This window comes from Liolophura sinensis, chromosome 7 (assembly GCF_032854445.1).
Source record: "Liolophura sinensis isolate JHLJ2023 chromosome 7, CUHK_Ljap_v2, whole genome shotgun sequence".
NCBI classification, from domain to species: domain Eukaryota; kingdom Metazoa; phylum Mollusca; class Polyplacophora; order Chitonida; family Chitonidae; genus Liolophura; species Liolophura sinensis.
In genome coordinates, this window is record NC_088301.1 from 10,917,406 (window position 1) to 11,150,222 (window position 232,817).

Below are 232,817 nucleotides of genomic sequence, written 5' to 3' on the forward strand. Positions count from 1 at the left end.
CCTAAATAGTTTTTATTTACAGCTATATATACTTCGTACATACTTACACATTGGTCTAGTATATATTATGAATGCATTGTCATTTAAAATGAAAACTATTACGAGGTGATTTTAGAGGGCACCGGTATTCCCAGTTGTGTCGTTAATGAAACCCAACCGAGTGTTGCCCAGGAGCAAACCTTTGGTCGATCGCCATGAATGTACATGGTGGACTATATAATATACATGTACCTTTTCATATGGCATATTTATGCACAATATGATAACGCTGTATAAAACCCACTCATCTAAAGGATTCATTAGACCAGCATATCAGGACTATGTAAACGTATACGCCAAAGCATTTTAAATATTTAAATGCTTAAGTATCGATGGCACAAAGTGATGACACGATGCTAGCATCGTACCATGGCTTCGTGCCATCGTGTCATTGCTTTCCTGCCATTGTGCCATCGCTTCGCATCGTTTCGTGCCATCGCCTGGCTTTGGTACGATGGTACAATAGTACTATGATGACCTTATCTGGCTTCCACAAGGTTCTGCATGGGGAAACGAATATACAGGTTATATCTGTACTCCCAAAATAAATACGACTTACTGCGTAATACTTGTACAGGATACAACATGTACATGTATATACCATCAACATATCATATTCAACAAAACTCGGGTCACCAATTATAGCCTCTAGCTGCACGCTCGTGAATTTGGTTTCAGTATTACGCTATATATACATTCGACGTATTTGCATGCATGGCCTTATATAAGCTTGCCATTTTGTCCATACCTGACGTATGCAGCGAAATTCGTAATTATGAAAACTACACATCCCGCCTTCAGCTGCAATCAAGCTACTGTACCGTGAATTTCAATTTCAGATTCAGGAATTTTAGTCTATATGTTGACCGACTAAGTCTGCATGGTACATGGGAATCTGTAAATCAATAAAGACCCACCATTACAATACAATGCAAATAGTATTGACGGGACACTGTGCTAGTTTGGAAATCATTATTAAAGCTTTGAAAAATTATTTTAAAGCTTTCACTGATGAATATAATTTTAAAGCTAAAAATAAACATAATTTTTAAAAAGCTCTAAAAATAATCTTAAAGCTCTGAAAATGATTTTTAAAGCTATAAGAAATGCAAGGTGCAGTAACATCTGTAGAATATAAAGTGTTCCGGCCCGAGGAGCGGGAACCGAGATCGCCTCTTTTACGGAGGCCTTCGGTTACTCCTTTCCGTCAAACAAACCAGTATTTTGCTTGACAGAATATTTCCAGTCATTTGTCTAAGCTATTTCTAAAAGAAAATTTTATCAGTGTTAACATTTATCGGATTTTCCTTAACTATCTGGTACTATAATCATGGAAAATTATTAAGTACGACGTTAAACCCCAAGCACTCACAGTGATATAGCAGGAAGTGAGGTCAGAAAAAGCAAAAACTCGTTTTTTTCTAAAAAATACTCTAAACACGTGCATTTTATTTATCTAAAGTATCCACAACATGATTCTAACCAATATCTGAAACGATGTTATTAATGAATGCTGATGAGGGATGAGGCTAAGCCTAAACAAACCTACATGCGTCGCACAGGCTTCAGAGATGAGGCTTGTATACATCAGTTGTGGCAGTGACGGTGCAAATGCGCTGTATGTGAATCAGTCATTACAATCGCCGCAGCAGTCATTGTAATTTCAATTTATTTTTTAAATTTCAGAAATTTATTTTCAAACCTTTGAAACGATTTTAAAGCCTTAATAAAAGTTTGTTTTCAAAACTGTGAAACATTTAAAAATTATTTTTATAGCTTTGAAAATATTTGAAAGCTTTAAAAATACGGAATAAACAGCAGAACGGCAGCCCACAGAGAGCGGGGCCTCGGATTGAACCCGCATGTCGTCATTGTGGCCCATTCCGTAGGTCTGTGTGTACCTCTTCTCTGGTCACGTTTCATTCCCAGACCTAAAGGACAAATGTCATCCCTGACATGACATTTATGAGGTGCTAAAATTCATAAAATGTATATTAATCAAAGCGATCCGCGTTCGGATTTTAAATGCCTTCCACAACACAGATTTCCCACTCAGGTTACATGTCTATGTTTATCTTGTGTTTAGATTAGCAGTCTGTGCATCTGTGCGGAGACTGCAGACAAAATGGAAATGGCATCTCCGGGTCAGAGAGCTTTTGCTCAAAAACTGAACAAGTAAGCCCTGATTTAATGACTTATATTGATTAATATTTACGTTATTGTTGTATTTAAAACTTACACTGGCTGTTGGCGACACAGCAGTCGCTTAGAAGATGGTAAATACTAGACAAAGAGTTGTGCTCTGAACAACAACAACAACAAGGCTCCGGATGTCACTTTGACTGTTTCAGTGGCAAATGTTGCATATATATGTTGTGATACGCAAGGCGAGAACGACCCTACAGCGATCACCCAGGCATGCACTGTTCTAATAATTATCAGAAAATAATTGCTCTCATTTAACTTGTGGGTTGGTGTAACGGTAGTCAGTCTGGATGAACCCAGTGAGTGTGCTGTATTAAAATTCTGACAGAAGTGATGTCCATCCCTGCCTCTCCAAAGTAGTGTGGATTTCACACTCCCACCTCCTTCCCAGACAACGCAATCAAATTCGCCTCCTCTACTCATTTCCGTGTCATTCTTAATGGTCATTTTGTAGTTGAATCTCGTATATACTATCAATTTAATTTGCTACCCTTGATGACACCACCAATTAATTTGCTGTCTTTTTATCTGTCTTTTTATTTCCTATTTATTCAGTCTAAGTTTGTTCAGGCTAAGTTCTTGTTTATGGTGCCAGACTGGTTAGGTTGGAGATGGTGACAAACCCTATTTGAAATAAAAATTCCAGTGTAAAGTGACATGCCTTCCTGCAATCTGCTACCTTTGTTTCACACATTTCTGTGGCTCTCATTCTCGGAAGATTTATTGTAGAACTGAAATAGGGCTTACTTACCATGTTGGAAAACTTGGTTCATTTAGCAATCAACCAACTCACTTTTGATATGACTGCATATGAAATTTTCGTTTGTCATTGTGGTCAAATATTGTGACTATATTTACAGACAAGGAGCAGCAGAAGTCAGAAAACAGGTGTCGTCAAGTTCATTAGTGACACCAGAGCTGAAGAAGAGCATCAGTGGTCTGAACCTGTCCGGCTCTGTAGATAAGGTCAGTCAACTGGTTCCATCTGAGTGAGGCTTAAAACACCAATCCAGACCTCTGTGGTTGAGGTGGTTAGTACAGCAGTGCAGTGCAATGACCCAAGAGCCTCTCACCAATGTGGTCGCTGTGAGTTCAAGTCCATTTCGTGCTGGCCCTATGTGGGAAGGTCTTGCAGCAACCTGCAGATGGTTGTGGGTTACCTCCCACCATAGTGCTGGCTGCCATCGTATAAGTGAAATATTCTTGAGTACAGCGTCAAACACCAATCAAATCAAATGAAAACAACAGTGAAAGAAATAAATAAATGAGTTCCATCTGAACAGTCAAATTAATTAAACTATAAGCTCCATTTGCACAGTTTTGTTAAATTTTAGAAATCTATTTGAAAATTATTGGTTCAATCTGAACAATCATTTTAAATTTTAGAAATATACTTGAGAATGACAGCAGCTGTAAAGTTTGCCATAAAAATGTGGCACACCTAGATTACTTGGGCTGGACACCTATAATGGTTCTGTTTTGAATCCTGTATGCAAGTGGCAAATGAAAAATGGAATTAATGAACCTGAATTTAAGGCTGTTCAGAGGGATTGCACATAAACTAGTAAATTGTAAAAACAGCCCTTTTCCTGATAAAAAAAAGGATGTCTTTTCTTCTAACAGTAGAAGTGTAAGGCTATCCTTCAGTTTAGTTCAGAGAACTGACCTTCAGGATGACATTGCAAAATGTAAACTTGGTGATCAGTGTTGTATGAAAATCAGTTTGCATTACACATTATGCATGGTTATGTACATGGTAATTCTTTAACATGTTAAATTTTGCTTACCATAAAACAAATACCATAGGTTCCAGTGAATATATGATTTGTGAGATAGCTACATCGAATGGTGTAAGCTGAAGAGCCTTTTTCATTTTATTTTTCCCAGGTTCATGGTGCCTTCTGGGTCGAACCGCCAAACTATGAGGAATTTGTGGCTGACAACCACAGTGAGATAAACAGAGACCCGTTCCGTAAATTATTGGTCTTCCCTGATGATGACATAGAAGTTCAGGTTCAGAACAAAACCTGCAGGACGTTATATCCTGTGGTTCCAGAACCAGGGTAAGTTTCTAATCTTAATAACGTACATTCAGAGTTTTCAGGCTTAAGAAAGTACATTCAGAGTTTCCAGGCTTATGAACTTACATTTAGAATTTTCTTGTTCAGTAGCTGAAGTCATCGTTGAAAAAGATTGGTTGGCAGGTTGGCAGGGAAAGTTTTTGTTTATTTTGAAGAATCAAAAAGATGAGAACTTTAAATAGCCTCATATTGAGACAAATCCCATCCCATCAAAAGACCAATAAAGAACAGGGCTATTTTTGGAAGGTGGGTTGAGTTATGCCCAGCTGCATTATTTTTAATGATGGCCAGGATCATTTATTAAAGATAATCAGCAAGATGGTTGTGCGAAACCACAAGGCTGACATACATGTAGCCAAATTGAATTATTCAAGAGAAATTGCTATATTTAATGACATACAGTTTAATGATGGGTGGAGGAAAGGATGAACAGCAGATGCACTGATACAGTGAACATTAATTTGATATTGTTAACTGGTTTGTTTGGTTTAGATTATTTTTATTCTTATTTTGTGGTGTTCTTTTAAATCCTTCAGATATGAAAATGACCCCCATGTGTATGACTGTGTCAAAGGTTACACCTCAGACTATACTGTGGTCACCAGAAGGTAGGTTCCCAGGTTGATATCAAGCTGTCATTTACAGGATATACAATGTACAGGTAAGCTGTGTTAAAATGACTTGTTGTCAAATGATTTGTGCTGGTTTCGTGTTTTGAAAGAGTTATGTTAAATCAATGTGTTTTTGCCTTCATGTCACTCTCTGTGTAATTACAGACCAAGTAAGGGTCAGTGGCATCCTAGGCTATTCGTCGTTTGTTTGTAGTGAGCCAGTGGTTTGCTTGTACTGAGCCAATGGTTTGTCTGTAGTGAGCATGTGGTGAATGAGTGAAGTTGTAAAAACTTAGGTCGTCTGAACACCATATTCACAACATTAAATCTACACTGTCAGTAGATGCAGGCTAGATGATTGGTAATGGGGTGCTAGCAGTCTTCTAAAGGCGTTTTGGTGGTGAACTAGTGGCAGGTCACTCTGAACCTTCAGCCTGGTGGACATACATCATCATCCCTTTGTTTCTCAGATATGAAGTGTACAGCTCTACAGTACAGAACAAGGACCGTGTTGCAGAACATGCCGAGCCCCAGGAGTATGAAATTGATGTGGAGGACTCAGGCTCGGACAAGGTTAGACAACTCTGTGATTTGGTTAAGTTGGGGATGGGAGTTTTTCAGGTTACGAATTGTTGAAATGTAGAAATTGTGAATAATTGAAAATTGCTTTATATTTAGTTATTATCTACTTTTTGACTCTAATTTTGTGTGCAGTTCTGTCCCATTTTGTGACCGGAGTACACAAAGTTATTTTGTCATCAGGAAGTTGAAGAAACCTCTTTAGCTTCACTATAGGTAGTTTTCTCCTATCTTTCGCCTTGATTCATTTAGAATACATGATTATATTTATGGATTTTGACCAGACATTAGTTGTGCACAAGTACAAGGGTACATCATGTGTCTACATCGTAAAACACCAATCAAATAAATAAATAACTATATCAAAGTCTGCTGTCGCATTAAGTCACAATCATTCATTCATACATTCAAAGTCCGCTGTGTAATGATCTATTTCAGGAGGACTCGCCAAAGCGCCAGTCCATCCACATGAGTGACACGCCCCGTGGGAGCTGGGCCAGCAGTATATTTGATCTGAAGAACTCGCAGGCTGACCCCCTCCTCCCAAACCTGCTGGACCGCATTGACCCAGAGGAAATTGACGGGATGAATGACAAGCAGCGTGAGCAGCAGAGGCAGGACGCACTATTCAGTCTCTTCCCTAAACAGGACGAGGTGAGAACATGTGTGTTGGTGATTAGAAGCATAGGGATAAATATTTATTTATGGCTTCATTGATTTATTTATTGCTTTATTTATGTTTTTTGAGGCCAAGGTGGCCAAGGTGGTTAGTGTGCCAGTGCACTGGCTGATGATCCAGTTAATGACCTATGAGCCGATGCAGTTGCTGTGAGTTCAAGTCCAGCTCATGCTGGCTTCCTCTCCTTTGTCTCCAAAATCAAATTACCAATCATAAATTGCACTGAAAGTTACTCTTTCTCATGCAAAAAGGTTGAGGAATTAGGGTAGATACATCCTGATTGCCATAAAGTGCATGAGAAATGTATCAGGTGACATGGATTTGCCTCCCTTCATTTGTCAACGTGACTGCCTGACATAACAGTAAGCATTTGTGTAAACATCTTTGAAATAAAATAATGAATAATTGTGGCAAATGCAGTTGTATATGACTGTTTTGGACTAGCTAATTTTTTCTGCTTATCATGATAGTGGCCCAATATGAGAGGACAGGTGAGTTTGTCAAACTTAGGTAAAATGTAGTTTGCTATGTCATCTCTAACCTCTTGCTCTGATTGATCTGTGATTGATTGATTGTATGTTGCAGGAGGAGGTTGTAGAGCGGAGATTACCTGCAGGCATACCCATGGAACACTTTGGCCACAGAATTCTTGTCAAATGTCTGCAACTCAAGTAAGCTTCTGTTTTGTTCCATTGTTCGGTCTTACAGGAGAAGAAAACTTAAAAACATGACACTATAGGATGAAAAGAGCATATTTTTTTCTATCTGGTGGTGCCTTCTGCATAATTTTGCGATTTTTCCTCGCCATACACGTAAAGCACGTAAAATGGCAAAGCTGACATAAATCGATGAGTCCAGCGCGTCCTTCATCTTTAACACCCTGTAATTTATGCTGGGGGTGTGTTGCCTCTAAGCCAGTGAGAGTCCTTAAAACTCCTGGCTTGTTTGTGTAAACTTGGAACCTACGTTCAACATTCCGGTTTCCCTATTGTCAAGCGGAAAACAAAATGTACTGTTCGCTAACTTCTGAGAAGAAGAGTTCTATGGGAAATGTACAAATTGCACTGAGGATTTTGGCGCTGACTCTATTTATCAGGGTTTTAACTGGCTGTAATTTTTGTGGGGTCCAATGGACCCCATTCCAAAAAAAAGTGGGGTCCCACATACCATAATGGGGGTCCAATGAATTTTTAATATATAAATGACCTATAAAAACACATATATATATTAATGACCTTTGTGCTCTGTTTATTTTTTTCAATGTTACAAAGACTTTTTTTTCTCTATCATTAAAGTCAAACTCTCAATTTATGTTATGATTATCACTTATATAGTCACTGAGTGGCCTTGAGTGACAGTCTGACTAACTGTACACTGAGAGTACTTATTAATGAGGAAGTCTTTTTTTCATGTCAGTGAAAATTTTGGCTGCTCTGGCAAAGTCAAAGTGCTCCACACTGCCACCATTCAGTTTGATAAACATCAGCCTGTTTAGACGTTCTGGGGTTATCCGGTTCCTGGATTTGTTCTTGATTGCATTATGGATGGAAAATCCCCTCTCACATGGGGCAGAGGAAACTGGAAGCACGAATGCAATTTTGCCAAGTAACACAAAGTCAGGAAACTCTTCATTAAACTCTCTGATCAACACTTTCACAAAAGCTTCAAATGAAAGCAGTTGGTATGACTTAGCTAAGTGTTTGAACTGTAGAAAGCTAGCTTCCATTCTCTCTTTGTTAACAAGCTCTTGGTAAAGCTCTACTAACACACCAAACTGTTGCACACCATAATCTAAGAGGTTAAGGTCACTAGGGTATCGCCCTGGGTTGAACAGGACATCAAAACATTCAAGCTTGTCTAACATGTCACTGGGAAACCTGTCATCAAGGTTACTGCTGAGCTTATCCAGGTAGGCATTTCTGATATCATTAAACCTTTGCCTGAGAATGTTATTATCTGTAACATTCACATCATGGTACTTGGCTGCCTCTCCTGTTGTTGGCATCTCACCCAAAGCATTGAGGACTTCCGTAACCTTGCTGGACCCTTTTCTCATGTCAATCAATGTGTTCTTGGCAGAAGTAACACTGTGTTTGATATGAGAAAGGTTGACGGCATCTTTCTGGAACGTAAGACTTAGAATTCCAATGGCTGTTAAAATGTCAATGAGGAGGGCTGTGAACAACAGGAACAATGAATTGCCAATAAATTTGGATAGTCCTACTGCTTTCGGTGATTTTTCCGCATCAAGGGAGAGCATAATGGCACAATAACTGTCTAGAATCATTTTCACAGCAGACTCAATAGAAAGCCAACGAACAGATGTGGGTTCCACGATTTGTTTTGCCTTGCCGTTAAGAACAGTTTGTAGTTTCTTAGCTTATCGTATCTGACAGAAGAATCCCTGTAAAACTGATAGAGTGAGTGGATCATGGTGTGATAGTTCTTTGCAATACTCAATCGACTTTCCTGCCTGGGATACAGCTAAATTCAAACGGTGAGCCACGCAGTGGATATGGACAATATTCTTATTTCGATGGCCCAGTTTTGCGCCGAGTCCATTGTGACGACCAGTCATTACAGCCGCTCCGTCAGTTCCCAGACCAAGGACTTTCTGCATGTCATCCTGGCAAATGTTTTTCCTTTCCAAAACTGAGATAATGGCAGTTTCAATACCAGCAGCGGTACCGTCTGTTATACGTTCATTGCCTATAAACGACACATGCACTTCTCCATTGTCAATGTATCTAACATAAATGGCAATTTTTTTTTCCACTGATACATCACAAGTCTCGTCCAACATTATGCCAATGAAGTCACTTGCCTGTAATTTGTCAGGAATGCTTTCCTCCGCGACTTGTTCTATACACTCCTCCATTTCGGAGACAATTTGCGGCCGTTTGTAGTACTGCTTCACTTTTACACCATTCAAAACTTGCAAGTCCATTAGGTCTCGAAAATTATCAGCGGCAATGTTATTTTTGGCCATCACAAAAACAGTTCTTAGCTGAATCATTTGGCTGTTCATTTTTTCGTCGTACGTATTTTGGCTGACTTCGAACTTTTTTCATGGCCGCATCTGTGTGAGAGCGCATATGTAAAATCTGTACAGCCTCGATGTGTTGTTTAGAATCTTGATGGCGGGACAATGCGCTGAGTTGAAAGTTACAACAGCCCTGGTTTGTTGTGAAGGAATTGTCAAAATTTGCACTTTTACAAGTGTTACATATCATACCCGAGGCCTGGGATTCGGAGTTGGCCCTACTCAACCATGGAAATTTCATTTGCCATTCGGTTTGAAACGATTGAGTGCGAGCCTGTTTAGGTGCCGATACCGCGTCTGTGTCAGTGTGTGAAGTTTTTTCAGCTTCAGCCGGCTCAGGTGATTCAGAATCACGTATGACAACAGTGTGGCTAGACTCGGATCCACTGCCGAAAAACTTTGACAACTTGGACTGTTTGCTCATGATTTGCTTTGAATGATAGCACATTTGCTCAGCGGACCGCTTACACTTTACAGCGCGTGCTGTGTGCATTGAAGCAGTGCGTCAATTCATTGATCCCCCTCTAGCAGCATACGTCACAATTGTAGGCCACGCGTGCTATTTTTAGCGCTGGATGTGCCATGTTGCTAACGTAGAACACGTGGATGCTGGTTTATGAAAATAACTGGATACATGAATTATTTTAGTGACTAAATCAGCTTCCATGGGCACTTGGATGTGGTTGTAAATTTTGGGGGTTTTTTTTGTTGCGTCCCATGGGACCCCTGCTGATGCATTTTTTGCGTCCAAGTCAAAAAACATGCGTCAGAGACGCATGTTTTTTGCGTCCGGTAAATCCCTGATTTATAATTTATCAACTTGAGGTACACATAAAAAATTTTTTTATGGCATGCACTTGCGAGGAAAAGCATACTCTTTTCAGTGGTATTTGATTGATATTTAAATTTTGTTTTCCTTTGAGTTGTTAATGTCTCTAGCAATTTTCATATTGTAGATTTTATTTTATTGTTCTTAATATTTTATCACAAGGTTTTATGTAAATCGACATGGTATTACTTTACATCACTGCCACCACTAGACAAGCCTGACCTTTGGAGCTTGTGTGATGCACGTTGGCTTGTTTAGACTTTGTCTCACCACTGGTGTCCTCATGTTGAACTATTCAGTCGTCATTCATCAGTAAAATTGTTTCAGATTTTGTTTGGGATTATGTTGTAGGCTTGCATACTATGGATAAGGAAAATGCATATGTATAAAATATCATCAGAAACAAAAGCTGAGACAGAGTTTTTATGTCTGCTGACATCACTTCCTACCTCACCATCACCGTAGTGACCTTGGTGTTAGTCAAGATTTCTGTAAAAATTTGCTAGTGGTGGTAGTGATGTAAAGCTAACGTAGAGAGCGGCACATGCGCTGTTTAGAGTGTGGACTGTAACAGGAGTTGTTTTGTGTTTGACAGGCTGGAATTAGAAGTGGAGCCTGTCTTTGCCACCATGGCTCTATATGATGCTCGAGAGAGGAAAAAAGTGAGTGATTAGTGTCATACAAGTCATTTAAGCAGAAAAGGAATTGTCATCACTGGGTGGAATGTCATTTAAATTTAAAAAAGGCCAAAAAAAAAAAAAAGAACAGGCCTGACTCATCCCTAATCGTTCAATTCTTGCTCTTTTCTAAATACATGAACAAGGCCATATGTTCTAGCTTGTTGGGCATTGGATATTTATAGCTGTGACAAGCAGTTGTATAATAAAGCCGTTTTGTTTGTTAATCAACCTACTGCTTACCTGATGATCTTAACATCAACTACTTACCCGATATTCTTCTTGAGCTGTTTCGTGGGAAGCTCTTCCAGCAACCTGCAGATGGTCGTGGGTTTCAGTCGGGATCCTGACCAGTTTCCTCCCACCATAGTATAAGTGAAATATTCCCTAGTATGGCTTAGAACACTGATCAAATAAATAAATAAATAAACTTACCTAATGTGGCATCAGTTGTGAATATGTAGTGTTTAGTGTGTTTAGCAGTGGTGGTTTACTTCCCCCTGGACAGACTGCCATCTTCAATATGTGTATAACACTGGTCAGTTGAACATATTGTGGAGGACCTAAAATTTCAGCCCAAACTGTGCATTTTTCGAAACAATTAAGTGTCACAAAATATCGTTTTTGGTGCTGAAAATCACATTTTTCAGTTAAGCATTAAGCAACCTTCAGATCCACGCAAAATGTGGAGCTTGACCAGTGGTGAAATTCTAGGTCACCTAAGTTGCTCTACCTTATGCTGTGGCATCATTAATCTTCCTCTCTCCCTCCCCATCAAGCAGTCTTAATACCTGGAGCAATTTTGACAAGTTACAGGTTTTCTTGAAGTTACCACAGAAATCTAGGATTCCCATTAGTTAGTGTCCTTCTCAAAGTCTGAAGACCCGGGATCAAACCTGTGTCTTACCAAGGACTGTAAAAATGGTACTTGATGCTGCCTCGCTTGGTGCTCAGCACAGAGAATGATAGAGCAAAGGAAACAGAAATGGCAGGCCCGGTGTCAGTATAATGTGACTGAGTGGGATGTCATGTGTGGTGTCTGCGGCATGATACTTCAATGGTGGCAGCACTTTGGCGGCATGGTCTCGCCCTGCTATAAGAAAACACAGTATGTGTACTGACACATTATGGCTCGTCATTGTCATATGACTGAAGAATTGTTAAGTACCGCCTAATCCTAATGCATAAATAGATAGATACATACATATGTACACAGGAATCTGGATACTTGTGTACATGTAGTTGTTGTTGTTGTTGTAGATATCCGAGAACTTTTACTTTGACTTGAACCCTGATCCCATCAAAGCTATGATCAGCCAGCATGTCCCCCATCAGGATACCTCTACTCGGAGTCGAGTGTGTACCTTCAGTATCACCTACCCCTCCCCAGATGTCTTCCTGGTCATCAGGGTAAGTATCACATGTTTTTTACATGTCCTTAATCTCAGCATCACAGATGTTTAATAAGGCTTAATGATATACTATTATCAATTGTGCCATCAACCATTTCTCAGTAAATGTTAAGAGTTTGGTTTAAAGAAAAACAGCACCTGTTCAAAGTTTTGTTGTCTGAAACACTGTGTCTTTTTACAATCTTATTTCAGCTTGAAAAAGTTCTTCAGCAAGGGGACATAACTGAGGCTGCCGATCCCTATATGAAGGAAGACAAGGTATTGTCAGTATAAAATGCTTTCAGAAATCTTTTTTGTGAAATACATGCATAACTATTGCCATTTCAGCCTGAAGCCTCTGAACAATGCCATTTTAAACTCAAATATGTTGCTTAAAAATTTATGAAATGTCCATTGCTGGGAAGGACTGATTTACTGATTTTTGTCAGTCAAGTTGAATTTCAAATTTCACACCTAAGACCTTAAAAGAGGATGCTGTAGCTTCCTTGCATGGTGTTCAGCATTAAGGGGATAGTGCAATGACTGGGTGACCCATATCAGTATATAGTCTCGGGTGGAGCGCCTTACTTGCCTTCGGTAAGTTGTCTCAGTAAAGCAGCACTAGATAATAAAGCGGTGGAAATGCGTCCTGTAACAACAATTCACATTACACGTACATGCACTCCTTCGTCGTCATATGACTGAAAAATTGTTAAATACGACGTTAAACCCTAGCACTTATTCAATCAGTTAGGTTTAAATAAATAAATCAATCAGTTTGATGATCTATAATGGGAATTTTTCTCTTTGATTTTTGCAGACTAAGGAGGAGAAGTATCGCAGTAATGCCGCTCAGTTTTGTGATAGGCTGGGCAAATATCGCATGCCCCTAGCCTGGACAGCTATCTACCTGATGAACATCGTGAATGGGGCCAACAGTATTGAGAGAGAAAGCTCTGTGGAAAAACAGGACCCTGAACGTACAGCCAGCTTGGGTAAGAAGCCTCTTGTCTGCATTTTCACTATTCCAGAAATCTTTATCTCTTCAGGGTTACTCGTGCAAATTTTGGAGGGTAGTTCAGTTAAGTTTATTTCTAATGCATGTATCACATTTTGACCAGTGAGGTACTAGAGTGAAGGAAGGGTTGTGACCATTTATTTCCTAATTTTGCACCCAGACTGGAACTGACATTATCACAGTTGGATTTCTATAGGAACAACATGTGACTGAAGATATATGCAAAGAGATCTCATCCTATGACTTAGTTGACTAACCTGTAACAGGGCTCAAATTAAGTGGCGAATGGTCATTTGGTTCATATATTTGTTACCACTGCTGTGAATGACGCGAACATACTTCCGTTCGCCATCTGTAGTCCGGAAAAGAAAGGTTTATAAGTTGACATGTTCTCTAGTGAAAGTCACCGTAACTTTTGCTGTGATTTTATTAACTGACGGCTTTGTTTATGCTCTCCACCGCGCATTTCATTCTACATAAAACGACAGTTAGGAAGGGCTTCTGGGAGATCATAACTGACTCTACATTCCCTCACTAACCACTTCAATGATGCTCACCTGTTTTAGGAATGTACGAGTGATCTGATTAAGGTTAGCCAGTCGGCGTTGCCAGGACTAGAACCCGAGGCAAAATGACCAGCTGTCAACATGTGTCAAAACTTCTACTTTTTTAATTCATCGGATACTTCCTACTATTCCTTTTTAACTGTTTTAGATTGAACAATGTGAATTTCAGTGCAAAATCTCTCACAAATCCGTAAGTCTTTAAGACATTTGAGAAATGGGATGTCAGTGAGGTCTTCATGTACGATCTGGATGACAACCTGAAAATAACCAATCTCGAAGCAAGATATGCTGCAAACAGGTGTCGGAAATACGTGCAAAGGCAAAGCGCCGAGGGATAACCGACAGTTCCCTGCCCTTAATAATATTGTATGTTGATGGAGTAAATTATACAGACAAGACATGTGAATCAGGCTCTCTCCATCCAGGCAGCCATTATGTGGACTACACTCCACCACTACCACAACCACAACAACAACAGCCTCTTCTGTGTCTGCAGTCTGCCCGTTACTGCCAGAGTTGGACTTCCTGTGTTTTTAACATAAATTTAGCATTTCGTCTTGCAGTGAAATTGAGTGAACTTACATTCACTGACTTTACTGTTTTTTATTGTCACAGTGACATTTAAAGTATGATTTTCTGTGTTTTTGACATTAATTTTGCATTGTGTTGAACATTGAAGTTGAGTGAACCAATGACTGAGTGACTTTTCAATCCATTTCATTATCACAGTGACATTTAAAGTTCTGGTGTGGTTTTTCACACGCACTTAATTTGTTCTTGGTTACAAGTTGCTAGATGTTCGTTGTTGATAGTATTGTTCTCAACAATTTTTCAGTCATATGACGACGATTTTTTTTTTTTTTTTTTTGAGAGATTAAATGAATAATAAACAGCGTTTTGGGAGTTTATAATTTTTATTGTTTTAAAAGTACAGATACAGTAACAGTAAGCATAAAGATTAAATTAAATACTATGACATATGATATATATATATATATATATACAAGCTGATTTCCACCTGACCGTCCTGTTTCCTTTTGACACTCCAGTTTTCTTCTTGACACTTCCTGCTTTCCTCTGGACACTCCTGTCTCTTCTGGAGACTTCTATTCCCTCCCAATGCTCTAATTTCCTCCTGATACTCCTATATTGTTCCGACATTCCAATTTCTTCTGGACACTTCAGTTTCCTGAAGATTCCGAAGATTATAATTTCCTCCTGACCCTCTATTTCCTCCTTAATCAGAGATTTCCTCCTGATACTCTGATTTCCTCCCGACACTCTGATTTACTCCTTAACCTACAATTCCTCCTGACACTGATTTCCTCCTGACACTCTGATTTACTCCTTAACCCATGATTTCCTCCTGATACTCTGATTTCCTCCTTAACCTACGATTTCCTCCTGATATTCTGATTTACTCCTTAACCTACAATTCCTCCTGACACTGATTTCCTCCTGATACTCTGATTTACTCCTTAACCCATGATTTCCTCCTGATACTCTGGTTGCCTCCTGACACTCTGATTTACTCCTTAACCCATGATTTCCTCCTGATACTCTGATTTACTCCTTAACCCACGATTTCGTCCTGATACTCTGGTTGCCTCCTGACACTCTGATTTACTCCTTAACCCATGATTTCCTCCTGATACTCTGATTTCCTCCTTAACCTATGATTTCCTCCTGATATTCTGATTTACTCCTTAACCTACAATTCCTCCTGACACTGATTTCCTCCTGATACACTGATTTACTCCTTAACCCATGATTTCCTCCTGATACTCTGGTTGCCTCCTGACACTCTGATTTACTCCTTAACCCATGATTTCCTCCTGATACTCTGATTTACTCCTTAACCCACGATTTCCTCCTGATACTCTTGTTGCCTCCTGACACTCTGATTTACTCCTTAACCCACGATTTCCTCCTGATACTCTGATTTCTTCCTTAACCTACGATTTCCTCCTGATACTCTGGTTGCCTCCATCCATGAAACTGGCTATCAGAGTATAAGTGTAGTAGTATCTACACTGCTGTAGTATGACAATAGCAACCACATATACTGCATACTGTTTTTATGAGCTTCCTGAAAGTGCATTTTTAGAGGCTTCAGGTGAAAAACACTAAATAAATAAACAAATGAATAAGTAAATGACAGAATGGTATCAGTTATGTTCTTAAGTTATGTGTTTTGGTGTAACAGTGAAGCAGCGTGTTGGAATTTCTTGCCGATCTCTGCCTATGTCAAGGAAGATAGTGCAGACTAGTATCTAATTTAATTTCTCTGTTTGAAGATCGGCGAAACTCTGGCAACCCGACCACTCATTTTGAGAACCTGAAGAAGAAATCCCGCGATGATCTGACAGCTGCTCGGCGTGGCTCATTGGAGAACCGTGGACGACCAGGGTTTGAGAAGCGACGCAGTTGGTCTCCTGACGAGTACGGGTCAAGTTTGGAGAACTTCCGACCAGTCACACTAACAGTGTCCAGCTTTTTCAAGCAGGTTAGTATGCTTATCTGAAAGCAACTGTTGTTCCCCTCTCTCATTACTATTCGTTGAAGACCACATGTCTTCAACCAGTAGTAAATTGCCAGCGGTCGGTGGTATACACCGGAAATTTCAGTTCCTGAATATGGTGTTGAGCAGCAGTCATATAAATGCATAACTGAAAAGGTGTTCTCAGACGTCTTTACACACCTACCATTTTGTTGGCTTCTTTACTACATATGAAATTCTACATACTGAGGTTTTCAGTCAGAAACCTGGACATGGTTTTGTGCCACTGTACTATTATGGATTTTAGCCTTCAGAGCATATACATGTAGGTGTATCTGTCCTGCTCCTTTTATAACTGTATTTATTCTCATGCTGATTTTTTTTTAATTAAAATCAAATTTATACCAGGTATCCATTTTATATGAAGGATCTCTTTTTAAGCATATATAACGATCACCTATTTTTCAAAGTTAATTTGAATCCAGATAAGTTAAATTGTTTATTTAGTTTATCTAAAACATATGGTATCTAGAAAGTTTTATATCCATCTTACTAAAGTCCATGTCGAGAACTACTGTCTCATCAAGGAACACCTGTGAAAGGTGTTATCCTTATCCCTAATTTCTGAAGGTCGTTTTTATATTGATTTCTGTATTTCATCTGAAGTTCAGCATTTTTCATGCGGCACATTTTTCTTGATTCTGATTGATTCATTTTTTTTTTTGTGTTTTGGTGAAGTTATGTTATGAGAAAAGAGTTAAATATTAGCATAAAAAGGATCATTTTAAGGCCTTTATGTGCTTCTGAACGTGCACTTTTACACATCAAACTTGTGAAATGCAGTAATTTACTTTCTGGGGATTAGATGTACATTGCAGTGTATTTTCATACAAGCTACTTGTTATATCTACTAAATGTCCTGTTTTCCAGGAGGGAGACCGACTTAGTGACGAGGATTTGTACAAATTTCTGGCTGACCTCCGCAGACCTTCCTCTATTCTCAAACGATTGAAATGTATCCCAGGTAACTGGTTCAGTTTTATTTGTGATAACGCCAGACCTATAAATATTTGATAACCCACCCTTGATGAGGGTTCACATCATCTGTGGGAGCTTGGTGACAAGAAGTGGTCAATAGTGCAAGTCCAGCTCATGCTGGCTTCGCCTTCAGCCGTACATTGGAAAGTCTGTAAGCAACCTGCAGATGGTCGTGGGTTTCCCATGGTCCATACCCGGTTTCCTCCCACCATAATTCTGACTGCTGTCGTGTGAGTGGAATATTCTTGAGTATGGCGTAAAACACCAATCAAATAAGTACTCAACACTATTAGGGTCATCTGCGCAATATTTCACGTATAAGATACATTGTAGTTGTCAGGTTTATGTGTGAAGGAAATCTCACAGTCTGGTGAAAACCATGACCTCTCCGATACGGCTCCTTTGGTACTGACTTACTGGTATATTCGTAGTCAATGTAGTGAGAATCGATTTTTGGTTTGTTTTTTTTAAAAATTGTCTAAATTCTAAAAATATTAAATTCACACAAATTCACACCTCTAGATGGTCATAGGTTTCCCCTGGGCTCTGCCCGGTTGCCTCCCACCATTATGCTGGTGTATTCGTATAAGTGAAATTATTCTTGAGTATGGCATAAAAATCAGTCAAATAAAGAAATAAATAAAATTCACACTTTGTAAGGTCTTCAGTATGTTCCAGTGCTCATGTTCTAATCTAGGTTAACTCAGGGCCTGATGCTCGCAGGCTGTCCTTCCAAAATTTGGTAAAAAATTTTCTTTCCACCCAAAAATATATCAAAATCGACCTGACTAAATTTCTATGCCCTTTGTGGGATAACAAAAGGGTATTGGCTGTGCTGCACCTAAATTAGGCCTAGCATTTTAAAGTGTATGTATATTTAACTAATAGTGTTTCAGTTGTCATCAACATTCTATCCTTTGAAATTCAAAACTAAGAGTCAAGAATTTTCTGGTTGCTGTTGCAACCGTATTCTGCGAGGAAGGCAGGTAGGAAAGGTAAGCAAAATGTGTTAGCATCTGCATTGTTACAGCATCAGTATTCAGTGTTTCCTTGGAAGATCAAAACAGCGATTGTTTTATAAAGTTTTGGACAGAGTTGACAGACTGAAGTTATCTATTCCGTCACAGGCACCTTGAAGCTAGACATTTCCCCTTGCCCTGATGATGCCAAGTACTGCCTCAGCCCTGAACTGTTTAAGGTTGACCCTTACCCTGATGACAAGTGTCGGCCAACACGGGAAATTCTGGAGTTTCCCCCTAAAGAGGTCTTTGTACCGTACTCCACATACAGGTATGTAAATATACTGACATGTGTACATTTCTTTCGTAGAGCACAAAACTGTGTAGATGTTGCTTGTAGTCTCCCAAGTCAAATCCACCCCTCACAAAATTTTGTAAATCAATTTTTACAATTTTGAATAATGTCGCCTTTATTTCAGTCTCAGTTACAAGTGTTCTGAGAAAAATGTGCAAGAAATTGGATTGATGAAATTTGCTCAGTTTTGATGCCTATTCTGATGGAACAGAGTGTATGTGTTACAGGAACTTGATGTACGTCTATCCCAAATACCTGAACTTCACAAACAGACAAGGGTCAGCCAGGAACATTGCGGTCAAGGTGCAGTTTATGGCAGGAGAGGAGGAGTTAAATGCTCAGCCGGTATGTCTGATGGACCAACTTGTAAAAATATGTCAATCTGTTGTTGACCCCCCGGCCTCCCGCCCCCATAAAAACTACCGTGAAATATATGTGAGAGGAAAAACCATTACACACTGTCCACAAAAAGACTTTGATTGATTTTGTTTGAATTTTTTCAACCAAGGAAAATTCACATGAAACTTCTACAACTTGGTTTCTACAAGGCCTTTTCTTACTATATTGGGACAAGTGAAGTCACATCAGGTTTTTTTCGCACACAGACCACTAGATTTCATCAGTCAAAATGCATACACATATGGATTTATAAATGCATTCGCCAAATGGTCCCTGAAATGGACTATCTCATGCCAACATATCACTAATGACAACTGTAAAATCTGATGTTATGAAACCATTTCACTTGGTTCAAAAAAGTCTAAAAAAAATAAATCAAACTATTTTCCTGAACAGTTTGTAATGGTTTTTTCATCTGACATATACTTCGCTTTAGTGTTTTCTTGGCCTTTAAGAAACTTTACTGTTGGGTTTTTATTGTGGTTAGCTGTTGGTTTCAACCACTTACGGTCAAAGTCGTGTTTGTTACAGTTTCATTGGATCGTGTATTTCACCCAGTATTATAACATGATGGCATTAATTTAGATGACTTAATGGAGTCCTCCAGGTCAGTGAAGGATTAATAAACCAAAAAAAAAAAAAAAGACAAAAGAAAATATATGCAAGCTTAATATCCAGTTGTGATGACCTTGTTTTAAAAAAAAGAAAGAAAGAAAAAAAAATTCTCCACCAATTTTTTGTTGCATGTCATATTTTTTTGCTCATTACAGGTAATATTTGGCAAGTCAAGTTGTCCAGAGTTTTCTCGAGAAGCTTACGCAGCTGTCACCTACCACAATAAGTATGTTAACACTATCTGAGACATTATTGTTGATTAATGCCTTTTATAACAAAAAAATAATCCGCAATAAATTGTATTTATATATAACAATGAAAAATTCACCCGTAATCATCCATTTTATTTTTTAATTGGAATTTAATTGGATGGTGTCTGTATGGTAGTAATGCAACTGATAGCTGTGGATGTGACTCTTGGTCACACCATCCCCGATAGCACAGTTGGTCTGCTTTGTGAAACCCAGGGTCAATCCTGGGTCGAGTCACACCTAAGACCTTAAAGACCTACTTTGGTGTCAAAACATCTGTGTCTTAAAAGCAAGGTGAATTGATAAAGACTGGGATAGTCTGAATTGCTTTCCTAAATTGTGAAAATATTACAGTGAATTAAACCAATAGTGTACGTTTCGTCAGAATACATGGAAACAAAATATTTCTGTCCCTTCCACTTTCTCGCTTGGTGTTCAGCATGATTGGGATAGTGCAACGAATGCTTGACCTGTATCAGTATAATGGCTTGGGCAGGGTGGCTTACTTGCCTTCAGTAAGGCGTCTCGAGCGGTGGAAATCCGTCCTGTAACAAGGAGGCACATTGCATACACTCTAAGGACTCCTTCGTCGTCATATAACTGAAAAATTGTTAAGTACGACATTAAACCCCAGTCATTCACTCACGCACATCTCTTGGTCACAGATGTCCCGATTTTTATGAGGAGATCAAGATCCGCCTCCCTGCACGCCTGACTGATGCTCACCACCTGCTGTTCACCTTTTACCACATCAGCTGTCAGAACAAAAAGAATGAGATGACACCAGTAGAGGTGCCTATAGGATACACGGTAAGATTTACCCGTCTGCTTCTGACAACACCTCTGTCTTTCGTCAAGAATTGACATGAGGTTGGGGATTTGCGTTTGTCTATCAGTCTCTCACACTAAGGATGTCTGAGCAATAACTCAAGCAGGTTTTGACTGATCAGTGATGCTGCAGCTGGTGTTCAGCTGTGTACATGAAACATTGTAGCAACCACGGCTGTCTTGGTTTCCCTCTCATAAACTTATAGTGTCCATTTAAAGACTTGAGCAACTTTAACAAATTAATTCCTCTGGGATGGCCATGAACTTCCCCTGAACTCTGCCTGGTTTTCTCCCACTATAATGCTAGCTGCAGTTGCATAAGTGAAATATTCTTGAGCACGGCATAAAACATCAGTGAAGTAAAATAAATAAAATAACGAATTAATTCAAACTTGGGACTGAGGTATAATACAGTATCGATGAGAAAACAGCTAATTTAGCTGTTCATCCATGTTGGTAAGATTTGATGGTTTGTACAGCCATCTTTTATTCTCTGCATGTATTACTATTGACTGTGATGTTTTTGTCAGCTGTCATCAGCTTAACACTGATTAAATAAATGATTACATGAATTTATCCTGTGTTTTGCCTGTGCTTGTCAGTGGCTGCCCATCCTACAGCTGAATCGGCTGACAGTGGGAGAGTTTATCCTGCCTGTGTCACTGGAAAAACCGCCGCCCCGCTACTCCATGCTGCACCCTGATGTAAGTATGACCAAATTTGACTTGATAATGATGTTGGTATCTAGATCCAAACGTCATCCTCAAATAAGAAGAATCTTTTTCCTTGTTACGTCTTTCTGATATTTTTCTAAAATGACACATAAAGAGTTCAAAAAACTTTTTGCTTGTACGAAGATTTTCAAATCTTTCTTTTAAAGATTTTGGTTAAAGCTTTAAAACTCATTCTTTTTGGATGTGTGTATATTTCTTGACTTATGATAGAGAACATGAAATATGAGAGTGCTATAAAGCATGTGTACACCATCCACAACAACATCAAGGTTTTCCCGTGAAGCTGATTGTGGTGGCTATAAATAATGTACAGGTGCTGGGATCATGAAGCGATCTTGGTCAAAATTTCAAATCATTTTAATATTGTTATTTCTTATGTAACAAAGTAAAAAGATTGACAATGAAAATTCTGTTTAAGTTATTTGTAAAACAAATTACAGCTAAATTAATGGAAAGGAACAAGGATCAAGTTTGATCATTGGAATTTTGACTTAAGTCTAAGATTGCTCCTTGATCCAAGGGCCAGAACTGTTAATCATACATAACCTTCATGCGGCAATGGTTTTATCTGCTATTTGTTCATCATGTTCAGGTTCAGCTGCCAGGTATGAAGTGGGTAGACAACCATAAAGGTGTGTTTGGGGTCAGCCTTTATGCTGTCTCTTCTATTCATACCCAGGTAAGGTTACACTTTGATGTCTTCTACTCAAAAAACTGAAATAGTGTCAATATCTCCGGTAAAAATTTGCAGTCAAAAATAAAACACAAAGTTTTATTTTCCCACCCAGTCATCTTAAACACTTATGCACTTAGAGAAAAAGAGAGTTTTGTGTTTTTCTCAGTTTTCGAAAACTAGAAAAGAAGCACAGTGACTGTGTTTTTGTGTACAGGATGTAGAAATATCATAAACACTGTTGGACGCGTCATAGCCTGGTTGTGTTTTAAAAATGATCATCTTGGGAAGTACCATGATTGTGTTGTGTTTACCAGGAGAGTGTCTCGAGGAATATCAGTTCAGTATTTTGTGTTTACTGAATGAATATCAGTTAAAGTTTTCAAAGAATGACCACCTGAAGAATGATTTTGACATTTCATTTCGACAAGATACATATCTTTAGTATTTTGACTGATGTGTTTACTGCTTTGAGAAGTATCACTTCAGTATTGGTTAAAGTGTTTAAAGAATGATCACCTGAAGATCGAATGTGACTGTTCATGTTAACAGGACGAACACCTGGAGAAATTCCTTCAGCTGTGTCAGACTGCTCAGGAACAGAAGTTACCCCAGAGAATGACAGAAGCTGGCTTTGAGAATGAATTGAAGCGATCTCTCCTGGACCTGTTTAATGCTAAGGGAGAGCCACTGGTTCACTTCTTACCCCTGATTCTGAACAAACTCATACTGCTCATGGCCAGGCCACCCATGATTGGAGGAGGCATGAGTGAGTTCTCTCACAGTTTTGTTACGTAGCCAAGATTGAATTTAGTTAGGGTGTATTTTAATTTGAAGACGTTAAGCATGTAAGATATAGTTTTTTCATAAAATGTTTTTTTTGGGGACTGAAATGCAGGAAACATTTTTGTGGCTTTTAATTGTCACAGTGTAATATTTTCGGTTATGGCATACAATATCAAAATATCCATGTTAAAACGACTAAAACCACATTATTACCATTTGCTTGGTGAATGACATTGACATTATTTTAACATTGACCTCGTGACCTTCTGGTTAATGTTCCCGTTTGTTGTGCAAGGTCAGTTTGTTTTCGTCCCTGGATGAATCTGAGTGGAGTTACAGCTCTTTCTTTTGTGAAATGAAGGTTTTGTAAGTTTCTCGTATTTTATGAGTTTCATTTGTAAAAACTACAGGCAGGTGGAATTCAGTGAGTCAAGCTTTTGACATAAGTATGTTTGTTTTCAGTTAACATTGGTCAGACAGCGTTTGAGTCAATGGTGCATATTGTCCAGCGAGTACACAGCTTGCTGAAGGAGAGGAATGATCATCATGGCCGCAACATGCTCCTGGCCACCTTCATCCAGTACCTCAGTATCCTTCCCCATTCTGGACCCTTACACACAGGTTGGTATCCCACACTCTGGACTCTCTCAAGGTCAAGCCTCTCTCCCGACTATGTACCCTGCTGTTACACATTTGTATCCCCCCATATGGATCCTTATGCAAAGGTTGGTGCACCCACTTCTCTGGGCCCTTAAGCTCAAGCCTATCTCAATACTCCGTACCCTGCTTTCACACATTTGTATCCCCCTATATGGTCCCTTACACACAGGTTGGTGCACCCACTTCTCTGTGCCCTTAAGCTCAAGCCTCTCTCCCTACTGTGTACCCTCATTTTTACACATTTGTATTCCTTACTGTGGACTTTTAGGTATTGTTTGGTATTCAATACGTGTGCGCTTAAACTGAGGTCTCCGTGGACGTAGAAAAAGTTTCTTTATTTTGCATTATTTCTAGAGATATTTGAGATTATTTCTTTAAAGTGAAAGAGAGCACCTGACCAATGTTTATGTCCACTGAAAAACTACCGTTCAAAGTATCTTAAACCGGCATTAGAAAAAATATTTTTTTTCAACCCAGTAAAAGTTTAGTGAAACTTTGTCTTGACACAGCTTCTCGATTATCAACAGCAAGGTGACGTCACGTTTACTTTAGCTCTCTGATGTCAAAGATGTTTTCCGTATTATAGTCAGACTATGGCAGGTAAAATTGTGGACTTCAATGGTGAAGGTCCAAGTGATAAATAGCTTTCTTGGAAACTGGACATACTGGAAGGATATTTCTTCCACTGCTTGAACTGTTGATACAGTAAGCCTGCTTACAGTTTACAGTTTAAGTAGGCTGTATAGACGTATGGCGGTGGTATTTCTGGTTCAGGTTGTAGCCTCAAGAGAGATTGTGCTGACAATTTTGACCCCTGTTAAATGTTTACGAAATTACAACAAGATTGTTGTACAAAAAGACTCATGCTCAACTGTGTGCTTCAGTTTTGTGGTGTTGGCTTCTAAGATGAGAACAGTGCCTATCTAGTTATCGCGGACTTCAGAGAAAGCACTTGGGCTTGAACACGGCATTTCAATAATTTTACTGTGTTTTATAGAAAAAAAAATCATCCCTTGTATGCGAGAAAGACAAAGGAGCAAAATTTGAATTCTTGAAGTCCAATAAATTTTGAGAAAAATAATTGTATCATAAAAATTAATTAGTTTTAAGCATTGTCCATTGAGATGCCATCTTCTCATTCCCTTAAGCCTTCGACACCCCTAATGAATTTTGCCCTGACTCTGATATTTGTAAATTAGAAACTGCCGACTAAACGCTAAAATGATCGACAAAAAAGCATTTGTATAATTTGAACAGCATAGGTCTGGCATGCCTAGGGCCTGGAGGGGCGGGGGGATAGATGCGGTTTGGGTTAAGACGGTATGCTACTGTCTGACATAATTTGTGATGCTGGTGTTGAATATGACATGGTTTGTAAATCAACTACTTTTACATCTGTGGTGATCCGTAAATGATACACACCTATCCCACGACACTTGGAAATGGCCCTTTGGCTACTGAAATGATCTCAAAATGATGTCTTATGTTGTAGTTCTGTGTTATCATATGTCACTTCATGGAGTGAATGGGTAAAGGCTATGTCCTAACAGTATAATATATACTTGATTTCAGTGCCGTCAATGTCCAACCTGAACCAAGGAGGTCAGTATAACACGCTGGGTCGCCCCACCTCCCTGCCAGTAGGGAAGCAGACTTACCAGAGGAGCACCAGTGATCCAGACCTGACGGGTAGTAATCCCAGCTCCCCGGACTGTGAGGTGGCTAGTCTCATAGGTGAGTGCAAGGGGTCAAGTCCTGTGGTAGTGGGCAGGTGAAGTTTGGTACCTTTATCTTCAGATTATGTTATTATACCTCATAGAATGATTCTTGGTTTCCATTGGTCAATACAGGGTCACATGTTTCACAAAACATGATGTACCCGATTGTCATTACTGTAAGATGTCTTGTCGGTTTAGAACAGAGAGGGAGGAGATTCGCATGGATGTTTATTCAAAGACGATGTGTCAGTGTTGAAACTAACGTTGTCAAGTCAGTTGGAATAACAGATGAGCGACTGGGTATATATACATATATGTACATAATGTGAGCAGTATTAGAAAAGGCATGGGGGACCTCTGTGGCCTAGTGGTTAGTGTGCTGGCGCAGCACAATGACCCTGGAGCCTCACACCAATGCGGTCACAGTGAGTCCAGCTCATGCTGGCTTCCTCTCGGCTCGTAAGTGGGAAGGTCTGCCAGGAACGTGCGGATGGTGGTGGGTTCCCCTGAGTTTCTGCCTGCTTTCCACCCATTAAAATGGGGGCCACCGGTGTATAAGTGAAATATTCTTCAGCAAGTCATGAAAAATAACAGTCAAATAAATAAATAAAAAAGGTATGGTTGAATAGTATTAAAATCAGATCGGTGAACCATGGGATAACAGAAAGGTGGGTAGTAAATGTAAGATGTACGTCCATATGATTCTTTTCCCTGTCATGCCACCCCAAACTTTTAAACGCAGCTGAAAGTTTTAATGGGTGTAGGACATATTGATATTGTTACCAAATTTAGTGACCGCTGGCCAAAATATCGTGAAGGGGTTCATGTCTGTTTTTCATATTGAGGTGAATTTGCTTATTTTATTATGAGTAGGAAGACCATTGAGAGTGAACATCATAGGCTATGATACCTAGTTCTCTCCCGAGAAAATATTTCACTTTCACTTTCACTTAGATTTAAATCTTGATCGTTCACACTGGAAACTGCTGTAGTTTAATACTCTGAAGGATGTACGTGTACATGTCTGTAATATTACAGGTTCCAGGACCATTGACAGAGCCAGCAGCATTCGCGATGGACCATCCTCAAGCTATACCAAACAAGGAGGGAAAAAGGTAAGCTGCTAACAGTGCATGGCCTGCAGCCTGCAGGAAAAGGTAGTCATGAGCAAGTGTATCTGCTTGTTTAAATTGGGATGTCGATGGATTGTGTCCTTCAGCACAACATAGTAGTGGCACCGTACTGTGTGGTGCCTGCACTTTACTGTGCGATTGTGAGCATCACAGTACTGTATAGTTTGTACCATGCAGTACCGTGTGGCTGGTTTGCAGTAATACCAGCACTGTGGAATTATACAGTACTGAGTACAACACTGTGATTGATTTCAAATCACAAATCAGTTTCCTGTGTGTTCCTTGATTGAGTCTGTAATATGGAGGGATTTTGATAGGTGGAAAAAAAAAAGGGTGTGAGAATGTTACATTTATGTCTCTGCTTTCATTCTGCTTAGCCAAAGGCAAGGCCTGTATATTCATCGTGTTTAATGAGATCACTACAGTGGATATGTGAACAGTTGCAATAGAAGTGCAACTAAGATAGATACCTATTTTCGACAACTTGCATGGTACATGATTTGAATAGTGATTTCATTCATTCGCCTAGAACATACCCTGCATCTTTCCAACATCATTGAAAACTGTTTGTCTTTGCATGATAGATTTGCTGCTGCTATACTCTAGCTAGTGCATCTTGACTGTTACATTTATCTCTCTTCTTTTCACCCTGTTATGAGGGGCTGGCTTGAGTGTTACATTTATCTCTCTATTTTCCACCCTGTTACAGCTAGTGAATGAGGAGCTGGCTTGAATGTTACATTTATCACTCTGCTTTCCACCCTGTTACAGCTATTACATGAGGAGCTGACTTGAGTGTTACATTTATCTCTGTACTTTCCACCCTGTTACAGCTAGAACAGGAGGAGCTGGCTTGAGCCTTACATTTATCTCTGTACTTTCCACCCTGTTACCGCCTAGCACATGAGGAGCTGACTTGAGTGTTACATTTACCTCTGTACTTTCCACCCTGTAACAGCTAGTGAATGAGGAGCTGACTTGAGTGTTACATTTATCACTCTGCTTTCCACCCTGTTACGGCTAGTGAATGAGGAGCTGGCTTGAGTGTTATATTTATCTCTGTACTTTCCACTTGAGTGTTACATTTATCACTGCTTTCCACCCTGTTACGGCTAGTACATGAGGAGCTGGCTTGAGTGTTACATTTATCTCTCTATTTTCCACCCTGTTACAGCTAGTACATGAGGAGCTGGCTCGAGTGTTACATTTATCACTCTGCTTTCCACCCTGTAACAGCTAATAAATGAGGAGCTGGGTTGAGTGTTATATTTATCTCTCGGATTTCTCTTCTGTTACAGCTAGTACATGAGGAGCTGACTTGAATATTACATTTATCACTCTGGTTTCCACCCTGTTGCAGCTAGTAAATGAGGAGCTGGCTTGAGTGTTACATTTATCACTCTGCTTTACACCCTGTGACAGCTAGTACATGAGGAGCTGGCTTGAGTGTTACATTTTTCTCTTGGATTTCTCTTCTGTTACAGTTAGTACATGAGGAGCTGGCATTACAGTGGATGTTATCCAGTGGATCCACCAGAGAAACAGCTATCAGCAATGCGTGGTTCCTCTTTGAGCTCATGGTAAGATACAGTCAAACCTGTACCTACGGCCACCTGTAATCAGCGTCCATCTGACGTATACGGCCACTCTCTGCCGCGACCAAACAATTTTCCATGTTAAACGACCTGTAATATGCGGGCCCCTGTCCAACGTGTCCAGCGGCCAATATATTTTGCCACCAAATTCTTTATCAGCCTGTCCTGAGCGGCCGAGACTTTTAACAGTAATGATGATTGCTGCATCAGACATTCAAGAATTTCAAAATGGCGACCACCCGACACGTTTTTGAAGTGATTAAAAGTTACAACCTGCCACTTTGTGATGACAAGTGAAGTGTGAACATTATTGGTCAATAGCACTGAAGTCTATTCTTTAATCAGGCCAAGCTGGTTATTGTCCGGACACCCCTGCACTGTGGACCTCCATGCTGAGGTCCCAGCTATGAAGGCCATAAACAGCGGGCAAACTCGGATATAATCGGATATAATCTGACCTTCTGTGGTTCCTCCCATGAATGGTTTCTTTGACAAATTATCTGGCTTGCTTGGCCATTATCTTTGCAGGCAAATGGTGTTGTGTTTTCATTTCGCATGGCTAAAATATTGCCTGTACCGGCCACATGGAGAAACTGACCTTCCTTCACTCATACATGTTGTTGTCGTTGTTTTAGCAGTAATGGTAAATATGATCGAACATCTCAGCAGTCTGCCATTCACAGTCCAAAAGTTTGTTAGAATAGTCATTTATACCTATGTAGGCAAAACTAGCCCATGGCTTTCTAGGGCTTGACAATGACAGGAAGAAAGTCCTCCTGTCATGCGTGCCCTCACCTGAAACTCTTTCTGTAATCGCCTGTTAAATGCGTGAAGTCCATAGGTCTACCCCACAAAACTTGAAATTATTGAGTTATTATTTTACTACAATTGTTATATTTCTATGAAATTTATGTAGCAGAACAGATTAGTGCTTTAACAATTATGTAAAAGATTATTATGTAGGCCTACATGTGTAGATTTCCTGAAACTTAATTCAGTTGTTATTTGGCTTGGTCTTCACAACTTGTCTTATGTGACCAACTGTCATAGGCGGCCACTTTTTACTTGTCCCTTCACTGGCTGCATACAACAGGTTTGACTGTACATTAATTTTCCTCTGTCCAGAAATGTTTGCTTGAGCTGATGTCTTCTAAGAATATTATCTGTTAGCAGACTTTACCTATGGTGGAGAACAAGCTATTATAAGATATTTGTTTATTCATAATATATTTTCTGTCTATTAATTCAGCGATTGAGGCCCTTGAAAAATATTTGCCCCCTTGATCTGAAGACATTTCTTTAGCTAGAGTCATAGGTTCAAGCGTACAGTTGAAGTTGTGAAAATGCTATGAAATAGTTCTTCTTGTGCCTTTTTGGGGTGCATTGACTCAATTGGTGAAAGCATTGGCTCACTGCAGCTATTAGGACCTTGACTGTTAGGTCCTTGACTATTAGGCCCTTGACTATTAGGTCCTTGACTGTTAGGTCCTTGACTGTTAGGTCCTTGACTGTTAGGTCCTTTACTATTAGGCCTTTGACTGTTAGGTCCTTGACTGTTAGGTCCTTTACTATTAGGCCTTTGACTGTTAGGTCCTTGACTATTAGGTCCTTAACTATTGGGCCCTTGACTGTTATTGTATTTTCACTTAATCCCTATCCATGTATTTTCACTTAATCCCTATCCATGTATTTTCACTTAATCCCTATTCATGTATTTTCACTTAAAGGAGAAGAAAACATAAAAATGATGCCAAAATCAGATGAAAGAACGTCAAAACTTATTTGCAAATATGATCTTTAATATTTTTTTGGATTTTTTTTTTTCAAGAGAAAAGGGTATTTGAAAATATTTTTGTATGGTCGGTATTTGGGACCAACTTTTGGTATTTATCATTGTTGCATAATAATGTTCTAAATAAGGATGTGATGTTTGTCTAATAAATTTATTTGAATGGAAATTTGTTGTTTATATGGAAACATATACATTTAACCTAAATTATGATAATATTTATGAACATATTATATAAAAATATAAATATGATCCAAATTGAGGTTTAATATATTTGTTAGCTGAAAAGAACAAATTCTAGTGCCAAAATATTTATTAAACCTGTGTTACATCCTCATTTATGACATTATTGAACAAAGACTATAAATACCAAAAGGTGGGCTCAAATACCCACAATACAAAAAATATTTTCAAATGCCTTTTTTCTCCTTAAGGAAAAAACGGAAAAAATATCGAAGACCACAATTAGGAATAACTTTTTGCACTCTTTCATCTGAACTTTGTCATTTTTATGTTTTCTCCACCTATAACCCTATCCTTTTATTTTCACTTAATCCTCATCCATGTATTTTCACTTAATCCCTCTGCGTCTATTTTCACTCAGCCCCTGTCCATGCGTTTTGACTTAATCCCTGTCCATGTTTTTCACTTAATCCTTATATTTTTATTTTCACTTAATCCTTATCCATGTATTTTCACTTAATCCCTATCCATGTATTTTCACTCAGCCCCTGTCCATGTATTTTCACTTTATCCATATCCATGTATTTTCACTTCATCAGTCTCCATGTTGTTATCCATAAGTAATGCGTCTGTCAATCTATACCATCCCAATTCCCAAATGCCTCTGAAAGAAGCCATACGTCATCAACATGGAGATGCGGCAATTGCGGACATCAACAAGCTCAACAAATCAGAGAAAAACTATGTCAAAACCAGCAACCACCTCACCTTTTTGATGAAATGTAGGAACAACAGGCTGACACCCAATGGACTTACCTTGAATTGCCCAGTGCATTCACATGCAGCAAAGAAGATTATTAACACAGCCAGCAAATTACTAGTGAAAGAGAGAATCCAACATCACCGGAACACCAAAGCAAGAACCTTAACCACCATTACCCAGCTGCAAGAGAAACTACAGTCGACCCTAAGTGATCATCATTACAAATCATTGCGACAGGCACAAACAAACAGCAACCAACGGCTTGACCAGAAAGTTACAGGATCTCAAAAAAGAATGTTTGAACTTCTGTCTGAGCACACTAACAGAGAGAGTACTCAACGGCCAGCTAGTCACAATAGCAAAACTGTCATCAATCTAAGCAGTCGGACCCTCACACCCAATGAAGCAACATTACTGGCCAAGGGTTTGAACTATATTCCTACCCAGAACAAAACCCCAGAGATGATTTTGTGTCAGCTATAGAAAAAGGTCTTCAACAACTCGCCCCAGGAGGTAATGTTGATTACATCCGACACCAAATCAGCGACATTCTCATCAAAGCACCCAAGCAAAAACCAAACATCACCCAAGAAGAAAGAACGGCCATCAAGAACCTACGCTCCTATAATACCATCACCATCGCCCCTGCAGACAAAGGAAGAGCCGCAGTTATACTTGACAAGAACAAATTCAACCAACTAGTCAACAACATGCTCAGCGACCCAACGATGCAGGCCAATAACCAAAGATCCCACACCGAAACTAGAAAGAGAATTTAGGGCAAAACTCAAAGCCCTGCATAACATCAATGAAATCGACATCCAACTGTACCGAAAGCTCAACACAACACACCTCAGAGCACCTTACGCCAGGGCAACCATCAAAGTCCATAAGAACCCGATCAAAGCCCAACTCCTGACCTGCTCCAGAGGCACCGTCCACTACGACACGGCACAGTACCTCACTAAACTCCTAACACCTCTGGACAAAACTTCCAAATCTTACATCAAAGACTCAGCAGAATTTTGTAACAAAATTAAAGACATTCCAGGCACAGCCCAACTTATCAGTTACGACGTCATGGACCTATTCACCAATATCCCCAGAGAAGAATCCCTAGACATCATACGACAGAAGCTGAACAGCGGACAACACCCTCTCAACACAGCCATGAAACCTGACAGCATAATCAGCCTCCTGGACTCGTGTATGCGTTCCACCTGTTTCACATGGGGAGATGGCATACACGAACAACTTCACGGATTGCCGATGGGATCCCCCCTATCACCACTTATCTCCGAAATATACATGACATAATTTGAGAACAAAGCCTTAGCTGCAAGCTCCATCAAACCGTTGTGTTGGTTCTGTAAGGTAGACGACACATTCCTAGCACTAAACAAGACTGACAACCCCCAGTCCCTACTTGACCACCTCAACACCCAGAGCAGCAGGATACAGTTCACCACGGAACAAGAATGCAAACAAGCCATACCCTTTCTGGATGTACTTATCAGCAAGAGGAACGACAAACTCCTCACTTCAGTATACCGCAAACCCACACACTCAGACCAATACGTGAATTACCAATCTAATCAACCTAATCGGATCAAGAGAAGAATAATATCTACCCTAACAAAACGAGCCCTACAGATATCCAGCATCAACCTCCAAGAAGAAATAAAGCACCTCAAAACAGCCTTCACCACCCATAACCGATACCCCCCACAATTAGTGGAGAGAACGATCAGTAAAACCCTCAATCCAGCTAACAGGACCAGAGCAACGAGACCCGACCACCCCAATATATATATAATCATTCTGTATATAGGCACCCCAAGCTACCAGATAAAAAGACTCCTGCAGTACAAACTGAACATACAAACCACGTTTACCTCTGCCTCTAACCTCAAAACCCTACTCAAAGCCAATGGAAAGAAACAGCCAACCCATAGGGAAGAACCCAAAGGATCTGTGTACAGCATTAATTGTGACTGTCAACGGCAATACATTGAAGAAACCGGTAGACCATTCAGTTTCAGAATTGCAGAGCACAAGGCCTCAGTAGAAAAATTAGGTGGAAAATCAGCCCTCAGTGACCACATCAGAACCCATCCAGAACGCCAACTCCAGTGGAACACAGGTCATACCCTACAGAACAACCAGTCAGACTACAAAAGAAGGAAACTGCTAGAAGCCATCATGATCCGACAACGACATTTCACAGCTTAACTGAGACAGCGGGTATTACCTACCGAGCGCCTACAATGACCTCATCAGATTAGACAGTGACCGCCTTAAACCCTGAAGCCATTATCTATAGTTACATTGTTGCCTGTTTTTGACACCACTCACTCTCTTACTGTATATATGTTGTCTTGTATCTCTGTGTGTTCATATGGTTTGATAATGATGTAAGAACCTACATCGAAACATCACCAACACAATAAATCCAGGAGTTGTTATCCATAAGTAATGTCTCTGTCAATCTATACCATCCCAATTCCTAAATGCCTCTGAAAGAAGTCTCCATGTGTTTTCACTTAATCTCTGCCCTCAGGTGAAGAGTATGGCAGAACACCTGGCAAAAACTGACCGACTGACCAGTCCACGACAAACACGCTTCTCTGACCACTTCATGGAGGACATCAAAGACCTGATCAAAGACATCATCCTGAAGGACATTGTGGACAGGTGTTACAAGGTGAGTGGACACAGGAGGTAACCAGTTACATCAAGGTGTACCTCTGAGTGGGGTGCTCCAAGCTATGCAGCAGCAAGTACTGTCTTTAAAGTCTATGTATGACCCGGCCTGGGTTTGATCCCTGGTCTCCCGACTTCGAGGAGGATGCTCTAACCATTAAGCCATCAAAACACTATGACTACAGGAAATGTGTAAATGTCATGGTAAGATTGACCATAGTGGTTTCAATCCTTTTTACCCAGCATGGTATTTTCTAGATTGGCAATAATTGATGAACGGTGCTGTTTTGTGTGGTCTTGCATGAAGTTATGTGGAGACCACTTCCATAAATATGACCTTAATCTGATGTAGGTGATTTTATCAGTAACTCACAGAAAATTGGTGGTCTACTTGACATAGTTCAGTTTCCACCACCCAAAAAATTGGCCGCTACCACCATGTATGTGGTTAAATTCTATGCCCTTTGTTTGTGTCTGACAGTGAAATGCATAAATCAGTGACATAGCATCAATCTAGCAAAGTTTCCGACTAGAATGCTTTTGTTCAGATGTTTTATTTGGCCTGTAATTTCACAGGGAATAATAACATAATAGCAGTGTAACAATATAGAACACTTCAGCATGTCAAACATCTGACGGAAAATCTGCTTGTGTTATTGTGAAAAGACACTTGTTTTGATCTTATTTTTGCTTTGACATGGGAAAATGGATGGTTTTTGTTGTTTTCTGTTAGTACAGGTGACTTGTAAAGTAGTGAAATAGCCAGACCCATCTAATAAAAAATTGACCGAGGAAATTAGAATCTCAATGTCATGTTTTGAAATGTAACCCATTAATTACCCTAATTCTTCTACCTTTTTAACCAACAAATGTGGCCAATATTTTGAAAATTCTGAGAGAACTACGTGGGTGTAGAGAAATAATCTGCCCAGTTTTATGAAACTTACGTCTTAGTGACGCAAGCATCATATTTATATAGTGTCATTTTCATATATATTTGTACATGTATGCATACATTCCACTTAAAAAGTGCTTTAGAGGTCGAAAAGGTTGGAGATTTGCTTTGTTATGATGTAATTTTAGATTGTACAACACATTCATGGTTTACATTTGCCTGACTGATGAATTCATGTTTTTGACTGTCAGGACCCAGTTTTAGCAAAGACCGTGAACAGCAGCCTGGCTTTCTTTCTGTATGACATGTTGTCTCTCATGGACAGAGGATTCGTGTTCAAACTCATCAGCTATTACTACAGAAAGGTGAATGCCAGCACTTTGTCAGGTGTAAAGTAATGTAGCAGTGTGTAAGGTTTGTTTGGGCTACTTGTATATTGTGTAAGGTATACTTTGATACATACTGTATATGACCTGGAATTTTGTCTATGACAAAGTTGCTTAATTTATGAGGTCGTAGAAAGGTATTTTGAGGTTTATTCAGACAATAGGATGATATCCTACAGGAAATATTTTTCAGCTTAAAGTGATACTTTTTTTACCAATATTTTATCTCTAAAAGTGTCATTATTTATTATAATTTTTATAGCAAATGCAGTACTACAAGATGATGTGTGTCACTTTCACTTTCATTTTCAGATGGGTGAGAAGATGGAGACAGTTGCAGACCCGACCACACCCATGTTGTTCCGCTTGGACTTTCTGCGAATTATTTGCAGCCATGAGCACTTCTTCCCTCTTAACCTTCCATTTGGCACCCCTCTGACGCCCTCGGCACCTTGCAGCCCAAGCCCAAGTGTCACCAGCTCCGCCTCCCAGTCTTCTTATGCCTCAACATCTACATTGACGGAGCGTGGGATGTTTGCAGAGTTGTCGTTGGACTTCCGCACTCAGCATTACCTGTTGGGACTTGTCCTCACAGACCTTTCTCTGGCCCTAGAGTCGCAGTATGTAACTCAACAGTCGGAAATACATGAACTACATCAAACAATAGGCAATCAAATAAGCAATGAATTAACATTTTTCAGATTTTAAACAGTTGACTTCTGTTACAAGCCTCACTTCTCTTACTGCAGATTGTGGCCTGGGATCATTATTTTTTTGCTTTTCACTAACGCTAGAATATTCACCCGTAAAACTGACTTCAATCGTATAAGGGAATAATGAGCATGGCATTAAACAAAAGTTATATTAATAAATAAATGATTGTTACTTTCCTACCTGCAGCAACTCGTTCATCCACTACAAGGCCATCAATGTTGTCCGTAATCTTCTCTATAATCACGACCTGGATGCAAGGTACGCTGACCCCGACATCAAAGCGAGGCTAGCTGCCCTCTACCTGCCTGTCATCGGCATCGTCATTGAAGCCCTGCCTCAGATCTATGATCCCAACACTGAGGTTAGGAACCGTAACTCCATGGTGGAGGAAGGCGATGACCGCATCAATCAGCGGGTTGCCATGGAGATTGCAGGCTCACTGTTTGGACGCTCTACAGTTATGACGTCTCTTGACCAGTTTGACAAAGGCTCCAGAGTAAGTCATGTATCAGATTTGTTTGTGAGGTTCATTTTCAAAAAATAACAAAATTCTACTGAGGTCTTTGTCAAACCACTGAAGGGATTGGATCTCATCTGCTTGTTTGTATTAAGCCAAAAATTTGATCCAGCTACATGGAAGGTGCCCTTTTGTGAAGAAGTAACTGAGATGGACATTTTTTTCAGTGTATTGCTGAATCTTGTATGCAAATGGATAGTTGTTTATGCAGATGGATAGTTGTGTATGCATTTAGTTGTGTATGCAGATGGATAGTTGTGTATGCAGATGGGTAGTTGTGTATGCAGATAGATAGTTGTGTATGCAGATGGATAGTTGCGTATGCAGATGGATAGTTGTGTATGCAGATGGATAGTTGTATCTGCAGATGGATAGTTGTGTATGCAGATGGATAGTTGTATCTGCAGATGGATAGTTGTGTATGCAGATGGATAGTTGTATCTGCAGATGGATAGTTGTGTATGCAAATGAATGGTTGTGTGCAGATGGATAGTTGTATCTGCAGATGGATAGTTGTGTATGCAGATGGATAGTTGTATCTGCAGATGGATAGTTGTGTATGCAGATGGATAGTTGTATCTGCAGATGGATAGTTGTGTATGCAGATGGATAGTTGTATCTGCAGATGGATAGTTGTGTATGCAAATGAATGGTTGTGTGCAGATGGATAGTTGTATCTGCAGATGGATAGTTGTGTATGCAGATGGATAGTTGTATCTGCAGATGGATAGTTGTGTATGCAGATGGATAGTTGTATCTGCAGATGGATAGTTGTGTATGCAAATGAATGGTTGTGTGCAGATGGATAGTTGTATCTGCAGATGGATAGTTGTGTATGCAGATGGATAGTTGTTTATCCAGATGGATAGTTGTGTTCATCATCTGTTCAATAATATTAAACTTTTACAGCTTTGTTAAACTGAACGTTATGGAGCTTAACAACAGTCTGATATACAACTACTGTAATTATTTAAGAAAACCCTCTGTGACCTTGAGTTGTCCTTGACAGGCCCAGTCGCGTCGATGTCAGCTGAGCATGGAGTCGAGTCGTCACCTGCTGTGCTGTTTCCTGTGGGTAGTGAAGAATGCTGACCAGGCTGTCTTAAGACAGTGGTGGTGCAAACTGACCATGCACCGCCTTAGCTCTCTCCTGCAGGTCATCTTTCTGGCCATATCAAACTTCGAGTACAAGGTAAGCTGAAACCCTGTCAACACTACAGCCCCAAGCTCTTTATGTTTTATGTGTTATGACAAGTGTGGTTGTTTGTAAGGCTCAGTTGAACTCCAGGAACAAAGGTTTCCGCCACTTGTAAACCTGACTGCCGAAAGTCCAAAGTTCTCTTGAAGGCAACAAAACCAGTAAGATTAAGTATATGTAAGATGATACGCCATTAAACACTGTCCAGTAGAATAGCACAGTTTATTAGGGGTTCACACTAGTATCCTGGTGGGACACCTCTTGAAATCGTTCGAATTATTATTATAAGTCGTAAATTTGCAGTATCTCCAAAACTGGTGAAAGGAAAAAAACCAATCTTTGGAGTCGTAATAAGGAACATATGAAGCAGCTTTTGAGGTTTTCTGCTTTGTTATCAGTCACGTGATTTAGCGGCCATTTTGAATTTTATTGATAAGCTAAAAAAGTCTTCTCCAAAACGGCTAAACCTGCCGAGATAAACTTTTCATTGACAGTTTTTAGGTGGGTCACCCTACCCATATTGTAAAAAATTTTAGTGTGGTATGTAAATAAGACCAAAACTGACCAATGATCTAGGCTCAGTTTTTAAAACTGCTTTAAATTATTGAACAAACACACTCTTTGGTGCCCCTTGACATCACAATTACAAATCTGCAAGAATTATTTTTGTACTTTGTGTTGTTTTCATGTTATGGCAAAAAAAAAATTTGACAGAATTGTCCTAAGTAAATAACATGAAAGCTTCGTGCTAGACTGCATGAAACCATTGACTGCAGTTTATGTGGGAACGGGCATCAGCTTTGCAAGCTGTTCTTTCTGTCTTTTGTCTGCGGCTATCAGCAGAAGATCAAAGCCTCCTAGTCTCTACCCTAGTCTTCATTGTTTGGTGAATTGTAAATGATGCTTGGCAGTGTAGGGTTCAAATCCAGTACATGTCCCTTTCCATTTCACCTCTATTTTTTTTTGCATTTTCTCTTCTTTTTGCGTGCTTATTTCACTATTCAACGTACAATTTATTCAGAGCTTACAGAGCTAAACCTGTCGAGATAAGCTATTCGTGTGCAGTTTTTAGTTGCATCACCCTACCTATATTATAAAAAAACTTTTAGTTTGGTATGCAAATAATGCCAAAACTGACCAATAAACAAGGCTCAAAAGTTTAAACTGCTTAAAATCATTGAACAAACACACTATTTGGTGCCCATTGATGTCACGATTACAAATCTGCAAGAATAACATTATTTTTCTACTCTGTTGTTTTCCTGTTTTGACCAAAAAACCAACAAGAATTTGACAAAACTGTCCTATGTAAATAGCATGGGAACTTCGTGCTAGACCGCATGCAACCATTGACTGCAGTTTACCTTGGGAACTGTCATCAGCTCTGGGACAATGTATTCTTTCTGTCTTCTGCTCTTGGGCACCAACTTCACAACAATGTATACTTTCCGTCTTTTGTCCTCCAGTATCAGCAGAAAACCAGAGTTTCCTAATCTCTGTTCTAGGCTTCAGTACTTTTACTTCAGTACAGTTGTAAATGATGCTTGGCAGTGTAGGTCTCAAATCCCAGTACATTCCTTTACATTTTTTTCGTGTTTTTTACCATTATCATGAACTTCATAGACATCAGGCTACCAGAAGGGGTAAAAGTCTAGTCTCATGGACCCTGGTGACGCTGTTGGGTAGCAGCTTTAATTTTTTTAGGATTTCACTTACTGAGTTAAATGATTTTAAAATTCTTTGGTGGCCTGTATTGACCCAGAGTGTATTAGTAACGTCACATAATATTTTTGGTTGAAATAGTTCATTTCAAGATCCATTTTGTACATTTTGAATGATGAGTTGTAATTGTCTGTGTGTGTGAAGTGGGAAAAACAGGTTTGACATCACTGGCCCAGATATGGGCTGACGAGGCCACCGTACAATCTAAAGGCTCAAATGTATTTTTTAAGTTAAAAACAAATTTAAAAAAGCAAATCAGATTATTTTTATGGACAGTGGTTGATGTTCTTTCATCTGACGTATACTTCATTAAGTGTTTTCATAGCCTGTAACCTTGCTTGTATAAATAATGCATGACATGCATACATGTAGATTTGAGCCTTAGTGGTTATTATTGTACTGTGATATTGATCATCTCAAGCATTTTGGGTTTCACCGCAGCCATGGGCATAATAAACAAACCTGCATAAGTGGAAAATTCTGAAGTTTGGCATTAGACATTAGTCAATGAAAGCAATACATCCTGAACACGACCTGCATCTCCAGTTGGACTATAGTGGTTATCGTATTATGGAACTAAACAGTAGATAGAACTGGTAACATGTGGGTAAGGTTGGGACTGTACAGCTCAGAAAGACAGTGCTAGTGAATGAGAATGTATTTTTCACATACATGTGTACATACAGTTACCATGGAAATGGTCTTGTTACTTTTCCCGAAAGAAACAGGGAAGTGGGTTATCATCTCACGGTTAAAGGCAAAGAACACACTAGCCTGAAGTACATGTCAGATGAAAGGCCATTAGATATTGTCAGGGAAAATAGTTTGATTTATTTTATTTTTTTTGGAATATTTTTAGACCTAGTAAAATACATTTAACATTTTTGATTCTTCTGTGGCATTTTCTGACCATATTGGGACCAGTGATGTCGCTTCAGCTTCTTGCCACTTGACACACATAGATTGCTTTATTTCATCATTCAATATGCATCTTTTTTTTTTCTTTTTTTTTTTTTTTATTGGTTTTTAAGAATATTCTTAACTCAAGAATATTCAATATGCATTTTCATTTAGAGCTATGAGTGCATTCAACAATTGGACCTGGAAACCATTTGAAGCCAAAAACATTGCTGTGACATCACTGAAACCCTCTGTGTCCCAGCCGATCACCATAGAATCCTATGTTTTAAATGCATTTTAGTGGGTTAGAAAAATTCTAAAAACATAAATTAAACTATTTTGCTGGACAGTGTTTATAGGTCTTTCATCTGATAAATACTTTATTTCAGTGTTTTCTTTGCCTTTAAGGTGCAAAAATTGTGTCCAAGTACGATCCTGGAGATTTAACAATTTAAACAACTAACAATTTTGGGCATATCAGTCCTGAAGTTATTGGTCATGTAACATGTAGATAAGATAATATGACAGTCAACTGTATTTGATTTTATACCTAGTTGTAACATAACCAGGGTAGTTGTGGGTAAAAGTAGTTATTAATCTGTAGTATTCACAATCTGCTTAAAAAAATCTTTGGGGCCTGGTAAGACTGCATTGCAGATGGCTAGTACTATTAATTTTTCATAGTTGGTAATTAATTAGTGGTGGAATAGTGGCATATCTTGTCATGTTATTATTCCCTTCCCTATCATCTGTGGAAAATTGAACACGTTTAAACTGTTTATAAATATGTGAAATATTGAAAGAAAGAATGAATGACTGGTATGTACATGTAGAGTAAAATTCAAAAGGACAGCGTTTACATAAGCAACAATCAATCAAATAACCACATACTCTGTATAAAATTACATGTAAATTACTGAAACACTTTGGTTTTGGATTTTGGTTTAAGCATCATGGTCAGCTTCTTCAGTTTTAAGATGACAGTATGTCTCTGTCGATTTGAACATTTTTTTGCAGTGTAGATTGTGACTACTGCAGCTCTTATACATATTCACAATTTGATTATGATTATATATATAAAAAAGTTATTGTAATTTGCTTCATATTTGATTTTGTAACAGTAACCAATAAGATTGTTTACTTCATTGCATGCTAAGGAATCACTGGCATATAATGAGTGTGTGACATTTACATTTTGTTTTGTGATAACAATGGAACCCTTTCTCAGCTGCACATGTAGATGATCTCAGGTCCAATCTGGCATATGTCAGGTGTGACATTTACATTTTGTCATGTGATAACAGTGGAACCCTTTCTCAGCTGCATATGTACATGTAGATGATCTCAGGTCCAGTCTGGCATATGTCAGGTGTGACATTTACATTTTGTCATGTGATAACAGTGGAACCCTTTCTCAGCTGCATATGTACATGTAGATGATCTCAGGTCCAGTCTCAATACAGTATTCCTCTTTTACTGTAAATTTTTGTTAGAAGTTTGGATTCATCTGTGTACATACAACTTCAAGTCTTCTTTGTGGTTGAGCCCACACCAAAATAATGCATTTTTGTTACTAAGGCTGAAGATTTTAGAAGTACCACATAAGATTTGTTTTATTTAATTATAGCTCATTTTGGTGAAAAAGTGTCTGTTTCAAGACATTTCTCATTTTTGGTGAAGTAATTTTAAATACCTCCCTAAAAATGTTTGATATACGTAGTACCAAAAAATTTCAGAGAGTCTAGCATAATTGTTCGATACAAGTTGTTTTATAGTCTTTTGGAGAACCCTTACCTGAATGGAAGAATTTAATATTTTAAATTTATTGCATATATTTATAGTGAAATGTGTAGTTTCATTTACTTTCATATTTGGACCTGAAGTATTCAACAGTTGAAAGAGGTTTCCAATGTGATACGTTTCTGTCATGAATGATGTGTGTTTTGAGCAGTGACATGTACTCTATAATTGAAATATTCATACGTCGCTCTTGTTCATATTCATATCCCCTTATTCATGTTTATATCCCCCTTTTGTTTATATTCTTATCCCCCACAATGCAGATTTGAATGCCTCTTTTTTATCTGTTGATGTTCTTGTGGCTTCTGTAAGAAAGAAAGCTGAAAAGTCATAGAAGGTTGAGTGTACGGGGAAAATTGCACTTTAGTGGTATATACTTAAGATTTTGTTGTAAATTTTACTGATAGATGTTTTGTGAAAGCCATCTTAGAATGAACCCAGTGGTGAAGAAAATTAGTTGAAGCTAATTTGCTTTTGAAGCTTTGTTCAAGGTCTTCTGTGTTGAGAGTCTAACAATTACTGTGTTGTGGTCCCAATATGTGTTATGTTATGGTCTCAACATCTACTGTGTAGAGGTGCCAACATGTACATGTAAAGTGTTGGCATCCCAGCATGTAATGTGTTGGGGTCCCAGCATGTAATGTGTTGGGGTCCCAGCATGTAACGTGTTGGGGTCCCAGCATGTAATGTGTTGGGGACCCAGCATGTAATGGGTTGAGGTCCCAACATATACTGTGTAGAGGTCCCAACATGTACTGTGTTGAGGTTATTTCACGAAGGATTGGTTTTGTTGAAGTTTGATGAAAAAATCTGGCTGCAAAAAAAATTCTTGGGCCTGTCTGTTTTAACGGCATATGGGGTATTCATTGTGGTTCTGGTCTGCCTTTGGATATAGCAGCAATCAGCATTCAAACATTTCTTTGTTGTGAATCCAGTATTAAACAGTGGAGGTCCTTGTGCCACCTGAATTTGCTGAGGGGATTGTTCTATGACTCATCAATAGCCTTGCTCAGATATAGGGGATATATAATTTAAGGGATGTAGAATGGTTTTATTGGTTTTCAGTGCAGAATAATGTTCTGATTCTAGTTCAGAGAAGTCTCGTCTGTTAAGCCACAACCAAAATGAACTGTTTGAAATCCACCCCCAATGTTTCAGTGTGTAGTCCAGGATTCCTAAAGTTCACTTTGGTGAATTGATTGAAATTCCCCTCCAAGGTTTAAGTCTTTATAGTATACTCTGTGTGGAGGGGACAAAAAACATGTGGTGCTGTGCTCTGTGTCAAGATTTCATCTAGATACATGTATATCCAGTGAAGAAATGTGCTAGGTAGGACCTATGTAGTTATGTTCAGTGTTTTTGGCAGGAACTTTGACTCATCGGACATCTGGCATTTGATGATATAAAAATGAAATCTAGTGGCAGAAGAGGGACTCTGGATAAAGTGCAAGAAGTAGAGAAATAAACTCGAAAAAGTATTTGGAACAGTTTGCACTAGGAAAAAAAAAAAATAAAGAACACGCTAGTTTTTTCTTTATTTCTTCCTTGAACTATTCATCTCCAACACTAACATCCCTCGATTGCTGTGCGCTACTAACTGCTTGTCTTCATAGTGTGAACAAAACAACATCTTAGTAATGGCCTGATTACTCTCACTTTCACTTTGCTCATGCATAAAATACGTTGTAAAAGTCATGCCTGGCTTGCTTGTAGTGCAGAATGCATTTTAGCAAAAGTGACTTAAAATGGTCTTGATTTTAAAAGAGTGCCATTAATTATTTCACTTGAGGTTAAGTTCTGAATTATAACATTTTCGGAAACCATTGCAGGTCCAGTTTGTTCGTAATAATTTGTCATACTAAATATCAAATTTGAAATGGAATGAATAAATAGTAAATTGTTCTGATTAGGATAAAAGACTGGAAGCTTATCCTGAAAAAAAATGCAAGGACTCTATTGAAAGTGATATAGAATTCAGTACTTTTCTCATGAGTTCTTGTGGAGTTTGCGGAGAATGACCTTGTATGTCATTGATGTAGTACTAAGTTTAATTCACGCCAAGTCAGCCCAAATTTTCAGTTCGAGCTAGGCTGTTAGCTGACCTCACTAACAGTTAACCTTATGTAGGCTTGGCACCAGAGTAGTGCGCTTGCTAACTGTAGTAATTAACCTGACCCTGGTGATGTGGAATGCAGCGTAGATTGGTCATGGAGAGGACGCCACGCCCCGGCTGGATTAGGGGAAGGGGTGCGTGCTCAGCTGTGTTTCCTGTGTTCTAGGCTAAATGGGCGCCCTTACCCCTGGAGCTGTTTTCACACTTCTCCTCAGAGGAGACTCTCGAGGAGTGGCCCGAGGTTAACGGGTCACCAGGAACTCCCAGCCTCTACGTCCCGCGCCTCAAAGGGGCCATGAGCAAATCCCCATCCATCCACGAGCAGATCTGGGAGGGCATTCAGAGAAAGTCCCACGACTTCTTCCGCGGGACCGGAACATTACTGTTGAACCGTGGTCCCAAAGACGAGGGTTCTGCACATCACGTGTGGCAGGTACTACAGTCTGCTCCGTTCAGGTTCAAATTCAATTTGTACTAAACACTACTAAGGGAATGACCAACTGCTAGGCCCTGTGTTGTCTTACCATGGTGTACACGAACATCCTTCATACCAAGTCATCCACCTAGTGATAAGAGGGCAGAAAGGGTGTCATCTGTATCAGGGGAGGTAACTCCTGAACATGGATTATCTTCTCTTGAGTTTGTGATTATCAAAGCTGTTGGGATAGAGTTGGATGTAGTGTGACGAATACTTGGTGTGGAAACAATTCAGGCTCCAGTTATTTTTATTGTTAATGAATTTATATTGGATGGATTGTGCACTTCTAAATTTGCTGTGAGTTTTGTTTTGTTGGTGGTTTGGAAGAAATTTCATTTGATAGAGGATTTTAAGATGAAGAAAATATTCTTCTGTAGAAAGCATTGTGTCTTAATCTAATAATAGTGTGTTCTGGTTCACACAGCCAGTTCAAGGTTGATTTATGTCTGTCTACAGAAGATCAGCATTACCTGGCAGTGACATTTTCTCTCTTATAAATCGTTCAGTAAATGTTTCAGTGAAATTTCAAACAGTGCAAGGCTTTTCTGGTATTACTGTAATTCTTCAACCTTTTGGTATGTTTGCAAGGTGTTTATTAAAGCATATTCTGAAGACATTATTCTGTAAAGCCCTAAATCTTGCCAATCCAGCGAATCTAGTTTTGTCTCCAAAATCGAACAATAAATGTGCATAAATTGCACTGAAAGTTGCTTTTTCATATGTTAAAAGGTTGAGAAATTGGAGAACTTAAGATTAAAATTTTATCCTGAAAAAAAGAACACTCCATTGTCTTTACAAAGAAATTAATTCTGTAATAGATGCAATTTTTTATTTCATCGTAACCTAGATTTTTTCAAGCTTATTCATAGTTGATGCTATTCTGTAAGTCAAGGCCAGAACTTCAAAATCTTTTTGTGTGGATTTACACCATTTGAGAACTTGCTCATAGTGAAAATTAAAGAGAGAATGCAACTGCCACATTTGGGACCCATCAAGTGTAAGTGATATTGAAAGTGTAGATTGCGCTTTGTATAGCTTGCAGGGATTTACATGATTTGAAGTTTCCCAAGTATAATCCAAACAATCTGTTTTCTTGAAAATTTTATCTGTTTTATGTAAATCAAGGTAGTGATGTGCCAGGATTTAGAAACATACTCAGTCTTGTGAGAATCTATGGATGAAGGTATGGGTGGTGTCTGTTGTTGTTGTACACTGTGTCTGTCCCTGTCACACCCCGCACCCACGTACACTCCGTCATATTAAGACCACCACCTTACCTAGGCTGTTGTACATCCTTAGGGCAAGAAGGTGCTGACCCAGTGCTCCCAGCAGACCTTGAAGAAGAGTGTGGACATGAAGTCAAAGTTGGAGGAAGCAATCTTGGGGACAGGAAATGCCCGCTCTGAGATGATGAGAAGGAAGCATTCTGGTTACCTGTTGACAGGTATGGTGGCTAATATGGCCATGCATTGGGAGAAAACTGAAACATTAAACAGGTTTCTCACTGGGATGGAAAACAGGAATGTTTTGGAACATGAAGGTCATTCATGGCCTTGAATTGCGTATCTAATTATTTATTTAATTGAAGTTTTATGCCATACTCGAGTCTATTTCACTTACATGACAACACTATGGTGAGAGAAATCCGAGCAGAGCCCTATTGAAACCCACGACCATCCACTGACTGCTGGCAGACCTTCCCACATATGGCCAGAGCATAAGCCAGCTTGAGCTGGGCTTGCTCACAGTGACTACATGTCCTAGCACGGTAACCACTCGGTCACAGAAGCCCCTTGAATTTCCAAAATTTAATAGATAGGTTTGGGGAAAAAAATGTACAATAATGTAGTACTGCTGTATAAGAAATCGTGAAGTCTGACTTTGCCTTGGATTATGCTTGAGTGAATATGTCTAAGTGATATAGGTGAAATAATACTATGCTAATGGGTTGTGAAGAATTGCTGTTTTTCAGTAAATTTTATGCTGCATTGGAAAAAGGCTAATAGTAATCGTGAAATCGTTAATCGTGGGAAAAGTACTGATTTTCAAATACAGAAAAGATTTAGAACCCTGTAATTTATGACATCATAATTTATTCCCTACATAATTACAAGTTGCTCATTGTATTAATTGATTGACAGATTATCATCACGTTCAGTATTGTATGTAGGGATGTAATTTGTTTGAGCAACAGTTTCTGAGTAGGGCTAAAGTAGCTGTTTTTATCTTTGTCAGGAATTACATGCCTTTTTCCTGCATAACATGAGTGTGTGCATTTATTATTGTAGGGGAGAGAAATCCGCCCTCCCCACTAGAGGTCAGCCGTCTGCGCTGGAGGAAAGACCAGTTGCTGAGACAGCCATTTGAACAAATGGAAAGGTAGGAGTCTTTAGGGCTGGAGCAGGTAAACAATGACACTAATGAGTCAGGCCTGACATAAAGATCTAGTGGTTACACTCTATCACTTCTTTACAGAGGGATATATCTGCCCCTTGTAATAAATCATCATTTTACTTTCAGATACCTGTGAAAATAAGCTGCAGTTAATGAAGTTTGTACAATACTGCATTTGTTTTTACCGTCTGTGTCTTTGGCTGGATACGTCAGTGGCAGCATGAACTTGCCCTGACAGAAAACACACTTTATGTACACCCACCTAATGACTCTTTGATGCTTACGACTGAGAAATTGTTAAGTGTGACATAAAACCCTTAGTATACACACATACATACTGACTTAGCAAGTGGCCTGTGGGCAGGATGGTGTAGACTTGCTGTGGTATGTTGTCCTATTGCAAATTTGCGATTTTTTTAATGAAATAGGTTTTGACTGACTTTTCAGCAAACCACGTGATGTGGAGATAGATTTCCACACAGAAGGCAGTCTGGCAGCAGAAGTCAGTATGATTTGTCTGGACCTTCTGGAGCTTATCATACAGGTAAGTCAATCAGGAACTGAGACAATAGTCCTCTTCCTGATGTCAGCATGTCAGAAGGCCTGGTAATATGTACAGTTGAAGACAAATATGATGAAAAATTGAGCGAAAATGTACTATGGTGGTTAGTGAACGTCTTGAATGTAATGAGAGACAATTATGTCGTTCTTGTTTGGAGGCTGCAGCAAACTCTTTGTTGTTGCTGTAGTTTTTCTCTGAACTTTTTTGTGATAAAATTGCTGGAAAAATATGGAATGGTTTCAACATAACCATGAACTACTGATCTGTCATCTGGCAAGCATCTTTCTCCCAGGCTTTGCCTAGTTTCCTCCACCCACAATGCTGGTCGTCGTCGTAAAACACCCATCAAACTGTAGAAACCATTTAAGTCATGGTTTTACCAACTGTTCAATCTATCAGAGACGGCTGAACTCATCTGCTGTCAAGGACATCGTGACATTGAAATCTTTTTATGAACCAAGAATACACATTTATCAAGCCGCCCTGATGTATATTGGTGTTCTATTTGTAAAATTTTGTGAATCTCCTAAAACATCAGTGAAAATGTATGTTGATGGATCTTTAGTATATGTCTTGGACAAGGACCTTGCACATTCCCTCAGTCATACTGTTTGTGCTACTGTTCAGTCACAGAAATGGTTGACACCACTCAGAACTAATGTTCGTTGAAGATCACCTGTCCTCCACTTGTATGGTGTGCATTTTTTCTAATTACATCTGTATAGGTGTGAGACTTACATATGATCAAGTCTCACTTGATGCATGCATTCCTTCTCTTGCTACACCTGTACATTTAGGAGACCTGATCTTCCCAAGTGTCATGCATATATCTGTTCTCTTGTCACACCTGTACAGGTGAGAGACCTGGTGATAAACCTACACATGAACCTCTTTGTACGTCGTTGTTTTGGAGAGTTCATCAGTGGTACAGGTTGGTGCTTTACTACGAGCACTCTGGTTTCCTCCATCCATGAAACTGTCTGCCATCGTAGAGGTGAAACATTCACTTGAGTATGGCATTGAGTAACAACAGTCAAATAAACAAATATGAAATAAATATGTGTTGTTTTTTCAGATTGCCCAGAACTCCGACTCTATGCAGATGTTACTGAGCACAGCTCTGAGGGTCTTACTACATGGTCTGTCTCTCAATCAGAGTACCCTAGTCCTCCAGAACATGTTCGCCACACAGCGTTCTCTCGTATCCAAGGTACAGTTTGTTGTGTAACCCAATTCACGTAAACCTTTCCTGTATCAAGTCAAAACCCAGAAGGGGGCCATGGTGGTAGTTAGCTTGCCTTCATGGCCTAATTACCCAGGAGCCTCTCACTAATGTGAGTTCAAGTCCAGCTTATGTTGGCTTCCTCTGTGGCCGTACTTGGGAAGTCAGCAACCTGCGGATGATCGTGAGTTTCTCCTGGGCTCTGCCGGGTTTTTTTCCACCATAATGCTGGGTCTATTTTGTCTCTTTTTCTGCTCCCTAGATGTCATTAATTTTAGACCAATAACAGACAAACTTAGGCAATGGTATATGATTGACCTAACTTTGGTGACGGGCAGAATCTGTCACAAAGGACTGCCTGTGCTGGCTGGCTCACTGACTGGCTCAGTGTTGATGAAAATAACACCACACGGCCCAATAATTTTACATTGAAAAAAGAAGTTGGGAACCTTTTTTATTTGCATGAAATGAAGAGAAAAAAAGCCAGCCAAAAAAAGCCAACAAAAAACAGGATAACTCATTTTTCAGGAAGATAAATGTAGCCTCGAGTATGTTGCATGCAGTACTGAATGTTCTGTGAAGTTAATGTGTTTGCAGGTTCGAATGTTGAATATTACCCAGCTAAAACAAAACCATCCAAGCGATGTACTCCTTTGTTCTGTTCTATAATATGCCAGTCTTGTATAGTTGTGTTCTGATAAGAGATACTTAGTTCATAGTGACTACAGCATAAGAGCAGAGTATTATGTGGCTTAAACAACTTAAAACTGAATTGTGTAGGCGGAAAGTGTTCAGCATTGACACCAATTCATAACACCATTTGGGTTTATGTTAACCTGAAATAAATATGGAGTATTGTGAAGTACTTAATTTTTGCATCGAACTCATTTTCGCGGTTAGTAATTTACCATGAAAAATAATTCCAGTGGAAAAAATATCCAATATTGAAAGTCTTCTTATGTAGTGATAATCTATCCCCCATTGTTTTAATCTCTGATCCAGATCGCAAGGATCACGAGGATTAGCGACACCGCAGGAAACAAAGGAGGATTAAAGCCACTCTTGATGATACCCGTTTGACGTGCTTGAATAATTTCGGCCATATTATATCTCGGAAAATTTTCAGATTTGTTTTTCATTATTCTCTTAAATACGCGAAAATTAATTCCTGCGAATGTATTTTTGGAGAAAATCCGCGAAAGTAAATTCCAGTGAATAATAAGTATTTTACAGTAGTCTTTTTGTGAAATTGTTATTTTGTAGGAATGCATTACAAGCCTACAACTGTTTTATGAAATGCATTGTTCTCTAAGAAGATATTGGGTTGAAGCATCCCGAAAAATGTCAAGAATTTCTAACTTATCATTTTTTTATCATTTTGCCCAGATTATGTGACTTTTATTTAATGTTACTAAATATGTTTTTGTTGTTTTAGTTTCCAGAGCTGCTGTTCGAGGAGGAGACGGAGCAATGTGCTGACCTCTGTCTGTGGCTGCTGCGTCATTGCAGCTCTCCAATTGGCCACACCCGTTCACATGCCAGCGCCTCTCTCTATCTTCTCATGAGGCAGAACTTTGAGATTGGCAATGTAAGTCAGTGCTCTGAATCTGTTATTTATGATATGAATCATAACTTGGGATCTGTTTCAAGGATGTCTTATTAACCTCCCAATCTTAAGGACTGTAGAGTCAAAGTGAAGGCATGCATGAATACTATCTTGAGCACGGGGAAGTTTGCATGCCATACTTGATTGTATGATTCGTTGTAGGATGCTTTTATTAGTGTACTAAGGACAACACCATTAGTGTTGTACACCACTTGTATTTGCCCATCCATATATTTATGGCGATGTTTGATGTTTGCAGAACTTTGCCCGTGTCAAGATGCAGGTGACAATGTCACTCAGCTCTCTGGTGGGTCAGGATCACAACTTTAACGAGGAGTACCTGAGAAAGTCCCTGAAGACAATCTTGATGTATGCTGAGGCTGATGTAGAACTACAGGAGACCACCTTCCCAGAACAGGTGAGGATGCTTTGTCGTCAAGTACATTGTGGCAGAACTGAGCACAATGGCTCATTTTGTAGAGCATCTGCTGCGTGGGCGATAGATCCAGGGTCAATCCTGGGTCGGGTCACACCTGAGACCTTAAAAGAGGAAGTTGTAGCTTCCTTGCTTGGTTTTCAGCATTAAGGGAGTAGTGCAACAGCTGGTTGACCTGCATCAGTATAATGGCTTGGGTGGGACAGCTTACTTGCCTTCGGTAAGGCATCTCAGTGAAGCAGCACTAGATAAAAGAGCAATGGAAATCCGTCCTGCAACAAGAAGGCACATTACATATACATGCACTCTAAGGACACCTTTATTGTCGTAGGACTGAAAAATGGTTAAGTACGCTGTTAAACCCTAATCACTCACTCAGTCACTATATGGCAGCTGATCACTAAATTGTGGTTTGATTTTTGCTAATGGTCTTGTTTACAATTCGTTAGATACCTGATGGCCTCTGTATGTCCCTCTATATCAATTCATGCTCTCGTATTTAACCTTGGGAGGTGAGAGATATGTACCACCCCCTAGATTTATGCATTTTGCTGGTAGCGGAGAGAGGACTTACATCTGCACAGTACACTAGATCCATACACCCACTCTCTCTTCCATTATACCAGTACAGGCAAGAGACTTGCACTTAATCCTTCCTCTGTGTATATCCATATTTTCTCTGATTACGTCTGTATAGGTATGAGACTTACATATGATCAAGTCTCACCATCTATATGCATGCATTCCTTCTCTTGTCACACCTGTACAGGTAAGAGACCTGGTGTTTAACCTACACATGATCCTCTCTTTTGTCATTTATCTGTTCTCTTGTTACACCTGTGCACGTGAGAGACCTGGTGTTTAACCTACACATTGTCCTCCCTGTTGTCATATATCTATCTGCTCTCTTGTCACACCTTTACAGGTAAGAGACCTGGTGTTTAACCTACAATGATCCTCTCTGTTATCATTTATTTGTTCTCTTGTCACACCTGTACAGGTAAGAGACCTGGTGTTTAATGTACATGTGTTCTTCTCTGTTGTTATATATCTGTTCTCTTGTGACTCTTGTACAGGTAAGAGACCTGGTGTTTAACCTACACATGATCTTCTCTGTTGTCATTTATCTGTTCTCTTGTCACACCTTTTCAGGTAAGAGACCTGGTCTTTAACTTACACATGATCCTGTCCGACACTGTGAAGATGAAGGAGTTTCAGGAAGATCCTGAGATGTTGCTGGACCTGATGTACCGCATTGCCAAGGGTTACCAGACCTCACCTGACCTCCGCCTCACCTGGCTTGAGAGCATGGCTGGCAAACACAGTGAGGTGAGTCTTCAAGTTGAATGTTTCAGGTGTGAGAAGAAGTAAATGTTAATATGCCATATGTGTGTGATTAGAAATTAGCCAGAATTTGTAATTTAATTATGTAAACTTGTGTTTTGATTCTCCTGGGTGAATGGTAGAGGCAAGCTGTGTGTGTAAGGAGTCTGGCTGTGGTAGGCCAGGTGACAAAATATCATTTACAGATCATTTTATTCCATTGTCAAGATTTTATTGTTGATGTTCCGTGTAGATTTTCCACAACAAAGGTTTACTATGTTGACTTGCACTTGAAATTTTCACCTGATAAATTGAGAACACTTAAGTGAGCAGGTTTGTTTGGGCACAATTGGTTGTTGGTGAATCTTACAGCTGTGTGAGAATTACTTGTTTTTTGTTGTAGCGAGGGAACCACGCTGAGGCTTCTCAGTGTCTGGTTCACGCAGCAGGACTGGTGGCAGAGTATCTCAACATGTTGGAGGATCGCTACTATCTTCCTGTGGGCTGCGTCTCGTTCCAGGTCAGTTACCTCCCTTTGCATCTTGAAGCCCACTAGTTGTAATTCTAACTTATAGTGTGATATTAATATAAAAAAAAGTCCAATGTTCCATGATATATGGTCTTATGTGTTTGTCATGATAAAGGTGCAATGCTTTCGTTGAGACTTTAGAAAGAGGGTCATAAATGAAAAACTGGGGACTAAATCGAATGTTGTTTGCATTATAACACTGTTGGGTTTACTTATTCACATTATCCCAGCAGATACAGCTGCAGACTCAATATTTGCCGTATGATTTTTGGCCTGGTTGGTGATGCTCATGTGGCTGTTTGTGTAGTCTGACTTTCATTGAAGTCTAACTTATCTTCCACCAGTATATGGTGTGCAAATCTGTATGACACTTGCGGGTAACTTTGTCAGCATTGAGGTTGAGGTGGTTTTGCCATGGGCTCTCCAGTTTCCTTCATACTTACAACTGACCACCATATGAATACATTCACGAGTTTAACATTAAACAACAGTAAAATAAAATAAATTAAATTAAATTGGATTTTGCCAGATTGATTGCACCTGTATGGCATTTCATTCTGTTGTCACTCCCTCAGAAAATCTCGCCAAACGTGTTAGAAGAGAGTGCTGTGTCAGACGATGTGGTCACCCCTGACGGGGAGGGTATGTGTACAGGGAAGTACTTCACAGAGAGTGGACTTGTTGGCTTGTTGGAGCAGGCGGCTAGCTCTTTTACAATGGTAAGTCACTCTGAGTAAACAGTAGAATGTATCCAAGAAACATAACAGCTGGTAAACATTGGAGATCGAGGTCAGATTTGAAGAAAAGTGGCATCAAATTGTACAAAATTTACATTTCCAATACAGCTCATGGCCCTTGAACAAAATTTGTTTTTTATTTGAAGTGCATCATATTAAATTAAGGTTATATTTTTGAAGGCAATATTGTTTGCATGAAACCAGCATTATTAGTGTTAATCAAAGTGTAGGCCTAATCTTCTTGCCATGAAAGTTTATGGTACATGTATGTGTGCATGAATAGTTTAGCTTAAATCAGGGCCTGGGGCCGGTTTCATGAAGCTCACTTAGCTAAGTTTGCCCTTGACTACCATGACGACGTATGTTATAGAGATATAAAGTGCACTTAGTTAAAGTTCTGGTTTCATGAAACACATACATATTAAAGTAAGGCCTTAACTATCATGACAACACATGTTGTAGGCATATTAAGTGCACTTAGCTAACAGCTTCTTAACTTGAAGTACCTTTCGTAAAAAAAAAACCCAGTTTGTTGTTTTAAGGCTAGGTATCTTAATGTATTTTAATCAAGCTAAAGAAGAGCTTTGTCCTCTATTAATTGTGACCAATGTCATGCATGTGGAAATACTCCTTAGTGCACTGCACAAGATATTACTCCAGGGAATAAAAAAATAACTATAAAATACAGGCAGATGGTAATAGCACAGAAATTTTCAGGAGAGTAGCACAAGCTGTATGTGCCAATCTTAAGAATAAAAAACTTGTATCAGATAACCCCAAATAGTAACAACTTTCACAAAAATTTTCTTAAGTGCAGTATAAATCACCAGTCTTACAAATCAAGAACCCCGTGTCAAAGGCTCCCAAAAAACATCTTACGAATGAAGATACTCGAGTCAAAAAATCTCAGATAGTAACGACTTTCACAGACTTGCCTCTATGTGTTTACAGGCTGGTCTGTACGAGGCCATGAATGAGGTTTACAAAGTTCTGATCCCCATCCACGAGGCAAACAGAGACTTCAAGAAGCTGAGCCAGGTTCATGGCAAGCTGCAGGAGGCTTTCTCCAACATCATCAGACAGGTGAGCTTCACAGTCAATCATTACAGGTAGTCCCTTTTTCTTCGTGTGAAATAAGCCTTGGGTTTGGAAAATTAAAAAGAAAAGACAGCAAATAATATTATCTTCGAAAGAGAAGTGGAAGCAGATCTGAATGACCAAATCAATTTTATCTGGTGTGTTTCATGTCTTTAGAAATCAAATTTTGATCTGGAATTCTTAAAAGGCCATGGGATCCATCTTTTTTTTTTTTATTCTATTTCACCATGTACAGATAGGAAAGAAATTAAGAGTGATGTACCTCTGTCTGTTGTCCATGATTTTGTACATTTACCTGTTATGTAGAGGAATTTGGCCTTCTACCTGTAGAGTTTTTCCTCCAGATTCATTCATACAGTTATAAAAATTCAGTGTATCTTCTCTCGGAGTTGAAGTAGCTTACAAATTTTATGTCAGTTTAGTTGTGACTACCTCTACAGTTATTTACACTCCCAACACCCATTTGAGCGGCTCACCCCAGTCAGGCTGGTTTCCAAAAGTCACTTCAGGCTCTATAAATCTTAGTACTAGCTGAACCGTTTACTCCCACACATCCCTCACCAAATGTTTTGTCTGATAGGAAGGGAAGAGGATATTTGGCACGTACTTCCGTGTGGGATTTTATGGGAAGAAGTTCGGGGACCTGGATGGGGATGAGTTCATCTACAAGGAGCCGGACATCACCAAACTCTCAGAGATTTCACACAGGCTGGAGGTAAGCACAGAACACTTGACTGTATGACATGTTTACCTGTGACAAGTAGCCTGACATCACCAAACTCTCAGAGATTTCACACAGGCTGGAGGTAAGCACAGAACACTTGACTGTATGACATGTTTACCTGTGACAAGTAACCTGACATCACCAAACTCTCAGAGATTTCACACAGGCTGGAGGTAAGCACAGAACACTTGACTGTATGACATGTTTACCTGTGACAAGTAGCCAGTCATCACCAAACTCTCGGAGATTTCACACAGGCTGGAGGTAAGCACAGAACACTTGACTGTATGACATGTTTACCTGTGACAAGTAACCTGACATCACCAAGCTCTCAGAGATTTCACACAGGCTGGAGGTAAGCACAGAACACTTGACTGTATGACATGTTTACCTGTGACAAGTAGCCTGACATCACCAAACTCTCAGAGATTTCACACAGGCTGGAGGTAAGCACAGAACACTTGACTGTATGACATGTTTACCTGTGACAAGTAGCCTGACATCACCAAACTCTCAGAGATTTCACACAGGCTGGAGGTAAGCACAGAACACTTGACTGTATAACATGTTTACCTGTGACAAGTAACCTGACATCACCAAACTCTCAGAGATTTCACACTGGCTGGAGGTAAGCACAGAACACTTGACTGTATAACGTGTTTACCTGTGACAAGTAACCTGACATCACCAAACTCTCAGAGATTTCACACTGGCTGGAGGTAAGCACAGAACACTTGACTGTATAACGTGTTTACCTGTGACAAGTAACCTGACATCACCAAACTCTCAGAGATTTCACACAGGCTGGAGGTAAGCACGGAACACAAGCCGCTCTTCACATTGTTATTTTTTAACATAGGCCATAGCAAAAGATGACTTTGTGTGATGTTGTGCTTGATTGATTGATTGATTGATTGATTGGTGCTGTAATAATGCCATACTCAAGAAAATTTAATTTAAATGAGGGCCATCAATAGAGTAAACTGCCAGACTTTAACATGTAACTAAAACAGTGTGGCACATGTGATGCTCTGATCTTCACCTGTAGAGCAAGCTCAGTATATGTGACATACACACACATTGTTAGAAGATGCCAACTCTGTGTGACAGCGTGGCACATTGACCCACTAGCCTCTCACCAGTGCAGTCACTGTGAGTTCAAGCCCAGCTCATGCTGACTTCCTCTCCAGGTGTACGTTGGAAGGTCTGCCAGCAACCTGTGGATGGTCACGGGTTTCCAGCATGCTCTACCTGGTTTCTTCCCACTATAATGCTGGCCGTCGTTGTAAAAGTGAAATATTCTTGAGTATGATGTAAAACACCAATCAAATAAATAAATGTAGTAATGCCACATAAACTTTAGTGGCTGAATATTTTAACAGAAGATAGTCAGGTTCTCCTCTTAATAAAAAAGGCAATTCTTTTGAACTGTTTTATGACACTGGCACAGGTTGCATTTACTCATTTTTGAGCCAACAAGTAGCTAAGATGACTACAATGCTCAGCTTTGAGCCAGCAAGTCGCTAAGATGACTACAATGCTCAGCTTTGAGCCAGCAAGTAGCTAAGATGACTACAGTGCTCAGCTTTGAGCCAGCAAGTCGCTTAGATGACTACAATGCTCAGCTTTGAGCCAGCAAGCTGCTAAGATGACTACAGTGCTCAGCTTTGAGCCAGCAAGTAGCTTAGATGACTGCAGTGCTCAGCTTTGAGCCAGCAAGTAGCTAAGATGGCTACAATGCTTAGCTTTGAACCTGTAAATAGCTACAAAGACTACAATGCACATCTTGCTTGATTCTTAAGAGTGCTTTTGATCGTGGAACGGCAGTTTGAGGTTTGCTTGAAAAACAAAAGTGATATCCTACAGGAAAAATGTAAAATTTTACATTCACTGTGTTTGCACCATGTTTTGATCAAATAGTAACGGTTTCAGAGTTTTTATGGTGATCGTTTTGGGTATGATGTACTGGAGATGATCAAAGACTCCAACACAGTGGAAGTAGACAAGCTCAACCCAGACAAGGTCAGTGATTGTCATGAGTTACATGTACCATGAAATGTTCATTCTCTGTGTGAAATTTGGCTGATTAGGGGTACTGGTTAAGTTCTTCTGTAAGACCCTACCAATGTTGTATGAAACGTTGATGTTGATATGTACTTAGAATCTTAGAAGAATTTGGGATCAAAAAGAAAATCTTAAAACATTAAGCAAATAATCAAACTCTTTTTATCTCTGAACAGATTAAAATAATAAAACATGTTCACTGAAATATTCTTGAGTATGTGCTGGTATAAGTTTATGAAAGTGTAGATATAATTTTGAGTGAATTAACCGTGCTGTGTTGACAGGCGTACATACAGATTACCTATGTGGAGCCGTACTTCGACTCGTATGAATTCCGAGAGAGGATCACAGTCTTTGACAAAAACTACAACATCAGTGAGTGTAGCCACTGTTGTACCATCACATCTGTACATTACCATTACTGAATTAATAGTAATTTAATATGCACGTATGTATTGGTGTGTAAGCCTTACTCAGTAAATGCTGTACAAAGACAGTCATATCTATGTGTGGAGAAAAAAGAGGTGTAAACTGCCGTTTGTCAAAGAATTTTTTACATATACGAGTGCCCAGGGGAAAAGCTGCAACCTTTGGCAAGATACTGACAAACTTTCCCACATGTGATGTACGGATATGCACATCAAATTGGTGGAAGACAAGCGGCCTTCAATGAATGTGAATGTGCAAACGGCCACATGGGCGTTGTTGACCACTTATGGTCACCACAGGCCCCCAAGCTTGTGGTCACCACAGCCTCACAAGCTTATGGTCACCAGAGCCCCACAAGCTTATGGTTACCACAGCCCCACAAGCTTATGGTCACCACAGGCCCGCAAGCTTGTGGTTACCATAACCCCACAAGCTTATGGTCAACACAACCCCTCAAGCTTATGGTCACCACAGGCCCACAAGCTTATGATCACCAGAGTCCCACAAGCTTAGTGTCATCACAGCCCCATAAGCTTATGGTCACCACAGCCCCATAAGCTTATGGTCACCACAGCCCCACAAGTGTATGGTCACCAGTCCCACAAGCTTATGGTCACCCCAGCCCCACAAGCTTATGGTCACCCCAGCCCCACAAGCTGTGAGACTGGGTGAATCTTCACATTGAACACCTCTTAACACAAAACATTGACTGACATACCTAAAACCCGAACAGTCAGATAGAAAATGTAATTCTTTGGTGTTTATTTCAGTGATATGGGGCATTAGTTGACATGTTATTCTGTACATGATTCAGTGATCATGCCAAGGTCAGCATACCAGTGCAGCGCAATGACCCAGGAGCTTCTCGTAATGTGGTCAGTGTTAACTCAAGTACAGCTCTTGCTGGCTTCCTCTCCGGCCCTAGGTGGGATGGTCTGTCACCAACCTGCAGATGGTCGTGGATTTTCCCCTCGGCTCTGCCTGGTTTCCTCCCCCCATAATGCTGACCAAGGTCTATGTGAAATGCTCTTGAGTACAGGGTAACACACCAATCAAATAAATAACTAAATCACTGATCATGTCTATCATGGTGTATTAACAGTGAAAGTGAAATTTGTGTACTGCTTTGCTATAAATTAACTTATAAATGCTGTGAACTTCACATGAAGAGCTAAATTCTCCAGAATTTCATTAGTACTATAGATAAGTGTTATAGACTAACTGACCATTTCATACTAATTCATACAACTTAGAGTAAGAAAATTGCCGAGAAATATAAACTTACCAGATAAATTCAAATCATGTATGACTGTGTTCCAATTCAGAGCGTTTCATGTACGCCACTCCGTTCACGCTTGACGGAAAGGCCCACGGGGACCTGGCCAATCAGTACAAGAGGAAAACCATCCTTACCACGGAGCACAACTTCCCGTACATCAAGACCAGACTGGCTGTCATCAAACCACGAGAACAGGTGTGTGCAAGATGGCGTACAAGAGAGTGTCCAAGGGGAACAACTCTGTCAGTGATATCCTATTACCATATTTTGAGTGAAATGTTTTAGAGCATAGTGTGAAGCAGCAGTATTATAAACCAATAAAATAACAAAGCAATTTGTGGTGACCTGAAAATCTAATTTCAGTCAACGGTAATGTCTGGTGGTGGTGCTGGTGGTGTGATATAGCGGACGTATATGTACCACATTGGCACTGAGGATTAACATTGCCATGTCTTTTGAGTTTTTAGAAGCAGATCAAGCTTTTTTTATGTTTGTAGTAGATTATATTTATTCCATTTCAATGTGGAATGCTAAAACATTTTATATACACATACTTTGATATCCACTTAAGAAGCTTTTTTATGTTTGTAGTAGATTATATGTATTCCATTTCAATGTGCAAGGCTAAAACATTTTATATACACATACTTTGATATCCACTTTAAGTTCCTGGTGGAGGCCTTCGTCGCTGAGGGGGTTAGCACGCCAATGACCCAGGAGCCTTTCATCAGAGTGGTCACTGTCAGTTCAAGTCCAAGGCCAGCAACCTGCATATGGTCGTGGGTTTTCCCTTACACTCTGTCTGGTTTCCTCCCACCATAATACTGGCCGTGGGCCGTATAAGTAAAATATTCTGGAGTAGTATGTAAAACACCAATCAGGTCAAATAAATAAGTTAAGTTCCTGGCGGTTAGACAAAGTAATGATTGGCTATTCATAGTCAGTAACTTTCATGTCCTCTTACATGAAGTTCAGTTCCTCACACCTTGACTCTTGTACCACTCTTATTTGGCAGGTGATTCTTTCCCCGATTGAAGTGGCGATTGAAGACATCCAGAAGAAGACAAAAGAGTTATCTATTGCCATGATGACAGAGCCGCCAGATACTAAGATGTTACAGATGGTCCTTCAAGGCTGCATTGGCACAACTGTCAACCAGGTAACACTCCAGTGTTCATGGATACTGTCAACTAGGTAACACTTCAGTGTCAACGTTACATCTTCAACCAGGTATAAACACTCAGATGTCGAAGTTACGCTGTCAACCTGGTAACGCTCCAGTGTCCAAGTACACTGCCAATCAGATGACACTTCAGTGTCAAAGTTACACTGTTAGACAGGTAAAACTTCAGTGTCACACTGTCATTCAGGTGGCACTCAAATATCTTAGTCACACTATCAGCCAGGTGACGCTCAAATGTCAAAAGTTACACTGTCAGCCAGGTAACACTCTGGTGTAAAAGTACGCTATCAGGCAGGTGACACTTCAGTGTCAAAGTCACACTGTCAGTTAAGTGACACTCCAATGTCAAAGTTACACTGCCAACCAGGTAACACTTCACTGTCAAAGATACATTATCTTTGACACTTTATCAAAAAGATTTTTTGCTTGTAATTCTGGCTTGGTATCTCTATGGTCATTTCCTCAACTGTCAGTGGGTGTATGGGATAATATTTTGCCGACTTGATTTATATTTTCTGACGAGTTCTCATCCCAGTGCTGATGATGATGTGTTTAATAGAACAGTTTGATGTTAACTAACTTGCCATTGTTCTGTATGTTTTTGTCTGTGCTATCTGCTCCATCAAACAGGGCCCTCTGGAGATTGCTATGGTGTTCCTCTCAGATGTCTGCGATGGGAAGAAGGTGGCCACCAAACATCACAACCGGCTCAGACTCTGTTTTAAGGACTTTCTCAAAAAGTGAGAATTTCATATTAATGCTTAAGACTCATTTTGTTTGAGTCTTGAGTTGTGATGTTTACTAACCAGTCCGAGCCTTTGGACTATTCCATTGTACTCTTCACTTGGGTTCAAGATTCTTTTTTTTGCACTGTGAATGGTATGAAGTAAAAAAGAGTAAGAGGCAGTCTGTGAAGTCCTTAACCAATCCTCTAAAAGTTCCTTAAAAATTCCTCTGGAAAATAAAAAGTTTCAAGATTACAAACAAGGTATATTAATTTGTGTCTGGTCGTCTGTCCTTGCCTCTGTCATGGTTGATTATCCATGTAAAAAGTCCATTTAATGTCACCTGATTTATAAAAAAAAATTTTGTGCAGGTTCGCTTTGTTGAGGGCCTAATTTCAATCAGCTTCAATCAATCAGTTTCAAAAAAACAGCTTGATCCATCCACAGGTCATAGATCTTCATTTTACAGCCCTTCTTGCCATCTTTGGTAAGATATTTATTTTTGCTAACCACCATTTTGGCTTGTAGTAAGGAAAGAGGAAGTGACTCGGTTGGTGCAAGGGCCAATCATGACGTTAGTAATTTGCTTAGTGCTTGACTTTAAATTAACTTACAAATGCTGTAAGCATTTCTGCACAATGACTGCTTCTGATATATTCAGATTTTATTAAATTTTTGTAAACCTTCAGATCAGGTGTGAAAATCAGTTTGCTGTATTTGGATTTAATTTCGTTGACTTTGTCTCTTTACTATGTGTTTTGCTAGTGATCATTACACTGAACAGCAACAAGTCTGCTTGTCCAGTTATAGCAGCTAATCATTCAAGCAGCATTGATCAGTCATGAATGATTACGCCATGATTTTTAGAGGCAAATAAATGTCACAAAATGTTATTTTCGGTGCTGAAACTTACAATTTTCCAGTAGAATATGTTCCAAGCAAACCTCAAAATACATTTCTAAGATCAGTAGAACTCTCAGAATCAGGAAAAATGAGCAAGTTAATCATGGACGAAATTTGTGGTCATGTAGGGTAAATTTTCATACGCCAATACTTCTCACCGTACATGTATTACCATGTTCCGCTTCCAAGTGGGGAGACATCTTATAAAGGAACTTTACAACTTAAATTTAACACCCTTCTAAGCTGTATGTTACGTTTGTTATGCTAGGAGTGGCGACGCCCTGCACAGAAACAAGTCCTTGATTAAGAGTGATCAGAAGGAGTATCAGAGAGAGCTTGAGAGAAACATCAACAGTATGCGGGAGAAACTCGCCCCCATGATCTCCTCAAACAGCTCAGCCACTCTCAAACGCAGACACAAAAAGTGAGTACTACGTCAGCCAATCAGTGCCAGTGTAACATTAGTGTTCTGCTGCTTTTAGTTTCAATTTCAGTTTCTACTACAGCATGGCTGCTATTCATTAACACAACTGTGACCTAGCATGGCATGGGTTATCTGTAGCTTTGGTGAAGCCAAGACAGAGAGGACTATAATTTGTTTCTTAGCATTAAATACGTCTCGCATAAATGTAACAATGTGTTTTTAAGCATGTAAAGTCTTTCAAGGTTGTACATTTTTTATGAAATGGATATTTGTACTTTTACTTGCTCACGTTTGTTTTTCAAATTGTTCATTGAATTTTAAGTTTTTTGAGTAACATTTGTGTAACCCCCCACCCCCCCTCCCAGTCTAACTTTACATCTACTTATACTTTATTGATAACAATCTGTGTGAGCAAGGTGTAACACAAGGTACATGGGTCAGAGTAAGAAACCAACTTGGGGATACTAGTATCTAATATATAATATTGGAGACTAATATCTTCTGATTAGCTTTGTCAAACATCTGTCCTGTTCAAACTTTACATAGAGAAATAAAGAAACTGAGAGTCACAGGTTCAAGACTTCTTCACCTAGTAACATAAGTTTGCATTTAGGCATATGTGAAGGAATGTGTTTGCAAGATAAGTTCTTCATAAAGCTGTGTCATTTTTGGTTAACTGAACTGGTGTGATGCCACAGGTACATGAGTATTTTTAAAGAAATTGTTAGCTTAAACATGCTTGAATTACATTAAAATTATCTTTCTTAAACATGCAATAAGGTTGAGGAATTATTTTGTCATGCAATACAAAGGCATGAACCTTGAACTTAAACTCTCTGGAACTGTAGTTTTCATAGCCTTTATAAAATTCTTCTTACCCTACAAAGAAATAAATCCTTCTGGAGTGGCCTATAGAATAATTTAAATCGCTTGCATATAAACATACATGTATACTAAGGATGGTGTTGGTAACTTTTACAGTTTTTGGCCAATACTTCTGTTTTTAAATCAATGTTGTTTGCCTATTTTTTCATATTTTGAGATACGTGTAAAGCTTGTGTGTTTAGGGTTAAGCTCTATTCACATGATGATATTTATCTTCACTAATCTGTGACTGGAACTAGGAAAAGCTCTATTTTGGGCGATTTATACCTAGGGGCTATTAAAAATCAGTCGACAGTTCAAATGATTTTGATTTTGTTTAATTCTGGAAGCCATTGCTACAAATCGCACAATGTGACCATGGCTAAGCTGAGAAATATGTGACATTTGTCAGATACAGTAGATCACCAGGCTTTCACAGAGGTTGTCAGGAATCAGGTGCTGCTTGTGTCCTACCTGTTCTTCTGCATCTCAGATGTTCATTGTGAAAAACAGATGCTTCATTGAATTGTCGCTCTACTACATGTGACAGCACCTGATTCTTCACAACTGCTAAGATTGTCAGCTAACATTGAATTTCTTTTGATTGCCTTTAAGGACTGTGGACTGACCATGCTTTGTCTTGTTTCATTTCGTTCTTAAGGCCCAAGCGTTAATTGTGGAACTGCTAACCCATGCTTGTACATAAACAGCTCCTGAGGTTTGTGCTGCTCTGCTAACAGCTTCTCAATGGTTACGCTGCATATCTGATTACATCAAGATGTGTGTTCTGTGTAAACTTGTATTATTTATTTAGGGTTTTACGCCATACTCAAGAATATTTCACTTAGACTGTGGTCAACATTATGGTAGGAGGAAACCGGACAGAGCCCAGGGGAAACCCACGACCGTCTGCTTGTGCTGGCAGATCTTCTCACATACAGTTAGAGAGGTAGCCAGCATGAGCTAGACTCAAACTCAAAGTGACAAATTTGTTGAGAGGCTTCCGGGTCATTGGGCCACACTGCCATACTAACCTCCTTGACCACTAAGGCACCTATGTAAACTTTGGTCAATTACATTATATGTAAGATGGTGGTTTCATTGTGGTATAGAATAGAATGTGGTGTTGTGAAAGCTTTGTGCTCCTAAATTTTAATACGACAACTCTTGAAACACGGTGGATGTCTGAATTGATCTATCTGGGTGAACATACAAATTGTTTTATCCCTACTGGTATCGAAAGTGTGCTAACAGGGTGGATTTCTAAATGGTTGTGAGAAGATGGATGTTCAAATTGTTTTAACTGGATGGATGTTCCAATTGTTTTAACTGGGTGGATGTTCCAATTGTTTTAACTGGATGGATGTTCCAATTGTTTTAACTGGATGGATGTTCCAATTGTTTTAACCCGATTGATATCCAAATTGTTCTAATGGGATGGACATCCAAATTGTTCTAATGGGATGGACATCTAAATTTTTAAACAGGGTGGACACGAAAATTTTTGTAACTGGATAGACATCCAAATTGTTGTAAGTCGGTGGACGTTCGGATGGTTGTAACAGAGTGGACATAACAGTTTTTTTAACTGAATGATTACCCAAAGCAAGTGGTGGTAAACAGATGGATGTGCAATTTGTAGCTAAATAGAAACATGATGGACAGCCAAGTTATATTAACAGAGTGGATATCTGAATAATAGCAACATTAATCCCTGATTAACTTAATGCTAAATTAGCTGGACACCCAAATGATGGAAACCTATAATGTAAGGAAAAATTAGCACCCAAATTGTATCAACCATGTTAGGGAAAATGTACGTCCTTTATTTATAACAAATCTCTGTATTAATGCTTCATGTTTATAAAGTTCTTTTTTTTATTTTTCAGGGAGAGCCGGACCAAGCGACCATCATCTCCTAACACTTCTGAATGCTGATTGGTCAGCAGTACTATGCTGAGAGCTGATTGGTCAGCAGTACAATGCTGAGTGTTGATTGGTCAGCAGAACTATGGTAGGCTCAGTACTGATTGGTCAGCTGTACTATACTGAGTGCTGATCGCACGACAGTACTGTGAGGAGTACTGATTGGTCAGCAGTACTATGTGAAGTGCTGATTGGTCAGCAGTACTATGAAGAAAACGTCTTCCAGTTTAACCCACCCAACTTAATCACTTGCCTAAGCTTTAGTAGTGATAGTTGCTAGGTGACCACCATGCAGCTTGAGTTCTAGTCACTGGTGTGTGCTTGTCCTGGGATTTTGCTCAGTACAAATTTGGCAATAGATGCTCAAGAGCTTTCTGTCACATGTCACTCAAAACGTTTTGTGTATTCTAGAGTGGATGCATGCGTGAAGTTGTGGTAATCAAAATCTGTAGCCAAAAGCTCGGATTTCTTTACATTTGAAATGGTATACATGGGAATGAGTTTTTAGTATTTTAGATGATGATGATCTCAACTTGAGGTAATTCTTGTTAAGTCATTCTGTCTGACCTCCTTTTCCGTGAGGCAGGAGTTTGAGGTTCAAATCAAAGGAGACTGCACGTTGTTTAGAGTTGGCCATATCTAGGTAAATAGTTTCGGTTTTCATCCCAGATTTTATAGGTGCATAATGACCATATATGAAGAAATTTGCAAATCAAAATGATGCTCTTAGAGCTTTAAAGACTTTGAATGAAAGAGATTTTTTTGAGATCATACTTTTCGGTGATAAAAGTATTTGTTTTAACACAGCTGTATTAGATCTGGGGCCCAATCTTTTCAAGGAACATTGCCCTGCTATAATTGTGTACTATTGAGAAACGGGTTGACATGTTTTCATTTAAAATGTTCTATATCTAGTATCGTACATTGGCCTCAAACATGCGCGTAAAATTTATCTAAAACTAGTGTCAGTTGTCGCTCTCCAGGAGCCAAGGTTTGAAGATCAAATGAACAAGTTGCCTATTTTTTTTTTTTGCCCATCTTTATTTTAAGAAGACTATCATGTATTTTCGGAGTTCAAATTTTTTTTTTTTCATTTTTCATTTTCAAGTTTTCGTTTTTGTCAAGCTGCTGTAACATCAGACGATGCTGAGCTCATCATAGAAGTTGAACACGAAGGAAATACTATCCTTGTCAGTTGAACCTGGCTTCATGTGGTTTGCTTCAAACCGTCTTCACATAGCTGTTATTTGAGGTGGGGATTAATCCAGTAATCGCTCATGGACTAGATCAGATGTCTCTTACCGTGGATACACACCCTCATTATTGGACCAAGAATCTCACAGAAGTGCCCATGTGACTTGCTGCTTGGGTATTCTCTCTATATCAAGGCGACAGAAAGAGGTTGTATGGTAAAAGCACACAAGTCATTACATAGTTTAGGACATCTAACTCTGTCTCATCAACGTTTTCAGTGACAATGTAGAAAAGGGTAATGTGACAAGAGGTATGAATTTGTAATGAGATTGTGCACAGTACGATAAACTCAGCTGAAGTTAAAAGTCCTGTATGAGCATCCCAGTAGTGTGCCATTAGTCTGCCTGTGGTAAACCAGTAAAATGTCTGTAGAGTGTTACAGGTGAGTGGTCACACAGATCATTGCTGTAACTTTACAGCAATACCTTATGGCAGCATGCCACTGACAACTTCCACCTGTATGCTGCTGTGGAATAATAGTTCAGGTGATCAAGTACAATTAGATACGGCTCTGTGCCACCATCCGTACTCAACTTTGAACTTTGTCTTAGAAGATGCTTTAAGGACGTACCAGACAGTTTATGTTTATGAGAGACATAAAGGATACAGTATATTTTAGTATTCTGGCAGCAGGCCTATTGCAGTTGGACAAAAGGAAGTGGGGACTTACAGAACTCTTTCTATGTATCACCTGATGTGGAAAATCTCCAATGGACCAGTAAAATTTTGTTTTAACGACATTAAAATAGAAGAAGGGGGAATGAGAATGGGGTGGGGGGCTGTTTCAGCGGTATTGTCAATAACCACAAAAAGATTTACACAAAATATTTGAAATGGTGAAGTGCAATAAGATACTTTTTATTTTCACATTACAAATGCTTTTTTTTTAATTGTTTTTTATCTTAATATATAGAAATATTTGTATGTTCTATGTGTGTGTTTTGCTTATGTGTACCTACCTTTCTACATGTATGTCTATCATGTAATAGTTACATTACAGGAGCTCAACTCAAAACTGTGTCTCTTCTGTCAAATAATATTGTACAAGGCAGGAGTTTTGATTTGTTCTCCATGGAAGTCCTGGACTAATGTTAAGATTTATTCTACCTGTAACAAGTTTAGACAACTGAAGTTTTCATGATTCCTTTTATCTTGCATTTATGCACACACAATATATTTCTTTGCCAAAGATGTTTTTGAAGGGGCAGTAATAATGTAGAACTGTTCACTCCATTGATATACAGTATATCTATTTATGCTGATATGTTCTCGTAAATACACTCACTTAATGTTGTCATCAGACTCCGTGGCTTGTCTTTTGTCTACCATAAACCATAGCATTTTGAATGTTGTATCAGGCAATCATTATTCGCTCAAGCATTTGTAGAGCTCAGTTTTGCAGATAGACCAAAGTAAAATAAACAGGAGAGCTATACCTGAAGTTCTTTGGATTTTTGTTCTTAGTTTATAGTTTATGGTAAATCATAAACTCTATCTTGGGATAATTACGGACCATTCAACAAGCTTTATTCATGGACATATTTGTGCCAAAGCCCTTGGTTCCTGTCACTAACCCACACAGCATTTTACAGCTACATGTAGCTACATGAATTTCCTGTGCCTGGCGCTCACCATAACGGGATACTGTAAATGTTCAACCTTTTCAAAGACTAAAACACTTTTCAGTGGATTTTATGTATACAATTATTATGAAAATGTTAAGAATGATTTGTTTGTGTCATTAAAGATGGAAGGCTTCATGAAATTCTGCATAATATTTCTCTGCACCCCACTTCAAAATATTGGTTGCAGAGATTGTTGAAAAAGAATTAAGGCAGGCCAATTTCTGTTCAGTTCTGTGTCCGTATAATGTCACTAGAAGGAGTCTGTATTTGTCATGTTCCTCAACATATTCCACTGAGGCCATTATTAAAAATATGTTGGTTGGGGCTAACCTGCCATTCCATCAAAATCCCTGTCTCAATCCTTACTTTTTAAAGTTTTTTCAAAACTTTCTCTAAATATCAAGTTTTCACTTCTGTAAAGAGAAAAACAAATGCCCACCAGTACTGACCTTCACTATTTGTTTTCTGATAAAGTTGGAATATCTCCAACACAGAATTTTTTAAGGATGATCTGTGACAGCACTTTAACCATGTAGGTATTCAGGCCAACATGCCTGTGAAAGATACATTTGCAATATAACCTTCACATAACTTGAATGCAAAAATGTCAAGACAACAGTGCAAACTTGCACAAAGTTTATGTTCACGGTGCACAAGTATGGTAGTTGCAATTACATGTACCACAATGATTCATTTGTTATTTCAGTGTCATGCTCCCGAATTTTTCACTTGAACAATGGTTTTACGGGTAAAGAAACTGGGGGGCCCTGGTTTATGCCCACAGAAAACCACTGACCTTTGGCAACTTACTGACCAACTTGGACACCATTTTGTTTGTCTGCAGTTTTCCCTGTTTTTGTTACCTCAAAGGATTTACTCAACAATTCACAAAGATGACAGATGTGAGCAGTGCTTTACTGATCAAAATGGAACTTTGTGGTAATAAAATACCTCATAAATAACACACAAAAAAGATTTCAATTATATATCTAACACTACAAACCATGCAAAGTATTCAAAACCATTTGACACACTGTATTGATGCACATGTATATAACAGTTGACCAATCATTTGTACAAACCTGTTTGCACAAAGGCACAAGGTAAAATGATGGTACTGGGCTCAGTTGATCAAAAGTGTACTATAATATGGCTGGTAGTAGCTTGGAATGAATTGTCATTGGTTTTGTATCAGGATGGGACTGGTATTTAAAGTCAAACTTTTACTACACTTTTGCACAACTGATCCCAGAACGTGAGTATATTATTATTACTGTAAGCATATGTGAGAACGTTTTCATCTTCCATTTAAATATGATATTTTAATATTAAAGGCACAGTGCATGTTGACCTGATGGATTGTGGGGCATACAATCAATAAAGTTGTGTTTTTTGAAATCTAGACATACATGTACAAGTAGTATGTAAAAAATAATGGTCAAATTGCCTCATCTGCTATAATTTAGCCACATTATCTTAAATGACAAGAAAAAATCTGAATACGACTGTTATGTTAAGATGATTTGTTAGGTTGAGAGATCACACTTGAAGCCATCATCAGGAATAGTTTACCCGTACCTCAAAGAGGCACTATCCAGATCGTACCTCAAAAGAGTCACTGTCTGGATTGCACTCAAGAGAGGCATTGTCCCGGATTGTACCTTAAAGAGGCACTGTCCTGACTGTACCTCGAAAGAGGCACTGTCTGGTTGTACCTTAAAGAGGCACTGTTCGGATCTAATAAAAAACCATGATGATGCAATGATAATGTCCAGTAAATGAACAAATCAAACTTTGAGGCAACTTGACACATTTCCAGCAGTCAATTCATCAAAGACCAGAGATCACAACGAAAAAAATAGCCGGCATTTATTACCATTTCACATTGAGGTTCAGCACATTTTTCTTTTACAAAACTTGTATCTTATAAACCATGTTAGCAGAATAAGTCAATATCACTTTATGTCATTAAAACCCAACATTGCTTTATGGCGTTACAGCCCAGAAAACGTCTTTCACAAAATTTGTTACATGAAAATGGCTTAACACTCTGACAAGTTTTGTGACAATGGTTCATGTTTGACAAAGTGTTCTTGGCAAAGTGTGAGGCAAGAGGTGATAAATCTGATGTTGACCTCATCGAGAACAATTGTGGCCGGATAAACTAACAGTTAACATAAAGCATATTTTGGTAATAATGGTTACCTTTCGAAGACACTATAGAAGTTTGTTAACCAAAACAAGGTCATTTTAACCTAGGGTTAACATGGGAAGAGTTGTGATTTTATTGTAGACTTGTCCATGTTGGCTAGGTGGAAATATAACATACAAAAATTGTTTACCATTTTTTTGGCCATAAAAACATTATCTTGGATACATGGAAGCCTACAGAATGTACAATGATCATGTCCAGTTCATGGTAAACTCTCCCCAGAAAACTCTTCAAAATAGGGGGAAGTTATAACCGGAGGAATGATTAAGTTTCTACACAGAAAGAACTTATTGCTTCACTGATGTATTTGTGTACGTATTTGAGATTCTTCAGATGTGCTCAAATAACCACCTACAATTTTCAATTCAGTTAATGGGAAAAATCTCCCCCAAAAAACCCACCCACACAATATATTCCTGTCAATGGTTATAAACTTGGAGAAGAAATGATCAACTAAGTTGATCCTTATAATGACTTGTAAATGAGTAAAAACGTGCCTTTAAATTTTGGGTATACCCAAATGAAGGCCAGTAATTACAACAAAGGGTGTGTCCATAGTAAGGTAACGTAAAACGCTGGCAACTTTTTGCAGTTTAACCAGACAAAACTGATTCAAATACATCAATTACATGAAGATGCTACAATGTCGTAATTTATTTCGTTGGTATTTTACGGCGTACTCCAGAATATTTAACTCATACGACAATGGCCAGCCATATGTTGTAAGGAAACTGGATGGTGGTAATCGGGGTGGGGGTGGGGGGGGATCATTCCAATGAACATCTATAGGTTGCTGACCAGGCCTTCCCAGAGGACTTGAACTCACAGCGACCGCATTGGTAACAGAGGCCCCTGGGTCATAGCGCCGTACTGACGCGCTCAACACGGAGGCCATAAAGCACAAATGTCTATATATATATATATATACACACACTATACATATACAGGCACAAACACACATATATATGAACTTTTTTTAAACTGATGTACTAGTGGGCTCATTGGCCTTTGGAACCGTGCTGATAAAGAACTAAGTAATTTGCTGGTGTGGATCTCAAGACACATTTACCTGCCACTTCAGCCAGGGATGGAAGTATTCCAGTGATTACAATATAAATGTTTGTATGCCTGGATCAATGATTACAATGCTGAAGCTGGGAAGTCTTTCCTAAATGGCACTTAGTTTCAGGTGACTTTAAATTAGTTATGCACTGTATTGTTTGTAAGCGTTGGTTCATGTTAAAGGGCTTAGACAATTAATACATGACTGAGTTATACCAACGATTTTTATCATAGTTTTAACACAGATCATTGCCTTTCATTTCAATGGCAAAAACAAGTGGTCAAAGTTTTCTCAACTGTCAGTTGGTATATTTGTAACATGGAATGAATTAATAAAGCTTATGCCGTGTGCAAGCTATCTCCATTATTGCAATAACCAAAACGGATATACTTTTTGGCCTTTAGTCCCTAAAACCATGTGGGAAATTATGCCCATACAAATCAAACAGAGAACAACAAATACTTCAAAAACACATTTCAATCTTCCAATATGAAACATTTTGAAAAAAAAAATACATTATTATATGTGTTAATATTATCCAAACAACTACCACCTAAGTACAACACAGCAATAAAAGTTCACAAAAAATTGTGGAGATCCATGTATTTCCAAGGAAACCAGATCTATAAATGTAACCATGAACAATGGCTCCCCCTTGTGAAAAGCAGGGAGTCACCTCCCCTGACCAGCAGTTTCTCATAACACATTTAAATGGACAACAAACAAGTTTATATTTTTGACAACTGTTTGAAATATAAATATTTGATTTCAAGAAATGTTTGATAATGTAAAATGAAGTGTATGAAAATACTAGGTATACATGTATGTGAAAAATATTTTTCAGGTGAAGGGGAAAATAAATTGTGGAAGGCATTGTGTGACTCGATATTCAACAAATCTGACCTTGATGTGCCCTTGGTTCTAATGAGTGATATGACAAATGTTCTGATTGATTGTTGTCAATATCCGCATGACCTTGCAGCCATGTCTGTGACTGGTTGACTCAGTCAGGTGAGAATGTTTCTCTCAGGAGTTTAGTTCCGCTTATTCCGCGCACTGACACTCGACTAGGCCGCACCAGCACTCCATGCTCAGGCTTAGCGTTGAAATAGCGCTTCCCTTGGACTACACCATCGTGGCGACCTTTTGGGCTGCGCAACTCCACCCCAATCCACACACCATCAGCAAAGTCGATTGGCCCTACATATCGCACTGTTCCTGTAAAAGTATGGTGCACATTTAAATGACATATTCTTTATCAAAAATCCTGAAGAGTTCATCTCATCTCCTCTTCAAAGAGCAAACAAAATGTTGTTGTTGTTCCTGGATTTTGAGGATTCCTACAATTCCAGACAAGGATGTTGTCTTTCACATAAATATTTGCAGGACATTTTGTACCCAAAATTTTGCTTCATTACCACTTCAGATTTAATTTTCTTATAGGACTTTCCAGTTATTTCACAAGGCAAATGTAGGACCACATCCAGTGACGAAGTATATTCACCCGTTTTATACAAGCAAAGTGCACAAAATGCCAATTACATTCTAAAAGTAATACAATAAATGGCCAATGGGGAAGTTCTCCTTCCTATAATAATTCAGGTTGAAGCTGTGGGTGTCTATTGTTCATTCCTGCCTTTGTGATCATGTCTTGTGGGCAAACTGGTAATGTGGAGCCCATTCACTGCAAGTGAACAACAGTCGAGTTAGCTTGAAACTGATTCACTATTGTACGTGAAAAGGTAGCCCCATTTATGCCATACACTACTACTGTAATTCTTCAATCTTTTCACAATGTGTTTATTCAAGCTTATTCTGAAGGCATTATTCTGTGCACAATGGTAAAATTACACTTTATATGAAGCCCTGAAATTGGCCAATCCAACCAATGTAGCTATGTCTCCAAAATCAATTTAAGCATGTATAAATTGCATTGAAAGTTGCTCTTTCATATGCGAAAAAGTTGAGGAATTAGGGTAGTCTGAGTAATGTGTGCCTTGTTTTGAAAATACTGAATTTTACCTAAAGTTTATCTTGTTTCAATAGACATACGTTGGTTGATTGTGATTGATTCATCCACCTTAAAGGGCCACAAAGAAGTGTTTTTGTGAAGTCTGAATAACTTCTCATCAGAAAAAATTGATAATTATAATCTAAAGTATCATGATAAAGCCTTTATGTACTTCTGAAAGTGCAGTTTTACAGACCTATTGTAGGTGGTATTGTAGGAAGCCAGACTCACCCATTTCATTGTAACCGGTGCAGAAGACGGTGGTGCCATCCTGGAGCCTCATCTTGGTGGTGGTGCCAGGGGTACGGATGATGCTGGGGTTTGGTGCGCTACGAGCTCGGCTAACAGACATACTGTAACAGACAAAAATATGGTCATTAGTTGATGAACACCTTCAACAAAACTGCTAGGAACAAGGGTTCATTTCATGTCCAAATCTGACAAGAATTCATCATGTGTTCCATACGAAATGACAAAATCTAAAAACCGATAATGTTCCATTCCATGATGTTTCACTGTCTTACTGGAATAATAAAAGTGAAGTCAACTGACGAACACTTCCTAATGCTAACATGAGGACATGCAGAAAATTCATGATTCTTCCATGTCTCCAAAATTTTCAACACGATACTTCATGATTGAGAAATTTATTCAAGACAGGTTTTAGCGGTAAGCAATTATGTATCAAATATGAAAATTTTTAATTTTTTGAGACAAAAAATTTCCTGAATAGAATTAAATGCACTGAAATATTTCAACGGTAAGGTAGGCTTTATGGACAATATTGTAAGCACTGGGCACTGAGGACAACAAAAGCTTTCATATTTTGGTTAATGCCATGGTCAGAATAGCTCTTTACATGTTCTAAAATAATGCACATCACATAATCTGTCAACATAAAGGTAAAAAAAAAGTCCATGTGAAACCTTAGGCAGCCAAGAACATCAATTTGGTCCATACAGCCCACCTTAGAATTCCATTACTAACACAAGCTTGATTCTGTTACATCATCAGTTAACCCATAAAGGATGGGGAAAATGTCATCAAAGGAAGTAACTGTCGGACTTACTGTCTGGTTCTGGATCCCGTACTGTAGGAACTGCCACCATTCACTGGCAAAACAAAACATATAACTTTTTTACTTGAATTTTACAGGGTAAGGTCCTTGAAAAGAAGAAAACTAGGACAGATTCCTGAGGCACATGTAGTGATAACAATGCCCATGCAATGTGGCGAATAAAGAAACTGACTGGTACAGTCATTTGATAACAAGAAAACTTAGACAGGACAACAGGAATAATGACATAGTGCCAATGAACAACGTTCAGCTCTCTTGTAGCCTTGGTAAACAAGGTTGGCGATGTAAACTGACCTAGTGTAGGGTGTAAACTGACCTAGTGTATGGTGTAAACTAACCTAGTGTAGGGTGTAAACTGACCATAGTGTATGGTGTGAACTGACCCTAGTGTAGGGTGTAAACTGACCCTAGTGCAGGGTGTAAACTAACCTACACCTAGCATAGTGTAAACTCACTTGGTTAACGTGTAAACTAACCTAGCGCATCGTGTAAACTAACTATAGTGTAGGGTGTAATCTGACCTAGTACATGGTGTAAACTAACCCGAGCTCTTCCTGCCATCTCTCTCAGACATAGCCCCCAAGCTAATCGTGTCCAGGGACTCTGTGGAGCTGAAGTGACGGTTTCCTAGTCTACAACAGAAATGTGCCACAATCCTTTACTTCAACGTTTACATATGTTAAGTAACTACAATCTACATAGACGTAAAAGAACTGGGGCTGGTTTCATGAAGCTTACTTAGTGTTAAGTTGCCCTTAGCTAAGAGCACTTTATATCTCTACAACATGTTATCATGGTAGTTTAAGGCTTACTTAGCTACATGTAAGTCAGCTTCATGAAACCGGTCCCTGGGATCCAGCACCGCTATCTCAATTATACTGACCAGGTCATGATCAATTGTATTGATCAGATCATGATACGTTCTTCTTCTAGAAGTCTTATCCCAATGCTAACACATTTACAGTGCTGCTTCACTGGAATTCAATGGCAAAGACACCAGTCATCCCAGTTTGTCATGGTGTACCAACATCGGATCAATCAGTGCTCATGCTGAGCTCCAAAATGAGGACATATCAGGATTATTAATTTTAAATTATTTACTGTAGTGGTGCCTAACGACATACTTATGAAATTTTACTTTATGCATCTGGCGATTTTGTTTGTGGTTGAACAAGACAGGAAATGTCGGAGGTAAACCACAGCCCTTTGCCAGGTACCTGACAAACCACGGACTTCAGAGCTGCAGCTGAACCTGCTGGATTTGAGCCTTTGACCTCAATGGTCTAACCGATTAACATAAAAGGAATGCAGTATGCAGCAAAATGACTCCCAAATTTTTAGTCATATGCACGACTCGTCTCAGAACTGAATCCTTGTTTCATATCTCATTTGAGATAAGCTGCAAGACTGTCCTTCTTGTTATCTTTCTAGGTTCTATTTACTGAACATTCATTTACTTGTTAACTTCTTTCAATGTATGTCATACTCAAGAAGTTTTGACACATACAATGACAATCAGTTTTATGGATGGAGTAAACCAGGATGCCCTGGTACATCTTTGGCATGTTTCTGACTATTAAGCTTTTCCACATAAGATATGCACACCATATTGGAGGATGAAGTTTTCAATGAAGGTCACACTGTACTAATGGCCTCTCCAGCATCGTCAACCCCTTGCTGTCAACGGGGAACCGCAATCTACACTCAATATTCAGGTAAATGAAGAACAGAGGAAAAATGTGTTTTAGTTGTAGTTGATTTTAATAATTTGAAGTCCAAACCTATAGACCCAAAAATTACACGGTTCACATGCAATTCTAAAGGACTCACTTTTGAAGTCGGGAAGCGGGGGCGAAGACGCCATGCCTGGGCTGACAGCTGAAGTAACGAGTGTTATTCACAGACCCATCGTTCTTCCCAGCAGGTCTATCCAGCTCAATGCCATACCATAATCCTTTGGAAGAGAAACACATGCCATTCCCAGAGCTGTCTTTGTTTATTTATTTATCTGAATAAAGTTTTACACCACAGTCAAGAATATTTCACGTATATGACAGCAGCCAGCATTATGGCAGGAGGAAACCCGGGTAGATCTCAAGGGAAACACACAACCATGCCCAGCTGGCTGCCACACCCTGGCACACCCCAGAGCTTTAAATCACACCATCCAGTAAATGGTTACCAACATAAACGTTCAGACACTGAAGTTGAAGTGAAAAAATTGGTTATTCTACTTAAGACATCTTTCCAGTCTTGGACGATGGAACCATATGTTTCTATTTATTTATTTATTTGATTGGTGTTTTACTCCATACTCAAGAATATTTCACTTATACAACAGCAGCCAGCATTATGGTGGGCGGATATCGGGTAGAACCTGGGGGAAACCCACAAACATCCACTGGTTGCTCGCAGATCTTCCCATGTACGGCCGGAGAGGAAGCCAGCACTTGATTACACTAATATTTTTTCTAAATGTTTCATCTCACTTTGTGAAAATAGACGTATCTCTCCTAAAATCTCACTCAAATACCAAATCAAACTAAGAAAACAAGGCTGTTTTGTACAGTATTTAATAGTGTGCAAGTGAAATGTAAAAATCCCTAAAGGTAAAGAAAACACTAATTGAAGTAATCAAAAAAAATAATTTGATTGATTTTTTCAAAATTTTTGAAACAGTTTTAAAACTTCTGATCCTACATTGGTCTGTAGTGACCCAGATGGTATCAGTGATGTTACATCTGTATCATTTCCCCGAATTAGCTTGTGTCAATGTCCATTCTGCGAATGTATTAATAGATCTACATGTGTATGCATACAGAATGATGAAATCTAGTGGTCTGAGTGTGTTAAATGGCAAAAACCTGAAGTGACATCACTGGTCCCAATATGATCAGAAAAGGTAACCGTAGTTTCAAATGCATATTACGGAGTTGAAAAAAAATTTTAAAGCAATAAATCCAACTTTTTGTGGACAGTTTTTTTATGGGCTTTCATCTGATAAATACCCTAATTCCTCAACTTTTTAGCATATGAATATATATGCATATGAGCAACTTATGCACATTTTTAAGTTGATTTTGGAGACTAAACTACATTGGATGGATTTGTCAGTTTCAGGGCTTCACAAAAGGTAATACTTTATCAGTCAACACAGGACAATGCCTTTGGAATATGCCTGAATAAACATCTTGCAAACATCCAAACAGGTTGAAGCATTATAGTACTATACATTAGTGCTTTCCTCTAACAAACTTAGTGCATGGTGCTACTGCAAACAGACCTGGAGCAAATTTTGTTTCCCCAACAAATCTGACCGTTCCTTTCCTCTGGCCAGCTACAATCACTCTGTCCCCTGGCTCAATGCCATCTGATTGGTCAGTCAGGGAAGAAGTCCGTCCTTTAGGTAAACCTGTCACAAATCAAATTTCTCATGAAATGCAGTTGAAATATTACAATACAGCCAGTATACATTAGGATGCCACTGTATGAAAATGAAAAGAATTTATGCCTCTTTTTAGATGATAATACAATTTCCTTTTTAAAAGTATTAAACTGTTGATACTTAGGTCAGCATTAATGATACTTTCACTGAATTAATTAATACAAGTTTGAAACGATCTAGGCGAGTTCATCTCCATGAACATAATGATTGTAAATATGGATTCAATGTAAATGTTTTACAAAGGCAAAATTCATATTGGCACATAAACAAATACTTGTAACATTAAATGTAACTATTAAAGTATGTAAAACTGATCATGCACAAAACTACATTTGTACAACTGAAACATCACACTGCAATGCACAACATTCCAGCATATGACAAAGCTTTTACTGTAAGCACATGGGGTAAAAACTACCAAGCCATATCAAATATATGCACGGTAACACTGAACATTTTGCACACTACCGGTACATGTAAATGAGGTTTGCTGTTAACTGCAATAAGCATACCCTGCAGCAGGGTGGACAGATGGGCTACTTTCTCTCCCTCTTCAACCCAAACGTTAAATAGCAATAAAGCTCAGGAAAATGATATGAAGACATCCAATCTGCCCGATTTGAAATACCCACTCACTTGACAATGGCGGCTTTTGTCTAATTGCGGTGGCTTTGAGGTTGTTGGCGTTGGACCAATCACATGAGCTCACAAAGAGTGGGCGGCTTTTAACTATCTTTTCTTGGAATCTGCGTTAAGTTTTCAATGCAGGTTCTCTTATCTATTACACAAGATGGGTAAAGTACAGGGACATAATGTAGAGTAAATCCACTGCTCTGCACAGCACACGGAACACAACAACAACAACAAAATACCTTGGAACAAAGCTAACAACATGTAAGATGTAACAAGATCTAATGAAAAACACAGCAAAAACTAAAACACACACACACACACACACAGAAATTTGAAATAAAAAATGACATAAAATAAAAAAAACTATGGCACGGAGGTGGAAGTTCTTTATTATTCTATCCTATATTCAGATGAAAATTCACTTTCCTTTGGACGAAAACTCCTATAATATTTTCTGGTATCTATCATGAACATTTGTAACATTGTTGTCTTGTACGTCAATAGTTTCTAGTCATAAATCTATATTCACACCAGAATAACAGTGACAGATACATGGAGTACTGACATAGGTGACACAGACGGTTACCCAGTGGACATGATACTCTTCAACTAAACAACAATGACAGACAGAGAGAGCAAATAGGTCACACAGTGGACATTACACTGACCAACTGAACAACAGTGACAGACGCATGGAGTACAGACGTGGGTCAGACAGTGGACATGATACTCATCAACTGAACAACAGTGACAGACATATGGAGTACAGACGTGGGTCAGACAGTGGACATGATACTCATCAACTGAACAACAGTGACAGACACATGGAGTAGAGACATAGGTCACACAGTGGACATGATACTCATCAACTGAACAACAATGACAGATATATGGAGTACAGACGTGGGTCAGACAGTGGACATGATACTCATCAACTGAACAACAGTGACAGACATATGGAGTACAGACGTGGGTCAGACCGTGGACATGATACTCATCAAATGAACAACAGTGACAGACATATGGAGTACAGACAAGGGTCAGACAGTGGACATGATACTCATCAAATGAACAACAGTGACAGGCACATGGAGTAGAGACATAGGTCACACAGTGGACATGATACTCATCAACTGAACAACAGTGACGGACGCATGGAGTAGAGACATAGGTCACACAGTGGACATGGTACTCATCAAATGAACAACAGTGACAGACGCATGGAGTAGAGACAGGTCACACAGTGGACATGATACTCATCAACTGAACAACAGTGACAGACACATGGAGTACAGACAGGTCACACAGTGGACATGATACTCACCACCTGAACAACAGTGACAGACACATGGAGTAGAGACATAGGTCACACAGTGGACATGATACTCACCACCTGAACAGCAGTGACAGACACATGGAGTAGAGACATAGGTCACACAGTGGACATGATACTCACCACCTGAACAACAGTGACAGACACATGGAGTAGAGACATAGGTCACACAGTGGACATGATACTCACCACCTGAACAGCAGTGACAGACACATGGAGTAGAGACATAGGTCACACAGTGGACATGATACTCACCACCTGAACAGCAGTGACAGACACATGGAGTAGAGACATAGGTCACACAGTGGACATGACACTAACCAACTGGACAACACTGACAGACACATGGAGTAGAGACATAGGTCACACAGTGGACATGATACTCACCACCTGAACAACAGTGACAGACACATGGAGTAGAGACATAGGTCACACAGTGGACATGATACTCACCACCTGAACAGCAGTGACAGACACATGGAGTACAGACAGGTCAGAGTGGATTCAGATACAGGACACTCAGTACACAACTCAAACACTGCTATATAACTCAATACAAAGACAGAGAGCTATACCTTTCGGTGGTCTTCCAGAACTATCTGTATCATTACTTCAAACTTGGCTTCTCTGTTCAACCAAGCTAACCCAGAAGTTTAAAACACTACATAAGACCATCTGTTTGCTCAAAAAAACTACTCCTTTGCTGTGTAAATTGTAACAGCCCTAGGACCTACTCATGCATCTGCCATGTTAAAACACCTGTTTTTCTCCAACAGAAACATGCTAAGGCTGTTATTTATTTGATTGGTGTTTACCTCGTGCTCAAGATAACTTGACTTATACAACAGCGGCCAGCATTATGGTGGGTGGAAACTGGGCAGAGTCCGGGGGAAACACACGACCATCCACAGACCTTCCCAAGCACAGAGGGAGAGGAAGCCAGCATGAGCTGGACTTGAACTCACAGTGACCGCATTGGTGAGAGTCTCCTGGGTCATTATGCTGCGGTAATCAACTGAGCCATGGAGATCGCACTAGGGCTATATAGCGTTTGTCCGTTGTCATACATGCAGGTGTCTCAGCTGTCAACTCCAGGCAGGTATCCCAGGTATGGTCAATGGAAAATACACATTCACCTGAATCTATGAAGAGCATGAATTCAAATATGGCTGATGGGGTTTGAGTTTATCCAATTTCATCCGGTTTTGTGACCGCACATGGGGACACATATATGGAATTGAAAGCGTAAACATCTAGGATTACTGACATTCTTGTATTTATTTGTCACTCCACTGAGGCACGCTCACCAATAAAATGGCTACAATAAGTATATTCCCAGATTGTGGATGGCAGTGGAAACCTATAATGATGATTATGAAATAGGGTTGTGCCCAATGTACTTTCCAAGCTTTGGACTGGGTTGGCATCCTGAAAAATGTGCTTTTGTCAGTCTTTGTTTGATTGATTCATTTCATTCTTGGTTAAAGTGATCGTAATGATACATCACAGAAAGACTGACAGTCTTCAAAAGTCTATGGAAGCGGATGTTCACATACTCTGCAGAAAACATAAATTTTTCTTAAGCCCCAAGCACAATATCATTTTATCATAGAATGAAAAATGATATTGTACCGTTATTTATTATTTACCTGATTCTTGTTGAATGCCATGCTCAAGAATCTTTCATTTACACAACAGTAGTTTCATGGGTGAAGAAAACCTTTGGCAAGTTACTTTGCAAACATGTGTGTACATCTGCACATACACACCATACTGGTGAAAGGCATGTTGTCTTGAACAAACGTTAGACTAGGCAAACATACACACAAGCATTGTTGTTTGCCACCAACACCCCAAAAGCGATGAATCTACAAATTCCCTGTCCATGGATGGGTTTGAACCTGCACCTCACGTGTCCTCCCAACTGAATTTATTTGATTGGTGTTTTACGCCCTACTCAAGAATACTTCACTCTTATGACGACAGGCCATCTCACGTCCTAGTGATTGAAAGACAAGCACCTGTAACCACTAGACAACAACAACCCATACCTTATTATACTGTGCTGGTGAAAAGGTCAATTTATAAATTATAAACATTTAGTATCGAATTCAATATGCTCACAGTTCAGCATTGTCTCTCTATGCCATGAACAAAATCAATGTGGCTTCACTTCTACCTGTGGGACTTCTCACTGCAGTTTAATTAGGTCTGTATCTTCACTACTAACCCTTCTGTTTATTCGCCCTACCTTTGACACTATCTGGGCTTATCAACAAAAAGAAATTGTGACTGCATGTGTTCACCTGCATGTGAAGATATTCACCTTTTATGATTGATGGTATAGTGTACATATAAATGTATGATTTTCTAAAATGTCGACTTTACATTCTGATATAACAGCAAGAGAGGGTTACTCTGTGCATTTTAACATGGGCATGTATGTACAACAATGAATATTATCCACAATGATAATAAATAACCTTAATTTCCCGAAATCTAGATTTTTTAGGTAATTAGAATAAAATGAAGTTGTATTTTGTGGATCAATGTCAATAATTTGTGTACATCGTCTGACCATATTAAAAACCACTGATTTGACTTCGTGTGGCATAAAGCATTAACATGGCAGGACAAAGAGACCTCCCCATCATATCAGATTAAAACTTGAAATTCATGTATTTATCCTACTATCACCACTGCCACACAAAAGCAGGTTTGAGTTCGCAAAAAGCTAACTTGCAATGTCCCTGAGGCTATCGGGCTTGCATTATTCAATAGGAATCAACTCCTTTAAATAAAAAGCGACAAAAAAAGCCAGGCTGAGTATGGTACATAGAAATATTGTAATTTGTGATCTCACCTAAAAGCGTATTACAGCTGTAAGGAGTACCAGAGGATTACAGATATAGTAATACTTGTACTGTGTGTACAGTGAAAGCGTTTGTTGGAGAATATTTCTGCATTATCCTAAATTAATTATGAGTTCCTGAAGTCTAAGCTTCCAAGACAGAATATTGGTGACAATTTCTTCAGGATGTAAAATGACATATGGTCTGGTGATGGGAAACTAAATCAAAACAAATAGCTGAGTTTATCCAGAAAATACATTGGCAGCATCAACGACGATGCGAATGGCCAGCCTCTACTTCGAATTGCATCCCTGAATCATGCTTCTTCAATTGAATTTAAGCCCCTCATTAGCTTTATTATTATTATTATTAATTTTAAGCCCCTTAACTCATACTATACTGGGACACATACAATTATAACTACCACTGGACACCTTTACAAGTCTATGAGGCTATATCTGTGCACCTAAGTGTATAAACATGGCTTCCTCTGCATTTTAGTACCTACCCTGCATTTCTGTTATCACTGTCCTGTCCTCATTGTAAAGATGTAATCAGTTATATTACAAAGTAGTCCACAATTCTTGTAAATGTTTAAGGTGGAAATACTTTGTTTAAGTGATCTGCTTTGTCTTGCAATACTTATTTTGTTGTCAATAAAATGACTATACTGATGTACACCTGAGGCAGAAATTAACAAGGATGACAAACAAACCTTGTCATAAATCGGACGTTTCTACTGAGAACAGCACAGTGAGCACCGAGTAGTGTTGGATAACTTGGTGCGTACACATGGGCTTTGTACATTTATACCCAAACACAGTCCAATGGAGCCAATAGTCAAGAATTGCCCTTCAACTGTTATTATATCAGTAAAATCTATACACAAAGTGCAAACAACTTATTTTCTGTCCTTTTAAAGTAAAAGAAAGCTAAACTTTGAAGTAAGGTTCAACATACAGACAACTGAAAACTATGCGTAAAAATACTTTCATTTATTTTTACAGATTTTTTTTTTAAGAGTGTTAAAAGGCATTTAAATATTTGAATACTATGGTGGGCTTTGTGAGCCATACTGATGGTATCAAGGAACTCTGACGTCACATCACCTTTTTTTCCTGATGTTAACCAGATGAAAGGAATTTTAGAAAACTTAATTTCAGTAATCTTTTACTCATGAGCAAAAACGGTTATTCCAACAGTCAGTATCATGAAGAAAGTTGGAAAAACTTCATGTGACGTTTTAGTTCCTAAACTCTGTTTGATTCTTGTCAAAAAAATGTTTGAAATGTATGACTCTTTTCATAAAAATCTCATTTCATTTTCAAAAAAATAAATGAAAGTATATTTATGCATAATTTTAAGTAGTCTATTTAGTGATGCTTGCTTCAATTTTTAGAGGTCTTTTCCTTTAAGCTTCTGAGAATTTGAGACTACATACATCTGGGCACATCACTAATCTGCGCCAGCAGTAAGCAGAGGAAGAAGTGAGATACATCTCTAACATGGCAAAATATAAGGAAATCAACAATAATGGGAGAAGTCCAGAAAACTATACCTGATGATGATCTAAACACACAGTATGTTAGACAACAGCAAATACGCGCAGGGTACATTGTGAATGCCAACAAAGCATACATTAGAACCATAAGAGAGTAAAGTAAATTGGCACAGGCCCTGGCATCTGTGATCTCAAATGTGCAATGCTCTAGCCATGTTGAAAACCAGATACATGTAAAATAGCTGCATTGCTCCAAAATGGTTTGTGTGACAAGACTGCGTCAAGCACACCTTCATGAAACTCCACATTCATGAGTTAAATTGGTTTCACACACAAACACATAATAAAAGGACAAGAAATTCAGAAATTGATCAATGATCAGTGGAGTTGTAGAGTGGCTACTGTATTTTAGACTATAGAGAAAACTTGTACAGCAAAATGCTGGGTACACATTCAACACACAATGGGTGAGAAAAATTCAAGCTCTCAATTTCCTTTTGACCAGACAAATATAAGTTATGTATACAAAATATACTCAGGAAGTTCACATGTTCATCTTTCACAAAGATGGATCATTTGTGGAGATTTGTCAATCAATATTAAATTGTGGTGTAAGTCTCTTCTCCACACCTTTAATAATAAGTCAAAGGTCACTCATGTCCACTTTCAAAGTTCAATGATTCACTATAAACAGTAACTATGCATCTGTAACAATCTGGGTTAAAACAACCAGCAACTGTAAGTTTCTGCATGTTTCCATGCATAAAAACAGTGTAACGTCAAGGATTCATAATTATGTACAACACTGTAAAATAAATTCATTCTCATGGTCTCTCTTTTGGACTGCAGTAGACAGGTTGACCCCCTGTGTACCGCACTGGTACAGGGGAATCCCAGCTCTGAAGCAGGTTGACCATATATATGTATGATAGATCAGCGTCTTACGGTCTGCCTCCTGGGGATCCCTGAGAATAGAGGTTACCCCCGTGAATAGCTTAAGTCCCACAATAATCCCCGGGTAAATCGCTAATATCTTCATCGTCCATAGATTCCTCGTTTTCCGTATTATCTTCGGGATGTTCGTCTTCCATGTCGTCGGTGTCTTGACTTTCTTCGTGATCACTACTGCCTCCACTACTTCCTTCTGAATTCGTGTCTTCCAATATTCGACACCGAAGTTCTGTTATTTCATCAGCTTTTCGGGAAGCATATTCATAGTACATATTCCTAACACCTTCTGTGATGGCCATTCGTAGCCGAAGTGTGTATCTGTAAGACCGTCGATTTTCTTTACTCGCCTTGTCGTATCGCCCCGCCATTTCGTCCAGACGCCTGTTGAGTTGCACGATCTGTTCACAAGATCGTTTGAAGTATTTTTCCGCATCATTGAGCTTTGTAAACACATCGTCTGTCATTTTTAAATAGTCTGATTTCCCCACCGACGACTTATTTGATTTCGAAAGAGGAAGTAGACAGAAAACCCACGAAACAAAGCGAACTTAGTCCAGTTGTATACTCATCCCGCCTGACACAATTTTCGTCAACATGGCTGTCTTGATCTATTAATAACCGTCGCGCATGCGCCGATCACCACTTCCGGCATTCCCCACTGGAATCCCCGATGGATGAAGAGTGCACTCAAAAGCGGTCGTTCTCTCCAGTATTCTCTATTTAAGTATAAAGTGGAAGCGTCCGAAGAATGCAAAATCAAGGAGGAACCTTAAGTGTGCATAAATACGCAGTTTAGTATCGAACAAATCGATCTAATCATTCGACTGGAGACTATACACAGACGTTTGAGGGGTCGGTTTTGTCACGCGCGACACTGTCACACTGTTTTGACACAGTGACATAATGTTGCCAGTAGCACGAAAACGGAATGCAAATTTCACACCCGCCGAATTCGACACCCTAGTTGACAATGTCGAAAAATATCAGGATGTTATTCATTCAAAAATCTCAGACGTTGTTACAAAAGCTAAAAAAGATGTTGTATGGAGAGCAATCACTGACCAGGTCAACGCGGCCTCACGATTTTCCTGTCAGCGCAGTGTGAAGGAAATAAAAAAGAAGTGGAATGACAGCAAGTGCAAGGCAAAGAAACGGGCTGCTTTGGCTAAAACAAACCCTGCAATAGCACCTAGGCTTAGCAGCTCAGAACAGAAGATTATCAGCATAATCAATAGTATGGCTGCTAACGGCATTGATGAAGGCATCGACACTGGTGATGCAATTAATACTTTACCTGCCACCTCCACATCTCCAGTCTTGAACATTGTAAGTAGTGCAATATGACATGTGCCTCATCTGATGTAGCATGTAACCTTGTGAACATTTGATGAAATACTTCTCTTTACTAGTGTGGATTGACCATTCTGTTTTATTTAATAGGGTGGTATGCCAGTAGCAAAGGTCCTACGGTGTGACTCTCTTTTATAGCTCTAAAGCTAATGTTCGCCAAGTGAGGATAAGTAGAAACTACCATTCATCCTAAAGGATTTAAACAATGATTCATTGCATTTACATGTAAAAACACAAATGTATTGATTATTCTGTGTTTAAACACCTCTCGGCTATTAAAATATACTGACTAAAATACTGTTTCCAAAACTCTGCTTGGGGCATTATTCTTAAACTTATACCCTGCTTTATGTTGTATTGTAATAGGCATTTCAACCATTCCAGATGAGACTAACACTGAGAATCCAAAACTTTTGTTTCTTGAGCTTGATGAGACTGTGCTAATGTTTGTGTTTTTACTTGGCAGCCAGAGGATGATTCCGCATACACAACAGTGTACGTGGATGATGTGGGGGAAGACGAACCCTCTAAATTTAACAGCTTCACTGGAACAATTCCCACACTTTACAATTCTTTTAATGACAAGATCATGATGGAGAAGCTTATCACCATTAAAAAAGCTCGACTCGAAGTGGAAAGAGAACGCTTAGAAGTGGAAAAGGCCAGGCTTGAGGTCGAACAGAGGCGACTCAAGTTGGAAGAGAAACGTCTTACACTGAAAGAAAAAAGGCTATGTTTATACCTGTGAAAGATTTCAGAAACCAAAATGAACTGCACATTTATTTGTCTGCTGTTTGTTGTTTTTTGTTTCTTCATCCTAAGCTTTCCTGTAAGTTAATATGTTCTCAACTTTAGTCACTGCAGTTCTACAATATCATATTATAAATGTACATGTATTCATGTTTGAGGTCATGGCATCAGGGCCTCAAAATGGCATCAGATTCCTGCTGTCCAGCATTTGCCAAGTCCCCATTGTACTACAAAATGACGTCACTTGATAGAACTCCTCCAAAATTAACATAAAGCACTGAGGACCAATTTTTGTTTTCTTGAAAGCCATCACAAACATTCACCAATATCATTTTATATACATGTATGACTTTGCTTCTATTTGTAGTTGAATAGTCATATTAACAGCTGAATATTTAAAACAGATTGTAACCACAATACTTGTACATGGTGTCATGCATTATATTGAGGTGAAGTTGAAATGTCCCTTTTTTCACTAGTGGGGATTTAACTCTATTCTGTACTTTTATATTGTAAGGTGATCCATTTTTCAGGTTATAATAGATGTCAGAACACCAGTTTTCCATGCTGGTAAAACCATACTTTTTCCTCAGGGAACAACTCAGACAAACAGCAATATCGACAGTTACACAGATGTATGAATATTGTTAGTACAAGATGTATTATTTATTATAATTTATTAAGTTTTTCTACCAAAAGTTTATCTTTTTGGGGTGGGGGTCTTTTTTGTTCATGATGTTATTCGCTTTGACATTTGTTAGATCCTGCATATCAGTATTTAATTTTTTTTTTCGTAAATGTGACATACAAAATAGCAGTTATATGGCTTATTTTTCAGCAGAATCATCCAACTTAGGATGAAGAAAGTTTATTGTCAGTGCTATCAATACTGCTATGATATTATGTCACACACTTCAACTGTCTTACCGATTTGCCTTGGGGAATACCCACCTGACCAAGCTTGGGGAGCACCCAGTAAAGGCAACTTGCAGAATGGATGCATTTTTCTGTTAAATAAGTTTCAGCATTGTAGAGGATGTGTTAATACACCAAATGAAACCAAATGTGACAGACCAATTTAAGTGATGGGTTTACCTTGATATGGTAAAGATGACAAGTGCGTTATGTGCCTATATTTCACAGTATCTGACCATGTACAGAGAACAATACAAGAAACTAACACGAAAGTCTGTCTAGTTCATTCTGTTCACAACAGACAGTCGTTCATTATTAATGCCTTGGAAATCTGATAGGTAAGTCTGATACAACTATTGCACATAGGCCTACAGGGCACTTGAAACAGTATGAAATGTTTTATCCCACAATACAGCCCACATTTGTCTTGTTTTTTAACAAACACACCTTGTGTTCAACATGCTATGGGCCTACATGTATTTCATAACCAATGAAATATCAATTCACGTAACAAGAATATAACCATGGTATTGGTATGGTTACAGCCTTAAGGTCACAAATCCAACTGACAATCACAAATAATTACATGCTAACCGTAATTTACTTCATTCGAATCACTACAACCCACAATTAGCCACTATTTCTGTCAAAAGAGATGTGTACTCCAAATCTCAACACCTTACTAAATGTTGTTGTGATATAAAGACAATTCCCCTTTAGTCATTAACAGATATTATCTACCATAAAACTAACTTCCTCCCTACTAACTGGACTGAATATTGTAATCTGAAGCAATTCCATCATTCATAAAAGTTCTTATTTCTGGGGAACTTGATTTAAATATATGTGTACCGGTACTCAAAGGACAAGACAGCACCTGGCTAAAATATATTTCAATTGAAAGTAGGATACTCAAACTTTCTAAAAAGCATCACACTATTTTAAAGAGTTTCACCATATAACATGTAGAACAAAATTACAATGTTGCACAAATGGCTGGTGTGAGTGGTGGCAGCCATCTTGAGAATTTTATCCAACCAACACGTCACTATCAGGTTGAGCGGCCTAAGTTGTGACGTAGCCTTTAACCCATTCACTCCATGAAGTGACGTATGATAACACAGAACTACTGCATAAGACATCATTTTGAGATCATTTACAATGATTTAGCTACATGTAGCCAAAGGGCCATTTCACAAAGTCTTGTGAGGCAGGTCGGTATCCTTAACAGACCACCACAGATGCAAAATCAGTTGATTTACGTTCCGTGTAATATTCAATGATGGTATCACAAATTATGTCGGACAGTACCATCTCGGCCCAAACCGCATTCTTCTCCCCAAATACATTTATTGTCATTCGTTTTAATGTTTAGTCAGAAGTTTCTAAATAACAAATATCAGAGTCAGTGCAAAATTCATCAGGGATGCCGAAGGTTTATGAGAACGAGAAGACGGCATCTCACTGGACAACGCAAAAGTAACTAAACATCTTATGATATAATTTTCTTCTCTGAATTTATTACACGTGACGAATTTAGGTTTTGCTCCTTCGTCTTTCTTGTATACGAGGTATGTTCTTTTTTTGTTTTCTTTTATAAAATACAGTAAAACTATTGAAACGCTATGTTCAAGCCGAGGTGCTTTCTTTGATGCACGCAATAACTGGGTCAGCACTGCTCTCATCTTAGAAGCCACCGCTACAAAATCCAGCAACAGTCGAAAGCCTAGATCAACCTCAGTGGTTCTTATATTTATTTCCATTTGTTTCAGAATGGAGCATGAATCTAGTTGTACAACAATCCTATTGTAATTTTGTAAACATTTTGGGGTTAAAGTCACCAGCACAACCCCTCCAGATGCTACGACCTGGACCAGGACTACCCCTGCCGTGCACATGCATCTGCAGCTAGGCTATTGAAAGAGGGCAGCTGAGTTCCTTGTAAATGATATAGTAGGCCTGCCGTATCAACAGTTCAAATATTGGAAGAAATATTCTGCCATTATGTCTAATTTAAGAGAAAACTATATTTATCGCTTGGGCATTTATGGCTTGGGCGTTCATCGCTGAAGCCCACAATTTTTATCTGTCATAGGCTACTGCTTAGACTATTATACGGAAAATACCTTCGGCGTAAGAGAGCTAGAGTAAACATTATGTCACCCTGCTCTCGATAATGGAGACGTGCTTAAGCTGTGTCAAGACAAAGTTTCATTAAACTTTTACTGGATTGAAAAAAAAAATGAAAGAATATTAATATTGAATATTTAATTTAATGCCGGTTTAAGATACTCTGAATGGTGGTCTTTTAGTGGACATAAACATTAGTCAGGTGCTGTCTTTCGCTTTAAGATTATTTTAAAAAATAACAAACACAATAATATCAGCTCCCTGGGCAAAAAACAAACACAGCAAACCCAAACTCCTTTACTTTTTATTGTCATGATCAAAGGTTCATGAAGATGGTCAATCTCTCACAACTCCGCATTACCTTGAAAGCGCCTTGTTCCACAAGACTGCTGCTTGAAGTTGAAGAATCACATATACATGTTCATACATGACTTGATATGTGTATTAGTTTTCAACACACGCAAGAAAATTGAAATGATAGTGAATTTGTTCCCTGGTAAAACCAACAATAGGAATATAATTCTCAGAGAAAAAAAAAACTCTAATTTTTTTGCTTTTCTTTTGGTTTGTTTCATATTTTGACCACTTATATTTCCAAGTTTGTGACTTTTTAGGCCAATTTATGACTCGGACATTTATTCCATGCCTGTTCGAACAACTGTTTAGGCGTTTTCCTGTGGAAACTGGAGGATGTCATACAAAACTTTCTACCCTCAGTGAAATTACTTATAAATGGAAGCCTCTGACTTAGACTTTCTGACACCAAGATGGAACAAGAAATGCATAGGTAAAAATTAGTACTTAACACAAGAAATCAACCCTAGCTCAAGGTGCCATGCCAATATTGCCACCTCTTCTCAGCCAGGATTAAAATAAAAGACCTAGATTTAAAATATAGTCAGAGATGATGTTATCAAACCAAACTATATTAAACATCTGATTCAGCCAGATGATTGACTGACACACTGACAAGCAAAGAGGATGTGTATAAAGCATGGATGAATCTTGGATAAGGGAACTTGGTACAGTCTGGAGGTGCTAACAACCTAGGGAAAACAACCAGATTGCACTAGATAACGTCAAAACTAATGTACACAAAAGCGTGTGTGTGTGTATATATATATATATATAGAGTACTTTTTGACATGTTAATGCACACAGTGGACAGAATAAAGGTTCAAATGTTAATACTTAAACCAGTGACAACCTAGAGGGTCAAATAAACTGAGTTAGCTTGGGTTACTTGTAATACAACAACAACATAATGCTAGGGTACACAAAAAGCCACAGCTAAAGCACAATACATACCAGAGTCTACTTTGGCAGTAACATGCGACACGTCCACTACTCCACCTGTATGTGAGTTTTTCTTGCTAAGCCCGACACTAGCACTGCGGGGACTGGGGGAACCGGCCTTGGCAATCTTACTGACTGGGGCAAAGATACCTACACAAACAGGATAAGAACAGTGATTTACACGCAGGGTTTACAAAAGTAGCACTCAGGCTGACAAATGGTCTAATGCTGTCACTGTGGCCAGTTTATTTGATTGATGTTTAAAGCCACACGCCTACTCATGAAATGTATTCACTCAATAAAGCAGTCAAGTTAATGGGCGGAGGACACCAGAGTACCCAGTCATGCCAACCTCACCAGTCTGAAGACCAGGTACAAAAATCGCTGATGTTTTATTTCCATAACCTACCATCACAAGCTAGCTTTGCCCTCGTACCACCAGTGATGGCCGTTAGTGGTCCTGGCCATGTGATAAATGTGCATTTACCAAAATCAAAGCCTTGACTTTCCTTGGAATTATATCTTAAACTCTGATCCATCAGCCTATAATTCAAAGCCAATGAAAAGAAATAATCTGTGGCAATTGTGTGATGTGAAAACTAAGGTTTAGTCTGAAACATGGGTACTAAAAAATGGCTCTTCAATGTATGTATTTCGCATGTATTTAAAAATCTGACTAAGAAAGATCCATATTTTATTTTTTAATAATACATGAACAAATTTCTTTAGTTGTCTTTTCCTTTAAAAACTTTATCAAGTTCCTCACCATAACACTAAACCTACCCGCTTACCATGATTGGACGGACATCTGAAGTAGGAGATCCCGGCCACACTGCCATCATTCTTCCCTAAGGGCTCATCTAGCTCGATTCCAGCCCAGACCCCGGCAGAGAACTCAGTGGGGCCACAGTAACGCAGTGCACCAGTCTGAAGAGAGACAAAACATCATGACAAATAACAACAGAAAGAACAAAAACCATCTAGAAATTGGATTTATTTATCTCCTTATTTTACTGGTGTTTTGACGCCATACCCATGAATTTTTCACTTGATGATATGATAACGGTCAGGGGTAAACCATCAGCCTTTGGTATGTATCTGACAAACTTGCTGACTTTATGCTGCAGGCAAAACAGCTGAGCTAGATGTGATCACAAGACCTTGTTGTTCAAGCGTCTGACTTGTAGCGAGCCAGCCCTTTAATCACCTGAGCAAACGAGGACCTTGTACAGTTTGGAAGTGATACATGTACTCATCTCAGAATATACAAATGTAGGCAAGCTTTGAGCTCTAAGATAAATTCTGGTGACTGTTCTGTACTTTTCTTACAGTTTGCAGAAACTGTGCAAAATATGACGAAATCTAAACAGAATGGCTCTTGCTATACTCTCATTCACCACTTGTACCTCATGTACAGTCTCCTGAGCTGTCGTTTTGCAAACTGTAGTTTGGTTGGACACTCTTATTGGTAAATTGTTGTTTGTACTATAGTCTTTTTTTAAGATGTATGGTACTTTCCTGGCATATGGTCATATTATGATAATACTGTTACATGGACAGGTAGTCTCGATCACACAGGTAAACCAAGCTGATCCACCACCAAGCTCAGCGTAATGTATAAAGTACTGACAGTCTGAAGAAACCTTAATATTACTTACCTAGTTAATGTTTTTAATTTATTTATGAATTCAAGGATTGTTCAGTTATACATTTTACTGTCAGGTTTATGGGTAGAGGAAACTGGAGTTTCCAAAGTAAACCATGGACCTCTTACAATTAGGCCTAGATGTACCTTACAAATCTTGTAACTATAATCTGCAACCACAATGGCAGCAAGGTCACCATGATGCTTTCTTCTTGCCTCTAAAGTATTGGAAATGAAATGGCAAGTCATACCTGGCTGTAAATGTACACCGTACCTTCATTCCTCCCACCACGACCTTGTCCCCGATGCGGATTCCAAGGGCTTGGAGGGTAACCTTACATTTGATCGAGTCCATGTTTGAGAGCTGCTGAGGCGTGATGGGAACTGCATCGGACAACAGCTTGCGTAGCTTTGACACAACTTTTCTCATCTCAGAGTCTGGCTCAAAGGCACTTATGTCTGGGACGCATTCTGAATGAAGCAAGCATACATCGTCAGATGTAGAGTAGGAAGACACACAGAGTAAACAGAATCAAATTCGTTGAGCTTGTTTCATATAAAGTTTTTTTACGTATAAAAAACAGTTATAACATTTTTCATTAACTGATTGTTGTTTGAAGCTGCGCTCAAGATTTTTTTACATACATCGCCTCAGTCAGGTTTATGGGTGGAGGAAACTGATGTGTAGCACTCCGACCTTTGCCGGGTACATGCAGACCTACTGCTGTGTTCTCATGGACATGCGATTGTGCTTGCCATTGCTCATCTGATGGTTCTTCCAAGAATGGGAACAACATAAATATGCTTTTCACTCCAGAATCTATCCGATTGTTTACCATTCATAACGCAGCAGGGTTTCTTAGCGAGGTAAAGTGACCAGGGAAGGGGGTTAGATAGTAGTCTTAAGTAGAATGATACAGATTAAAGCTGTCAAAGCACTGGCCATGGAAACATCTGTTAAGAAATCACATCTCCATCGAAACACAGCAATATTTTGAAACATTCTGAGATACATGAAACTATGGGAGGTAGAGAAATAATTTGCACAGTTTTTTGCAAGTAACACTAACAAATCATTTTTGTTGTAATTTTCATAATAATTGTACCCATGAATTCAACTGAAAAAAAGTGGCTGAAAAGGTTGCAGATTTACAGTATTTCCACTTAACTGTAATATGTAAGATTTGATTTGGACTACAATTTTACTAAGCTTAAGATGGAAATTGTCTTAAATTGTTTAGAATTTTTGAAAGACCAAAATTAGAGTTGAAACAAATCCACAAGTATTTTCTAGAAACAGTAATTTTACTTATTCCTTTACGCTTACCTTAATAGCAGTGTCGTTCTAAATCCTATGACACACATGTTATTATGAGAAACACATTAAATTGATTACACTCTCTTCTGAATTAGTGTCTGGCACATAGTTAAGGTAACTGGCCTTCTGTATCTTTCTGCCAGAGCTGGATTTGAACACACACCCACATTTCTGAGAGTGTACAGTTCAGCATACATCAGCTTACATTCATCAGATTGTTTGTTTGGCGTTTAATCTCGCTTTCAACATAATTTTTGGTCGTACTTTTGTATTTTTCAGATGCACTGAATATAATTAACATGTTGGTATTACACTGGGTATTCTTGTTCATAATTTGCCAAAATTCTAGAAGTAAATAAATATAATTGATGCCAGATGCTAATGTGCTATGCTCGATGTATATAGATTATGTTTACACATGGTTTCGATTAAGTGCAAATATGAAGCTGAAGCTGAACATGTACATGTAAAGCATATCACATGTATCTCATCTTAAAAAAGTCAAAGCGCTGAGTGAATAAAGGCATGAATGGCAAATTTATAAATAATGCATGAGCTATAATAAATAACTTGCCACACAAGGCCATATACATCAACAACTACTACCAACATGCTATTCAAAACTCAACACATTACAAAAATGAGATCTTATCCTGTGTCACGAAACTTGAAAAAAGTAAATAAATTTAAAGATAGACTGAATTAAATATATCAACTCTTATCTTCAATTTTTTTCTTTCACATAAAGTAAACACATGCATGCAGTATGAATTTCTGGTCCATTTGTTTCTGTTTTTTTTTATTTATTTATTTATTTATTTACTTATTGTTTTTGATAACTGAAGTTGAGAAGATTCCCACACTTTAATTTTTCTCAAGAATGGAAAAAAAAAGAAGAACACTGTTGTGTAATTTAAAAAATCCCTAAAGCCCTGCATGCACAAGCCATGATCACCCTCACTCAAACCCACACATCCTTCCCTAATGCATTAAAAATGATTGAGGCCTATCTACTCACTTCCTCACCCACACAGGTCAATCACTGTACAGTTCACATACTGACCTAAGGGCATCCTACCCACATCATCCCGCAAGGCAGAGTTGGCCCGGTTCTGCAGCAAGACCTTGACCGCTTCGCAGGCCAGGTTAGAAGCTGCGATATGTAAGGCTGATCCATGGTCAAACTCGGAGCAGGTACTGTCAATATCTGCATACAAATTCAAACCCATGTGTTAGATCAAGCTGAGCGTGTCTATTGCTCTCCATATAGACCAAATCTAGACAAGAGCTAGATTAACTCAGTCATACAGAGACTATTTGTACCTTCTTGCAGAACAAAAAAAAAAAAAAAAAAGAAAATTTAAAATTTTTACAATACATGTACATGAAGAAATAAGTATATATTAATATACATCTAACTATGTGACTACAGAGAACATGTTGACAAGTTGAAGCAAATATAACACCTGATTTCCCAAGAACGGAAACATATGGCCTCAGTGATAAGCCAGTGATAACATACATATTATGATGTAGGATGGTTCAGTCATAAACTAGGATGACTTCAGTGACAAAATAGGATGACTTCAGTGACAAAATAGGATGACTTCAGTGATAAAATAGGATGACTTCAGTGATAAACTAGGATGACTTCAGTGATAAAATAGGATGGCTTCAGTGATAAAACAGGATGACGTCAGTGATAAAATAGGATGGCTTCAGTGATAAAACAGGATGACTTCAGTGATAAACTAGGATGGCTTCAGCGATAAAATAGGATGGCTTCAGAGATAATATAGGATGGCAGTCAGTCATAACAGAATGGTTCCAGTGACAAAACAAAATGAATTTAGATATTAAAGGATGACTTCAGTGATTAACCAGTGATATTTATTTATCTGATTGGTGTTTTACGCTGTTCGCCAAATATTTCACTTATACCAACGGCAACCAGCATTATGGTAAAAGGAAACTGGACAGAGCCCAGGGGAACCCATAGCCACCTGATAAAAGAATGTAGGATGATTCCAGTGATAATGTAGGATGACTATAGTGATAATGTAGGATGGCTTTAGTGATAATATAGGATGGCTTCAGTGATAATGTAGGGTGATTCCAGTGATAAAATAGAATGGCTTCAGTGATAATGTAGGATGGCTATAGTGATAATGTAGGATGGCTTTAGTGATAATGTAAGATGATTTCAGTGATAATGTAGGATGGCTATAGTGATAATGTAGGATGGCTTTAGTGATAATGTAGGATAGCTTCAGTGATAATGTAGGATGATTCCAGTGATAAAATAGAATGGCTTCAGTGATAATGTAGGATAACATCAGTGATAATGTAGGATGGCTTCAGTGATAATGTAGGATGGCTTCAGTGATAATGTAGGATGGCTTCAATGATGAGCTATTGATAATGTAGGATGATTTCAGTGATAAAATAAAGTGGATTCAGAGACTAAAGGAGGGTTTAAGTGATAAACCAGTGATAATACAGGAAGGCTACCGCAAAAATAGGGAGGCCTCAGTGAATGAGTTTTGAATTCAAACAGTGACAACATACATACTGTAGTTCTTCAACCTTTTTGCATGTTTGCAAGGTGTTTATTTAAGCATATTCTGAGAACATTATTCTGTTTTGCTTGATAAAATTATACTTTTTATGAAGTCCTCAAATTAGTCAACCCAATCAATGTAGTTTTTTCTCTGGAAACAAAGGAAAAAGATGCCTAAATCTCACTGAAAGTTGCTCCCCCATACACGAAAAGTGTGAGCAATTAGGGTATACATAAAGGCTAAAAAAAAAATTAATAAACAAATTGCAGGCTCCTGCGATCTGCATACAGAATTATGAAGCTTCTGATATCATCCTTTTACTGGGACTACATTATTAGGGAATATGTAAAATGCTTGGGTCACCATTTAAACCAAGACAGTAGGAGCAATCCTATTTTAGGATGAGCTGCCTTTTGTTTACCCATGAAAACCTTATTGTGATGACACAGATGCAGAGTAAGTCAACCATGTGGACTGTTACCCTACAGGAGAGGCAGTTAGCATTTTGTTAAGTCAACTGTGTCCTCATTAGACACGGGGCATAGTGTGGAAATCAGCAGCTGCACGCAAGCAGTGTTCCTATTATTTGACCTGGGCCGTGCACGCAGCATGTCGTCTTCACAGTGGAGTTACAGCTGACTGAGTCTCTATCCGCCACTCCAGGCATCATTATTTATAATTGTCACAGCCGGAATAGTAAAAAAGACAGTTACTGTTCTTATCATCTGCACATATACATATAGAGTATAATAAGGATACTTACACATGTGCATGTATATGATATGAAAGTTCTTCTTATTAATAAAATATGCATTATACTGCAGGTGACATCTGAATTCCAGGCAAAGCATTATGAATAATTAGTTTTTTATAAACTGAACTATTCTGGGAACTTATTTGCAGAATAGTACCTCTGTATTACTGTACAAAAAGTACTATAATTTGACCATTTATTCATGCGAATAAATACTGTGTAGTAATAGTGTTCACCAATAAGAATGTGCACTTAACACACATGGTCATCCTTGTCAGTGTGTCAGTGGTCTTGCCATCTTTAGGGAACATGTACAATGCTGACAAGGGCCCAGTTTCACTATGTTCACTATATTGCTTAAGTCAGCAGTTTTTTGCACAAGTCCGAGATGGGATAAAACTTTTGAAGTCAAACGCTTCATAAGCATACTATCATGTTGCTTTAGCAAAACACTTAAACTTACGATGTTTCGTGAAATCAGACCTAGGGTCACGCACATACATGTAGCACAGTTTACACACCCTAAAAATTTAAAAGTTTCTAGGCTTTTTCCAGGTTCAAAATTCACTCCAAAGAATAATTATTCTGCAGTTTTTACATTCTCAAAGATGTGTAAAATGACCATATATCTGTTACATTTTCACATATGAAGAGTGAAAGTAAATCAAGCAATTTAAGAGAATGTCTGTCAGTAGCTCATGTTGGTTCTGTACTGGTAATCAATTTATACATCAGCTCACACTACATGTGCCAACTGGTTCAAAATTTCAAGCCTTTTCCAGACCCAACTACAAAAATGCAAGTTACTTTCAATTTCCAGGCTTTTCCAGGTTTTCAAAGCCTTGTACGAGCGCTGGCAAACAACTGTGGGTACCAGTAAATACACCAAAACTTAGCCCGAAATGCCCACCTACTGGAAATGAAGGCAGAAATGATCACAAAGGTAGGAATGAACAGAACGGGAAATGGGCCCCAATATTACGACTGGTTACTTGTAAAAATCTATTAAAATGTTCACATTATCATACCTAAAGCCTTTGTGGATTTAAGCAGCACTTTAATAACGGGAACCACATCGAAGTAGGACGCATAATGTAAGGCTGTCATGTCCGTCCAGCGGCACCTGATATCGGAGTCAGCTCCCTTGTTTAACAACAACGACACCACTTTGGCGGCAGTGTCAGCATCTCCTATCCCACTAGCCCCGGCTTTACTAGCGTAGTGAAGTAAGGTCATGTCCGTCAAACCATCACGGTCATTAATATTGGCACCCCTCCTTAAGATCTGCAATAAAACCATTTAACTCCTCAATATAATACCTGATATTTTTTTGGAAATAACATTGATTGTGAAGAATATACTAGCTTGAATATTTATTTGAATGATATTTTATGGCATATCCTTGGAGAACATTTTGTCTTTGCTTCGGTGGTCAGGTTTACAGACAAAGAGAAGCGCGCAGAGCCTACAGAGGGCATGACAAAACCTCTGCATATACATGTGAAGCTGCAGTCAAACCAACAAGGCCATCCTTGACAAATTCTTTGTTGTGCGTAAAATAGCTGTTTATTCAGACTAATCAAAAATATACAGATTTGAAAAACATAAAGAGAAAAATAGTAAAAAAAAAAATAAATCAAAATTTCAAATAAAAACTTTCATGATTGGACCCTTCATTGGGAGGTCAGTTGGATTGTCCTCAACGAACATATTTTCAGTGTCAATGGTCCAGGACTAGTTGTCTTTCTGGAGAACCTATTAGATAACACAGCCATCAAACGACCTCAACAAAGAATATAACAGAAAGTTTCAGGAGCTAAAAAACAACAATGTTAGCCATACAATCATCTGAATGATGCATGAAATGTACATTACTCATCCTGAAAGTTTCTCACCTCGTTTACCAGCAGCTCCAGGTTTTGCTGTGTCTGGGGCGTCCACTGTCGCAGGATAGCAAACACTTCCCCTATTGATGTCTCCTGACTGGACAGAATGGCACGACATCCCGGACAGTTGGGATCAAAGAAAGAGAGGTCAAGTTTGTGGCAGTTCTCACAGAGGGGTGGGTCAACCCCTGGGTGGATGATGGGTTTAGCCCGCGGGGAGACAAACACGTTAGAGTTGTCATCTAGTTGGTAAGAAGAGTAGCTGAGTTCCTCTCGGACACTTTCTGGAGTTTCCAGGGTCATGCTAAAACAAAAACGATCTTCTGATAAAAGATAAAAAAAAAATGTAAGAAACAACTTGCAAATATGTGCGCTGCTAAAATAGCAAGTCGCACCATTAGACCTAGTTTTACTTAAAGGCCCTACGTAACTACCATCGAGACATATTTCTATCATATGTATCGTCATGACAGTTAGGCCTGACATACATTACATCCTCATTGTAGCAGAAGATACAAGCTTAGAGCAATTCCTCTACAGAAAGCGACTAGAATGTAGACAACCTTCCCCTGTGTATTATCACACCAACAATGAAACACCGGACAAATTCTACTGGTCATCTTCCTGTAGCACATGCTACATGTAGTACATTCATTTCAAACCTATTACTCTTGATGATCGATGGACAAAAAATTTGGCATGCATTTCCTGACACTTATATCCGGTTTAATTTGGACATAACCAGCATGAGCACAAGAGCAGTTTATCTACTCATTATAGGTCTAATTACTTCACCAGCAGATATAAAGTGTAGACTTGTAAAGCTGCAGGTACAAAGCTACCAGCATGTACACGTCTGTAAGTACTTCATAATGCTGTCACTTGACAACTGTCTACACCAACTATTATTTCATGAATTCCTCAACCTTTTTGCAACTTTCAGTACAATTTAGGCACATTTTCACTATGATACTGGAGGCACTGGCTGGATTGACCAGTTTCTGGGCTTCACAAAAAGTATGATTTCATCAGCACAGAATAATGCTTTCAGAATAAGCTTGAAGCACCTTGAACTGAAATATGCAAAAAAGGTTGAAGAATTACGGTATTTACCAATTACTTGAGTTCGCTTGCTCATTTTCCTGTGCCTAGATGTTGTCATCATAACTTGGACAATGGGGGAGTTTTGAATTCGCACTCTTTTTATCGCTGAGGATAAAAATGGTCCTACTGTACCATGTGACCTGTCAGAAATTTTAGGCAACTAGTTTTGATCACATTTAGAATAATATGGGCACATGAAAAAAGTTTCACAAGAAAAGCTATAGAGAAAATTGATGTGCTGAAAGTCTGAGAACTCAGGGAGTTCCTGAAGGAAAGAGGTATCATTTGTGCCTCTGGAACATAGAGTGACAGGCTTTTAGTAAACTAACATAAAGGTTGCCTAAAATTTTTGACGAGTCACATGGTACAGCATGGGCTCTTTTTACCTTTAGCAACAAAAGAGTTCGAACTCCGAACTCCCCTGTTCTACTGGGTTTACCCAATTTAAAAATGACTCTTAGAAAGCTACAAAAGTTTGATTCAAAATGTTACGATTAAATAAATGTATATTTATATCCATCTAGATCTATTTTCTGTTAAATTGATTTACAAAGTTTTGTGAAAGGAGATCTTGCCATCTATTCAGAATTGGGTTTTTGGCCCTTCTGCTATCTACACAACATTTACACATTCATCATAAATACAATACAACATTTTACCAGGAAGTCGCTACTACAAAAAACAAGCTGTAGGCTATAGAACTACTACATCTACATGCCCACTGTGCCGAATTAAGACACAAAGTGTCTTTCTAAATATTTGAACTCAACCAGTGCACTAAAAAATCAAACCATTTTTATGACAGGGGTTTTATTGTCAAACAAACATTTCACTTTTATATTAGACAGCCTTCAAGTTTGCGATTGCATGAAAGTTGTGATCAAGTTTATGGGACAAATCAATTCAGAATAGAAGTCAACATACAAAAAGAAAACACCTACACATATACAATGTATCAGACTATACAAGTGTTCTGAAGAGGATGTCAACAGCTCTCGAGGTCTCAGGAAAACTTTAATCCGGTATGTGTGTACACTTGCTGTGTAAGCCTTGAAAATTGTGGTGTAAATTTCAGTGGACTTGCTGTCTAACAGGAAGAGATCCAAGTTATCACAGCCATACAGGGCACATGTTTACATCTGGCTTCTCCTAATTACACCTATAGCACATGCATGATTATATCCTACTGCCTGTTGGCAGGAGCTTCCTGCTGTTATAACTCCATCCCTGCACATACACCATGCATATCAATAGCTGACTTCATGTCTTCAGGTCAGTGGGCCAATGGTCTGCCTTTCTTATGTTCTACTGACAAGTATTTACCTACTGTATTATGCTGTTATCCCTGGGTTAAATGCAGACGACACAAAACTCACAAAAATATTTAAAATTTTGTCATCTTAATTCATAAAATTTTAACACATCATATCTGTTACATGCTTATTTATTTGAATGGTGTTTTACGCCGTACTCTAGAATATTTCACTTATACGACGGTGGCCAGCATTTTAAAGGGAGGAAACCAGGCACAGTCCGGGGGGAAACCCACAACCATCCGCACGTTGCTGGAAGACCTTCCTATGTACGACCGGAGAGGTTGATCACATGCTTATCATTCATGTTCTTTCTGTACGTTTTCTGGACTGCTAGATTTTATCACTGAAGATGCATATACATGTACCTACATATAGATATATAGATATGATCTATAGACAGAGAACTCGTTAACATGTTCATTTATCTGTTCACTTAAACCTTCAGACCTAAAGTCAAAGCCAAACCAGGGATGTAACCTCATTGGTCAGACTGGGAACAATCCACTGCCTCAAGAGCTATGCTTAAAACAAATGAGTGATGGACCCAAATAAGCCCATGAAATAAAACTATGATGACGTTAGGCTAACACTATTAGGGCAGTCATCTAAAAACAGGCATGAGATACACTGACCCCTGTCTGAAGTTGACAATGCTTCAAATGCAGAATTAATAATTCTTCATGACACTAGTATACTGAGAAATGTTCCCGCAGTATGAGGCAGCTTAGCATCAAAAAACCCTTGTACATCTACAATGTATAAAAATGACAAGCTTGAAAGAAGATCTACAAATTTTAATCTTGAGAATATGGACACTGAGTTGTCAAATTCATATGTTGCACCATGAATGAAGAGTAAAAAACTGAATGTATAAATTAATAGCATGGTACTCTGCTTTCCTAGTAGTTTTCTGCTGATTTGATTTACAAAGTTTTACATAGTCTTAGACTGTACTGACGTCAGGCTTGGCAAATATTTTGTTCTGCCAAGAATGACCCCAAACTGTAATAACGTGCTCTGTATAAAAACCTGATGCAGTCGCCATGGCAGATAAAATAAAACTTTGCCAAACCTAACATCAGAGTAATCTTGGACTAGAGTGTATACAACTGTGTTAAGTATGATGAACAGACGAAAGAAGCATGAAAAAAGCATGTGTCAGTGAATTATTGATTCCCAAACCTAGATACCAGTCCTGTGTTACTTTTCCGAGTACCTCACCTAAAAGCGTCATCTGTCGTTCACACTCCATGCTTGAAATTTGCGTATAACAGCTCGGCAATACTCAAAACTTCTCGACATCCAACAGGGATCAGTTCACTTCGTACCAATACCATTTTGTACCAGGTTACCTCGTATAATAATTATTCTGTGCCATAGTGAACCCGTACTGTAATCGTGTCTTACAGTAACTACTGTAAAGACATACTGTATGCAGTTATTGTGCACTGATTACGTGTGTTCATGACCAGCATCCCGGCATGGCGTAGCCACATCTGCAGCAAAACTGGCCGTGGACTCCATTTTTACAGGCTTCTGCAAGTGCTCCTCAATGAGGCCAATCTACTCCCGATGTAAATGCAGTTGATTTCGGAATAGAAACTGAAACGTCTGCAGAGAAAGAAATCTCCTGTTTCATCTGTGGATGAAGTACGCTGACGGAAATAAGATGGCGCCACAGTGGCTCCGCGCCTGTAGCAACTTAAACGGATCCACTCTTTAAGTCTACCACAGAGCTGAATAGAGAATTAAATAGAAGTAATACTCAAAAAATAGAAGTCAAGCACTTGTTCTGAATCTGTTCTTGATGTCATCTCAGTGGAATCAATATATCAGACCTGCAGTCAGTGTGTCCCCCGAATGGTTTTCGATGCCCGATAAATTCCACTAAACAATCATAAAATAGCTAAACAAAAACCAGAACGCCTCAATATTGTTCAGTATGCTTATAGTAACCTTCCATAAACATTAACTATGGAAGTCCGTATGAATAGGGATTATATATTAAGTATGGTACAGGGGCCTCAGTGGCTCAGTTGGTTAGCGCACTAGCGCAGCGTAATGACCCAGGAGTCTCTCACCAATGCGGTTCCTGTGAGTTCAAGTCCAGCTCATGCTCACTTCCTCTCCAGCCGTACGGGAAGGTCTGCCAGCAACCTGCAGATGGTTGTGGGTTTCCCAGGGCTGTGCCCGGTTTCCACCCACCATAATGCTGGCCGCCGTCATATAAGTAAAATATTCTTGAGTATGGCGTAAAACACCAATCAAATAAAGAAATAAATTAAGTATGGTACAAGGTGACTATGGTACGAGGTAAATATGGTGCAATGTAAAATGGGACAAAGTTACTTGGGAATGAAGTGACATCAACACCGCCCAACATTACCCTACGTGAAGGCCTACTTCGAAATGCCGAAGTATGAGTATTCAGAGTGTTGATGAGTGATCACTTGTAGTATTTAAACACTGTCCAACATGGCTGTGTGAGTCATGTACACAGAGTAGACATGGAGTAGAAATTCTCAAGGCAAGCATATCACTAAACAGACACACATCTGGTTCTAGAAATGGACAGGGATTACCAGCAGACATTAGAACTGAGGACCATGCAAGATCTGTAGGTATGACGAGTCGGCATTTCAGGAATCTCGGGATGTCACACAGGTTGAGACGAGACGAGACGAGACGAGACGAGAAGGGGTGGGGGCTCTAGCGAACTAAAGGGTGTGATTTTACGGCAGCTACTAATGGCGCCATTGAGCAGACAGAGCCAGCTATGCGAGATGTGTATTCAGTCTAGCAAGTATTTTAAAATCTCGCCTTTTAGCTGTGTTATTGTGCAAAAGCCCCAACCTGTCTCGCCGTATCTGTGTGAACTTGTGGGACTCCTGAAATGCTGACTCGATTTTTTGGTGCTAAATAAAGTATAATTCTAAGATGTACATTTTTGTAACTTGAAAATATAAAAATTCAAGGTAATTTTAAAATGAATATATGCTATACAATACACCAAGTTCGTCCAACATATATGTACATACACAGTAACACGATCACAGAACAGCTTGATAATATGGACGGCTGCTAATCTAATCTGAATCTGTGAGAATGGGGAGGCCGCGGGGACAGCACGTGTGCTCAGCGGGATGGGAGGGGTGGGAGTGACGGGAGGGGGGGAGTGAGTGGGGTGGGGAATGAATGAGTCACAATGGCCTGAATCAGTGAATGGGTTGACATTTCAACCAAACTTACGGCATCGTAACAAAAAGTTTGAGCAGCAAGTTTTATCGCGAATATGAGTTGTGTGAGTTTTACCTTAAAAGATTTTCGTCTCCCTCGTCAATTTGCATCGATTCGTCCGTAGTTGCCATTTATCGCAGACCATTTCCCAGCTGAGCTGCAGAAGAAAATCACATCTTTTCTTGACAACACGCTTTTCTCATCCGCTTTCGGCAAACACGAACTTTATTTCCGGTCTCGTTTTCAAACAAATATGGCCGCACTCAGCAGTGTCACAAGTTTCCCTATAAAAACTAAACAAGTGGGTAAATCTTTTTTATCGTTATTGTTATTTGAAATCTTTGTATTCCAGTGCAAGTTCAGCTCCTTTTTCTAACTGGCTTCATTGTATCATGATCATAATCGTGCGATTTGCCAAATTGATGAAGTAGTGACCGAGCTTCAGCTTGGCGTTGTTGTTGTTGCGAAGTGAAAGTAGGCCTGGTCCATCTAGATGGACGCAGTGTGTTATTTTAAAATTCTGACATTCATCGTAACACTGAGTCCATCAACACCTCTCAAACAACATGGCGTGGATTTCAAACTCCCATCTCCTTCCAACTTATGACAGTCCAAATCACTTCCTCTGTGCATTTATATGTAATTTTTGCGGTGGACTTTCTGAATGTACTATACACACACCAATGGAACTAATTCACTCGCTGCCTTGTTATCACACACTGACTGCTAGAACTTTGGCGGTAACAAGTGCCTCGCCATAGACAGCCATTTTGAAGTGTCACGTGACTTACTTCTGGGTTTAAAATGCAACGGAGTTTCAGCATTGAAATCCGCGAGAAAACTATTATATTTCCATTGCCGTTTGCAAGAACAACTTCAATCTTCGTAATTCAAACCAAAAAGAACATATTTTAGTGCAGGTAAGTTTGGGTGCGGTCAGCGCAGACTTCATTGAAGTCGGTCCCATCGAATTGGAGTACGCAGATGTGTGGCGATGTGTTTGAGAGGTGGCGATGGACTCAGTGTTAGGATGAATGTCAGAATTTCAAAACAGCACACTGAGTCCATCTAGAAAGACTAGGGTAGGCCCTACAGACCACATGCCTTCGTATCAAATTAGTAGATAGCCCATTATTATCCCATGCTTTACCCTATTGCCTAGGTCTTATAAAAAGTAAAAGTTGGAAACGCCGACCCACCTTACCCCTCCTCAGCTGTGCTATGTGGACTCTAAATAAAGCATTCTGCTGCCAATTTTGACATTAATAAAAGAAGACGACACTCTTCTGATGCTACCGCTATCCAACTTACTCTGCAGTACCTCCAGTCCGTGCATATTAATTCCATAAATAACACATACCGGCGTGACATTGTACCAATTCTCCTGCAGAATGCAGCAATTACTATCCCATAATATAACAAAAATTGAGGGCCTCCGTGATCGAGGGGTTGCTTTGACTTTGAGGTCAAGTCCAGCTCAAGCTGGCTTCCTCTCTGGCCATACATGGGAAGGTCTGCAAGCAACCAGCGGATGGTCGTGGGTTTCCCCCCGGACTTTGCCGGGTTTCCGCCCACCATAATGCTAGTTGCCGTCATATGTGAAATATTCTTGTGTATGGCATAAAACACCAATCAAATAAATAAATCTGCCGTATTTGGAGAGGCTAACCCGTGGATAAAGAGGTCAGATTTCATATATGGTGTTGACGACCTACGACCTGTAATCAAGTCATGTATACAGTTGTCAGTCACTTGCATACATAGTTCTCTGGCCCAGTACATTTATAGTCAAATGATAAATTTGATATGATAAAAAAAAAAAAAACATTGATTATTTTCTCAGTGTTTTCAGTGATGTATCAAGCTTTTGTCAGTCTAATTAAACGTTTATGATTTCCCTTTACCTAGAAGCTTTAGTAATGCAAGGTTCACTGTTGGTTTTATATATTTTTTTTTTTTTGTGGATATTGGTCTTGGCTAGTGATCTGAGCTTGAAAAAACAAAAAGGAAACATCCTGTCTGACGTGTGTAAATCTCTTTTTGTCTTACAGGTTTGTGTAGATGTCAATGGGATCTGTACAGACATTGTGTGCAGAGATTTTGAAGATCGCATATTCATTGTGGTCACCCAACTACAAAAACTTGGAACACTGGTAAAGTTTGATCACGGCCTTAAGCTCAAGGACGATTATACACTGCTCCCTCCAAATAATGCGATCTTCCGGACCCAAAAGATTCATATCCTGTTATAATCGAATCCAAACAAAATTAAATCCTGACATGGGAGATAATTTGTAATGGCTGGAATAAACAGAATTCTGAAAGTGACTGACGACAGTTATACGATATGATACAAAATGTACACAAGAACTTCAGATACTTGGGTTGACTGAGTTACCCGATTTAATAAAACAATAACAATTATAAAAATTCTTGTATGTCTCGCAATAAATTCTTGAAATAATGGAACATTATCACGTGTAAATTGATTTACCATGCTTTATCTGTGAATGGAGAGTCCGTTATCTTCGCGAAAGGCAAACTTTAGACCTGCATGACAAGAGAGTGTCAAGCAAACAAATCTTAATCCACCTTGACAATGTAAGAAAATGAAGATGGAGGCGACACATTGTTACATCTCTGGACTGGTAACAAGAAATCTGTTACTCAAAATAAACACAAAGGAGGGTTCTTGCCAAGACATCGTAGGTTGAGCAAAGGTCACTCCACAGTACATATATTTCTATTTTTATTTACATAACAGCTGAACAGATTGATAATGTTTCTCCAAACATCTGGAGGACACCACACCATCGTGTTAACTCCGATTTCGCGGTAAATCAATCAGCATAAATTCAAGGGAGCAGTGTATTTGAATTGAAAATCAGTATTTTTAGCTGGTTGAAGTTTTGTGAGAGGGGGAAAAGTGGCGGTGTCTTTGTGCAGTTAAGCTGTTTTTTTAGCTCCCTAGTCTAAGGTATGAACTTGTGTATATTTGGCTGTCATGCATGGATTGAAATTAAGCTTTTCTGTAGACCCGTCTAAGGTATGGTTGCTTCAAGAAAATCGCATTTCCATAAAATGTACCAGACTTCCTGTAAGAGACTTTCCTCGTTACGAAAATTGCTGTGGCTTTTCATTGAGGAAAGAAACACTAGGCACATATCGCAACGTGAAGTTCACGGGAGAGGAGTGCGACTCTAGGAATATGCTAGTTGTTGTGAAACGAAAAATATTGATCACTGTTTAGATTGCATATGGGGGGCCTACTTGGCTCAGTTGGTGAGCACGCTAGTGACCCAGGAGCCTCTCTCCTCTGCAGTCGCTGTGAGTTCAAGTCTAGCTCATGCTGGCTTCATCTCCCGCCATAAGTGGTAAGGTCTGTCAGCAATCTTCGGTTGGTCGTGGCCTTCCCCAGGGCTCTGCCCGGTTTCCTCCCTCCATAATGCTGGCGGCTGTCCTATACTTGAGTACAGCGTAAAACACCAATCAAATTAAATTACATGTGAGTGAGTGAGTGAGTGCTTGGGGTTTAACGTCGTACTCAACAATTTTTCAGTCATATGACGACGAAGGAATCATTAGGGTGCATGCACGTGTAATGTGCCTCCTTGTTGCAGGACGGATTTCCACCGCTCTTTAATTTAGTGCTGCTTCACTGAGACGACTTACCGAAGGCAAGTAAGCCGCCCCGCCCGAGCCATTATACTGGTACGGGTCAACCAGTCGTTGCACTATCCCCTTCATGCTGAACGCCAAGCGAGGAAGTTACAACTTCCTCTTTTAAAGTCTTAGGTGTGACTTGACCAAGGATTGATCCTGGATCTACCGGTCCCGAAGCGGACGCTCTACCAACTGTGCTATCCGGGCCGGTCAAATTACATGTCAAAACCAAGTAAACAGTGCATTTAATCATACATTGGCCAACAGTTCAGTGCGGAGAAATTTTGTCCTGAGAGTTTCAAAAATGTCTGGCATCCCTTCCTGCTTTGTGATCAGTATAAGTACTGTTTTGTGTATGCTAGAAATGTCAGCATTGTGGACCCCTGTAGCAGGGTGTGTGGCGATGCTGTGGTATGAATCAAATATATGTAATGATTAAAAAGCTATGCTAAACTAATAGTAAAGCCAGTGTTGAAACTATGATCTGTTTTAGGTTCATATCTCCAAGGATGTTTTAGTTGCCGAGGATACCCAGTTGACATTTACAACAAAGACATTGCTGGGCAAAGATGAGGTGAGGTTTATCTATCATGTGAGCGGTAACTGGATTAAATGCCCCGGATGGGTTGGACGTCAGGAAAAAGGGCTTAAATTTGACCATGTGAACCAACAAATGCCTGAACTGACTCAAAACTGGCTTCACCACATGGTTGTTTGAAAGCACATATTTTTACAACTGGCTTCGATTTAAACCGCTTCAGTTTTGATCCGGTTTAACTATAAGGTGCATTACAAGTAGATAATTGCAAGATTCATTTCCAAAAACGATCAGGAGTAACAGTTTCCAAAAGAACATGTAACTAATAGTATATACATGTAAATAGTAAATAAAGCTGGTGACATGTAAGATTTATTTATTTATTTGTTTGATGGGTGTTTTACGCCGTATTCGCGAATATTTAACTTATACAAGGGTAGTCAGTATTACGATCATGGGGAGGGAGGGGACCGGGCCAACCCCGAGGGAAATCCATGACCATTCACAGGCAATGATGGCATTGCTAATAGGCTCCTGGGTCATTGCACTGTGCTAGAATGAGTGAGTGAGTGCTTGGGGTTTAATGTCGTACTCAGCAATTTTTCAGTCATATGACGACGAAGGAATCTTTAGGATGTACGTGTAATGTGCCTCCTTGTTGCAGGACGGATTTCCACCGCTCTTTTATTTAGTGCTGCTTCACTGAGACGACTTACCGAAGGCAAGTAAGCCACCCTGCCCGAGCCATTATACTGATACGTTGCACTATCCCCTTCATGCTGAATGCCAAGTGAGGAAGTTACAACTTCCTCTTTTTAAAGTCTTAGGGGTGACTCGATCAAGGATTGATGCTGGATCTACCGGTCCCAAAGCGGACGCTCTACCAACTGTGCTATCCGGGCCGGTCACTGTGCTAAAATGCTAACCCTTCGCCATTGAAGGCCCCATAATGTGAGAGAGTACGCTCACAATATCAGGGTGTTTGTTCCATCATACTTTACTCATCCACTGATAAATACAAACATATTCTCGGTTAAAAAATGCTTGGTGACCCAGTTATCAAAGAACCGGCATGTGTCAGGGATGAGGAAAATCCATACACAAAATATCATTGGATGGTTTGTGGCATGTGATACATACATGTAGCTCAAACAGCATGACTCAATGTGTGAGCTGGACAAATGAGTTGTGAAGGAGGTCAAAGGAAATGTCCTTTGGAAATGGAAATCAGGAGAAATCGCCATTGAAAACTATCTTTAAAAATATGTTACCTTACTTTTTTAGGTTTTTTTCTCGGAATTAAGTGTAGTCAAACATTAAAATTATAAAGTGGGCTTTAAAAACCATGCTGCCGGTGGCAAGGTACACCGACATTACATCCCCTTTTTTCTTTATATATATATATATTTTTTTTATCTAAGTCGTCCTTCATGTATGGGTAAAAAAAAGTTATTTCAACATTAAAAACTTAGTGGCAAAATTTGCTGGTGACGTCAAAGGACCTAAACACCCACTATATTGATCATGGAGCTCCAATTCAAACATTTGACTATAAGTAACTCTCTTAAAAAATCAGTAAAAATGAAGCTGTTTAGTATTCAGCTGTTCAGATAAGCTTTACTTCATTTTTTACTTTAACTTTAAGCAGAAATTTCAAAATTAGTGAATACGGCATAATTGAAAAAAAAGATAGGCTTGTGTCACTGCACATGCTTCAAAACTCTGGATCGACGTTGTCAAAATGACTTGTCAACATGTAAATGATGATTAGCTGGATGTCAACGGGTTTCTAGTCATAAGTGTCATGGGGCATTTAATCAGGGACGTCACTGCCATTGTCTAGGTAAAGATTCTTCATACAACAGCTGGTGTGTAGCTGCGTGAATAAATCTAAAGAACATTATTAAATAATAGTCAAATAAATGAACAATTTAATTATACTTGATTAGTTGAACCTGTTGATAAATGTACTCCATTATAGTCCTACTTGAGTTCTCAGAGGCATGAATATTTTTAATGACCCACATACACTTATACAACGGTAGTCAGTTTTATGGGTGGAGGAAATTGAGATGTCAAGGGTAAAACATGGCCAGTTACACTGGCAATTTCTCCCAAATGTGACCTCTTGTATAGCTGACATTTGTTGACTTTCCTCTACAGAATGAATGAATGATTACGGCTTAACACCACATAGGTAATGTTTCAGCCATTTCGTGGTGGTATTTCTGCAGAAGCTGTACTTCAGGAGGCATACACCGTTATAAGATTAAAGTAATGTTCTGGTTTCTTCCTTCCTTAAATGTTCTTCAGTACAGTGTAAAGCACCTGTTAAGTCAGTAGATACATATAGATTATGTAAAGTGTATCAGAGACTATTTATTTGTGTAATCACATCTGGTAATCTTTTTTTCTTGTTTGTTTACATTTTGCAGCCATTGATCCACGTGATTGCACGAAACATAGCTGTGGCCTTGAATACCAGTAAACCCATCGTGTTAGGCCTGGCCTTGAGAGACACCAGCAGGGAGACAACAAAAACCATCGAGAACATCATCTTGGAGAACAAGGTGTGGGGCTAAGTTGAACTGAAATGGGGCGATGATCCACGGAATTGGTCAGAAGGGTGATCCAGAGGACGGGTGAGGAGGGTGATCCAAGGCATTGGTCAGGAGGGTGATCCAAGGAATTGGTCGGCAGAGTGATCTAAGCGATTGGTCGGCAGAGTGATCCAAGGAATTGGTCAGGAGAGTGATTCAAGGAATTGGTCAGGAGAGTGATCCAAGGCATTGGTCAGGAGAGTGATCCAAGGCATTGGTCAAGAGGGTGATCCAGAGGACTGGTGAGGAGGGTGATCTAAGGAATTGGTCAGGAGAGTGATCCAGAGGACTGGTGAGGAGAGTGATCCAAGGCATTGGTCAGGAGAGTGATCCAAGGAATTGGTCAGGAGAGTGATTCAAGGAATTGGTTAGGGGGCTGATCCAGGGAACTGGTCAGGAGAGTGATCCAAGGAATTGGTCAGGAGAGCGATCCAGGGAACTGGTCAGGAGGGTGATTCAAGGAATTGGTCAGCAGAGAGACCCAAGGCATTGGTCAGGAGAGTGATCCAAGGCATTGGTCAGGAGAGTGATCCAGGGAACTGGTGAGGAGGGTGATCCAAGGAATTGGTCAGGAGGGAGATCCAGGGAACTGTTGAGGAGGGTGATCCAAGGAATTGGTCAGGAGGGTGATCCAAGGAATTGATCAGGAGGGTGATCCAAGGAATTGGTCGGCAGAGTGATCCAAGGAATTGGTTAGCAGAGTGATCCAAGGAATGGGTAGGGAGGGTGATCCAAGGAATTGGTCAGGAGGATGATCCAAGGAATTGGTCAGGAGGGTGGTCCAAGGAATTGATAAGGAGGGTGATCAAAGGCATTGGGTCAGGAGGGTAATCCAAGGCATTGCATTGGTCAGGAGAGTGATCCAAGGCATTGATCAGGAGGATAATCCAAGGCATTGGTCAGGAGGGTAATCCAAGGCATTGGTCAGGAGGGAGATCCAGGGAACTATTGAGGAGGGTGATCCAAGGAATTGATCAGGAGGGTTATCCAAGGAATTGATCAGGAGGGTGATCAAAGGCATTGGTCAGGAGGGTAGTCCAAGGAATTGATCAGGAGGGTGATCCAAGGAATTGGTCGGCAGAGTGATCCAAGGAATTGGTCAGCAGAGTGATCCAAGGAATGGGTAGGGAGGGTGATCCAAGGAATTGGTCAGCAACAACCAAAATCTGCAGGTTTGGGGCTGAGGTGTAAGGATATGAAGCAGGTGAAAAAAGGACCGAAGACTTGGTGAAGCTAGCGACCCATCAAGGCACCAGACTAGAGAGAGAGGAGGTGGAAATATGAAGCAGGTGACCAAAGGAAGGACTGTAGGTTTGGTGAAGCTAATAACACCAGAATCTAGGTGTGTAGACTAGAGAGAGAGGAGGTGGAAATATGAAGCAGGTGACCAAAGGAAGGACTGTAGGTTTGGTGAAGCTAATAACACCAGAATCTAGGTGTGTAGACAAGAGAGAGAGGAGGTGGAAATGTGAAGTGGGTGACTAAAGGAAGGAATGAAGAATTGGTAAAGCTACTAACACCAGGGTCAAGGTGTAAAGACTATGGAGAGAAGAGCTGGAAATGTGAAGAGTGTGACCAGTTGGAAGAACTGAAGAACTGAGTGATGGCAGGGTAGAAGCAATACTCAGTGAACAAGATTGTTGTAGCAGGGGGATGGATGTAGCCTTGAGTGTGCACCCAGGAAGAGACAGCATTTGAGATAAAGCATAATTTGGTGGTAAAGGGATGACATTTGCTGGACAGGGAGTCCAAGCAGCAGCACAAGGTGGATTTCGCAGCATGAATGTTCAGTGTGTAGATTTATCAACAAGGTCATCAGCACTGTTTGTATTGATACCCTGACCTTTTCATCCATGTCTGTGACCAATAGTTTGAAACATTCTACGAACTATGGGGCGTAGAGAAATACGTTGGAAAAGCCTGCACCTTTAATGACAAAAAATCATTTTGGATTGAAACTGAAAAAAAAAGTGCTTTATAGATGGAAAGGGTTTAAGATTTACAGTACTGACAGACAGTAGGAATACATGTTCATGTGTTTTCTTTATTAGTGATCAGAGATGTTTTATCTGACTTCAGCATGTCTTTATCAGCTTTTCTTAACATTTCATAATGATTCACATGAACAAATGAATTATTTTTACAACCCTTTACACATTTATTAATAAAGAATGGACAAGTTAAAGGACCGCTTGACGGGTATGAAAGGGAAGTAATGATTATAGAACAAGGGACATAACTCATTTTTTTGTGTATCCCTTTTTTTACATGCTTACCACCCTCATGAATACATGTACATGTCTTTGACTAACTAGTATACCCTAATTCTTCAACCTTTTCAACTGCCTCTACAACCAATATTTTGAAACTTTTTGGTAGAGGTATTGGGTGTAGAGAACTATTTTACTCTGATTTATGAAGCTTGTATCTTTGGTGACACAAATTGATCACGGGACCGGTAGATCCAGGATCAATCCTTGATCGAGTCCTTGACCTAAGACTTTAAAAAGAGGAAGTTGTAACTTCCTCGCTTGGCATTCAGCATGAAGGGGATAGTGCAACGACTGGTTGACTCGTATCAGTATAATGGCTTTGGCCTGGCGCCTTACTTGCCTTCGGTAAGTCGTCTCAGTGAAGCAGCACTAAATAAAAAGAGCGGTGGAAATCCATCCTGCAACAAGGAGGCACATTACACGTACATGCACCCTAAGGATTCCTTCGTTGTCATATGACTGAAAAATTATTGAGTACGACGTTAAACCCCAAGCACGCACTCACTCACAAAGGGATCATCTCGGCATCATTTTGATAATTATATGCTTAAATCCCCCTGAGAAAAGTGCTTTAGTCGTTGAAAAGGTTGAAGATTTGCAGAAGGTAAAAACAGGGAAGAGATTCTTTTAGATGTACATGTGTTTAATCGAAGATTGTATTTTGATATAAAAATGACTTGAGAACGAGTTAGTTTCTGCAATAAAAACAGCAGTTGTACATAGACAAAGATCTCTTTCCAACTTCTGAATGGCACGGAAATATTTATTTTATTATTTATTTATTTGATTGGTGATTTATGCTGTACTATTTCACTTATACGACAGCGGCCAGCATTATGGAGGGATAAAACTGGGCAGAGCTCAGGTGAAAACCCACGACCAGTTTGTTGACAAACCTTCCCACATAGGTGAGAAAAGAAGTCAATATGAGCTGAATGTGAACTGCCAGTGACCAAATTGGCTCCTGGGTCATTGCACTGCGATGGCACGCTAACCACCAGGAGGCCCCCCTTCAAACAGTTCTACAGTAGTCAAGTTTATGGGTAGAGGAAATTGGACAGAACCTGGAAAAACACACAAACATCCAACCTTCAAGCTGCTGGCAAACCAGTGTTAACTTGTAAACCATGGTCTTTGACTTTCACTTTCTGTTCACGTTTTCAAATGAATCAATAAAGTTTGACAAACCATTTTCACTTGTTCATGGAATGCAAAACCCTGCTTCACGAAATTTTCTTCAAAATGTTGACATCAGCCCTTTTTGGTTACACAAAATTGTTGCTCCAAAGCATGATTTCCCTTTACATGAATTTAATATGGATGTTGGACAAAAGAGCAAGTACTTAGATGACCACTGAGGTTTCAGTCAAACTTGCATGTAAATTCATATTTATGTGTTGGAATGGTGTTCAATATTTCATTTGCCACTCTGCCAACAACTTGTGGATGATGGCAGGTTTTTCTTGGGCACTGTCCGGTTTCTTCCCACCATAATACTGCACTCTGTGACATAAGTGCGATATTCTTGAGTAGCCTTAAAACACTAATGAAATAAATAAATAAATATTTCACTTGATAAATATAGATACATATATCACTTGCCAATTGACATTGCATTTTATTGAATGGAGGAAACCAGCATACCCTCTGACAGAAAGCTGCAGCAGATTCAAATTCAGCCAGATTTATCCACACTGCCCAGTCAAATGGTGACGTAGGATAACATACTATCACCAATAAAAAGTGCATTACATAACTGAAGATAAGACAATAAAACAATTGAAACATGTATTGATTATAATTGTACACAGGATTAAATAAAATAAAAATTTTATTTCCATAATTGGTCCCTTTAAGTTGTGCACTGGAAAACTAAACAGTTCCACAACCCGTTTGAAGGTAACCTACTGGTTACAAGGCACCCTCAAATCACTGAAAGCTTTCCACAACACAAAGAAGAACCTTAAAGACAGTATCCCTATCCCCCCTTCTCTCCAGAACTTCTAGACAAGATCACAATCAACAGACTTACAGATGCATGTAACTATACACTGGGCATGACCCCTCAGAAAAGGTTATCTACACCTAAAACACTGTACCTAAACACTTTATAACACCCTAGTCTCCATTATCCTCAACCAACATTGTGCCTTGTAGTACAGATGTCTGCACTCTGAAGTCGCAGATGATCACACCCTACCGTCAGACAACCAACACTGTGCCTCGTGGTACAGATGTCTCATCCTCCCAACGGGCAGACAACATTGTGCCTCGTGGTACAGGAGTCACTCATGATCACATCCTACCATCAGATAAACACTGTCTTGTGATACAGAAGGCATACATGTCCACGTCCTATCATACACACAACACTGTGCCTCGTGGTACAGATGTCTCATCCTCCCAACAGGCAGACAACATTGTGCCTCGTGGTACAGATGTCTCATCCTCCCAACAGGCAGACAACATTGTGCCTTGTAGTACAGATGTCTGCACTCTGAAGTCGCAGATGATCACACCCTACCGTCAGACAACCAACACTGTGCCTCGTGGTACAGATGTCTCATTCTCCCAACGGGCAGACAACATTGTGCCTCGTGGTACAGATGTCTCATTCTCCCAACGGGCAGACAACATTGTGCCTCGTGGTACAGGAGTCACTCATGATCACATCCTACCATCAGATAAACACTGTCTTGTGATACAGAAGGCATACATGTCCACGTCCTATCATACACACAACACTGTGCCTCGTGGTACAGATGTCTCATCCTCCCAACAGGCAGACAACATTGTGCCTTGTAGTACAGATGTCTGCACTCTGAAGTCGCAGATGATCACACCCTACCGTCAGACAACCAACACTGTGCCTCGTGGTACAGATGTCTCATTCTCCCAACGGGCAGACAACATTGTGCCTCGTGGTACAGATGTCTCATTCTCCCAACGGGCAGACAACATTGTGCCTCGTGGTACAGGAGTCACTCATGATCACATCCTACCATCAGATAAACACTGTCTTGTGATACAGAAGGCATACATGTCCACGTCCTATCATACACACAACACTGTGCCTCGTGGTACAGATGTCTCATCCTCCCAACAGGCAGACAACATTGTGCCTTGTAGTACAGATGTCTGCACTCTGAAGTCGCAGATGATCACACCCTACCGTCAGACAACCAACACTGTGCCTCGTGGTACAGATGTCTCATTCTCCCAACGGGCAGACAACATTGTGCCTCGTGGTACAGGAGTCACTCATGATCACATCCTACCATCAGATAAACACTGTCTTGTGATACAGAAGGCATACATGTCCACGTCCTATCATACACACAACACTGTGCCTCGTGGTACAGATGTCTCATCCTCCCAACAGGCAGACAACACTGTGCCTCGTGGTACAGATGTCTCATTCTCCCAACAGGCAGACAACACTGTGCCTCGTGGTACAGGAGTCACTCATGATCACATCTTACCATCAGATAAACACTGTCTTGTGATACAGAAGGCATACATGTCCACGTCCTATCATACACACAACACTGTGCCTCGTGGTACAGATGTCTCATCCTCCCAACAGGCAGACAACATTGTGCCTCGTGGTACAGATGTCTCATCCTCCCAACAGGCAGACAACATTATGCTTCGTGGTACAGATGTCTCACCCTCCCAACAGGCAGACAACACTGTGCCTCGTGGTACAGATGTCTCATCCTCCCAACAGGCAGACAACATTGTGCCTCGTGGTACAGATGTCTCATCCTCCCAACAGGCAGACAACACTGTGCCTCGTGGTACAGATGTCTCGTCCTCCCAACAGGCAGACAACATTGTGCCTCGTGGTACAGATGTCTCATCCTCCCAACAGGCAGACAACACTGTGCCTCGTGGTACAGATGTCTCATCCTCCCAACAGGCAGACAACACTGTGCCTCGTGGTACAGATGTCTCGTCCTCCCAACAGGCAGACAACATTGTGCCTCGTGGTACAGGAGTCACTCATGATCACATCCTACCATCAGATAAACACTGTCTTGTGATACAGAAGGCATACATGTCCACGTCCTATCATACACACAACACTGTGCCTCGTGGTACAGATGTCTCATCCTCCCAACAGGCAGACAACATTGTGCCTCGTGGTACAGATGTCTCATCCTCCCAACAGGCAGACAACATTGTGCCTTGTAGTACAGATGTCTGCACTCTGAAGTCGCAGATGATCACACCCTACCGTCAGACAACCAACACTGTGCCTCGTGGTACAGATGTCTCATTCTCCCAACGGGCAGACAACATTGTGCCTCGTGGTACAGATGTCTCATTCTCCCAACGGGCAGACAACATTGTGCCTCGTGGTACAGGAGTCACTCATGATCACATCCTACCATCAGATAAACACTGTCTTGTGATACAGAAGGCATACATGTCCACGTCCTATCATACACACAACACTGTGCCTCGTGGTACAGATGTCTCATCCTCCCAACAGGCAGACAACATTGTGCCTCGTGGTACAGGAGTCACTCATGATCACATCTTACCATCAGATAAACACTGTCTTGTGATACAGAAGGCATACATGTCCACGTCCTATCATACACACAACACTGTGCCTTGTGGTACAGAAATCACATCCTACCATCAAACAAACATTGAGCCCTCTGGTGCCGAAGTCACCCATGATTACATCATACAATCACATAAACATTGCCTTGTGACGCAGAAGTCACACATGTCTACATCCTGTCAGACACATACCATCGTGCCTTGTGTTACAGAAGTCGCATGTTCACATCTTATCATCAGACACACAATATTGTACTTACTTTCATTATCCTAAGCAACACTGCCCACTGCAGCTACAAGCCACCTATTCCGTCTCACATTAATGTACTCTCATAATGTGTAGTACACTCTTAGAAGATATCCACTTTCACTTTCCAACTCCTCATCATATACATCACAGTTATCATTGTGTTCAACCTACAAGACATACCATGTTGAACTGTTAAAAGTGATCAAGAAAAATAATCGAAGAAACCAACACCAGCAGCACCGTGCTGTCACCATACAATACATCAATCTGTATCGTCCAGCAATGACAGCATCCTTTCTAGAGGATTTGTTATAACATGAATGCTGCACGTCATCCAATCTAACACTGATGTACAGTAGCCATGATGTCTATAGCACACCATGGTGAGGTGACGGACATGATACACAGGATGAGAAGTGAAGGGCGCAAGGCGCAGGACATGAGGTGCACAACTGAATTTCCTCCCAATATCCCATGCTATAAGTAAGTTCATGTTATCCTGGAATCTGTACCACATTGTTGTCTTAAGTGTTATTATTCTATACCATACAGTTACATGTATCCTTTAAGTATTGTACCACACAGGCTGGAGTACACGGTGTACCACACAGGCTGGCGTACACGGTGTACCACACAGGCTGGAGTACACGGTGTACCACACAGGCTGGAGTACACGGTGTACCACACAGGCTGGAGTACACGATGTACCACACAGACTGCAATCCTGTGTAATGTACAAGACAGGTAGTAATCCTGTGTAATTGACAAGACACACTGCAATCCTGTGCGTTGTACCACAAAAATTGCAATCCTGTGTGATGTACCACACAGACTGCAATTCTGTGTGATGTACCACAGACAGCAATCCTGTGTGATTTACTACACAGACAGCAATCCTGTGTGTTTTACCACATACACTGCAATCCTTTGTGATGAACCACACAGACTGCAATCCTGTGTGATGTGCCACACAGACTGCAATCCTTTGTGATGAACCACAGACTGCAATCCTGTGTGATGAACCACACAGACTGCAATCCTGTGTGATGAACCACACAGACTGCAATCCTGTGTAATAGTACCACGCAGACTTGACACCTCCATTATGTACCAAACAAGCTATAATTGTTCAACCTTACGACTTTTGACAAACTGCATAATTTGGCAAATGTTTGTACCAGACAAGCATATTAAAATTTTTTATATACATAAACCTATTGTTAACAGTATCTTTATCCTTCAAACATCCATCTGCGGAGAACTTCTACACAAGCGTGATTATTTTTGAACGTTTAACACCCAACTGACATAACAGTCCTATACTGTTTTGAGGTCAGAAAATCTGCTTCTTACAACTTTGTACAGGTGTATCAGTTGCTTTGCCGACACCAGACAACATTTCCCAACTAAAACTATACCGGTACAGACAACCTGTACAGCTCGTAAAACAAAGAATTCCCTTTCATATTGCAGTATGCATGTGTGTAAGATGACTAAATCACAGGGGCACCTATGAAGTAGAAAAAAAATTTGTACGAAAACGGTTTAATTTGTTCCCCAAACACTTTGGGGGGAGGGGGAGGGGGGGGGGGGGTAGTGGAATAAAAGTGATCCCAAAACATCCACAAGCAAATTTACACGTCTGTACTGAAGCCTCAAGAGCGAACAGTATCAAACAATTGTGGTTTTACCAAAGAAACAGTCTTGTCTCCTAAAGTTTTAAGTTATCACTTCACATGATCAATTTCAAATCACAGAGAAAAAGAATTGTCATTCATTTTGTTACACGTATTTTCCAATAACAATAACAGCATGGATTGCAAATCCCAAGCAATATCTACAACTTCTCAACTTGTACATTCTGAGAACATCACATAACAAATTCTCTCATTTATACATCCTGTAACTAACTCTTGATGCCACTGCTACAAACTATAGCCAACTCTGTCATCAATGCATTAAGACTCACTGAGCTTGCAAGGAAAAGTGGAGGGGTAACATATAAACTTTCTGAAGGAGCCTGAGGGTTGCATTATTCAGCTGCCAGTATTTGAAACGCTGTGTATGGTGCAGAAAAAAAAAGTGCACTTTGAAGAGATTGAGTGTGGTGCCTCTGTCAAATTGCCTAGCTGGAGTACCCAATTCTCAATTGCAAATTTACATGTATATTGTAGGTTGAATTCATTATAATGACTATAGCAATACCGTCATCAGTTTAGTCCATGATGGCTTCATAGAAGACAGCCCTGGTAATTATAATCACCTTAGTCCAAGATTATCAGGGTATATCCACTTGCCTTGACATCTTCCTTACTATCACTGAAATCATGTATCATTAAGTTTATTATATTAGTATTATTTAGTACATTAGTCCAAGTTTTGTGGGCCCTGTCATAATTATCAAGCAAGTTCAGTAATAAATAACAAGGGTTTAACATTCCAAAACAGAAACAGGAAAGAACCCAAATTAGGGTTGATACACTGCTCTGAAGTCAAAAAAAAAAAAAAAAACCCAGTGTACAAATTTCCCATAGAGTAACATTTTAATTCTAGCTGTGTTTGAAATTTCGTCTTTGAAGATGCTCTATAAACACAGGCCCTGGAAGTTATACTCAACTTTGTCAATGATAGTTGTGTGGCACAGGGCCCTAGTAGTTACAATCAACGCAGCCTTTGAAAGTTTGGTGGGAAAGAGGTCTGTATTCTTCGGAATACACATGATACTGGTAATGTGTACAAAACGGCACAGCTTAAGGCTTCCATCAAAGAAGCCATGTTGAAAGACATGGAGAATACCGAACATCAAAACGTAGCAACTCTGGAGAGGATACCAGTTACATTTTACATCTGCTTGTTGCATATTAACCCAGATAGCCTTTTCCTCATTAGCAGGTGCTTCTAGCTTGTTTGCTGACCTTTGATTATTCATGCAATTAGTACATGTATATCTCGATGAATACATGCATTATTTCTGGACAGGAGAGCCTAAGGACTGAATGTTTTAGTTAAACTTTACCATATTACCCTTTGAAAAAAAAAGAATATTAGTCTTTAGAATGGGGTTCACCAGCCCTCTACAAAGGGAAGCAAATCTTGTAACTCATGGAACAGCAGTGTCTTGAACCTATTTGAATAACAATGTCATCTATGATTAATCATGATTACAGGTGTTAGTAATGAAATCAGTAGTGTTGTTATTTAAGTAGATGGAAGGCACTGCTGTTTTATCAGTTGCAAGATTTGAATCCCTTTGTGGAGGGCTGGAGAACCCCATTACACAGAAAGACTGGCGTCATTAGCTATAGCGGAGGAGTAATGGGCAGAATACGATTAGACGTTCCCTCGTAATGAGGCTCACCAGACCTCAGCAAAGGGAAGCAAATCTTGGCGTCCTATATCTACCTGAATAACAATTTCATCACATGATCATGAACAATAATAGCTGGTACTGTTATTTAGGTAGACAGAGGGCGCTGCTGTTGTATGATTTACCAGACTTGCTTCCCATTGTGGTGGGCAGGTGTGACCACATCAGCCTTTCCACACAGTTTTTAAACTATCATTCAAGTTTGTACAATTGACCAATCATAAAAAAAAAATGACATCACCATTGCTTTCACCAAGAATGGAATGATAAGTAATTGTCACGAGAAAGGCAGTCGGACATAGGACAGGTCTGATGCCTACAACATAAATGCCCTTCATACCTCTATTTAATCAAAGGCAAACTCTGTCTGCAATTTTTCACACGGGAATCTTTTTTGATGAATATAAAAAGCAAATTTCCATGCTCTACAATTAACCAAATGTCTACCTTAAGATTGTTAGGGATCAAAACACAGTGTACCGGTATCATAACCTACAAGTCCTGGAGATTTACAGCACAATGCTATCTTAACATCACAGATTACATCCCTGTCAGCCATCATATCCAACAAAACCAGCTTTAATATTAAAGCAAAACAACAACAACCACCTGTACAACTACTTGTACATGTACAACGTATGGTCAGCCCAAGGGGGGATAACTCAAATAAACCAAACAAGCATTCCAGCTGTCCAATCACAGGCTATACCTGAATTACTTATTGTACATTGTAGCACAGTTAGGCCTTGAACACAGGCTGTATGAGAACAGCCATTGAGGTACTGCATCAGTCAATGAGAGTCTTATCTTATTGCCTGAGGACAGCAGTACAGTTCTGTACACAATGGAAGACATCAGGTTATGCATGAGCAAACATGATACATATGACTGAGGTTTATATCGAAGAATTTTCTTCATGATACTTGTAAGGAAGAAATAGTGTGTCTACTACAAGCCTTTCTTGCTGCATGTAACCTGCTTATGTTTGGCTTGCACTGGGATTTAGCCAGAACCTTTTCAACCCTACATCATCACAACCAAATGTTTCCATCCTTCATGTAATACGACAACCAATTAATTTCCTGCTAGCAGGATTTATTCACATGTCAACTTGACCCACATAGTAAGCAGCTAAAGTTTAGAAGACTTCTGCAAATGTGCATGTTACCATTATGCAGGTGCTTGAATCCACCATGCCAGACACAGGCAGCAACACAGCACCATCATCACTATTTCAGCATTCACCATTTGAAAACAAAAACGTCCACAAGAATTGATCACCATGCATTTGTATAAATACGTAGAAATGAGAAAGGATGAGGTATTGGTGGTGTCATACGTTTTGTGCCAGCAGTTTTTGCTCGCTCTTGGCCAGCTTTACAGCCTCTTGTAGCAGAGAGTTCAAAATTTTGTGGGCGGTGTGGAATGCTGGGCGGGCAGAAGGCTTGTGGCTCCAGCAGTCCATCATGAGCTGCGAAACCGCTGAGGGCGTGTTTTCAGGGTACGCAAGAGTCTGACCCTCCTGGACGTAAGCCACCACCTGCTCGTGAGTCATGCCGTAATACGGCTGTAGCGCGAAGGAAAATATCTCCCAGAGCACCACTCCGAATGACCAGACGTCGGACTCGATGGTAAACTTATTGTATAAGATAGCCTCAGGGGGCATCCAGCGTATGGGAATCGCGTCTTGTTCACTGCCTTCGTAACATTCCACACTGTGAATACTCCGAGCTAAGCCAAAGTCTGAGATTTTCACTGTCAGCTCATTACCCACAAGGCAGTTCCGTGTAGCCAGGTCACGATGAACATACCCTTTCTCCGAGAGATACACCATGCCGGCTGCAATTTGTTTGGCAATGTTGAGCTGGTCTACAGTGTTCAGAATGGCCGTATCTGAGACAATCGTACTATACAAGCCAGTACTTTCTCGGCGTACTAAATCCGGCTCCGGAGAACACAGTCTCAAAAACTCATTTAAATCCCCTTTATTCATGTATTCAAACAGCAAACACATGGGTTTACCCATGGCGCAAACCCCTAATAGCTTCACAATATTCGAATGGTTGAACTCAGCCATGAGCAAGGCTTCCCGTTCAAAGTCCTGCTGAAGGTCGTCTGAGGCATCCTCCTTCAGCATTTTCACAGCCACCATTGTGAACGGTTCAACCTTCAAGATTCCCGGCGCCTTCGCCTGGAAGACACGTCCAAAAGCACCCTGGCCAATGTCTCTTATGTAAATTATGTCATTGCGGGGGTACTCCAGCCGTTCTAACTTTGGGTTGAGGTTCACAACTTCTGCTACCCTATGGTATGTAACATTGGTGGGAATTTTCGCTATGTCCACTTCTTCAAAATCTTGCTGTGGGGGTGCATCATATTGCCCATGGCTTTCGGTCGACAGAATACGCCGACAGCGCAAGACGATCAGCACAAACACTAGGAGTCCTCCAGTAACCACTACTACAGATATTATTATCATGACAATCACATCTGTTTTGGGGGACTCCTTCACACTTGGGTTCCCACTCTGGCCCAACGTTTCTAAACAGAAGAGAAAACGAAAACAATCATAACAATCATAAGACTTGTTGGCTTGCTGACTTGGGGTTTAATATTGCTTTGAACAGTAGTGTAAATATTAAGTGATGGTGTCTTCATGACCAGAGTCAATAACAATATACCCATAATACTACCTCACTGAACAATCAATCTGGGCCTGGTTATTCAAAACTGTTGAAGTCACATTTAACTTTAAGCCAACTCTACAACTTTTCACAAAGCCCAAAAATAATTGGTTAACAGTATATTAAACATCAACGAAATATGCTACTGTTAAACTTTGACTTTGAAAAACTGTGCATGATGCTGAGTTTGGCTAAAATTTAAAATATAAAATATGACTTCATGTCAGTATTAGCTAAAACACTTTCAAACAACCAAGCTCCATGTCAGGGATATACCTATGTTGTGTAAAAGTTTGACATGACACAGGATTCAACCCCTGGACTCCTGACTACCACTCATATGTCATCTCAGTGTGGCAGAAATTCAATCATAAGAAGAAAAGGTCAAATACAAATATACTTCGGTTGGTATAATTGTTTACAATTCAACAATTGTTTACTTATACGACAGTCCCATCCTCACCTTTACTTACTACAATGAGGGATATCAAAGTAGTCCCACCCTTACCTATAGTTCCTACAATGAGGGATATCAAAGTAGTCCCATCCTCATCTATACTTACTACCATGAGGGATATCAAAGTCGTCCCACCCTTACGTATAGTTACTACAATGAGGGATATCAAAGTAGTCCCACCCTTACCTATAGTTACTACAATGAGGGATATCAAAGTAGTCCCATCCTCATCTATACTTACTACCATGAGGGATATCAAAGTCATCCCACCCTTACCTATAGTTACTGCAATGAGGGATATCAAAGTAGTCCCACCCTTACCAATAGTTACTACAATGAGGGACATCAAAGTAGTCCCACCTTTCCCTATTCTAACAACCAGGGATATCACATTAGTCCCATCCTTACCTTTACTTACCACAATGTGAGATATCAAAGTAGTCCCCTCCTCCCCTATACTAACCACAGTGAGGGATATCAAAGTAACCCCACCCTCCTCGATATTAACTACAATGAGGGATATCAAAGTAGTCTCCTCCTCCCATATACTAACCACAATAAGGGATATCACAGTAGTCCCATCCTCACCTATACTTACCACAATGTGGGATATCAAAGCAGTCCCCTCCTCCCCTGTACTAACCACAATGAGGGATATCAAAGCAATCCCACCCTTCCCTATACTAACGACAATGAGGGATATCACAGTAGTGGGAGGGGGAGGTGTGATAGGGGATATCTATACCTATACTAACCATGATGTGGGATATCAAATTAGTCAAAAAGTGGGACAAGTTTGACATCCCTCGATATCAACCACAATGAAGGATATCAATGTAGTCCCCTTCTATACTAACCACAATAAGGGATATCACAGTAGTCCCATCCTCCCCTATACTAGCCACAAGGAGGGATATAACAGTAGCCCCTTCCTGTCCTATACCAATCATAATGAGGGATATCGGAGTAATGCAACCCCTCCCTATACTAACCACAACGAGGGATATCACAGTAGTCCCATCTCTTGGATTTGTTCATGGTGTAGCACCACAGCCTGTCTTCCTCTCACCCGGGTTTCGACAGAAATTCGATGAGTTCAAGAGCTCCGAAAAGTTGTTTGGAGAGCGACTGTGGTTGTGTGGGAAGTTGGCTGACCATGACTGACAAGCCGTCCCCGACTGCGTCACGTTCACCGACCCATTATACCATCGACCATCCTCCTTGTAACATTCACCTAAACAACAACAACAACATTTGAGCCTCGGCAGCTAGAACAAAATCTAAACAATTTATACACTTATTTATTTGGTGGGAAGAAACCGAGCAGAGCCCAAGAGAAACCAATTGCCATCCGAAGGCTGCGGGCACATTCCCAGTGGAGTGGACGCCAGCCTGAGCTGGAACTGGTGAGAAGCTACTGAGCCATTGTGCTGTACTAGCATGGAAAAGACAAAGCCTGTATAAGAAAGCCTGCATGCACAGACTGATAACTATAATTTTTCTGCATAATTTCATGTAGTTCTCTGATATGTCAATTAACAGCTCATCCACTTAATTACTTGGGTGATTCAGTAATAAATAGACAAGCCATCTAAGTTATTGTTAAACGGCCTGGGTCCACTTGCACAAAGCCCTGGTAACACTGTGAGCACGTTGCTGTCATGGCAAGGGAATGCATACAAGGCTGGTTGCCATAAAAGTTAAGTGGAAATAACTCAGGAACCAAATAAGCCACAAACACTTTATGAAACTGGCCACTGGTGCAAACAGGACATGATCTCCACTTCGCTGATTGTCTCCCCAAGGTTCTGAACTCTGTATTGCACACACCAATTTAGGAACTACTTCTGCAAAATGTGCTGCCTAGTAGTTTGTATGGAAACAAAACAACTTTTCTAAAAAGGACAATACAGTACGTTAAATTTACTTTGAATGTACACATATCTTTTTGCTGGTTTTATAGTACTGAATCCCATCTTCACAAATTATTATCCAAAATCATCATTTAGAAATATAACTTTTAAGAAAATATACTTACAGTACAACGATTTCTAAAGTGGACCTACATTATCTGAAGTTGAAAGACGTTTTGTAATTGCTGTCATGTACAGAATTCCTACACTGATGAACTGTACATGTATTGGAGAAAACCAAACAGAACCTGACAGAAACTACCACATCGCATAACAAACCCTCTCAATGCAAATACACTCCAACAACAACTTATTAAACCGCTTAGCCACCCAAAGTTAGCCAGCTAATTGAAGTTTGCTCAACTTACTGGAGACAAGATCTGGATCTGGCTCTCCAAAGTTGGCCTCTGTACAGGAGCCATTCCATTTACTGGGCAAGCTTTCACAGACTGGGAGTCGGAAGTGAGCACGACTGTTGAGATGAAGTCCATTTCGTCCATTATCCTCCAGAACTTTCCATTGCTTGTAACAGTAGACATCACGCACGACCTGGCAACTCTCCCTGCAGACAAAAACCGGATTTATTTCAATCTTGTTTAACTCAATACAATGACAGTCAGTATTATACATTGAAGAAACCAAAGTGCCATAACCCTGCAAAACCTTTGCCCTTTGGCAACTTACTGATGAACTTTGCCATGTGTGATGCACAGATGTGGAGGCCACATTGGATAGCTTAGTGGTCTTTAAACGAATGCTAGACTGTGACAACGGTCACACGAGTGTGCATTGACCCACTTGTTATTCATTATGGCTCTAAAGTATTGATGAAAAAAGAGATCCAAGCAAAATATGGACCTCTTGACATGGGAAAATACATTGTCAAACACTTTCTACTGGACTTAACACTGGACTTAACAACACTCCATTTTATAACTATGCATGTATCCATTCTTACATCAAATTGGCACGAGTTTTGTGAAAGAGTGGAAAGTCATGGCTAACATCATCCATGGAACTGAAGAATATAAGTGAACCTAAAGTCTAGACTTTTTATACATAGAAAAATGGATACAGGACACAGTTATCACACAAAATGAAGTCAAAAAAATGTTTTGAAAGCCGAGAAGATGAAGTTAAGTACTGGGGATGAGGCAAAGATGGACAATTCACCCCAAGTAGCCATGTTGTAGAAGCCCATATGAACATGGCCAATCACTAGTGCTCTGATCTGATAATTGGCTCTTGTCAAAAAATCTATTAGCTTTCGATTGTCAGTATGGTTTCTTATGGTGGACAGACAGACAACGATGCAATAAATAAAATTTTGCGGTTATTTTTAGTCTTAAACTAATGCATTGGACCACACATTTATGAACAGGGAAATGAGTGCATGTTGGGCAGAAGACTGCAGTAACTTGTCAGGGTGAGCTGGCAAGAAAACCGACTCGGGAAAGTCATTACTTGAAGGAAAATAATGTGACTCTGCCTTATCTTTCATTAGCCAAGTCAGATTTATTACAAAAATATCTTACTGAAATCTGCATGAAAGAGTCTCTTATAAATCAGAAGGTCCTGCTATGTTTCGGTAAATTCCCTGACGTTGGCAGAGCCAGGTAGGCCAGAACTGATACTCTTTGGTTGGGTATTAGGCGTTTCTGTTTGTATTTTCTTAATGGCATATTGTTTAATATCAACAGTACTGGAGAGAGGTTTTGCAACATCACTCTAGATAGCTATAACATGGCAAAATGGCATCACCAAATGAGTGGCTAGGTGCTGACGATCAGTTGCTATTTATTTTGTTGATAAGGGGTATAGAATTTTTTAAATATTTTCAAAACATTTTTGAAATACCACACCACTAATTAATTCAGCTTTAATGGCTGACTTTATTTTCACTTTATCAGAAATCTTAGTTAAACATTTTCACTGTAGTTCTGCCACAACTACATTTTCCACACAAAATTCAGCATGGTATTTTTTTTTTGTTACTGCCACCACCCACCTGCAGAGGGGGAGAGGTGCGGGAGGATCCATGCGGTTACAATCCGGGAAGGCATAGTGACAGAGTAGCTTCTTTCCTGGTAAGTCACATTTCTTCCCAAGGTCAATTTCCTGCAGCAGAGATTTCACGATCTCTTCGTGACTTGGATGGCTTGCGCTGTGGTTGTAGTAAACGGTTCTGTTTTCCAGAAACTTTCTACAAACACTGCCACTGTACACAGAGCATACCTCACCCCTGTAACACAGACATGATACAAATCCTCAGCAAATTCATCATACACATTGTCTTCACATAAATTCACACTATTACTTCACATTACCTGTGACACACTTACGCATCATCTATAACCTAGTACATGCAATACCTGCCACACATTTACACATTCTCTTTAACCTAGTACATGCATTACCTGTGGCACATTTACACATCATCTGTAACCTAGTACATGCATTACCTGCGACACATTTACACATCATCAGTAACCTAGTACATGCATTACCTTTGGCACATTTACACGTCATCTGTAACCTAGTAAATGCATTACCTGTGACACATTTACACATCATCTGTAACCTAGTAAATGCATTACCTGTGACACATTTACACATCATCTGTAACCTAGTAAATGCATTACCTGTGACACATTTACACATCATCTGTAACCTAGTACATCCATTACCTGTGGCACAATGATACATTATCTGTAACCTAGTACATGCATTATCTGTGACACATTTATAAATTAGCTGTAACCTAGTACATGCATTACCTGTGACACATTTACACATTCTCTGTAACCTAGTACATGCATTACCTGTGACACATTTATACATTATCTGTAACCCACTCTACACCTTTGCTAACTTTCACCAACCTTCAAAATTTTGTCAGCCGAAATTATGTGTAGTTGACAGAAAATTTATTATGCATAACTGAATTATTAATTACGCCATAAACACTGTAACACCCTGGATTATCAGTAGTAATTAAACAATAAATTACTCTAACACATAAGCAAACACCAACTTCTATGCACTCTATAAAGTACACACAGGAAATACTACACGCACGCACGCACGCGCACACACACACACGCACAGGCACACACAGACACACACACACACACACACATATATACACATGTTATTTACATTCTCATTAGTTTTATATAATTATTCCAAAAGATTTATTGAACATTTTACGTAGTAATACAAATATACTGCAAAATTAAGATGAACAGTCCTGGCCGATGTGAAACAACTATAAAGATAAGAAACCTAATTCACTAGTAGCAATTAATCTGAGACACTGTTAAGACTTACTAGGTAATACGTCTTCTAACAACCGTTTAGGTGTATTACAACATTAACATTAACAGGCCTGGCAGATGTAAGACAGAGTTAAGGGAAGTCCTTAATTCCCTAGTAGCAGGGTTAGTCTGGCACACACACTGTTTACAGCACACTGCAGCTGAGTGTAAATACAAGATACACAGGTACACAAAAACATCTTGTTCACTACCATACCTCTAAACAGTTACTTCCACATTATGTTCTCTTCTACTATACTTGAGAACTTCAGAACTCAAGCAGAATCATATTCAACCCTAAACAGACAGCCCATCATTTAAACAGATTCACATTTTAACAGAGTTCAAGGAAAGTAATGCTTTTATATTAGTACCAGAATTACACTGTCATTCCCTGTCAAATCAGCCAATGTGACATTTTAGGGTCGGTATCTCAAAAAGTATCGAAAATATTAATTTTCTGAGGCCATATTCTGAAAGCCTGGGTAGAAAATCTTCAACAAGCGAGCTGCACAAATGGCCACAAAAGCATCATAGACCACTCATCGTTACCATGATCCAACAGACAGTGACATTCACAGAATCTACAAACTCTCTGTCCAATGCCGGTATTGAACCCGAGGGATATGTGTGATAGCAAATGAATGGCATACACCTTTAACCACTAGAACACAGCCTGTTCCTTATTTAGGAGTAAATGTAACACAAATATAAATACAGCTAATAATTACAGTATTAAGGCTGATAATTAGAGTATTTATCCATGATTTAACCCCTCACCCCAGCCCACCTAAAGGCCTGTGATCTCCCCCACCCCTAAGCTATCAGAGCCTCCATGTAATCAGTGGTTAGGGTTACATGGGTTACATGTGTTATACACAGGCCTCCCAAACCCTGGCACATCTGGATCCAATAACCTGGCCTTACAGGCATCATCACATTACACACTGAGCATTATAGCGCATCCTGACCACTTCAGGGTGGCTACATGCACATAATCCACATGTATTACTGATGGACATGTGCACACAGTCAGCAGGTACTCATAGTGTTCCAACTGTTGTATCTCACGTAAAGTTAAGCTTTTTCAAGTTACGCACATTTTGCCTGATTCTAACTGGTTCATCCACATCATAGGGTCATTCAGAAGTATTTTGTGAAATGTGATAACTTTCCATTGAGAAAATGTTAGTATGAAAATTATCATTTTAAGGCCTATATGTGATTTTGAATGTGCATTTTTACATCCCTTTTAAACAGGCTGGGTATGCCGGGTGGTGGATAGTGAGAAATGAAACAACCCAATCATATAGAACAGAGATTCCACCATTATGACTCCAGGCTATTCTATTCAAAGAATTCATTACTTTGATACATCATTTTTCCATAAAGTGTACGTAAACAAGTATGGAAGAACATTTATATCAATTTCCCCACATCTTGATACAAGGAGACCAGTTTACATTTCCGACAGACATCAAGCTAACCAATCCTGACAGTCAGACTTTCCTATAAACAGTTACATGAACCATGTTCTGGCCTTTACAACACACACACCATAGGTCCCATATGGATATACATATCCTGTTTCTTGATAATCAAGTCATCTTAAGAACCACACTGGAGTCACTGTCAACTCTGCATTCCCAAGTTAAAGACATCGGGTGAAAGGTTAGAAAGTTGTTCAACTCTCTGCACAGATTTGGCTGAGAGTGGAACTAAGGGTAAGTAAATATGAGAAAATTAGTTTTCTTTAAGAAAATTCTTAAGTTTTCTTCCAAAATATTCAGGGCCCAGTTTCACAAAGATATTGTACATTACAATCACACATATAGGACAATAGTACAGTAATAGAGACATGCAAAATATAGTACAACAAATGTATCATAAAAACAAAAGTTGTACGCTGCTTTGTGAAACCTGGTCCTCATTCTAATAAATATGTCAAGTTAAGCCCATACATGTACCTAATTCATTTAATTGTAACTTTGGTTTATGCTCACATGTTTCTTAAGAAACATTTCTTTCATGATGCCCATGTTTATTACAGTGACCTCAGGCCTATAAAGTTTGTACACATCTTAGTTGAATTTTTACACTGATAAAAAAATTTTATTTTACAAAAGTATCATAATAAAAAGTACACCACTTACCTTTTCTCCACGTCTACAAAGGCACGCCACATAAAAAAGAAAAAGGAAATGGCCATGTAAGCAGACATGATTCAGTACATTGCACAAATGTCAGTTAAGCAGCAGTGTATATGCTGACTACACGGAGTCAAAGAGAATACTTGTGGCTACAACTCATCCCTTTACAGATCTCACTCACACCCCAGAGCTTCAGTCTGAACTCTTATCTCTGAAATCAAGCCTGGCTCAAACAGGCTCCATTCCTATGCCTGGTCCTCCCCAAAGGCTCTTGCCCCCTCCCAGAGGGATGTTTTGGGGGCCAGACAACAATGCACCTTCATGACATTTGAGAGGAGGGCTTTCCTAGGGCCTGAAAGATGTCATAGTTTAACCAGGCTGTGCCAGTTAGTTGTACATAGGGTTAATATGGGTATCAGGGATGTGAACAAGGTGAGCTGGAACTATCGCATTTCCACTGTTGTCCCTCAGAAAGGGCACCTGCTACTGGCGATGTTGATTTGATCTATACACCGTTATGTCAGATAATCTGTCAGCAGGTTGACAGTTACACTGAGAACTTTGCCTGTACCAGTCTGGACTCAATGACCACACATAAACTCTTTTCTATATCTGTGACTGTTTTGAGCCTGGATCAAACATTTGGTGCCATTTATCTGAACAACTGTTAACAAATCATATCTTATACAGTCACTTCTCTCCATCCATGGCAGCCACAACAAAGGACTGTCTTCAAACTCACAATATATAGTCATGGATGCCTGCAGGCACCATCAGTACGGATTCCCACAGAAGGCTAAATATTAAATCATCAGTTGCATATTCCCTACAAAAAAATCCCTGCTTAAGCATTAAGAATATCTGAAATGCTTGGAAAATCTCCTAAATTCTTGGAGATAATCTTAAACCCTTGAAGATATTCCTGAAATCCTTGTAGTAAACACCATGAAATCTTGGGAAAAATCCTTGGGAGCACTAAAGAAACAGGAAAATCTGAAATCCTTGAAGACAACCTTAAATCCATCAAGATATTCCTGAAATCCTGGTAGTAAACATCATGTCACATGGTGTGACATTTAACAAGACATATGCTGAGGTGTACTATGTAACTCCGATCAGAGCACCAAATCCAATGAGCAGACAACTGTAATCATCTCGCAACAAGCACTGAATCTACCACACAGAAAGCCTGAGCTATTCCCACAGCATCCACAATGTTACGCTACAAGTATCTTTATCCTGTAAAGTGCAGTACACAACACATTTCACAGTTGGCATCAGAACGGCTCAGGGTGCTCCAAGATTCTCTGTGACTTCCTTGAGGAACTTACTGATGCCCTGCCCTTTCTTACATTGGGAGTACCCCCAGGGCATATCTTGGCCAGTCACGCCTCTCTCTTATCTCCTCTCCACTCCACTTCACTGCCACCTAATTTAGAATCATAAACTACCAAGTCCTAAAGGCTGGGTGAACACAGCCAATCCTAAGAAATTGATAAGGGAGGCTGGAAGAGATGTTGTGGTAGTGTGAACTGCATCAGAATCCCACATCTCAGTTCCAGTGGGGTGGAGTGGAGTGGGATGGGGTGGAGTGGAAGTGGGGGGGGGGGGGGGCTTTTAGGTGAGGTTAGGTACCAAGAGGACACAAAAGTCAGAGGACAGATTCAAAGCTAAGAAAGCTTTGAGTAACGTTCTGCTCCATCTCTTTCCACCAGACCCTGCAGATAGGCACCCAAGAGGAGACCCTCAGTCCTCAATGGCCCCTGATGGGGATAAGGTCTCAGGATACATGAAGATGCATACACCACACAGGCTAAGAACCTAATGAATGAAGTCTATGCATGTAACTTGTATCAACCATGTGGATTTCTGCATTGCTTTTCTATCTGAAATTGCTACACTAAATAGAGAACTGAATACATGTAGCTGTAATGACGAAATGTAAGCTCTACACTTTCTCTCATTCTGACTGATACTTTTCAGTCACTTTATAAGGGTAAAAGTTACTTAAAGATTTTTTTTGTGAAGTTTAAATAATTTCTTATTAAATCTTTCATTCAAAGTAACTTTTTTCCGGCCAAAGTCTAGAAGAAATAGAGTAATCCCTACATCTGAGATATGCAGTCAGCTAGGGCTACATCCCTACCGCTCTTGAAAAATCACACTCTTCTCACACTGTCAAATGTTTGTCATTACCATCACATATAGAACAACAACCACTAGTTGTCCAGATGCTTATCAGTATCTCTGTCACACAGCACTTCACAAACACACTTAACAAACACACCATTGCCTTCATTCCAGACCCTGGTAAACACCCACACCCTCACTGGTCACCCGATCCCACGGCAATTTATCATCATTAAAACAGGAATAGCTATCACCTCCTCACCTCTACAAACCATCAACACCTCCCTAATTTACCAGCAGACTTGAGTCTAACTGAAATCCCTGCAACTATACTGTCAGAGTTAATCAAACTCAAAGTGATGGCCTTAAAATTCAAGTGAAATTCCATCCATTCCTAAAACTATACTATGTAGAGGTATTCGGATTTGATTTGCACACACCAAGCATGAAAATAAATACATGTATACACAAATTTTGCCATTTTCTTGACTTTTCCAATAGTTTTCTTAGAACTATGAATGCAGGAAGTGGGTTAAGAATTTAGGCCAGCCTATTTTCTCACTGGTCCCACTTTCCAGGGGTTAGTGAGTGTTATCTTTACAATGACCTCTGTCTACAGGAACACCTGCTAACCACATTAGACTACATTCTTTGTCCACCCCATCCTGGTGTGTAACAGTTCTCTCCCCTTACAGACATACCACAAACACACTGATCACAGCTCCAATGACTTTTTCTCTATAGATTATGTCTTTTTTCCAGCATTTTTACCTACAACAGTTACATGTACATATATTTTTGGACTTGTCAAAAGCACACAGTTCATCTCTGCATGTACATGAATCAACTAATATTCAAGAATCAACTCATCACCATCAAAAAGTATCTGTACAAAGAATCAACTTTCTGTCATCAAAAAGTATCTGTACAAAGATTCAACTTTCTGTCATCAAAAAGTATCTGTACAAAGAATCAACTCATCACCATCAAAAAGTATCTGCAGAATGAATCAACTCATCACCATCAAAAAGTATCTGTGCAAAGAATCAACTCATCACCATCAAAAGGCAACTCCACAAAGAATCAACTCATGACCATCAAAAAGTATCTGCCGAATGAATCAACTCATCACCATCAAAAAGTATCTGTGCAAAGAATCAACTCATAACCATCAAAAGGCATCTGTTTAAAGAATCAACTCATCACCATCAAAAATCATCTGCACAAAGAATCAAATCATCACCATCAAAAATCATCTGCATAAAGAATCAATTCATCACCATCAAAAAGCATCTGCACAAAGAATCAAATCATCACCATCAAAAGGCAACTCCACAAAGAATCAACTCATGACTATCAAAAGGCATCTGCATAAAGAATCAACTCATCACCATCAAAAATCATCTGCAATAAGAATACTTTCCACAGGTTCATCATTTCATCAAGAACTGCCTTAATTCTTCAACCATCACTACTACCAATATTTTGAAACATTCTTAGAGACTAATCGAGAGAGGAGAAAAAATCTTCACAGTCTTATGCAACTTGCTGAAAATTTTTTGCTGAAAAGGTTAAATATTCACAGCACCCTAACTCAAAATTACCTCAAGACATAAAAAAACAACAGCACCTTCAGACAAAACGCTTTTGTATCCAGCATGGAGGGGTGAATTAAACATTTTAACAGTGACCAATCACAACTCTTTAAAAAAATTGGGTTTGCTCTGACAACCGGCAAAGTTATTTGCGTTCCTTTTTTTCTATTTATTTAACAAATGGATCATGTCCTAAGATGTCTGTTCTACATGTACATAAACATCTGCTTTTAGAATATGATTTAATGAACACAAATCTTGGGCCTCTTGCACAAAGCAATCCTAAGATTGCTAAGATGGCAACATATGTTTTTAACATGCAGTAGTTACAATCAACTTAGTCTACAATCACTTTGTGCAAGAAGCCCCTGAAATCTATACCTTATTACAGTGGTCTCCCTTTGACTACACTCATTAGTCAAACCCGAGACTGACTATTTGGCATAAATACATGCCACCAAATAGGATACTTATTACCTGTGAGTCAGTCAAGATTTTTGACATCCTATCTATTAACACGGGCCTCTAACATAAATGTCATTTCAGCAAAAAAAGCTATGAGTACATGTAGGTTCCTATGTCTTGTGAAAACAGAAGATCGCAAGATCGCAAGTGTTGTGAAAACAGAAGATCGCAAGTGTTGTGAAAACAGAAGATCCCAAGTGTTGTGAAAACAGAAGACCCCAAGTTTTGTGAAAACAGAAGATCGCAAGTGTTGTGAAAACAGAAGATCCCAAGTGTTGTGAAAACAGAAGATCGCAAGTGTTGTGAAAACAGAAGATCGCAAGTGTTGTGAAAACAGAAGATCGCAAGTGTTGTGAAAACAGAAGATCGCAAGTGTTATGAAAACAGAAGATCGCAAGTGTTGTGAAAACAGAAGATCTCAAGTGTTATGAAAACAGAAGATCGCAAGTGTTGTGAAAACAGAAGATCGCAAGTGTTGTGAAAACAGAAGATCCCAAGTGTTATGAAAACAGAGGATCCCAAGTGTTGTGAAAATAGTGCATCCCAAATGTTGTGAAAACAGAAGATCTCAAGTGTTGTGAAAACAGAAGATCGCAAGTGTTGTGAAAACAGAAGATCGCAAGTGTTGTGAAAACAGAAGATCCCAAGTGTTATGAAAACAGAAGATCCCAAGTGTTATGAAAACAGAGGATCCCAAGTGTTGTGAAAATAGTGCATCCCAAAATGAAAACAGAAGATCCAATTTTATGAAAACATAAGATTCAAGCGCCATGAAACTCATTAACTGTAGAGTTGTGAGAATGTAATATCTCTAGTGTTGTGAAAATGGACATTCCAAACTGTTGTCAAATTGTCAAGTGTTGTGAAAATAGAAAGCTTGACTGTCGTGAACACAGAAGGTTTGACTGTTGTGAAAATGGAAGGTTTGACTGTCGTGAAAATAGAAGGTTTGACTGTTGTGAAAATGGAAGGTATGAATGTCATGAAAATAGAAGGTTTGACTGTTCTGAAAATGGAGGGTTTGACTGTCGTGAAAATAAAAGTTTTGAATGTCATGAAAATAGGTGGTTTGAACGTCGTGAAAATAGAAGGTTTGACTCATGAAAATAGAAGGTTTGACTTGTGAAAATAGAAGGGTTGACTGTCGTGAAAACAGAAGGTATGACTGTCGTGAAAATAGAAGGTTTGACTTGTGAAAAATTGAAGGTTTGACTCATGAAAATAGAAGGTTTGACTTGTGAAAATAGAAGGTTTGACCTTCGTGAAAATAGAAGGTTTGAATGTCGTGAAAATAGAAGGTTTGACTGTCGTGAAAATAGAAGGTTTGACTTGTGAAAATAGAAGGTTTAACCTTCGTGAAAATAGAAGGTTTGAATGTCGTGAAAATAGAAGGTACGAATGTCGTGAAAATAGAAGGTTTCACTGTTGTGAAAATGGAAGGTTTCACTGTTGTGAAAATAGAAGGTTTGACTGTCGTGAAAATAGAAGGTTTGACTTGTAAAAATAGATGGTTTGTCTGTTGTGAAAATAAAAGATTCAAAGTGTGGTGAAAATGAAAGATTCATTGTCCTGAAAAAATTGAAGGTTAAAAGTCTTGTCAAAATCAAAGATTCAAAGTGTTGTGGCAATGGAAGATTCGGAGTCTTGAAAAAATTGAAAAATCTGAAAATCTTGTGAAAAGGGAAGATTCGAATTGTTATACGAGTGGATGTTCCTAGGTGTTGTGACAATGGCCCCAAATCATGTCCTTAGAGATTTAACCACAGTACTTACCTGGGGTGGTGGTTGTCCTTGGGGGGTGAAGGAACAAATGCACATCTTGATTTACGCTGGTGGGGCCCGTCACCACCACATTACTACCCACACATGTGTACTTGGTGTCATGGGTAACGTTCACCTTCAGTGAGGCCTCCGTGTTATAATGCTTCCTCTCATATGATGAGCTCTTAATCTAATGGACACAACAAACAGATTGGTATTTTAGTTATTTGAGGGGGAGGGGGTGGGTGGAGGGGGGAGATATACTATATCTGAACTTTTCCTTGCACAGCACCTGTCTATTGTGGCTATTAAAACAAGAGTAAGAACAAATTCAAGGTCATTTTACAGAAACTTTGTGCATCAAATTTCTCTTAACTTTAACTTATCAAACAGAAAACAGAACTAAATTATAAAGTTTCAACAAAAGTCTTCGCCAGTTCTGTTCAGGAAGTGAATACATATGTGTAGTTAAACTTTAGATTCACACATACTTTTATAATCCTGCAGAGTAGGATTCAAGATTTACCAAACAAAATCTGTCCACACATAACTGAACCGCTTCAACTAACTTTTTTTTTTTTTTCATCTCCACAATTTTGCTCACTTTTCACACAAGACTACCCTAACCACAATATGGCTGGAAAATTGCTGATGTGACATTAAGTCATGATCACTGATTCACGAGATTACCCTGTTGACTTATGTCTATTTATGTCACCCCACCTGATGAGTTGAGTTACGTGATCATTATCTAGGTGGCTTTACGATGTAGAAAAAACATGCATAGCTGCGAGGAAACCACTTCACATCATTGGGCCTTGGAACACAACAACGCTCCTGTGTTAATGAAGTTCCATCTGAATTACACTGTTTTTATCACACCAGGATTTCACATCTAAAAAGACTACTCTGACACAGTTACTGTAAGTATCTAATTGGTGTTTGATCCCTAATCAAGAATACCAGTATTTCACTGCCAGTGGTCAGGCTTATGGTCATGGAAACTGACCAAGCCAACACATTGAAAGCCCTCACACATGCATTCAGTATCTGACAAACACCCAACACAAAGCCGTTGTCAAGCCAGAAGAGTTGCATTAGAGGACGACCCATGCGTAAAATCAGTTTACAAAATTAAAATCTGTGTTAAGTTTTCAACTAGCTTATGCTACTTAAACTTTGAAACTTTAGCCACTTTCAGAGATTGAATCAGGGCACTATTAGCACTCTGATTTTCCGGAATTAACATGAATGCAATTTTGTTTATTTTAGTGGGTTATGTCTTCCGTCAATGCCAGCCTGCCATTTTTGTTGTACAGGCACATGCTTGGTATCAAAATGACGGAAATTGTCTAGACTTTGGGTAGGTATGAATGTTAATGATGAATGTTTGAAATTCTGGGCGAGAGGAGACAGGTGGTGATGAAACTGCAAGTAACATTCCATCAGCGTTGACAGGAACCACACCTAGCTGCTGGCACAGAAAGGTCCAGATTCAGACAGTCAAAGTAAGTCAAGATTTTTAACACTGTTGTTAAAACAACATTAACACTGTTGCTTATGGAAAATTAATAGGGGTCTGAGTCTCACCTAACCATAGCTTGACAAGACAGCACCTGGCTAAAACATATTTCAATCGAAAGCAGGATACTCAAGCTTTCTTAAAAGTATCATACTTTGTTATTTAATGAGATTTCACAGAATAACATGTAGAACAAAATGACAATACTGCACAAATGGCTGGTGTGAGTGAGGCAGCCAACTTGAGAATTTTATCCAATCAAACACGTTGCTATCAGGTTGAGCGGCCTAAGCGGTGACATAGCCTTTAACCCATTCACTCCATGAAGTGACGTACGATAACACAGAACTACTGCATAAGACATCATTTTAAGGTCATTTATAACGATTTAGTTACATGTAAACGCAGGGCCATTTTACAAAGTGTTGTGGGACAGGTCTGTATTATTAACAGACCACCACAGACGTAAAATCAGTTGATTTACAAGCCGTGTAATATTCAACGATGGTATCAGAAATCACGTCAGACAGTAGTCCAAAACTGCATTCGTCTCCCCAACTACATTTTTTGTTGTTCACTTTAACGTTTAGTGAGAAGTTTCTAAATAACAAATATCAGAGTCAGTGCAAAATTCATCAGGGAAGCCAAAGGTTTATGAGAACGAGAAGACAGCATCTCACTGGACAATGCAAAAGTAATTAAACATCTTATGATATAATTTTCTTCTCTGAATTTATTACATCTGAAGAATTTAGGTTTTGCTCCTTCGTCTTTCTCGTGTACAAGGGATGCTCTTTTTTTGTTTTCTTTTATAAAATAATGTAAAACTATTGAAATGCTATGTTCAAGCCAAGGTGATTTCTCTGAAGTCTGCGATAACTAGATCAGCACTGCTTTCATCATAGACTGCTACAAAATTGAAGCATAAAATCCAGCGACAATCAAAAGCCTAGATCAGCCTCAGTGGTACTTATACTTATTTCTATTTGTTTCAGAATTGAGCATCAATTTAGGTGTACAACAATCCCATTGTAATTTTGTAACCATTTTGGGGTAAAAATCACCAGCACAACCCCTTCGGAGGTTACAACCTGAACCAACCTGAGCCGTGCATCTGCAGCTAGGCTATTGAAACAGGGTCGCTGGAGTTCCTTGTTAATGATATAAATTATAATAGGTCTGCTGAATCAACAGTTCCAGCAGTGGAAGAAATGTTCTTCCAGTATGTCCAATTCCCAAGAAAACTACATTTATCCCTTGGGCCTTCATCTCCTAAGTCCACAACTTTTATCTGCCATAGACTAGAGCTTAGACTATTATACGGAAAATACCTTCGACGTTTATGAAAGCTAGAGTAAACAGGACGTCACCCTACTCTTGATAATGGAGACGCACTGAAATTGTGCCAAGACGAAGTTTCACTAAACTCTTACTGAGTTGAAAAAAATCTAAGAAAATATTTAATGTCTGGTTGAGATAATCTGAATGGTAATCTTTCAGTGGACACAAAACATTAGTTAGGTGCTGTCTTTCACTTTATTACTCCTAAATACATTCCATTTAAATGGTAGAATGACCTCAAGTGAGGTAATTTGGTATTAACAAACACTGCTGTCAGCAAAACTACACCTGTAGATAAAATCCATGTTAACCCATTTTTGATAAACATCATGCTTTTCACTTACTGGACCTTTCCTCCCACTAACTAGAGCATAATTAACTGTCTCTCTATCACAAGCTGTTAATAATTTCGGGAAAAAAAATTGCGATTTTCACATAAATAGCAGCATTCGTGCTAAGAATGGAAGGGGAATGCAACAATACTCACTGGCACACCATCCTCTAACCACTGGATCTCTGGCTGGGGTATTCCTGCCACCTTGCAAACCAGGGACACCATATGACCATATGGCACAAACCTTTGGTACGGACAATCAACAATCACAGCCGGTGCTGAAAGTAAACAGAAACATTAAGTATACATGTCAAAACAAAGAGGTATCTTTTCTCAATTCAAACACCGATTTAGGATTATAGTACAAAGACCATGTAAAAATGTTCAATATATTTAATATCAGAAATCCAACCAATACCAAGTGTCCAGATTCCAGATAGAAAGGCTCAAAAGGGTCGCCGAAAAGGGTTAATGAAATGTGTTAACAAGAACAAAGAATTTTTTTTTTCAATCAAGAATGCGCTGATTCAAGACACCCATAACAACTGATAGCCGTAAGTGCTTGACAAAAAGTCTAAGTGCTAAGCATACCCTGTTCAAATGCTTGAGGTAGGGTTTAGAAAAGACTTATCAGTGTTCTGGGGTCAAATCCAAAAAGCCTTTTCTGACTCAAAAGTCAAAAAATGAAATATGATCATAATGCTTAATTTTCAGCTTTAGACATTAAAACTTCGTCCACCTCATTAGCATTAAATAATGCCACAAGTGTCAAGTAAGTTATTTTACATTTTCAATCGGATTAAACCAATTTGTCAAATAACAAGCTGTATAGGCCTAGGCCTACCAGCAAGAACTCAGTGGCAAAAGTTCGTGGCTGAAATAAACCCATTCCTTGAAAGCAAATGTAACAATATACATGTACATGTATCAGCATTCTGTTAGTTTTAATTTTCATACCATAATGCTCTTTCCAATTAGCCATGTAAATGGTTATTAAAACATCATACATGTATCTGTCTTCAGTTTACTTGGGAATTTCTTACTGTTCTCTTATTTGGACCATGTTAATTACCCTACACGTACAAGAGAGAATGGTGGTCTGTGTTGTTGGAGATTCTGATAGGCATCTCTACTTTAATGGAACTTCTCTACTTAAGTGGATGTCAAGACAAAATCTCATTGCAGTCCCTTTGCTTCTTACCATGTACAGAGAGGTAAGCCTTGTGGGAGTACTTTAGCCCTCGCTCATTCTGCGCCTTACAGTGATACCAGCCTGAGTCTGAGGGTCTGATTTCGAGGAATCGCAGGGTGCCACGGCGCGTAACGCGGGACAAGCGGCGCCGATTGGGGACACGCTCTCCATCATGCTCCCACATAATGCGAGGTGCTGGGTCTCCTGTGGCTCGGCAGTGAATGTCAAATCTTCTGTCAACTAAGGCTGTTCCGTTCTCTGGATGACGAGTAATTGTAGGAACTGAAATTAGCACAAAAGATCCACAAAAGATTTAGCATTTTATGCTGTACTACAGAATATTTCACTTATGCAATAGTCGCCAGCACTATGGTGGGAGGAAACTAAGCAGACATGAAGATGTGAAAGTCATGATACTTTGAATTTATTTTATTTATTTGATTGTTTTTTTTTATGCCATACTCAAGACTATTTCTCTTATTTGATGGCGGCCAGCATTATGGTGGGAGGAAACCGAGCAGAGCCTGGAGGAAACCCACGGCCATCCGCTGGTTGCTGCAGACCTTCCCACATATATATATATATATATATATATATATATATATATACGCGGTTAGATTTTTTTTTTTTTTTTTTTTAAAGGGGAGAATAAAATCTTTTCTCAATGGCATAAGAGGGAATAAATATAAAAACAAAACTTAAAAATCATCTTATTTATGGAAAATGTAAACTTCTGAAAGCACATTTACAGTGCATGATCACATAGCCCTAACACAGGAAAATCATAAAAAAACATCAAGATCTGACTAAATGAAAAGGTGGATGCTAAGTTTTACTTGAATTCCATTTTTGGATTTCTTAGTTTTGGCTCACCCGTAAAACACAAAATGAAGTTGGTGTTGCTTAACTATCAATATTAAATGCAGATATGTGTAACTATAAACATGGCAGCCAGTCTTGAAGGCCTTACATCCCCATCTCAGTATTGTAGCCATACTATAACGAGAGCAGGTACAGACAGTAAATAGTTTTCCATGTTATAATTCAAACATCTTAAATGCAATAAAGGCATGCAAACCTGAATGGTGTCGTCATCAACATGTACATGTAGGTACCAGCAATGACAGACTATAATCAAGTTTGGTCCATGATAAGTTAGGATACAAAAAGAAATAGTGTAAGGAGATCTTTACACCTAGATTTTCTGTGGTGGGACAGGCTAGGTATGTCCTGTGAGGTGGGGACAGGAGGAGTCTGTCCTGTGAGGCGGGAACATGAGGAGTATGTCCTGTGAGGTGGGGACAGGATAAGTATGGCCTGTGTTGTGGAGACAGGAGGAGTATGTCCTGTGTGGTGGGGACAGGAGAAGTATGTCCTGTGAGGTGGGGACAGGAGTATGTCCTGTGAGGCAGGGACAGGAGGAGTATGTCCTGTGAGGCGGGGACAGGATAAGTATGGCCTGTGTGGTGGGGACAGGAGGAGTATGTCCTGTGAGGCGGGAACAGGAGTATGTCCTGTGAGGTGGGGACAGTGAGGAATGTCCTGTGTAGGATGGACAGGATGAGTATGTCTTGTGTGGAGGGGACAGGAGGAGTATGTCCTGTGTGGTGGGGACAGGATAAGTATGGCCTGTGTGGTGGGGACAGGATAAGTATTTCCTCTGTGGTGGGGACTGGATAAGTATGGCCTCTGTGGTGGGGACTGGAGGAGTATATCCTGTGTGGAGGGGACAGGAGGAGTATGTCCTGTAAGGGTGGGACAGGATAAGTATGGCTTGTGTGGTGGAGACAGGATGAGTACGTCCTGTGTGATGGGGACAGGAAGAGTACATGTACATGTATGTCTTGTGTGGAACAGGCAATCCATGTGTTTTAGAGACCTGATCATAAAGACCAGGAGTGAGGATGACAATCTGGGTGGCCTAGAGATCGAGCCCTGCCAGATGTGTGCAGTGAGAAGTTTTGCCCTGACCTCTCAGACTTGTAGGACAACATTTAGTCCTTCTTACAATGTAGGGTCCCACACAGGCAGTCTATAATAATGTTATTGTGAGGAGAATAAAGGCCAGATTGTACGGCTGGTACACAACCAATATAGGTGACACACTTGTGAAGGGACAGTCAGCTTGCAGGCTCAGTAGAGCATAGGACAACTGACTGGGCAGCACTCTTGCGCCTGCTATCTGCCGTCAGAAGGCGCCCCTGATCCCATTGGAATAGGGTTCAGAACGACACACATTAGCACAAACATCTTGAAATGACACTGAAAGGCGTAAGGCACAAAAGGATGAGCGACTCGGCCATCCAGGAGATCTCCCATAAAGGGGCTTTTCAACTCCTTACTATGAGATCACTGAAGCATTTACAGACACACAGCCCATAAACTTAATCATGAAATGCACAATGATTACACAAGGGTATAGCAGTCTACCGCTCCTGATGGTAACCAACAATAACCTACGTTTAGAAGTGGGCCCTGAGCACCTGGGTTCACCCAAGAACTTTTACTGGCCGGGGAACAAAACTAGTTTCAGGTATGGTACCTGGGCATGCACAGAGCAACAGGAAATGTTTTTGTATTTTCAAAAATGCTTGATAAGTTTCAAAAACTGCACTGAGCAAAATAATGAGCAAGGGGACTCTTGCATATAACTTTAGGACAGAAAGCAGATTTTGCTGTAAGGATGGAGGATTTATGCTGAACAGAATCATAAGATCTTGCCCTAAATAGTTAAATACATGATGTACACAAATACTGTGACACACATGTGCACGTTGTTGTAGATATTTAGTCATCAGATCTAGTCCAGACAGTCCATTTGTCATGTACAGACTGCTGCAAGTGGATCCTAAACACACCACTAAACGTTCAGATAGCTCCCCTTCACATAACAAATATATCACACACTAGCACTACATGAACATGTAGAATATGGCTAAAGTTACCAGAAAAGGTACACACCAATTACAGCCCTTTACCATAACAAACATTACGCATCACTTTATACTGACACACAAGGCACCTTACATATATATTGATTAATTAATTTATTTTTAGGAGTAAATATATTGTAATTCAACCTGTTTGTGTGTATTTATTCAAGCATAATGTAGTGGCATTATTCTGTGTAAACGAATAAAATTATAGTTTTTGTGATGCCCTGAAATTAGCCAAAATAAGCCCAAACAATGTGGATTTGACACTCAAGTTCAAGGGTCCATAAAGTGCACTAAAAATTACTCCTTAATATGTAAAAAGGCTGAGGAAAGGTTAGTACTCAAGAATATTTCATGCCATAATGGTGGAAGGTAAACAATCTCCATATACTTCAAGTAAGACCATCTGAATTCCCTGCGATACTAGGACTGATGAAACAGTCTATATGTACTTGTATTCCTGGGAACTGATCAAGGACACACGATCATGAAGCAATCTGCTAAATTTAGCCAGTGACAAAAACTTGTACATGCAAAAATGTGAAACATGCAAAAAAGTCAACCTGAAAACTTATACTAAGACAATTTTGGATTATCACATCCATCATTGTACATCTACATGCAAATAAGTATAACATACCATAGTTGTAGTGAGGAGTTCAAAATTTATCAAAATGACACAACAACAGTGCCAGTCGTTATTTTTTGCTTCAAATCTGTCTGATCAGGGTACAGCTGATAAGCTACGTACAGACTACAGCATGTGCTCTGTCTGCTTCAGAGCATCTGCTTCGAGAACGTTCTGAGCAAGGTGTACTTTACTTGTCTACCTAATTAACACGCCTGGCTAATTGACATTCATTAGGTATCTGTGCACAGATTGACTGACACACAGATATACAGCTGTACATGTAACCAGGTGATTCTAATGTCATCTTCAATCAACGATATTAAACTACAGACCGATACCCAAGACTTCAAAGGCAAAAATCAAAAAGCATTCAAGAACTGGTTTCTTTGATCTTACTAACGTAGTTACGTTTGTCGTCTCTAATGACTTCACACAAGACTGGAGTTCATTATCAATTCTTAATTATAATGTTCAAGTTTTGAGGGCAGTAAAGAAGTTATTAGGAACTGTGTTTAACTTCAGCTTGAAAGTAACACGTGAGTACCACATTGGCCCAATTTGCACATAATACTAAAAGAAATTTCTATATTAACATATCCATAATTTTCAATAAACTGTTCAATGCTGACCTTAACAGCATATGCCAGTGACTTAGTCACAAAAAAGAAAAAATGACCTAAATAATTTTCAAAAATTTTAAATGTGTGGGAAGTTGGGAATATGGCATATATTTACAAATGTAAAAAAACAAAAAACACAACAAATATACCCAATACAGACAATGCCATGGACAGACCAACAAATGAGCTGCAGAGAGCTGAACAATGCAGATGTAATTAGAAAATAGGCTAATCTCTGGCTATAATTTATTCCCATGAAGCCGTGCTGTGGAATGTGATGATGACTCCGGCAGATCAGATGTGTACTGTGTGTGAAGAGAAGTGTGGGAAACAGGCCAGCTTTATGCATCAGTTACAACATTCCTGCTTGTATAAGGCTGTCCCCACTGACAGGACACATGCATGAGGTCAGACAGTACATGCTGTGTATGACTGCTGTGGAGAGAGAGAAAGAGAGACAGAGAGTTTGTACTACTGGGTGCTTCAGGGCTGATAATAACTGTACCCAGCACCTCTGCTGCTGTCCCTATTGAAGTAGACTTAAGTACACCAGGTATGCAGTTCGAAGTTACGATCACTCATGGAGCGACTAACAGTAAAGGTCTGTTCTCCAGATGAGATGAGTGACAGGTATGACTCCAGACCCTATAAACGATCAGGTCAGACCCTGTACACTGCAGTATACATAGGGGTCAGTAATGGATTAACCCAGGGCGTTCCTTAGTGGAACCAAAAAATGTTTCAGGTTACCCAAGCCTATCTGTAAGTTTGGGTACACCAGTCGGGATTTCTTTTCTTCAGAATTTTTTTTTTTATAATTTTCCAATAAACTTTCCATTTGAAGGCAAATTACACTTGGAATGAACCAATTAAGGAGATTAGCCCAGTAAAACCTTCATGTATGGTCCTTTTTGGTGCTTACATGTCAGTACGGTTACGTGAAACAAACGTATATTTAAAGAAGGCCTAGAGTGTGAAGATGACAGAAATAGTTGCTGGTGGCATAGATCATAAACCCAAGGCCATAAAAGAAAAATGTGGGCAACATCAACAAGCTTTCTTGTACTTTTCCTGCTCAAAAAGATGAAGACAGGGTTTATATAGTCAATGAGCATGTCTCTGTGTGTAGAAAAAGCAATAGTGCCTCAAGCTGAAGATAAAAGCGAAGCCCTTCTGAAGTCCTCCTCAAGTCACATCACTGGCAATTTGTGGCAAAGGTAGAGTTTCTGTTTCATCTCCACTCTTCTGACAACACCTATATATGCAACACGAGATCACCTGAGCCAATCCACGCAAGAGAGATATTATCTGCTCACGCATTCCGTCAACTTAATGAAGCATGGACCACTGCCCAAGGGTCAACACCGAGGGTCTGCTACCTCAAACCGTCAGATGTAGGCCTACACGTGTATACATCCGGAATTCTCAAGGTATACCAACTATGGCTTAGAACATGGTAGACAACACAGTTTATACTTGCTAAATCCTGAATATTGTTCTGTTCAAATAACCTTCCCCATGTACATGCAATGCAAGCAGCTATAATCTGCTAAACACCCAAATTAACTTTATACCACACCAATTTTACTTTGTGTTTTTACAAGGCCGCCAATACTGAAAAATATAAAAATATTTATTTATTGGATTGGTATTTTACGGCGTACTCAAGAATATTTCACTTATACGTGGCATTATGGTGGGAGGAAACCGGGCAGTGCCCGGGGGAAACCCACGACCATCTAAAGGTTGCAGACAGACCTTCCCACTTACGGTTGTAGAGGTAGCCAGCATTAGCTGGAATTGAACTCCGTGACCGCATTGGTGAGAGACTCCTGGGTCATTATGCTGTGCTAGCGCGCTTACCAACTGAGCCACAGAGGCCCCTCAATACAAAAATAGGGCACTACATGCATGTGTACATGAATGCTCCCTTTACTTCATTGTGATGACATAATGTACACTGTAACTACCCTAATTCCTCAACCTGTCACATACATGCACATGATAGAGTAACTTTCAGTGCAATTTTTGCATATTTTTGATCTGATTTTGGAGACAAAACTACAGTGGTTGGATTGACCAATTTCAGGGCTTCCCAAAACATATAATTTTAATGTGCCATTTATGCACATTTTCAATTTGATTTTGGTTGGATTGGCCAGTCTCAGGGCTTCACAAAAAGCAGGATTTTTTAAGTCTACACAAAAAATGCCTTCAGAATTTGCTTGAAAAAACACCTTGCAAACAAATGAAAAGGATGGAAAATTACAGTACTTATTATGCTGTACATATATTTAAAGTAATATAAAGTCATCGATATAAGGCACAGGCACGGGCACGGTATACGGTGCACTAAAGGGTATTCACGTGTATGGTTCACTATATATGCTCTCTCATTTACCTCATTACCTTTACATAACGACATTTTACATGGTGTAAATACAATATTAAGTTACCACTACGAGGTACACTCCTTGTACACATGTACTATTATGGTCAGCTCTCTTTACAACATTGTCATTTATACCATACTACTACTGTTATGAATTCTTCAACCTTTTTGCAAGGTGTTTATTCACGCATATTCTTAAGGCTTTATTCTAAGTAGACTTATAATACTTTTTGTAAAGTCCTAAAATTACCCAACCCAACCAATGTAGTTCTGTCTCCAAAATCAAATAAAAATGTGTGTAAATTGCACTGAAAGTTGATCTTTCATATAAGCGAAAAGACCAGGAAATTTATAAGGTAAACACAACATGACATTGGCAGCATGAGGTACATGTACACATATATTGTACATGGGATACACATGTTGTACATGGGGTACACACGTACGGTGCCCTATGAAATGCACTCTTTGTATCATCATTATTATGTACAGTATCTAGATGTTACGACGATATGTATGAATGCTTAGGATTTAACATTGTACCTAACAATTTTTATATGACGGCAAGGAATCATAAGGTGTATGTACATATGTATATATATTGTGTCTTCTTGTGGCAGGGCGAGTCCACTCTGCCAAAGTTAGTCATAGGCCATAATTCTGAAGATGTACACGTAGCATAGAGCAATGTAGACAATCAGATGTTCAACTATGGACTTCACCAATAGTTTATATAATTTTTAGCATTATTCTTTTGATATCTCATTATAGCATGCCAGCTTCGACTCTGGCATATAGTGTTGTGGCTGCTGCCTCACCAGAACAACATGCCAAAGACACTGGACATGACACCCAATCCAGTGACAGCATACTAACACTTTGCTCATATGTACATGCACTTGGCTTAACTCCTTTAGCTTAATCCTTAATCAAAGGAGTTACAGGTCTTCACATTCTCAAAGCCGTAAACATGATGGTCGGTTTACCCCGGTCAAGGTAGGCACCCTAAGCGCCCTCGCTCACAGCAGAATCTTTAAAACATTGTTTCTCATGCAATAACTTATGAGCTAGGATGCCATGACAGTTTGAGAAAGGATGTCAAGCTACAAAGTACAGGTATGAATGCAGATGTTATCAACCTACATGTACTATTGCAAATGATGTTAAGCACTGAGAGCATCTTTTAATAGTTTCCACAAAGGTAATAGCTGCAATTGAACAGACTTGTTCAGATCTTCTTACAGAAAGTTACAAGCACAACATATAATTCTCTAGATCTAGACTTTAAGAGGCAAGTCAGTAACTAACATCTATCTACATATAAAATGTGCATGTACAGGTCAGTGTTCAGATCTTCACAGACCATGGTCATTAAATGACGATCATAATGACACTATCGAGTTACCTGGATGTCTACTTTTGCACGGGTGAGAGGGTATGATAATAGTGGTGATCGCTCGGACCAACTCTTGTCATCTCTCCATACCCACCCTCCCGACTCTTTTATTACAGAGCCTTTAGTAACACCCAATGCGACAAAAGTCCTTAACATAAACATGTTCCAAATCGGTACCCTCTGACAACTCAAACGCTCTGTCCACTACAGAGATGTGAATGTTCTGTTCTACAACTCAGATCTTTTACATATCTAATCAAAAATACTATCATACTGGTAAAAGTAACCCACACCCTCTCTAACACTGATAAGGGTTCTATCCTACAACTCAGACAATACCAGTCTGCCTATCAAACAGCTCACACTCTCTGTAATTACCTCTCTAAATGACCTAAAATTTCCCCCACACAAGTGTATTTTTAGAGGCAAATAAATGTCATAAAAAAATTACGTTTGGTGCTGAAACTTACAACTGACCAGTAGAGTATCATCCCATGTTCCAAGTAACCTCAAAACAACTTTCTAAAATCAACATAATTCCTAAGATCAGGACAAAAGGGCAATGGGTAAGTTAGTCACGGGCGGAATTTATGGTCAGTTAGGTTAATTAACAGAAATTAAGATGATACTTGTATACAGCCAATGGATAAAATTTAACACCCTGATACACATGTACAATTTATTTGTAACATTTTTGTTGTTACAGAGCAGCTCTATGAGAGCTAGTACAGCCTTGTTGTTGTTGTTCTGGTTGGGAATGTGTCCTTTGTGGTAAGCTTTTTTGGAAAGTGCAAGAATCATGGAGGTTTGTACATCAGTAAATTCCAGGTTTAGTTATATTTATTAGCAAGAATGATTCATGTTTTACACCATACTTCACCAAAACATGGAGAATTAATAAAGTGAAAAAGGAAACATCACTGAAAAGCTAAAATAATTAGGATTTTATCATTCAAAACTGGAATCGCTCATTTTTCACACAGGTAAGAGGTATTTAAATCTGATTTAATCAAATAAAAACAGGTCACAACAAAATAAAATATCAAGGCTATATACATGTATAGATGCACATAATTGAGTTAAACAATTGCCAACATTCTTCTGATGATATCAAATCACCCAGAGGAGCTCCTCTCAAACCAAATTAAATGTGCGGAAATTCACCACACCTGTACCATGTACTGGACGTGTGGCTATGACTGACTAAGAGAAGCTTTGTTTGTTTCGGGAGACAGAGTGGTCATCAACTTCAAACGCTGCCGCCACTTCCACCCCCTCACCACCTGGTTCAGGTGAGAACAAAGAGCGTGCGTGGGTGGGGAGTGAGTCACATACCTCCCTCCGCGAATACATGTACCCCACACATCTGGAACCTCAATGTAATCAAGAATCAGGTGAAAAAAAAACTGTTACTATCATAACTCTACATTCTGGCATCTACATAGATATATACATGTATATGTACACACACACACACACACACACACACACATATTTACCACTGCTTAGTGCAAAACCCGTTTAGACAGCTAGAACTGTCCTCGCTAGCAAACCTTAGTGACAGGAACAAGGGACCTCCGGGCCAGCTGCCTGCACAACCAGAATTCTCAATATTTTGCCACTGGCAAACAAAGAAGTTTTTTTTTCATTTTCTGAAGTCACATAATTGGATGTTGATAAACTGTCTGCTTTAATTGTGAAATTGTTTAAGAGGTCTCTGCTAGACTGACTTCTAGCTGCGGTTAGACAGGAGGTTGAGTAACCTGAATGTCAGTGCGGACCGTCCCCTGTTGTACATGTCATGTACCTGCACAGGTAAAGCTATGTGATCAAGCCAGCCAAGTATGCTCACTTAACATACCTGGCATACCTCAGCCTAACTCTGCTTTCATCCCCTGGTCTGATTATACAAGTAACACTTTCCTTACTGTGACCCGAGCACACAACAAGCTTTGTCCTGACCAGTAGGTTTAAGTCAGCCTGTGAATACAAGCTGAGGCTAAACCATTCCAGGGAAGAACAACTGCTCTGTTTGAGTGACCGGTCATTAGAAAGGTTTAACAAGTGTATAGCAGCAGCCAGGTCACAGGGCTGAGGAAGAATTAGGGGAGCATAATCACTCACCCCCCACAGTCACCTGATGGGGTCCACGACAATATCCACAGCATACAATATCCACACAGGACAATATCCATGGCATACAATATCCACACTAGACAATATCCACACTAGACAATATCCACAGCACACAATATCCACACAGGACAAAATCCATGGCGTAAAATATCCACACTAGACAATATCCACACTACACAATATCCATGGCATACAATATCCATGGCAGGCAATATCCACACAGAAAATATTCACAGCACACAATATCCACACTACACAATATCCACGGCAGGCAATATCCATGACAGACAACATCCACTGCATACACCATCCACAGCAGACAACATCCATGGCAGACAATATCCACAACACAATATCCACACCTGACAATATCTACTAGACAATATCCACATCAGGCAATATCCACACTAGACAATATCCGTGGCATATAATATCCACAACACAATATCCACACCTGACAAAAATTCCATCTTACATTACACACACCAGACAATATCCACAGCACACAATATCCACAACAGAATATCCACGCCAAGCATTATCCACGCCAGACAATCCACACAGTCATCACATATGTGGCTGAGAAATGTAGATGGAGGTTTAAGATCAGAACATCTGGCCGTGAATGCTCAACGTACTCCATGTGTGTGTCATATTCATGTACAATAAGTAAAACATATTCCCACATACTGCAAGCTTGGTTTGAAAGGGGTCGAGAATAACAAACACCACAGTGCAATAACAGTCCAGTTACTGCCCCCACATTTCTAAACAAACATCTGGCACTACACAGAAAAAAACATATCATAAAACTCTTCTTATTTTCAATGCTCATTTACTCATAGATCTGGTACCTGTGATACAGAGGGTAAATGGGAGGGAGGTACGGGGTGGAAGAGGAGGGAGGGTAGGTGTTGGGAGTGATGGAATGGTGAATATAAGGAGGACCATGGTTACCGTGACTCCTACATAGATGTATATGTTTATGATTGTAAGTGCTGAACCCTGACTGTTTACAGGGTAGTCTAACAAACAGCCCACATGTGCACAAACATTCTTAATGAGATGACTTTCTCAGGGGTGTAAAAAAAAAACTATGTTTATGTACATGTATGTGTTATTCTATGTCGCTCCATTGGTCCCTCTGTCACCTACAATATAACACACTGCAGTATACTGTACCAGAACAAAGACTGAAGAATACAGTACAATGACAGACAGCAGCACAGTGTAACATGACACAGGTAGCAGTATACTGTACCATAACACAAACAACAGTATACTGTACCATAACACAAACAACAGTATACTGTACCCTGACACAGACAAGAGTATACTGTACCACAACACAGACAAGAGTATACTGTACTGTAACACAGACAAGAGTATACTGTACCACAACACAGACAAGAGTATACTGTACCACAACAAAGACAACAGTATACTGTACCACAACGCAGACAACAGTATACTGTACCAGAACAGATAACCCTGTACTTCATCGTAACATGGACTACAGTGTACTGTACCATAACAGTGGCAATACTGTACTATACCATAACACAAACAACAGTGTACTATAGTGTAACACGGACAAGAGCAGACTGTACCATAACACAGACAAAAGTGTACGGGACCATAACATAGACAACAGTGTACTGTACCATAACACAGACAACAGTTTTCTGTACCACAACAGTATAGTGTATCAAAACACAGACAACAGTATACTGTATCATAACACAGACAACAGTATACTGTATCATAACACAGACAACAGTATACTGTATCATAACGCAGACAACAGTATACTGTATCATAACACAGATAACAGTACATTTATACTGTGCTCAAAGACAGACAGCATACTGTACCCCAAGAGAGATGACGGTACACTGCACGCTAAGGCAGGTGACAGTACTATACTGTACTATGACACAGACTGCAGAAAACTGTAATGGATGCATCCTGTATGCCTCATGCCCCAACATTCCTTCTGGTGACAATATGGTTACTTGTCATTCCATCTTCAGTAAAAGTCATTTCTGACATCATTACATCACAAAAGATTAAACACGAAACAAAAGCATGTTCTTAGAGAGAGAGTTTGGATTTTTTTTTTTTTTTTTTTTGATTGGTGTTTTACGCCGTACTCAAGAATATTTCACTTATACGACGGCGGCCAGCATTATGGTGGGTGGAAACCGGGCAGAGCCCGGGGGAAACCCACGACCATCCGCAGGTTGCTGACAGACCTTCCCACATACGGCCGGAGAGGAAGGCAGCATGAGCTGGTCTTGAACTCACAGCGACCGCATTGGTGAGAGGCTTCTGGGTCATTACGCTGCACTAGCCCGCTAGTTTGGAAAGGTTTATAAACACTGTAATAGACATGAGTACATGTCTGAAGGTTACCTGCTGTGTCACATCCAAGACTGCAGCAAACCATAACACAAACAGCACTTATCGGTATGCCATCAAAGAAGGTACAGAATATGAAAACAAGGACTGCAGTATTAAACCATAAGACAGATTGTCATTAACACTGTATGTATTACTGTAATACTTCACCTTTAGGCAAGTTTGCAAGCTGTTTATTCAAGTAAATTCTGAATGCATTATTCTTTGTTACATTATTCTCTAATAAAATTATACTTTTTGCGGAGCTCTGACATTGGCCATCGAACTAGTGTAAGTTTTTCTCCAAAAATCCAATTAAAAATCTGCATAAATTGCCCTAAAAGTTGCTCTTTCATGGGCGAAGAGGTTCAGAAATTAGGGTATCTACAGAAATCTTACAGAAAGTTTCTTTAATTGTGCCAGAACAGGCACAGCTACATTACAAATTGCCAAGTTTTTTTGTTATAAGACCAACTTCAACAGCAGGGCACATCATAGAGCAACCTTAGTAATGTAGCAAACTGATAGACAATTCTCTGTCCCCAGGCCTTGTGCCTACCTGTATGAAATAATAACTGCCTCTCCACAGCCACATTAATTATGAATCTCACACACACACACACCTGTCCTGTTGGCAGCACAAGAAGTTATCATTCATATACCTGTTAATTAATCTCATTTACATCCCTTACATCAGGTAAACTTCAAACTTTTGTAAGAGCATCTGACATCTGTGTCACAAGCAGCCAGCACCGTCTTGGGAGAAGCAATCAGCTGATGTGAGGCAGACAGAATACAAATCTGTGACTGTCTGAGAGAAAGTGGGAAGTTTTGACAGATTACCCCTCCCAGGTGATGAGAGAGTTTTGAGTAACTTAAAGGTGGGGGGGGGATGTCAAGGAGAGCTGGCTGACAGGTGAGCTGCCTTGGCTCCAAACTGACCTATTTATACGTCTTGAGATCTTGTCGCACTTGACAGATTGTATCTTCAAAGAGGACACTATTTTGTACACCAAAATGGACACTAAATACCTGGACCATGTGTATGTGTACATGTAACTGTACACCATCTACATGCAAACATTTTCTTAAAAATTCCACACAGTATGCCTCGACAGATGAACATGCATACATGTAGTCCACCGTGCTTCAGCAATACTTAAAGTGTGTTTGAAAAATAATCACGAAATGTCAAAAAAACCTAAATCAATAGCATGCAATAATTAAACTTTAAGACAAAGACTACACAACAGAAGTACATGTATTCTCGGCTTTTAAAATTCAATCTTCACTTTTTCTGACTTCTGTGAACTCCAACCTTTATAATTCAAAACGCTGTCCAGTTATCATTGCATTAAAGAATTTATGGTTGTGTAAGTGCATCTTGATCTTTTCGTAATGACCCAGGAGCCAATGCAGTCGCTGTGAGTTCAAGTCCAGCTCATGCTGGCTTCCTCTCTGGCGGTACGTGGGAAGGTCTGCAGCAACCTGCAGATGGTTTCCCTCTGCCTGGTTTCCACCCACCATAATGCTGGCCTCTGTCGTTTAAGTGAAATATTCTTGAGTACGGGGTAAAACACAAATCAAAATCAAAATCTTGACCTCTCTATTTGGTCTATGGCATGTCTAAAGTTCATGTAGGAGTAGGAGTCCACAGGGGTTTTTTTTTTTCAGAATGACAAGGCTGCAATTCCTTGCTATAAACCTGACAGTTGTGAGCGAGTGTCAGTGTTGTGCGTTGTGAATAATGTCATAACAACTACATCGGAGTAATTTACGCCTCTGAAAATGCCCAATTCACCCAACTGTAAGTTTAAAAACAGATGCGTAGAAAAATTAAGACATAAATTAGTCTCTAAAAGTGTGCATACCTGTTGTTCGGCCTATTAATCACTTTTGAGCTGAATAGGGCAGATAAACTCTATATTCGGCAAAGGTGACTACTCTTACTCGCAGTGCAATCTTGCCGGACAATTGGAAAATGACGTCTTTTTCCCAACTCAAAATACACGTTAGCTCAAGAAGCATAGTTCTGACGCCATTAGAAAGGCCTGTTCATGATGTTATTGCTCAATCTGACGTCAACAAAAGGAATAGGGGAAAGGTGGTGACTGATGTGCCACAAGCAGAGTGACTGCAGAGCCATCCTTCCTTGGCTTGTTACTCAAGATGGACATGACAGAGGTGATTCACAGTCCAGATAATAAAGTCAAGTAAAATATTATTTTGTAAAACTTCATGATTTCAAAAACGAATTGAAAAATCTTTGGTAATGGTCACTGTCGGCTCATTATATAATGTCATTCAACTAAAGACACTTGCAAGATTTTCATTTCCATCATGTTTTAAACAACAAGGCAGTTTCACATGACCCATACACTGTCAGGCCGAAGGTTGAAGAGCCAGACTAACAACAACAGACTGATCCTCAAACTACCTTTCCTACAGCACTACTTCAGTGATATTGACTTCACATGCAAACGTTCCACACACCAACACACACCACATGTACCCAGCACGTCAGAAATGCCATAGCAGAGATGCTATACAAAACTTGATACTTATTTATTGGTATTTTACACCATATTCAAAAATATTTCACCTATACAACGACATCATAGTAGGATGAAACTGGGCAGAGCCCGGTGGAAACCCAGGACCATCCGCAGGTTGCTGGCAGATGGCCGGAGAGCAAAACTTGATAATCATCCTTCAAGACTGCGTAGGATACTAAATTTGACAGCAGCATGACCAGTTATAGAGAATACAGATACAGCTTCTAACAAGCTGACATGCCTGGAAAGGCGAGGAAGGTCGCCTTGTACTAACGTCCTGACACCAGCACTCAAACTGCCAATTATACCTGGCTTAACTGCAGGTGTGGTTCGAAGACGGTGGGCTTCTGTTACCTGTGAACAGTGACATAAGTGTACTCTGATTACAGTATAGGATTGCAGCTGATGACTGTTCAGATCCCGTCTGTTAAGGGTTGTCCACGTAGAACACACTACATATACACCATAATTACACGTACTGGAACCCTCCTCCCCAGTAACCTACACCGAAGCTCCAAAATGACCCCTGAAGTACCCAGAGTAACTTTCCTACAACAGGAATGGGTTCAACAATGAACACCCATATGTAAAATCAACCATAAAATTTGTGTTGAGAGCCCATAGTGTTTACCAGCAACATATGAAAGAGTTTACCATTTATCTTTTCAGCACTATCCCCTTGCACTTGCCCACCTTTTACCATTTCATGCCATTTCCACTTCAATGACATGATCAGTTGTGAAATGCTTGACACCCATGTATCTGCTTGAGAAGACAAGGCTAACCAAATCTTCACTGGTACAGCAGATGTCTTTACTGAAGGGATATCTTGTTACATAACTTGTCTGATAATAATTAATAGGCAACAGAAAGGAATGTGAAATGTAAAAATCCAAAAATTTATTATTGCCCTGTAGTGCAGTTTTAACCTACTCCTGACCATGGCACTAAGGAGATATTCACAATGTACAGATGTGGGTTATAATCTAAGGATGGTGTATTTAAAGGATGGGGATATGAAGGAGAATATTAAATGCACTCTATATACAGGTCAAAAAAGATGGGAGGGAGACCAAAGCTGTATTACATATACACAGGTCAGCAAAGATAGGAGGGAGACCAAAGCTGTATTACATATACACAGGTCAGGAAATATGGGAGGGAGACCAAAGCTTATTACAGGTACACAGGTCAAAAAAGATGGGAGTGAGACCAAAGCTATATTACATGTACACAGGTCAGGAAAGATGGGAGGAAGGTCAAAGCTGTATTACAGGTACACAGGTCAGGAAAGATGGGAGGGAGACCAAAGCTTATTACAGGTACACAGGTCAAAAAAGATGGGAGGGAGACCAAAGCTATATTACAGGTACACAGGTCAGGAAAGATGGGAGGGAGATCAAAGCTGTATTACATATACACAGGTCAAAAAAGATGGGAGGGAGACCAAAGCTATATTACAGGTACACAGGTCAGCAAAGATGGGAGGAAGGTCAAAGCTGTATTACATATACACAGGTCAGGAAAGATGGGAGGGAGACTAAAGCTGTATTACATATACACAGGTCAGCAAAGATGGGAGGGAGATCAAAGCTGTATTACATGTACACAGGTCAGCAAAGATGGGAGGGAGACTAAAGCTGTATTACATGTACACAGGTCAGGAAATATGGGAGGGAGACCAAAGCTTATTACAGGTACACAGGTCAAAAAAGATGGGAGTGAGACCAAAGCTATATTACATGTACACAGGTCAGCAAAGATGGGAGGAAGGTCAAAGCTGTATTACAGGTACACAGGTCAGGAAAGATGGGAGGGAGACCAAAGCTTATTACAGGTACACAGGTCAAAAAAGATGGGAGGGAGACCAAAGCTATATTACAGGTACACAGGTCAGGAAAGATGGGAGGGAGATCAAAGCTGTATTACATATACACAGGTCAAAAAAGATGGGAGGGAGACCAAAGCTATATTACAGGTACACAGGTCAGCAAAGATGGGAGGAAGGTCAAAGCTGTATTACATATACACAGGTCAGCAAAGATGGGAGGGAGACTAAAGCTGTATTACATATACACAGGTCAGCAAAGATGGGAGGGAGATCAAAGCTGTATTACATGTACACAGGTCAGCAAAGATGGGAGGGAGACCAAAGCTGTATTACATATACACAGGTCAGGAAATATGGGAGGGAGACCAAAGCTTATTACAGGTACACAGGTCAAAAAAGATGGGAGTGAGACCAAAGCTATATTACATGTACACAGGTCAGGAAAGATGGGAGGAAGGTCAAAGCTGTATTACAGGTACACAGGTCAGGAAAGATGGGAGGGAGACCAAAGCTTATTACAGGTACACAGGTCAAAAAAGATGGGAGGGAGACCAAAGCTATATTACAGGTACACAGGTCAGGAAAGATGGGAGGGAGATCAAAGCTGTATTACATATACACAGGTCAAAAAAGATGGGAGGGAGACCAAAGCTATATTACAGGTACACAGGTCAGCAAAGATGGGAGGAAGGTCAAAGCTGTATTACATATACACAGGTCAGGAAAGATGGGAGGGAGACTAAAGCTGTATTACATATACACAGGTCAGCAAAGATGGGAGGGAGATCAAAGCTGTATTACATGTACACAGGTCAGCAAAGATGGGAGGGAGACCAAAGCTGTATTACATGTACACAGGTCAGGAAAGATGGGAAGGAGGCCAAAACTGTATTACATATACACAGGTCAGGAACAATGGGAGAGAGACAAAAAACTATATTACAGGTACACAGGTCCAAAAAGATGGCAGGGAGATCAAAGCTGTATCACATGTACACAGGTCAGCAAAGATGGGAGGGAGACCAAAGCTGTATTACAAGTACACAGGTCAGCAAAGATGGGAGGGAGATCAAAGCTGTATTACATGTACACAGGTCAGGAAAGATGGAAGGGAGATCAAAGCTGCATTACATGTACACAGGTCAGGAAAGATGGGAGGGAGATCAAAGCTGTATTACATGTACACAGGTCAGGAAAGATGGGAGGGAGATCAAAGCTGTATTACATGTACTAAAACCATATTAGTCAGCCGAAAAGCAAGGGCAAACTGCTGCAATGGCACATGAAAACTGTATACTATAAGTCAGCAGGCAGGTAGAGGGGACACTGTTAATACACTATGTACTGTACAGGTAGGCACAGCCATATTTAATCTCTGCTCCTCAGCTAGGAGGTCACCTGTAGTCGAGAGTTAACAGGTAGATAGTAATTCACCTCTGGTATTCCCTCACCCCCCCCCCCTTTTCTTCCCCAAAGTTAACCTGCACAGGCTTCCCTGGCTACCTTCAATGCGGGTCTCCTCACATACATGTAGCCCTCTGACACAAGACCGGCTCAGCCCAAGTGGACGAACTTGTTTGACATTTCAACACTGACAGACATTTCAAGCAGCCGTGAAATATTCGGGACATTTGTATAAGCAGGTTAGCCGAAGATGTCATTACACCAGCTGTGCATGTACAGAGACTGTAATCTTACAGGTAATGGATGAGCCCTCAAACAGTGACAAGGCTTTTAAAATTTAGATCTGAGAGCTTGAGCCTTTCCACAATAGTTAATTATAACTGATTAACTAGTTACGTCAAGGGCAGGCTTTAATATGGGAATGGAAAAAATAACAGACGTTAGTTTTGAAGAGGAGTAAAAGGAGGTCAGTGCTTAACATCAGAGTGCTACAATGTATGACTGCTGACAAGAGTAAGTGGGATACAATGATCAATCTTGAGCTCTATATGCGTACCTTTATCTGACCTTACCACCAAAAAAGATATATATATACATGTATGTGTATATCATCTCAAAATTACCACTTCTACAATCATCTGAAAACCTGGATGCTCAATTTTTCAAGTGCTTTCTAGCTCTTGTCTCTAGTTTTCCTTCTTGTTTAAAGCTTAACATTGTTTTCAAAACTATTTCTGATGGTGATTCACTGTAGACAGTTATTCTCCATAGATACCTGTGCTATAGCGCTGCCTCACTGACATACATGCACTATGGAAATCACACTTCATCCCATGAAAACTGTGTGGGTTAATGAAAATTACCAGTTACACATGTATACTATCGTGTAAATTACCTGTAAATACAGGTAGACACAGCTATATTTAATCACCTGTACACTACACACATCAGTGGAGAAAAGCTAACATTGTACTGCACCTGTTATCATAAAGTCATAAAATATCCATGTATAACACAGACAATGTATGAATTACATGTGCGTCTGTGACTTTCTTTTATCATTAGCTTCCCTTTTTTTCAGACAGTAAATTTATTTTACCTACTTGATAGGTGTTTTACACTGTCATCACTGTACTCAAGAATATTCCACTTATGCTACGGTGGCCAGCATTATGGTGGGAGGAAACCCACGACCATCCGCAGGTTGGCGGAAGATGTACAGCTGGAGAGGAAGCCAGCATGAGCCAGACTTGAACTCACAGCCACCACATCGGTGAAAGGTTCCTGGGTGAGTGCCACAGAGATCCTTAGACTGCAAAACACATACTTCCATAGCTAAAAATCTATTAAGAGTTTAGACACTACATGCCAAGATGTGATCACAATGGACATAATAAATATATGGTTGGTGTTATTTATAAATCATTGCAAGATGAGTCACTGTAATGCTGTGAGTGAGTGAGTGAGTGTTTGGGGTTTAACGTCGTACTTAACAATGTTTCAGTCAGATGACAACGAAGGATTCCTTAGAGTGTATGTAATGTGCCTCCTTGTTGCAGGACGGATTTCCACCGCCCTTTCATCTAGTGCTGCTTCACTGAGACGACTTACCGAAGGCAAGTAAGCCACCCCGCCCGAGCCATTACTGATATGGGTCAACCAGTCATTGCGCTATCCCCTTTTTGCTGAACACCAAACGAGGAAGCTGCAACTTCCTCTTTTAAAGTCTTAGGTGTGACTTGACTTAGGTGTGACTTTGACCGTGGATCTACCCCTCAAGAAAGTGGCGCTCTACCAACTGTGCTAACAGGGCCGGTATTATGCTTAAAAGAATCATTTGCTAAAAACAGAGAAGCATGCAGTAAGTGTAACGATGTTAATACTGATAAGCACAATTCACAAACTATTATAAAATCAGTTTCACAGTGCTTGACTGTCTCTCTTGCATCAGCGTATAATGCTAAATCAAAACAGTACCATCAGTTTACTGCTTTCCTATCACAATATTTGAACAATTAATTCAACCAGCAAGTTGTAATGCATACCAAATCCATTTTTTATAATATGAGTTGATTTATACATGTAGAGATTTCAAACTACAATCATCTAGAGTGTTTGTTCTTGTTCGGGTACACTGTATTGTTATTGAGGGTCTCTGGGAAGAGCACACTGTACAATTTCAGAGGCTAATCCTCTTTAAATAATGGATTCATTCACACATTGACTAATCTCAACTGAATGTAAATGTTTGCACTGAACTTAACGTCGCAATACTACATAAAATTACATTTCCGCGAAATATGTGAGTTGACTAAGGTGACAGTTGTTACAAATGTTAACCATATGTAAGTACATGGAGAACTGGTGACATAACCCTCTGTGTGAGGCCTAGTTCCATAAAATACATATAGACTGTATGAGGAGAACAGAGTTACCACACACACATGCAATGACAAACTCATCCACCTTTAACTGGTGTAAAAAGAGGTTGGTTATGTAATGCACCTGCCCAACAAAAAACCAAAAAAAAGAGAGGCCTTTCTTTGTCATGTTGTTCCTGTTTACATGTACTTCATTGGTGTTTCACTAATATATCACACTTAAAGGCAGAGCAAATACTGCTATGAAGAATATGTCCGATAAAACCCGTTAAAAAGTGTCCACGACAAAATTTATTTTTTAATTTTTTTTGTTTTTTGTCAGCCCAGGAAATGCATTTGGACTTTTGGATTCTACAGTGCCATATATCATGTCCAAAAATTGACCCTATATGTAGTGGGGGGTGGGGGGGGGAGGTTTTTCTATGGTGATTGTTCACAAACATTTTTCCAGCTAATCAGAGTTCAGCGTGTGCTCCTGTGACCACCTTGGAATGGCATCCAACTTGACAACTCCCAATGTGTTCCTTTGTAGGCAGGAAGCCTACGTAAGGAATTACTCAAAGGAGTTCACAAAAGATGAAAGATTACCTGTAGTTTTTGGCGTTTGGAGATTATAGATTGCTGTCAAATGAAAATCCCTGCTTTCAATATGTTTTCCATTTAAAGTGTTAATCCAGTTAAAACAAAAACTATGTGCGAAATATTATAATGATACGCAGGAAACCACATGGGACAAATGATTTACAATGGTAACCACAATTTAGTAAAAACCCGTATGATTTACACATCCTCAAAATCTTTGGCAGTTTCTACAAAATTCACCTGATGAGCCTTGAAAAATCACATGTAGGTGCCTAATAAAGTGACACTGAATCAGGCAGATATGACGTTTAATCATGCAGGTATGCTGGAATGAGGTAAAGAGCATTTTTAAATGAAGTATAGCATCAGTTGTGGCAATAGCAGTTCTAATTCAATAGAATTTTTTTGCAGTTTAAAAAAATAACTCAGACATCCTTAATCCTAATCATTTGACCATGCCTTTAAGAAACAGAAACTCTGACACTGGTGTACAAGTGCATGTGCAATGTTTCCTCCATCCATATACTATACCTAATCCGTGTATTTCGCTTAATGGTCTACTTAATTAAAAACTTAAATACCTGTAGTGCATCATGGAAAAGTTAAAAGTCTCTGGGACACTAAACACAACAACAATGAAGGCACGCAAACTTTAATAAGTACATGGATACCACAAAAACTAGGCTGCCATATTTTGTGTATACATGTAGACAAAGCCAAGGCTTTGGACAAGACAAAGTTATACAGAGGGACAGGCAAAGTGTATATCCAGGGCAGTCACTGAGGTGGTAAAGAAGCTAGGACATGGGCTCACTAGTGCACACTGACTGACTAAGGCTAGGCAATCTAGAGAGTTCTGTATAGGAGGACAACACAGGGGATGGGGACAAAATAGCCAGGATTAGCCCCCTCCTGTGAGAGATGCTAACAGAACACTGTCATTATGGCTGGGTGGGGGGTGGGGGCCGGGGGGGGGGGGGGGGGGGGAGGAGCACACCTACATGTATAAGGTCAGAGACGGAACAGAGTGAGCCTAAAAAGCTAGTCAAACTGGTGACGTTTGGGTTATTTAGCCCTATATATGTGGGTAGATGGATATAAGGCAGTCAGCTTGTCTGTTCAGTGGGCCATGTGTAACAGGTTAGACTGACCTACTTTATAAGTTTTTACCTGCCTCTATAACCTACACCTGTGCGGGACAAGTACGCTGTAGTGAAGTACTCGTTTGTACCACGGCCACTGCCGCTTATTCCCGACAACGTACACCTCACAAACCCAAATCTTTAGACCACTAGCTGTACACAGTTGACTTTACATCTACACGGGCAGTCACTGTTCTTGCTGTGACTGTGTTAACATGTACAGTTCATGTGCCTCAAAGTAGTACAACTCATCTGGATATGTCTTCAAATCACTGACTACACATATACCATACACGTATGTTACACTATATATATTAATGTTAATACAATGAACATAGTTCCCACATTCATGTACTGTACACACCAGCTTAACATTAATGACTGTTCCCACACTGCTGATTGTACACACCGCCTTAACATCACTGACTGTTCCCACTTACATGTACTGTACACACCGTCTTAACATCACTGACTGTTCTCACACTGCTGATTGTACACACCGCCATAACATCACTGACTGTTCCCACACAGCTGAATGTACACACCACCTTAACACCACTGACTGTTCTCACACTGCTGATTGTACACACCGCCATAACATCACTGACTGTTCCCACACAGCTGAATGTACACACCACCTTAACACCACTGACTGTTCCCACACAGCTGATTGTACACACCAACTTAACACCACTGACTGTTCCCACAAAGCTGATTGTACCCAACCACTTAACATCATGGACTGTTCTTACACAGCAGATTGTACACACCACCTTAACACCACTGACTATTCCAACACAGCTGATTGTACACACCAACTTGACACCACTGACTGTTCCCACACAGCTGATTGTACACACCACCTTCACACCATTGACTGTTCCCACACAGCTAATTGTACACACCACCTTCACACCACTGACTGTCCCCACAGTGTTCCCACACAGCTGATTGTACACACCACCTTAACACCATTGACTGCTCCCACACAGCTGATTGTACACACCCACTTAACATCACTGACTGTTTCTACAGTGTTCCCACACAGCTGACTGTACACACCAACTTAACATCATTGTATGTTCCCACAGTGTTCCCACACAACTGAATGTACACACCAACTTAACATTATTCAGTGTTCCCACACAGCTGATTGTACACACCACCTTAACATCACTGACTGTTCCCAAAAGTGTTACTGTAGATGACTATATACACCATAACTGACAGTTCCAACAGCACTAACACAGCTGCCTGTGCCCACAACCTTAACACCACTGACTGATCGCATAGTGTTAACATAGCTGCCTGTACACACCACCTTAACATTACTCACTTAGCATTCTCTTACAAGATAACTTTGGATGATATAACTTTACTGCAACCTAATGTAGACCAAGCAAATATTTAGTAATTTTTAACGACTTTCGTGCATAATAATTAATAAACATTTAAAATCCCACACGTAAAGAAATTGGAAAAGAAGAATTAATTGTGGGAGAAAAGGGGCTATACCCAAGACCATCCGCAGGACGCTGCAAGACTTAACCATGTACAACTGGAGAGGGAACCAGGGTGAGCTGTACTTGATCTCACAGCAACTGCATTGCTGGGACTTACCTTAAAATATAAAATGTTTTATAATATTTGATCTTCTACTTCTTAATTCACCACCAAATGCATCTGGTTCATGTTAATTACCCTGCATAACTTAAATGAACAGCCAGGAACAGCTCTGTCAGCTGAAACTCTGAACTGGCTAATACATGTAGCCATACCACCTGTCCCTACATCACAGGGTAAGGCAATAATCTTCAGGACACTATAGCTATGCGTACCATCTTTACACACCCCCAGCACCTGAAGACTATTACTGGTCAACTTATTAATACTGAGAAGGCTGGCCAGTAACAATGTGCATTTATGAATTCTGTCAATCCATCCCCATTTGTTTATAATACGCCATATAAATGAAAATCTACAACCTGCACACCTAATAGCTTCAATCAACCAGTAAATGACAAGCACTAAACAAGCTCTTAACACTAAATTGTCTGCGACACCTGGGGTGCTCTGTGACCGGATCTAATCACGAGTGTACAAAAGGTCGCAGATCGTTACGAGATGGATTCCCTGATCTGTGCACCCACGATCTACGGATATGTGGTAATTGTCAATACCTGATAGAGGATGTGCTGTTGTTAGACAGACAGATGATTACACTCTGATGAAGGTCACTAGTGAAGTAAATGTAACCATGTACATCACCCACCATGGATTCCAACTTTGACAGGCTCCAGAAAACAACACAACAGCACCCAGTATAAAATATATAAAATACACAAAAATGTATGTCCTCAGAACGTCAGTAGATGGATACCTGTAACCCGTACCTGCATGACTAATGTGAAGGAGAATCAAACATCTTTTTGCCACCCTAAATAACATATAGGTCAATGCCCTCCACCAGTCACCTGATTTCAATGGACAGTCATAGAATACAAGTCTGCATACAAAACATCAGTTCCTTTCAAAGCGCATCATGAGTACGTCATATTAAAGACTGTACGACATTACAATAGAAACTGATACACTGTGACGGGGACGTAATAATGGCTGCAGATCCTGCTTCACACTTGTGCCACCTCACTGGATTAAAAAAAAATGCTGCCTCCCCATTGTAACACATGTATGAGAATATACATGCACAGCTATATCTCCATGTAGGAGTTGCATTTATAACATGCAAGTACAGTCCTTAGTGTACGTGTATGCCAGAACGAGTTCCACATAACTATTATTCTATTTATTTATTTATTTATTTGATTGGTGTTTTACGCCATACTCAAGAATATATCACTCATACGACGGCGGCCAGCATTATGGTGGTTGGAAACCTGGCAGAGCCAGGGGAAACCCACGACCATCCACAGGTTACTGACATACCTTCCCATGTACGGCCGGAGAGGAAGCCAGCATGAGCTGGACTTGAACTCACAGCGACCGCATTGGTGAGAGACTCCTGGGTCACTAGCATGCACTAGCACGACTATTATTCTACCGCACGTGTGTGTGTGTATATATATATATATATATATATATATATGACAATGAAACAACTAGAAAAATCCTCAGTCCATTCAATGATTTAGTTATTTGATTGGTGTTTTACGTCGTACTCAAGAATATTTCACTTATGCGACAGCAGCCAGCATTAAGGTAGGAAGGAACGGGGCTCTGCTTGGGGGAAACCCATGACCATCTGCAGGTTGCTGGAAGACCTTCCCACATATGCCAGTCTTTCACAGAATCAATGAGTTTATTTACGAAGAGTGTAAATAAACATGTCCATTAACATGACCACCATAATGAGGTGGATTGCTACATGTACATCAGCCTAGCCCCTGGTATCCATTTATTTCAATTTCTGTTTCACGCCATACTCAAGAATATTTCATTTATATGATGGTGATCACAATATTGTGGGGGGAAACAGGACAGAGCTGGAAGAAATCCCACGACCATCCGCAGGTTGCTGGCAGATGAACAGCCGGAGAGGAAGCCAGCATGAGCTGAACTTAAACTCACAGTGACACCATTGGTGAGAGACGTCTGGGTCATTACGCAGTGCCGGTGTGCTAACCACCTCGGCCACGGAGGTCCCCCAGCCCATTGAACATCTGTACCTACAACTGACTGTAACCAATGAGGGTTAGCACAACCCATCCTAAATCTTTAACTAATTCAATCAGCTCAGTATACCTTTAAATACAATTTGAAAACATACCCTACATGAATTAAAATTTCGTCCACAAAAGTGCGTTTAGAGACAAATAAATATTGTTTTCGGTGCTGAAGCTGACAATCTTCGTGTAGAATGTCACCCCGTGTTCCAAGCAAATCTCAAAACACCTTTCTAAACTCAATAGAACTCTCAGAATCAGGTAAAATGGGCAAGTCAGCCATGGATGAAATTCATGGTCATTCAGGGTAATTCACAAGATTTCCAAAACTAAAATGTATTGCTTAGGCTGCGGCACATACCTGTACATGTATGAACTTTATAACAGAATTTATTTATAGAAGAACCAATTCATGCATTTCAAATAATGTAATTTCTCTAATATGATATACACCGGCCACGACAACACAGTTCGTCGAGCGTCCACTTTGAGAGCTGTAGATTCAGCGTCAATCCTGGGTCGAGTCACACCGAAGACATTAAAAGAGGAAGTTGTAACTCCCTCGTTTGTCGTTCAGCATTAACGGGATGCAACGACTGGTTGACCCGTACCAGTATAATGGCTCGGGCAGGGCGCCTTACTAGCCTTCTGTAAGGTGTCTCAGTAAAGCAGCACTAGATAAAAGAGCGATGGAAATCCTTCCTGCAACAAGAAGGCACATTACATGCACTCTAAGGATTCCTTCATCGTCATATGACTGAAACATTGTTACATGTAAGTACAACGTTAGACCCCAAGCACTCACTCACTCAAATATGATATATGCTAAAACATGCACTATGTCTGTGGTTGAAATTGTAGAGGATTTAGCGTATTTGTGCTGTCCAAAAGTCAGCAATCCATTTCTGCCCACATTAACACGGCTCAAAAATGTCTGGACCATAATCACTATGACAACGGCACACAAATCACAGTTCCATATGAACAGGCAGAACAGTCCACAGCTAGGATTAACCAAAGACAAGGAAACAGAACACAAAAAAAAGCAAAATACAGGTTAAGCACCACAGAATTAAACAGGCAAGTTATCAATTACTCACAGCATTGATGACATTTTCAATCAAAAGTGATGGAAGGCAAAATGCAATCTGTTATTCAGCAAAAAGATTTATAATTTGTATTATTAATGAAGTGCTGAGACTTGCCACTTAAGCAGAACAACACTCCAAAGAAGGTATTTAGAGAATACCAGTAGCTCGCTTGATTGAACAGTTCATAAAACTGCATTATGTTCAAGTCATGTCATACTACTTTCAAATATTTACCTCTAAATCAAAATAAAGTAGAATGATTGGCACATACAGATATTATTCTCTAATTAGGCAGTGCTAAGTTCTTGCCATTAAATCAACAAGAAAGGCCAAAATTATTGCTATAACTGTTTATTGTATGCGTAAGGGTTGCAAGAGCAGTGACTTCATAGATCTTACTGTGATTTACACTGTGGGGGGAGTTCATGCACAAATTCACTGCTGAGATCTTTGACATGCAAATCGCAAACTGCATTCAGCAATCCATGTACTACAGGTGGCAACTGCAACCTTGTGAATGGCTGAGGAAATAACTAATGTTGAGCTAGGAGTCAAAAATTCCTTGGTCTTTGATATGCAAATCGCTACCAATGAATGGCTATCTGTGTACCATGGGTGGTCAGTGCGACCCTAAGATTGGTCAAAAACATTCACCAAACTGGACACTGCCAGCGCCAGCGTCAGCATCTCTCCCCCTTTCACTAAACCTCTCCTTACTTCGTACAAGTGAGCTAAAAATTGTCCTTATTTATCACGTCATGAAACTGCATTTCCATTAAGCATGTTAATATTCAAATGCACATCTATAATTATGTCATTGAAAGATACAAATGTATCATGTGCACGGTTGTTACACAACACGTGATATCAAACCGAGATGCTTTCTCAATTACATCAACACCACAGAATCCAATTAAATATGTACATCATGAATATGATGAGAGCATCCATTACATTTACCCCATGTCATAATGCTTATATATGATAGAAATACAAGTGCACATAAATCAGACCTGAAAACTGGACTGGGAAGAACCACTCCATGAACAGGGCGCTGATTGTTTGCCATAAAGAAATTATAATTGCCTAGGTCAAGTTGTTTTAGCAAGCCTGTGGAATGTATGGATGCATAAGGTAAAATTAACGATTAACAGATGACTGTGCAGTCAGTGCTCTGAACTTTATCTTAGTGCATTAGATGACCTCATCTTTTTCAAAGGATGGATATTAGATATTCAATTAAATATTGTGTTGTATCAATCTTGCCGATCTTTCCTAAGAACGATAACAGACCGTTTGATCAGCAGCGCAAAATGTCAAGCATTAGGTAATGATTCATGGTTTAATATGCAGGTAACATAAAGTACAAATAACCGAATATATGCACACAAATATCAGGAGCCACAAATGAGCAATTGTAAATGTAACATGTACATATTGTACAGCACCTAAATAACATTTTTGAAGTTGCATATTTAGCTTGCTTCAGACTGTTTTATCCATCTTATATGGCCACTTTAGGAGGGTTTCTTTGGGAAGTTTGATTTATATCTTTTGAGAAAAACGTAAAGAGTGGACATCAAAAGGATCATTTTAATACCTTAATATGTTTCTGACAGTAAATTTTTACATACAATACAGTAATTAAGATACCAGTAGCATAGATCTCAAATTATCATGGTTTTATTGCAGCACATGAGGTAAAATTATGGTTACCTTGAAAACATGTAGTAACAGACTTCCCCATCTGCCCCCACCCCTGTACCTCCAGCCATGACCCCAGAGAGTTTCTATAAACCACCCACACAATATGCAACAGATGTGATAAGTCAATGGTTTCATGGTCAATACTAGTACAATGCTGGTCACCAGTGGTATAATGTGGTAGCTTCTGTGCAAATGCGTCAAACAGCTACAGCCAAAACTGTCCAGATTCAATTTACAAGTTTTAAAACAGAAAGAATGGTGTTAGGGTATTACATGGTTTCTCAAACACCTGTGTGATAAACATAATAAAAAAACACCTCTTTTTTATCATACTTTTGGTCACCCTTATAAAACAGCAGAAAGGCATACATATTTATCTGCCTAATGACATATTATAAAAGAGAATGTCAAAGCAGAATATCATAATAATGTATGAAGTCGTGAACCAAATTCTGGAAATGAAGTAAAAACACACGTATGTACATATATCTGAGTCTGAAGGAGAATGGATGTCAGAGGGAAGAGCCAGGACAACCTTCACATAAACTTCTAATACACATAACTACAGGGACTGTCAGACATCCTAATGCAATGGGAACCCAGCCAAATGCTCAAAGCTCTGGCCTTTTCAATACATGGACTGATGGCCAGAAGCTGATCTAGGCCTAATTCCTTTTTGGGGCACTTTTACATCACTTTTTTTTTTCCATTACGCTTAGTACCAATGACCATCCCCAGGTTTTTGGCAGACATACCATGTATGACCAGAGAGGAAGCCAGCATGAGCTGGACTTGAACTCTCAGTGATGGTATTGCTGAGACGCTCTTGTGTCATTGTGCAGCATTAGCATGCTAGCCACTATGGCACAGATGCTCCTCACCACGCCAGCTACATTGCTTAGATCAACATACTGCAGTATACATGTATGAACTATAATTACTGTATATGAAATCACAATGTCATGACAATATTCATGTGTACAGTAATACCAGATCATATCTACAGTCAGAGTTGGGATCAAACCCGGGTTGGGTCATATCATAGTCTTTAAAAATGGTACTTGTTGCTGCCTTGCTTGACGCTCAACACTGAGGGGTTAGAGCAAGAAATTATAGGACTGGTTGGCCCAGTGTCAATACAATGTGATCTGGTAGGGTGTCATGTCTGGCGTCTTTCACATAATACTTCAGTGGTGTTGATGTTATGTTGGTAGCATGGACACCAGAAGACACATTATATTGTAACAAGCTATACCAGATGGGGATTTGAACTAGCAAATCTAAGGGTTTGGAGTCCACCCTTCTACCACTAGACTAAAAGGCACTTCCCTCCTGACAGGAGGTAGATAGCCATTATGTATCACTGTGTTACAATATGTACACACACCTAATGACTCTTCAGTGTCATATGACATTAAACACCAAGTATTCATTCATTCATTCATATGTGTCGTGCATCATGTAGAAAACATCACAACACAAAGGGTCACAATTACAATTAAATTTGCAATCAACTAGCATCTACAATCTTAAAAACATAAGATACAAAGAACTGTTAGTGTAAAATTAAAACCGTTCAACTTAAAAAAACTTCAATGGAAAAATCAGTTGTACATGTGTATGTGCATGTACAAATGTATGAGGAGAAGGTCAATAGCAGTCGTTTTATCTGTGGGAAGAATGTAGTACATGTAGTAGTATTAAAATGTGTACAGCTAGTGAAAACAGATAGCATATCATGAAAGTACTCAATGTAATGTTTTCAAAACAAAAAACAAAAAACTTCAATGTCTGACAACTTGATGCATGTACAAGTACATGCATCACAATTTCCAGTACATGCATATAATTATATGGTAGATCAGGTAAATAACTGTCGTATTAACGGCTATACAATACAATAGTACATGTAACTGTCCCACCCCTCTATTTCAGGTCAGTAGAGTGCGCGGCCCGTCAGCTGGGCCTGCCACTCTGTACCGACTACACCAACAAAATCCCAACCTGACGTAACTTACTCGACCAGCTCTGCACGTCTGAGGTGTAGTACAGGAACAACGCCAGGGCTAGAAACAGTTTCATTTTCTTCCGTTCGTCCCCGGTGTAGACTTATGTTTCAAAAGCCGGGGAAGAGTACTCAGTAGTTGTAACAGCGGCATCGTGGCGGGTGTCTGCCGGGCCTAGGGTGGGGAGCGCCCTGCCAGTCAGCCCGATAGGACGGCATAGCTGAGCTGGCGGACGGCAGTGGACAGCACAGCCGCTGCGGCTCGGCCCACAACACTCCTCCTGCCACCACGGCTCAGAAAATCTCCATAGAAAACATTAGCACAAAACACTTATGTAAACTCCACACGACCACAGCAGTACTTCCAGGGCATTTTCTACTTTCCAATTTACATCTTTGTCGCGTGGAAAGAAACTATTAAACAACAAGTGGTAGAGTTTGGTTTAGTAAGCCCTGTTCCCGCACAAGGCGACCTCTTCCCTGTCGTCTTCAAACTGACTTGCGCAGTAGGTCACCAGTTTCGTCCCCATCTGCGCACAACAAAGGCACATGTCTCCCGTGCGCCTTCCGCAAGGCAACGTACGAACTGATCCGGTTGATGAAGCTCGTATGACTGATACGGTTATATTTGCGCCAGTAATATCACCGCTGACTTGATAAGCATTTAATTATATATTCACTGAAATATGGTCTGATCTTGTTTATCACAGATAATCTTTCAGACAGCGCCTTAGCTTTAATTTCTCACGCCTTCGCACTTATATGGTCGCCCTGGTATATTCAAAAGGCCAGGTCACATAAAGGCGCTTACATAGACATGTAGGCTGCATTATATATACAATGCCTTTATATTTGCGCCGACCATGTGATTGCACATTCTTACCAAAATTGAATTTTATGTATACATTGATTTATTTGTCCACAACATTTTTATTGTCAGTACGAAATTGTACGCACCATTTATTTGTATTTAGTTGATTGATGTTTTCCGCCATACTCAACAATATTTCACTTATACGACGGCGGTCAGCATTGTGGGGGGGGGGGGGATCGGGTAGAGCAAAAAGGGAAGCCCATGGTCATGCGCAGGTTGTTGCCAGACCTTGCCACGTACGGCCGGAGAGGAAACCAACATAAGCTGGGCTTGAGCTCACAGCGACCGCATTTGGTGAGAGGCTCCTGGGTCATTGCTAAGCGCTGCCACGCTAACCCCTTGGGCCAAAGAGACCCCCTAAATATGCATTATAGGCTTGGTCTACATATACCTATATACATGTTAGTGTAGTACAATGGCCCAGGAACCATTTAAGAACGCGGTAGCTGTGAGTTCAAGTCCATGCTGCCTTCCTCTCCGGTCGTACGTGGAAAGTTCTCTCAGCAAAATACGGACCGTCGTGGGTTTCCGCGTGGCTCTGTCTGGTTTCCTAGCTCCCTCCATAATGCTGGCCGCCTTAGTATAAGTGAAATATTCTTGAGTACGGCTTAAAACAACAATGAAGTAAATCAATCAAGCGTTTATGTGAGGCTCATTGCGTGTGCTACAGAGGGCATGTGGAACTTAGTATGTCCAATTGGCGATCTTCGTTGGAGGACAATAGTGACGTGAAATAGGCCTAATATAGCAACTTTCCTTTCTTCAGTCAGGAGATTGCCAGAAAATTAGGCTTACAGCCTAAATGTCTGTAGGCCCTGGACTGTAAGACTGTAGGCCCATAGACCAACCATATGTATGCATATACAGCTGCTAAAGAGAATGAATATATTTTTTAAATATTATTTATTATTGTGAAATATTCATTATTATATATTACGTTACACAACAATAAGGTTTATATTGGCGAAGAAACTTGAGCAAATCATACAACCCTCCTCGACAGACGGGATACCTGCAGGCAATCCTCCTTGTGTAAAACCGCGGACCAAGGAGCTAGAGCTGGTTTCGAGCCTGAGATCTTTTCAGCCAGGTGCTGATCGATCAGCTGCGGCCAAACATCAAAATTTATTTATTTATTGGATTGTAGTTTAACGCTATACTGAAGATTTTTTTCTCATACACAAAGCTTGTCAGACTTATGGTTGGAGGAAACCAGAGTACACCACACATCTTCGGTCAAGTTCCTGACGAACTTTCCAACGAGTGACGTACAGATATATATGCACGGCATACTGGTGGAAGACGTAAGACTGTGCAAGCTGTCACTCAGAAGTGCATGGAAATGAGGAATAAACAAATTCCTTGTCAAAAATCGGGACTAAACCTCGGGTGTCTTAAAACCTTGTGTGTATTATCGATGGAAACACAACTGGCTCCCATGCAGATTGGTTAGTCAAGGCTTATATTAGATTTATTTCGTTACCTCATCAACATCGTTTTATCTAGACAGTGCATGATGTTTATTGATTTCATCTCGTAAATAAGCGAGATCGATTGTCAATAATCGCACCTAATGTTATATTCGCGGAAATAACCTTTAAAGAAATCGAAGTAGGCATCACTAAATAGACCATTTAAAACTATGCATAAATATACTTTCATTTATTTTTTTTAGATTTTTGTGATAAGAGTTAAAGGCTTTCAAACATTTGCATTCTAAGGTGGGCTTTATGGACCATACTATCAGAGTTTAGGAACTCTGACGTCACAGGAAGTTTCTCCACCTTTAATCACGACACTGAATGTTGAATAATTCTTTTTACCCATTCCCGAAAAAAAAAAAAGGTTATGTGACGTCAGAGCTCCTACACACCGTCAATATGGCTCAGAAAGTCCACAATAGTATTCAGGTATTTGAATGCCTCTCTCAAAAAATCTGAAAAACACAGATGAACGTATTTTTACGTATAGTTTTCGTTTGTCCGTATGATGAACCTTAGTACTTATTTTGGGTTTCTTTTACTTTAATGGTATTGTAAAGGCTTTTATACCCGCTAAGTTCCAATAAAAGATTAGATCTCCTTAAAAGAGCAAATTTTTTTCTCTTTGGGGGTGCCTGCTGCTGTTTTTTCTCGCCATACACGTAAAGCCTGAAAACGGCAAAGCTGGCATAAATCGCAGAGTCCATCGCGTCCTCCATCTTTAACACCCTGTAATTTATGCTGGACGTGTGTTGGCTCTCAGCCAATGAGAGTAGTTAAAACTGCCGGCTTGTTCGTGTAAACTTGGAACTTACGTGCAACATTCCGGTTTCCCGATCGTCAAGCGGAAAACGAACTGTACTGTTCGCTACCTTCTGGGATGAGTTCTACCGGAAATGTACGAACTGCACTTCGGCAGTTTCCGACGGCAATTCTCCTCCTAACACAGAAGACTTCAGGACTAGTCCTTAGGCAAAATGGAGTCACCCACAGCGGATTTTGGCGCTGACTTTGTTTATAATTTATCAGCTTGAGGTACATATTAGATTTTTTATGGCATACACCTGCGAGGAAAAGCATACTCTTTTCAATGGTATTTGATTGATACTTAGATTTTCTTCTCCTTTAACGAAGTTCTCTCGTTGAAGACGAACGAGTCTCCATACCAATTGTTTGTGGATTGGTGTTTGTTAAGTCAATGTGCTTTGATTCAAGGCATTTTGGGTGGACTGTTTCATTTGTGAATATATATATTTGAAGAACATGTATGGAGAAACGACTAGCTGAGAACTTAATACGTTCTTTTAGTGGCAATTCTGTGACAGAAGTGATCGGAATTTCTGTATAGCGCAATGTGTCTCAGAGTATCTGTTTTGTTGTGCCAGTGGAATAAAAATAAAACAATTTTCCTGTAGGTTATCATGATGCTGAGTATTTGAGTGCCCAGCAGTGCATTGACCCCAGGTGCATGCATGTGTACATATTCAGGAAGACTGACAGTAGGATATTCTGGAGGTATGAAAATATAACATTACCTATATAGAGAGAGAGACAAGACGTTCAAAGAATTTTAATTACATGCATGTGAACTATGTCAATACGTGAATTGCTCAAAACGAACCTCCGTATTGTATTGTAATATTGCTTGACCATTTGTTTGAAAATTCACCTCATTCAGTGATTGGAGCCGCCGTGGACTGGTGGTTAGCATGCTAACGCAGTACAATGACCCAGGAGCCTCTCGCCAAAGCGGTAGTTGTGAGTTCAAGTCCAGGTCATGCTAGCTTCCTCTCCAATCATACGTGGGAAAGTCTGTCATCAACCTTCGGATGGTTGTGGGTTTCCCCCGGGCTCTGACCGGTTTCCACCCACCATAATGCTGACCGCCGTCGTATAAATGAAATATTCTTGAGCACAGGGTATAAAACAATTAAATAAATAAATAAAATGAAAGTTGTCTAATATCCATTAAATGAAATTCAAATATCAAAGTTCTACATTTTAAACATTTTCAGTAACGATGAATTTAAGAGGATTTTTGTTTTTTTCTCCCCCACCCTACAGATTACATAGCTAGCGTTTGCACATTACTCACGTCAGAAAGCGGGCAGGAGATAATCTATATCCAAGTGCGCATAAACCCGAAACTATGTTTGAACATAGTGGATTAGATCTTTGTATCTTTTTAAATATATACACGACCGACGACTTGATAAAATCTTAAGTCTATAATTAGACCCTCTAGAAATGTGGATTAACGCATAGATAGGAAGTTCCGGGTAGAATTTTTATGTTATGTAAACTAACTCTATGTACAGACGCTTTATTTATTTGTTTTATTTATTCATTTATTTATTTTTTGGTCGACTTTGCCACATGGACGTCAATTATACATAAAGGAAAGGAAACTATGAAAATTAAGTAAGCATCCGTAGAAAGGCCATTGTATCAAAACTGCTTCTCAAAATGCTTTTACTAATGTTATATTTTTTTTTAAATATTTACCGAGTTAAATCCATGTATTCAGATGTTTCGGCTGAATCGTGCGTTTTATAGACACATATTGATAAGGCATAACGCCAGTGATATACTGGTTGACTGACATATATAGATTGATTGACTGGTTCAATAGGTGCGACTACGACTGCGTAGAAACGTTTTCCCCGCAAAAGGAAATGTTTTTCCCCAATAGATAGGTGTTCTTTACAATGGAAACGTTTTCCCCGCAAATATGTATTCTCTACACTGGAAACTTTTTTCACGATACGAGGGTGTTCTCCAAATTGAAAACGTCCCTTCTCCCCCAACCCTTTAATAGATAGGTGATATTTACAATGGAAACGCTTTCTCCACAATAGGGAGGTGTTCTTTACAATGGAAACTTTTTACCGCGATACAGAGGTGTTTTTCATAATGGTAACGTTTCCTTTAATAGATAGGTGTTACAGCGGAAACGTTTTCCTGCAGTTTAAAGGTGTTCTCCAGTATTAAAACTTTTTCTCGGCGATAGATAGGTGTTCTTCATAATGGAAACGTTTTTCCTTAATAGATAGGTGTTACAGTGGAAACGTTTTCGCGCAATTTTAAGGTGTTCTCCAGTATAAAAACTTTTTCTCGGCGATAGATAGGTGTTCTTCATAATGGAAACGTTTTTCCTTAATAGACAGGTGTTACAGTGGAAACGTTTTCGCGCAATTTTAAGGTGTTCTCCAGTATAAAAACTTTTTCTCGGCGATAGATAGGTGTTCTTCATAATGGTAACGTTTTCCCTTAATAGATAGGTGTTACAGCGGAAACGTTTCCACGCAATTTAAAGGTGTTCTGCAGCATAAAAACTTTTTCTCGGCGATAGACAGGGGTTCTTCATAATGGGAACGTTTCCCCTTAATAGATAGGTGTTACAGTGGAAACGTTTTCCTGCAATTTAAAGGTGTTCTCCAGTAAGTGTTCTCTACAGTGAAAGAATTTCACCCGCAATGAATAGGTGCTTTTACAGCAGAAAGGTTTTCATTCCATAAATATGTGTTCCGATCTCCATGCAGTGGAAAAGTTTTCCACTTAGTAGATATGTGTTCTCTTACAGTAGTAAGATTTTGCCTGAAATACAGATCCATGCTTTCTACATTTGACAAGTTTTCCTTCCATAGCTAGGTGATTTCTACAAAGGCGAACGTTTTCCCTCTATCCACAGTAGTAACGGTTTCCCCGCAACATACATATATACTACATATACAGTAGAAACGTTTCTACAGTGGAATCTTTCATACACAATAGATTTGGGAAACCTAGTTCACTCAGTGTTCTCTACATTTTTCCCGTAATAAAAAAGGTGTCCTTTGTGGTGCTGACGCGTTTTCTCCCGCGATACATAGGTGTTTTCTACAATGAAGAAGTTTTCCCAAGCGAAAAGGTGTTCTTTACTATGCTCTGCAGTGCTCTCTCCTGAAAAGTGTTTTCCTTCATTCAGTTTTTTAGAATTTATTTATTCATATTTGTTATCATGTTGTGAATATGTGTATTCTATTTTATAAGTTTTTTTATATTCTGATTGCTTTTCAGACTCCCACTGTTTTTGGTGTTAACAACGATTAGTATGTGTATGCAGATGACGAAACAAATGTAGACATTAAACTTGTGGTGATAGGTACTTGATGATAAGTTCAGTCAGCTCTGTTATCTCACACGCCATGTTACGTCTGTCAAACGCATCTGAACATGTATACATATTTATTTTATTGATGCAAAAATTATATGTACAACTATACACTTTTTACATATAAAGCGTGGAATGCACGCACGCGCAAATTCTGAAAATGTGTGCCATAATTACCACCTGTTCAGAATAGCCTCTGGATACATTGTGCTGTTCCGGATGGCAGACATGCGTAAGACTGTACCATGCACAGATATATAGCGAGTTTCAACTCCCCAACCTCTGTCTCACACAAGGAGAATAAGGCCACACCAGTTGAAATTTTTGTTTTGACAGGCAGAATGAATGTTATTTCAATGTCGGAAGGTATTCAAAGAAGGACAAAAATAAAACTGAAAAATCATCTATTTTGTGGAAAATGTCGACTGTCTCAGCAATTGTGCCTATTAAAAACACATTTACGCGATCGGAGAGCCTTGAAAAGCAGGAAAGTCATAAAAATATTAAGAGCGGGCAAAACTGGAATTTTCGGTGCTGAAACTCGTAAAACACAAAACAAAACTGATGGCGTCTGAGGACAGAAGTAATAAAAATAATGCTATTCAAATAAGCAATCAATAAATTAAGCTGCCAAACAAAGTGGACCAGCGAGATTTGCCAGTTGGGAATCCCGGCAAAGATTGCATAGCCTATAAGAAGAAGCTTTTTCTCGGTGTTGAACATTAAAGATTTTTTATCATTTTAAATTATATTTTTCTTCTTTTGCACATGGTTAGAGGGTTAATCTTGTCCCACTGTTAAGAACAGTGACCCAGTATGGATGTGTACATCTGTGTCAATAAATTAATGGCCCTGCGGTAACATTCCACGTGCACACTGTAAAGGTACTCCCGGCCCCCTAGGCCACATCCGGGCGACTGACTGGCGCGACGTTAATTGAGGAAAAGTGGCAAATCTTCCACCTCAACGATTGTATTTAACTCAAACTTATATGTCTTCAAACAGGTAAACTCTTCAGACTGGTAATATGCTTATAACAGCCGTCCCCACACGCCGGTCGTCATCATTTACTGCCACCATACAAACAGCTTTGTTTTCTTCCTCCATCTGCCGTAAAAATGTGATCTGACATTCGCATCTCTCCTTTTGTCTGGAATTAATAACAGCCTTGCCTTAATATTATGTTAGAATAACACGGCTCTGTGTGCAAATCTATAACTACACGAAGGAGAGCGTTATACATGGCGGAAGAGAAAAGCAATGTTAATATATACATCGTGTATACAAGCAGATGTTCTTGAACTGCCCCAGGACACATCTATAACCGTGTCTGAATATTGCATGAATTGCGTGAAAAGGTAGCACAGGAAGACGACATCAGATAGGGGATTGATATTTAGCAAAGATACATAAAACTGCCTACAGTGCGGATATTTTCTCCACACATACTGCTTTAAAACATAAATTCTGTTTGAATGAGGTTTAGGCCTACAAAGTCCTTTTTGGGTAGTTCGTGAATGCATGGCAACACCTAACTTATGACAACACGTGATTATCTTTTTCCTGAAGTTTGCAGTATCAGCAAACTCCAGTACAGCAGAATCCATTCCTATTTTGTTATATGACTCACAACAAGGTTTTTATTTCTCACTATAAAGTCGCATTCGTTATTACGTTATATTCAAGTCCCTTTTGGGTCTTCATCAAAAGTTGATCTCATCTTATTCCAACAAAACTGTGAAATTATAAATTGTCCCTTTGATATTTACAGTTCGCTATGTAATCTCCATGCAAATGTTATGTAAACATCGTCGATTGTTCGAATACTTGATGTCCGCGTATATACAGGGCAATACTTCACACCACCTGCATAACTCTCGCAGTGTCTTACTTCTAGCACCACTTTGGTTCTGCACTTGGGATGCAAATAGCAATGTCCCACAACTGTCACAAGTGTAATGCCTCACATCTGACACTTTATCAGCATTCCACTTCTGACACCAATTTGATTCTCCATTTCCGAAATTATTCCAGCATTCCACTCCTGATACCATTTTGATACCCATCTTATGACACCTTTTCAATACTCCACTTTTGATACGATTTTTTTTGATGCCCCATTTCTGATCATTTTCCAATTTCTCACTTACACTATACCAGTTTGATGCTTCGTTTCTGACATTTTTTCAAAATCCCACCTCTGATGTATTTTATTGTCTCACTTGTGACAACTCTCTCTCATTTTCTTAATGCTTTACTTCTTTACACCGCATTCCAACATCTCATTTTTACTACTGATGTTAAAACCGAACTATTTATACTTACTTAAATCACCATTCCAGCATGAGTGCCTTAGTCGTATATAAAATTCAGGTGCAAAAATACACGACTGTAATCATCCCTATGCGTATACTTGTATCTATCTAACATGTTGAGCCTGTTTAATTCTTGCACAGTATTACGGTTAAGTGATGATAAGCTTCATTCAAGTGTAGAGATCCATCAGTGTCAAAATTCACTCATACACTGTGACCTCTTCTGAAAAATCCCCGACAATACGACAGTGTTATGCCTGGCAGCATCAGTATTCTCAACATGAATATGGGAATAAATTGCCTTCACCTCATTATGCCAGTCTGAAATGCGATTATTCCTGTTTTAATAGATGTCATCCATTGACAAGAGACTGCAGTATCGTTTGAATCAACAATTCGAGGACGGATAAAGAACAGACCAGACTGCATCTAATTAGGAACTTCCTAAAAGTGGGGTTCATTCATTTCAATTCCTGGCACGAAACAACGTCAAGAGCGTGAATATAAAACTTTATATTTGGTATATTAAATAGACCTATCCCTCGGTTATTAATTTGTTTGAACTTGTTTTACTTTGCATGTGTAGACACATTCATTGGTGCAGTGTAGGTTATGAATATGAACCATATTGTAAATGTAGGGGGGTTTCGGCAGTCTTCGTTACTATAGTTACAGTAAGATGGCATTTTTATGTATATGCCGTCAGGGACTATTTAAGCCGCATTTCTTGGAAGACAATAGCTCGGTTGCAAAGTACTATGGTATTTGGGATTTGACGAGTCTGAGCTCGCATACACAGGTGGGAAGAGCTTTCCATAAACATAAATGTTATGTTGGAATTCTGTCTCGTTAACTTGCAGACTGCACTTGTGCAACTCAAAAATTGTACCAAATCGAGAATGCCATGTTGCAGTCGTGGGATGAAATGATCACATATATACTACATATATGGAACGGAGAAGCACGAGGCATACAATGTAAACTAAGGTATCAGTAGCGTTTTTTTCCATAGCCAGTAAAAAAAAACATATACCATAAGTGGCAGGAAGACTTACATTCTCTTGGGCAAAAATGTCCGTTTTATGAATGTTTTAGAGTAAAAATTACCAGTTACACATACCGTCGTATATGACATCAACCCAGTAGAATTCTGACGAGATATGTATACGTTTTTCCACTTAAAGTTTACAAATTTGTATAACCTGAGAAGATGAATGTAATGCATACTGTATTTATAAAGTGTCCAGTCCGTCTTCTCCACTGACGTAATACACGTTGTATTACCGTAATTAGTTAATTAAAAACTGACGCTTGGTAAATTAAGAAGGATACAAGAAAGCTATGCAGTGCTGATTGTATCAACGTATGAGTGTTTCAAACTACTCATGCGTAAGTGTGCCAAAGGCTGGCTAATCGCCTGTCTCAAAGTATACAAAAATTTACCTTTGATCTCAGGTAAAACCGTCTAAGTGCGCATTACAAATATAAAAAGTGGTATTGATGAGAAATGAAGGGTTATATTAACATATGTACGTCTGAATTTCCGTTTATAAACGTATAAATCTCCCCATCACGCATATGAAAAGATGTGTCAAGGGGAAACAAAGATTATGTAGTTATCGTATACAAATGCATCTAAACATTGTAATATCCGTCTATGATGCAAGTTATATTTGTTAGTTTTCACGTGAGTTTCCTTCGCGAGGAAAGACCGCCATGATATGATTGAAATAATGTTGAAAGTGACTTGCCTGATTTTCTGTTTGATATCGTCAGCAATGGTTTCATTTGTTATGCATGTATGTTTAGGCTTATATTCAATGGCTGTTTCAGGTTGTTCAACCGCTTTTGTCTTATTTGTCCAAGTTTTTTTCTTTCGTTTTGCCAGTCAAATTCGTGAGTCCATTCCACTATTTACATCCATATTCTTCATTTTAACTATCAACCACTATATAATATTTCCAGCTTCCATGATTTCATTTATCCAAGAACCATCTTTCCATACGGAATCATACATGTTCATGTAGCAATAAATTTCCAAACAAGAATGCACTGATTGGATAAGGTAACAACTACTCTGATCCAATGAAAGGTTGTCCGCGTGATTCAAATGGCACGTGGTCGGAGATGTGATCGGAGCCGTCATCCTTTGATGCATTTGGCAACGTAACAGATCTTGTGCATGACATTGACAGATTGTCTACAAGGCTTAACATAAATGTACCGAAACTGGCTCTTTGTTAACCGACCACAATGACCGAATGATTCTAACCTCAGAGACTCTAAGCCCTGAAGATGTAATTCATAACAAATTCATAACATTTAATTTTTCTTTTCATTCGACGTATAACACTGTTATCACAAATATGGCTTAGTACGCCCATCAACAATTCATTACCTCGCTCCTGGTTTTCATTTTAGAATGTTGAAATTGGTGATGTTTCACTTCCCCCTTGTCCTTAGGTTCCCTTCCACTGTGTCTTCGTTAATTGTCTGCTGTCGGGCTTTAACGTAGCTTTTGGCAATTCTTCGGTCACGTAGAATGGATGTGCCATTGTGGAAGGATGATTCTGTTAACTTCATATGTATACTTAGCTGTTGTAGCACATAGGTCTAAGAGTCGAGAATTGACAATGATGTAAAGTCTAGCTGTACACTGTCTGTCCGACATCATTGAAAAGTAACAGGAACTATCAGTGTATGTGACAACATTCTGTCTGGGTTTTTCACATTATCGTTATCCGGACTTATTCAAGCTTGATGTAGGGCCCCGTTTATGGGTGGAGGAGAGGGGGCGCGATGGAGCGGGTGGGGGAGATGATGCGGTAATGTACATATATGTATATGTGTTTATGTCTAACACTGTGGACGGCAGGATGTGGTGAACGGAAGGAGAATAATAGAATTCCACTGGAGTCGCCGGTTTGTTGACTTAATTCTGCTTGCCGTATTCAGCGACTTTAATCCTGGGCTACTCAGGTGGTTAATCATACTGTATTATACACAGGTTACAGCTGTATGCATTGTGCCAAAACGAATGTGCACAAAACCGCACTGTCCTATGCCAGTACATATAGCGTGAGTATATACGAGGACAGACTGGATCGTGTCAGTCTTATCCACAATGATGGCTGTTACATAAATATTACCCACTCCGATTCTTCTTCACTGCATCACGTATGGCGGCTAGTCATCTGAACGGTTGTAACAATACGACTGTCTCTCAGTGACCAGATAATGCCAAACCACGACGTTGAAAAAACACTGCTGGTGTCCTAAAATGCGGACAGAAAAACGAAGAGTTTTGTCTGGAAATAGAACTCCGTTTAGATTTTTTTCTTTAATTTTTTTTTATTAACTTACTTCTACGTGAATTGATTTATCTTTTGGGTCACTTTTGTTTCTTTCCATCAAACATGCTCCCTATTTTATTTGTGACAGGCCCTGCACAACAGCGTGAACGTTTACTCGTTATACATGCCAGTGATAACTGTATTATTGACACGTTAAAACTCAGTATAATACGTGTTTCCATTATTTAATCCTATTCAAGTGGCTTTTACCACCATTTATCGTTCTATTTATTTATTTATTTGATTGGTGTTTTACGCCGTTCTCAAAAATATTTCACTTATACGACGGCGGCCGGCATTATGGTGGGAAGAAAACGGGCAGGGCCCAGAGGAAACCCACGACCATTCACAGGTTGCTGCAAGACCTTCCCACTTACTTATCGTTTTATTAATTTATTACTTGGTTTACTTGGGTAATTATTTACTATGTTTATTTTTACACATTACTGTACTTCATATAAAGTTTAGACTGAAAAATGCCCTTTCATGCAAAAGCAAACAAAGGCTTTAAATTGATGCCAAGTTTTTCTGATAAGAGAGTAATGAAACTTCACAAAAACTATTAAATTGCCCTATGCGTTGGATGAATTAATCAGAATCGAATAAAATATGCTACTTGAAAAAAGTTAAACTTCAGGTGAAATACAGTAGTTATTTTCTGACTAACAGAAGATAATGGGTCTCACTGGCTCAAACGCTCAAAGCGATGTCGCAAGTTTCGATCCAGCTGTGGCTGCTCGGCTGAAGGTCGGTGGTTTACACCGCCCGTAATTGTGAAAAAGGTGAAAAACCTGAGTATACAGTTTAAAACCAGTCAATCAATCAGTCAGTCAAGAAATGGGAGGTCTAGGGAAAAATCTATGTATACCACATACGGTTAGATCGGGCTACAGACTTGTTGTTCACGCAGTCCACTACTTCAAAATGTCTTGGCTAGTTGAACGGTCGATGCTCACGCCCTCGTCAAGTTTTACTATGGAAGCCGGATGAGGACATCGGGCCTCGCGGCTTGCGGGTTGTGGCCCCCGCAGCACGAGGACGGTTCAATTTGTACGCGAATGGTACCGTCCTCATCCCCTCGTGTCGCGCGCGATTTGCACCATCCTCGTGCCGCGGGCGGCGGGCCACGACCCGCCCGGCGAGATGTCCTCATTCGGCTTGCATATTTTACATTTTTATGTTTTTCGATCGTTTAAATTCTTTGTCCTCTGTTAGCGTCGTCCACTATTTTGGTGTTTTTCTGGTCCATGACCTGCTTTCTCACAAATTGCAGTAACTGTCCTTGGTTGAGGAATCGCCGTTGATGACTGAGGCTAGTGCGAGGTATATACTCTCCAGTTGAGGAATCGCCCTTGATGACTGAGGCTAGTCCGCTGTATATACTCTCCAGTTGAGGAATCGCTGTTGATGACTGAAGCTAGTCCGCGGTATATACTCTCCAGTTGAGGAATCGCTGTTGATGACTGAGGCTAGTCCGCGGTATATACTCTCCAGTTGAGGAATCGCTGTTGATGATTGAGGCTAGTCCGCGGTATATACTCTCCAGTTGAGGAATCGCTGTTGATGACTGAGGCTTGTCTGCGGTATAAACTCTCCAGTTGAGGAATCGCTCTTGATGACTGAGGCGTGTCTGCGGCATATTGTCCAGTTCAGGAATACTTGTTCATGACTTACGCGAGCGCATGGTTACCTCATTCTCATTGCTATAAACCGGCCCGGATAGCACAGTTGGTAGAGCGTCCGCTTCGGGACCGGTAGATCCAGGATCAATCCTTGATCGAGTCACACCTAAGACTTTAAAAGAGGAAGTTGTAACTTCCTCGCTTGGCGTTCAGCGTGAAGGGGATAGTGCAACGACTGGTTGACCCGTATCAGTATAATGGCTCGGGCGGGGCGGCTTACTTGCCTTCAGTCAGTCGTCTCATTGAAGCAGCACTAAATAAAAGAGCGGTGGAAATTCGTCGTCATATGACTGAAAAATTGTTGAGTACGACGTTAAACCCCAAGCACTCAAGCACTCATTGCTATAAAGAAAAGCTTAAGACATTTAAAGAGAAAGTTGTAACTTCCTCGCTTGGAATTTAGCGTGAAGGGGATAGTGCAACGACTGGTTGACCCGTATCAGTATAATATCTCGGGCGGGGCCGCCTACTTGCCCTTGGTAATTCGTCTCAGTGAAGCAGCACTAGATAAAAGAGCAGTGGAAATCCGTCCTGCAACAAGGAGGCATATTACATGCACTCTAAGGACTCCTTTGTCGTCATATGACTGAAAAGTTGTTAAGTACGACGTTAAACCCCAAGCACTCACTCAATCTACAAAGAAAAGTGTGATAGGTAATGAAAGGCGTGCATCATTTACTGATTGTTAGACAGAGCAATAGATGAAACGTGAACAACGGCCATATTTTACACCGTAGGCGCAAACGTTTATTATCTGAATTATGAAAAATTCATCGATGAAGCCATGAAGTATAGTTAACTGACCACTAGCTCCAGACAAAATTCACACCAGATCTAAGACCAGTCTACACACCAATATTTTACTGTATGACGCATATCGTATTCGTACACCCATGGTAAGGATTCACTGGGGGGTTAGGTGTAAGCTTAATGACAGGTAAGTGTGGGGTGGTAAAAATATTGTTTATGAAATGGTATACTAGTAGTTATGAAAGATATAGGACACGTTTATTTTCCAGTGGCCGTCCTGTGATGAGAGTTCCCCTGGCCAGTTACCTGTGACAGCTAACCGAACAGGTGTCCCAGCAAGAAGGGTTAATATAGGTATACATATACGTATGTATACATGACTGTATATGACATTAAAGAGATTTGCCGCACTCGAGGATGACCGGCCTTTATTGAAATATCAACACATTCAGTAAAGCGACAAATACGCTGAAGTCACCCCTTTGCAAAGCTGTGGCAGTAGTGATATAGGTGTCAACGTGGGGGGTGAGTTATACGTGTGGGGTAGACTCAGTGGGCGTTATCATAGCACCGTCGTCAGATCACACTTGGAGCTGCTCAAGACAAACATGTTAACACGTTCCGATGATTTTGGTGTATAGGCGCACTCCTTCACTCCACGCATTAACGCAGTTTTGTATGACAAGACAGCTATACTGACTCCAATAACTAAACGTTTGTCCAGACGAAACATTTATCTGCGCCAAAAAAAAAAAAACAAGATCTGTTAGAAGTTATGGAGGTACAGGGTTCTGCATTAGGGACTAATAGAGGCTTTACACATTTATAATGCATGGCGGATGTATACATAACCAGGGTTCGCAATGGAAACCCAAGTGAACTAGATTAAGACAGTGTATATAAACATCTTAATGAGATGCTACAAAAAATAAGTTATAAACTAATATGTTAACCGGCGCTTGTGCACTCACAGACGAGAGGTGGACTTTGATTGGTTGATGAAATATGACAAACATACTGGCTTCAACCAGTTCATAATCCAACCGTGTGAAAAGAAGACCTATCTATTAACAATTAACCTGGAGATATATTATCGAGTCAAACTCAGACAAGTGATACTAAGTTAATAAAAATTAACTTGGCAAAATTTTTCATTATCTTCAAATATACAGTGGTTAGAACTGACAGGCACTAAACGTTTCCCAACACCTGTGGAAAGGACACAGTCTTTTGGAAGCAATTACAACTGGTTTCCGAAGCGGATATATTTCCTGGATCATATATACGGTCTACACAGATGTTTTAAAATCAGTCCTTTGACCAACTCTTGCGGGTCGATTGATCTCGACGATGTTTTTTCTGGTATCTAGCATGAAATAGTGTTCTGTATGATCTGTTGACTATTTCAAGCAGTTTTGTTCAAGTAAGCCCTATCAGTGTCAAAGCTTTCCTGGAAGACCAAAGGACTTTGTCGTTTTGGATTCTCTAGAATCTATACAGGCCAACATGCACAGCCTTTGTATAGATTCTACACACGAACGTGTTTGAACTTATTTCTTTGTCTGTTTGATAATCTAATCAGGAGCCCTTGAATAAGAAAAGGCCTCCAAGAGCGTGTCGCACTAGACAGGGGATTTCCCGCTCTCACGGCTTGTGAGGCCGACCTTAGCTTGCTTGCTGGACGGACGTTAACTTGTTTGTGGGGGACCCACGTTATTCTGCTTGTGGGGCCCACGTTAACTTGATTGTGGGACCGACTTTAACTTGCATGAGGGACCGACGCCCCTGTGGTCGCAGTCTAACGTACTAACGCAGACCATTTGTGCATACTGGTACGTCACGTAGCAATGTGCGACAGTAACTTGCCAAAAGTTGGTGGTTTACGCCCGGCAAACCGGTGCTATCCACCTACGAAATTACCGCGGTAATAAAAGTGAAAAGTTCTTGAATAAATAAATAAATAAAGTCAAGAGCATGTCCAGCTTTCATTGCACTAAAAAAAAAAAAAAAAACAAAGAAAAAAAACCAACAACCCAGAACAGTCACCCACTATTGCAATGATCAAGGAAGTGAGGAAGTTTGCGTATACACGTAGAACATAATATCATGCAGTACAAGTGAACACTATAACACAAACTACAGAACTGAGAAATAAAGAGAGCTCATTTTATTGTAATAAACTTTTCCCTTCATTGAAAATTTCCCAAAGATATACAGAAAATACATTTTAAACACATACATAAACATAAAATTACACTGAGTCCAGTTAAGTAAAGAAATCAAGTGTAAAGAACAGAGAATTAAACAATATCAGTGAATTTGGACTGTGCGTCTTCAAAACCTACCGGAAGTTGACTAAACACGCAACCCTAGCTTGACAGTCAAAAGAACGATCAGAATATATGCAAAGGTAAAGTGCTTTGGTTTATTTATTTTTTTGAGTGGTGTTTTACTCAAGAATATTTCACTTATACGACGCCGGCCATCATAGGTAGGAGGAAGACGGACAGGGGGAAACCTACGACTATCCGCACGTTGCTGCGAGATCTTCAGACCATATTGGTGAGAGACTCCTGGTTCATTGCGCCATGCTGGCAAGCTAACCATCTCGGCTAAAGTGCTTTGAAGTGCCGTTTCAATCGATGTATACTGAACAGTCGAAGAGAGGCATGTCTTTCTGTCCAGTTTTAAAAATGAAGACAAAACGCGTTTTTACAAATTTAATCACTCATTTTAATATTTAACATAATATTTTAATATTCCGGACACAAGAAAGTTTGTATCAGGAAGGTGTTCCTGTTTTAGCTTGTGTCAGGAAGATGTTTCTGTCGAAGCTTGTGTCAGGAAGGTGTTTCTGTCTATGCTTGTGTCAGGTAGGTGTTTCTGTTTAAGTGTCAGGAAGGTGTTTCTGCCTCGGCTTTTGTCAGGAAGGCGTTTCTGTCTTGTTATGCCCCAGGACGTGATTCTACCTTAGCTTGTGTCAAGAAAGTGTTTTTGTCTTAGTTTGTGTCAGGAAGGTGTTTCTGTCTTAGTTTGTGTCAGGAAGGTGTTTCTGTCTATGCTTGTGTCAGAAAGGTGGTTGTCTCAGCTCGTGTCAGGAAAGTGTTTCTGCCTTAGCCTGTGTCAGGAAGGTGTTTCTGTCTAAGCTTGAGTCAGGAAGGTGTTTCTGTCTAAGCTTGTGTCAGGAAGGTGGTTGTGTCAGGAAGGTGGTTGTGTCAGGCAGGTGGTTGTGCCAGGAAGGTGTTTCTGAAGTTTTTGTCAGTAAGGTGTTTTTGTCTAAGCTTGTGCAAGGAAGGTGTTTCTGTCTTAGCCTGTGTCAGGAAGGTGTATCTGTCTAAGCTTGAGTCAGAAAGGTGTTTCTGTCTAAGCTTGTGTCAGGCAGGTGGTTGTGTCAGGAAGGTGTTTTTGTCAGGAAGGTGTTTCTGTCTAAGCTTGAGTCAGGAAGGTGTTTCTGTCTAAGCTTGTGTCAGGAAGGTGTTGCTGTCTAAGCTTGTGTCTGGAGAGTGTTTCTGTCTGTGCTTGTGTCAGGAAAGTGTTTCTGTTTAAGCTTGTGTCAGGAAGGTGTTTCTGTCTATGCTTGTGTCAGGCAAGTGTTTCTGTCTAAGATTGTGTCAGGAAGGTGTTTCTGTTTTAGCTTGTCAGGCAGGTGGTTGTGTCAGGAAGGTGTTTTTGTCAGGAAGGTGTTTCTGAAGTTTTTGTCAGTAAGGTGTTTTTGTCTAAGCTTGTGCAAGGAAGGTGTTTCTGTCTTAGCTTGTGCAAGGAATGTGTTTCTGTCTTAGCTTGTGTCAGGAAGGTGTTTCTGTTTTGGCTTGTCAGGCAGGTGCTTGCTTCAGGAAGGTGTTACTGCCTTACCTTCTGGTGTTTCTCATAATGTCAAATGTTTGTTGGTAGTCCATAAGAAAATAAAGCCAAAATGAAAATTCCTTTAAAAGACTCAAATGTTAATTGGTAACTTGGTTGTTGGTTTGCACTTGCCTTCTGGTGTTTCTGTCAAAGTTTTTGTCAGGAAGATGTTTTTGTCAGGAAGATGTTTTTGTCAGGAAGATGTTTTTGTCTTAGTTTGTGTCAGGAAGGTTTTTTTGGTTTAAGCTTGTGTCAGGAATGTGTTTCCGTCTAAACTTGTGTTGGGAAGGTGTTTCTGTCTATGCTTGTGTCAGGAAGGTGTTTGTGTCTAAGCTTGTGTCAGGAAAGTGTTTGTGTCTAAGCTTGTCAGGCAGGTGGTTGTGTCAGGAAGATGGTTGCGTCAGGAGGGTTATACTGCCTTACATTCTGGTTTTTCCGTCAAAGTTTTTGTCAGGAAGAAGTTTCTGTCTTAGCTTGTATCAGGAAGGTGTTTTTGTACAAGCCTGTCTCAGGAAGGTGTTTCTGTCTAAGCTTGTGTCGGGAAGGTGTTTCTTTTTAAGCTTGTGTCAGGAAGGTGTTTCTGTCTATGCTTGTGTCAGAAATGTGTTTCTGTCTAAGCTTGTGTCAGGCAAGTGTTTCTGTCTAAGCTTGTGTCAGGAAGGTGTTTCTGTTTTAGCTTGTAGGCAATTCGTTGTGTCAGGAAGATGGTTGTGTCAGGAAAGTGGTTGTGTCAGGAAGGTATTTCTGAAGTTTTTGTCAGGAAGATGTTTTTGTCTAAGCTTTTGTCAGGAAGATGTTTTTGTCTAAGCTCCTGCCAGGAAGGTGTTTTTCAACTTTTGTTAGGAAAGTGTTTCTGTCTCAGCTGGTGTCAGGGAGATGTTTCTGTCTTACCTTTTTTAGAAAGACTTTCTGCTATAGTTTGACCTACTGAGGAGTTTCTGATGAAGCTTTTTTCAATGAAGGTATAATTTTCTGTCTTAGCTTTACAAAAAGCTTTTGTGTCGGTAAAGTGTTTCTGCCTTAGCCTTTGTCCGGTATATGGCTTATGTGCAGTCTCCCTCTTAACTATTGGTATTTTGGTTAATAACGTTTTACTTATTTCCGTAGGCTCTCTGGCCGTAAGTGGGAAGGTCTCTCAGTAACCTGCGGATGCTCGTGGGTTTCCCCCGGGCTCTGCCCCGTTTCCTCCAACCATAATGCTGGTAATGGAGGTAACTGCCAATTTCCAATATTTTATGCTGTAACAGGCAAAGAACATCACATTGCCACGGTTGATTTGGTTTTCATTTCTTACATCAGATAAACATTCTGATTTGGGCAATTCTTCCAGTTTGGAAAATATACAATGATGCATTGGCCATTCAACTGAGCAAATATAATATCACACGGATGGTTTACTCATGAGACTACATTCAACTCCACTGATGTAGACAGACGGCACATCTATTTCACTTTCCAGCTTTAATAACTCTGTGCAGCCAGTGATAAGACCAGTGTGATGTGAAATTTCTTCCAGCGCGAACTACATGTATTCACACTCATTTACGAGGTTAATTGCTTTCACAGGATTTTAGTCACAGGATTCTAACTTAGTTTGGGTATGGACTTTTTCCTCTCACTAAAGCGTGTATTGTTTATCTTTTGGGTTTACTTGTTTGTGTTGGAATATGTATCTGTTTGCATTTGCAGATCTGTGTGGCGACCCCCACCTTCTTTTCTCCCCAACACCCTTAAACAGCAAAGAAATATCGTGTGGACAAATGCAATGGCTCAAACGATAGGTCTAAATTTTAAACGAAATGTCATTCGCAGATTACGAGAGGGAAGCACACGTTTATGGGGACGGTCCATTTAAAGTTTATTTAAAATGCTGTAATCATGTATAAGAAATAAAAACTCAATCAATCATATAAAATGATGGTTATGATAATGTTGCTAGCACTGATTACATGAAAGTGAAAATGTATCCAAGAAGGCACCAGTAATATTCTTGGTTAGACAAATATATATCACAGAAGGATTAAATACAAATACTATACATTCAATCAACTCCTCAATTCTGGCTCTTCCGCATTTCAACTAGTAAAAAATGACAGCATTTTTTTTTGGGAGATCACAATTCTTAAGCCACTGAATACTGAACACTTTTCACATGAACAACACTGTACAACAGTTCTGCAAAATGAACTGTAACTCATTGTTGTTATAAACAGTTCTGCAAAATGAACTGTAACTCACTGTTGTTAGAAACAGTTCTGCAAAATGAACTGTAACTGTTGTTAGAAACAGTTCTGTAAAATGAACTGTAACTCGTTGTTAGAAACAGTTTTGCAAAATGGACTGTAACTCACTGTTGTTAGAAAGTTCTGCAAAATGAACTGTAACTCATTGTTGTTAGAAACAGTTCTGCAAAATGAACTGTAACTCGTTAGAAAGAGTCCTGCAAAATGAACTGTAACTCACTGTTGTTAGAAACAGTTCTGCAAAATGAACTGTAACTAACTGTTGTTAGAAACAGTTCTGTAAAATGGACTGTAACTAACTGTTGTTAGAAACAGTTCTGCAAAATGAACTGTAACTCATTGTTATCCTCAGGTCATCATGTCTTCCTCAAAACGAAAGAGATAGGGAGTTAACAGTCAATCAAACAATTCATTTATTTCTTTATTTGATTGGTGTTTGACGTCATACTCAAAAATATTTCACCTATATGACGGCGGCCAGCATTATGATGGGTGGAAACCAGGCACAGCCCGGGGGAAACCCGCAACTATCCACAGGTTGCTGGCAGACCTTCCCACGTACAGCCGGAGATCAAACAATTGAGACAAGAATGAACAATTGCGACAAAAATTAAACACTGAGACAAAGCTCAAACACTGACAATAACAAAACAGAACAAAAGAAAACCTGACAAATCAACACATTCAAGAACAATTACCTGTAACTTTCAGACAAGACAAATATGTTAACTAATCTGAACAAAAATCAAACAGGAAGTAATATTTTTCACAACTGAATCTTACAATTTTATAAAACCATGCATCAAATACATTGCATGTCCATCATGAAACAAAAATGAAATGTAAAAATATCCCTCACTCACTTGCATGAAAATGAGAATAAAATGTTCATTTTCATTCAATTTTGCTATGCTCTTGCTTTGGAATATTTTCCTGAGGCATCCTACAGACTCCTGAATATTTCATCTGTAGAGCTCACATCCGAATGACGCGAGACGTTCCCCTCTCAGTCTGACCTCCTTGGGACATGACCTTCACATCGCGACCTCGACTTGTCTGTGACACAATCCTTAGACAGCGACCCAGAACCTGAAAAACACATACAACGCAGGTTAAAGTGCAGTATGTCATATAAAGACAGTGTACCTGTAAATGACCAGTATGACATGACATCATGAGCTGGTCCGGCACATTGGTGCAATATTAGCATGAACCGGTATAAAAGCATTTCTCCAATACTGCTGACAAAATGTAGGTCAGACAGTTCCGATGTTGCTGACCATTGACATTACTTTTCCATCACACAGTATGAAAAAGCGTTCAAGAAAAAGTAGCATATGCTTTTGCATGTGGCCTCTACTTTCACACAAAATGAGAATTTCTCATTATGTCAAATGTTGGTAGTCCATAACAAAATAAAACCAAAATGAAAATTCCTTTAAAAGACTCAAATGTTAACTGGTAGCTTGGTTGTTGGTTTGAACTTGAGTAGGACTGCGGTACAGGTGAGTTTTTACCTGTCTAGTATCCTGAGGTACTATGATTCCATCATCCCAGAGCCTGGAGGAACAAAACACAGCAGACATCTCTCTGCTGAGTTTGTCCTTCACCTCTTTCTCATGACTTTGGGCAGAAGAAGGGCCAGCCTGTGGAGTAAACTGAAAACTGGGTGAAACTTTTCATAAGTCAATAATACAGCTTGAAAGAGAGGAGAAATCCAGATAACATCAGCCAATAATCTTTTCACTGTATTTGATTTATCATGTTAAGTTGATGTTAGGAAGATCTACCAAACAATGTTTTTGGATTTTATGGTATCAATCAAAGAAATTTATATGAGCAAACATAACAACAAATATTTGTCCTTATCCAAAGTTCTCAAGTGAAGTAGTGTTTTATTTACCACAGGTGTTCCAATAATTTACCAAAGCTGTTCCATTAATTTACCAAAGCTGTTCCATTAATTTCCCACAGGTGTTCCATTAATTTACCACAGGTGTTCCAATAATTTACCAAAGCTGTTCCATTAATTTACCAAAGCTGTTCCATTAATTTCCCGCAGGTGTTCCATTAATTTACCACAGGTGTTCCAATAATTTACCAAAGCTGTTCCATTAATTTACCAAAGCTGTTCCATTAATTTCCCACAGGTGTTCCATTAATTTACCACAGGTGTTCAATTAATTTACCAAAAGTGTTCCATCAATTTACCACAGGTGCACCATTAATTCACCCACAGGTGTTCCATTAATTTACCACAGGTCCGCCATTAATTTTCCACAGGTGTTCCATTAATTTCCCATAATAACAGCCAGTTACAGTATTTAGTTTATTTATACATTGGCCTAATCAGATTAAAAGTCAATATAAGAGGAAAATGTAAGGTAGACTAATTTGACAATACCACATTTTTCCTACACAATTAGGTCACCTTAAAATATTAAAAGTAAGAAAAGAAAAAAACTGCAAGGATAAAATGTACATATACCTCTGACATATGAGTGACCATGCTTTGTAACTCCATGGCTCCAATCTTTGCTGAAGGCCAGACAAATAAAAAGTTTGGGCTCATCGACCGACCAGCCTGAAAATATGAGATAAAAATGTGGGACCCTATAAGACAAAGTGGATGGCTTGTAGAAACCAGTGATTTCTAACAACTGAGAAAAAAAATGCAACACTTTTATATGGGCCTTGGTCTCACATATGATCACTGGGCTTACTTTTTACAGTAAAACCACAACACTCCAGTTATCTCCCCTTACCATGAGGTAGTTGTTCATCCCATAACTTCCTCCCACCACAACTGTCAGCTTTGGGACGGATGCCAATGTCAAAGCTGACAACATCTTTCCATGATTTTTCACTGTCTCTCCCAGTTGCTCTCCTGCTTAGTAAAAGATTCAAATCAGTGGTTACTTATTCATTTTACTCTAGGGGTTTAGCCCTGTACTAAAGAATTTGTCCGACGTTTCTTGGGTGGATGATATTGAATGTTCTGGGGTAAACCACCAGCCTTTGACAGGTAACTTCCCCATATGAAATGTAGAGATGTATGCCATACTGACGAAAGGCAACTGCTCCCTTGTTCAAAAGTGTATTAGCTAATACTGGTATTAAGTCATAAAGGTATTACATATTTATTATTTAACAAAATCCAGCAACCAATACAACTGTGCAGAGACCAAATGGAACAGCAGCTGATTTGGTTCATATTTAATACACATTTCACTCAATTATTTTGGGCCAAGTGCAAAACTGAAGACTTGGCTTAAAATTAAATCCGGTGTTAAGTCCTAGGACAGTTTTGAACAACCGGCCCACGAGCTTCAACTTGAGCAAACTTCATGTCAGAAGACATGAATAGCTACACAAACATCATCAACCAGAGAATAGTGGATGCAGGGCTGTTGCTTATTCCGTGGCTACCATATGTGGGAAGGTCTGCCAGAAACCTGCGCATGGTCATGGTTTAAGCCCGGTTTTCTCCCACCATATATTTCTCCCTCAGTCATATAAGTGAGATATTCTTGAGTACAGCATAAAACACCAATCAAATAAATAAATAAATATCCCCTGGCTAAGGCTAGGATTGAACTAATGATTACAAAAATTGAATCAACCTAACCTATAATACACACACAGTACCTATTACACATTAAAACACCAAAAAATGGCAAAACAAACATAGACAAAAAGGTGTCTCATGGGACAAATCTCAAACCAACAATCATTAATACATAGCAGTACCCTTAACTCCTTCCTTTGTATGAAATTACATGCACAGAGATTTTCAAGACTCATTACGAGAAACACGAAGAGTTTGTGAATCCATTCCATTTCAAGTCTAGAAATTTCGACCACATCTTCATCCCTGTGTACATCTTGCAGAAAATTTCTCGAAACCTATTCCCCTATATACCGAGTATATTTAATTCATGGAAGAAATGAGAACAGTGTTAACCTGAGAGGGGTTCCTTGCTGTCTGAATGATGGAATGAGTTCTGTAAGAACACCAATGGTATGGATCTGTCTGAACATAGAGTAATAAAGTGAGCTCCCTTGAGAGCTCCATCTCCAGTTATCTCCCCCTTGTTAGCCACCACACCCACCAGATATCTGTGCCAACATGAAAAATAAGCAGAGTTTACAAAGTTAAACCAGAAAACATCTGTACATCAGAAAATGACACACAAAATCGGCATAAGGGTTTATGTTCTTCAGGGAAAAATTAAATACTTTCAGTATACTCAACCAAAAGAAGTTCTCAAGTCAAAAAAAAAATAATCCTGCATAAAATTTGTAATTGTTGTAAGAGTTATGATAAGTTATAAGACACTACTTATAACAAATTTATGACATTAGAAAACATCCATTTGAAATTCGAACCTGTACAGTTCACACGGTAACAACAGATATGCCTCTCTTTCTCTTACCCTTCAATTCTGCAGAATCCTGTGACTACAGACGTCCCATATAAAGCTTTGAATTCATGAAATCGACTTCCATCAATGACTCTTGCCAGTATCTGACCAAAAATAAGAGTGGCAATTGCTGGACTAGTTTACTGGTAGAAGCATAGAAAAGCAACCAAGTAAGAAAGATGCCACTCTATGTATCTTCATCCTAGATCAATAATAATCCCCTAGATCCCACCCCCAGATTACAGCTATTAGAGTTATCTCCCCCTAACTAACATTTAACAGGACAAAAATGTAATAGAAAAAAAATATAACATGTTAAAAGTTTGGGTCATCTTAGAAAGTGTTGTTTGGAAGAAAATCAATTTTGATCAAAAAATAGCCAGAAATCCTAACTCACCCTGTAAACATTGTAGTCATCTATGTTTGTGGGAGCCAGACCTATAAGCTCCTGTGAATCCCACTGTGGAGCATCCCATTCCTCTGGTGTGGGGTTGGATGAAATATTGAAGGAAGCCACCCCATCCTTGCAAATGGCAAAAGCTTCCTCTTCAGTGTCTGCATAATGATCGGTGCACCCGCTCACCCTGACAACCAAACATGAGCCAGTCTTACATGTAATACAGTTAATGCTAATGTATCAGTTTGTGTTTTTACAGTTTTGGAAATCATGACATTATGACAGAGTAAAACATCCCACTGTAGTCGTCACTATTCATTAAAATTCTACTAGACATATTGGTGACATATTGGTTCTCATATTTATCTGTGCCTAGTGCCAAAAAATTTTAGGTGTGGTTCTATTCTTATGGAATGTGTGTGGAAAAGAATTAACAAAAACTACTCGAGGTAGAACTTACAAATTTGATGCACATATTCTCCTCATTGTGGACAAGACCTGTATAAATTTTGAACTTGGAGGCATTAGTTTTTCTCTTTTTTCTAAATTGTACAGACTTGAAACTTTCATTTTCCATTCAGGAAATGTGTTAAAATTTCTCAAAAACTATTTATGATAAGGCTTCCGTCTAAGAAGTGGGGGGGGGGGGGGGTTTGGGGTGGTAGGCATAGTTTACATTTTACCTGATAAGTATCTGATAACCTGAACCTCATCCCCACTGGTGACTTACGTGGAATGTAAGACAGCTCCTCCCAGGTCATCTGCTGTGATCACCTCTCCCGTTGCTGCTTTCACAAGCGGCGGACCTCCCAGGAAAATCCGCCCAATCTTGTTGATGATAATGGCCTCATTGGCCATGACGGGGATGTAGGCCCCGCCCGCAGTACAACTCCCACACACCACAGCTATCTGACACAGCAACAGAAGAGTTAGTGCCAGTGTGACATAAGATAACCTGTCGTGGGGCATTATTATAGACTATACTGCACTGCTCTTAGAGACTTTAGAAAATGTAAATTGGCCAATCTAGGATTAAAAAATGCAGACTGACAATGGTGTGCATGGAGAGCCTGATGAAAAGCACTATTATTTTCCATGTGAATGACCAGTATCTTGACACACATCCTGACAAACAGTCTGACATGCCTCTGACGTACAATGACACACACCCTGACACACAACACACCTCCTGACATACAATGACATGTTTTGTGACATCCAATGACACACCTCCTGACACACCCCCTGACATACAACGGCATGCCTCATGACATACCTCCTGACATTTGATATGCCTCCTGACATACAATGACACACCTCCTGACATATGACACACCTCCTGACACACCCACTGACACACCTCCTGACATACAATGACATCCTTACACATGTAAAGACACACATCCATACATATAACATGGCATAAAGCATGACATACAACATGGCATACAACATGACATACATCCAGACATACATCCAGATATACAATAACATCTTCTATACATCCTGACAAACTTCCTGTCAATGTCATCCTCACATAGAGCTGCAGCTGAAACAGCTACAGAAGGCTTTGAAAACATGCAAAGCATTGGTCGTGTATAAGATAACTGCAGCAAAATCATCCCTTACACTTCTGATCCAACAAGGGCAGGCCACAGTTGTTCACATTCATTGTGTTATATGCTTAACTTGGTTTATAGCCTACCAAGTAGCCACTGATGATATCTCTCAAACATCAACATTTCATAAAGTCGAAATGAAAAAAACTTTTTAACTTAAAGTGATATAAACAAAACATTGGCTACATCATGATGAAAACATGCACAGTGCAGTGCCATTACCTGTGGAATTCCTTTAGCAGATAAAATAGCTTCGTTGTAGAACACTCGACCGCCATGATTTTTATCAGGGAAAATTTCAGCCTGCAAGAAGACATTTCAAAACATGTCAGTAAATATAAATTCAATATATTACAAGAGGTGAATACAAAAATTATTCCATTAATTTCTTTACTTGACATTACAAATTACTGTGTATATTCTTCATATGTCTCTTACAAATTACACGTGTATTTCCTTCATATATTTTATCATGTATCTTAAGACCAATTTGTAAAAACTTAAAAACAGACAATTCTTCATAACATTCATACAAGAAAAGTGGTACAGAAAATTATTCTTATGGCTTGATTATGTGTTTTCATTCAAATAAACATCTTCATAACCATTTCTTTCTAACCAGTAAAGTAAGCTATGTCAAAAATATCTATAGTGTCGGATATATGTCAAGAGTATCTGCAGAGTTAGATATATGTCAAAACTAGCTGTGGTGTCAGATATAGATATGTCAAATCTACCTGTACTGTCAGATTCACTTGTGGCATCAGTGGCCTTCATGGTTCAGTTGGTTAGCACGCTAGCACAGCGTAATTACTTAAGAGCCTCTCACCAAAGTGATCGCTGTGAGTTCAAGTCCAGCTCATGCTGGCTTACTCCCCGGCCGTACGTGGGAAGGTCTGTCAGCAACCTGCAGATGGTCGTAGGTTTCATCCGGGCTCTCCTCGGTTTCCTTCCACCATAATGCTGGCCACCGTCGTATAAGTGAAATATTCTTGAGTAGGGCGTAAAACACCATAAAATAAATAAATAAATAAATAAACCTGTGGCATCAGATATATGTCACATCTACCTGTAGTGAGTCTGGTATCTGATGGAGTACATGTGATTTCAGAGAGACACACTGCCACACACCTCTAATGTCAAACTTACCTGAAGTCTCATAATAACATAACACCTACCTGCAGTGGAAGATAACCTCCACCTGAATCGATGACATACACACATGGTAAATGATTCTGTTCTGCTATCTCCTGTGCCCTAAGCTGCTTCTTCAGGGTGATGGGATACACTGTCCCTCCCTTCACAGTGGCATCATTTATCAGTAGCATACAGTAAACACCATTCACAAGGCCTATACCTGTAACACAGACAGAATTGTACAGCGGCATTACCCGTCATAAATACAGGCCTACACCACATGCAAGATGAAATCCAAGATCAGTGACAACCTCTTACTGTATTAAAATGGTTAGATTCTATTGGTGATTTAAATGCTCGGTCACAAAAAAAATGCAAAATTATAGCAGTCACCTGTTATTAGACCAGCTCTTGGAACATTCCCATAGTCCATCCCCATTCCAGCTAAGGGGGACAACTCCAGAAAGTCTGATTCATCATCTAGCAGCAGAGATAAGCGCTCTTCTGCCAGAAGCTTTCTCTGCATTCTCTGTCGCTTTATTGCCTTCTCCCCTCCACCTTGCACAGCTAGGCTGAGGAGTTTTTGGTAATTTGTAACAGCATCCTCCATTTGTGTTTGGCTGGCGCTGAACTTTGGCATAACACTGGCATTGATATCAACATTTTGCAGCACTGGGAAAGGTTTGTTCTGAATAGAAGCTGAAGTGCTAAACATCAAACAATTCCCCGGCCTTGCTGTCAAAACAGCTGTCAGCTGGTATATCGGTCTATTGATATGTACATATTGATGAAATTGCCCATTAACCCGAATGTTCAAATGACATCCCTTAAAATTTAAGAGGTTCAATAAATTTTTCAATGCCATATTTAACATGGCGGCACGACGTCATAATTTCATATATGTGCAATGGCAAAGCATCATTTTACTTATGGGATACTGATGTTAGTGTTGCAGTCAGGCCTTTTCACTTCTGTCACTTTAAACGGCAGGCTGCCTGACGTTCAGTAAGCTACAGCTGAACTAAACATGAGCTATGCGAGCCTTACACATTGGCTGCTAGTTATGCTGATGGCAAACAGCAAAGAATTTAAACCACTGCATACTTCTGAAGTTATTCACTCTGCCTGGACAGGCTGCAAGCTGCAACTCACATGTTCTTCTTCAAATATCAGACATGCACTGTAATCGGAGAAGGATTATAAAACAGTGAATTTTTAAGTTGAGCAAAAACTTTTGTCTTTTTAATTCAGGATTATTAAATATAATCGGAATCTAATTTTTACCTGTGTTTAAGAAGTGAAATTTTTCATGTACCCAAAGTCATTGAAAGTCCGTTTCGTTTTATTTTTACAATGTTGAATATTGCGGTAACCCAAGCAAAATGGCGACAACAACCGGGAGCAACTTTGTGAACGTTTACTGAGCTGATATTCAGTGACATCCGAGGCAGGCAGCGAATTTATGTAAGTCTGTTTGCCTTTTACAATGCATATTTTCCGTAAACACTCGAAATCTGACCACCTAATCGAAGTAAAGTCGAAGGACAATTGTTACAAGATCAGTGACAGAGTTTGTTCGACGCTGTCACCGTCCCACCTAGTACCCATTTTTCGTTACCCTTGGCGATGAGACAGACAGTCGATAAGTTGTCTATTATTTAGGAACAATTCCATTGTATTTACTCTGCATTAGATACACGGTATATCTAACCTTATGTTTGGCAGTACACCTATGGGTGTGCTTGTTTTTGAGTTCTTCGTTGATATAAGGAACACCAAGATGTTACCTTCTCCAACTGATGTATAGTGTACACCATTTGGAGGAGATATCTGGGTCTTTGCGAATGGTAACATTTTAACCTATGTTATTCTTATGTCATCTGAAAATAATTTGAGGGTGCGAGAATAGTAAGGTTTAGTGCTAGCCACCACTAGCCATCTTGTGCATTGATATAGTTCACAGGCATGTCAGTAGTGAAGAATAAGCCCAATCTGTGTTTCAGGGGTCTCTTGCAAGTTCAAGCAGAGACAGGTGGAAGCTCTCGCAAACTACCGCAACTAAAAGACGTGAGTTTATGTTATGTGCCAACGGCACTATCGAGTCAACAGACGGATGTATAGTAAATTTAAAAACTACTGCAAAATAACACCTTTTATCTGCGTTAGTTTGCGAGAGCTTCAACCTGTCTTGCTGATGTCTATGTGAACTTGTGAAACCCCTGAAACTCTAATTTGGCTTATCGCTATGAAATGTACTGCTAGTAAGGTTCTGCCAAGGTGGACATTCAGTAATGCATATAAATATGCTGAGATTATATACAAGGCAAAATTTTACATCCATTGTAGAGGTCTTGGAGTCTGGCCTAAAATTCAATGATGCATGACTGCGCTACACATAGTTATACAATTGTCTGCTTCTGTAGATGCGACATAAAGATGTTTTTGACTCTTCTTTTAATAGTGAACAACTTCAATATGGCTGCCGGAAGTGATGTGCGTGACATTCTGGAGCTGGATTCATCCAGTGACAAACCAGAGTTTATGACCAAGGAATCTCTTCTCAAAGCAAATGTAACTTTTTTTCCTTTATTTCATTTAGATTTTTGCTTCTTCAATAATCCTAGAATGTCATATTTCATATAATACCATTGTGTAAAATTAGCGATGAAGTTTGATTTGGTTGATGGTATGGGGGAACAATTTTTGCAGTTTGTCAGAACTTGTCATATATTGGATCGTTCATGAAAGTTTTCATTAAGGTGTTGTCTTGAGCATAGTCTATAAGACACTCTGTCCTGATAAAATTAATGGGAAGGAGAAGGAAAAGTGTGAATGAGACCCATTGATTTTAAAATCTGGCTGAATGTGATTGACAGATCAAAGATTTGTTTCGTTTTGCAGAAAAAGCCCCAGAAGAAATCTGAGGTAACATTTAAGCGGCCAGAAGGAATGCACAGGGAATTATGGGGGCTGCTTTGGACAGATAATAAGTGAGTTACCAAATGCACAAGTACGGTGTATACAAGATTATTGTTAACCCGGTAAAAGTAACGGCTTAAATGACTGATGAAAAGAAAACAGTTTAATCCTCAGCTTTTTAAGTATATTGAGTTTTGTCACCCATGTGTGAAGTGTGATGCATTTGGATATGATACCCCAGACACCAGAAACATATCCCAGCCTGACTTAGTAAGTCAGCTACAAGCCTTGAAAGAAGAGGATGTACTTTGTGGTACCGGCCCTAACGGCTCAGTTGCTAGAGTGTCCTCTTCGGGGGCAGTAGATCCAGGGTCAATCCTGAGTGAGCCCACACCTAAGATCTTAAAAAAGGAAGCTGTAGCTTCCTGGCTTGGCATTCAGGACTAAGGGAATAGTGCAACAACTGGTTGACCCGTGTCATTGTAATGGCTCTGGGGGGACAACTTACATGCCTTCGTCAGTCCTCTCTGTGAAGCAGCACTAGATAAAAGAAGCGTGGAAATCTGCCCTGTAACAAGGAGGTACATTACATACGCTCATATGACTGAAAAATTGTGAAGTACGACGTCAAACCTGAAGCACTCACTCACTTACTCTGTGGTGATTTCATTTTGCAACATGACCTGGAATGTGTTGGAAGCCTTACATTAATGGTTAAGGTGCTTCAGTGGCTGGGGGATGCAAGATGCGAGCTCTGTCAGATTGTTGGACAGGGAATTTTCAACATTTTCCTGCTTCATTTGATCTTGAAGCCTTGCTGGCAATATCTGGCCGACGGTGCTCTCTTGTGTGGTCTTGCATGGAGTTTGTTGCATGGCTACTTGCTGTCCACCAGTGTGAAATATGTCCCAAGAGCTCACCATTAAGCCACCAGAGGTTGGTGGTTTACTCTGAGCACTCCAGTTTTCTCCACTATGAATAAAACTGGAAGCCATGGTTCCTAATAGACTAGTTGACTTTTGTATCATTTATTCCGTGTCATTATCTACATTCAGTGACCTCTCTGTGTGTAACACCCATAAATCTCACTCACCAATCAATCGATCGATCCACCTTTTTGTGACAGGGATGCCCCGCCCATCATGCCATCTGACTCAAACCAGGGCTACAAGCAGATGAAGGCTAAGATAGGACGGAGTAGGGTTCGGCCATGGAAGTGGATGCCATTCACAAACCCAGCCCGCAAGGTACTTTATGTGGTCATAACAGTCATATACCTGATATACTCGTAGGGAAAATGGTAATGTATAGGTCTTCTACCTTGAGTCCTGACAGCCTAAGACATGCACCTACCAACACAACATGTGATGAGTGATTGTTCAGAGCATTTGCTCCTTAAACCTAGTGGAGCCAGCCATGGTGGATGAAAGGTGCTTGTCTCTCAATCGCCTAGACATATGGGGAGGAGGTTCAAAACCAGCCTTGGAGTGTGAATTTGTAGATTTGCCCACTCTCACTGTAGGGCCTTGGTAACGACAAGTAGTCGGCAATGCTCTTATGGCCATTTGTGTAGTTTAACCATTGTCTTCCACCTACATAGATCGGTACCAGAGGCATGTGGTTTACATCAGTCACCCTGGTTTCATCTCTAAACTGACTGCTATCAATAAAGTCAAAGTTCAGATCAATCAGGTGTCGAAAGTTTGTGACACGGCAAGGTGTCTTGTCTGGTGTCTGAAGCATTGCTCCCCAGTGACGCAGCACTAGAATTATTTTGATACGTGTATGACCAAAAGAAGGGTAAAACAACAGTAATCCCTAAACAAACGTAATTAGTCATCCAACCCTTTACCATTGAAATTTGTGAACTGTGTTGGTTAGACGAAAAGTTGAAAGTATATTCAGATAGGTTTTAGGCTCCACTGCGATTCATTATGAGGCATTTTTAGCTCACTGTCACAAGGTATTGTGATTGATACGTGTATGAAATTATCAAATTATCAGGTTTTGGAATTAGCCATTTTAGTAGACCAGAATAAGGTTTTTGGTTTAGGTCAACTGTTACTTCAGTTTTCACAGTACCAAACTTGGTGGAATCAATGAGCATGCTTTGAAGACTTCATGAAATAACTGATTTTAAGTAATTAGGCATATATATATTTTTATTTAAATTATCAAGTTTTTGACTTTGCCATTTTATCTTAACCACCACTATTCAGTTTTGTTTGCCAGGGTAAGGTTTTATGTTTGGGTCAGATATTGCAACAGTTTTCACATCATCTTCATGAAACTTGGTGGGAATAATGTACAGGATTTTGAGAGGTACTTATTCTAAATAATTAGGGATGTTTACATGTTTAGCTTGCTGCACGCACTCACTCACTCTAATCATGGTGTGCAGACCAATGTTCACTCTGTGTACACACCGTGAAGAAACTGCCTGCTCAATATGAATTTAAATGTCCTGTCAACTTAGGCTGCCGTTTGAACTGAAGCCATTACTGGTGAGCTGTCGGGTTTCTCATACCTGTAAGCCTTGTTTTGGATAGAGGTGAGGGCCACCTACAGCCATTCTCTTTACACTAGAGGGATCATCCCTTCATGGTTGATTTTTGCATCTTTGGTAGGTAATTCGAGTACAGGTTAAATACCTGTAGATGTAACACATTCAACAAAAGAAGTGCCAGAGAAAAAGGGCTGTTGTTCTGAACAAACCCCTTGACATGATCACACAACATAGATTGCCAAAATAGAGCAATGACCCAGGAGCATCCCACCGATGTGGTCGTTGTGAGTTCAAGTGCAGCTCATGCTGGCTTCCTCTCCGGCCGTACATGGGAACCTTCAGTTGGTCCTTGGTTTCCCTGCAGGCTCTGCCCAGTTTCCTCCCACCATAATCATGAAAATGCTGGCTGCCATCGTATAAGTGAAATATTCATGAGTACAGCGTAAAACACCAATCAAATGAAATAAATCAAATAAACCTTGATTTAGAAACAATTTTTTATTGCATGTGCTAGTTACAATTAGCGTTTTTAACTGGATCGATCTAGCAAATGTTGTCAGTACTGGCAAGGAATGGCCTGCAGGTAAGCAAAAAAGAACCATTGATATTATGACGCTGCTGAAACCCGGTAATTTAACTTTTTGTGTTCCAGGACGGAGCTATTTTCTATCACTGGAGAAGAGCAGCCGATGAAGGGAAGGATTATCCATTTGCTCGTTTCAACAAGGTGATGTTTTATTTCATCAGGTTGAATAATAACATGAAAAAATATGTAAATTTTTAAGATTTAAGATTTGTTTGGAGATTCATATGTATTCCAAAATTTGTAAGCTATACCCTAATTCTTCAACCTTTTCTACAACCTATGCCACCAATATTTTGATAGATTCTGAGACAGCTATGGGTTGTAGAGAAATAATTTGCACATGAAGCTTTTATGAAGCTTGCATCTTTAGTGACATGAACAAATCAGTTTTAGTGGTTTAGTGGTTGAAAAGGTTAAAGATTTACAGTAATTGTTTTTTAATTTTTTTAAAGGACCAAGCTTGTCTTAGGACTGTTCTTCATTATTCAGGAAATGAAATAAGTTAGCTAAACGTGTTTTTGTTGAAGTTTAGTGGGAACAGTCAAAGTTTGTATATTTTCCTTAATGTGACACACTCTCCATTGATTTGCAAACCGTTCAGATAAGGTTTACTGGGTTAAACCTTCAGCCTTGGTTACTCTTGAATAAATCTGCCTTACTTAAAATTCACCTTAGACTAGACAGAGCGTGGACTTTGCCTATCTCTCACATCAACCAGTCAGAATCAGTTCTGTATCTCTTTTAACTGTTACATGAAAATCTGTTTAAAGGTGGCGATAAGCTAATAATTAGCCATAGTGCTGACTTCACACAAGATGAGGTATAGCATTACCCTTGCTAATTGTCTCCCTTGTTCTGCATGGCTGCCTTTAGTCTAGCTTGTTTTGATTGGCTGCCATTTGTCTCGCTTGTTCTGATTGGCTATTTTCTATTATAGACTGTGGATGTGCCAACCTACTCTGATCTGGAGTATCAGCAGCATCTCCATGACGACAACTGGACGCGTCAAGAGACTGACCATCTGCTGGAGCTGTGTAAGCGCTTTGACTTGCGCTTTCCCGTCATTCAGGATCGCTGGGATCGAGACAAGTACCGGGTGCGAAGCGTTGAGGATATCAAGGAGAGATACCACAACATCTGTAATGTACTGGCCAAGGTAGGTTGAAAGTGGTAGTACTTTCACTTTTGTATTTTATCAATTTTTTTCCCCCTGAAAATATTTGGTCGATATTTAGAAGAAAACTACAATCTGGTATACATAATATATTGCCATGAAGGTATGGCATTGAACTTTTCATATATATAAACAAGTACTATTTTTTTTTACAATTTTTTGAACATACTTTTATAATAATAATAATTTCATAATAATTTGAAGTTTCAAGCGGACTGTAGCAGATGGCCAAATTTACTGTATTTTTTCGGCCTTTTCGCATGTTTGCAAGGTGTTCATTCAAGTATATTCTGAAGGTGTTATTCTGATTTGACTGATAAAGTTATACTTCTTGTGAACCCCTGAAACTGGCCAATCAAACCAATAGAGTCCTGTCTCTAAAATTAAATTATAAATATGCTTAAATTGCACTGAAAGTTGCTCTTGTATATGCGGAAAGGTTTAGGAATTAGGGTATATCCATATTAGTCAATAACCTGACCATCTACTAACCAGTGTGGAAGTAGCCAATGAAATCCATCTCCTTTGATGAGAATTGTGCTGCATTAATGTACAGTCGTGTAAAGTGAATTTGTAAAGATGGCTCACATTGAGGAAATTTGGTGTACATGTATCTGTTGTCACATGTTATTAATTATGACGAGTATGAGGCTTGCTATCACACTCCTGAGACAAAGCCTAGGTATGCTATTAAGACACACCTGTCTAAATCAGAAGTCTGGGGAGGAGGAATTTAGGTGTGCAATCACACTCCTGAGACAAAGCCTAGGTATGCTATTAAGACACACCTGTCTAAATCACAAGTCAGGGGAGGATGAATTTAGGTGTGCAAATCACACTCCGGGTCTTTTTTTTCAAGGGATGTGATAATCACACTTCTACTTAAAAAAAAAAAAGATGAAGGGCTGAAAGTGGCTGCTCGAGTTTTTGTGAGAGGTGTGTGTTTTAGCAGTGATTGTTAATGTAAGCTGTGTTTATTATTTTCAGATAAACGTAGAAAGCTATATGAGTTTATGTATAGTTTTTGAGTGCACAACTCCCTATAGGTCGTCAGTCAAGCCTTTCCATTTTTCCCACAGGTCCGTGCCCCTCAGGGCTCTGAGCCTAAAATCCGCATGTACGACGCTGACCATGAACGCAAGAGGAAGGCCCAGCTGGAGAAGCTGTTCAGCAGGACAACAGAAGAGGTAACAAATGTGATGTGAAACTTGTGTGGAAACTACCACAGCCTAACCTTCTTTGAAGACCTCTAGTCTTCCACCATTATGGTGAGCACATTTGTAGGTCAGGTGAGAAAAATTTTCAGTATATCGCCTACAGTCAGGAAGTCTGGTGTCCACCATCCATAAAACTGACTGCCACTGTGGAAGTAAAAAATTCTTCATTATTTCATTAAACACCAATCAGTGAAATAAATAAATACAGTGACAGTGACATACATTGACTTTAGAGAAAAAAAAAAAAAGATCGGATGAAATGGGAAAGATTGGCTGTTGAGTGGCTGAGCCTGGGATTGGTAGTAACATTATGGGGAATTTAACTTGTTTTCAAGTAACTGACTAGGTCAAGTTTCAGTTATGATCGAGTGGAAAGATGTTCTTCAAAACAACAAAATATACAGTGACTGTACATGTACTATTTTATGACATGTAAACAACAGATTTAGTAGTTTTAAATCTTCCTCTGCTCACAACCATATAATATTAAACATAGTTATAATACAAGCTGGGGACCGTTTGTATGAAAATATGTCATTTGCTTGTCAGGGCTGCTTTATACTTCTATATGATTGTTGGTGTAAGGCCTGTTTAAAATTCTGTCAATTCCTTTGCAGGAAGATACTGTATTTGACCAGGGCCCAGTTATTCAGAAGTATTAAGTAATATTTCATATTGAAAATATTTAAACTCAGCAGCCAGTGCAATTGTCCAAACTCAAGGTGTAACAGCAGCAGTTTTAGTTTATATTTAATATGCTGTTACACAGTTTTTTTAGGCTAAGTATAAAATTGAAGATTTGACTAAAGTTAAATCTGGTATTGAATTTTCAAACAGTTTTAAACAACTGGGCCCTGAAGTTTAGTTTGTTTTGAGTGATACATTTTGAATGAGTCTGATTGACTCATGCAACAAATACTGCCATTTAAGAGCTTGTTTTTTGGCAAAGTTTGATGAATTTCTTACCAGAAAATCTGAAGTGTTGGCATAAAAGTATCCAGTTAAGATATGTGTGTGCTTCTAGAGGTGCATTTTTACAGGCCAAACTTGTGGTGCAATACAGTATAAAATTCCACTGGTAGTTGGTTGATCTTCTAAGTCCTAAACATGTTTTCAAATCTTGCAAATAATCGCAAATTTCAGGTAGAAGAAGAGGAATATCTGATCCAAGAACTGAAGAAAATCGAGCTGAGGAAAAAAGAACGAGAGAAGAAGACGCAGGACCTGCAGAAATTGATCACAGCGGCTGACAGTAACAGCGAGAGCAGGAAGGGTGACAGGAAAGCCATTAAGAAGAAGTTACCTATTACACAGAAGTTCAGAGAACCCTCCAAGGTAGGGTGGGATAAAGACTTCTCAGAAAAGGATAATATCAAGATGGCCTGATGTAGAAAAACATTAAAGGTTTTGATCCTAAACTTTCAAGGTGACATTGTGACTATTCATAAAAGGAAATTTTAGAAAATTCAACTCAAAATAATGCTTTCTCAGTGTTTTTGAGTCTGTGGATCAAAGAAATTTGAATGAACACTAAACTTTTTATTGTTAAACCATCATATTTTTATTCAATTTACATTCCCCTTTTAATACAGCTTTATTAGTTTAAGAGCCCAAATGTTTTCCGAAACTAAAATATGTCCAGGCAGGGCTGTACAGGGCCTTAAAAAACTTGAAAAGCCCGGAAGATATAGATCAAGGAAGTCTTTTACTTCATAGTCCACATTTTGCTCAGGTATTCACAGGGTTAATTGCAAGTGCCTCCCATAGTACATGGATTGCCAAATGCAGTTTGCGATTTGAATGTCAAAGAACTCTGCCGTATATTTGTGCACAAACTCCCCACAGTGTCTTTTACCACCACAATAATTTACAACTCCATAATGTATGAAGTGACTGCTCTGCAATCCTTATGCATACGATGAACAGTGTTAGTTGTGAGAGTATAGGAATTTGGGCCTTTCTTGATGATCTTGTTGTTGATTTAATAGCAAGGTCACAGCACTATATAATTAGAGAATAATGTCTGTGTACGACAGTGTCAGTCAATCTACATATTTGGGGTTTAGAGGTCAATATTTGAAGGTATCACATGACCTGAACATTATGCAGTTTTACAACTGCTCAATCAGTTACCGGTATTCTCTGAATCACTTGTTCTAGTTTTTTGTTCCCTTTAATTACCATTATTTCTTTACACAGTCTGTTGTAAACCTCAATTTACCAGTCAGAGGCTGCTGATTTTTTGGTTTGAGGTAATTGGTTTGTGGAAAAGTACACTTTGCTGTTCTCATAGCAATGTTGTGTGTGTCTTTTGCAGACAACTCCTGACACTACTGGAATAAAGTTCCCCGATCCCAAGCAGTCTGGTGTGTCCTTGAGGAGTCACAGGGTAAGTCCCTGACGAGAAACGCTATGTTTAAGTACAACTGAGTACAACCATGAGTATATAAATAGAGATAAGGCCACTCCAATTTTATTTCGTGTTCAACACTATAAATGGAAAAATGGAATAAAACTGAAAAATTTTGTGATTTTTCTATTTTTCAAGGCTTTCCAATCATGTGAATATATCTTTAACAGGCAGTTAATGGCCAATATAGTGTACATTTTTCAGCAATCAAATCATTTTTAATTTTTATTTTTTTAATTTTTATACCCTCCTCCAAAATTGAATAATGATTTATAAATTTATAAATTTCTGCTCGTAAAACATCAGTTAAAATTGGCGTGGCCTGCTAAAGTATGCCACACTCCAATAATGGGATTCCTAATTGCTCATTGGTCATCGCACACAATCACGAAAACAGCTGATTATGTTTAAAGACCATTGTACGGCCATACAGCATAGTAAAATTGCTATGGGCTGAGTGATAGATTGTGATTTGCAGACATCAACATGCTTCCCACAATTTCTCAGTATCACGTTGTGTACTGTCAGTATGAACATTGCTGCAGACTTACCTGACAAAAGGCAGCGACTTACTGTGGGCCCTCCACTTTCCTCCAACTATAAACCAAATTGCTGACATATAAGTGAAAAATTCTTGAGTATATCAATGTAATAAATCAATCAGTCAGTTAGAATTGTCTGATGGGTGTTTTTGTAACAACAGATGAAGCTGCCAGCATCTGTGGGCCAGAAGAAGACTAAGGCCATTGAGCAGGTTCTGGAAGAGTTGGGTATAGGTAAGCAGGTTCTGTATATCTGCATTTGCCAGGTCATAAAACATTATCTTTAGTGACAAATCTTCCATTTCTGTACTCTGGTGGGAGGGGAGTGTATATTTGTACATGTATATTTGTGCATATCCTTTTTTGGGCTATATCTCCAATATCTCCAGTTGTTTGTCATATCCAGTTTTAATTTTTTGTGGATACATAGATACAGAGATGATGATGTGTCACAATTCACAATTCTGCCCGGTTTCCTCCCACCACAATGCTGGTCATCGTCGTATAAGTGAAATATTCTTGAGTACTTTTTCTTCAGCTCAATTTTCTTCAGTTCTCAGCGTAAAACACCAATCAAATAAATAAATAAATAAATAAATCCTACCTTCCAAACAATCCTCAAAACACCTTTCTAAAGATTAACAGAACTAGAACAATGAGGTAAATCAGGAGCTTAGTAATTGATGAAGTTTATTTATGCATTTGATTGATACAGTGTTGCTGGCATTGTGACAAGCCTTCTATAATTTTTAAAATGACATGAGACTCCTGCGCGTAATGTGAAAATTACAAAGACATCACTTAGTGTGGAACAAAATGGGAATTTTTTAAATCATAATTAAATAATTTTTTTGTATATTATGAGAAAATCTAAGACAATTTACAAGATTAGAATGATAAACATAAGTGTATACCAGTGTTAAATTTCTCAGCGTGTTTACAGTGTAGCTTTAATAGTACTTCATGTATCTCGGGTCTCAAAATTAACGGATGTCTGTCTGGACAGTTAGGGGGTATTAAAAGCAGTCTAATTTCATGCCTTGTATCTGTGTCTCACAGCTTAGTCAAATATTTCTTACAGAGTATAATCCCATGCCTACAGAGGAGATCGTGACAAATTTCAATGAGCTGCGCCAGGACATAGTGCTGTTGTACGAGTTGAAGCTGGCGTTGGCTAACTGTGAATATGAACTGCAGACATTGAAGCACAGACACGATACATTGGCACCCGGCAAGGTAAGTCCCGCAGGTGCTCTGTGCTGCAGTAAAGCATCCATACAGTTCCCCTGTTGATTTAACCACTTGTAGAACAAAAGAATACCATAGAATGAAATAACCCGTGCTTATTGAACTTAAAACACTACAGAAAGAGGTATCAAGTTACAGTGAAGATGAAATAAAATAGCGGATTATAACAAGACAAGGTTTTAATATAATATACTAGTACCCTAATTTTTCTGTTTTTTGGGACAGTTATTAGTGCCTAAAGCAGAATATTATATTTCTTTCCCAGTTTTTTGGTAAACATATGAGCATGTTATTCATTAGATGGTCTAACCATGAGAGAAAAAAGAAACTAAATATTCCTGCTACAATTACATGTATACTAGCAGAAATGAGCAGACCAGGTGTCTCAAAAATTAGAAGAAATAAGGAAATACAATAATAAAATAGAAAAAAAAATATGATTGAATGACCTACTGTGTTTTAGGCAAGAAAAATAGGTAACCATTACATTTTGTAAGGACTAAATGCATGCACATCTTTTTAACATTTCTGACTGTTGGGTTGTGATATGGCACGTTACTTCTTATCCAACCATAGTACTTGTATTTCGATACATTACTGCGTGCATAAACTTAATACATACATGTACAATGTATAGAACATTCTTGTTTTTCAAGAAAAATGCAACAATGTATAAAGTCCTCAAACACACTACTGAATTCTAAAAATATGTTTACATGTATAAACATCTTAATTTTCTTGTATAGCATCAAATACTTTCTTGTATAGCATCAGATACTTTCTTGTATAGCATCAAATACTTTCTTCTGTAGCATCAGATACTTTCTTGTATAGCATCAAATACTTTCTTCTATAACATCAGATACTTTCTTGTATAGCATCAAATACTTTCTTCTGTAGCATCAGATACTTTCTTGTATAGCATCAAATACTTTCTTCTATAACATCAGATACTTTCTTGTATAGCATCAAATACTTTCTTCTATAACATCAGATACTTTCTTGTATAGCATCAAATACTTTCTTCTATAACATCAGATACTTTCTTGTATAGCATCAAATACTTTCTTCTGTAGCATCAGATACTTTCTTGTATAGCATCAAATACTTTCTTCTATAACATCAGATACTTTCTTGTATAGCATCAAATACTTTCTTCTATAACATCAGATACTTTCTTATATAGCATCAAATACTTTCTTCTATAGCATCAGATACTTTCTTGTATAGCATCAAATACTTTCTTCTATAACATCAGATACTTTTTTATATAGCATCAAATACTTTCTTCTATAGCATCAGATACTTTCTTGCATAGCATCAAATACTTTCTTCTGTAGCATCAGATACTTTCTTGTATAGCATCAAATACTTTCTTCTATAACATCAGATACTTTCTTGTATTTGAATTCTGAGATGGGCTTTTTGGTTCCGATTTACTGTCGCAGTACCTTTTTTATAGATAAAAGTAAAAATCCTGTGATGTCATTGACACTGCGCAGTATAAACCTGATTAATATAAAAGCCATTTTTAAAATCCAAGTATTGAAGTGCATTAAAAAGTGTCTTTAAAATGTGAAAGTATTTTTCTTTATATTATTTGATACAACTATCAGTGATGTGCCTGATGATTACTTCCTGTTTTTTATCTTTCTTTTTTCGTGTATGCTGTCCTTCCTTTTGGCTGAATTTTAACTGGCAGAACTGTTGCTACCCAAATTCCTCAGAAAGAGCAACTTTCAATGCAATTGATGCAACTTTTGAATTTTGATTTTTGAAATAAAGCTACATTAATTGGGATGGCTGATCTCAGGGCTTCACAAAAAGTATAACGTTATCAGAATAATGCCCTCAGACTATGTTTGAATAAACGTTTTGCAAACTTGTGAAAATGTTGAAGAATCATAGTGATAACAGTTAAGTGTGCTTTTTCCAGATGCCAGACATAACAATCAAGACAGAGCCTGAAGAGACAATAAATGTGACCCCTATGACCCCTGACCCTGCAACAGGGGATTCCCCATCCAAGGTCAAGAAGCTTTCTGAGGCTATAGATGTGGTGGGCTCACCAGGAACACCCAACGTAAGTCTTCTTAATCTTATCTCTTGTGACTGAAAATTTTTTTTTCATTAATGGTATTCTTTGTTGTTCATTTTAGCACAGTAAATGAGTTGAAATTTTAGAATGTGGTGCCAGAGTTGCTCATGCTGATTTTTGTGTGCTGCCAACAACTCTGCGAGATTTATAATGATTTTGACCAAGAGCGAGTGTTGTACGTAGTAGGAAAATCCGAAAAACAATCAAATTTCTGTTTAATTTTCTTCCAGAGAAAACGAAAGGCTGCCATAGAACAGAGTAACATCATGAAGAAAATCAAGCAGAAAGTTTAGTGTTGCTCAGAGATGTTGCTGATGTACAGACAATGTAGTGTGGCTCAGAGACATTGCTGATGTATAGAAAGTTTAGTGTTGCTCAGAGACATTGCTGATGTACAGACAGACAGACAGACAGACATCTTTTCTGCACACAGTTGTACAGGACTCCTTGTAACAGCTGACACTGTGGGGTGCCTTCGACACTGAGCATGTGCTATGGGCAAAGTGATATCACAAGCTTCATTGCTGGAGAAGTCAAAACTTTGGGTACGGTGATATCAGGAGCCTCATTGCTGATGCACTCTTCACTTTGGGCATAGTGATATCAGCAGCCTCATCACTGAAGCTGTCTTCACTTTGGGCATGGTGATATCAGGAGCCTCATTGCAGGAGCAGTACTCACTTTGGGTACGAGAATATCAGGAGCCTCATAGCTGGAACTGTCTTCGCTTTGGTCATAGTGATATCAGGAGCCTCATTGCTGGAGCTGTCTTTGTTTTGGTCATAGTGATATCAGGAGCCTCATGGCAGGAGCAGTACTCACTTTGGGCACGGTGATATCAGGAGCCTCATTACTGGAGCTGTCTTCACTTTGAGGACAGCGGTATCAGCAGCCTCATTGCAGGAGCAGTACTCACTTTGGGCACAGTGATATCAGGAGCCTCATTACTGGAGCTCTCTTCACTTTGAGCACAGTGGTATCCGCAGCCTCATTGCTGGAGCATTCTTCACTTTGGGCACAGTGACATCAGTGGCCTCATTTTTGTAGCTTTCTTCACTTTGCTCATTGTGACATCATTATGGAGCAGCAATTACTCTGGGCTTGGTGATATCAGTAGCCTCATTTCTGGAGCAGCACTCACTTTGGGCACGGTGATATCAGTAGCCTCATTTCTGGAGCAGTACTCACTTTGGGTACAATGATATCAGTGGCCTTATTGCTGGAGCAGTCTTCACTTTGGTCATAGTGATATCAGGAGCCTCATTGTTGTATCCGTCTTCACTTTGGTCATGGTGATATAGGGGCCTTTTTGCTGGGCTGTCTTCACTTCGGTCATAGTGATATCAGCAACATCATTTGCTGAGCAGTCTTCAGTTTGGGCACAGTGATATCAGTAGCCTAATTGCTGAGGCAATCTTTACTTTGGCCACAGTGATATCAGCAGCAGCATTGCTGGAATAGTACTCAGTTTGAGCACAGTGATATCAGTAGCCTAATTGCTGAAGCAATCTTTACTTTGGCCACAGTGATATCAGCAGCAGTATTGCTGGAATAGTACTCAGTTTGAGCACAGTGATATCAGTAGCCTAATTGCTGAAGCAATCTTTACTTTGGCCACAGTGATATCAGCAGCAGCATTGCTGGAATAGTACTCAGTTTGGGCACAGTGATATCAGTAGCCTAATTGCTGAAGCAATCTTTACTTTGGCCACAGTGATATCAGCAGCAGTATTGCTGGAATAGTACTCAGTTTGGGCACAGTGATATCAATAGCCTAATTGCTGAAGCAATCTTTACTTTGGCCACAGTGATATCAGCAGCAGGATTGCTGGAATAGTACTCAGTTTGAGCACAGTGATATCAGTAGCCTAACTGCTGGAGTAATCTTTACTTTGGCCACAGTGATATCAGCAGCAGTATTGCTGGAATAGTACTCAGTTTGAGCACAGTGATATCAGTAGCCTAACTGCTGAAGCAATCTTTACTTTGGCCACAGTGATATCAGCAGCAGTATTGCTGGAATAGTACTCAGTTTGAGCACAGTGATATCAGTAGCCTAACTGCTGAAGCAATCTTTACTTTGGCCACAGTGATATCAGCAGCAGTATTGCTGGAATAGTACTCAGTTTGAGCACAGTGATATCAGTAGCCTAACTGCTGAAGTAATCTTCACCCGTTAGATAAGAATCAGTGCTCACCTGCGTCATTTCTTCAAGAAGTCTGTCAGGTAGTCGGCAAAGTAGCCAGCAAGGTGCAGATGTTCTCCACTGGCCCTTTCTCTTAACAAGGAATTGGAGGCCTTCACCAGCTCATGCAGTCCAGGCAATAGTCACAATGTGACATCTTTAGGACCAAGGAGGTTTTAGGCTTGAAACCAATTCTCAGTGGCTCACCTCCAGCTAGGAATGTGTGCAGGGGTGCAGGTTTGTCAGATACCTGATGAACGATAGTGGTTTATTCCAGTTTCTGTCACCCATAAACTTGACAGTTGTTGCACGTGTTAGAAATTCTTAAGTACAGCGTTAAATATCGATCATATACAAAAATGAATAGTGTGACATTAAATGAGTGGAATGAAATTCCTTCTACTGAAAAGCCTTTGAACATGTACATGGGGTCATAATCACCTGTGGCGGACACTACCATTCATTGTGGCCAAAAATCCAAGAAAAGTAGGTAATTAAAGACTTCTACAGAAATGAAAGATGGTTAAAAAATCATATAGCAGTGAGAATTAAATGGGTATAACTGATGACAGTGGCTGCATGATGACTCCAGTTGGTGCGAGAACATTACATACAGGATTTGAGAACGCAAATTACAGATCCTACCAGACTCCAGACTGCTTTTCCCTGCAGTAAATTAAGATTAGCAGGGATGATTGTTGTATGTGTACATGGTAAATGGTTTACATGGATGACAGAGTAAAAATGAAGCTAGGGACATTCATGTGAGTGAGATTTTCATCATGGGTAAGGTCATGACCTTGAATTCTTTGTATGTAAATGTACATAATGTTCTGAAATGTAGTAAATACTATAAACTTTGCAGTCAAATTTCTTGTGTTTTTCCTGCCTTCCCATTATCGTTTTTCCATTATTCGCTTGGGTAATGCTTTCCTTTTAAGGAACAGATCAGTTTCATTTCTTTTTGTAGGGAATGTATATTTATTTGATTGGTGTTTTATGCATTATGTGGGAAGAAACTGGGCAAGACCAGGGGAAAACCACGACCATCCGCAGGCTGCTGGCAGACCTCATGTACAGGCAAAGAGGAAGCCAGCATGAGCTGGACTTGGACTCAGTGACCACATTGGTGAGAGACTCCTCTGTCATTACGCTGCTCTAGCACATTAACCATGGAGGCCTTGGTAGGGAATTTCAAAGATTCACTTGCTTCCAATTTCGTGGACGCAATACGTGGTCAATAGCTCTTTCGTGTACTGTAGTCTTACATGAAGTTTCTCCAACCACTTGATATCCACTGATAAACTGGCCATGATGAAATAAGTGAAAAATTGCTGGTGTTAAACAACAGTCCAATATTTATTTATTTATTTATTTGATAGGCGTTTTACACTGTACTCAAGAATACTTCACTTATACGACGGCACCCAGCATTATGGTGGGAGGAAACTGGGCAGAGCCTGGGGGAAACCCATGACCATCCACAGGTTGGGTTGCTGCAGACCTTCCCACATACGGCCAGAGAGGAAGCCAGCATGAGCAGGAGACCATTATTAATCCATGTGTAGTAAAACCTTAAACAAATATTCTTTTTGAATTCCAAATCCACTGATGTATGGTATGTTCTACCTCGGCGTCATTGACTGTCTTTCACTAGATGTGAAGAACATATTCCTATTCTATCTGCTATTTTTCAATTCGAATCATACACCCTGGAATATGAAGTCCATTGCTCATTTCTATGAATGAATGATTATCACTTAAGGCCACTTATGGCAATATTACCGCCATGTCAGGGCGAGAACATGGTTAAGCTGATCAACCTCTAACAAATAAGGTGACAGCCTTGAATCTAGCTATAAAGAAGCATAGCTCAGGTAGGTGGCTAAGGGCAATCGTTCTCCAGTTCCTCCTCACACATGTACTAACCCAAAGACTGATGGAGTGAACTATTCTTGACTTAAGACTTTAACATTATCAAACACATATTCACAGTTTGTGACAAGCTGTCAAGTATCAGCTGTATGTCAATTTCTCACACACTGAATACACGACAACACCTCATATAGTAGTACAGAATAAATAATTCATTACAACTGATACATATCTGAGGTCAAAGTGCATATACATGTATGTACTAAATGTTTTGAGACAAGACAAAGTGTTTTTCTCAACTGTAAGGGAAAACACAGGTGTAATAATAAAGTTGTGATATCAAGAAGAAACACAAATCGGGACAGATGACGACTGACTGAAACTAGTACAATCTGTGTATATGGAAAGTGAAAAGTGAAGAAAGCTACATTTATATATACTATATGTGTGGGTGTGTAAAACCCTGCTTTCTCACCAAATTATATCAACGAAAAATAAGAGGTTCGAGCAAGCACACAAGGACTGGCTGGCCCTCTGTCAGTATAATGTGACGGAGTGGGATGTCATATCTGGTGTCTTCGGCATGATACTTTAGTGGCAACAGCACTTTGGCGGCATGCTGAAAACAGACACCCTATATGCACATTTGTAATCATCACAGGACTAAAAAATTGTAAAGCACAACATAAAAACCCAATCATACATACATGTGTGCCATGACCTCATACAGACCTCATTCATGCCATAACCCCAGACAGACTTTGATCATGCCATGACCTCATTCAGACCTTCATTCATGCCAAACCCCAGACAGACTATGTTCATGCCATGACCTCATTCAGACTTCATTCATGCCATAACCCCAGACAGATTTTGTTCATTGCCATGACCTCATAGACATTCATGCCATAACACCAGACAGACTTTGTTCATGCCATGACCTAAGACATCCCATTCATGCCATGAACTCATTCAGACTTCATTCATGCCATGACCTCAACTAGACCTTGTGCATACCGTAACCTTGCACAAACGTCATTGAGACTATGCTAAGGCGCTGAGGGTTAAGCAGTGTGTTTGATAACCATGTGACATTCGATAAAAGATTCTCCAAATAAAACCCCTTGTGAAGAAGGGTGGTGGTTTATGGCTTTTGTGACACCATAACATGGGCAGGCTCATTCACAAAAAAAAAACATTACAACAAATTTGATTTACAAAGTTTTGTGAAAGTGGCTGATATTCCAAGTGCCAAAGATAACAATGTCTAACACACTGCTCAGTGTAAACAAAGTCTAACACACTGCTCAGTGTAACCAATGTCCACACACTGATCAGTATAACAATGTCCAACAGGCTGCTAGGTGTAACAATGTCCAACACACTGCTCAGTGTAACAATGTGTAACACTGCTCAGTGTAACAATGTCTAACACACTGCTCAGTGTAACAATGTCCAACACACTGATCAGTGTAACAATGTCTAACACACTGCTCAGTGTAACAATTGTCTAACACACTGTTCAGTGTAACAATGTCCAACACACTGCTAGGTGTAACAATGTCCAACACACTGCTAGGTGTAACGATGTCCAACACACTGCTCAGTGTAACAATGTCCAACACACTGCTCAGTGTAACAATGTCTAACACCACTGCTCAGTGTAACAATGTCTAACACACTGCTCAGTGTAACAATGTCTAACACACTGCTCAGTGTAACAAGTCTAATACACTGCTCAGTGTAACAATGTCTAACACACTGCTCAGTGTAACAAAGTCTAACACACTGCTCAGCGTAACAATGTCCAACACACTGCTCAGTGTAACAATGTCCAACACACTGCTCAGTGTAACAATATCTAACACACTGCTCAGTGTAACAAATGTCTAACACACTGCTCAGTGTAAAAAATGCCAAACACACTGCTCAGTGTAACAATGTCTAACACACTGCTCAGTGTAACAAATGTCTAACACACTGCTCAGTGTAACAACCCTCACTGTTCCACAATATTCAGGCATACAAAACACCAGTCAACTAAATGTTTTACACAATAGGGTGATATCAGTCAGATTATTCCTGTTGAATATCTCAAGGTGCCTACAAATCACAGCGAGACAGGAAATAGAATACTGTAGCTAAATACAGTTTTGAAGCATATTTGTACAAGTTCTTACTATACTTCCATTCATGTTTGTTGTCAACAATTTAAAAAGGAAAAAAAAAATGTTTGTTTTGTCACAAAAATTTCACCAATTTCAATTTGTGATTGCTGAACAAAGAGCTTAAATTATGAGTACCATTACTTACAAATGTTATATGTGTGTTAAAAATCAATTACAATTTCTATTTTCTTTACCAAAATCAAAACCACCAGTTTTCAATTTTGGCTGATGTCAATAATGGCTTTGTGGGACTGATCCCAGTACTTTTGTCTTGATGTATTTGATTGGTGTTTTATGCAGTACTCAAGGAATAATTCACTTATACCACCACCAGGTGGTGGGAGGAGACCGAGCAGAGCCCTGTGGAAAACTTGTGACCATCCGCTGGCAGAATGCCCTTGGTACAGGTGGAGAGGAGGTCAGCATAAGCTGGTCTTGAACTCACAGGGATCGCACTGGTAAGAGCTTCTGCGTTATTGCACATGCTGGCACATTAACCACCTCGGTCACGTAGGCCCCCAGTACTTTTGTGACTGAACGACTGACTGACTGAGAGCTGATTTGTAAATGCAACAGCACAGCGTTTACGAAGTATAACTACATCTAGGTTTTTGGAATAAAATTCACGCTGACCACAGATCATGCACAAGATCACAGCCTTGGGATATCTCCTAAGTCGTCAAATTACCCTCCTCATAAAGTTTGTAGATGAGCTGAAAAGCAGAGACAAAATATTGATATTATAATTTGTTAAATATTTGATGTGTGTTTATCATCTCCCAGCATATGAATGGCATAGGACTCATGTAAATGACTCAAAACAAAATAAACTTTTCATCATGATCAAATATACCCAACTTGAATCTAAACTTCTTTAAAACCATTATAACAAGTAGAGAAATCAAATCCTGGATCTTCAGTGCTATTTTTCGTTTAAAATAATAACTAATCCTAGATATATGTAGAAACTTACACTTTTGAATTTAACACCAAGGGTTTTTGCAAAGTCTCTAAGGTTTTTCCCTGCAGGAATAAGAGATTCCAGTGTCTTGCCGTCTATTCTCTTATTGTAGCTCTCCTCCAGCTGTGGTGGGATGTAGTCGAAATTGATCTCCAACTGGTATCAGAAAATGAAACAGAAAACCATTATGACTTTTACAAAAGCTAAATTTCAAACATGTGGTAAATGACCTACAGTTTCGCCCTGGGACTTGGAAAGTGCATCGCAGGATTCCTTGTGCTGATACTGACTGAGCGCCCCAAAAGAGCATCACGGTTGGTCAGGGGATTATACTGACAGTTTAGGAATGTAACAAACAAGCTCACGCTTCACTGAGCAGTTCGTCTATGCTCCAACCACCAACAGTTCATGTTTTCCTCAGTTTCAATCATAAATAATTTTTTCTACATGCACTTTGCAAGAGGTTGATTATTTTATTATTGTTATTTTGTGATAAATGGAATTTGGGAGAAAACTCTGTGGATATTAAGCATTAACTACCCAGTAACTTTATGCATGTGGAATGTCATGTCAAATACCCATATTCTAAACTGCAGGGCTCTCCGTAAACAAAGCTGTAGCAGAATTTAGCACACCACGAATCCATAATTGCAAAACTAGGACCTACCTGCAAACAAGGTGAAATTGCGATCAAAGCAACACCTACACGTGTGCATTTGTACTGCTACAGCTAAACATTTCTTGTTCATTCTGGCGTAATTTCTGCCCATACCTCGCAAACATGAATACTTAACTTACTTAAACATTTAATCGAGTCCTCTCAGATGAAATCTTAGTTATACAGGATTAACTTTATTACATGTAGATAGATACAAGGCCATTTATAATCACAGGACTCGAAATTTCCACGTGTTTACCCATCAATCACATGATTTTTGCTGGCGAAAGGTAAAAACAGTAATCTTAACTGTCACTAGCGACACATAAATCACATGTGGGCAAAACTGCATACAAGAAATCATAAAAACATTTTGGTTTATAAAGCCAGCGATGGTGTTGTGCGAACTCTGAATGCGATAACAACTCAAACAAATCCTCTCTCCCAATATGCTGGACTCGCATACAGAGCTACTGAAAAGGGGTAAAAGTAAATTGTGGGAGTTTCTGGCAACCTCATGCAGATTCTTTTTTGTGTGTTTAATGGAGGTTCCCAATATAAAAACGCGTAAAAGGAACTCTTCTGCAATAGGAGGACAGTTCCGACTGTAAAGAAAAAAATGTGCATGTAGACTGACATACTAATTGGAATTACATGGATACAGGAAGCTTATGACAGATATTTCTCAGTGAATTTGTTTTTAGCCAAAATACATCTGTACACATGTTCGTGGAGGGCTTTCAGTGGACAACCCTTCACCAGATAATGGTGTTTTGACTTCCACATAGGCCTCACCCAAACAATCAGTTTGTGTATAGTGTACTTTCTTTGATTTCATTCATGGGTATATTTAGAGATGTACATGTTGGCCTACTAGTAGGGAGGCCTGCACACCTCGCTGTCAGTGACCTGACCCCATGCGGGGAGGATAACAACCAGTGCCATGCAGGGTAATTGAAACGGGCAGGGGCAGCTAACCACTCTCTTCTGTCATCTTACCGCCAACTCAGATCGTGCAAAAGTAAAACGACAGTAACTCATTGTTCGAAACTTTGGGCTATTTACCGTAATCATGCATGAGTTTTTTTTTCTTTTTAGAAGAATACCTTTTATTTTTCATTTAAAATGCCTTGGAATTTAGTATGGAAGTGCTAAAAAATGCCAAAAATTATGAGCTTTTTTCTCCATCACAGTGCTGTCTCATCACTGACAATGTCTTTTGTCATTTGTAACACCTGCATGCATACATGTAATGGAGCAGCCGAGAGCATTTGGATTGTTGTCAGACTTGCAGAAAATTACACTAGAGACCCTACTGGCCCCTGTCAACTAAAGTGGGTATTTATAGTCACTTTTTGCAGAAAATCAAATGCAGTTTTCAAGAATTTCAGGAAGTTACAACTGTTACAAAGGAAATATATTTTTTTCATAATTATGGATGCAAAATATCAAGAGAGTAGTAAATCTGATTGAAATCATGTGCGATCTACATACATGTATGGGTTATAGCACGAAATCCTCTTTAAATCAGAAGGTCAGAATAACAGAGTGCAGAAAAACTCGCAATTCAAATACCTTTCCTGATTCAGGAACATTTTCTGGAAATTCCTCGTCCCGTCTGCCATCACACAGTCGCACAAACACTGATGCACCTTCCAGTAACTGAATCTGTGGCAGAAAGAACACAAGTGTATGTACATATATATGTGAGGTTAAGGGTTAAATGTGTAATATACTCGAAGCAAAGAAAAAGCAGACAGAGAGGACGACCTGGAAGAAATGATAGTGGTTTAGCCTTTTTTTGCATAAAGATGAATTAGAGACATATTTCTTTTCCCCAAAATCTATCCCTTTTCCTATTATCCAGTATTTACTTATTTATTTATTTGATTGGTGTTTTACGCCGTACTCAAGAATATTCACTTATACGACAGCATCCAGTATTATGGTGGGAGGAAAACCAGGGGAAACCTATGGACCATCCGCATTTGCTGGCAGTGTTATCCAGTATAAATAGATTGAAGAACAACAGAGTGGAGATGAAGATGCTGTATTCTAGACCTGACTGAAACATACATGTATATAAGGCCTGCGTAAGGCATTTCTACTCACAGCTTACATATACATATGCAATCTGCTACAACATTGTTAGGCATTCTACACATAGTTTACATATACATATGCAATCTGCTACAACATTGTTAGGCATTCTACACATAGTTTACATATACATATGCAATCTGCTACAACATTGTTAGGCATTCTACACATAGTTTACATATACATATGCAATCTGCTACAACATTGTAAGGCATTCTACACAAAGTTTACATATACGTATCCAATCTGCTACAACATTGTAAGGCATTCTACACATAGTTTACATATACATATCCAATCTGCTACAACATTGTTTTTATGATGTGCATGTGTACATCATAACATCTCCCTTTATAAAAAAAGCAAAACTTATCTTTGACCTAGAGAACGATAGAAGAGTCTTTAAGAATAAAGTTCAGTGAAATTCCTTCTTTTCCCTTACAGGATGGCAGAAAGTATGCACGGCTCTAATGGAGAATGTGTAATTGGCAGTGGTTTTTATTTCATTGACTGAACAACATTCGTTGGAAAGTGAAGTAGTTGAATCCTCAACTGGTGTGTTCCTGATGTTCGCTAATGCTAGGAAAGGATCAGGTATTGGAAAATGTCCGCTTTCTTGATAATTCGCTTTGTGTTTTCACAGTGGCTTCGGTCTTGTCGTTGAACGAAAGTATCCTGGTGAAGAGGTGATGTGTGAAAAACCACACTGGTTTTGCTAAGGTTGCAGAGTCTTTGCTGCTGAATGGTGGACGATTGTCAGACATAAACTAAACAAAAATACCATGGCAGGCGAGGTGTGCTTTGAGAATGAGGATGACTGAGGATGAATGAGGATGTTTTCGAGGGTCAACTTCAACAGAGTCGCTGTAATAGTCAGTGGTTAGCAGGAAATCCTTTGATTGGACGGTAAATATATCCGTAGCAAAGCCTGGCCCATGGTTACTTTAGCAAGTCATGTGGGGATTTTTTTGTTTTGAGTCTCTCTTTGCTGTTTAGCTTGTAGGAACAACATGTTTCACATGTGGAGATGAAGTCACCAATTTCACTGTTCATGGTGGGACAATAAACACATTACCTTGCTCAACGGGCCTGGATTCAATACCAGTATGAGAACTGTGAAGACGTTCTAGGATGTCCAGTTGGAGGGACCTTTGGAATCACGCAACGGTGTCCACGAAAGATAATTCCATTTTCTACGGACATTTCATCTCTCATGTTCGAGTAGGAAGTGCAACTGATGGAACTTCTTCCTTGTGCAGTGGCCAACCTAGTAGAATCATTGGTTTGGAGGCTTGTATCTTTCTGTGTTGCTGATTGAATTTCTTGCACTCGCACTTCAGATATAGGTAGATAGTCTGTCATTTTTTCCATGGCAGATTTCTTCCTCAGCCACAGGTATTTCCTCATGGTCAATTTGTCCTTCTGTAATTTGGAGGTAAGCCCGAGAGAGGATATTGGTGGTGAGGTAGCTTGGTTCTGTGTCTAGAGGAATATGCCAAAAGCCATGACATACATCGATTTTTGAGAGGACTTTAGCATTAGAAAGTTCCGATAGTAGAATCTTCCATTAATGCAGTGGGTATTGGCTACCTTTCGAGGCTTTATTCAGTGGTTATGGGTTGATGCAGATTCTGAGCGATCCATTGGGTTTCTTAGCGACCACAAGACTTGAAACCCAGTAGGCTTGTTGACAGGAGTGATGATATTTTGCTTTTCTAGAAAGTTCAGTTTTGAAAGTCTTTCGCAGAGCAACAGGCACGTGCCAGAGAAGTTGTCAACTTAAGCGCACAGATTTATCAATTTCAAAGTGCCCCTCCTCTTCCAGACGTCCAACTTCATCAGAAAAGACACCAATTAAAGTTGAAAGAATGACGTCCTTTGTCAGGGGTTTTGAGACTAAGCCCGCATCAGGCTGGTTGACAGTTGAAGACACAGTTGAAGTTGGGACAGTGGATGGAAGGGCATTAATTGTAGAGCTACAGGTGTCCAAAGGGCACTTAAGTGTTCTCTTGCAGAATTTCCAGTAGCTGCATTTGTTGAGCAGCTAACACGCCAAGAGGTGTTGTTTTGTTCAACAACAACAGCAAAGTGCATTTTGTAACTTCTTATGGTCTGTCAATTGATACTTCAGTGGGAAGATCTGTTCAAGAAATCACACTGCACATACAGCATCAGAGTCTATTTGAAACTTCATTTTCTCAGATCCAAGGAGAAGAGTAGCAAAGACCTTGTCAGTAAGAGAGTTCACACTTTCCACAGTAAGAATACTATCAGAAAATGAGTCATCATACGAGGTGTCAACATTGTGTACAGATTGTTTCTTTTTGTCTCTGGTAACTTTCTTTGACAGACAATGAAAAGCAAAGTGTGAGATTTGGCCACATTTCAAGCATTCTTTGCCGTAGACTGGACATTTTGTCCTGTCCTGTTCATGTTTTTTTCCCAAAGAACTTACAACTAAATTTAAGGAAAGGTGGGGTCGAAGTCAATTAGAAGACTTGTGACGTTGTTGTGTGGTACTTTTGGTCACCGCATGAATATCGTCCTTCAATGACATAAGTTTGACTTGAGGGGTTCTAGTTTCTGCATATCAGCATATGTCAATACAACGGTACAAAGTTAGTTTTTGTTCCTGAAGCAATTCCATTGTCCAAAATCCCACACACAATTCTGTCCCGAATCAGTGTACTTTGTAGAGTTCCAAAGTTGCAGGTGTAAGTTGAGTGGTGTCGATATTCTCTTCTTCCAGCTGAGATCTGTTGTTAAAAATATATCTCTCATAGATAACATTAGTTTCTCCGAGACAGCGAGTTGCCATAAGAGTGAGAACCCGTCCCACATTGCCTTTCTCTTCATCTGACCTGCAAAGGGAGGTCACTGTAGAATGCAAGAGCGTCAGGTCCCTATGCCAGTAATAAATGTGGCAACGCTGTACTTGTCAGGTTGTTCTGCCAGTCCAGTAACTATTTCATATATATCCCAAACTTTTCATTTTTTCCATTTAGCGCTGAAATTTCCCTTAAGCTGCAGTTTTGACGGGAGACGAATACTGATCCTGATCCCAATCGTGGAGAATCCTCACTGACAAGAGTATTTAAATCAATTTTTTTTCAGTGTGTCAATATGGTCAATCCTGGCTTCCACAGAATATCATTCAAGGCCTGTAGCGTGGGATAAGATAATTTATGAGTTAAACACATATAGACCAGTTACAAAATTCCAGCACCAAGTAGTGACAAAAAGTGTCAGTGAATTACAAAAATGTCACACATGGAGGCTCTTCTGGGCTTCCATAATTTGAAAATTTGGCTGGTGGGTTATATTATAAGAGCAGTGGAGGGATCGCGAAAGTTGCAATAGTAGCAGTTTTTCTGGCAAATAATGAGTAGAACTGTTAAACTGTTATGACTTGAGCATATAGTCAGCAGAATTACATTTAGAAGAGTTTATGGGCCGTTATTTACCATTTTTAAGAAGGTAAAGAACAACACGGCAACATCAGAAAAAGTCTCAAACAGATCGGTTAGTGTATGATGGCAAGCGTAGCAAATAGCACAGAGAGTCCATAAAAGTCTGTAAAACTGCAGTAGGTTCAGTAGCAAGACTGCCAAGAGTTTGTCTTCATACCGATGCCCTGACCGCAAATACCAGCAGAAGTTTTCCAGTTAAACTGGCTGTAAAAACATCTAAAGTACACTCACACAAATGACAGAGAGTTCGAGTCAGTTCTGACACCATGTTTCATTAGATGTGTCTTATCCAGTATAAACAGATTAAAGAACAACAGAGTGGAGACGAAGATGCTGTATTCTAGACCTGGCTGTAAACATATAAGTATATAAGGCCTGGGTAAGGCATTCTACTCACAGCTTACATATACATACGCGATGCGCTACAACATTGTTTTATAATGTGTATATACAAACACTTGTGTCAAAAATGCGGTACATTTACACAGTATGCAGGGTATGTTTAGATGGACGAAACATTCAGTCTCATAGAGCCTTAACCTTATCCATAATGGTCAGTAAGCTTATTTGTGGACTGGACATACCTTCTTATTTTCCACACTCCTCATCAGCCAATCTTACAAGGCTCTTTAGCCAGTTGTCTCAGCATTTCTGGTTTAGGTGCTCCTCTGAACAGTGGAAGCTGGAACACGCTGGAGACCGCATAGTTGTCTGTAAACACCTGCACTGCGTCCACGCCTGAAGACACACAGACAGAGGTAAAGAGCGCTATACAGATTTTATTTTATTTACTTGATTTATTTGATTGGTGTTTTAGGATGTACTCAAGAATATTTCACTTATACGATGGCAGCCAGCATTATGGTGGAGGAAACTGGGTAGACCCTGGGGGAAGCCCACTACATCTGCAGGTTGCTGGCAGGCCAGCATGAGCTGGACTTGAGCTCATAGCGACTCCATTGGTGGGAGGTTCCTGGGTCATTTACTTTATAGATTTTCAAGTGAATTCGAAACAACTGTTACATGCAGTCTAAGATGAGTAGTTTTATTTATTTATTCAGCTGGTGTTTTACGCCGTACTCAAGAATATTTCACTTATACGACGGTGACAGCATTTATGTGTGAAGGAAACTGGGCAGCGCCCGGGGAATACCAACGACCATCCGCAGGTTGCTGCCAGACCTTCCCACGTACCGCCGGAGAGGAAGCCAGCATGAGTTGGACTTGAACTATATGACCAAAATCAACTGCTGGATTGCACGCTGTACTGCAACTGTTTTCAGACATACTATTACCCAGGTGGCTATAAATGGCAGAATCAATTTTCAAAGTCAAGAAAAAAAAAAAAATTGGCATATTGATTCCATAGTAGCAACACTACAACAAACGATAGTACAAGCCTCCTGTGAATAAAGTCTTTTCCTTGAGAAAAACAATGTCCTCAGCAATCAAAGCACCTTTGAAGTTCCAATCACCAATCTTTTAACCCATTTCATTTAAATAGCCCTCTTTGCGTTTCCCTCTCTGCATTATACCAGGCTTCCCTCTCCGGTCGTACATGGGAAGGTCCTTCAGCAACCTGCGGATGGTTGTGGGTTTTCCTCAGGCTCTGCCCGGTTTCCACCCACCGTAATGCTGGCTGCCGTCGTATAAGTGAAATATTCTTGCATACGACGTAAAACACCAATCAAATAAATAAATAAATAATAACCAGGCCTTCTGACATCTAACCACTCAGGAGAGACATCAGTTGTATTGTATGTCAGATAGATGACATCATTATAGAACCATCAGTTTATAGTACATTTTTTACAAGACTTGCAGTCCACTGTCCCAGATACTGCACCCCAGAAAACAACATTATCTACAGCAAAAGATGTAATGCCACTAGTGTTCAGGGCACCACATACCTGATCCAGCAAGCCGTACTTGTAGTTCTGTTTCTCCAAGGTCACTCCGACCTCTTGTATGTGGATGATGACTGTCAAATACTTGTGGAAAGAGCGGTTAGGGAAGTGCTGCAGTAAAGACAACAGACAAAGTCAAGAGGAGAGTTCAGGGACGGTAGCACTTAATAATAATCTGTGTCCATATCCATAGAGTGTATACACATATCAAAAGTCCCTATTTTTAATGATGCAATCCATTACTTGTGAGTAGGAAGGGTCACAAATGTGATGCCTCAATAACAAACAAAGATAGGGAAAGTGTACTGTGCAATGATGTTCTGCCAAGACTTGTCCAGAAAAGAACATTTACTGTGCAATAATGTTCTGCCAAAACTTCTCCAGGAAAGAACATTTACTGCACACTAATGTTCTGCCAAAACATCTCCAGGAAAGGACATTTACTGCACAATATTATTCACAGAAAAAATATTATCAGGCTAAAATGTTTTGCCAAGACTTACTCATATGGTTAAAACTTTTGAAATGAAAACTGTCAAGATTACAATGGGCTATCTCTGCTGTGGCAAGGTTTTCAGTTACAAGTTAACTGATCTTTATTGTCACATGGTTGTCCACATACATTCAATGCGAAGGAAGGTTAATAATAGGGTACAATTTCCGCCCAGTGGCAACCCCAGTAATAGCAGAATTTACCACTGTTTTCTTGCAAAACGTAAGTGGAGGTTTCT

At 39.5% G+C, this 232,817-nt stretch overlaps 7 protein-coding genes and 1 long non-coding RNA gene across 10 annotated transcripts; 4 read left to right on the top strand and 4 right to left on the bottom strand.

The window, feature by feature from the left end:
• Positions 1 to 2,168: 2,168 nt before the first annotated feature.
• LOC135469750 (dedicator of cytokinesis protein 7-like) lies at positions 2,169 to 67,786 on the top strand. Of its 3 annotated transcripts, XM_064748330.1 has the most exons (49): positions 2,169 to 2,214; positions 3,105 to 3,210; positions 4,132 to 4,307; positions 4,862 to 4,933; positions 5,407 to 5,509; positions 5,954 to 6,169; positions 6,780 to 6,865; positions 10,662 to 10,728; positions 12,004 to 12,153; positions 12,348 to 12,413; positions 12,955 to 13,129; positions 16,016 to 16,224; positions 17,149 to 17,242; positions 18,384 to 18,546; positions 18,798 to 18,915; positions 19,740 to 19,810; positions 20,501 to 20,645; positions 21,266 to 21,367; positions 21,990 to 22,076; positions 22,623 to 22,839; positions 23,319 to 23,477; positions 25,089 to 25,250; positions 26,273 to 26,349; positions 27,852 to 27,947; positions 33,258 to 33,401; positions 34,547 to 34,660; positions 34,994 to 35,301; positions 35,582 to 35,891; positions 36,922 to 37,104; positions 43,812 to 44,078; positions 45,423 to 45,567; positions 46,412 to 46,502; positions 46,965 to 47,061; positions 48,155 to 48,289; positions 49,737 to 49,889; positions 50,167 to 50,325; positions 51,496 to 51,672; positions 52,070 to 52,186; positions 52,771 to 52,914; positions 53,884 to 54,015; positions 54,611 to 54,745; positions 56,687 to 56,776; positions 57,103 to 57,193; positions 58,573 to 58,721; positions 59,542 to 59,685; positions 60,340 to 60,449; positions 61,606 to 61,761; positions 63,287 to 63,343; positions 64,515 to 67,786. In XM_064748330.1, the coding sequence occupies exons 1-48, from the start codon at positions 2,171 to 2,173 to the stop codon at positions 63,297 to 63,299; spliced, it is 6,525 nt and encodes a 2,174-aa protein (XP_064604400.1). In that variant the 5' UTR covers positions 2,169 to 2,170; the 3' UTR covers positions 63,300 to 63,343; positions 64,515 to 67,786. The 3 variants fall into 3 exon arrangements, with proteins under 3 accessions (XP_064604400.1, XP_064604399.1, XP_064604401.1); XM_064748329.1 differs by lacking the exon at positions 63,287 to 63,343; XM_064748331.1 differs by lacking the exons at positions 43,812 to 44,078; positions 63,287 to 63,343.
• Positions 67,787 to 69,986: 2,200 nt separating this feature from the next.
• On the bottom strand, positions 69,987 to 104,983 carry LOC135469751 (CAP-Gly domain-containing linker protein 3-like). Its single transcript, XM_064748332.1, has 13 exons — positions 104,847 to 104,983; positions 99,124 to 99,418; positions 98,257 to 98,512; positions 94,977 to 95,120; positions 92,870 to 93,066; positions 91,742 to 91,877; positions 90,963 to 91,100; positions 77,078 to 77,206; positions 75,625 to 75,748; positions 74,338 to 74,426; positions 73,786 to 73,828; positions 72,948 to 73,069; positions 69,987 to 71,923 (listed from the first exon to the last, which is right to left on the bottom strand). Exons 1-13 carry the CDS (start codon positions 104,900 to 104,902, stop codon positions 71,709 to 71,711), a joined length of 1,944 nt encoding a protein of 647 aa, XP_064604402.1. The 5' UTR covers positions 104,903 to 104,983; the 3' UTR covers positions 69,987 to 71,708.
• LOC135469752 (myb/SANT-like DNA-binding domain-containing protein 4) lies at positions 85,150 to 87,844 on the top strand. The gene is made up of 2 exons (XM_064748334.1): positions 85,150 to 85,835; positions 86,326 to 87,844. Exons 1-2 carry the CDS (start codon positions 85,413 to 85,415, stop codon positions 86,605 to 86,607), a joined length of 705 nt encoding a protein of 234 aa, XP_064604404.1. The 5' UTR covers positions 85,150 to 85,412; the 3' UTR covers positions 86,608 to 87,844.
• A 41-nt stretch (positions 104,984 to 105,024) lies between the features above and the next one.
• On the top strand, positions 105,025 to 111,650 carry LOC135471835 (proteasome assembly chaperone 3-like). The gene is made up of 4 exons (XM_064751219.1): positions 105,025 to 105,072; positions 106,823 to 106,924; positions 108,928 to 109,008; positions 111,408 to 111,650. The coding sequence occupies exons 1-4, from the start codon at positions 105,025 to 105,027 to the stop codon at positions 111,552 to 111,554; spliced, it is 378 nt and encodes a 125-aa protein (XP_064607289.1). The 3' UTR covers positions 111,555 to 111,650.
• Positions 111,651 to 115,658: 4,008 nt separating this feature from the next.
• Positions 115,659 to 116,337, bottom strand: LOC135470499 (uncharacterized). The gene is made up of 2 exons (XR_010444394.1): positions 116,224 to 116,337; positions 115,659 to 116,067 (listed from the first exon to the last, which is right to left on the bottom strand). It is a non-coding gene; the product is annotated as an uncharacterized LOC135470499 (long non-coding RNA).
• Positions 116,338 to 119,685: 3,348 nt separating this feature from the next.
• LOC135469900 (muscle, skeletal receptor tyrosine protein kinase-like) lies at positions 119,686 to 174,268 on the bottom strand. The gene is given in 10 exon segments (XM_064748538.1): positions 119,686 to 124,578; positions 126,171 to 126,245; positions 126,248 to 126,412; positions 127,460 to 127,653; positions 129,100 to 129,333; positions 132,562 to 132,574; positions 138,522 to 138,699; positions 141,860 to 141,984; positions 142,908 to 143,180; positions 173,804 to 174,268. Coding segments are annotated over 10 exon segments (2,529 nt in total). The 5' UTR covers positions 173,868 to 174,268; the 3' UTR covers positions 119,686 to 123,370.
• A 20,926-nt stretch (positions 174,269 to 195,194) lies between these two features.
• LOC135471230 (biotin-dependent 3-methylcrotonyl-coenzyme A carboxylase beta1 subunit-like) lies at positions 195,195 to 203,170 on the bottom strand. The gene is made up of 11 exons (XM_064750357.1): positions 202,455 to 203,170; positions 202,103 to 202,281; positions 201,147 to 201,227; positions 200,036 to 200,214; positions 199,306 to 199,492; positions 198,921 to 199,012; positions 198,449 to 198,603; positions 197,250 to 197,371; positions 196,973 to 197,068; positions 196,002 to 196,130; positions 195,195 to 195,573 (listed from the first exon to the last, which is right to left on the bottom strand). Exons 1-11 carry the CDS (start codon positions 202,933 to 202,935, stop codon positions 195,460 to 195,462), a joined length of 1,815 nt encoding a protein of 604 aa, XP_064606427.1. The 5' UTR covers positions 202,936 to 203,170; the 3' UTR covers positions 195,195 to 195,459.
• Positions 203,171 to 203,435: 265 nt separating this feature from the next.
• LOC135471380 (DNA methyltransferase 1-associated protein 1-like) lies at positions 203,436 to 217,662 on the top strand. The gene is made up of 13 exons (XM_064750593.1): positions 203,436 to 203,525; positions 204,523 to 204,632; positions 204,963 to 205,051; positions 206,107 to 206,227; positions 208,139 to 208,213; positions 209,010 to 209,228; positions 210,326 to 210,433; positions 211,607 to 211,798; positions 212,781 to 212,852; positions 213,577 to 213,649; positions 214,497 to 214,651; positions 216,600 to 216,746; positions 216,992 to 217,662. Exons 2-13 carry the CDS (start codon positions 204,537 to 204,539, stop codon positions 217,052 to 217,054), a joined length of 1,410 nt encoding a protein of 469 aa, XP_064606663.1. The 5' UTR covers positions 203,436 to 203,525; positions 204,523 to 204,536; the 3' UTR covers positions 217,055 to 217,662.
• Positions 217,663 to 232,817: the final 15,155 nt, after the last annotated feature.

Coding starts and splice junctions, on each gene's coding strand:
- LOC135471230 (XM_064750357.1), bottom strand. CDS start 202,935: ATGTTAAATATGGCATTGAAAAATTTATTGAACCTCTTAAATTTTAAG. Junction 200,215..201,146: donor CTGCTAAAGGAATTCCACAG/GTAATGGCACTG, acceptor TTGCTGTGTCAG/ATAGCTGTGGTGTGTGGGAG. Junction 198,604..198,920: donor GGATTCTGCAGAATTGAAGG/GTAAGAGAAAGA, acceptor ATGTTGGCACAG/ATATCTGGTGGGTGTGGTGG.
- LOC135469750 (XM_064748329.1), top strand. CDS start 2,171: ATGGCATCTCCGGGTCAGAGAGCTTTTGCTCAAAAACTGAACAA. Junction 22,077..22,622: donor TCTCTTCTATTCATACCCAG/GTAAGGTTACAC, acceptor TCATGTTAACAG/GACGAACACCTGGAGAAATT. Junction 51,673..52,069: donor TGGCTGGCAAACACAGTGAG/GTGAGTCTTCAA, acceptor TTTTTGTTGTAG/CGAGGGAACCACGCTGAGGC.
- LOC135471835 (XM_064751219.1), top strand. CDS start 105,025: ATGGCCGCACTCAGCAGTGTCACAAGTTTCCCTATAAAAACTAAACAA. Junction 105,073..106,822: donor TCCCTATAAAAACTAAACAA/GTGGGTAAATCT, acceptor TTTGTCTTACAG/GTTTGTGTAGATGTCAATGG. Junction 106,925..108,927: donor TACAAAAACTTGGAACACTG/GTAAAGTTTGAT, acceptor GATCTGTTTTAG/GTTCATATCTCCAAGGATGT.
- LOC135469752 (XM_064748334.1), top strand. CDS start 85,413: ATGTTGCCAGTAGCACGAAAACGGAATGCAAATTTCACACCCGCCGAA. Junction 85,836..86,325: donor CATCTCCAGTCTTGAACATT/GTAAGTAGTGCA, acceptor TTTACTTGGCAG/CCAGAGGATGATTCCGCATA.
- LOC135471380 (XM_064750593.1), top strand. CDS start 204,537: ATGGCTGCCGGAAGTGATGTGCGTGACATTCTGGAGCTGGATTCATCC. Junction 206,228..208,138: donor TCACAAACCCAGCCCGCAAG/GTACTTTATGTG, acceptor TTTGTGTTCCAG/GACGGAGCTATTTTCTATCA. Junction 213,650..214,496: donor TCTGGAAGAGTTGGGTATAG/GTAAGCAGGTTC, acceptor TATTTCTTACAG/AGTATAATCCCATGCCTACA.
- LOC135469751 (XM_064748332.1), bottom strand. CDS start 104,902: ATGGCAACTACGGACGAATCGATGCAAATTGACGAGGGAGACGAAAAT. Junction 91,101..91,741: donor CAGATGTCCGTCCAATCATG/GTAAGCGGGTAG, acceptor CTGTTTGTGTAG/GTATCTTTGCCCCAGTCAGT. Junction 77,207..90,962: donor TACTGCCAAAGTAGACTCTG/GTATGTATTGTG, acceptor GATTTGTGACAG/GTTTACCTAAAGGACGGACT.